The 288,358-nt window shown below is 32.3% G+C and overlaps 2 protein-coding genes across 5 annotated transcripts; one reads left to right on the forward strand and one right to left on the reverse strand.

The window, feature by feature from the left end:
* The first annotated feature begins 59,613 nt into the window (after positions 1 to 59,613).
* LOC126889912 (protein yellow) lies at positions 59,614 to 198,416 on the forward strand. Of its 4 annotated transcripts, none has more exons than XM_050658634.1 (3): positions 59,614 to 59,778; positions 181,134 to 181,368; positions 197,300 to 198,416. In XM_050658634.1, exons 2-3 carry the CDS (start codon positions 181,140 to 181,142, stop codon positions 198,373 to 198,375), a joined length of 1,305 nt encoding a protein of 434 aa, XP_050514591.1. In that variant the 5' UTR covers positions 59,614 to 59,778; positions 181,134 to 181,139; the 3' UTR covers positions 198,376 to 198,416. The 4 variants fall into 4 exon arrangements, with proteins under 4 accessions (XP_050514591.1, XP_050514592.1, XP_050514593.1 ...); XM_050658635.1 differs by lacking the exon at positions 59,614 to 59,778 and adding an exon at positions 90,216 to 90,387; XM_050658636.1 differs by lacking the exon at positions 59,614 to 59,778 and adding an exon at positions 109,744 to 109,764.
* LOC126890162 (uncharacterized) lies at positions 104,201 to 105,727 on the reverse strand. The gene is made up of 2 exons (XM_050659015.1): positions 104,873 to 105,727; positions 104,201 to 104,409 (listed from the first exon to the last, which is right to left on the reverse strand). Exons 1-2 carry the CDS (start codon positions 105,120 to 105,122, stop codon positions 104,201 to 104,203), a joined length of 459 nt encoding a protein of 152 aa, XP_050514972.1. The 5' UTR covers positions 105,123 to 105,727.
* Positions 198,417 to 288,358: the final 89,942 nt, after the last annotated feature.

The following is a 288,358-nucleotide window of genomic DNA, read 5'->3' on the forward strand; positions in this document are numbered from 1 at the left end:
GGCCATTGTTTAGAATGCCATATTTGGTTACAGAGTAGATGAAGTAATTTTGCGCCAGTTTTTTCTGTGGCTTTGAGCATTTCTGCTGTTATCATATCCGGAACTGGTGCTTTATTATATTTGAGCTTAATGATCGCGAGTCACTTCATTTTCAAATATATCAGGTCCTTCTTCTACCTCGTCAGAGATTTGGTTAACAGGTTCTTGGCATTGATTATCTTTATATAGGTCCCTGCAATACGATCTCCATATCTCTGCTATATCTTCTCTGTTTGTTCTCAGAGTTCCAGTGTTGTCTTCAATGGCCCAAGTTCTGGCTTCGAAGTCTGTTGTTAAGTAGCGTATTTTTCTAAATAGATCTCTCGGCTGATTATTCTGATCATGTCTCTCAATTCCTTTGAACATACTTTGATAGTACAGTTTTTTTATCTGCCTTGCATCTTCGTTTTATTTCTTTAATGAGGTTTCTTAAACTAGCTTTTCCCTTTCACTATGCACACCACTTTGACAAAGATTTCTTCTATTCTCAATGATTTGAAAGGTTTCATCTGATATCCAGTGTTTCCGTTTCACAGGATTATTTATCTTTGGATGATCAATTGGTGTTGTTACACAATGTTTAAAAGTCTACCATATTTCTTGTGATGTTCCGTTACGAATAGAGGGCATTATTTTATGTTCTTCCTGGAGAAGGTCGGCCTGCTTTCTTAGTTCTATCCTATTTGTCTCTTTTCGTTTGTTGGGCGCTTAAGTTTAAGCTTTATTTTAGCTACGAGGAGAGTATGATCGGATCCGCATATCGCCCCTGGATATGATCTGACTGTTTGAATTGACGATCTCTAGCGAATATTGGTAAGGATGTAATCTATTTGATTTCTAGACCTATCTCCAGGACTTCTCCAAGTATAAAGTCGACGTACATGGTGTTTCATCGACCACTTACATTCAATTCCAATTAATCGCGGCAGATAAAGTAAAATTCTCCTTTCAGTACAATAAAGTGTTACTTTAATGCCGCAAATGGCAAGTGAGTACAATAATGAATGACTTTAGTGACGGTTGGTGATAAAGGTCTTTTAAAAACTTAGTGCAAGCACATTTAGTAAACAGAATTCAGAAGGAAACATGTGCAGACTATTTTCAATCTCTATTTGCTAAAGGAGACCACAATGAACCACCAACACCTGAAGTGATAACAAACGAAGGAATAATAATTGAAGATGCAGATGTAAAGGAAGCAATAAAAGGAAATTAAAAATAGAAAATCACCCGGGAGGAGGCACAATATCGAATGAATCCCAAAGTAGGGAGGAGAAGATATGACCAAACAACTATTAAAATTAATCCAAATAATAATAGAACAAAACAGAATACCACAAGAATGGATATCAAGCATTCTAATACCTCTCTTCAAAAAGGTAGAAAATTCGGACCCGGAGAATTACAGAGGAAGTAATTATTTATTAAACACAACACTAATATTAATATTAAGGATCAAAGTGATAACAAACAAACTGAATAAAATTACAACATTAGCAGAAAGAAGAAGAACTTTACTGCCGCAAATATTAACCACGTTAACCGAGATTTAATGCAAGTGGTCGATGGCAGTAATCGATTATTTATTTGAGTGAACTTAATAGTTATTTTCCTAACAAGTGCAGAAAGTCATACTTTTCCGCACGCGACTGCAGTTTGCCTAACGACGCGAAGCGAGAGTTCGGCAAGCAGTCGAGTACGAAAAAGGACTTTCTGCAAGAGTTAGGAACAATATTTTTTCTACGAGTCTTTAAAAAATGACCAAATCTTAATCAATTAATTTAATTAATATGAAAATACAAAAAACTTTCAATATAATTAGTTAGCATGACGACGATCTTGGTTTCCATGACGATGATTCAAAACGACTGTTATTATCTACCGATTTGACTTTCGAATATTATGTCACAATAATTTTTTTTTTTTTTTTATTTAACATTTCCGCATCAACCATTAAAGGTTATTAGCGGGTTTTACAGATTTTACAATAGTTGTTATTAAATATACTAATTACAAATTGCGCATTAAATTACAAATAATAAATTACAAATATTAAATTACAAATATTAAATTACAAATTGCCAAATGATACATAGAATATTAGTTAAATTTTGTGTAGTAAACGTATGTCCTTAAGGAATTTGATTGTATTTGCTACATTACAGTTTAAAATATCTTTAAGTTTGTTTGCTTCTTCTGGTACGTTGTTGATGGCTCTTTCGTAGGAATAAAGAGGACATTCAGTCAATATATGTTGAACAGTTATTGGACATTCACAATACGAACATTCAGGTGGTAGTTCTTTTGTTATGAGGTGCTGGTGGGTTAACGCTGTATGTCCAATTCTTAGTCGGTTTATAATCACCTGTTGCCTTCTGTTTTCTGGAAATTGTAGTTTAGTGCCAATCCTAGTTTTAACGCTTTTAAGGTTAGCCTTATTAGAATTCCACATTTGTTGCCAATTATTTACACAGTGCTGTTTAATCTTGAGCTGGATATCACTGAATGGAATTGTAGTCATTATTTCAGTTTTCTCGTCAGTAGCAGCTTTCTTGGCCAATTCATCTACTTTTACATTTCCTGCGATACTTGTGTGTGATGGTACCCAAAGAAATTTAACGTTTACTTGCCTGTTTTGTAGGTTATAAAGTGCTAATTGTATTTGTTGCAGAATAGCATGTACTGGATATATTTGCCTTAAGCTCTGAAGAACAGATAGAGAGTCTGTAATAATAAGAAAATTTGAGCTTGCATGACTCTTACATATGTCTAATGCCTTTAAAATGGCGATTGCTTCTCCCGTGAAAATGCTGCAGAATTGAGGGATGCGAACTGCATATTCAGACTTTCCTAGAATAAAGGCCGCTGCATGTCCATTTTCAGTTTTTGACGCATCAGTAAAAATCTTGTTATAGCCAGTGTATTCTGATATCCGTTCTTGATATAGTTTGTTAATGATTATGGGATTTGTGGTACTCTTTGGATAGGCCGTGAGGGATATATCAATAGTAGGAAAATTAATAGTCCAGGTAGGTATAGTTCGTTGTATAGGATAAGAATGTGTCAGCTGCTCCATGTCAAAACCATATCTCATTAAACGTTCTTTAAGGGGTGGATATTTGAATCGTTTATGGCAATGAGTAGGTGGATATGTTTTGTGAAGAAGTGGATAATTTGTATTATTAGGGTTGGAAGACAATCTCGCGGCATAATTTAAAGAAATGTGTTGTCTTCGTATTGATAGGGGGGATTCATTTAGGATAACCTGAAAACTTGAAACAGGACTAGTTCGGTAGGCACCCAGAATAAGTCTTAAACATGTGTTTTGTATAATGTCTAGTTTTTTAAGAATATAATTACTCGCAGTTGAATAGCATGTTGCACCATAATCCAGTTTACTTCGGATTAATGATTGGTATATATGCAGCAGTTTCATGGTGTCCGCTCCCCAAGATCGGTTTGATAGCATTTTAAGGAGATTGACTTTAGATTGGGAGGATACGACTAGCTTTTTAATATGTTCTGCACATGTTAACTGACTGTCCAGTCTCAGGCCAAGAAAGTCAATGTTCTCTACTTGTTTTAGGTTGATACCATTTAGAGTAAGTGTTGCTTTGCAATTAGTTTTTCTTTTACTAAATACGATGAAACGGGATTTATCACCTGAGAACGTAAAACCAGTTTTTTGGGACCAGTCGTCTAGTTTATGTAGGAATGATTGTAAAATTCTTGAGCATAGTGTAATATTGCAGCTACTAGTATATACAACTAAGTCATCTGCATACAGACCTGCTTTCAACGGTAGCTTTATTTCTTGAGCGATATTATTAATTGCTATTAAAAATAGAGTGGGGCTTAAGGTTGAGCCCTGTGGAATACCGTTTTGAAGACATTCTGTTTTTGAAGTAATTCCATTCACACGTACTTGGAATACTCTATTATTCATGAAATGTTTTACAAAAGCAAGAAAATTTCCCTGGACACCCCAGTTAGACATGGTTTGTAAAATGTTGTATCTCATTGCAGTATCAAATGCTTTATTTATATCAAAAAATATGGCAATCACTTTCTGGTTATTTCTAAAGGACTCACATATAATATTGTCAATAGCTACTAAGGCATCATGAGTTGATCTGCCTTTTCTGAAACCGCTTTGGATATGGCTTAATAATCGGTTTTTTTCAAGAAACCATATTAATCTGTTATTTAAAATTTTTTCTAGTAGTTTGCATGTACTATTTGTAAGAGAAATAGGTCTGTAGGAAAAAGGGTCAGTTTTTGATTTAAAAGGTTTTAAAATGGGAATAATTGTTGATTCAGACCAGGTTGAAGGGAATTTTTTATTAAGGTAAATGTGATTGAAAATGTCTAAGAGAATTAATTTTCCTGTGTAGGGCAGGTTTTTGATAAATACGATTGGTATATTATCAGGACCCGGTGAAGTGTTTTTTGATTTATCTAGAGCTTCTTCTAATTCTTGGTATGTGATGGGAAAATTTAGTGGATTATCACTATCTATTATAGATATTTCTGTCATTTCACGTTGATTTTTAAAATCTAAAAATGCGGGATTGAAGTTTGCATTGCTTGAATTTGCCTTATATACATCTGACATAATATTACTAATTTCTTGTTGGGAAGATATTAATTTGTTTTTATAAGAAAGAGTGTTAATGTGAATTGAGTTTTGTTCACCTTTTAGTGTACGTACTTTATTCCAGACCGCAGTCATAGATGTTGATGAATTTATGGTAGAGACATAATTTGACCATGTTTCTTTTTTACTTTTCTTAATAAGATATTTAGTTTTTGCCCTAAGTTTTTTAAAGTTGTTAACATTTTCTGTTGTTTTATGTCTTTTTAAAACATTGAAAGCATGTTTGCTAGATTTAATAGCTAAGGCTATTTCTTCATTCCACCATGGTACTGGTTTTCGTTTACACGGTTTTGTTTTTCCTATTGCAATATTAGCGCATTTTAGTATAGTATCATTGAAATGATAAAGAGATGAATCTATGCTACCCTCTGGAATAAAGCTCGTAAGATAATTATTTATTAGCTCTCTATATAAGTCCCAATTTGCTGAGTTTAATTTCCATTTTTGGTAAACAGGAATATTCGGTTGATCATGCCCAATGGTTTCAATTGTTAGAGGAAAATGGTCGCTATTATATAGATAATCAAGACTGTTCCAAGAAAAACTTGTAGCTAATGAATGATCACACAATGAAATATCGATGGCAGAAAAAGTGCTATTGTGGGAGCTAAAATGAGTAGGTTTACCAGTATTCATTAATATTAGATTTTGATTATCGATTAAATTCTGAAGAAGTCTACCACATTTGTCCGTTTTTATACTACCCCATGTGATATTATGACAATTCAAGTCACCAAGTATTAGTTTGGGAGCAGGAATATCGTCGATTAAGCGCTGTAAGTCTTCAAGTACATTTGCATTAGGATGAGGGAGGTAAATGTTACATATGTGAATAGGTCTACAGTTGATACTGCACGATGTAGATACAGCAACGGCTTCCAAATTAGTGTTCAGGTGAATTTCTCTTGCTTCTACACAATTTTTTACGAAAATGCCTACTCCGCCGCTGGCGTGTTCTGTGTCGCGATTTTTGAGAAAGCTAGTATAGTTTTTAATATGTAAGTTTTTACTTTTAAGATGTGTTTCCTGTAAGCAGATTACTAGGGGAGAAAATTCTTTCATTAAAATATTAAGAGATTCTACGTTGTTGTAATATCCGTTTAGGTTCCACTGTAAAACAAATGTATTAGCCATTTTGAGTACCTGACTGAGAAACAGAGATGTCACTTTCTATATCCGATGAGGAATCAGTGATATTGAGTTGTAATCTTTTTCTTAGCCTTGTTAATTTGGATTTTATACCGCGGTCTAAAATATGATCATGTGCAAATAGTAGAATATCTTTAAATGATGTTATATCCGTTGTATAGTTTGCTACAATGGAGTTAGGGTCTTTTGAGTTTAAGGCATTTTGTATCGCATCACAAATAACATTAAAATCAAGAGGAAATTTTGGGGACCTAGACTCAATTTTATTTTTAATGGTCTCTAACTCTTTAATAATATCAGAGGGTGACGCTTTTTGGCGTTTTATTATGTGTTTAGGTTTTACAAAAGGAGTTGTGGAAGTTGACGTTTCTTGTATATCAGGTGAGGTAGATATCTGTCTTTTGGTTGTGTGGGGGGGTACTTCGGTAATTAATGGAGGAAAATTTGTTTCTTTGGTTTTTTCTGTGGACAAAGTGTGTTTTTCTAATGATGGTTGATCAGATACTAAGGCTTCAGCGTTAGGAATTTGAACATTAGTGTGGTCAGTATCCATTAAGGGAGGTTGTTGTGGAATTACATTGTGTGATTGATATGGACTATTTATATTGAGATTTGTTTGTTGACATGTTGATGGACAATCAGTTTCCCGATGCCCTTTTGTTGCACACTTAGTGCAGTATAAGTTGTCGAGAGTTAAGTATATATGGTAGTTAGTGTTGTCATAGGTAATTGGAACAAAGTCTGGGATAAGGATATTATCATCAGGAGTAACAAACACTTGGCGGCGAAAGCTTAAGACATGGCTGTATGCAGTATTCGGCATGCCTACTTTTAGAAAAGTTATTCTAGATACTGTTTGAAATCCCAGCTTTTTCAGTTCATCTTCTATTAAAGAGTTTGGAACGGTAGGGCTGACATTAGAAATGACGAGTCTTGTGGCTGGAGTGATTAATCTTCTAATTTCAATTTTTGTATTGTTCAATATTAGTGAATTATGTGTTTGCAGTAAGGAATCCACGACATTAGTACTGGTGAGGTAAATACATACTCTATTGTTGGAGATACGTGAGGCAAATAGAATATTCTTAGGTTGTACCAAATTTCCCACAGCAATTATGTATTCATGAATTTTGACATCATTTATGCTGGAGAGAACAACAGCTTGCTCTTTGGTCGGATATTTGAAGGAGGTTAGGGCACTCGAATATGTATTTGGTTGTTGGTGAGAAGCCGAAGCTTCTCCATCAGGATTTTCATCCATTTTTTAATTTGATTCGCATACTTCCCAGACTCGATCCTCGAGACGGCCCTGTCTCGAAAGCCGGTAGGAACAGAAAGGTAGGAACAAAAAAGTGGTTTGTTATCGGTGCTCTTGGATATCAAGTTTGAGGTTGGAGTATATTGATCAGTAGTTAATATTTAGAAATATGTTACTCACTGTTATGAATTATAGCACAAATTAACACACTAACTATACTGATTTCACTGATATACTTTTAAAATAAATATTTGGTCAAATTTTTTGAAAAATAGTATTAATTCAGGAGACGACTTGATTCTGTATTTTACTACTAAAATCCAGGACCGGGATCCAAAATAATTTTATTTCATCGAATTGTCGCGTTAATTTCATTAAAACAGGAACACAATAAGATATATATTTGAAATAAATTAGTAAATAATATCTAAATATTAGTTTATTGCATGTATTATAATTATTTTAAGCCATATTAAAATAGTTAAACGCGTGCGGAAAAGTAAAACGCGTGCGGAAAAGTAAAACTTTCTAAACTAAAATGCGTGCACGAAAGTAGACATTTTTGCACGCTCGTAGAAAAAATATGTTTTAATTATTTTATATATTATTAATTACTATTAAAAACTACATTACACCGGATGAAGACATAGAAGAAAGTTGAAGGAAGATCAGAGATAATATCAAAATGGCAGCAACGGAAGCACTTGGAGAAAGTAAAATTAGTAAACATATAGGAAAGAAAACGAGAACTCCATGGTTCTGTGAAAAAATAAAAATAAAATGCCAAGAAAAAAAGAAAATCCTCTTAGAATACAAGTCCAAAAAGAACGAGACAAACATATGAAGAATATAGAAGAGTACGAAATGAATTAAACTCAATAGTAAGAAGGAAGAAAACAGAACATTGGGAAGCATTTTCAAAAGAGATGGAGCACGACTTTTATGGGATGCAAAAGGAAATGTGGAAAATGATAAGAGGTCAAAGAACAGAGATGAAGGAATTGATAGAAGTAAAACATATTGATACAAATACATGGACAACTTACCAAAAAACCTCTGTCAAACAGCTAATCACAAAGAACTGGAAACACCAGGATTAGAATCGGATGAGAAAACAGAAATTAAAGAGGAAGATATAAAGAACGCCTTAAAAAGATGAAAAATCGAAAAGCTCCTGGGAAAGATGGAATAGCTAATGAAATTTTAAAATACGGAGGAGATCGACTTCACAAAGAACTGAATATCCTTATAAGTAAAATAATAAATACAGGAAGAATTCCAGAAGAATGGAGAACCACTCAAATGATAGCGTTATTTAAGAAAGGTGATAGGGCAAACCCCAGTAACTATAGAGGGATAAATTTACTGAGCACTATACTGAAACTCACAACAAAAATACTTATGAAGAAAATAATGGCATACATAAATATATCGGATGAACAACAAGAATTTAGAGGGGGAAGATCATGTAACGATACAGTTTTTGTGATAAGGCAAATAGCGGAGATATCATTAGAATCTAACAAACCAGCCTTTTTCTGTTTCATAGACCTAGATAAAGCGTTTGATAGAATCCAAGTAAAATATGTGATACACCTACTATATCAGAAATATTTACCACTGGATATCATAAAACTGATAGAAAACATATATGTAAGAAATAAAATAGAAATGAAAGTCAATGGAATAATAAGAGAACCCATAGAAACAAACACAGGAATCAGGCAAGGAGATTCACTAAGCCCTCTACTGTTTAACATAATATTGGATGCAACAATAAAACAAGTGAAGAAAAAAAGAGGGTACAAAATGGGCAATAGAGAGATAAAAAATACTCTGTTACGCTGATGACACCGTGTTAGTAGCAGAGTGCAAAGACGAATTGCACGAGTTCAACATTAACGCAAAAGAAATGAATATGAAAATATCAGCCCAAAAAATAAAAAGCTTAGTAATTGCCAAAGAACCAATAAGATGCAAATTGGAGTTAGACAATCAAATTATACAACAAGTAATGATTTTCAAATATCTGGGAATTATTCTAACAGCCGACAACAATATCGAAGAAGAGGTAAAAGACCAAATAATTAAAGCCAGTAGAACGGCCGGATGCCCAAACGACACAATTTGGAAAAACAAACACCTTAGATTGGAAACAAAGGCCCGAATATATAAGTCAGTTATTAGGCCAGTTATGACTTACACGGCCAAAACAAGACCAGATACAAGCAAAACACGAAGACATCTGGAAACCAACGAAATGAAGATCTTAAGAAGGATTGTTGGAAAAGGACTACATGATAGGGTAAGAAGTGAGGAAATCAGAGGCATATGTGGGGTAGACAGTATAAATACCTGGGTAAAGAACAGAAAAGAAGACTGGAATGAGCACATAAGCAGGATGTCTGAATCAAGGATAGTAATAATAGCCAGGGACAAGTCACCGTTAGGCAGGAGAAGCATAGGACACCCAAGGAAAAAATGGAATGAAAACATAGGGGCAGAATGAAAGGCACCGTTGAAGAAAAGCAGGCAGTACTGCCTATATAAAAGAAGAAGAAGAAGGAGAAGAAAAAGAAGAAGATTAATTAAATTTATGTCAAAAAGTGAAACGCTGTAGAATTTTGAATTATATTCATATAAAATAAGTCAAAACTTTATTGATTTAGTAACTATTCATCATTGATCACCATTGATTAAAAATCGAAAGTGGCCATCATGGAAAAGTAATCTGTCATCACTGCCATCCGAAATTATTAATTTATGTTTGTATGTTTGTACAATAAAAAGATTAACCTTCCGTTACGCTCGCCAATTTTATGTGATCGAATACTCACGCACCGTGCAGAAGACCTGGTCCAGAAATATGGGTCAGCAATAATTAAAAAAATATTTTTTTGCAAAATTGTGTACAATTATATTATTTAATGAATATATGATCATATAATTTTGTAGATATGCGTTTGTGTCAATATTACATTACTTTAATAAAAAGTAATTTTGTCCATCATCATCTTCATACGTTTCCTCGTCAGTCGATACTTCCTCAAATAATTTTAATAATCTTTGCTTCTCCTTCTCTTAATTCATATCGAAATATAAATAAACAAATATATAAACATTGAAAATAAGAAAAAGATCTTAAATTACCTTACTAATTAAAACTATCGACCTCTTATTTAAACAAAAAAATTGTGCACAAATACTCACACGCGGTGTACCGCACCTTGTTGCCTAATAATAAAAGTACAATACTCTTTTTTACACTGCACGTGGACTTCACCCACAGTTGACTGATGACTGAAGAGGTATATGCAGCAGCAATTCAAAATCTTCACTACAATCAGAGTTATAGGAAGTTATTTAGAGGGCCGGTCTCATACACCGTGTGCGAGTAACGGAGGGTTAAACAAACTATGAATATTTGTTAATGTTTTTTATTTTTGGCGATAAAATTTTGTATGCACCACGTCAGTAAAGAATCGTTATCGAAATCGTCTGTTACTCGGCTCGCTCGTAATATCAGACTCATTCGATAAGGAGTCACTTTACTGAGTTGGTACATAAATAACTATAAAAATACAGGTTTATTTATGAAATAGGTAATCTTACCGAATTACAATCAAGAACGTAAAATTGCCGATTTTTATGGCCCTCCTGATAATTTGACATTAGATGCAGAACCAAAAGTTTATTTCTTTAATGTGACAGTCTATTTTCTAATGTGTAAGTCTATTTTCTTAAATGTGACAGTTGTCAAAACTATAAAACTCGTTGTAATTAAACAGAAACAAAATAGGTACCTAAAAATTATTATCGTATATAATATCACAAGAGAGAAAATTTTGCCGGCAATATTTTCGACTGGTATGAAAGTTTGTTGCCTGGCAATTTTCGCGAATTAAATTTTGACTTAAATCACGAGACGTCAGTCGAGTGATTTTGTCAAAATTTCATAAGCGAAAATTACCAAAAGGCAACGAACTTGAATGAAACCAGGAGAAAATTTTGCCGGAAATAATTTTCTCTCGAATGATATTCGACAAGACTATTTCACGAGACAATTAATGCACCATATCAACGAAATATAATCTTTATTTCTTTATTTATTTATTTATCTTTATTTATTACCTGTCATAATTTTGTCGCTGAGAAATCACGTCGTTAAGGAGTTTTGTCAGTAGGAAACGAAGCGTGCTATGCCGTTTTATCAGTTAAAAACAGTCTAGTGAAATAGTCAGTGTAATAATGTATAAGTTCTGATTGGACACAATTAAACACGTGATGTAAAATCTTACTACACGATTGGAAATTAAAATCATTAAAAATAATCAATGAAAAATACGCATCACCAAAATATATATTGATAAAAAAAATTGGAAAGTATCATTTTTAAAAATATTTTTAAGTATTTGTGTACGTATATCATATCGGAAGGCAGTACCAAGAATAAGATGATTTTTGAGTTTTCTTTATTGACTTACTTACATCTATTTCAAATTATTGCCGCTCTACACATACTTATAAGGAATTGTAATTTACGTAGGGTTGCAGATTGCATACAAGTATCTAGTGTAGATTCGACAATTCTATTTAGATTGAACGCGGAAATCCTTTTTCAATATTTGGACTTTGTAGCACACTATTACATTTTCTTGTATTTGAATAGCAAACTCAGACGCATTTATTAGTGTATACGTATATTTTACTGCCAGATAAAACGTTGAAATATTATACAGGGTGTAACGAAAATACTGGTCATAAATTAAATATTAAATCACATATTCTGAGACCAAAAATAGTTCGAATGAACCTAATTTACCTTAGTGCAAATATGCACATAAAAAAAGTTACAGCCCTTTGAAGTTACAAAATGAAAATCGATTTTTTCGAATATATCGAAAACTGTTAGATATTTTTTATTGAAAATGGACATGTGGCATTCTTATGGCAGAAAAATCTTTAAAAAATAATTGCAGTAAAATTTGTGCACCCCATAAAAATTTCATGGGGGTTTTGTTCCCTTAAACCCCCCAAACTTTTGTGTACGTTCCAATTAAATTATTATTGTGCTACCATTAGTTAAATTTAATATTTCTAAAACTTTTTTGTCTCTTATTATTTTTTCGATAAGGCAGTTTTTATCGAGTTGCGGCTTCTTTTTTAATATGGTTACATAAAAATTTGATGGGGGTTTTGTTCCTTTAAACCCGCCAAATGTTTGTGTATGTTCCAATTAAACTTTTACTGCAGTACCGTTAGTTAAACACAGTGTTTTTAAAACTTTTTTGCCTCTTTGTATTTTTTCGAGAAGGCACTTTTTATCGAGATGTCACTTCTTTTTTAATATGGTACAAAATATACCTAAAAATGTATTTAAATCATAAATAAATTTTAGTATTATTACCAAGTCTCCATAATCGTACTTAGCCATATACAAATATGTGGTGGATTTGACAAATATTCAAAATATCTCGATAAAAACTGACTTTTCGAAAAAGTACAAAGAGGCAAAAGCGTTTTTGAAATATTGTATTTAACTAATGGTACTACAATAATGATTAAATTAGAACGTACACAAAAGTTTGGGGGGGTTTAAAGAACAAAACCCCCATAAAATTTTTATGGGGTGTCCAAATTTCACTATAATTTTTTCTTAAGATACTACTACCATCAAAATACCACATGCCTATTTTCAATAAAAGATCTCTAATAAGTTTCGATATATTGGAAAAAATCGATTTTCATTTTGTAATTTCAAAGGGCTGTAACTTTTCTTATGTGCACATTTGTACTAAGGTAAGTTAGGTTCAATCGAACTATTTCTGGTCCCAGATTATGTGATTAAATTTATGACCTGTATTTTTGTTACACCCTGTATATTGCATTTCTATTCGTCATAATTATGGATGTTATTATTTTAAAAATATAAAAATAAGAACAAACAATTTAAAGACAACAATACGTTACAAGTACCTAACGCCAGTTGTGCTAAAAGGATTATTTATTCTATTTATGTAGATGACTCGTGGTAACCATAACTACCAGAGAAAGATGCAACGACTAATAATTAATATATGGACGTAAATAAAAAAAACGAAGTTGTAAATAAAAGTTAACAAATATAAAACTATGAAAATTGGTCACTAAGAGAAGAATATGTGGGATGAAACATGAAACACAAGTTTTCTCTAAAGTACAAGAATTAGATATATGGTAACAATTACGAGTACTTATGGCTATGATTAAATTAAAGGATGGATACCTACCCAAACCTAGAAATTGAAAATAAGACAAAAAAGCCTGGCTAACCTCCGGGATGACAAAATTCATATATTATTATTAGATCTAGGATCTATAAGACCAAAAATCGATCGTTGTCATACTTACAGGTTTGCTTGTTGACTATTTCTACATTTTTCAAGCTCCAAAAATGAAATTAACATTATAAAAGAGAAATTGTCAGGCTCATTTAAAATAAAAGATTTAACGGCAGTTAAAGAATGTCTTGGAATGAAAATTAGTAGGTGAGGAAGAATTATCCAATACAGATTTCCAACACCTTAATTCTCTTTTTTAAAGACAATTTTTTTCCCTCTTGAGAGGAATCCCTGATCCTGGACCATAGATACGATCATAACACTTCTAGCTACGTTTCTCCGCTGCTCGGGTCCAGGACCTTTTCCACAAGCGTTTGCCGCTTTTAGGCAGGTGCATTGGGTTCAGTTATTCAAACTTCAAATACAGACTTCCTGCTATGTGCCTGCCGCTTCTAGACAAGCATAATAGGATTTTTTAACACGTAAGATATCTTCAAACATCCTTTTTAGACTGCGCGGTATATCCCCATGTTTCGTTCATCCACTGAACACGTTCAAGGATATTCCGGGTCGGAAGAGAGGGAGGTTTTAGTTGGTAGGCGGCTGGTTATGAGGGGCCCGCGGGACGCATGGACCATACTCTGGTCTGTGTGCCCTGGCGTGTTCTCCTCTCGTGTCCGAGTCCAACAGTACTAGGAACATCTTACCTAGTCAGTTAAGAGCGTTCCACCTCAGTCCAAAAAAAAGGTGTGACAGAATTAATTTTTTGAAAATGGATGAAGAGATGCCTTAGATATATCTAATAAAAAGGTTTGGGATGGAAAATTATAATTCAGTTTTAACTTTATTAGAATTAGGAATTAACCCTGAAAAGCGCAGTAAAATTGAGTTTAAAAAATTGATTACTCAAGTAAGGTTGTTAAAGTTTGATGTATTTACAAAAGGCGGTAAAATATTTTCTGTAATATTTAACAAGTCATACAACCAGAAAACAGTTTCATAATGTCTTTAGATAAAAAATCAAAATCAAAACGAGTACTTATGGGTATGATTAAATTAAACGATGGATATCTACCTATACCTAGAAATTGAAAATAAGACAAAAAGCCTGGCTAACTTCCGGGATGACAATATTCATACATTTTTATTAGAACTAGGATCTATAATATCAAAAATCGATGGTTGTCATACTTACAGGTTTGCTTGTTGACTATTTCTACATTTTTCATGCTCCAAAAATGAAATTAACACTATAAAAGAGAAATTGTCAAGCTCTTTTAAAATAAAAGATTTAACGGCAGTTAAAGAATGTCTTGGAATGAAAATTAGTAAGGGTGGAAGATTTATCCAATACAGATTTCCAACACCTTAATTCTCTTTTCCAAAGACAATTTTTTCCCTCTTGGGATGAATCCCTGCTCCAGGACCATAGATACGATCATAACAATTCTAGCTACGTTTCTCCGCTGTTCGGGGTAACATTTGAGCAAGGACTTATTCCACAAGTGTTTGCCGCTTTTAGGCAGGTGCTTTGGGTTCAGTTATTCAAATTTCAGATACAGACTTCCTGCTATGTGCCTGTCGCTTCTAGGTAAGCGTAATAGGATTTTTTAACATGTAAGATATCTTCAGACATCCTTTTTAGACTGCGCGGAATATCCCCATGTTTCGTTCATCCACTGAACACGTTCAGGGATATTCCGGGTCGGAAGAGGGGGTGGTTTTAGTTGTTAGGTGGCTGGTTATGGGGGGCACGGTGACGCATGGACCATACTCTGGTCTGTGTGCCGTGGCGTGTTCTCCTCTCCTGTCAGGTCCAACAGTACTAGGGACATCTTACCTAGTCAGTTAAGAGCGTTCCACCTCAGTCCAAAAAAAGGTGTGAAAGAATTAATTTTTTGAAAATGGATGAAGAGATGCCTTAGATATATCTAATAAACAGGTTTGGGATGGAAAATTATAATTCAGTTTTAACTTTATTAGAATTAGGTATTAACCATGAAAAGCGCAGTAAAATTGAGTTTAAAATAAAGTTTGATATATTTATAAAAGGTGGTAAAATATTTTTTGTAATATTTAACAAGCCATACAAGAAGAAAAGAGTTCCATAATGTCTTTAGATAAAAAATCAAAATTCATGGTTCTCGTATGTTACAAATAGTTAATCCGAAGAAGTAAAAACCTCGACATATCACGTTTTAAATATTGATTATTATATAACACGTGTCGCTGATTTGGGCAACCTATATTAATGGTTCATATTAGAATACACTTTTAAATTTATTGTTTCAAATTTTTATATCCGTGCGATGAAAGTTTCCTTATTAAGGAAATTTCATTAGGTCCAATTAGTGTTTACGTAATTTTTTGTAACAATGTCAAATATGTGTATCGCCTATACATTTGAAGACAAATTTCCCACACGAAGGCGTATCCGGTATAGTTGAGTAACGATGATTAGTTTTTCGATTTTGACTTAAATTGATTTATTGGTTTTTGGAGCAAATACTATAAGTAGCTTCAGAGTGGGACTACCAATGCCGATTACAGACTAGCATTGAAGAAGACCAAAATATTAGCAAAATAAATAATAATTTTGCAGAATACACATAATACACAATGCGAAGATATACACAATGTTCTATAACACACTTAAGAGCATAAGAAAACCAAAACCAAATACATTGAAAAACGTGAAGGATAAAACGGGAACATACTTACTGAAGAGAATGAGATTATGGAGAGGTGGAGAGAATACTTTGAAGAACTCTTGAAAGTGGAACAAGTAGAAGGAGATAAGATAGAACAAAACATAAATCAACACACTCCACAAGAGCAACAGGAATTAACAAATGCAATCAACAAAATCAAGCTGGGAAAAGCACCGGGACATAACGATATAACTGCAGAAATGGTCAAATACATGAATGAAGAAAGACAACAAGAATTACTAAACATCATGAACCAAGCTAAAAATGAAAAGGAAGTACCACTAGACTGGCAGATAGGCATTATAACACCATTGTATAAAAAAGGAAATAGCAAAGAATGCTCAAACCAGAGAGGAATAACAGTTGGAAGCACAGAAGGAAAACTTTATGCTAGTATACTAGAAAACAGGCTAAGGGAAAACCTAAGAAAACACCTTAGAGGAGAGCCAGAGTGGTTTCAGAAAAAAAAAGAGGGACGAACGATCAGATTTTCATAATAAGACAAATAATAGAAAAAGCTCTTAAAACAAAAAGAGAAATACATGTATGTTTCATAGATATGGAAAAAACTTTCGACAGAATTAAAAGAGAAGATATTTGGAAAATACTAGAGAAGAGAAAAATTGAACAAGATCCAATAGGCATCCAGAGTTTATACGAAAAAACGAAAAGCTATGTAAGGACAAGAAATGAAACATCAAAATTATTCGACAGCAACATTGGATTAAAACAGGGTTGTGTCCTGAGCCCACTACTCTTTAACCTAGTAATAGATGACGTAATAAAAAAATGCAAACACAAATGGAGAAAATATAATGTAGGATATTGAAAGTTGAGAATGATACAAATAACAGAACTATGTTACGCAGACGACCTGGTCATCACTGGGAAGTCAGCAAAACAACTACAAGAAAATATAAACATATCGTATGAAGAGCTAAAAATCAGAAACATGAAAATAAACAAAGAAAAATCAAAAACAGTGATAATTGGAAGACAAAAAGGAAAACATGAAACAGAAGTAAATGGCAAGTAACTTGAACAGGTAGACATATATAAGTATTTGGGGGTAATCATAAGCCGGGATGGAAAATTAGAAGATGAGATAAAGAATTGCAAAGACTGGCAAGCTGTACAATATTATTAAGAGTAACTTTTTAAAAAGAAAGAAGTACCTAAGAATATAAAAACGGAAATAGTAAAAAATATTGTGAAACCCACTCTAAACTATGCCTGTGAATCTTGGGCATTAACAAAAATGCAAAAGAATAGACTAATAAGCACAGAAATGAGATTTTTCAGAGCAATAAAGGACAAAACAAGGAAAGATAAAATTAGAAATCAAACCTTTATAGAAAATCTGAAAATAAACACAGTTACAACAACAATCGAACAAGGACAACTTAGATGACTCGGACATGTACTGAGAAAAAGAGAAGACAAAATAGTAAGACAAATATATGAAGCGAGAGATATATGGGAAGAAAGAAGAGAGGAAGACCAAGAAAGACGTGGACAGAAGAAGTGAGGAAAGCGGTCGACAAAAGAGGAATAAAATGTGAGGAAACAAAAGCATTGGCCGTGGATAGAAGGAAATGAAAGGAAATCTGGAAGAAAACGACGGAGAACCTAACTCCGTAATAACTCACACCGAAAGGTAGACGAGTTCTGGATTAAGTAAGTAAGTAAGTATATTCATATTACAATACACTTTTAAATTTATTGTCTCAAATTTCTATATCCGTTAGATGAAAGTTTCCTTATATTATGGAAATTTCATTGGGTCCAATTAGTTTTTACGTAATCTTTTGTAACAAGGTCAAATATGTGTATCGCCTATACACCTGAAGACAAATTTCCACACGAAGGCGTATCCGGTATAGTTGAGTAACGATGATTAGTTTTTCGATTTTGACTTAAATTGATTTATTGGTTTTTGGAGCAAATACTATAAGTAGCTCCAGAGTCGGACTGCAAGTGCCAATTACAGACTACCATTGAAGAAGGCCAAAATATTAGCAAAATAAATAATAATTTTACAGAATACACAATGCGAACATATAAGGAGATGATCAAGAGCGAAGGTTTATCATAAAGGGGGAATATGTTGAAATAAAATAAGATGGTACATTAGCAACAAATATGGTGGATTAAAAGAAATACAACAAAGAGAAGAAAATAAAGCATAATACGTATTAAGCAATAAAGGGTACCTCCCGTTAAAACAGGCAAAATGCACTCACATGCAAAATTAAATTATTTTCATCTTAAGTTCTATTTAAGACATAATTGAAGAAGTCAAACAAAAACAACTTTGTTGGTATGGCCATGTACAAAGAATGGAGGAACATCGACTCCCAAAGCTAATAATGGAATGGCAACCCCCGGAGAGAAGGAAAAGGGGCAGACCGAAAACAACCTGGATAAGTTGAATCCAGAAAGGCATGTCTGAGAGAGATCTACGACCAAGAGATTGGACAGATCGACGCGGCTGGAAAATAGGAACCGGAAGGCGCAGGACGCTATAAACTGGTGTTATACAGGGTGTCCCGAAAAGATTGGTCATAAATTATACCACACATTCTACAGTCAAAAATAGTTCGATTGAACCTAACTTACCGTAGTACAAATGTGCTCATCAAAAAAGTTACAACCCTTTGAAGTTACAAAATGAAAATTGACATGTATCATTCTAATGGCAGTAGCATCTTAGAACAAAATTATAGTGAAGTTTGTCCACCCCATAAAAATTTTATGGAGTTTTGTTCCCTTAAACCCCCCCATACTTTTGTATACGTTCCAATTAATTCATTATTGTGGTATCATTAGTTAAACACAACGTTTTTAAAACTTTTTGCCTCTTAGTATTTTTTCAATAAGCAAGTTTTTATCGAGATGCGGCTTCTTTTTTAATATATTTACATAAAAATTTTATGGGGGTTTTGTTACTTTAAACCCCCAAATGTTTGTGTACGTTCCAATTACACTATTATTGTGATACCATTAGTTAAACACAGTGTTTTTAAAACTTTTTTGCCTCTTTGTCTTTTTTTGACAAATCACCTTTTATCGAGATATGGTTTCTTTTTCAAAATATACCTAAAAATGTAAATTATAAATACATTTTCAGATTATTAACAACAGGTCTCTATAATCATACTTAACCATATACAAATATATGGTGGATTCGACAAATATTCAAAATAGCTCGATAAACACTGGTTTATCAAAAAAGTACTAAGAGGTAAAAAAGTTTTAAAAATATTTTGTTTAAGTAATGGTGTCACAAAAATAATTTAATTGGAACGTACACACAAGTTTGGGGGGTTTAAAGGAACAAAACCCCCTTAAAATTTTTAAGGGGTGCACAAATTTCACTTTAATTTTTTTTTAAGATGTTGCTGCCATAAGAATGCCACATGTCCATTTTCAATGAAAAATCTCGAAGGGTTTTCGATATATGAAAAAAAAATCGATTTTCATTTTGTAATTTCAAAGGGCTGTAACTTTTGTTGTGCACACTGTTGTATATAGGTAAGTGAGGTTTAATCAACATATTTTTGACCCCAGAATCTGTGGTATAATTTATGACCCTTCTTTTCGGGACACCCTGTGTATAGGGTGAGGCAGATAACTGGCCTATTAGAAATATCTCGAGAACTAAAGGTAACAGAATCATGAAACTTTGAATAAAGGGGTTTTGAGGGATGATCTATTAAATGAAAATATTTTCATCTCTTTGTAACTTCCGGATATACCGGAAGTTGCTTATAACTTGGTTTTTTTAATAAGGACACCCTGTATATTTTTACATTTTTGGATTCTCCTCAATATCTTCTTTGTTAAAATATGTGGTTTTATAATACTATATAGGGTATTTTAAAAGATATTTACGTTTTTTTATTAATTTCGTAGCAAAATTCACACCCTGTAGAATTGTAATAGTTTGACATTAAAAACTCTGCTGACGTTCAAGTGATTTCTAATATAGTCTATTACTGTTAAGAATCATTAGTATAGCTTATTTTGAAATTTTAGTATACAGGGTTAGTCGAAACCCGAAATGAATATTTTCTGAGTTTTCTTAAATAGAACACCCTGTATTTTAGTATTGTAATGAAATGATATTTCATAGTACTTTTTTATTTTATACGTATTCCCTATACCTAACTGCTTTAATTTGTGAGTTATTGGTGATTAAAGCTAAACATTAATTGCAACAAAAAATACGTAAAATTTTATTAGGTTGGCCGTGAAAATATTCAATTACAAACAATTTTTCAGAAATAAATACATATTAATCCAGACTGATCCTTAAAATTACCAATAATGGTTTAGCTATCAAAATACCTACGTAGTTAAGATTGTTGGTGCGACTAACAAATAAGCAAAAATTAAAGCAGTTAGGTATAGGGAATGCTTAAGAAATAAAAAAGTACCATAAAGTATCATTTCATTACAATACTAAAATACAGGGTGTTCCATTTAAGAAAACTCAGAAAATACTCATTCCGAGTTTCGACCAACCCTGTATACTAAAATTAAAATTTAGCTATACTAATGATCCTTAATAATAGTAGACTATAATAAAAATCATTTTAACGTTAGTAGAGTTTTAGATGTTAAACTACTACAATTCTACAGGGTGTGAACATTGCTACGAAATTAATAAAAAAACGTTATTATCTTTTAAAATATCCTGTATAACAGTACAAATTCTCATATTCTAAGAAAGAAGACATCGAAGAGAATCCAAAAATGTAAAAATATTCAGCGTGTCCCATTTAAAAAAAAACGAAGTTATAAGCAACTTCCGGTATAACCGGAAGTTGCAAAGAGATGAAAATATTTTCATTTAATAGATAATCCTTCAAAACCCCTGTATTCCAATTTTCATGATTCTGTTGCCTTTAGTTCTCGAGATATTTCTAATAGGCCAGTTATCTGCCTCACCCTGTATATATTGCCTAGTAATACTATTATTTAAGTAAAAACTACAACCTAGCGTAATTTTAGCCCGCCACTCCCCCTACGCATGAATACGGAAAAGTCACTTTTTCGGGTTTTTTTTTCGGTTGGTTGCAATAAATCTAAAAATTAAAAAAAATCAAATTCTTGAGGTTTTTACAAGTCTCTTTTTTTTAAGATCCGTAGGTTGGGTGTACATAAAATGCATTTGTTTTTTCAAAAAAAGCGAACTTTTTTGGAGATAACTATAGGTCAAATTTTTGTTGTGTAGCTTATCAAACAGTACATTTCTGATTTTTCCAGATTTTTGCGTAAAAGGTGCTTACCTTTATAAGCCCGAAAAAGCGGTTTTTATGGATTCTTGGGGATTTTCACCAATTTATAAACTTCAAATAGATCAAATCAAGGTTTTTTATAGTGTGTATATACAGTAGAACCCCGATTATCCGTGCTCCTCGGGACCGGATGTTGGCACGGATAATTAGGGCTTACAATACCGGGATTCCGGGATCCCGAATACCGGGATCCCGGACGATATTTTCCGGTATTTGATACCGGTATTTATAATAAAAATACCGGTATTTCGGTATTAGCTTAATTTATAAAAATGGAATTGATGCACAATAAACTTTCTTCTAAGATATTTTTTGCTATTACATGAAATTATCTTTAAACTACCAATATCAAATATCAGTGTAAAAAATATTTATTAAACACATTCATTACACATACAAGTCAAGTATATCGCTGTCTAAAAGCGTGAATGTCGTTAATTTAAGGCGAACGGTGATACATATCAGCTTCTACAACCAAATTATTAAATCTCGTGTATACAAATATATAAAATGAGTTCTTAAAATTGAGTTCAAAAATTCTTAAATATTTAAAATTAGACTACTTTATTTTATAAATAAGCCGAAAGCTTTATTTTATTAATCAGAATTGTTTTTACATTTTCAGATCTATTTTTCATTTTTTTGTGTATTGTGGTGTATAAATTAGGCTCACTTATTTTCTGAATTATTAATAATAATTGAAAATATATAGCGGTCTAAATACAGAGTAATCCATATAAAATATTTGTCACAGTAAGTTAATTTTTGTATTAATATATTTTAAAGATAAATTAATTTACAAATAGCAAATTTCATGAGTAAAAGTACTATCCTATTATATGCAAAATTTATCCTAGAACCAAATATATAGTTTTTCTATTTGCACATTTTTTGTATCTACATATCTATTTCTACTCTCTAGGAATGTTATAAACAACATCTACTCATTTCAAAACAAAATTTAATAGGTTTCATATATTATTTAATAACAAGTCGATATAACAACTGAGGATAGTATAAATATAACGCGTATATTTTTTATTCATAATACCGGTTTTAATATTGGGATCCCGGTATTTGAAATTTTAAATACCAAATACCGGTATTGAGATTTTGGCTCAGTATTGTAAGCCCTACGGATAATTGAAAAGCACGGATAATCCGAACACTTATTTCTTATTGTAATACATATATGTACGTATATCCATACATATAGCCCTACCATAAAAAGGCAACAGAAAAAATAAATCTTTCATTATGAGTCTCCCTCTCCACGTATAGGAGTCTCCCTCTCTCCGAGTTTCCGTCGAGTGATTTACAGTGACGCTATTTTGATAAATCCTTAAAAATTCAATTGAAGTAATAGAAAATCATAGCACGGATAATCCGCTGCCCGGATAATCCGCACACGGATAATCGGGGTTCTACTGTATTCTGAAGTAGGGGAACAAGGGCTCCTGGACTTGTTGTAACAGGGGTAAGTAGTAACACGGCTTTTTCATAGGTTATTTGACCGTTTTTAATTAATTTAGCTTACTCAATCTTATTCTCTTATTGCCCTGCAAATGACATCGTCTAGCCAGCCATCCTCCGAAAGTTGCAAATAGTAGTTTTGTGCACGTGCTTCATTTGGATGAGGTAATTTAAAATTTGACTCTCATAAAATTTTGGATATCGCTATTGTTTTAAACGAAAATGAATCTTTCGGTGTTAATTTCTTTTCTAAATTTAGTTATACTTTGACGCTGCTTAACGATTTTACGATTAACAAGATATTTTTACAGTTATTTTAATATATATACAAAAGTGTGCTACGGGGTATGTTGTAACAAAGCGTTGGCGCTTGTTGTAACATGTTACAAATTGCGCTGAATCTTATATTACTAAATATTACTAAATATTACTAAATTTATGATCTACATTATAAAAACGTATTATTTAGTTTAGTAATAGTCCAGAACAAGACAACATAAAAAAATCAGAAAGGGCAACTCAAAGCCAGGAAGTAAAGTCTACGAGTTAGGTTCAGCGGAAATTTTAGATAATCAATGTAGCATAAAGCAAGTAAAACAGCACGGACTGTGTCATGTATCTTTATAACGATATAGAAAAAAAGAAAAACAATAAGAGTCTACAAGTGGGCTGTACTAAACCAGGGATAGTTTTTAGAGCCGAAGAAGAAAGTAAAATAGCTTCGTATATTCTGAAGTGCACCGAAGTATATGTTGGATTAATTCCCATGAATATGCGAAAACTGCCTTACCAATATGCTGTGAAACTCAGTGCTAAGCAACTTCCGTCTTCTTGGTATCAAAGTTATACAGTTGGTCCAGATTGGGTCCAAAATTTTATGCGTAGAAATCTACATTTATATTTAAGGACACCAGAAGCCACCTTATTAAGTCGAGCAACATCTTTCAACAGGACCAACGTTGGTATTTTCTTCGAAATATTCCAAAAAATTCGGATTTTTGTAATGTTACAACCTGCCCTAATAGATGTTACAACTGGCCCCAAGCGAGGGGTAAGTTGTAACAATGCACTTTTTTTGTAAAATGCTAGCTGATTAAAAAATAACAGTCTTATTAACTTTTTTTCAGTTCAATTTTATTCAGAAAGAGTTAAACTAGCGTTTAGTCTTTAATTAGTGATAATTGGGAAAATAGCTGCTAAGATAATATATATATTTGATTTTATGAAAATTGTTACAACTAGCCCCTTGATCCCCTAACTGAGTGCTTTAGAACATTCAAAACTTTGGAGGAACACATTTAATCTCCCAAAATACACGTTTTTAGAGTTTTTAAGGGTTTTTGTAGGTTTTTGCGGAGCTTGTCAAATTTTTTGAGATCGATACAACCTGAATAAATGCGCATCCAATACGAATTCAAAAAATATATGAAAAATAATATTTTTCGGCGTCAAAGAATAAATACAACCATCAATTATGCGAAAAAACCATGGTTTAAAAGGGTAATCGGGGGTTTTTATTGGATTTACCCAACTATTTTACCTGTTTAGATCATTAACCGCATGCTTTAAATTCTTTTATAAAATAACATAAGACGATATAATAGTAACATGCAAAAAATCAGATTATTATCAAGTGTTTTTAAGTGTTTTTGTTGGATATTTCTGATTTTTTTGCCGGCCTGTGCCATTAATAGTCCACTGAAATATTCTCAACTGCTCAAAATTGGCAAAGAAGATGAAAACCTTTTGCAAATATGTTTTCGACCCTCAGGAATCCGAATCTGAAATTAGTTTTGCGAGAAAATGCCGGGAAATCTGGAAAAATCGTAAAATAGAGCTTTTCTGCGGTTTTCTTGAAAACTATAATAGCTAGCGGAAAATAATCAAACCATCGTGTTTATTGGACAATTTTACATAAAAATAGATGTGCTTTTTTGCGAGAAAATGCCGGGAAATCCGGAAAAATCGTAAAATAGAGATTTTTCGCAATTTTCTCGGCAACTACAGTAGCTAGCGGAAATATAATTAAACCATCGTGTTTATTGGACGATTTTACATAAAGATATATGTGCTTTTTTGCCAGAAAATGCCGGGAAATCCGGAAAAATCGTAAAATAGAGATTTTTCACAATTTTCTCGAAAACTACAGTGGCTAGCGGAAAAATAATCAAACCATGGTGTTTATTGGATGATTTTACATAAAAATAGATGTGCTTTTTTGCGAGAAAATGCAAGGAAATCCGGAAAATTGTTAAATAGGAGATTTTACGCAATTTTCTCGAAAACTACAGTAGCTAGCGGAAAAATAATTAAACCATCGTGTTTATTGGATGATTTTACATAAGAATAGATGTTTACTAAAAAATAAAAGTAATCCCAACGATAAGGAATTAAATTCTTGTGTAAAGTGATAAAAACTTGTGTGATATCGAATGTAAACAAAGCAGGTTTTACAGTAGGTGGAAACAAAACAATATAATATTATTGTGAATGGTGTATTTCTACAGGAAAATAAAGCATATTAATAAACAGAATCAGCTGAAAGTAGAAAACTTTATTATAATATAATTAATGTTATTATAAACAGATAACCAGGGCCGGATTTTGATTTTTACCTAGGAATAAAAGTGCTGGAAAATTAGTAACGGCCAGCGCGGGCGCGGGTGGAAATTTGAACTGTGAGTAGAGTTCTCCACAAAACTTCACCCGTGACGCATTGACTAATAACTCTAGCACGAAAAATAACTAGGAATTAAGAACAATGAGTTCAGATAGCGAATTAGCTGATGAAATGAAAAGGAGAAGGGAAGAGGAGGAACATGATGAAAATGATGAGAGAATTAGCAATGGATATAAAAGACATAAAAAAAGAACAATATAGATCTGGAGACGAAATCACACAACTAAAGAATGAAATTAAAGAACTGAAAGATCAACAAATCGGCTACAAAGATGAAATAAAAAAGCTGCGAGAAACAAACGAAAAAGCTATAAAACAAATAGGTCGATTAGAAAAAGAAATTAGTAAAGCAAATGAAAAAATAGAGAAATTGGAAAATGAAAGAAAGAGGAAAAATGTAATAATCATCAGCATCAATGGCACTACAGCCCTTTGAAAGAGCCTCTACCTTCCCAAGTCTATTACGCCAGTCAGTCCTATCCATTGCCAACCGTTGCCAGTTTGCTGCGCCTAATTTTCTCCCATCCTCATCTACGCCATCTTTCCATCTAAGTTTTGGCCTACCCCTATTTCTACTTCCCACCGGTTGTGACATAAGGATTCTTCTAGGAGGGTTGTTATGCTGTGATCTTGCTAGATGTCCTGCACATCTTAGTCTTCCTATTCTTATAAGAGGTACTACGTCTTAAAAAATGTAATAATACAGGGAATAAAAATTGATACAAATGATCAGAAAGTTTTACGAGGGGCTATGGAGAATTTTATAGAAATAGAGCTACAAGTTTCAGTAGATGTAAATGGAGCAAGGAAAATAGGAGAAAATACTGTCATAGTGGAACTTAACAGCGTGAAAAACAAAATAGACATAATGAAAAATATAGGTAAATTAAAAACCAAAAAGGACGAAATAATCTATATTAATGATAATATTATGTCAAAAGAAGAAAGAATTATCCAGAAAGAAATTAGAAGCAAAGCAAGAATCCAGAAAAAATGTAAAAATAGGATACCAGAAGCTAAGCATTAATGGTGAAATATGGACATGGAATAGCAGACAACAACAACTCATAAAAGAGAAAAATATACAACCAAAAAACTAGCAATACAACTAAAGCAGACTGAAATAACGGAGACGACATGGCAAAGTAAAGATACACGAAATAGACAAAATGTACAGATTATTAATGAAAAGAAGCCCGTAAACGAACATATATTAGTAGGAACATGGAATGTAAGAGGAACATACGAAGAAGGAAAACTGAAACACCCAGTAGATGAATGCAAAAAATATAAATTCGAAATAGTAGCACTACAAGAAACGAAACAACTAGGCCAAAACTCAATGGAAATAAATGACTATTTATTTTTTAATAGCGGAGGGGAAAATAGAATGTTAGGCACAGGATTTGTAGTAAACAAAAAGTTGAAAAATTTAATCGTTGATTTTAAACCAATTTCAGAGAGAATATGCATACTAAGAATAAGAGGAAAATACCAAAAAATAACATTTTTAAACATACATGCACCGATGTGAGGTGTAAGAATGTGTTATAGAGGTAGCACCTTTTATTGGAACGACCACATGAAACGTCATCGACGGGAGATTGTTTTTGATAACTGGTCCTCATAAGGCACTCAACTCTCACCACTTATGGCTCCACGTGCCACATCCCGGGCAACTGCATTGGTCTGCAGGCTAAACTAAGTGAGGGTAGCCAGACATGGTGATAGGTTGGACAGTGGCAGCTGGTTGTTACAAAACTGACCATGCGGCCAGAATCATAGCCATAGAAACGGCACATAGGGTCTATACAGGGCCTATACAGAGTTGCAGAATTCAAAGGGAAACCACTGCACTATTTTTCCAAGAGAATTTCTTCCCATAACGATAACAATTTCAGTAAGTGAAGATGGAATATGTAGCGATCCGACTCACGCCATCTCGGTTCCGGGTCGGATGGTGTGAAATTTGCTACCGGCTGCCAAGGTGTGAGGGACCAGGCACCTGGCAGAAATTGTGAGACTGAATCCAAATTTTCATTTAATTTAAGAAAATGTCAGCGAATTGGTACATGGAACGTCCAAGGACTGATCCAAAACCCAGGAAAGTTACACATGATTGAAAAATAAATGGCAGACCACAATCTTTCGGTACTGGGACTCTCTGAAACTCACTGGAGAGGTAAAGGGCATTTTAAAACAACTGCTGGCAACGTCGTCTATTTTTCAGGCCCAGATAACAAAAGTACAAATGGAGTCGCAATAATTGTACCCTCTAAACTTAACGACTGCGTAATTGGATATAATACTATGGATGGCAGGATAATATCCCTTAACATGAGAATATCCACCAATACCCTACACCTTGTCTAGGTATACGCTCCTACAACAGCTGCACAAGAAGAAGACATCAACAGGTTCTATGGTCGTCTAGAAGAAACTGTTCGCGCTATTCCGAAACGTGAACTCATCATAATTTTAGGAGATTTTAACGCCAAAGTGGGGTCATCTAATGAAAATATTGAAGGAGTGCTGGGTAAAAATGGACTGGGACAGAGAAATGAGAATGGCGACCGTCTAGTGGAGTTCTGTGTAGAACAACATCTTGTAGATCAACATCATAGACCTAGAATGTAGAAACAACAAGGAATCAAATAGACTACATCCTAATAAGATCAAGATGGAAGTCGTCGGCCATCAACTGTAAAACATCTCCTGGCGCAGACTGTGAAAGCGATCATCAACTCCTGGTATTGAACGTTCGACTTCATTTTTAAAGTTCCCAAAAGAAGACCCCAGAGAAAAGTCATGTCTCTAAATCCATCAAAAATCAATGACTTCCAACACAACCTGGAAGAAGCTCTCTCTTTAGACCAAGTAGATAGTGACCCTGAAAGCACTTGGATTTATTTCAAAGATAAGGTAATCGAGGCTGCAAAAGACTGTGAGACAGCGGTTTCCACTGGCCGTAAGCCATGGATATCCGATAATACGTGGAATGTTATTCACCGCAGAAAATAACACAAAGCTAGACACGGAACAAACGATGAATACAGAGAGTTATCGAAAGAAATCAAAAAACAGTGCCGCAAAGACAAAGCTGATTACATCTCTCAAATATGCAGAGAGATAGAGGAACATGGCTGTCGAAATGAACTGAGGGATTTATTCCAGAAGATTACACTCCTTACCAGAGAATTTAAACGTCAAACGTGGTTTGTAATAGATAAGGAAGGTAATCTAAAGACCGATACTGACGAAATATTGGAAAAATGGCGAAACTATTGTGACGAGCTATAGAAAAATAACGAGGTATCAGCAGAAAATGAGTGGCCCTCTAACTACCCTAGAGAACCTACTGTCTTACTCGCTGAAGTCAAAGATACAATTAAATCACTAAAGAGACATAAATCCCCAGGCATTGATTCAATACCATGTGAAATACTACAGTTACTAGGTGACAAAGGACTACATATCATCCATTCTATCTGTGTCGCTGTTTGGAATTCAGGGAAATGGCCATCTGATTGGTGCACCTCAATTTATATCCCGCTACACAAAAAAGGATCTACTACCAGATGTGAAAACTACCACACACTGTCACTAATAACATATGCTAGTAAAATCTTGTTGCATATCATCAAAAACAGATTAAAAACCTATCTACATTACCAAATACCTCAGGAACAAGCGGGATTTGTAAAGGGTAAAGGTACAAGGGAACAAATCCTGAACCTGAGACAACTTATTGAAAAGTCTAGAGAATTTCAAGTACCTATGATTATATGCTTCGTTTACTACCAAAAAAGGCATTTGATTGTGTAAGCTGGATAAATATGTGGTCAATTTTAATAGAAATGGGCGCACCAATGCACCTGGTGACACTTATTAAAAATCTGTACCAGTCTAATATAGCGACATTACGACTAGATCAGAAGTTCTCAAACCAATTCAAGACCGAGAGAGGTGTTAGACAAGGATACGTGTTGTCACCTGACTTATTTAACATTTATGGTGAACATCTCATGAGGATGGTTTTAGAAGGATGGGCCTTTAGAAGGATAGGAAAATCTCCAACTTGAGATTTGCTGATAACACTACACTTATAGCAGCAAATGAGCAAGAAATGTTTGATCTTCTGCGAAGAGTTGAGCACGAAAGCAATAAAGTTGGTCTGAATATCAATAAAGTTAAGACAAAAATAATGGTGGTCGACAGATTCGACACTATTCAACTGACTAACATGTTACAGGAATACCAGATAGTAAACACCTTTGTCTATCTCGGGTCTAGTATAACTAACGATGGCAACTGTGAAGCAGAAGTTCGGAGACGTATTGGTATGGCAAAAAATGCGATGAGTCGCCTAACTACAGTTTGGAAAGACAGATCCATCTCTCAAAATATCAAGATGAGACTGGTGAATGCCCTTGTATTCTCAATATTTCTATACGGAGCAGAGACTTGGACTCTTTGCGCATGAGAGCACCAAAAAATTGATGACTTTGAGATGTGGTGCTGGAGAAGAATGCTGCGCATACCATAGACAGCTCATAGAACAAAAGTTTCCATTCTAAACCAACTCAATATTAAAAAAAGGCTGTCCATAATATGTCTGCAACGAATTCTGCAATTCTTTGGTCACGCGGTTCGCAGAGGTGACGACAGTTTGGAGTGATTAATAGTCTCTGGTAACGTTCCGGGGAGAAGTTCAAGAGGACGCTCACCAACTAGATGATCCGATCAAATAAAGAATTCAGCTGGAAACTCATTCTGAGAAGCTCTTAGAGTAGCTGAAAATAGAGACCAATGGAGAAAGATTGTTAGGAATATTGGAAGAAATCACGATCCTCAGTAATGGGGAAACGACAAGAGGGAGAGAGAGAGATGCACCGACTGAAGAGAAAAACAAAGAGATAAAGGAAGACTTCTACAGACAAATAGATACAGTATTCGAAAATATTCCCAAATACGATATAAAAATAGTACTAGGTGATGCTAATGCCAAAATAGGAAAAGAAGAAATATATACACCCACCATAGGAAAATAAAGTCTGGATGAAACAACGAATGAAAATAGTCACCTCTTAATAGATTTTGCAAAAGAAAGAAACATGATCGTTATGAGCACGTACTTTCAACACAAAGGAATATACCAAGGAACATGGAGATCACCACATGTTAAAACCATAAACCAAATAGATCATGTGCTCGTCGAAAAAGACATGGAAAAATGTATAAAGAACATAAGAACATATAGAGGACCAGATGCAGACACAGATCACTTTATAGTCGGAATACAACTGAAACAGGTTATACCAGTTCTTAGAAACCAAGAGAAAAAAGGTACAAAGTAACTAAACCTATTAGACTACTGTCAGAAGAAAAACAAAATAAATATGAAAGACTAGTCACTAGAGAACTGGAAAATGTTGCAGAAAATGGAAACATCGAACAAAAATGGACGCAAATAAAAGTATGTATGACCAAAGTAGCGCAAGTCAGTAATAGAAATATAAAAGATGGATTCAAAGAATGGTTTGATAAGGAATGTAAAATAGAACTGGATGAAAGAAATAAGTTAAGACTTAAAATGATGCAAGTGGGGCCCAAGGGATAGAGATAAAATACAAAGAACAAAGAAAACGAACTAAAAGAATCATAAGAGCAAAGAAAAGAAAGTACAAGGAAGATAATTTGAAATGCAGAGAGGAAAACTATAAAAATGAAGAAGTCAGAAACTTATATCAAGGAGTAAAAAAATGAGAAAAGGGGGTTCCAAAGAAAACCTGTATACTAAAAAAGCAAAAATGTAAGGAATTTAGTAAGCGACGAAGAAATACTGAACAGATGGAGAGAATACTTCGAAGAGCTTCTAAATGAAATTCCCATAACAGAATATGCAGAAGAAGAAGAAGAAGAAGAAGAAGAAGAAGAAGAAGAAGAAGAAGAAGAAGAAGAAGAAGAACCGAATGAAAGTATTGATCAGGAAGAAATACATTAAAGACCGCCTAATGAAAAAGAAATAAAAGAAATAATAGAGAAATTAAAGAAAAACAAGAGCCCAGGTAAGGATGAAATAACAGCGAAATGTTTAGGAGAACCAGTATTAATTAAGCATTTGGAAAAGCTGATAAAAGAAATTTGGGAACAAGAACACATACCAAAAGAATTGACTGAAGCCACACTGTGTCCAATTCACAAAAAAGGCCAGACTAAAGTTTATGCCATAATTACAGGGGAATAGTCCTACTAAACGTTGCATATAAAATGCTTGCAGTACATTTATAAAAGACAAGATAACACAAAAGATAGATAATGACATAGGAGAATATCAATGTGGATTCAGAAGAGGAAGCAGCACGGTGGATCAAATTTTCCTACTGCATGAGATACAAGCGGAAAGCTACGAATACGGGAAATCTACAATGGCCCTATTCATTGACTTTAAGCAAGCTTTTGACAGAGATATACGGAAAGAAATATACAAAGCACTATGTGAAATTGGAATTAGTGAAAAATTAATAAAGATGGTAAAAGTTACACTCAGAGAAACAGAGAACAGGGTTAAAATAAATCGAAAGGAAACAGATAAGTTTAGGGTCGGTGCGAGGGGTACGACAAGGAATAGGAGGAAAGAAGAAGAAAGGTAAACCGAAAACCAGATGGGAGAAAGATGTTGAAAAAGACAAGTTTCTGACTTCTTCATTTTTATAGTTTTCCTCTATGCATTTCAATTTATCTTCGTTGTACTTTCTTTTCTTTGCTCTTACGATTCTTTTAGTTCGTTTTCTTTGTTCTTTGTATTTTATCTTCATCTCTGGTGTTTTCACTTGCATCATTTTGAGTCTTAACTTATTTCTTTCATCCAGTTCTATTTTACATTCCTTATCAAACCATTCTTTGAATCCATCTTTTATATTTCTATTACTGACTTGAGCTACTTTGGTCATACATACTTTTATTTGCGTCCATTTTTGTTCGATGTTTCCATTTTCTGCAATATTTTCCAGTTCTCTAGTGACTAGTCTTTCATATTAACTTTGTTCTTCTTCTGACAGTAGTCTAATAGGTTTAGTTACTTTGTACCATTTTTTCTGTTGGTTTCGAAGAACTGGTATAACCTGTTTCAGTTGTATTCCGACTATAAAGTGATCTGTGTCTGCATCTGGTCCTCTATATGTTCTTATGTTCTTTATACATTTTTCCATGTCTTTTTCGACGAGTCTTTTTATTCCTAGGTAAAAATCAAAATCCGGCCCTGGTTATCTGTTTATAATAACATTAATTATATTATAATAAAGTTTTCTACTTTCAGCTGATTCTGTTTATTAATATGCTTTATTTTCCTGTAGAAATACACCATTCACAATAATATTATATTGTTTTGTTTCCACCTACTGTAAAACCTGCTTTGTTTACATTCGATATCACACAAGTTTTTATCACTTTACACAAGACTTTAATTCCTTATCGTTGGGATTACTTTTATTTTTTAGTAAACATCTATTCTTATGTAAAATCATCCAATAAACACGATGGTCTAATTATTTTTCCGCTAGCTACTGTAGTTTTCGAGAAAATTGCGTAAAATCTCCTATTTAACAATTTTCCGGATTTCCTTGCATTTTCTCGCAAAAAAGCACATCTATTTTTATGTAAAATCGTCCAATAAACACCATGGTTTGATTATTTTTCCGCTAGCCACTGTAGTTTTCGAGAAAATTGCGAAAAATCTCTATTTTACGATTTTTCCGGATTTCCCGGCATTTTCTCGCAAAAAAGCACATCTATCTTTATGTAAAATCGTCCAATAAACACGATGGTTTAATTATTTTTCCGCTAGCTACTGTAGTTGTCGAGAAAATTGCGAAAAATCTCTATTTTACGATTTTTCTGGATTTCCCGGCATTTTCTCGCAAAAAAGCACATCTATTTTTATGTAAAATCGTCCAATAAACACGATGGTTTGATTATTTTTCCGCTAGCTATTATAGTTTTCAAGAAAACCGCAGAAAAGCTCTATTTTACGATTTTTCCGGATTTCCCGGCATTTTCTCGCAAAACTAATTTCAGATTCGGATTCCTGAGGGTCGAAAACATATTTGCAAAAGGTTTTCGTCTTCTTTGCCAATTTTGAGCAGTTGAGAATATTTCAGTGGACTATTAAATGGCACGTTTCAAAGTATGCTCTTGAGAAACATGAAATGAATTATTTTTCAGCTGTAGAAAAGTATATGCAAATTCAGCATATAATAGAATAGAATAGAATAGAATAGAATTTATTGAATCAAATATACAAAATTTCTTTTGTTTTTGACAAGTCAAAAGAGAACGTACATTATAAAACCTGGACAAAATTTAAAAGATAAATAATATAAATTATAATGAAAAGATATACAAACAGGTACTAACAAATTTAAACAATTTAACACACTATGTAAAAACGTAAAAACATTAAATAAACATAAAAGCATGAAATTAATATCGTCATAATCGGCAAAAAAAAAAACCCTGACCAAACTAGTACTATTATATTATATAAGCGGTACCTAAGTACTCTGTCTTTGTGTAAAAACAATGCTTTAAAAAATGTGATTTTATTTTATTTTTAAACGACTGTAAATGAAGACTTTTTACTTCATCTGGCAAAAAATTGTACAAACTAACATCAGTCGAGTTTTTTATACTTTTCGTCAACCTAAAACGTTGTGCTCTAATAGCACCTCTCGATCTTGTATGATGATCATGGAAGTTGGAGTTTATGTTAAACTTACTTTTGTTGGAATGAATTTCAATCAGCGTCTCATATATATAGAGTGAAGGCAGTGACATAATACCTAACTCCTGAAATAAATGTTTACAGTGTTCCCTATACTCTGCTCCTGCAAGTATCCTCACTACTTTCTTTTGTAATTTAAAAATTCTGGCTGCGTGACAAGAGCCACCCCAAATAATTATTCCGTACTTTAAATGGCTATGGAACAGTGCAAAGTAGATCATTATAAGGGTACTTTTAGGGATCATAAAAACTAAGTTGCGTATCAAAAATATAGTTGTAGCAAGTTTAGAACTTAAGTAGTCTGTATGAGCACTCCAGTCCAAATTATCATCTAGAAAAATTCCTAAGAGTTTAACACTATTTCCTAAGACACACTTTCGATCAGAACTAAACATCAAATTCTGATTTTTGTCTTCATTTAGCTTCAGACCATTATGCAAAAACCAGTTTTTTGCTTTCTGAGTATCACTATCTATTTTAATTTTCAAATTATGTTGATTAATGTCAGTATTTATGAGAGTGGTATCATCTGCAAAGCACACACATTTTATGGGAAAAGTGTAGTGAAATAGATCGTTAAGATAAATAAGAAACAAAGTGGGTCCTAGTATTGAACCTTGAGGAACACCGTATTCGACCGTGTTCAAATCAGAAAAGCTATTATTAAGAAAAACTGCCTGTTTTCTATTTGTTAAATAAGATGTAAATAGATTGAGGGTGTTTCCTCTTATACCATATTTATGCATTTTTTCCAACAGTAATTTATGCGAAACACAGTCAAAAGCTTTGGATAAATCACACAATGTCAAAGACACGAAATGACCCTCCTCCAAGCCGTCGACTATATCTCTCACAATTGTCTGTATAGCTTGTGTAGTGCTGCACTTTTTTCTAAAGCCATATTGATTACAGTGAAGTATTTTGTGTTTATCTAGATATTCTATCAAACGAGTATTAAGAATGCTTTCAAAAATTTTACTGAAAATGGGAATGATAGAGATGGGACGATAATTTCCAATTTCATCTAAAGACCCCTTTTTGAATAGTGGTAACACTTTTGTTACTTTTAGTACATCTGGGAAAATCCCCTCAGTAAGGCAATTATTATAAAGTAAAACTAATTTGTCAATAACGATATCAATAGTTTCGACAATTATTTTTTTGTTCAAGAAATAAAAATCTGTACAATGTGAATTTTTCAAGCCACGCAAAACATTTCTGATCTCAATATCAGTAACAGGTAGTAAAAATAAAGAGTGGCAAGGAGAGTGTACATCTTTCAAAATATCTATAGCCACATTTTCATTTGTAGAACTAAAAGAATCTCTAATATTTTTAGCTACTGAAGTAAAGTAATTATTGAAATCGTTTGATGAGATCGTACTAGGACAAACTTTTTTATTTTGAACTTTATTTCTGTGATAGTTTATAACTTTCCAACTGTCACGAGATATATTTTCAGAATTTGAAAAGAAATACCCATAAGCTAGTTTTTTCTTTAATGATATTGTTGATCTATAATGCTTCTTAAACTTATTATATTCACTATAATCTTTTGTAACGTCAGCAATTACCTTGACCGTGGAAAGATTTTCTCGCATAAGTTTTAATTCATCATCAAACCAAGAAATTGGAGCTTTACTATGAGTTCGCAATTTTTTTAATGGAAAATTGATTTCAGTTAACTTTTGATACATTTCAGTAATAAATTGAGCTAATTCTGTTGCTGTTTTGAGAGAAATAGCTAAAGACCAGTCAACGTTATTTAACGAATGTTTTAACTTCAGTATGCCATTACTCGTTATACGTCTTGTGTACGTATTTGCACTATGATTTTTTTCAGATTTTATTTTTAAGTTAATAAATTGAGCAAGATGATCAGAGATACATGGGTCCACAATTCCACAACCAATTATCCCACTGTCTATGTTTGTTAAGATGTTATCTAAACAAGTTGCTGATCTAGTTGTTATTCTAGTATATTCATTAATATTTATTGTTAAGCCAAAAGTAGAAATTAGATCACGGAAATTGCTGAGTTCATTAGAAGATTTTTTAAAATCAATGTTGAAATCCCCAATTATTATTATTTCTAAAAAATTAGCAGAGCAAAACACCAATAACTTTTCAAAAAGGTCTAGAAATATTTTAAAATTCCCATTTCCGGTTCTATACACTGTTACTATAATAGTTTTAATATCTGTAATTTCTAATGCACAAAATTCACCCTCATATTCACATGATATATCATTCAAACAAACTGGTCGTGTAGAAAATTTATTATCGCTAAAAATTGCAACACCTCCATGTTCTCTTACCTTCCGACAGAAAAAAGTTGACAAAAAGTACCCATCAAACTTTAATGTTGTTAATTCGTTTTCTCTGAGCCAATGTTCAGATAAACATAATATATTGTATCTTTTATTTTTCAAAAAAACATTAAGCTGATCTATTTTGTTTATTAAACTCTGTGTGTTTACATGGAAAATACTAACTAGACTAATCCGGTCAGAGTTTGCTAACGAATTTTGATTATTATAAAATGGTAGAGAGTTATTTAAAATAACACTTTCACTGTTGTCTTTTCCTGTTAAAGTATCTACCTTGGTTTGGAGGTTTATTGACGGAATATTTTCTGCGAAAAAAATATTCACTCACCTCTATTCCCTTTGGCCATGTCTGTGGTTGAAAAAGAATATCCTTCAATTCTGCATCTGCCGTAATCCTGAAAGAATTTGATCCATTTACCTTATTCTCGTATAAAGTGCACGAGAACTCATGCCCGGGAAACTTTGTTTGTAGGTATGTTTCCAATTTTTGTGTACTGTAAGATTGTTTATACTTGGCTGCATAAATCCACACCTTGTCTTTTGTTGCAAGCTCCTCACTCTCACTGTTATTGCCCACAACTTTTGCATCCGACCGAGTTTTGTTTTGGTTTTGACCAAGACTGTGGATATCATTCATTTTCAAACTTTGTTGAGCCTGCGTTAAGGCGCTTGAGAATTGCTGGTTTGTAATTGTTATATTCTCACGTGTCTCGTGTATGCCCTTGGTTTTCTTACCATCAGCTTTAGCAACGGAAATTGGAGGATGACCGGCAACACCGCTTTGCTTGTTTGTATTTGGCACATGGTTAACCTGCAAATTTGCTGGGTTTTGTAGCAAATTTATAATATAATCTTGATTACTAATCGTTCGTTCAAGTTCTTTGATAATACGTGTTGAAGCTTCTAGTTGGACGTTTGCGATTTTGAGGTCATATTTTAATGTTAAATGACTTACCGCATTGGCGTGGTCAGTTGAACTATTATCAGATATTTCAGTAGTTACATCAGGAAACTTGGTATTTTCATCACTTTCCACATACTTAACCACTTTATCACTTGATTTTATGTCCAAAGGAACTTTCTTTTCAATTATTATCCTGATTAGATCACTTTTATTCAATTTGTTCAATTCTTTCTTAACTTCCTCGATCTCCGCCATGTTGCCAATATACGAAAGACGAAAGTTTCTTACGTTTTTGGAAGTTTTTAGTAGATTTTTTTATCTTTTATCACCTTTAAAAACTATTAACCTGAAAATATTTATGGTACATATTTATATAACATATAAACGTTAATGCTAGAAAGTGAGAAAAAATGTGAACTTCCAATTATTCTGAAAACATTCTTCATACAGCCACATTCTTTGAAACGCGCTACATAGTAGTGTTTAAAGGTGGAATAATACAGTAAAATTCCCAAAAACACTTGAAGATCGGATTTTTCGCATGTTTTAAGAAATCTCTAGATTCTCTGAATATGGTAAATACAAATACATCGTCTCCTGTTATTCTCTAAAAAGTTTTAAAACATGAGGTTTTGAAAGTTAAAAAAGTTGGGTAAACCCAATAAAGACCACCAATAAAACCCATTGAAGGTATGTTTTTTTTTTCAAAAACGATGACTATACACTAAGCACCAAAATTAACGCACCACCTTAAAAATGGGACATTTTTGATGTCTTGTATTTCCTAAACCTCTTGTCCGATTTTAGTGATTTTTTTAATATGTTATAGCTTTATTCTTCAAGAATATAGATGTAATAATATTGTTGCTAAACAGATAAGTGTCATTGTATACCGGGTGTAAAAATGATAGTGTGTTTTTTCCTCAAAGTTTGTAACATCCTGTGGAATATTCTGGCAAATATAAAATATTGAAATTAAAACTCAAATGTAGCCTTTTGCTTTCCTAACATTATGCTTTTGATTCATTAGCTTTTGTTGGATAATAAAAAAGTTAGGTATTTAACCACTAGCCATGTTCTTCATCAATACAGGGTGTTTCTAAATAAGTGCAACACACTTTAAGGGGTAATTCTGCATAAAAAAATGACCATTTGCTTTATAAACATATGTCCGCAAATTCTTTGTTTCCAAGATAAGGGATGTTGAATTTTTTCTTACAAACTGACGATTTATTTATTGCTCTAAAACCGGATGAGATATGCAAATGAAATGTGGAAAGTTTTACGAGGTAGTTATTTCGCATCTTTTGGCATACAATTAAGAATTTTATATTCAGCATTGGCGTGCATACGGGTCATATTACCCGGTCATATTACCCTTATGCACGCCAATAGTGAATAGAAAATTTTTAATTTTATTCATTTAAGTAAAACATTCATTAAAAACATTCATCAAAAAACGACCTGTACATTTTTTTGATAAAATTAATAATTTTTGATTTATTCGCTATCGAAAATGTTAGTTTTATATCGAAAAAATCAATGTTTTTAATCAGTTTTCTGCTAATAACTCAAAAAGTTTTCGTTTTATCAAAACAACTTTACTTAACAAAAATGTTTATTTTGAAAAAATAAACAAAACCGTTTATTTTCATTTTCTTTGAGATCAATAGTAATCGAGCTATACTTTATTACATGTTGGCTTTTCTTCGTCAAATGCTAAATATTGTAGTTTCAAAGTCAAAGGACGGGAAAACTATGCATTTTTCGAGGATAACTTGTTTAGGAACTAATTTAAAATATTTAAAAATATGTATCTCTAGAAATAAAAAAAATCTCTAGCTAAAAAAATTAAGTGACATAATGAAAAGAATGTCAGTCCCTATTTTTTTTTCAGCAAAAAAGTGATCTATAAACAACCCCCTAATAACCACTCTAATTAAAATTTTTTCATTGACCTGATTTTTTTTTCTTGATTTATGTATAGTTAATAGGTTCTAGTAGTTTGATGGGCTTAGAATTATTAGTTTTTAAAATATGGAGTTAAAAGCGAATAACGAGTTTTTGTATTTTGGTAAACCCTTTGGCCCTTTTCTTCAGAATAGAAAGATTAGCATCAGAGTTACGAAAAAATGTTTTAATATGAAATTGTAGCTTACTTCATTCCTAGGAATTTGGTTTGCAAACATTTTTTTTACGGCAAAAATTGAGTGAGCTATTGAGAGTTAAATCTTGTAATATCATACAAAAATTACCTTTATTAACCCTTTCAATGTCACCTCTTTTTGTGACTGAGAATTTTAAAACGATTTAATATTAACAGGCTTATTGATCTAGTAAAATCCTACAAAATTCTTTTTTACGAACTTTCTAAGATAAAAAATAAAATGTTAAGATTAAAAAATTCATATATTTTTTTGAAAAAAAAAAAAGGAGAAATCCAATTGGAATCATAATAATGTAAGTTAGCGGTGTTTTTAGTTATTGGTCTTATTTATTCTTCTTTAATTATGTATTATTAATAGAAGTATTATTCTAGAAGTTTGACTGGCTTAGAACTGGTTTTTAAAAAACTGAAGTTTAAAGCGAATAACGAATGTTTGCAATTTGGTAAAAAATGCCATTTTCTTCAGAATAGAAAGATTATCATCAAAGATACGAAAAAATGTCTAAATATGAAATTGTAGGTAATTTAATTCCCAAGAATTTGGTTTGATAAAATTTGTTCTGCAGCAAAAATTGAGTGAATCGTAAATAATATAAGTATACCATCGAAAAACATTGATTTTTAGATATAAAACTAACACTTTCGATAGCTAATAAATCAAAAGCTACTAATTTTATCCCAAAAATGTATGGAACATTTTTTTTAGAATGAATGTTTTATCAACTTTTGTGGTCAAAATATAATAAAAAATTTCCACACCCGAGATAAGGTGGCAACCACCCCCATGGTAAAAGCGCCTGTCGGCATTATATACATTTTTATCCATAGACTATCCACTTCTTATTATCCAATTTTCAAGCAAATTAATGTATTCTGAAAAAATTGCGAGGTGAAAAGCTTTGGTTCCTGGACTAATTTGCTTCTTTAGACTTAAAATCATCTAAAAAGAAAGTACATATTCAGAAAAAAAATTAATTTTTGGGTTATGTGCAGTGGCGTGCTGGAACTTTTCAAGCGGCCCGGTGATTTTATAGAAAAGCGGCCTCCCATCCACATTTTACCTGTTATTAGCAGGATGTTTTATTCGGTATTTAAAAAAACAAAAAAAAAACAAAAATATAAATTATTTTTGAATCAAACATAAAACTTTGAATTCAATGATTTTTTTCTTAATTTGCTATATTTTGTCATTTAAGAATAATAAATCTTACAAATAATAATTGACATGTATGACAATATTGTTGTTCTGAAGCTATTTTCTTGTGGCATTTTTACAATTTTAACTATTTAGAATGGGAAATAAGCCACAATATTATTAAAAAATGATTTTTATTAACGTTTCGACGCCCAAATCGGGTGCCAAATACAAAATAGTACTTTGTATTTTGACAACGGCACCCGATTTGGGCGTCGAAACGTTAATAAAAATCATTTTTTAATAATATTGTGGCTTATTTCCCATTCTAAATAGTTAAAAATGACAATATTGTATGCAGTAAGGCAGAACCCATAATTTCCTAAATCAATATAATATGAATTTGATGTAATTAAGGTACAAGTAAAATAAAATTGAGAATTTTTCAATTATGTATTAAGTTGCATTTTAGTAAATCAATTATACACGAGAGTACAAATACAAGTACAGTACAAATACTTTACTTTAACAATATTTAAAAGAAATGTTAATACAACGCAATAAACTAAATATTCTTCTGCAATTATTTTATAAAATAATTACTTAACCCTCGATCAATAATTTCCGCATTAAAATAGACTTTTGAGCAAATTCGTCAATTATTTCATCATTTTTAAGCTCATACAAAGCTTCTTTTTCTATAGCCATTAGCATAAAAGTGATCTTGTGTTAAAGCACTTCTTAATCGATTTTTTATTTATTTCAATGTTGAAAAGCTTTTTTCGCAAGATACTTGTGTCACTGAAAGAGTTAATAAATGCATTATATTATACTATTTAAATTTGGATAAGCACGCACTGATATAAGTTGTACTTAAGCAAAACAGCGTAACAGCAAGCTATACAATTTTTACACTTTTAAATACCACAGGGAGGTGAGGTTTTCACGATATCAACATTGCCATTTGTTATTTCATGTGCATTATCACTTGGATTATTAATATCATCCTTCATATTTTCTGTAGGCTGAACATATTCAACATTAACTCCATCTTGTATACTCTCAGTATTTTGCAATATCCAATTTTAATACAATCCATTTATCAGCAATGATGTCGAGTGCTTATATCATCATAAAACGATTTGATTTGTCTTGATCAAATCGTTTTTAGATACTTTCAATAATTCGGCCAAAAATGAGCAAGACGTTTTTCAATTTTTTAATTCTGCAGAGTACATACATGTTTGAAGGAAATTGGAAAACCATAAATATACTTGTATGTATGAAAATAAATAATATTATCTGTAGCAATCTATTTATGTATTATAGACTATAGAGTCTTATTCATTTACTTAAACTGCATTTCACAATCAAAAAAATTTGATTTTTTTAAAAGTTTTATTAATATTATTAGCAAAATTAACATCCAATTAGAAATAAAAAAAATATTTTTTTGTTACATCGAAAAATTTTTGTGGAAACCTATTTCACCGGCCTCAAGAGGCCGCGGCCTCTCGGTGATTCCACCGATTCATTTATATGACCAGCACGCCACTGGTTATGTGCACTCAAGCTACGGGTCTATAAAAAATATTCTAGTTTGTAAATGCCTTAACTACGCGTATAAATTTTTTGAAATTTTTAAATTGATTGAAACCCGGCGAAAAAAAATAATAAAAGTTAAAAAGTTACGTTTTAGGCGGTAGGGGTAGGGGAAGTGGTGGCTACTTTAAAATTGCGCTGAGTCTTATTTTTAAGTGAAATATTAATGAGTCAGGGCATTTTGCCTAGCTGGACGTGGGGTACCCTTTAGTTAGAGCGCACAAAAAATCTCGCAAAATTATCAAATTATAGACAGAAGATTAGGAAGAGTGGGAATAGTCACAATAAGTAAAAATGAAAGCAAAATAAAGAAATATATTAAGCTGAATAAATATGACTATGTTTTCTATTTTGACTTATTTTTGTTTAAGACTAGTTCCAAAAACTATTAAAACTATGAATACCCTGTCTTGCCGAAAGTTACCTACAAAAAAGAAAATACTTTTATTATCGATTATTATTTGAACTAATTTTTTGTACTCCTGAATACTGTCCTGTAAATTGATGACCTAAAGATATCAATTGAAGGTATTTTTTTATAAAAAATCAGATCTACTTACAAATTAACGAGTCCAGATATTAAACTAATTCGTAATCAATAATTATTGTTTATAGTATCGGTCAATTGTCTCATTACTTAACCGAATATTATAACCGACCTTGAAAAGACACAATGTGAGATAATTATATCTTCGACTTCTTTCCGGTCTGCATACCAAATTAAAGACAAAACGCTAATAATATTTGAATAATAAACTGGTTATGTGAGAATAAATTCGGAAATTTTAAATGAGTAATACAAAACCACAACACGCAACAATTACAATATCCAAAAACTAAAGGTAGATTAAAAATAGCAATTAAAAATACTTTATTTTAAAATTTTGTGTATAAATATTTAAATAATTATTATCAGAAAAATTAGAATAAAGCAATAAAACACGTGTGTTAATTAATCCAAAATGAAAACAAACAGATTCTTCGAGGATTTAGTAAGAGCTCCATTTCTAATAATCTTGCTGAATGAAGCCAATCTTAAATTACCGGATTGGGCAAAAACTTCAAGATGATTTTATTCATTTATTTATCTGTATTTTATTTGTTTGTATTTAAGAGCATACAGTAGCGCGTCATCAATATAACTTCGGTAGATAGCATCATACCTTTTTTCGTAAGGTCTGCGAAACTTTGGCAACAGTGCTTCGGGATTGTTTGACATATCTTGAATGTGACATTAACTCATAGGCGCGCTAAATGGAAGGAATAGAAAACAATTTTGTTATTAGTAAATAGATATTTATAAAAATAAACCAAAATGGGTGAAAATCTTATGTTAACATAGGTATTTGTACGAAATAATACTAATAAATAATCATTTCGTTGTGAAGCGAAACAAGAGCCGACTTATTTTATTTAGTTCATAGAGCGCCAAAGACACTCTTACTTTATATACTCGCATTAGACTTCGAAATATTTTTACGTAAAATATACTTACCTATCTACATACAGGGTGAGTTTTTAGTGTGGGATCGGTCGATAGTTCCATTACGGTATAGAATATCGAAAAAAGTTATTTAGAAAAAATGTAGGCAATGATATTCTCCACGCTTGGAAAATATGACCATTTCTACAGGGTGATCAATAACAGCGTGGTATATCAAATATATAATTTTTTAAATGGGACACCGTATATATTTTTTCATATATTCTCCTCATAATTTTTGTTCAAATAATATAGGGTTTTGCATTACTATACAGAGTATTAAACAAGTTATGACCATTTTTATTTCGAAATCCCTATGAGAATAACACCCTGTATATAAAGAAGTAATTCATTGACAATAATTTGTTTTATGTAGTAAGATAAACAATATAGTGTAGTTTTTAAATTAAGTCCAATTGAAATCATTGACGAATGTTTGTATACAGGGTGAACTACAAAACCAAATTACGATTTTATCTATTTTTTTAAATGGATCACCCTATATTTTATTATTCAAAAATATTGTATTTATTGTACTCTTTCATTTTTATATAGCATTCCCTATATGTAAACTTATTACTTTCGGAGATATTTTTAGTTTTCTTCAACTTTCGGGAATACATTCAATTTTTCTAGTAGAAATAAGTTGGTATTGAATGATAATTTAACAAAATTATTTTTATTCAATAAATAACTAACACAAAATATAAACCATAGCAATATGCAATTAATGTATCAATAAATGTGATATTAAGGAATTATCATATTTCCCTAATATACAAGAATCATACAATTCCCACAAAAACAATATAGGTATCTTGTGTATAATAAAATACAAGATTATTTTTATTTAATAAACAACTCACACAAAACATCAAAAAGAATCAAAACAATATACAACTAATTTAATAGTTTTTAGATTATTATATCAACAGCATTCTAAGCCAAGAAGTTTTTAGTAACACATTCCTAATTGCAGAATGTGACCCGCAGTTATTAATAATATAATTTTCATATTAAATTTCATTAATATGCATCAAGAAATCCCTACTTTGTTAACACTCAAACTAGGTGATCTATAAATGTTTAAGGTGATATTGTTAGAGATTATGTGATTGGTCCACATTTTTTGACGGTTGAGGTTTTTATACGACGGTGCTCCAGTTCTTCCAAAATTGATTTTTTTCAAGTGGTCTATATAAAAAACCTTGTATACCAGAAGCATCCAACAACGCTTGATGATATGAAAAATAGAGTAAAAGAAGCTTTTAATAATATTGACTTACAAAAATGTTAGAAATGTGGCTCGGTCATTTGAATATCGGTTACAAAATTGCAAAGTGGTTCAAGTATTAGCTGGGACATTCTCCGAACCACTTAATTTAGAACCATCTGTTATAGTAAATTTGAAAAATGCCCCAGTTACATCAGTAGATGCCGAAAGAAGTTTTCTATTTACAAATATATGTACCTATTCAGATAGAAGTTTTTATTGGAAAATTTTGAACATTATTTGATATAATCTATTGTTACCACAATTCAAAATAATATTTATATATTAAAATAATTGTATATGTTATGTATTTATAATATAGTAAGTATATTTGTAAATAAAAAAATATTGTAAATATTTTTTATTACATGCATATTTTCTAGATAAATATGCATATTTTGCATAAAATACTGCATATATGCGCATATTTCATACTATTATTTTATTTGCATATTTGCCTAAGTCTATTAATGTATAAAGAATGTAAAGACTGGTAAGGTGGAGATTGAGGCACTAATTTTGGTACACGCATTAATAGGATTCTCCAACATAAAAAACATACGCAATGGAATCGAAAAAGAATATATGTAGTAAAAACAAAACAATACCTAGAGATTACGAAATAAGAACCTTGAGATCCATAACTAAAATAAGATATATCTAAACATAACATCTATTTAACATCCTGGATATTGTAAGATGGAGAAAACAGAAAAACGGAAAGGAAACTGAAACAAGGATGCTAATACGAGATATTGAGGTACTAGCCATAGTAGCCATGAAATTTTAACAATAAGAAAGAACCGTTAAAAGATAGAAATGTAGTTGGCAATCAATTTCACAGATCCGACTGTCTTTAGATCGTACAAGATGCAAGGTCTAAGATAAGAACAAGAAGCGGGGTTTATTGTCTTGTTTTCGATACAACAAAAGAATAATAATAATTTGTATTCATTTTTCTTTCATTTGATAATAGTAAAGTCAAAGTCAAACAATTTACAATTTTCATTCACTGGTAGAAATATATTGAATAACAAACTGGAACACACTCTTTCAACAGATTCGCTTATTTTCAGTGCGAATATAAAAAATATAATAGGTAATATTCTTATTAAATTTATTTATGAATATAATTTTAAACGGCATACAACACCACACTATTGTGAGTGCATAAAGAACATGTCCTAGTTTTCCTGTTGTACAAGTCGAATTGTTTACTTTTATTGTTCAAGATGATAATTCTGAAGACAATGCATACTCCAATTAAATATTATATATTAATCATAATAATTATATACTATTTACTTAAGAAAATTTCACAACAATTAACAATATACTAAAACTTGATTTGATGCCTTAACAATATTTAGAATTTAAAAATATACAGTTGTCTAAAATGGTAACATTATTAGTGTACTAAAATAACGAAACAAAAATATGCCTCCTGGCTAGTGATGTTGATTATATTTAGTTACTTTCGAGTATTCGTTACAAGTCTTTACTTTTGTATAAAGTAATCATTTACAGTATTCGTTACTTGATTACTATGATTAATTTTGTATTTGAGTACCGGTAATCATATCGAGAATCGTATTTCTCAGTAGGTATGTATTTTATGTAGGTATATACATAGATCTAGATAAAAATATAGGATTCTCGCATTTGATCTTTGTTAATGACATACATTACATATTTTACGTTTACCATTATACCTCCCTCTGTTTCATCTTCTATCTTCTCCTCGCCCTCACATCCTTATAACGCTTCATACCGATAACGATATTCGATAACACTCGTAAAATACCTGTCCTGTCCGTTACTCGGTGGGATACGATTGGTAGAAAGTAATCAAGTGCACTGGTTGTAGATACAATAGTCGTTACTCGCTCTGATACGATTATTACGAAGTAACGAAGTAATCAGAGTAATCAAAGTAATCCAAGTAATCAAAGTAATCAAAGTAGATACAATAGCCGTTACTCGCTCGGATACGATTGGTACGAAGTAACGAAGTAATCAGAGTAATTAAAGTAACGAGTTGCCTCTCTATACAGTAATCGTTACTTTCGGTATTCGTAAGTAACGAGTACTTTGTAACGAATAGATACTTTTTCAACATCTCTACTTTTGGCTAAATTACATATTTATATAATAGTAATAAAGACAGACAGAGTCTGTCAGTTTGAAGCCAAGATGAAGACCACTCTGTAATACCGCTGCATTTTAATTTCTTGTGACATCGACTTATTGTCGACATTTTTGTAGCCCAAATGGCATAATTATTATAATATTAAGGTCTTTTGACCTGAATATGTAGCTAGTTCCAACTACTTTGGATCTAAAGTTTCTACCACCTGATGATGGACTGATTGGTCCGAAAACGTTTGTGTGATTTTATCCATTTTGGATCATTTTAGAAAAAAATTTTTAATAAATTATATACCATCTACCTGCACGTGAGGTTTTTACTTCATTAGTAAGTTTTTTATTATGGTATACAGCCAATGAGAGGAATCTTTTCCTTTTTATTTTAAAAACATATTTGTTGTTTTTAGGTAAAATATGTATTATATCACCTTTATACTTTATTAGAAAATCCAAATTGTATAATTAGTATACCAATTAGTACATTCATTTGTCATTTTTAGCCTAAAATATTAAATAATTTTTGTTTAATTGATTATACACTACAATTTACTGTATAATCAATATTATTATATGTCATATAATAATGTTGTTGTTAATTAATATATTTCGACAAGTAATCAAAATCGATTAATATGATTTATATAGGATAAAAAGGTATAGATATGTTATCTGTACATGTTAACTAACCAGAGATTAATCGAAAAAATACCAGCCCTAAGAATAACAGACTTCATAATTGGAATTATAATTATTACTTATAATTATAATAATAATTAAAATTACATTTATTAAGTCTGATATTCTTACGGTCAGTATTTTCTGTCCCGATAGAATATTACTGTATGTCCCGGTTAGCTAATCGGCTAAAGTACCTACCGGCCCTTACCTAGCTGTGTCACCAAATTAAAATTTGGTAACACGAATACTAATCCACAGCGGCTTCAGAACCATCGTGCCCGCAAAATTTTCAGAGACGATCCAGTTCTGACCTATATAAATATCCTACCATCGTTGCCACTCACAGAAGTGGTAAAGGCGCGGCGCACGGTAAGGGCACAGTATAAAGAGGGAACCTCTATACACTGTGGTGAGGGCTTATTATAATAACGTGCAACCGATTTTACATAAACTCGCTGATATTTTCGTGCTTCTAGTTGGCTATTTTACTGAATTAGGTAGATACTATTAATAAATATTTCTATTTTTAAAAAATACAAATGGAATTATTTCATAGTAGTCATAAAATATTTATTTGCAAATTTTAACTGTTACCAATGGTAACAATGGTTACATGGACGCTTCGCCAGTGCTTCTTTATTTCTGACTCTCTCCTTTCATGATATTCTAAGCTTTCGGATCAGGCTTCACATTTCAAAAACTTCAAGCTTATTAACATGTTCGATGCGTATGCTGCTCATCGGTGACATTCGGTTTCCCTCTCCCGTACTGACATCGCTGATGAGAGACAAGTGCTCACTTATGCGGGCCATTCACGATCTGATTTGTGGTACCTCTAGTGGTATTACTAGTGGTATTACTAGTTGGATATTCGGCACCATTCATGCCCCTTATCTTTCTAGCCGCCAACAAAGGTCTTACCTTTCAGTCACCTGTTTTCACGGTGGTGTACACTAAAAAATGTATCGAGTAAAGTCTATGCAAAATATAATTCGGAGGATTTGTGTTTTTAAAAATTGGGTACATGAGTTGAGGTTTCATAATTAAGCATGCCATAAGTTTCGTTTCTTAAGCATTTGCCTTGGGCTGATATGGACTAATTAATTTTTACGACTCTTGTAATTTTTACGACTTTTTAAGATGTAGGGTAGTTATATTCTATTTTAGAAAGAAACTTGTTCTACTGGGATTTACGCTATGTGTAGGTGTATCGTGTATTTTTAATAGTAGCAATTTTTCGTGCCATTAAAAGTTATTTTCTATTATTTATTTGCGAACCTAGGGATCTTTGCTCAGCGATGTACCAATTGAGATTTTGTTTGGAGCTGATGTTGTAAGCAAATTGTATACACGGAGGAAATACTAGTTACAGTGCGGTATCGTAGCAAATTTACCATTTTAATTGGGAATAAATTACAATGTTAGTTAGAAATTAAATTTATTTGACATTTCGACTTCTACGTCTGAAATCGTTATCAAAATGTTCCGAAGTGGAAGTCGAAACATCAATAAATTTAATGTATGACTAATATCGTGGCTTATTCCCAATTCAAATAGTAAATTTGCATAAGATGCCAAAAGAAAATAGTTTTAGATTAATAGGAAACTGGTATTTATTTACAGAAAGGAAAATGATTGATCCCAAAAAAAGTAGATAATAAAGAATTGTGTATTTTAATAAGGGTAATTTTTGTAAACGTTTATTTTCTATTAAGTATTTGCAAACTAGGAATGTTTGCGTAAAGAAACTTGTAGACATCCCATACGTAATATACTGCGAGGCATAAGTTAGGGATATAGAAAATTTATGCTCATTTTCATAGTTGATTTTTTCGTGAACGGATTAACTAGTCCCGCTAATTTTTTACTATTTTAGATATTTCTTCAGTATTAACACAGTTGTGCAAATATTTACTTAAACTTCTTTTTTGTACTTATACCGGGTGGAGGAAAAGAAATGTTTTTCTTATGATAAGTTTGAAACACCCTGTAGGGAGAACGAGGTACAATAATGAATGAGTATGCATCGGAATCGTGTTATAGTCTTATATTTTTTGAACATTTTGTTTTTTGAATGTGCCTGATATCTTTAGAAACAAAGAAAATAAACGGTTTTGTAGTTTGCCATGTGTTTCAACCGAAACAAAAGTTTGAGACACCCTTTAGGGAGGAAAGGGTAAAATGGTGGTTATGCATTGATATTATATTATTGTGTTTGCATTTTATCAATCAAAAGCAAAATAAAAATTAAATTAAATTTTTTTTAAATAACGCGGGCACATAAATTTGATACACCCTGTATATTGAGCTATAAATATTTATTAGAATGTAGTTTGGATGTAAGTAGATTTCTCTTTTAATGAGCTTTCCGATGAACCATTAAAGACTTTTGTGAATAATTAAAGTGAAAATAACGATGTATTTAGATTTAAAATGGAAAAAGATTGTTTAGTTTAGAAGTAATTATCAATTTCTAGAAAAGTGGTTTTATGGAGAAAGTTTGGAATTTTAGTATCTTTGTTTCAACACGAGTAAATATTAGATAGTTCTCAGAAAGTAATTAGGATGATCGGAATAATTTTGAGGGTGACTGTTTTGTTTGTCGAATGAAAAAGTCGATGTTTCTGATTCTTAGAATGTGGAAGGGGAAAAATGGATTGGATGATTGAGAGAGTTTGAAAAAGAAGTCATTATGTTTTTTGGCATCGCTAGGGAGCGGTTCGACGTTGTTAGTGGATAGATAGTTACCAGATACCAGTGGCTGTTTGATAGTGGAGAATAGTGTTGAAAAGTGGAACGAGAGAAGATCAAATTGAGACGAAATACCTCTTTGATTCTGTATTATTGTGAGAAGGAGAGCAGAGAATTTTTGGAGTTCTGTTTGAATCGAGTACGTGTCAAAAGAGACCCGGCTTGTTGGAGAATTGGTGCTGGTATGCTGATAGTTTTGAAGCTGGACAACGGAAAAGGGCTTTGATGAGTAGCCTTTAACATAGTCAACGAGGAAGAGCTGTTTTGGGTCACGAGAAGACATCAGAGTGAGTGAAGCAAAAGGTCAGTCAATTTATGTGAAAGAGTTTTTTATGCTCGGAAACAAAATTTTTGAGTAAAAAGCATATGAATTAAAATTCCAATATTTCAAAAAGTAAATAGTAAATATAGGTAATCTTGCGAATACATAAATTTGTTTTGTTTAGTTTGTTTTACCAAAGTCATCGGGAACAAACCGAAAAATTGTTTTTTTTAACTATAATAAATTTAAGTGGTAAAAACTTCATTCGGACATCTGTGTCCACAGGTTTTTAGATTCGATAGATTTCAGAGTATTGATTTTGATAAATAAAAGACAATTCTGTATTTGTATTTTAATATTTTGCTTTATTTCTTTTCCCTATTTTATCCCGATTAGGATCAACCAAGAGATACTGAACCCACGAGAGAAGATAAGTATAACGTGAGATAATTTGGATTTTTTTTAATAGTATAAAAAGGCACCCTGCGATTTTTTATTCAATTTTTATGTTTGATTTGCGACAATTAAATAATTAATCAAATAAATAATAATTAATATAAAATTAATAAAAAGCAGATCATAACAATATTGTAGTCTTATCTTTTGTAAACCATTAATTTTTTTAATTTCTCTGATATTTTTAATAAAATCCTTAAGAAACTAGACGGTTTCATTTTTAACATGTGTTTTAACTGACGACTGCGATACGCGAGGAGGTCATGTCTTATCATACCACTAAGACAAAATTATTTCCTATATAGGGTGAGGCAGATAACAGGCCTATTAGAAATATCTCGAGAACTAAAGGCAACAGAATCATGAAAATTGGAATGAAGGGGTTTTGAGGGATGATCTATTAAATGAAAATATTTTCATCTCTTTGCAACTTCCGGTTATACCGGAAGTTGCTTATAACTTGGTTTTTTTAAATGAGATACCCTGTATATTTTTACATTTTTGGATTCTCCTCAATATCTTCTTTCTTAAAATATGAGATTTTGTAATATTATACAGGGTATTTTAAAAAATATTTACGTTTTTTATTAATTTCGTAGCAATATTCACACCCTGTAGAATTGTAATAGTTTGACATTAAAAACTCTGCTTACGTTCAAGTGATTTTTAATATAGTCTATTATTGTTAAAAATCATTAGTATAGCTAATTTTGAAATATTAGTATACAGGGTTGGTCGAAACTCGGAATGAATATTTTCTGAGTTTTCTTAAATAGAACACCCTGTATTTTAGTATTGTAATAAAATGATATTTTATAGTACTTTTTTATTTTATAAGTATTCCCTATATCTAACTGCTTTAATTTGTGAGTTATTGGTGATTCAAGCTAAACATTAATTGCAACAAAAAATACGTAAAATTTTATTAGGTTGGCCATGAAAACATTCAATCACAAACAATTTTTCAGAAATAAATACATATTAATCCAGACTGATCCTTAAAATTACCAATAATGGTTTAGCTATCAAAATAGCTACGTAGTTAAGATTGTTGGTGCGACTAACAATTAAGCACAAATTAAAGCAGTTAGGTATAGGGAATGCTTAAGAAATAAAAAAGTACCATAAAATATCATTTCATTACAATACTAAAATACAGGGTGTTCCATTTAAGAAAACTCAGAAAATACTCATTCCGAGTTTCGACCAACCCTGTATACTAAAATTAAAAATTTAGCTATACTAATGATTCTTAAGAATAGTAAGCTATATTTAAAATCATTTGAACGTAAGTAGAGTTTTAGTTGTCAAACTACTACAATTCCACAGGGTGTGAATATTGCTACGAAATTAATAAACAAACGTAATTATATTTTAAAATACCCTGTATAACATTACAAATCCTCATATTTTAAGAAAGAAGACATCGAAGAGAATCCAAAAATGTAAAAATATACAGGGTGTCCCATTAAAAAAAACGAAGTTATAAGCAACTTCCGGTATAACCGGAAGTTGCAATGAGATGAAAATATTTTCATTTAATAGATCGTCCTTCAAAACCCCTGTATTCCAATTTTCATGATTCTGTTGCTTTTAGTTCTCGAGATATTTCTAATAGGCCAGCTATCTGCCTCACCCTGTATATAGTGCGAAAGAAAAAGAGTGTTCAAAGAAAAAGAATATGTATAATGTACCTCTCGATATTTAAATAGCCTCCAGGTAGACACCGAATCCGTATTACTTTCAGGGAAATTCCACCCCAAAACATCATAGAGCCTCCATTAAACAATCTCGTCTCTCTTATGTTATTTTTTATTGTTAATTTAGTTTTGTTTCAGTTAAAATACATGTTAAGGAGTAAAACCACCTATTTTCTTTGTTATTTTCTTTATGTTTAAAAAGCTAAAAATATCAGGGAGATTCAAAAAACAAAATCTTCACAAAACATAAGACTACAATACGATTCCGATCTATACACAGAGTTGTACCTCGTTCCCCCTACAGGGTGTTTCAAACTTAACATAAGAAAAACATTACTTTTCTTCCACCCGGTATAAAAAATTTAATTAACCCGAAAAAGAATTTGAATTAAATCTTTGCACAATTGTGTAAATACTAAAGAAATATCTAAGATATTAAAAAAAATTTGCGAAATTCGTTAATCCGTTCACGAAAAAATCAACTATAAAAATGAGCATACATTTTCTATATCCTTTAAGTTAATAACTTATGACTCGCAGTGTAGTGGAAATTTTTAATCCAACAACCAACACCAGCTTTCACGCTCCAACTTTCTTAGTAATACCACTACTGGTACCACTAGTCTTATTACTAGTGGTACCACTAATCCAACCGCCCCATTCACGGCCTCATTTTAGATCCAACATCGAAAGTCGTACCACTAGAGGTACTACAAATCAGATCATGAATGGCCCGCCTAACGTTACATTACAAAAATTATTTCAGGTTGTGGGAGAAGTACTTAAAAAATATACTCAGCGAACGTGTTAATGGATCTGACTTTTAATGTCCATGCTTGTGTTTCATACAACAAAACAAGCGTACAAACGTAACACTTTATTATCTTGTATCTCAGGTTGAAATCGAACTTGCGATCATTAAGATATTTACGAAGTTTCAAAAAAGCATTTCTGGCTTGTTATACATTGCTCTTTATTTCAATCGCAGTGTCATTTCTTAGCAGACAACTTAAGGATTTAAACTGCCTGACTTGCTCCATTTCTTTTCCAGCTACATTATATCTTTGAATTTGGGTAATAATTTCTACCTATAACCATAGATAGAAATTATTACCCAAGATATACAGTGCAGCAAAAATACAGGTCATAAATTTAATCACATATTCTGGGACCAAAAATAGTTCGATTGAACCGTGGATTGATATATTAATATTTCAATCAACGATTAAACCTAACTTACCTTTGTACAAATGTGCACATAAAAAAAGTTACAGCTTTTTGAATTTACAAAATGAACATCGATTCTTTCCAATATATCGAAAACTATTAGAGATTTTTTATTAAAAATGGGCATGTGGCGTTCTTATGGCAGTAGTATCTTAAGAAAAAATTATAGTAAAATTTGGAGACCACATAAAAATTTTATGGGGGTTTTGTTCCTTTAAACCCCCCCCAAACTTTTGTGTGAGTCCCAATTTAATTATTACTGTAGTACCATTAGTTAAACACCATATTTTAAAAACTTTTTTGCCTCTCTTAGTACTTTTACGAAAAGTCAGATTTTATCGAGATATTTAGAATATTTTTCAAATATACCACATATTTGTATTTATGGTGATTTATTTGTAATATTATGGAGACTTAGTAATAATATGAAAATTTATTTATGATTTATATTTTAGGTATATTTTGAACCATATTAAAAAAGAAGCTACATCTCGATAAAAAGTTCCTTATCGAAAAAAATACAAAGAGACAAAAAGTTTTAAAAACACTGTGTTTAACTAATGGTACCGCATTAATAGTTTAATTGGAACGTGCACAAACATTTGGGGGTTTAAATGAACAAAACCCCCATACTTTTTTATGTAAACATATTAAAAAGAAGCCGCAACTCGATAAAAACTGCCTTATCGAAAAAATACTAAGAGGCAAAAAAGTGTTAATGACATTGAATGTAACTAATGGTACCACAATAATAATTTAATTGGAACGTACACAAAAGTTTGGGGGGGAGGGGTTAAGGGAACGAAACCCCCCCATAAAATTTTTATGGGACGCACAAATTTCACTATAATTTTTCTTTAAGATGTTCCTGCCATAAGAATGCCACATGTCCATTTTCAATAAAAAAATCTTTAATAGTTTTCGATATATTCGAAAAAATCGATTTTCATTTTGTAATTTCAAAGGGCTGTAACTTTTTTTATGTGCGTATTTGTATCTACTAATGTAAGTTAGGTTCATTCGAACTATTTTTGGTCCCAGAATATGTGACTTAATTTATAACCTGTATTTTTGTTACACCCTGTATATTCCTTTAATGAATATCAAAAAACTAAATACTGATAAATAAAAAATTTGTACCATTCTACTTTGCAAATAATTAATTCACATTACAACAGCCAATATGAGCAAATACACCGCAAAGTTTAAGAAGAAAAAATATAGTCTCTTACAGTCATTAGAGTGCTATTATGATTTGTTATAATTGTTTTCTGTTATTTTAATGGTTGTTTAAAGTATAATACGTGTTTCCATTTTAATATTTTAACCTGTTATATTTTGTAATAGTTGTTGCAATAAGTCCAATCTCACGACGAGTTATAAAATTGTTTTAGTTATTATGACAAATTTTAATAAAATAGTTATGATTTTTCTGTGAAGGGGTTTTCGAGAAAAATTAAGAAATGTCAAAAGTTCGATAGCAACGTGAAAGAGTACTCGATTCATTCACCTCTAAGGACAAATATCTAGTTTATCCTAGATAAACTGAATAGTTTGACAAAGCATTTGGTCAAACCCCGAAAAAAACTAAATTTTCGGCCTTTGTCAAGAGTATTTTTAGCCAAACCTAGAAGTTCCTAACTGTTCAGTCAAACGCACAGTGTGTCGATTCGAACAAAACAAGCTAGGTGGACAAAATTATTTTTCATTATATTTACATTTGTATCGAGCAATAATATAATTTGATAATAAAATAAATCATTTTTATTAGTTAAAAACTGAGTCAGAGAGGTCTAGAAGCCTAGGAAATAAATAAAAAAATTAAAAACAAGAGTTTTTCTATATTATTTAATACATTATAAATACAAATACATAAATATATAAATAAATATTCGTCTGATTTTGAAGTAGATTTGACAGAGGTTGAGACTCTTTACTAGGAGATGGGACGTGAATTATAAATTGTAAAATTCCCTCGTCTTCCTAGTCTCAGCATCTGTTATGGCTTGCAAATTGTAGAAGCTTTGGAGATGTTACCAGAGAAGGTTCCCATTGTTTTCAGTCTGGTAGGATGTGGAACAACATTTTTTGGTGTTGTTTTATGTGCTATTAGATTTAAAACTTAGTCTTTTACACCTAAAATAGTATAATTTTACACGCCACTGAACACTTACTCCTCTTTCTCCTCAAACTCCGTAATAATCCACGAACTTCGAAATGAGTCACTGACAACTATTTCGTTATCTGACTATAATATTCGGTACATTCCATGTCAAATCACTCAGGCAAAAAATTTTGGATCTCCGATTTGTCTGAAAATTGGTATATAGCTTCTGCGGGACGTAAAAATAAGATATTTAAGGTCAAAAAATCTTCTTCTTCTTTTTTTCTGAAAATGTTATTTTATGCGATTTTACAGTGATTTGGTGTTTATTCAAACAAATTTGCGTTTTCTGTAGTTAAGTATCAATGAAAAACATAATATTTTAATAGAAATGACTCAAAAATGTCATTATATGGCATTATAACAAGTTATTTTGAAGCAAAACAAGTTTTTGATCAAATTTTATAGTGTAAAAAACGTTAAAATACTATTTTTTACATTTTCCTCCATTCCCAAAATACATCATCATCGATTTGGCTGAAAATTTTCCCACAGATAGCCAAGAGATAGGACGTTAAGTGGTTAGAAGGATTTGAATTATATTACAATACCAAAAAAGTTACATGCAGTAATATAAGACTCAAAAGTATATATTAGTCCAGTCGGGATAGCATTTGACCTTGAATGCCGAGCTGCCCAAAATTTTATTTTTTTGATCTTTAGGGGAGTCAGTAGTAGCCTAAATTTAAAATCACGAATGAATTCCTCCGTTGAGCTAGCCCGCCATCTTGATTTTAAAGGAGAACTTATTTTGCTCAATATCTCCGATATTTTTAACTTTTCGACAAAAACGGTAGGAACTAAAATTGTTCCAAATAAATCGTATTTACAATTATTACAATTTCTTTTTAACAATTTTTGTCATGAGGTCGATATTTTCGAGTTAATTGTACTTACAGTAGACGCCTATATTTTTGACTATAATATTGCATGTAACTTTTTTGGTATTGTAACATAATTCAAATCCTTCTCACCACTTAAAGTCCTATGTTTTGTCTATCTGTGGGCAAATTTTCAGCCAAATCGACTACGATTTATTTTGGGAATGGAGAAAAATGTAAAAAACGGTATTTTAACGTTTTCTACACTATAAAATTTGATCAAAAGCTTGTTTTGAATCAAAGTAACTTGTTATAATGCCATATAATGACATTCTTGAGTCCCTTCTATTAAAATATTATGTTTTCCATTGATACTTTACGATAGAAAATGCAAATTTGTATAAATAAACACCAAATCACTGTAAAATCGCATAAAATAACATTTTGAGAAAAAAAGAAGAAGAAGATTTTTTGACCTTAAATATCTTATTTTTACGTCCCGCAGAAGCTATATACCAATTTTCAGACAAATCGGAGGTCCAAATTTTTTTTTGCTACAAAATTTAGTCATTTGAAATGGAATGACCCATTCATATTAAAAAAGCGCTTTTCATACAATTAATTGGACGAAAATTATGAAAGAATTAGAGCAAATTGGAATCCCAGGAAAATTAAGACATACGCTAACAGTAAGCCTAAAGAACACCACAGCAAAGATTAAAGTTTCAATAGAACACCTTCTAAGGAGATCAAAGTAAACACAGATGTGAAACAAGGTTACTCTATCTCCCAGACACTGTTTAGCCTGATATTGGAAGCAATAACAAGGAGGACAAGCTTTGCAAACAAAATTATTATTACAGATTAACTTCAAGTAATAGCATGTGCAGATGATCTTGCAGATGACACTTATAAAAGCAGTTGAAAAATTAGATGAGGAAGCAATGAGAATAAGACCACAAATAAACCAGCAAAATGCATGACGATAGAGAAGTACGACACGTCAACTGAGAAATATCTAATAACACAGAGCCATAAATGTGAAACTGTATCCACCTATAGGTACTTGGGAATAACAATAGGGAAAGCCAGAAAAGAGAGAACAGAGAAAAACATTCTTAAATGCAAAAAACATATGGAATGGACAGAAATCGGCTGAGAAGCAAGCCTCAAGTTAGAGAACAAAGATGAATCTATATGGTACCTTAATAAGACCTGTTGTTACATATTGGATGAAAACAACGACGATTAGCAAGAAAGAGGAACAATAATGAGAATGATACTGAGCCACAATGTGGCAAGAGAGGGAGCAATAGGAATGAAAACAAATGATGAAATTGAAGAATAATTAAATAGAGAAAATATAGTCAGATACATAAAATCTCTTCGCTTAGAATGGAGTACATATACGAAGACCCTCACACTCAGATATGTTGAGAAGGGTAACTAACTGGACAGTACCACACTACACAACTAACTGGACACAAGAAGGCCTAGAAGAAGATAGCTGGATGATGTAGGTAGACGATGATATAAGAGCAATGAATGTTCATTGGTGGAAAGACTGGAAAGTTCAGTGCAAGGACAGGAAAAAATTGAAAAGAGTCACGACACCAGCAAATACTACCAAAGACACAAAATCAACAAGCTATACATGACAAATAGGAGTAATGCACATTACCAAAGAATAGGATTCTGAACACCACGGCGTTAGGTATAATCCCTAGGGATTATAAGGCTTAATGAGTGAATGAATGTTTTTCATTTAAAAGGAAATGAGTTACCAGACCATCTAAGTTGTTTTATTTCTTTTAAGATTTTTAATAAAGTTTTAATTTATTTTAAATATTTTTAATTGTCCACTTTATTTGAACATACCACGTTTGTTTACTGCAATTAAAAACAATTATTAGTTGCATTCAGTAACCAAGTTAATTATATCTTTTGGTGTCTTATGAAATACTGTATTTGCAGCGACGGTTGCTGCATACGTTTGTTACTGATATGTGCGTGAAGACATGTATCTCTTAACGAAAGTTGAACAAAGCCAATGTTAAAAGCCTAATAAAAAAATATATAACGAATTGAAAGACCATTTTTAACCATTAGTAGAATAGTTGAAAGTGCGAACCTAGTAAATCCTTGGCAAATTCTCTCGAGAGTAATGTTCCTTATGAGATAGTATGTATACGCATAGTGAATGGAACTTGGTATTTTCTACATAGTCGAATATGTGTATAAAAGTGGCGCGTAATGTTTAGATTGACTTTCGTTATATTGTTATTCAGCTACCAAACGCACGCATGTAAGTATTTAAGTGCTTTTCAGTTTTAACTCCATATTTTTCTATTACACAGTAATTAGAAATTGCTTTTAAATCAATACGATATAATAGTTAGTTTTCTTCTTTAAGAGCGTAGGCACAAAATTTCTGGCCAATCCTTTTTAAATGCATTCTTTTTTTTTAATCCTGAAAAAACTAATGAATATTTTTAAAAAATTTTAACGCAGAATGAACAAGTACATTATTACTGAGGGCCTAAAAATCACACTCAATTTTCTCTTCTTTTTCACGCCTGTAACTTATTGAAATAAACATTATAGCGGTTTTCAGGGACTTTCGGCCGTCGATAATAATGTAATCTTTCATTCTGCGTTTAAATTTTTAAAAATACTTATTAGTTTTCTCAGGATTCGAAAAAAACGAATGCATTTAAATAGCACTGGACCAAGATTTTGCGCCTACCCCCTTAATAAGATTAATTATTGTTGTTGAACTACAGAGATATTAAATAAAAATACACACAAATTCTTCAGTGGTTTGTTGTCTACAGTGCTAAATATAAAAGGTTTGTGAAAAGTGTAGTTTTATCTGACAGTCATAACCTGACCAAATAAAATAAATTTAGGTGAAAACATAAGATATCTTCAAGAAAGAATATGATTTATAGGTATAAAGGGATCATTGTTTAAATAATGAAAAATGTATAATTCTTGCACACAATTTACTTTTTCAACTGCTGCGATAAATCATGTTTTTATGATGGATTTTATGATTTTTTTCTGCAAAGTTGAAGGAAAAAGCCAAAGACTTACTAAATTAGATTTGGCGCTTAACCTATTTAAATAATTATAAATAGAGCTTGGAGACAAATTTGGAAAAAAATCATTATTTGCATTATACATAAGCACTATTATATATTTTATTTTGCATAAGAAGTTGCGTTATATAAAGGAAAAACAATTGATTGAAAAATACTAATTAGTTTATGAGATGACTAATTTGTTTATTGAATATGCTATTTTTTCAATTGCACACAAATTTCAATGAAACTATCATCCAAAATGGCGTTTGATAATTATTGTAATTTGTTTATAACTTGTTTTTTTAGTAACTTCACAGAGATTTAAAATTAATTTTGAAATGCTTTTTTAATATTCGTGTTCGTGCCCAAAACTAGAACATACAAAGATTTGTCAATTTTTTTACATATAAAGAAGTACTCCACCTATCTAATGCACTTTACAGAATTGAAATCGGATTATTTAAGTAGCCTCAGCAATGTTTTAAATTTATACACAATTTTTTGTCTTATAAATAAATTAGTGCTGTGGCCAGGAGGGGGTGCTACAAGCTCCTTTATTTAGATGGACTTACCCAAGTTTTTTTTATGTATTTTCACCCGTAGAACACGAATTTTTTGGGTAACAGTTGATCCGGATGTCGATAAGATTGTTATAAAAAAAGAACTTGAGGAACTACATAAAATCGATTTTTCGCAAAAAAAAACATTTTTTTTTGTATTTCTTGGGTAATTCTAAGCAAAAAATGGTCTTACAAGTTTTTTCGTAGGATGCATAGTTTTCGAGATAAACGCGGTGGAACTTTCAAAAACTCGAGAAATTGCAATTTTTGAACGCGAATAACGTTTGATTAAAAAATAAAATAGCAATTCTGCTGACAGCATTTGAAAGTTTAAGTCAAATTATACCGGTTTTAATTATTTGCATTGCTAGAAATTAATTTTTTTATTATTAAACAAAGCTATTTGTTTATAAGCCAAAAAATTCTTTATAAATTTAAAACATTGCTGTATGTTACAAAGAATTTCCTAAGCGAATTACTGAGGTTCTAAGTTCCACCAAAGTGGTTAAAAAATATTGAATAACAACAGACTTATTTTGCCTCCTTATTTTGTATTTATTGCTATATTTCAGAAAAGGTAATACCTTAAGACATTTTTTACCAGTCGTATATCATACAAAATTCAATTTTCTTTATTTTATTTCTCTACAACTTTGTTCCAAAACGAATCGTTTTAAGGTTATAAGCAAAGAAAATAGGAAAAAATCGATGTTTACGAAATTTTTAAATATTTTAATTTTTTTATTAATGTTCCGGGCATATTTGAGAAGTAGCAAAAGTCAATTATTATTACTGAAGGTGTCACCTAACTTTATCTGCAAAAATCTGAATGCCACCTCTCACATCCAAAAATAGACGTTTTTCGCAACTCCTTACTGATCTATTAAAGATATAGTAAAAATTGTAGAATATTTGAAAAAATAATGATTTTTCTAGCGGCCAACTGAAAACTCTTGAAAAATTGTTTGCAATATCTATGTTAGTATTGGAACAATTTCAATGTTTTTATTTTAATTTTGGGTAGCACATAAAAATAATAACATCCGAATGACCCTTTTTGTAATAAATAATCATTAATTTTTGTATTTGCGCTGGTAAATTTGAAAATAAAACTTTTTGGAATTTTCCGCTTATTTTAAAAATATGTACTAAGTCTATCGAATATTGACGCTATAAATTTATTAAGTATTAAAAAGCCTGTACCTTTTTTTAAATTAAAACGAATTTTATTAAACGCTTTTTTTTAGTTCAATAATTTGCGTCAAATTTTTAGACGTTAATTTGACTGCCTTTTCTTCAATGCAAATGAATGAAAATTTGCAGACATATGCATTTGCGGGAACAATACACGGATAGTCAATAAGAAAATGTTTCATGTTTATTAATTGTTTAAATAAAAAAAAACAATTTTAATGGAAAACGCTTCAATTAAACTTGCTTAAATTTACAATGTAAAAACTTGAAACTTTTACGGATTGTATAGCTAATGATATGAACAATACATAATTTCACTTTTTGCGTTAATTGTTTACGTTATGCTTCATTAATAAACAATAAATTTTCAAATTTTTTGCCGATTCCGACTACTTTTCATGCTAGTACATCTTATGTTTTATACATATTTTAAACATGACGTATATTTTAATGTTTGAAAAGTGTAAGACTAAAAAGTAAAAAATAAAAAAATATGAAAAAAAAATTTTAAGAAACGCTTTTCTTTAGTTACGAGTGACTAAAATTAAAAATACCTATTATAAAAAAATCAACTGAAAAGCAAAAAATAAAAAAAAACCGTTTATACGATGAACACGCGCCACGCTTTTCTTTGACGAATGTGTTAGATTTTTTCAATTTTTTTTATTTTTTGCCTTTCAATTGATTTTTTTTATGTAATAGATATTTTTAATTTGAGTCACTCGTAACTAAAGAAAAGCGTTTCTTAAAAATTTTTTTTCATATTTTTTTATTTTTTATTCGCATTCTTCCACACGTTTGGCTTATATGCTCCACTTCCAATGGCAATTTAGACATATTGTACATTTTAAAGTAGAAGGCTTGAAAATGGTATTGTCCGGATTTTTTAGTTGTTTTCCTGAAACGACTTTGTTAGAATACAATTAACTTGCTAAATTTGAACTAATTTTATTACGGTAACCTCTGTCCAAAATATACGTGGAACATTCGATAGAGTTTAATCATATAGGGTTTAATCATAGACAAAGAATGAAAAAAAATCATAGTTATTCTTATGTATGATAATTATTGTGGTTATTATAGCGACGTTAAATTTTTAATTAACAATTCAATTGTTGCTAAACTATTCATTCAATTTCCATCGGCTTTTGGAATTATAATGCATACGAAAAAAGCTTTTATATTACCAAGTTATTTAATTGTTGATAAACAATTACTTATCTAAAATTTTAGTTGAAAATTAAAGATTTGGTTGGAAATACCCGCATTTTCCGGGGAAAATTTTCGTCGAAGTGAATCGGGAAAACGCGTCTCTATTCAGAATTAAATTACGGTGAATTTCTATTTGAGTGTTTTTGGTGTAAAATTAAAAGCTTTGGAGTTATAGAACAAAAATTGAAAAAAACACGATTTTCGGGCTCCATTTTGTTCATAAAAAAGTAGCACACTATCTGCGGACTTTGCATTGCATACCTATATTATTAATATATACAATCATAAGATTCCATTCCAGCAATAAAATTGCTGGTAAATAACTTTTCCCAAAAATGGCCTATTCTCCGATAATCTGCTCAGACTATTAAACAGTTATGGAAATTAACATTTTTATTTGCATTTTAATAAAACTAAGTTTATGTTTTATAATATTGTATAAAACAATTTTTGCACAATGTTATAGTACATTTTACACAATAGATTAGTGGTTTGACAATTTTCTCGTGACGCTCTGAGCTTCGCTGGTGTCGCTCCTAGCGGACTACTAATTCAACTTTCACCCGTAATTTTTAAATTTATTATTTAATTGTTATCGCTGAATATTTACAACGCAAAAAAGTAATTAAATTGTAATCGATTTTTTAAGATTTTGCTAATCATTTAGACGTTCTATTGATAAAATATGAATTTCCTACTTCGGATACTTTCACAATTATCGTGTAGATGGCGCTAGATTAATTTATAATTACATATTACGGAACATTAAAAAAACTCAAATTCAGTATTTAAAACGTAAGTATATTTAAGGTAAAAATATTAGTCCTGTCGCCAGGGGGGGTACAACGGCCTCCTGTATTCAGATGGACTTACCCAAGTTTTTTTTATGTATTTTGACCTGTAGAACACGAATTTTTTGGGTAACAGTTGATCCGGATGTCGATAAGATTGTTATAAACCAAGAAGTTGAGGAATCACATAACAGCGATTTCTCGCAAAACAAAACATTTTTTTGTATTTTTTGTGCCATTCTTACCAAAAAATGTTCCTACAAATTTTTTCGTAAAATGCATAGTTTTCGAGAGAAACGCGGTTGAACTTTCAAAAAATCGAAAAATTGGAATTTTTGAACCCGAAAAACTTTTGATTAAAAAATAAAATAGCAATTCTGCTTACCGCATTTGAAAGTTCAAGTCAAATTATATCGGTTTTAATTATTTGTATTGCTAAAAATATATTATTTTATTGTTAAAACAAAGCTATAAACACCTAGTGCTTGAGTGATGTTTCAATGATTTCTCATTCAAAATCGAATGAGTACGTAGAGGAGGTAAAAGTGCAAGCGGGGCTATTTCTAAGTAGCATGCATTAAAACGCATGTATTAGGCACGGGAAACACTATGTGTTTATAGCTTTTTTTAACAATCAAAAAATAAATTTTTAGCAATGCAAATATTCAAAACAGATATAATTTGACTTAAACTTTTAAAGGCGGTAAGCAGAATTGCTATTTTATTTTTTATTCAAACGTTATTCGGGTTCAAAAATTGCAATTTTTCGATTTTTTGAAGTTCAACCGCGTTTATCTCGAAAACTATGCATCCTACGAAAAAACTTGTAGGAACATTTTTTGGTTAGAATGACCCAAAAAATACAAAAAAATGTTTTGTTTTGCGAGAAATCGCTGTTATGTAATTCCTCAACTTCTTTGTTTATAACAATCTTATCGACATCCGGATTAACTGTTACCCAAAAAATACGTGTTCTACGGGTCAAAATACATAAAAAAAACTTGGGTAAGTCCATCTGAATTAAGAAGGCCGTTGTACCCCCCCTGGCGACAGGACTATATATACCACAGCTTTGACCAACTAATATTTTTTATAATTAATGTTTTTAGTTTTAATTTTAAATTAATCACTTTGACATTTATTTCAAATTTCCGGTAAACGTTTACAGACTTGCCACTACTGGCGCTCGCGAATTTGTAAATATACCCTCTACGTACGAGCTCACAGCGTATATGTGCTCTCCACGTTTCTCCATGAAGTGTTCTGTCCCATCTAATTAAAAGAAGTAAAAAGGGTTGTGCTGGAGAATGATTTGGATGTCTTAGCTATAAGTGAAACATGGTTAAATGAACGTATATCCAATAGAGATATTTGTATACGCTGTGAGCTTGTACGTAGAGGGGATATTTATAAAATCGCGAGCGCCAGTAGTGACAAGTCTGTAAACGTTTACCGGAAATTTGAAATAAATGTCAAAGTGATTAATTTAAAATTAAAACTAAAAACATTAATTATAAAAACTATTAGTTGGTCAAAGCTGTGGTATATATTTTTACCTTAAATATACTTACGTTTTAAATACTGAATTTAAGTTTTTTTAATGTTCCGTAATATTTAATTATAAATTAATCTAGCGCCATCTACACGATAATTGTGAAAGTATCCGAAGTAGGAAATTCATATTTTATCAATAGAACGTCAAAATTATTAGCAAAATCTTATAAAAATCTATTACAATTTAATTACTTTTTAGCGTTGTAAATATTAACCGATAACAATGAAATAATAAATTTAAAAATTACCGGTGAAAGTTGAATAGTAATCCGCTAGGAGCGACACCAGCGAAGCTCAGAGCGTATACCTGGTTATAACTTTGAAAGGGTTGATAGAGGTGGGAATCTTGTGGGTGGAGGTGTAGGTGTTTACCTAAAATGTAACTTAAACTATAAGCTGATACCATCAACTAATGAGATTGAGCAAATATGGATAAAACTATTTTTAAAAAATGAAACATTAGCTGTTGGTGTTTGGCTTCTGCACTGTCATTGGTCGACCATATACTTTGTTTGGGCGACTTCAATGTTGTTTTGTTAGATGTTGGTAATTATTCCACACAGTGTGTTACAGAGGTACTAGAAGGACTCGGACTAAAGCAGGTGGTTAACCAAGCAACAGGGATCACAGATTCAACATCAACCTTGCTGGATTATGTAATCACTTCTACCGAGGAAAAAGTTTTTTCTGTGGAGGTGGTGCATATTCCGGAAATAAGTGATCATGAAATGGTGTTGTTAAAATTAGGCTGTAAAGTTAAAACTAACCAAACTAAATTTACTACATGTCGAAATTTCAAGCAACTAAATTATGATCACTTTAAATCAGATTTGAAATCCATACCGTGGAAAATAATATACGAATTAACAGATGTAAATAGTAAAGTTGCATTTTTGTCGGATAATATCACTACTTTGCTTGATATCCATGCCCCTTTTCGGACTTTCAGAATCACAAAGAAATATGCTCCATGGTTGACTGACACTATCAGAGCTATGATATTGGATAGAGATAGAGCATTTGCAGGGTATAAAGTAACAAAGAATATCGAGCAATGGATAAATTATAAACAGTTACGTAACTTAGTATCAACCACAATTGTAAGAGAAAAAAAAATCATATTTTAAAAACTTGCAGGCGAAATCTATCAAAGATATATGTGGAGTGATTTAAAACATTTGACAAATGAGGACAAATACAGTGAAAATGTACAAAAAATAAGTGGCACGTGGACTGAAAACGAGATTAATAAACATTTCATTGATGTTTTACCTAAAATGAATGGAGATTTTGATACAAAACTATTTTACCAAAATAATGTAATAGATTCTCTCACGTTGGCACTTGTTTAGGTCAGTCACAGAAATTGATATTTTACATATAATTAACAACATTGAGAGTAAAGCTACTGGTTACGATGGTATTAATATTTTAACGCTTCAGTTATGTATTCCCTTTCTTCTACCATACATCACGCATGTTATTAACTTTTGCTTGGAGAACCCAATTTTTCCCGATAATTGGAAAAGGGCACATGTTAACCCTTTGCCCAAAACAAAAGTTTCCGAATCTTTAAACTATCTAAGGCCTGTAAGTGTATTACCAACCTTATCTAAAATTTTGGAAAAAGCAATCGAAATCCAATTAGTAAAACATTTAAATAATAACAACATAATTCCTCCTACGTAATCTGGTTTTAGATCCAATCACAGCTGTTTATCTGCTTTATTAAATATTACGGATGACATTTATAGAGCCTATGATCAAAATAAAATATCAGTTTTAATGCTTTTGGACTATTCAAAAGCTTTTGACACCAATAATCACGATTTATTATTATCAACCTTACAATATATTGGTTTAGGATTTGGAGAAATTTCTTTAATAGAATTATATCTTTCTAACAGATATCAAGCAGTAAAACTGAATCAAACTTCTTCAACTTTTTTAAGAGTTAAGACTGGTGTGCCTCAAGGTTCTATATTAGGCCCAATGTTATTCTCTATATACATATCAAATTTTCCTTCTACTTTTTTATCTTGTTCTCAACATTATTACGCAGACGATACTCAGCTTTATATATCATTTAGTTTAGATCAAGGGTGGCGAACCTTTTCATATTAAAAGGCCAATTTTCATTTTACCATTTTTGAGCCTGTTCACATTCATCTAAACTTTAGATGAATGTGAACAGGCGCTAGGCGGTCCAAGCAATAAATTATGATTTAGACAGCCTACAAATTTTTTCCAAAAATCATTGTTTAAAATTCTGCTACATGCTTTATGCTTCTATCATAAAGTCATTAGGGATAGAATGCCTCCATACCTGTATGATAGAATAACTTATAGGACTGACGTGCATAATCTTAACCTTCGACATAAAAATTCTCTCGCCTTACCAAGCCATTCAACACATTTTTTTAGACGTTCATTTTCTTTTTCAATTGTTAGCTACTATAACGATTTGTGTGATAGCTTTCGAATCATTTCCAGGACAATGTTTAAAAGAAAAATGTTTGAGCTTTTGTTTAGTGAGCAGTAACATATTAAGAATATATGTACCAATTGCTACTAATAAGAACTTATAAGAACTATTAAGTTACTATTAATTATAGATATTTCTTTACATTCATTATTGACAGCTGTAAGTACTTCTTCATTATAATATATACTTTTTTATAAATCATTTAAATTAGACTAAGAATTGCAACATTGGGGGTTAGGTGGAAGAGCAGATGAATGTTGTTGTCTCTTGACAGCAATATACAAACTCAATCTCGCCCTACAAATATATTATAAATCCTTATTTTATAATTTGTAAATATTAACAAAGACATTTATTATTATTATTATTATTATTATTAATTTTACCTCCGTAAATACCTTTATATTCTCGAGCTTCCTACTTTCCTTCTTCTTGTAATAAGAGTCAAGTTTAGATAGAGAACTGCTATACACAGATAGACGAAAATCTAAAAAAATGATATTTGGCATAATGACTTGTTTTCAGAGAAATCATGGAAGCCATATCAATCAGTCGTGTTATTATTTGCAAATATTACTTTTATCGTTCCAATTTACAAAATGTATTTCTCCATTGAAATCAAATCGAACATCATATGATCAACAAGCTTCTGTACCAAAAGTTTTTTGAATCTGGTTCTATCTTTGCACTATCTTTTGTATCTAGGATACTTCGCTTATCTATTTTCCCGCAAAGTTTCTGTTGCTCGGAATATACAGGGTGTTTCATTAATAATTGTCCATATAGTAACTGGAAAAACCTTAGCACAAAATACGAAGATTTAACCTAAAACACTTAAATAAAATGTGGTTCCTTACTGAGTTACAGGGTGTTTTATCTAAAAATTTAAAAACTATTTTTGCTCAGCATTTTAAAACTATTCGACGTATCATTTTCATACTCGGCAGGAAGTATAGGTACTGTACAAACTACTAGATTATGTTAAAAAAACGTTTCTGGCTGTTTCCAGAGGCGTACGACGGGGGAAAGTAAATGGTTGACCCTTTCCAAATTGTACGCCACTGGCGGAATTGCTATTTTAGTTTAATTTTTGGATTCTCCAATATTTTCTATGAAAATGATATCCTCTTCATTCGTAACGATAAAGTCATTAGTATGCGAGATCTTTGAAGTTAAAAATGAAACGATACGGTTATTTTGATTAATGTAGTGTATTTCTTCATTTTTAATTTCAAATATCTCGAAAACTAATCATTTTATCGTTACGAATGAAGAGTATATTATTTACGTAAAAAGTATTGTAAAACCAAAAAACTACACTAAAATAGCAATTTCGTCAGTGGCGTAGAATTTGGGAAGGGTCAACCAGCAACTATATCCTGCCGTACGCCTCTGGTAGTAGCTAGAAACGTTTATTTATCTTAATTTAGTAGGGTGTACAGTACCTACACTTTCTGCCAAGTATGATAAGGATAGGCCAAATAGTTACAAAGTACTGGCTACAAATAATTTTTTAAATTTTAATAATATGAATCATAATATATGTATAAATTAATCAAAATACCTGTGTCGTTTCATATTTAACTTCAAATATCTCGAAAACTAATGACTTTATCGTTACCAATGAAGAGTATATTATTTACGTAGAAAGTATTGGTGAATCTAAAAATGGCACTAAAATGGTAATTCCTCCAGTGGCGTAGAATTTGAGAAGGGTCAACCATTCACTATCCCCTGTCGTACGCCTCTGGTAGTAGCTAGAAACGTTTGTGTATCATAATTTAGTAGGCTGTATAGAAGTCGCACTTTCTGTCAAGTATGAAAAGGATATGTCAAGCAGTTTTAAAAAGCTGAGCAAAAATAATTTTTAAATTTTTAGATAAAACACCCTGTAAATCAGTAAGGAACCACATTTTATTAAAGTGTTTTAGGTTAAATCTTCGTATTTTGTGCTAAGGTTTCTCCAGTTACTATATGGACAATTATTAATGAAACACCCTGTATACTTTTGTAAATAGTCCAGAAAGCCACCGCGCATCCGCTAGGAAAAATATTCTGATTCGGATTTTTTGCACAATCTTACTCAAAAAGACTCCTTTTAACAAATTTGCATGTTGCCAGGACCAAAAGGTGGTCAAAAATTTTTTTAACGTTATTTTATTTTTTTTTGTATGGAAAAAAGTTTTTTTAGGTTTTTTGGATCATTCCAAACAGAAAAGGTCTTAAGCGACTTTTCTCTAAAAATGATAGTTTTTGACATATAAGCGATTAAAAATTGAAAAATTGCGAAATCGGCCGTTTTTAACCCTCAAAATCTATGTGAAAAACTGAAAATTTGAATGTTGCCAAGGTAGGCAGATATTCTTTAAACATCGATTGATGAAATTTCGAAGAGTTTTTTGCAATACAATATTCAAAACTCCTTTGTTTTTTAATGACTAATCAAGCGTGCGCGACACTATTTTCCACAGTTGCATGTGTACACAGTCTGGTGCAAATGAAAGGAATAAATTCGTTTTTTCGTAAACCGGCGACTTTAAGGAAAATCCCGAAACAGGTCGATTTTTATTTTTAAGTTATGATATTGTGGCATATACGGTATACTTGTGACGTCAACCATCTGGACGTGATGACGTAATCGATGATTTTTTTAAATGAGAATAAGGGTCGTGTGCTAGCTCATTTGAAAGGTTCTTCATTTCTCTATTCAGTAATATAAACATTTACGTAATTATTTATACAGGGTGCCCAAAAAAATTTTTATTAAATTAAATTATTTGACAAAAAAAGAAGAATGTATGTAATTTATTTAATTCAAAATACATTTTACGGATTTCAAAAATCAGAAAACAAAGTTAATTTCACAAATAAACATTGCTTTTAGCTTAAATTAAATGTTCAAATTTTCAAGAGGCAGGTGGCAGGCGGGAGCTGGCTTGAACACTGAATTTAATCGAAAAGCAATGTTTATTTGTGAAATATACATTTTTTAGTTTTCGGGTAACAGTAAAATATATTTTGAATTAAATAAATTACATAGGTACATTCTCCTTTTTTTTTCAAATAATTTAATTAAAAACTTTTTTTTGGATACCCTGTATAAATAATTATGTAAATGTTTATATTACTGAATAAAGAATTAAAGACCCTTTCAAATGAGGTAGCACACGACCCCTATTCTCGTTTAAAAAAATCATTGATTACGTCATCATGTCCAAATGAATGACGTCACTAGTATACCATATGTGCCACAATATCATAACTTAAAAATAAACATCGACCTGTTTCGGGATTTTTCAAAGTTGGCGGTTTACGAAAAAACGAATTTATTCCTTTCATTTGCACCATACTGTATACAAATGCAGTGTTAAATAGTGTCGCGCAGGCTTGATTAACAATTAAAAAACAAAGAAGTTTTGAATATTGTATTGCAAAAAACTCTTCGGGATTTCATCAATCGATGTTTATAGAATATCTACCTACCTTGGCAACATTCAAATTTTCAGTTTTTCACATAGTTTTTGAGGGTTAAAAATGGCCGATTTCGCAATTTTTCAATTTCTAATCGCTTATATGTCAAAAATTTTCATTTTTAGAGAAAAGTCACTAAAGTCCTTTTCTGTTTGGAATGATCCAAAAAATCTCAAAAAACTTTTTTCCATACAAAAAAAAAATAATTTCAGGAAAAGAAAACAAAAAAAAAAGTTTAAAAAAGTTTTGACCACCTTTTGGTCCTGGCAACATGCAAATTTGTTAAAAGGAGTCTTTTTTGAGTAAGATTGTGCAAAAAATCCGAATCAGAATATTTTTCCTAGCGGATGCACAGTGGCTTTCTGGACTAAAATAAAATAATAAAATCTCTGCTGGAGAATAAATTATTAAAAATACCTAGTAGTTTGCAGGTTTATAGATGCATTCTAACATATCTTGATCCTAAGGTGAAATATTCGATATCATTCGATGCGATTGCTTTGCCAGTTAAAAATTATAGCAATTTGTATAACAAGGGAGGAAAGTGCTACTTTTCCTCCCGAGAATGAAGTTTACTGCCCGACTCGTAGCGAAGGGGAGTAATCATTCGTGGGAGCAAAAGGCACTTTACTCCCATGCTATACAATATGATTTTTCCACCTTCTTCAAATATTAAGGAATTTTTTCATTTTTAAATTATTTATTTATGTAACCAACAAAATTTATTAGAGCACTAAAACTAATAAGTAGGTACAGTATAACTGTCAACTGTCAAATATAAGTTAAATTATTAATGTAAAAATTGTTAGATCAAAATAACAATTTACTGTTATTACCATTCTGCAAAATACAGGTTGTTCTATAAATAAACGTTAAAATGTATAGACACTTACGTAACAAATAATAGAATATTGTATAGGACGTCAATAAGTTATTTCATCAATGACATCCCAAGTAGCACCGAACGGGTTTATTAAGTCTTTCAAGGATGCTTTAAAACTGTAGAATAAAACTAAAATTAAATTTGGTTTTTAAGTAAACCTTAAGGTTGTAATAAAACCGCTTTCAGCATAAAAGGGCCCACTCTGAAAGAGGTAAATATAACCAAAAATAAAAACGTTCTTAAACCTTTTTTGTCTTAGGCAACTGGCTTTAAAGCTGCTGTGAAGGTGCTTGTAAAACCATGTTAAAGGACACATTAAGTGCAGACAGTTTTATAGCAAACTTAAAAGGTTTCTTAAATGGAGACTTTTAAAGACAATTTATCATATTAAATGATTCTTTAAACCCATATACTCCATAAAAGCCAACACATTTTTACATGTGTATGATAGGTAGATACGTATTTGTAACCATAAATTAATAAAAAGTACTTATTTGTTTCGGACTGTCAAGGTAGAAAATCACTTACGCACCCAACTTTATTGATAATATTTTCAAAAATAGGTCTAAATAACTCACGTGCCCCAGAATTTCCGGCTTTTGGCAATTAAAAAATAAAAATAATAAAAAAATTTTAATCCGAAAAATATTAATTTGAAAGAAAAATAATTTTATCTAAAATTTTAATGTTCTACTGTTAAAATAAATCGAATTTATATCTATAAGTCGCTTATTTATAATTTTTATGTAAGCCTTATATTGTAATCTATCGTGGCTTTTAGCATCTGCAGAAAGCAATATGGCCGAAATCCAAATAAAACTATTGGTCTATCGGCAGAGAATTGTTAAGATCAAATGGTTTTATTTTATACCTTCCCAAGAGCATATATCCTACATAAAAGCAAGGTTGCCTTGGAATTAAAACCGCTTAGTTTTAATACTGCTGTTAATAATGTCGCAGTGCTATGTGTGTTGTATTTTTCTTTTAAAATGACCAATTCGTTTATATTTTAAGTACTTGCGACTTATTTCTTCCATACTAACTGTACTTCCACTTTTTACACAACTGTTTCGCTCTAAAACAAATGGCCGACCATTTTGCACATGAAAGAAGAGGGGACGAGTTTAGTTTTTTTTTTGTTTCTAACAAGAAGCATAGTTTAGTCTTTACGATAACCAAATTAATTTAGTTAAGAGCGTTTGGCTTTAATATAGCCTACTAATTGCTTTTAAGAAAGCAACTTTAAAGACAACTAAAAAAATAGTTTTAAGGCATATGTTTTACTGACATAATAGTCTTGAGATCAAGTAGTTTTAATAATAAGTTTTATTAGTCATATTAGGAGAATTTTCAAGACTGCAATAAAACTAAAAGGTAACAAACAAGAATCTAATAAAACCAAACAGTCCGGAAGTTCTTCATAAAACTGATTAGTTTTAAAGTGAACTGAGAATAAACCATTTTAAAACTACAATAAGACAAATTACCTATTAAGATTAATTAGTCTTATTTGATACTCTTATTAGATTCTTTAAAACTAGTGACAAATGCTTAACAGTTTTAATGTTCTGGCAGTATATCTACAAGGTAATTTTAAAACCATTATCTTCTTATTTACCACAATAAAACCTTTATAAACCTTAAATAAAACTAAAATGTTTTTATTGTGCTACTTGGGATACCATGACGTCACTTTTACTTTTCGTCCCTAGGGAATAAAAGTACTTTCCCTCCCTAGGGAGCAAAAGTACGACTTTGCTCCCTACAATCAGATCAGGAGAAGAATATTTTCGGTAGAGGTATGTGGAAAAAGGTATATCAGTACCCGCTACTTCTATAAAAATCGAAAACATTGTAGCCGAATCAAATAAGATTTCCACGTATAAATTAGATTATGTTCATATTATTTTACAATAATTTCATTTATTTTATTTTTATGTTTATTAGCCAAAATATTATTCGTTAAAATATTAGTTACTCCGAAATAATTTCTCCGAAATATGATAAAATATAAAACTTTTTATGTTAATCGTAAGTAACAAGTGTAACATTTAACAAAATAAAACGACTTAGAAAGACACAGAAAGAGCACAGGTTCATATTCAACTGAATATTGAAATACGGCATATTACTCATGTGAGATAATATGATAGGATATGTGTTATTTATATTACGCCTTTTGTTTTTGTTTCTTTAATACAATTTTTCTATTAATTTGCTTTAGGTTTTTATTTCATACTTAGTCGAGAAATGAAGCATTTTGGCTCGCAATTTTTTTGTCCGGCGTGAATTTACTTGAAATTTTCACAGAAGGTAGGGAATAGTCCAAGGATCAATTTCTATATCATGCCGCTGTAAGCTAAAAGCTTGGGGGTGGTTGCCACCCCATCTCGGGGGTGGGAATTTTTTATTAAATTTGAACCATCCAAATCGATGTAAAACCTACTTTTAAGAAAAAAACGTTTTTTACATTTTCTTCATAAAGCTAATATTTTTCGAGTTATTCGCGGTTGAAAGTAACAGTTTTTAGACGAAAAAATCCACTTTTTTAGAGAGTCTTTTGAGAATAACTCGAAAAGTATGCATTTAATCAAGAAAATTATAGCTATCGAAATTGTGTCTTTTAGTAACAGGAACCAAATTATTTTTCTATAATATTTTTACGACTAATACAAACCGAGATACGGCAAGTTAAAAGTTAGCTTTTTTCGTCAAATGTATAATTTGAAATATTCAAAGCCAAATAACGGAAAATTTTTGCATTTTTCGAGGAAAACTTAAATAATCTTTTTCGAAGGATACAATTAGACCTTTCAGAAAAAAAAAGTTTCTAGCATAAAAATTGAGTGACATGATCAAAAAAAGGTAGGTACCTGCTTTTCTTAATGAAAAAATCAGTGAAAACAACCCACTAACTACCCTCCTAATTAAAAATTGGTCTTCACCTTTCTGTAATTTCTTTTATATTTGTATTATCAATACACCCAAGAAGCCTGACCAATTTAAAAGGCCTAATTTTGGAAAAATTGGAGTTTAAAGAAATTTTTTTTTTGCAATTTCGTATTTTTCACCATTTTCTTCAAAATATCTCCGAAAATACTAGAGATACGAAAAAAATGATATACCACTAAATTGTAGCTTTTTCATAACTTAAATTTCCTTGTGCACAGATTTTCACTACAGTGAACAGTTAGCGAGATATAGCTGTTTAAAACCTCTGTTTACGAGCAAACACCCCGTTATTCGAGCCCTTTAAACCCACCCGAATTAAAAACTAAGGGATCTTACTGAATTTAATTTACATAGTCTTATAGCTCTTCAAAAATACTAAAAATCATTTTTGAAAAAACTTTTTATCGCCAAAAATAAAGGAGTTGTGTTTATAAAACAAATTTTTTTTTCGAAAAATTCGAATAGTCCGCTTATAGAGCATTTTCAATGTATATAATGTAGAACCCGCTTATTAGAATACCGGTTATAGGAATATCCTGGTTTAAGGAATACAAATTTGAGGTTCTGAAATGTTTTCCAATGATCGGTTATTAGAATATCCCTGTTATAGGAATATTTTTGCTTGAAACGAAGGCTATTCCATTAAGCGGGTTCGACTGTACCACAGAACTGATTCGTGTACTGGAAGATGACTAAAAAACTATTTGTATTTGTTCATATTTGTAAATTCGTATTTTTGTGTAAATAAATGTTTTTGTAATTCTTTAATTCTACTTTTTTTCTGTATAGATCTATATTATCTACTTATACAAATTGCAATGTTATTAATGGTGGTTTTTAAGGGTTGAAATATGATATTATATCCTTTAGCATAAAGCAATCATTATTTAACGATCCAAAACCAAATTGTACCCACATTAAAGTTTACAATGTTTGTATATAATTTTTGATAATAAGGGATAGTTTACAACCCTAAAAATAATCAACGCCCTTGAGCATGATATAGAATATGAAGTACAGGGCGAGATGATCCTAATTTCAAGTTTTTATGTAAATCGATGCAAGCCAAAATTCTTCTTTTAGGATAAGTCAATTTTTTTAATATAGCTCCAACAAGGGTGGTTGTAAGGGTTGAAATTTTATGATATTATATCTTAAAGCATAAAACAATCATTAGGTAACTAATAAGAACCAAATGATGACAATATTAAAGTTTAAAATGTTATTTTATAATTTTTTACAATTAAAGGTAGTTTTCACCCTTAAAAAACCAAATATAGAAAATGAACTGGAGGGTGAAATGAGCCTAAACCTAAATTTTTGTACAAATCGATCCTGGACGAAAAAATTGCGAGGTTTTACCTCGCGAGGTTTTACCTTTTTCAGTTTCATTTCCTCGACTATCAACTATTATTTAGAAAATACTATTTAGAGCAGTAAGGATCTGTTTTTAGGTGGATGTGAGAGGCGACATTCAGATTTTTGCGGATAAAGTTAGGTGGTGACTTCGTTAATAATAATTGATTTATGCTCCTTCTCAAATATGCCCGGAACATTAAAAAAAATAAAATATTTAAAAATTTCAAAAAATTTCGTTTTTTTTTCTAATTTTTTTGTTTATAACTTAAAAACTATTCATTTTAGAACAAAGTCCTATAGGAATAAAACAAAGGTAACTAAATTTTATATCAGATGCGATTGGTTAAAAATGTCTTAATTTATCACCCTTGCTTCAAAATAGCCATAAATTTAAAATAAGGGGGCAAGACAAGCCTGTCTTTATTCAATGATTTTCCATCACTTAGGTTACATTTGGAACCTTCCTAATTCGCTTAGAAAATTTTTGTAATGTGCTAAAACCGTACACCAAATTTCATTAAAATTGACTTACTAAATTTTGCATAATAATTTTGCAATCTAAACTTTTTTTAAAAAATTAAAATGCTTTAAAATCTTGCACAACAAAAACTAGAACATATAAAGATTTGTAAATTTTTTTACATATAAAGAAGTACTCCACCTATCTAATGCACTTTACAGAATTGAAATCGGATTATTTAAGCAGCCTCAGCAATGTTTTAAAGTTATAAACAATTTTTTGGCTTATAAAAAAAATAGTGCTGTGGTCAGGAGGGGGTGCTACGGGCTCCTTTATTTAGATATACTTACCCAAGTTTTTTATGTATTTTGATCCGTATAACACGAATTTTTTGGGTAACAGTTGATAAGGATGTCGATAAGATTGTTATTTATAAGCAAAGAACTTGAGGAATTACATAAAATCGATTTTTCGCAAAATAGAACTTTTTTTGTATTTATTGGGTAATTCTAAGCAAAAAATGTTCTTACAAGTTTTTTCGTAGGATGCATAGTTTTCGAGATAAACGCGGTGGAACTTTCAAAAAATCGGAAATTGCAATTTTTGAACGCGAATAACGTTTGATTAAAAAATAAAATAGCAATTCTGCTGACAGCATTTGAAAGTTTAAGTCAAATTATACCGGTTTTTATTATTTGCATTGCTAAAAATTAATTTTTTTATTAATAAACAAAGCTATTTGTTTATAAGCCAAAAAATTGTTTATAAATTTAAAACATTGCTGGGGCCCCTTAAATAATCCGATTTTAATTCTGTAAAATGTATTAGATAGGTAGAGCACCTCTTTATATGTAAAAAAATTAGCCAACTTAAATGGTCTACTTTTTGTTCAGAAAGATTTTAAAAAATTTGAACTTTTTTAAAAACATTTAGATTGCAAATTTATTATGCAAAATTTATTAGGTCGATTTTAATGAAATTTGGTACACGATTTAAGTATGTTACAAAGAATTTCTTAAGCAAATTACTAAGGTTCTAAGTGCCACCAAAGTGGCTAAAAAATATTGAATAACAACATACTTATTTTGCCCCCTTATTTTGTATTTATTGCTATATTGCAGAAAAGGTAATACCTTAAGACATTTTTACCAGTCGTATATCATACAAACATCAATTATCTTTATTTTATTTCTCTACGACTTTGTTCCAAAACGAATCGTTTTAAAGTTATAAGCAAAGAAAGCAGAAAAAAATCGATGTTTTTCGAAATTTTTAAATATTTTAATTTTTTTATTAATGTTCCGGGCATATTTGAGAAGGAGCATAAATCAATTATTATTACTGAAGGTGTCACCTAACTTTATCTGCAAAAATCCGAATGCCACCTCTCACATCCAAAAATAGACGTTTTTTCGCAGATCCTTACTGGTCTATATTACCATATTAAGATGTAGGTAATATCGTTATATTTTGAAAAATATTTGGCCCAATATTATTTTGACGTATGGGTCATGATATATTGAGCGAAAAATAAGTATCTAAACTAAATACCTACTATATCGGGACAGTATCATAGGATTTTTCTGGTTTTTCCGATGATTTATTGTGGAATTAACACAGACTTTTGCTGTCATGACTGGATATGATGGAAAGGTCGGGATTAATAAATATCAATCACATGTCTTTAGTATATTGCCCGAAAGAGATCTGTGTGTGAAAGTTAATTTATGTTAAAAATTAAAGTACATACACATATACTTAAATAATTTTGTTCCAAAAATAAGAATCAAAGATATTGACAACATGTAAAAACTAAAATCCTTATATTTAAAGGTTTATTGTGAGTATAAATACGCAATGTAGACTTTTATAAATTTGCCAATAGTCGTTTCAGTCGCTTTTAAAACATTGATGTGTGCATACACTTCAAAGTGCAGTAAGTAAATATTTTACACATGTTTATTTCACCAGTAAAGGCGGCTCAGGTAATTTCATCATTACGAGAGGCCTATAGTCAGAGAACAGTCGCCTACTTTTAACGTAGTCTACACTCTGAAGGGCTTACCGTCGATACCAAAAGACCGGTACAGAGACTAGTGATGTTGAAAAAGTAACTATTCGTTACAAAGTACTCGTTACTTACGAATACCGAAAGTAAGGATTACTATATAGAGAGGCAAATCGTTACTTTGATTACTTTGATTACTCTGATTACTTCGTTACTTCGTGCCAATCGTATCAGAGCGAGTACCTAGTTATTTGAGTATTGTATCTACAATCGGTTGATATCGGAATCGGAACGGAACTCCACGAGTGTTCGGTATAAATAGCTGAAACAGAGGGAGGTAAATCATTTAACAAAGCATGCACACAGAAACAGATGTCTATACGATAAAATACGATTTGTCGAGGTAGATAATTCACTACTATAGATAGTTCACTACTATAGATAATTCACTACTATAGATTAACTACTATAGATACTGTAGATAATTCACTACTACCTACTGTCGAGGTAGATATTCTGAAACAGAATAAGAGGCAGACAAACAGGAGTAATCCTAGTCGCGCGAAGAAGAAGAAGAAGAAGAAGATAATTCACAGATGTTTGTTCCTTTGAAAATAAAAATGGAACACATTAGATTTTAATAATAAATACACACTATTCTTATCAGGCCTAGAAAAAAAAATACCTAGTTTAGATTGACTGGAAAAAATGTAGAAATGATAATATCTCTAGACTATGATCATCAACTTTAATTTTTTAACAACTTTAACCAGAGGGCATTTAACACTTAAAACACAGGAATAAATCTATTTTTAAATATAGTAGGTACCTAGAGACTTGCAACTTTTGGCATTGTATTTAGGACTAGGATGACGTCTGGAAAAAAATCTACAATAGAAAAATGGGTGGAAATGTATTATTACATTTTAAAGTGTATAAAACGCATCGAAAATTGCATAAACATGTTAAAATCAGTATATGCAATCAGAACCGACCTCCGAAGCACTTGGTGCCCAGGGTTTCTGCTAAGTTACGTCATCTAGAGTTTCGAGGGTTTGTTTTTGGCACTTAATTGATGCAAACAGATTACTAGAGATTACTGATATTGTGAAGCAGCAATGACAGAACAATTAACAACATTAATTAACAAAATCATAAAACACAATGAAATACCGGAAGAATGGTGAACAAGCGAACTAATTCTACTATTCACAAAGGAAAAAGAAAAGAAGAAACTTTCTTTTTTTTCTTTTTTTTTTTCTATCCTATACTAAATACTGAGAAATGCGATTCTCGATATGATTGTTCTTTAAATGCCATCTCCACGCCGGAGGTCGGCAATCATCATAGCTATTCGTATTTTAGAGACGGCTGCTCTAAAAAGGTTATTAATTTGATGTACATCCGCACCACTCTCTCAGGTTGCGCAGCCACGATATTCTGCGTCTCCCTATGCCTCTTTTGCCTTGAATCTTTTCCTGCATAATCAATTGGAGCAAGCTGTATCTCTCTCCACGTGTAATGTGTCCGAGATATTCCAATTTTCTTGTTCTGATGGTATGTAGGATTTCCATTTCTTTATTCATCTTTCTCAGAACCTCTTTGTTTGTGAGGTGTTCTGTCCACGATATTTTCAGAATTCTTCTGTACACCCACAGTTCGAATGATTCTAGTTTTTTTATTGATGCAGCATTCAAGGTCCAAGCTTCCATTCCATAAAACAAAGTCGAGAAAACGTAGCACCTAGCCAACCTAACTCTTAGCTCCAACTTCAAATCTCTTGTGCAGAGCACTTTTCTCATTTTGTTAAAATGTGCTCTAGCCTTTTCTATTCTGATTTTGATCTCCTGTAAGTTATCTCCTATGGAGTTGATCATTGTTCCAAGGTATGCATATTGGTCGACTCGTTCGATATTGGATCCGTTTATGAAGAGATTTTTTATTTATTTCTTTGAGTTTTCAATATTCTCATAATCTCGATAATCTCGATATGATTACCGGTACTCAAATAAAAAAGTAATCATAGTAATCAAAATATCCTACTAATACAAAATATGTACTGAGAAATGCGATTCTTCATATTTTATATGACTACCGGTACTCAAATACAAAAGTAACAAATGTAATCAAAGTAATGAATACTGTAAATGATTATTTTATAAATACAAAAGTAACGATTTGTAACGATTACTCGAAAGTAACTATAATCAACATCACTAACAGAGACCACAATAAACGACCAGATTCGATTCGGCGACCTGTAACTACAGAGAGGCACGCTACAGGAATTGAGCTTCAACAATCCTCTAGGAATGTACGACGCGTCACCGATACTCAGTGGACAGTTAGGAGAAAAGTTAAGGCTGCCACTTTGACTCCCAGACGAGCTAACACAGGGCTCAAATTGATGCACGTCAGAAATAAGCTCGACTTGTTTGCAAGAGAACACGTCAATTGGGACCTTGGCCAATTTAGCAGTTTTATTTTCTGATGAGAGTCGAATGTACTTGTATAGCAATGATAGGCCTGAAAATAAACGAACAAAAAACTAAATACATGGTCGTATCAAGAAAGGAACGACAGCAAATAAGAGAAAATATTACTATCACAACTTTGAGGTGGTTCTTCTTCTTCACGTGCCATATCAGAATTATCCGACGTTGGCGATCACCATTGCGAAGGCTTCTCGATCTTCTGCAATATGGAATAGTTGTCCTGCATTTGATATCTGAGTCAATTGACGAATGTTTTTAACCAAGAGACTTGTTTTCTTCCTACACCTCTACGGCCCTCTATTTTGCCTTTAAGGATCAGTTGTAATATTTTATATCGACTTCCCCTCACTATATGTCCCAGATAAGACATTTTTCGATGTTTAACAGTCTTTAGCAATTCTATATCTTTGTTGACCTTCCTTAGTACTTCTTCATTAGTTATTCTTGCTGTCCAGGGTATCCTCAGCATCCGTCTATGAATCCACATTTCCAATGCTTCAATTCTGTTCATAATCGATACTTTTAGCGTCCACACTTCTGCACTATACAAAAGTACGGACCAAACATAGCACTTGACCATTCTTTGTCCTAGTTTTAAACTGAGATGATTATTGCAAAGAAATGACTTCATTTTCGTAAAAGTGGTTTTAGTCATTGCTATTCTACGTTTTATTTCTATGTCTGGATCTAGTTGGTCCGTTATCACAGTTCCCAGATATGTCATTTTTTAAACTATCTCAACTTGGACTCCGTTTAATTGAAGCTTTGGATCGAGATGTGGGTCACGACTAAACACTAAAAATTTGGTTTTGTTTGAGTTTATTTTAATGCCCATTTCCTCTCCTACCTCGTGAATACGATCAAGCAGAATTTGGAGACCTTCAATATTATCTGACAGAATTACTGTATCGTCTGCATATCTTATTAGATTAAGTAGTTCTCCGTTGATTTTTACTCCATATTGTGGCGGTCTCTCAAGTGCCTTTTTAAATAACTGGTCCGAGTAAACATTAAACAATGTTGGTGACAAAATGCAACCTTGTCTGACGCCTTGTTATATGGAGATTTCATCGGTGTAATTATCTCCAATTTTGACCGTAGCAGTTTGATTCCAGTACAAATTTTTAATGACACGAATATCTTTGTCATCTATTCCGATATTTTTCAGTATTTGCATTAATTTTACATGCTGTACTTTATCGAATGCCTTTTCGAAGTCCACGAAACATGCAGATACATCTTTTCTTTGATCACGGAATTTTTGTAATAGGATTTTAAGCGCAAAAAGTGCCTCCCTGGTACCCATAGCATATCTAAAACCAAATTGGGTATCTTCGAGATCTTCTTCGCATTTGCGTCTAATTCTGTTGTGAAGTATTCTTAGGAAAATCTTAAGAGTGTGGCTCATTATCATTAAGGTATATGCACCTACACAACAATATGACGATGAAGTTGTCGAAAGCTTTTATTCAGATCTAGACTATTTATTATCACTCACAGGAAGCCAAGATATAAACATTGTATTGGGGGATTTCAATGCCAAGGTTGGAAGAGGTAGTGAAGAAGATGTCGTTGGCAAGTTTGGTTTAGGAACGAGAAACGACCGTGGAGATAGAATGATTAGATTTTGTGTAGAAAAACAATTAGTAATATCCAACACTTTTTTTGACTTGCCTAAGCGACGACTTTACACCTGGAAATCTCCTATGGACACTTGTGGAAGAATAGTAAGAAATCAAATTGATTATATCTGTATATCAAAAAGATATAGAGATGCTATCTTGTCCTCCAAAACATATCCAGGAGCGGATGTACCCTCCAACCACAACTTACTAGCAGCTAAAGTATTACTTAAATTTAAAAAGATTAAAAAACCCAAAATATCTCCTAGGATCAGCAAAGATAAACTTTCAAATGCGGAAGTGAAAGAAATAGTAACCGATAAATTAGAAGATCAGTTTCAGAAATTGAGAAATAAACATTCAGAAGAACAATTATGCGAGTCATGCAAAGAAACATTGGAAAAAGTCCAAGAAGACCATCTAATGGAAAATCAGCGTAGGAATAAGCAACAGTGGATGACAGAAGAGATATTGAATTTAATGGATGTAAGAAGAAAATATAAGAATGCTAATCTGACAGAATACAAAAAGCTAAACAGTATGATTCGAAGAAAAATAAGATCAGCTAAATCAGAGTGGCATAAACAACAATGTAAAGAAATTGAGAACTACGAGCGTATCTATGACGCATTCAATATGCACAAAAAACTGAAAGAAGTTGCAGGACTGAACAAAAAATGTAATCCTCCACTAATCGAAGATAAAAACGGAAAAATTATAATCGATATCGAAGGTCAACTAATACGATGGACAGAATATATAAAGGAATTATTCGATGATGAAAGAAGCGAACTAGAAACGCTAAATGACATAAGCGGTCCTCCAATAACTAAGGAAGAAGTGCAATACGCTATAAAGAACGCAAAAACGGCAAGGCGATCGGACCAGATGGGATTTACGTAGAAACACTAAAGCTTTTAGGTGCCGAGGGCATTAAGATACTTACGAAATTGTTCAACTTAATCTACGAAAGCGGAAAAATTCCTAAAGATTGTCTTAAATCCTCATTTGTTGTACTACCAAAAAAAACACAGAGCCACAAAATGCAGCGACTATCGCACCATCAGCCTAATGAGTCATGTATTGAAAATGTTTCTCAGAATAATTCATCAAAGAACATATAGAAGAATTGAGGAAAGAATCTCAAGTACTCAATTCGGTTTTCGCTGTGGCCTTGGAACGCGTGATGCACTATTCGCAACTCAAGTTTTAATTCAAAGATGCAGAGATTTAGATCAGGACGTTTTCATGTGCGCTATTGATTTTGAAAAGGCCTTTGATAAAGTTCGCTATGAAAAAATGCTACATATTCTCAAAACTACCGGTATGGACAGTAGGGACATTAGAATAATCGCAAATTTGTATTGGGGCCAGGCTGCATGTATTAGGGTTGCGAATCAGTGCTCTGAAGAAGTAAAAATCAAGCGCGGAGTTCGACAAGGCTGTATATTGTCACCAATGTTGTTTAATCTTTACGCTGAAACAATCTTAAATGAAGTGTTGGAAAACGCAAAAGAGGGAATACTCATTAATGGTATGCTTATGAACAATATCAGATACGCAGATGACACCTTGTTGCTGACTGGATCAATTGAACATCTTCAAGCGTTATTGAACCGAATGGTGGCATTCTGCGCGATATATGGACTCAAACTTAACGCAAGAAAAACAAAGTTTATGGTTATTAGTAAACAGGCAGCCGTAAATAATAGTAACTATAACGTAAAAATCGGTAATGACTCAATTGAACGAGTAAGTAATCTTGTATATCTGGGTACTCATATTAATGAAAGCTGGAACCCTAATACAGAAATAAAAAGTAGAATTGCCAAAGCAAGAACAAGTCTTATGAAATTTAAGAAAATCCTGTGCAGTCATGATCTAAATTTGGAACTTCGCATAAGAATGGTTCGATGTTATATATTCCCAGTACTACTTTACGGGGTCGAAGCATGGACACTGACAGAACCGCTTTTAAAAAACCTAGAAGCATTTGAAATGTGGGTCTACCGCCGTATCCTGAAGATCAGTTGGGTAGAAAGAGTCACAAACGAAAGGGTTTTGCAACGTTTGAATAAAAGTTGCGAAGTAGTGAACACGGTTAAAAGGCGCAAATTGGAATACTTTGGTCATATAATGCGTCACCCAGAAAAATATGACATACTTCACCTTGTCATGCAAGGTAAAATAATGGGAAAAAGAAGTGTGGGCCGCCGTACAACTTCTTGGCTTAAAAACCTACGCCAATGGTTTGGGAAAACTAGCACTGAACTATTTCGTACGGCTGTAAATAAGACAATGATTGTTAATATGCTGGGCAACATGAGAGCCAACGATCGACAAGCGGTCTCGGCACCTTAAGAAAAAGAAGTGGCTCATTAGGCTAATTAATCGATATTCTGAGCATTTTCTCGCATTTTGTTTTTTAGGTATTGCGACAAAGATGGATTTGAGCCAATCTGTGGGAATCACTCCGGTGTTATATATTGAATCAAAAAGTCTTACTACTACTTTTATGTTATCATCCTCTATTAGTTTCAGCAACTCAGTTGGTGTATCATCTGGACCACAAGCTTTTCTAATTTTAGCACTATTCATAGCGTGTTCTACTTCGCATTTCATAATTTCTGGGCCGTCAGTACAGTTTTGGTAGAATTCGGTAATATTATTCCTATCATCTTCAAACAACTCTGATATATACAGTTGCCATTCTTTTCTTATTTCGTGCTCATTTACAATAATTTTATTGCCAACGAGCACAGAGGGAACTCGTTTTTTAAATATGTTATTTATTTCTTTTAGTTTTTTGTGCACATTAAACAAGTCGTGTCTAGATATCACATCCTCCATTTCGTCGCACCTTTCTCTCATCCATTTTTCTTTGGCTAATTTGATCTCCTTTTTTATTCTTCTGTACAGGTGTCTATATTCTGTTTCATTGGATTTGATAAGTCGTCGTTGTTCCATCAATTTCAAGATGTCGTCTGTCATCCATTTATTTTTCTTGATTAAGTTTTTTCTATAATCATTGTTTGTGGAGATTTCGTTAACTTGATTTTTAAATTCACTCCATATTTCTTCTGGATCTTCTAGTTGTTCTCCGATGTTTTTTATTCTATTGTTAAATTCTTTTTTAATGTTATGTTTTATGTTTATATCGTCAAAGTTAAGTACATTGGTTTTTGGTTTTTGTCGCTGAATTCGTTTTAACCTTAGTTTAATATCTGCTACAAGTGGTTGATGATAAGATCCAATATCTGCCCCAGGAAATGTAGTGACTTTTTTGACGGCATTTCGGAAACGCTCATTTACAAGTATATAGTCTATTTGATTTCTTGAAGACTCAGAGTTACTGCCATCATCAAATGGGGCTTTCCAAGTGTATAGTCGTCGTTTAGGTAGTTTATACCAGGTGTTTGCAATGATCATATCGTTTTCTTTACAAAATTCATACAATCTCTGTCCTCGATCGTTAGGTTGCCCAAGACCATAAGGACCTACAGTCTAACCTCGTCGACCTTCTCCAATTTTTGCATTGAAGTCGCCTATGATATATAAAATTTCGTGTTTATTAAGTTTCTGCAAGATGTCTTGGATCTGATCATACAACTTCTCGACTTCATCGTCATATTTTCTACCTGCAGTCGGAGCATAAATTTGAAGTATGTTAGTTTTAAATGGTTGAGTATTTATTTGGAGTAATATTATTCTATCCGAAACTGGTACGAAATTGGTCACATATTTACTCAGTTCTGATGTTACTAATATACCTACACCATTTTTGTGATGTGGATCTTCTGTGCTGTTACCGGAATAATATAATATACTTCCGTCCTTTTTACAAGTTCCTGACTCTGGCCATCTCATTTCGCTGATTCCCAGTAGGTCTATTTTCATTCTTTTCATTACTTGAATTGCGTTGTCAAGTTTCCCAGCCGCAAATAGACTTCTAACATTCCATGTGCACATTCTAAAATTAGATTTCTTTATTTTTAGGATTTCTTCACGAGGTTTTCGCATGTTTACGACCGGAAAGGCCTCGTGGTATAAACATGTTTCTCCTCTCCTGCTGAATCTTGGCCTCCGCTTTCCATGATTAGTAACGGTTTGCAGTTGAAGTGTCAATTCTATGGTGATTTTCCTGGGGGTGCTCTATTAGCCGTTAATGCAGTGGTTCCCCTTTGCCTTCTGCATTCTTATGCCGTTGACCATTATTTGTTGATTCATCCGCCTTCGGGGCCGATTTCTCAACCCCAGGACAAAAGAGTGCCCTACCACTCACCAACTCATCCGCCCTAAGCCGTTGGTCAGTAAGTGGGGGATTGCTTATACCGGCAATCACTCGGATGTCAGAGCCTCATTTGTTATCTAGCAGGATGTACCGGATGACCATAATCAAGATCATCACGCGGGCAGGTGAGGTTGACATTTGGATAGGAGAGGCTATACGTTGCGCATCACTATCATTTACATCCCTTGAGGTGGTTAAAGAATTCAAATACCTAGGAGCAACAATTACCAGTAACAACACAGGAGAACGGGAGGTTGAACTACGAGTACTGGCGGGGAATAAATCTTTCTTTGCCATTCAATATCTAATGAAGTCAAAGCTTCAGTCAAGACGTACCAAAAACCAAATGTGCAAAACCATAACACGACCAGCAGTAACATACGGAAGTGAAGCATGGACGTTGAAAAAGAAAGAAATCAATAAACTTTTAGTATGGGAACGCAAAATCCTGCGAAATATATATGGTCCTTGCAGGGACAGTGTGACAAATGAATGGAAGAGCAGATACAACAATGACTGATTTACAATGTGTTTGGGAAAGACCATACGGTAGAAGATGGGCAGGACGGCCTAGAAAAAGATGGAAAGATGAAGTCAGAGAAGATCTGCAGAAGATGGAAGTGAGACCATGTGAAATCGTAGCATAGGATCGGAACCAAAGGAAGACAATAGTAAACGCGGCAAAGGCTCACGAAGAGTTGTAAAATCCAAAGATGATAAATGATAGAAGACAAGGCGTCTATCAAAGGCTCGGAGAATGATTTTCCCAGTTCTGCAGTGTCGAAAGAGTGAGCTATGAAGGTAGTTCATGTATGTTTTGGGATGGTATATCTTTAGAAGCAAAACAGAGCTTGTGAAGTAGAGCTCTATAAACTTCTGTAATACTGGTAGAATTTTTTTTGGATTTGAACATTATTTTTGTTAAAATCAATGAGAAAATCCTAGTAGTTGGCTGTATACCATACTTAAAAATCATACAGAGCAAGTAAAACTTCGTTTGTACAATGGTATAAAAAGTTTATTGAAAAACTATTAAAAAGCCATCCAAAAGGATTCGCAAAAGTTTTCGATCTAGATCAGATCATCTTCTTCATCTGCTTAGTTGATGAAACTAGCAACCTTATAAAATAGGTGACATCGAGAAATATGATTTACATGTTGATATTCTGATGTTAGTAGCGACTCTAAGTCGATGTTAAAAGATAAATTTGTCAAGAGTGCTCAAAGTGCAAAGGGCAAAGTGTGGTTTTTGCCAGTTCAATGGCCAGTTGGTCTGTGTCTATTGAACTGGCAAGAACCACACGTTTATAGATCAGTGAATCATGTTGTTCTTTGAGCACTCTTAATAAATTTATCTTTTAAAATCGACTTAGAGTCGCTACTAACATCAGAATATCAACATTTAAATCATATTTCTCGATTTTATAATTTTGCTAGTTTCATTTACTAAGCACAACTCAGTGAAGATGATCTGATCTAAATCTAAAACGTTTTGCGAATCCTTTTGGATGACTTTTTAATAGTTTTTCAATAAACTTTTTATATCATTGTAAAACCAAGTTTTACTTGTTCTGTATGATTATTTTTGTTATTTATTTCTTATTTTTGTTACTCTCGATTTCTTATTTAAAATAATTTGTAAACATTTCCTTAATCTAGTTAAGATCTGGTCTAATCAGATCTAGTTAATTGCGATTTCAGCGATTTTTCTACTGAAGATCTATAAATAATGTGCAATATTTACTTTAAACAATTATATTATTAACTTTCACATATCATGTGTAGATATTCGTAGTATTGGGAAACTAGTAATTAAAACTGTCTCTTTTACTTCCTCTAATTATAATTAGTGAACACCACAGATAATTAATATATTCCTAGAACTCTAGATTTTCTTCACTAAATAATATTGTGAGTAGTTCCTAAAAAACTTGTTTTGAATTTAAAATGTCTCGAATACATAATTATTGTTTATATTAGCTGCAATTTTTAGAGATTAATTGTTTTCGCGAATAATTGTCAGGGAAAATATTATTTTATGTTATTAATTCTGAGCAACTACTAATTTTTTTTATTGAATTTAACCACATCATTTGTATAGGTGTTTAGTTTTTTTGTAATAGACCTCAATATATCAATCAACGGTAATAGCTATAAAACGTTCGTTTGTAATTAAGGCAGGACAAGTCCAAGCCCCTTGCTAGTGTCATTGCTCCATATAATCCGCCTACCATTGCTTGTGGTTTTTACCCAAGATAAAACCGGATCGAACCCTGTTGTCCTCTTTGATGCAGTAATGGTTGGGTCTGATATCATTTCGGTATATTAGCATTTTGCGGTATTTTGAGTTGGTGTATTTTAAATTTATTTATAAGTCCAATCCCTTCTACTTAGATTTTGGTTATTCTAAGAAGTTTTGTTTTAAATTGAGGTGGTTGTTATAATATGTGAGATCCAAAAACTAATTAAAAAAAAAATATTGTTGTTTTCTGTAAGTATGGTGCAATTTTTATTACATTTTCATAAATTGTTTCAGAATAATTAAAAATAAATAGTGGTGGTTCTGGACTAATTATTTTCTGTCTAACTTAAAGTCACCTGCAGAGATAAGGAAGACATAGGTCAATAAAGAAAACAGCTGAAAAAATCTAATATAGATTTTTGAAGGTTCTAAAGGGTATTATAAGGGATAGCTGATGACAAATCCTTGAAGACTTTTTTATTGTATTTTTCTTTTGTTATTTTTATTTCATCTTTTATTATTGCTACCAGCTATTTTCTTCCTGTTTACATGTTCTGTCAGTATATACAGTGGGTGATCATCTGATCATATTATTAGAGGCACCTAATAAAATTCAATGTTTTAGAGGAAGAGTATACAGGGTGATTAATTAGTAGGGTAAAGCTCAATAGCTCCGCTATAGTAATAGATAGCAATAAAAGTTAATAACAAAAATTTTAGCCACCTTTGAGCTTCACATTACAAAATTAGTTAGAATGTTACAGGGTGATCTATGACACAGTGGCAGACCTAACTTTTGTTTTTTTAAATAGAACACCCTATATTTTATTTTATATTCGAAATCCTGTTAACTTCTCCATCACAAAAATATAAAGATTTGTAATGTTGTACATGGTATTTACAAAGTTATAACCAATTTTGTATGAAAATCGTAATAAGTTCAACTCCCTGTATAAATAAAAATAAGCACAACAGCAATGGTTTATTAATGCCATATTTTTTTAATTATTGTCAAAATTTTTAAGAATTATTGATATTGCTAATTTTCTTTATATCAAATACAGGGTGAGTCAAAACGCAAGTACATTATTTTCTCAGTAATGTTAAATGGAGCACCCTATATTTTATATCATTATTGAAAAGTACCATTAACGTACTTTAATTTTTATATAACATTCCCTATGCCCAAATTTATTAGTTTTCGAGATATTTTTATTTTTCAGAGAAAATTATTGTAGGTGTGTAAATTTATCTAAATTTTAAGTAAGCCATGACTGAATTGACAATTGAAGATTACCGATTATCAATCTGTAGCAAACAAAGAAATGCAAATAATTTATTAGTAATACATTTTACAAACAAAAACACAACCACTACATGCAACATTTTTGAAACAATTAGAAACTATTTTTTATGTAAATGCAACAAATAAACAAAGAAAATTAGTAATAAATTTTACAAAAAAAAACACACAAACACAAAATACAATATTTTGTGAAGAAAATTAAACACTACTTTTGTATGTAAATTTAATAATGTAACAAATAAAGAACGAAACATAATTTATCAGTAATACATTTTGCAAAAAAACATGTTTGAAAAATTAGAAGCTACTTTTAATAAAATATTTTTAATATCCAATTATATAAGGTGTTCAAAATTATCTCCTAACACATTTATGTACGCCTAAAAACGATCATTGAATGAGCTACTTTCTCTACGGGGCAGTTGTAAATTAACACATCGAAATACACGTTGTCTATTATTCATCTCATCCCTTGTTGTTGGAGGTATTTTATAAACTTCATTAATAACGTAACCCCAAAAAATCAGTCGTCTATTAAATTCTGGTGATTTGGGTGGCCACCCTACTGGTCCATTGAAAAATGAAAATATCTTGAAAACTAATAAATTTAGACATAGGGAATGTTATCTAAAAATTACAGTACGGTAATGGTAATTTTCAATAGTGATATAAAATACAGGGTTTGACTCACCCTGTATTTGATATAAATAAAATTAGCAATATCGACCATTCTTGAAAATTTTGACAAACCGTTGTTGTTTTACTTATTTTTATTTATACAGGGAGTTGAACTTGTTACGATTTTCATATAAAATTGGTTATAACTTTGTCAATACCCTGTATAACATAACAAACCTTTATATTTTTGTGATGGAGAAGTTAACAGGATTTCGAATTTAAAATAAAATATACGGTGTTCCATGTAAGAAAACAAAAATTTGGTCTGCCACTGTGTTATCGAACACCCTGTAACATTCTAACTAATTTTGTAATATGAAGCTCAAAGGTGGCTAAAATTTATGTTATTAACTTTTATTGCTATCTATTATTATAGCGGAGCTATTGAGCTTTACCCTACTAATAAATCACCCTCTATAATTGAGCTGTATCATATTTTAATGGATTTGTTTCCATTTGGCTGTCTTGTTACACTTTATGAAAGTGCAATAAATAGTCTGACAATAGTGACAACACGCATGTGTGGCAATGCGTGACTTAGATGCCATTGTTCAGTGCTGCCCAGCCTAGCTTGCAACTCGTGTGTCTATTATTAGAGTTATAATAAACTTTGCAAGTTTCCATTGCTCTCTAGTGATATTCTGACAGGCCTATTCTATTTTTTGCGAATTTAGTCAAAATTGCGCGTTCGTTACACTCGTGGTACCAGAACCTCATGGGAAATCCAAAGACATCTCACCAAGGAAAATAGCAGAAATAAAAACTTCAACATTCAATACTAATCACTCCAACAGAAACATAGCATCCATTTCTAAAGTTTCAAAGGCAACGTTGACCGTATAAAGAAAAAACTTACATACCATTATTAAACAAAAGTAAAATTTTCTGAGGTGGCTCTAATAATATGATCACCCACTGTATAGTCTATTATGGACATCTCTTCTCTACTAACTCTCTTCTCTTGTATACTTGTGTATGGCTTTTTGCTCGTGGAAGGTATTAAGAGCTATTAAGTTATGTGTTCTTCTTCTTCTTCTTGCAGTGCCTATCCGTTTTGGATGTTGGCGACCATCATGGCATTCTGTGCTTTGCACACTGCTGCTCTAAAACGATTTGTAGCTGTTGTGATGAACCACGTACCTAGATTTGTTAGCTAGGAAATTATTCGCCTCCCTGGTCCTAGCTTTCCTTCTTCTTTTCCTTGCAAGATTAGTTGCAGCAGTCCATATCTTTCACTGTTCCTCATGATGTGACCGAAATATTCGGTTTTGAGAGTTGAACATTTGAGATTACCTACTGGAAGAACAAATCAAGAAACAGAACAGAATGGCGGAAAATCCTAGAATAAGCCAGGACCCCAAAAGGGTTGTCGAGCTACTGATGATGATGATGAAAGCCACATTTCAAAAGCCCTAATTTTCTTGAAGGTGGCGTCTGTCTGTGAGAGTCCACGATTCAACTCCGTATAACAGTATAGGAAAGATATAACATCGTAGTAACCTGATTTTTATGGGTGTCGGCAAATCATGAATTTTGAATAATTTAGCCATTTTTTGAAATGCAGATCTTGGTTTCTCTATCCTACATTTGATTTCTATGGAATGGTCCCAATTTTCATTGACGTTCGTATCAAAGTAGGTGTATGTTTTTACTCTTTTCATTTGTTGATAGTTCACACTGATTCGTCCAAATTGCTGTTCCGTCTTAGAGGTTATCATACATTTTGTTTTCTTAGTACTTTCTTAAGTATTTTCTTAAGTTATGTACTAGTTAATATTCGAGAAATCTTCTATCATTATATCTTGTTATTTCTTGTAGATTCTCCGGATTTTTCTATTATTGATGTATTCTGGTAATCTCTTATCCCTACTCTGTCACTAAGATCTCCTACATCATACTTATGTCCCTTCCTCTTCTATCTATCTATAGGATTCGTTAAGGAAAATCGTAATAAAATCCGTGTGATGTTTAACAGTTTTAATTAATAAAATAGATAACTAAATTATAGATACAATTAAATTGACGCAATGTTATTGCGACTAAAATTTTACGAGTTCTCACAAAAGAAAATGTCTTTGAAATAATCGCGATTATCTACATAATATATGACCGGCTTGTCAATACATAACTACGTCTTAAACTGCGCGTCCTTTCGATTATTGCCAAATACAACGTCTTTCCTCAAAATCTCAAAATCGACTACCGTATTCTTCCCACAATAACCAAAATGTTCTTACTGCTAATCTCCTCTTCTCATGGTTTAATTCGCTTTCGTGGGAACAAACTTATTAAAGTTGCTTCAAAGTTGCAAATGTTATTCTTACTTAATTAGGTCTTAAAGATTTAAAGTTAGAAGTATTTCGCACCGGCTACCGTAGTAATCCCAATTCGTTCCACCCATCTGGGCCAACGCGACGAAGGTCCATATGTGTGAGACTCTTATTTCGTGCTCGTAACAATAATTAAGAAAAAAATACATACAGGGGAATTTAAAAATATAAGGTAAAATATTTACAATTCTACATATCTATGTATAGCCTATTTCGCCCATTCTTGAACGTAGGCCTCCCTTTTTCTCTCCAGGATTCTCTGTCCTGGGCTATATTCATCCATTTGGAACCAGCGTGTTTTTTGATGTCGTCCGTATTCTCTTCTCTTTCGTATTCCCAGGTTCTCCACTGTAGTATTTGGTTATTCTATCTGCCGTTCTTTTGCCTTGCATTGTGCCCAGTGAATTTCCGTTTCAGTTCTGCTATTTTTTCATTTACATCTTTGACCTTAGTGATTTTTCTTATCCAATCGTTTCTTTTCTTATCCGTCAGATTCACTTGTAGCATTTTTCTTTCCATGGACCTTTGTATTTTTAATACCTTATCCATGTTATTTCTTGTCACTGCTATGTTTGCGCTCCATATGTCAATACAGACTTACACATTTGTTATAGACTTTTGTTTTAGTTATTGCGGGTATCTCTTATTTTTTAGAATGTAGCTGAGCTTTCCAAACGCTACCGATGCCAGTCTTATTCTCCTGACCATCTCCGATGTTTGGTTCTCCTTGCTAGGCCTAAATACTTGACCCAGTTATATATACCCTTGCACTTGTTGGATTTCTTTATTTGCAATAGTTATTTTACAGTTTTTATTAGTATTAGTCATTGTTTTTGTTTTCTAAAAGTTCATTTTTAACCCTATATTTCTCGCTTGTGCATCTAGTTCTTTCAGCATTTTTTGGAGCTCATTTTTGTTTTTAGATATCAGGACAATGTCATCTGCGTTGCGAAGGTGATTCAGGAATTGTCCATTGATGTTAATTCCTTTTTTTTCCATTTCAACTTCTTACACACGTCTTCCAGCTCTTGTTGGAACAGTTTTGGCGAGATGGTATCGCCCTGTCTGATTACTCTCTTAATTGGTGTTGGTTCTGTGTTCTGTTGTATTTATATTTGGTCAATCCTGCTTTTGTGCAATGATGTGCAAATGTGCTATCAACGCTCAACGCTATCAAACGCCTTTTCAAAGTCAATGAAGGCAACAAAATGGGGTATATTATATTCGTTTAATTTCTCTAATAAGTCCCATTCTTTGCTCTTACTTGTTATAATTGTTCCCCGAAAGATTATTTTCGTTTTTTCTTTTCATCCTCGTTCATTTCATTAGCGATAATTAAACTCTTGGTTTGCTCATTGTGTTTAATTGAATTATAATAATAATTATACTTTCTGATATATCTTCTTATTTGCACCACGATTCTCTTTCATTGGAATGTATTATACAACGGACACCTCCTGTTATCTTTATTTTTCATTAACTCCACTGTAGGTATAATAACAAATGTCCAAAAAAGTTTAATTGTTTCAAAAGATTGGAAATTACAGATATTGTTATTGATGTGTGATATATGATTATACATAAATTATTCAACTCAATCAAAACTACGCATTACAAAAATAACGTGTCTTAAACAACATATGCAAAGTATCTGAATATAGTCCAGTCGTCAAAGATTTAATCTCTAAAAAGAGAGACGATCAAGCTAAATTTGGCCGAAAATGTCAATTTTGGTACTCAAAAAATGTGGCCAAGAGAATTTTAAACAAAATTTTATTAGTACTTTTTGTGTTGAATGAACTGTTCCCTCAGAAACAACGCTTGAAGCTATCAGCGATTTTGAATATTGTAAAGTTACGCGCGCGAAATAATTTTTTTATAAAATTTTTGTGTCAACTAAACGACGCGACGGTTAAAATTTGATATCTTTCGATCATAGACCTGGATCCCGCGACTACGAAAACGTCAGATGTATTTTGTCGGACAGAACTTCCAATTAATTTGTTACCATTTCATTAAACTCTCATGCAAGAATCAGACTGATGTTTATCACCAACTGGGCATTTTAATGAAAGGAGCACGAAGAACATGTCAAATGACAGGAATCATGTTGGTTAGAAATAGCAGTCTCATTTTTGCATGATGTTTTAATGAAAAGGTAACAAATTAATTGGATGTTCTTCCCGATAAAATACATGGGACGTTTTCGTAATCTGACGTTCCAAATTTTTAAACTGTTTCACAATTAAAACTTCCCCTGTTCCAGTGTTCCCGTACATCAAAGTTTGTCCGACTAGACACTGGTAAGCTACTAACAAATTTTCAGCTTGCTATCAATCAATTTTTTTTGGTACGCGGGATCCAGGCCTATCAGGGTGTACTATAGACAAAGATCAAAATGAGTCCCTATAAAATTACTGTGTTTGTACTGGTCGCAAGTGACGTTGGTTTCTATAAAGCTGTTAAATAAATAAACATTTTTTTACGATTTTTAGCATTTTTTACGATTCTCATGACATCAAAAAAATGGATACCTTCCATTGTCCTATCACTATGGAATTTTTATTTTTAGAGCCTAAGCTTCAAAACTTTAAAGTAAAATTTCAATTTTGTGTTTTGGCAATAAATGTGGGGCGTTTGAAATATGCTAAAATATGCCTAAAACTGTAAATTTAAACTTTCCTATTATAAACAATCTGATAAAAATATAACTGTTTAATAAAAATTAAGCAGTTTGATACTTTTATACGTTTATTTAAACGTTTTATACTTTTGCACTATATGTTCTGCGTTCTAAATTCTGCGTTTTTTTAGGTATATTTAAAATGCCTCATATTTGTTGCCAAAACTCAGTATCGAGATTCTGCGTTGAAGTTTTGAAAATAAGGCTCTAAAAATGAAAGTTATAAATTTTATTGATTTTAGGAGAATCGTAAATGATGCTAAAAATCGAGCAATATTTATGTATTTAGCAGCTTCATAGAAACTGACTTCAATTGCGACAAAATACAAAAATTTTATACAAAAGCTGCACTCGAAATCACCTTCAACATTTATTTCGATTTTTGTCGATGGGACAATCTGCTCAAAATATATCGAATTTTTACTGTCGAGCTGATACAAATTTTATTTCATGGAAACAATTAGTTTTTTAACATTTTTTGTAAATATGTGAACAACGATCCTGGACGTTGTGTCACATTTAATACGCAGCTGGAGATGTATTGTGACATTTTTTGACACCGATTTTTTGTCACAATTTTTATTTATGTTAACACGTTGATGGACACAAAGTTTGTAGACGACATTTTTAAAATAATGAGTTGTGACAAAAAAATCAGTGTAAAAAAATGTTACTATACCACGGTTCTAAGACATTTACTACTGTTGTCTACATCGACTAACCAATGAACATTCATTTTACGTCACGAGTATACTGTAATTTGAATCGTAATATGATTAATCGGTATTTTTATGTCTTTGATGTATGAAAAATTGTCAAGATAGTTAAGAAATAAAGATGTTTAGTGGATTATAATACCTAATTATAGAAAACTGTTGATATTTATCCAACGGTTAATGCAACATTTACGGAAATCTAGGACTTCGATCTCGATTCTACACTGAAAATTTGTCGCTGAATTTCCTTTAATACATACCATTGAATACATATCATCCTTAGAGGTCAGCTAGGATGATGTGAATTAGACTTACTTGTATAATTTATTGTAAGAATTTAAATAATAGGTAATAAATTTGGCCAAACTACAGCCTGTACCTGACATTTTAATGGCGCGTCCGCGTTGGTAAAAATTTGCGTCGAACAAGCTGTCCACACTAGCAAAATAAATTGTGCTAGTGTGGACGTGTTCGTCGCATAAATCAGACGCAAGAATTTTCGACGCACACAACGCACACGCCCCATCGATTATCGTTTTCGAGCGAAGATCAAATAATGATTTGATCACCGCGTCCTCACTGGTAAAAATTTGCGGCAACCATTAGTTCAATACGCACGAAAAATTTACCAATGCGGACCCGCCATAAAATGTCATCAACATTATTATTACGTTAATACATAATGAAATTTTAACGTATTACCTACGTTGTAAATATATATTCTTATTTAAGCTCCTACAATAGGTACGATCAGGCCCGGCTCTAGGGGTTTTGCCGCCCTGGGCAAGATCGGTGAACGCCGCCTTCCCTACTTGGTAGACTCATGACTCACCACCATCCTTCAGCGGTCACCAAGATTGTTTTTATTACGCTTACACCTATTATTATAACGATACACGCTTAAAAACACAGATATTTGCAATATTTTCATGAGATTTTACTGCATTACCGTATATTAACATGTTTTAATATCCAAAAACTCATTATCCATATCTATAATTACACACCTACTTTTTTAATTAAGTAACACTCTTCTTATCTTGGCACGGGAAAAGTCTTTTAATAATTCTCCATGATCCAGGGACTTAGCTATTTCGTGTTCAATAGAGATTGTCGCTAGAGCCCTGGAGCACTCAAAAGTTCCTGGGACATAGTTGATCAAAAGTAATTTTTTATTAGTTTTAGCTCTGAAAAGCTTTTCTCTCGAGAGGCCACTGTCACTTGTAGGGTTAATAAAATCCTCAAAGCAACAATAACGTTTGGTACGAAATCAATATCATACTCTTTAATCATTTTCAGGGTCTCTAGAGATGTACTCTTGGGCTTCACAATCGTGGAAAGTACTTTCAGTTCATCTTCTAGATCAGCACAATTTAGATCTTTTGACTCACCAAAAGATAAAGCATCACATAGCATAAAACATCTATCTGATAAATCATGCATAACTTTTGCGTCTGTCAAATAGCCCTGGATTTTTAAATCACTTCTGAGAGACTTAACATAGATTTCCGTTTTTTCTAATAAACTGACAGCTTGATACATTCCCATATCAATACTCTGCAGTGATTTGCTGACTACGGTGATGTGAAGTAAAATGTCATGCCATATTACCACAAAGCAAAGAAAAGTAAAATCACGGATTTGATTTGCCAAACAGCTTGCCTCATGAGCAACCATTTTATCGTTGTTTTTATTGACAGTGATTTCTATGAGAGCATCGTAGATTTCTTCAATTTGGTATCTGATCGGAGTAATTGCATAAATTCTCATCTAGTTCCCATCTAGTAGCGGACAAAGGTTTCAATGCTATGCTAGAAATATAATTTTAGTATAGCCCAACGATGAATAGATGCTGAGTAAAAGTTGTAAATTTTTGTCACTAAGGAAAAGAAAGAAACTGCATACTGTGCGGCTTTAGCTGCATATTTCACGACTAAGTTTTGTGAAGGGCTAGAACATGGGACAAAAAGTTCTTCACTTTCATATTTGCCCTATTGTCATATCCTTTTCCTGTCATATCTTACAAAACTATTTTCAGTTCATTCAGTTCTTGCAAAATAATTTCTGTAAGTCCCAAGCCAGTGGTTTCCAGTACAGGCACAAATCCAAGAAAATGTTCTGCAATTTCAAGACTTTGTGAACAAGAACCTAAATCGACAAAACGTACAACAATAGTCATCTGTTCCAGCCCAGAAGTACCAGGTGTACAATATAAAATTATGCTATAATACTTTGCTGATTTCAAAAAGTTTAAAATTTTATATTTGATTTGATCATGCAGGACCTGAATAATTTCGTTTTGAATACGTTTTCCCAAGTAGTGATGCTGCTTTTTACTAACATTCGTTGTTGTTTTAATGTGCTCTTGTAAAATAGAATCAAATTTTCCAAAGAGCTCAACAAACTTTAAAAAATTACCATTGTTTTGATGAAAATGTTTATCAGAATTGCCCCTCAATGGAAGACACTATTGTACTAAGAACCCTATTATTGATGTAAGTCATTCTATTACATTGTTCCAAAGACGACTTTCTGAATTTAGAACTTTTTGTGTTTCTTCGTCTATGGTTTGGCCCGATTCTAGTCTAATTGCTAGTTCTACCACTGTCGCTGTGACTGTAGATCAGCTGGAGAATTAGTGTGGCTGGACAAAGCTTCAGCCATATGTTTCCAATTATTATATCCATTTTCAGTAAATTTAATTTTAAGTAAATTTAATTTAGTTCTGATCTCACTATTATTATGCGATGAAGAAGAAGGCGGATTTCCCGTCGAATGAACCTTGCAATTGTTATTGTTTCACTTATTTAATTCTCGTTTTTTACAGTTACATTTGGCCGCTTTTATTCATAATATTGATTGTTCATCACATTAAAAACATAATTTATTATGTCTTCAATTTCAAAAATTGGCTGTCCTCTAAAATTTGCCGCCTCTAAATTTAGCCGCCCTGGGCGGCTGCCCAGTTCGCCCACCCCTGGGGCCGGGCCTGGGTACGATGTAAAACTACATATTGTTATGCTCTGTATTTTCTCTCTGTTATGAGATTGATCAACATATTCTTATTTTGATTAATTAATTAATTATTTTAATTATTACTTATGGAAACAAAAACAAAATTAAATAAAACTTTCCAATAAAATTTATTCTCAGGGCTAATTTGTTTTAATGTATTACCTTTAGTTTGTGGCTTCTAGTATTTCTAGTTGCTTACTTCATCCAGGACAAAACAGGGAAAATAAATATACTCAATGTCATAGAAATTCTATAAATATTATATATTTACTCAATATACCATAAATATAAGACTTAAATGTATGGTAAAGCTTCATTTTGTTGTAACTATTTCTTATCTAATAAATTAATCTTTAATTCTGCTTTAATCTCCTTTTGTAACAAAATTTTCATTTAAATAATTCGGTAGACTGTTCTTACTATTATAAAAAAAAACAAAATTTTATTTTCACCTTTTGAATAGATTACTTATTTCTTCTTTGAATTTATGAATTACTAAATTATGCTGTAGAACTGTTAAAAAAAATAAACAAATATGGTATGTGATATAAAACAACTCTCTCCGTTTCACAAATAATCTGACTAACCTTTTTTTCTCTTCTTTACTTCTCCTTATGGATTGTGTAGTCCTCGATTCTCCCACACGTGCTCCTTGGATGCTGCGACGATCCTTCTCGTCCAAACTGCTTCACAAACAAACAACAGCACTCGCTCGAAATCTCTTCTCAGTTTTCTCTCTGTTCGATATCTTGTGCAAATTGATACAAACCGGCTACTCGTTCCAGACAGAAACAGAAATCTCTTCGGACACGAGGAGATTGAACTACTCAACTCGATCAACGATTTCGTTTCAACACGATTCTGCTTATACGGCCAACAACTTCACCACTTTACACAACTGTACTATTTTTCAAAAAAACTGGACTGCTCTATTCTGATCTTCATTAGACAGTGAAACTTTTTCTCTCCTCCAAGTCAGACTCAAACACTCTATTCTTCCTCCATCCGTCTCTCCCGCCAATCACAAAACATCCTCTCTGCACATTACATCCCTACTTTCATTTCTTAAGAACAAATTATTTTTGTATACAACTTTTCCGTTTTGTCAAATTCCAAGAGATACCAACATTACTTCTGTGGTTCTACACAGTGCCGGATTTACCAATTTTCCGCCCTACGCCAGTTAAAAAATGCCGCCCTTAGGTTAGCTAGGTAAAAACAGCAATAAAACCAGAATTTTAAATTTAAATATTTATTTTCACAACTATATGAACTATAATAATATTATATTAGTTTTCGCCGGGATTTCATAGCCTCAAACGAGTTTATAATATTATCAAAATCTAAGCTTGTTGTCAAATCAGATTCTATCGTCAAAATTGTCAATGCATTTAATCGCTCTTGTTCCATTGTTGATCTTAAATACGTCTTTAATCGTTTGAGGGTAGAAAATGAGCGCTCCGCCGAACAAACTGTGACAGCCATAGCAACAAATATACGTAGGGCGATTTCAACGTTGGGGAAAACTGCTTCCAAATTGTATTGTCGAATGTGCGAGAGCATATTTGATAAAGTGCATTTTTCGTATTTTATGTCTGTTTCTTTTAACAGTTCCGAGAAATGCAAACATTCTGTTGGAAACGCATCCTCCAGATCGTCCTTATAACATTCCTGTAGGTACCTGGCACTTTTGATTAACTGTTCTTGCGAACTTTCTTTTATTACGTAAAAGAATCCAAATTTTTTGAAAACACTGTCATATGCTTCATATCTTTTGTTCAGTTCCATTGAAACCCTATCAAGTATAGAAAAATATGTGTCCACTTTTAGCTGTTCCCTTCCTGTCAGAATTGTGTCACCATCCCTATTTTCATCTGGGAAAAGTTTACGTCTCCGATTTCTTTGATGGTCATCATCGTATCTTTCATCCAAAATATTTTTGGCTTTGTCAATGTACGTTTCAAACATGGCAGTATTTCGCAAAGATTTGACAAAATTTATCAATGATAAAAAGAGTCTAGTTACGTCGCCAGTATCGATATCGACGCCCTGAAGAGTTTTGTTGGTTTTATGGAAACGCTTTAATATCTCTTCCCGAAAAACCGACATGAAGGCACATTCGAAACGGTTTAAGCGACGTTTAATCCCAGCTGCCTCCGTTCGAACCGTTGGTTTTTCTGAAACCGCTTCTTCAATTGTTGTCAAAGCATTTAAATAATTGCTCCAGCTCCCGCGTAAGCTCATTAAAGCATCATGGCGTGCAGACCATCTTGTTCCGTCGACCCGTTTTGGAACTTTAGCGCCGGGTTTTAAATTGGAAAGTAGAATTTCCCAACGACGAGTAGACGCCGAGAAAAAAGTATATAGGCTCTGCACCGTTTCAAAAAACCTTACAGCCTCTCCGGCACATTCGGCAGCGCAGACGCCAACCAAATTCAATGAATGGGCGGCACATGGTAGGTAATCAGCGAGCGGGTTGCGTTTCAAAATCCTTGCTTGTAAACCACTGTAACAGCCGGACATATTACTAGCGTTGTCGTAGGACTGACCTCGACAATGTTTTAATTCCAAATTGTGCTTCTCCAATTTAGAAATTACAGCATTTTCCATATCTTCAGATTTATGTCCCACATTTGGCAAAAAGCCAACGAAGCGCTCTACTGGTTTTCCATTTTCTGTAACATATCTGATGATTACGGATAATTGATCAATATGTGCCATGTCGGGTGTTGAGTCAATTATAATTGAATAGTATTTTGACTTTCCAATTTCGGACATAATGTGATTCAGAACCTCAGTCGACATTAAGTCGATAAATTCTTCACATATTGTAGATGAGAGGTATGACGTTTTACCACTTCCCGGATTTCCGTGCTGAGATACATGCGTGGCTAAAAACGGATCAAATTCCGCTATGAGCTCCAGACACATCATGAAGTTTCCGTTGTTTGGATTGCCGAATTTTTCAACTGTTCCTCTAAACGGTAAACCTCTGGAAGCCAATTTTTTAGTCACTGCAACCACCCGCTTTAACACTTTTCGCCAGTAATCTTCTTCGAGTCTTATTTGCTGACACAGCAATGAATCAATTTGGTTTTGCTTTTGTTGACGCCGCAATAAGGTTACTTGGGATTTGGCGTGTTCGTGGGAGTTTTCATGTAAATTCAAAATTTTATTTACATTACTCCAATCATTTACGCCATCAGTGGCCATTTTTGAGGTTCCTCCGAAAAGACGACATGGAATGCAAAACAGGGATTTCTTTGATGGTGAATATATTAAGTATCTACGAGGTTGTTCTTCCTCATTGGCAAGTTTCCGACGGAAAACGTTCTTAGTAAGTCTTATTGCCAATAACAGTTTTTGTTAGTGAAAAATCCTCATCTGTATTTTGGCATATTTCATTTGGTAAGGACAACAAATAATCGATAGTAGCATCGTTGGCCTTCCATTCGGCAGGGTCGTTACTGATAACTGCTTGTAAACATTGTGGATTTACTGAAGCTGATGCACATGCAGATGCTTCTATTTTAGATTCTGACCCTAGAACAATAAAATATGCGAATATGCCTCTAAACTAAAAATATTGTAAAACTTTCATAAATAAAATTTTACATCAAACATTTTTTTGTAACTCTTCTAATTAAGGATTTATGAAGTCATTTCAAAATTGTAATTTTTTTATTTTCCCCCATATCATAAACGAGATGGTAATTTTAAAATTTGTGTTTACCGTTTTAAAGTTACCCCCAATAATTTTTTTTGATAGGACTAACAATTATTAACAGTTACGTACGAAGAAACGAAGATACCATATAAGTGTCGAAAATTGAGAAAATGATGTTTCATTTCAGCCCAAAATATACAGGGCAATCAGAATCAGGGCATTCCATTTAAATGAAAATTTAAAATATGCCAAAGAGCCAAAGGGATGCCCAAAGAGTCAAAGAGTAGCAATGTAGTTAAAAAACACATTTATTCACATAATGACATAATCGATACTCACTCTCACTTGGCTCCGTGTCCATCGCTTCCGCATTATCTGGTGGTATAGGTACAGCAGACACAGCAGTAACAGTCTCCGATTCCGAATCCGAATCATGTGTTTGCGCTTTGGAAGTTGTAGTTGTAGGTTTAATTAAAAAATAGTTGTTTAATTTTTTTGTTTTGTCTAAAACTGCATGAAGTTTTCTCCGCTTTTCCTCAGCAAGCGTCTTGTATTGCGCTCCACTTAATCGTTTTCGGCCGTCACTCATAGTGTTGAAAATTTTGCGACACTGGACTCGACACTTTAAACAGTTTAAACTAACTGACTGGGATGAACAATATTGAATATTGTTACGACTTTTACCCGTCGTATTTTCCGTGGGTTCTTCGTTCTTCAATAAACCAACAACTCACTTTAAAACTTTAAACTACTACTTTATTTCAACAAGTCCACTTATAAGTATAACAATACTTGCACTATTTACCTACTAATATTTACAGATTTCTAATACTCAATACTCTTCACTCTTCTACTTCTTTACAAATAATAACTAATAACACTTACTTAACACTATCTCACTACTAAAACCACTCTGTCTAGCCAATCTGTCTGCTAGTCACTCTCTCACTCATATCTTCAACTGTCTGGTGATAGCACACAGCACACAGCTGTAACTGTTCGCTTTATATACCTACCGGCAGGGTTTCCTGAATGTTCTAGGAATTTCCAGTAGTTAAGTAGTTTACTAGAAAAATCGAGACGTTCACTTACGACTTCCTTTGACTACTATCAGTAGCGCGGCTCTTATCTAAAGCGGCTTCTTTGCGGCAATCGCGCGGCAGATAAGCGGTATCCTTTTGTTACAGTCAGATAAAATAAAATAATCATTCCCAACAATTGTACTTCTGCCCGACCATGTTACGGTGGGGCGGAGACTTTAGATTTCATTGGAAACCTACCAAACATTCATTCATTTTTAGCTGTATTATACGTAAAATAGATTTTGGGTGATGGCCCCGTATATAATTTCAGTTTAAGAGTTTTCCTGATAATTGTTTGAAATTTTGCCGCCTCCCCAGTTTTGCCGCCTTACGCCTAGGCGTAATTTGCGTAATGGGAAATACGGCACTGGTTCTACATGCTATAAAAAACCGATATTCTAAAACTCAACAACTGTGTTTACCGTCTTTCCTTCTAAGAAGCATTTATAAACGTCCTATTGTTCACTTTAAAAAAGCGAATACATGTACTTTCTAATCGAATGTATTAATTATATAAGTCCGTTCATAGAATCATTAATACTGAACGATTTTCACTTTCCACGAAACACTGTTTATGACTAACTAATACTATTTAAAATTTTTGGCCATATACAGGGTGAAGAAAATCTATGATCTCGTGGTCTTTGACATAAATTAATTTTCTAAATTTTTCCTATAAAAATTATATAACAATGTATAGTAAATAACTTCATGAATAATTCAAAATAAGTTTTTACGGGAAACAACAATAAAATTACAAATACAAGAATTTAAAGTAAACTAGGATATATATAAGATAAATGATAACACAAATAATACATATACACACACAATAATACACATTCAATGATCGAAAATCATTTAAAAATGGGATTGTGTATTTTTGTGACGAAAAGTCAAAAATTTAAGTCTCTCCACCACCGTCGGACAAGACAACCGTAGTAAATGTCTAATAACCGTGTAACTATACATATACAGATGCATATGACATGTGGCACGACATCCATGGTCGTCGTCCACATGTTTACAATTTTTTTTATTTCATTCTATACAAAAAAGTTCTAATTAACATTATTGTTCGAAGTTATTTCAGCTATACAGGGTGTTTGGTAAAGAATGGGCCATAGCTTAACCTTAGATTCCTGAGGTTAAAATAGATAGATTTAACCCATTAGCGCCCAGCGTTACCATATGGTAACGTAAAACACATGATTTTTAAAAATTCTGCGGTATGCCCATGGAATTAGTCAGCCACATATTTTGAGAACTATCGTTTCTACGAATACTTCAGGCACCTATAAAACGTAACGGATTCGTATTTTAGCCTTTTCTCAACCGTCGAGAGATAATCCTATGACAGTGTGGTTTAAATTTATAGAAAAAGATGGACGTCCGATTTGCGTAAGCCATTTTTGATAGTCTTCTAGCAACTATATTTGAATATTTACAAAAAAATAAGTTTATTATACCCCAACTTATTATAAATTGTTGTATTTTATCAACAATTAAATGTAGCGAATTCGGTAGGAATAGTCAAAGTACGCCGTTACCATATGGTTGCGGTGGGCGCTTACGGAGTCATTATCTTATTTTTGTTCAGTCGTGGATTTTTGTTAGCACAAGCGATAGTGTTACTGGTGCGATGGAAGATAGCTCTGTTGTTACAATAGCATCTACGAGTTGTGATGGTTCAGCGTTGGGCACGGTAAAAATATTTTCTCATGAAGAAAAAGGCCACATTCAAGTAAGTCGCCCTCACTATATTGCTGAATACAACAAAGTATGGTAGGTACCGACTGGTTGGGTCAAGGTGTTTCAACCTACCGAGTAGCAATTTGCAGTAAAAAATGGTACTGGCAAATTGTAACATGGTTGTTGGATGTTGCAGTCCATAATTCATGGCATTTATATAAAAAAAAATAAAAAAAATATATCCTTGTAATCGTTTAGGAGAGAATTGGCCCAAGTTCTTCTCGCAAGATATGGAAGTCGTCCCTTATATACAGGAAGACCTAGTCTACATAGACAGAACTTGCCAGATCTTCGACCATTTGTTACATCAATGTACAACAGTACCAGATGTACAACATCTGGACTAACAATGTGTAAAAAATGCAACGTTGGTTTGTGTGTTAATTGTTTTATAGGATACCACACCAGACGATGAAAATATTCTCAAATAAATATTTTAAAAAAATTAAAAATTTTGGTTTCAACGATCCTAAAAATTCCTTAAGCGCCCAGCGTTACCATATGGTAACACCATATAATTTTTTTAAAAAAAGACAGGAAACCGAAAAACTTGTTTTTTTGGATTAAATTATTAACATTTTCATCGAATTAACCCTAAAAGTAAAGATTTTTAAATAAAAAAAAAACTTAGGCGTTAATGGGTTAAGCTAACTTACCTTAGTACAAAAATTGTTAATAACCGAAATACAGGGTGTCAAAGTTAAACTTTTGTTTTATTTATTTTTGAATATTTCCTGACAGGCATTTGACAACAACACGAAATTTAGTAAGTGGTGCTGGTACTCTATACCCTACTAAATTATCTTAAACAAACGTTTCTGGCTACTACCAGAGGCGTACGACGGGGGAACGTGAATGGTTGACTTTTCTTAAATTCTACGCCACTGGCGGAATTGCTATTTTGTGTAATTTTTTGATTCTCCAATACTTCCTATGTAAATAATATCCTCTTAATTCGTAACGGTAAAGCCATTAGTTTTCGAGATATTTGAAGCTAAAACGAAGGAGCATAATATATTAATCAAAATAAGTGTGCCATTTCATTTTTAACTTTAAATGTCTTGAAAACTAATGACTTTATCGTTACAAATGAGGAGAATATTATTTGCACAGAAAGTATTGGAGAATCTAAAAATAATCCCAAAATAGCAGTTTCATTAGTGGCGTACAATTTGGGAAGGGTCAACCATTCACTTTCCCCTGTTGTACTCCTTTGGTAGTAGCCAGAAACGATTATTTAACATAATTTAGTAGGATGTACAGTACTTGCACTTTCTGCCAAGTGTCATAAGGATATGTCAAATAGTTTTATAGTACCGGGCACACATATGTAATTCTTAAAGTTTTAAATAAAGAATAAATTATTTATAAAAAGAATACTTTAAAATAATTTGACATATCCATGTCATACTTGGGAGAAAGTGTAGGCACTCTACACCCTACTAAATTATGTTAAATAATCGTTTCTGGCTACTACCAGAGACGTACGACAGGGGAAAGAGAATGATTGGCCCTTCCCAAATTCGACGCCACTGATGAAACTGCTATTTTAGGATAATTTTTAGATTCTCCAATACTTTCTATTCAAATAATATGCTCTTCATTCGTAACGATAAAGTCATTAGTTTTAGAGATATTTGAAGTTAAAAATGAAAAGGCACACTTATTTTGATTAATGTATTATGCTCCTTCGTTTTTAGCTTCAAATATCTCGAAAAGTAATGGCTTTATCGTTACGAATGTATGTTATTTACATAGAAAGTATTGGAGAATAAAAAAATTGCAATAAAATAGCAATTTCTCTAGTGACGTAGAATTTGGGAAGGGTCAATCATTCACGTTCCCCCGTCGTACGCCTCTGGTAGTAGCCAGAAACGTTTGTTTAACATAATTTAGTAGAGTATACAGTACCAGCACTACTTAGTAAATTTCGTGTTGTTGTCAAGTGCCTGTCAGAAAATATTCAAGAATAAATAAAATAAAAGTTTAACTTTGACACCCTGTATTTCGGTTATTATCAATTTTTGTACTAAGGTAAGTTAGCTTAAATCTACCTATTTTAACCTCAGGAATCTGAGGTTAAGCTATGGCCCATTCTTTAGCAAACACCCTGTATTTCTTGTTTGAAGCATTTTTGAAACGGCGCGGCGCGCGACGTACCGATTGTTTTTGCATCTTGTTTGGAGTCCCAAAATTGACATTTCCAGTCAAATTTAGCGGGCTCGTATGATTTTTAGAGCTTCAATTGAGTTTTCTTCTCTGACCCCTGGACTAATAATAATTGACTATTACGTAGGATTATTCAAATTATACAGATTCGGAAATTTTATTGATCAAAAATATAAATAAAAAGGCTACTAGTAAAATTCACGAAAACGGAAACTACTAATACGTAACGTAAGCCATTTATTTGATTTAAATCCCTACCATTCATGAATGAGATTTCTCCCATCTTAAATTAAATTTATGTATTTCCCAAGCAAATTTGTTAACTATTTATATACACACGAACTATATTGACACAAAATATTGAGTGAGATGGTTTTCAGTGATACTTCAGTGAAATTTATAGCAGAATAAAATAATGGTAATGTATATTACCTAATATTCTCCTAATATAATGCTCTTGATTAACCTTCCGATAGCCAACTGGGGTCAAAAATGACCCCCTGTTAAAAATTACAATTAACAAAAAAAATTAAGTTGTTTTATAGTAAGTACGTTCTTTAAAGGTAAAATATTGCAAAACCTCTAAATTTTAAAGAACCGCTTGGATTGACATGAAATTTGGCATACACATAGCTAACAAATCAAAGAAAAAAGTGATATTGTGCCGATGTGTGCTTTTGCCCTAGGGGTGAGTTTCACCCCCTTTTGAGGGTGAAACATATATGTTCGAAGTAAGTCCGGAAATGGATAAAATGACTAATTCTAAGCAACTTTTGCTCTATAAAGTTTTTTCACCAAGTTAATACTTTTCGAGTTATTTGCGAGTGAATATGTTAATTTTTCTACAAAATAACCACGTTTTCAGACGGTGTTTCGCAAATAACTCAAAAGTAAATATTTGGTCGAAAAAAAAAATTTTTATCAAAAATATAGCACGTAAAAAAGTGAAAAACACGGTGTATATATTAAGTCACTGTATCTAGTAGAAGCAGAGTTATAGCTAATGAAAAATAGGTTCATACTCGTCAAATTCCAAATCGAATATTTTAACGTGACATAACCAAAAAACGAAGCTCTTTTTTGGGGAAAACTTGTTTAAACCTTTTTAAAGTGTTCAAAAAATGCTTATTATTGTTTAAAAAAAAATGTTTAGCATCAAGAGTAAACAAGTTACGCTCAAAATAAAGTTGGTCCCTTTTTTTGATAAGAAATCGGGAAAATCACCCCCTAATTAGCATTTCAAATAAACTTAATTGTTACCACTTCTCAAGTTTTTTACTCGCGTTTGTATTGATCATATGATCTGTAAGTTTCATCGGTTCAATGCCCTTATTTTTTAAAGAGCTCTAGTTAAAAGGGCTTGAACGAGTCACTTATCACTTATCGAGTGTATGCAAATTGAGAAACACCGAATCTTAACCAATTTTTGTCTTACACAAAAATAAAAGTACAAAATATTCAGAAAAGTAAAGCCGACTTTTTTTATTGTTTAAGATTTTTGGTATCTCTAACAATTTTTAAATTTTTTTGAAAAAAAGCATTTTTTCAAAATTAAAATTTTTAAAAATTTTATTTTAAAACCAAATTTTTTCAAAATAAGCACTTTGAATCGATGAAACTTACAGATCATATATAAACACAACATAAATAAAGTAACTTCTGAAGCGCTAACGATTAATTTCATTTAAATTGCTAATTGGGGGGTGATCTTCCTGATTTTTTTTGCCAAAACAAAAGGGACCAACTTTATTTTGAGCGTAACTTTCTTACATTTGATGCTACAATTTTTTTTATAAAAAAAAGTTGTAATGTGTTTTCCCCAGGAATGCTTCATTTTTTGGATATTTCACATTGAATTATTCTATTTGGGATTTTTGAATATGAACCTATTTTTCATTAGCTATAACTCTGCTTTTGCTAGGTATAGAGACCTAATGAATACACCGTTTTTTTTCACTTTTTTATAGGCTATAGTTTTGCTAAGAATATTTTTTTTTGACAAAATGCTTACGTTTTGAGTTATTTGTGAAAAACCGTCCAAAAAATGAACATATTCACTTGCAAATAACTCGAAAATATTGATTTGGTGAATAAACTTTATAGAACAAAATTTGCTTAAAATTAGTCGGTTTATCCATTTCGAGACTTATCTTGGACATATATTTTTTCACTGCCGAGATGGGCTGTAACTCACCCCCAGGACAAAAGCACACATCGGCACCATCATCATCATCATTCTCTTTGCCTTATCCCTATGCGGGGTCGGCTTCCCTAATTGCATTTCTCCACACAATTCTGTTTTGGGTCATATCAATGTTAATCCCCTTTACCAACATGTCCTGCCTTATCGCCTCCCCCCAGGTCTTCTTTGGTCTTCCTCTCCTACTCCTTCCAGGAATCTGCACTTCAGCTATTCTTCGTATTGGGTGATTAACGTCTCGACGTTGAACATGACCGAACCATCTTAACCTATGCTCTCTCATTTTGGCATCAATTGGTGCCACACCTAGAGTTCCCCTAATATACTCATTTCTAATTTTATCCTTCTTTGTCACTCCACTCATCCATCTAAGCATTCTCATTTCCGCCACATGCATTCGTTGTTCCTCTTTCTTTTTCACTGCCCAACATTCAGTTCCGTACATCATAGCCGGTCTTATGGCTGTTTTATAGAATTTTCCCTTCAGCTTCATTGGAATTTTTCTGTCACACAACACACCACTCGCTTCTTTCCACTTCATCCATCCAGCCCTAATTCTACTGCATGCATCTCCATCTATTTCTCCATTACTCTGTAATACCGATCCTAGGTACTTAAAACTATTGCTTTTCACAATCATTTCACCATCCAAAGATACCATTTTATTTGTAGTAGCTCCATCTTTAAATGAACATTCCAAATACTCTGTTTTTGTCCTACTAAGTTTTAAACCTTTTTCCTCCAGAGCTTGTCTCCACTGTTCCAGTTTTTGTTCTAAGTCTCTTTCACTATTTCCTACTAACACGACATCATCAGCATACATTAAGCACCATGGAATGTTACCCTGTAGTTTCGCTGTTATCTGGTCCAAAACTAATGAGAATAAATAAGGACTAAGCACAGAGCCTTGGTGCAATCCTACTTTCACATGAAATTTATCAGTCTCTCCCACACCTGTCCTAACACTAGTCGTTACTCCCTCATACATATCCCTCACAATCTTTACATATTCACCAGGGACTCCTTTCTTATCGAGTGCCCACCACAGAATCTCTCGAGGAACTCTATCATATGCTTTCTCAAGATCAATGAATACCATATGGGCGTTTGTTTCTTTACTCCTGTATTTTTCCATCAACTGCCTTATAATGAAAATTGCATCTGTTGTTGATCTACCCTGCATAAAGCCAAATTGATTCTCGGATATTTCGGTCTCTTCACGTATCCGTCTGTCAATTACTCTTTCCCATATTTTCATGGTGTGGCTAAGCAGTTTTATAGCCCTGTAGTTTGTACATTGTTGTATATCTCCCTTGTTTTTGTAAACAGGTACCAGTATACTGCTTCTCCATTCGTCTGGCATTTGTCCGACTTCCATAATTCTATTAAATAGACCTGCTAGCCACCTTGTTCCTGTCTCTCCCAATGCTCTCCATACTTCCCCAGGAATATCATCTGGTCCTACCGCTTTTCCTTTCTTTATTTTTTGAAGCGCTTGAGCCACTTCCTCGTTGGTTATTTTGGTGACCATTGCTGCTACTGTCTCCGTTGCCTCTACAGGCTGTCTGTCAAATTCTTCATTTAATAAGCTGTCAAAGTACTTTCTCCATCTCTTTTTGACTTCCCTTTCGTGAACTAGTATTTTATTATTTTCATCTCGGATACATCTAATCTGATTAAAATCTTTTGCTTTCCTTGCTCTCTGTTTGGCTATTTTATATATCTTCGTTTCGCCTTCCCTGGTATCAAGTTGATCATATAGGTGTGAATACGCTTCTGCTTTGGCTTTTGCTACTGCTACTTTCGCTTCCTTTTTCGCCACCATATAGTTTTGAAGATCTGTGTCGGATCTGGTTTCTTGCCACTTTTTATATAATTTTCTCTTCTCTTTTATTTTTCCTTGTACTTCGTTTGACCACCACCAAGTCTCTTTATCCTCAAACTTTTTTCCTGACGTTTTCCCAAGTATTTCCATAGCAGTCTCTCTAATACTACTGGCCATTTTTCTCCAAATTGTATTAGGGCTTCCTTTCATGTTCCAACATATTTTTTCTACTATTCTTCTCCTGAATAGACCTTCTTTCTCATCTTTCAGCAACCACCATTTGATTTTTTGTGGTCCTCTCCGATATTTTTGTTTAGTTTCGCTTTTTACTTCGATGTCCAGAACACATCGGCACCATACGGCAAAAGCACACATCGGCACCATATCACTTTTTTTTGACATGTTAGCTATGCGTATGCCAGGTCAATCCAAGCGGTTCTTAAAAATTTACAGCAAAAACTGTGAAAGAATGTACTCTTAAGAAATAAAATAATGTATTTAAATTATTTTAATGTTGGCATTGTCTCAATATATGATTCATAAACATTAGTCAAACACATTTTTAATTTAAAAAACAATAACAGGAAACATCATTCTGAAGTTAGAACTAAAGACATTTGAAAATATAGACTAATTTACGTCGCCACAGGTATAACAAACATTTTTTTTAAATATTGGAATGTTCCTTGGAGTCAAATTGTTTGCATTCATCGCATTTTGATGTGAATTTTCTGTCCGATTATTATCGACTGCACATTTTACATCGTCCACGTTTCCTGAGATTTTCAGTTGGCTCTGCATCTGCAGAATCTGCTGAAAATTCTGTTATTACCATGTCTATGGCTGTTTGAATGTGTTTATGTAAACCTCGACGCGGTCAGGATTGTATAAAGTGTGTAGTGTAACTAGCTTAGGGGCCAAATCTTGAAGAAAGAGCCTCATTCGAAAATATTTTCCTTTGTCGTAGTCTTCATATTTATTTTTTTATACAAAAATAGATTATGCACGCAGTGCCAAATGACTCGAAATTCCACCTGATACACGGTATTTACTTAATATAAAATTGGAACATGGAAGACAAAGCGGGATCGTCTTTGACCCCAAATTCAGAAAATATTTTTATTCGTAAAATATGTGAAATTTTTTTAATACAAAATATGAGGGTATTTGAATGATATTAAAGTCATATAAAAAAAATAATGAGTTAAAAATTGGAAATATTACTGAATTTATTATAGAAAAACATACGTTGGGGTCAAAATTGACCCCCTTTTTCATCCGAAGGTTAATGTACTTACTTTAGACAGGAACCACAAGGTTAAAGTAATTTTATTATTTCATGGTCAATGGAACCCTAAACATGAAAAAACTGTGTACTACCATAACTTTTTTTAACACGTGGTATAGATATAGGCATTAACTCACAGAAAAAATTATATTCTTTGTCTTCATAATGACGTTTGGTAGAGTTCTTTAGAATCCATAGTGTCCAAGAAACCATTTTTCAAATTTCGCCACTCACACCATTTGTGGGCAGTTTTACCTATTTTTTCGTAAATATGGTTCCTTAATGTTTTTCTAGGTAGTTTTATGTAGATAAATGCAATGGTATATTTAAAAAAAACAAAATCAAATACAGAAAAATTCGCCGTAGAACGAAATCAAGAGATGTATATATTCCAGTTCGTTCAGAGAGTGCCATGAACACCCTTACTAGTTTCACTCTCATTATAAATCATCAGAGAGTGTATACAGGGTGCGCCAAACCTCTGGTTTTCTTTTATTACGGCTAAATTATGGGATATACAAAAAATGTTTTTAAAAAAACTAATGTATATCAAATCCGTCTATAATTTAAAATTATTTTCGATTATACAGGGTAAGTCAGAACGACGGTACGAACCAAAGTTGGATTTTTTTAAATAGAACACCCTATAATCTATTAAATCATTTTCAATCTTATAGGCCTAAAGTTAACAATTTTCGAAATATTTAATTTTTTTTGAGAAAAATGGTAATATTTATAGGGCTGTAGATTATGTTTCCAAGGTAATAAAAATTTAAACGGTCGGTCAAAGTTTTTATAATATAGTGTCATTGTTAAATAATTTAATACCTTTTATTTATAGACATAAAATATACAGTGTGATCAATATTTGCAAATTCAAAATTTTCTCATTTTTTAAATGGAACACCCTGTATATTAGTATTGCATTTTGTAGTAAATAGTACAACCTTTCTTTTGGTGTAATATAAGGTTGTATGCAGTGCTGTTTTTGTAACAATATAGGTTCCGGTACGCAATGTTCCAGGAGCCTGGGGGTATTCAGAAGGGGGGTCAGGCCCCGGGAAAACTTTGTAAATTCAGCTTCAAAAAGGGCGTTTTAAAGCTATTTGGGAGCAAGGAAAAAATTTAAGAATTTGTGTATAATTTGACCTGAATACTATAGAAAATCTAAGACCGTCTCTACTTGGCTACATCATTGATAAAATAACAGTACAAAGATTATGTTTCTCAGAAAACTTGAAAATTTTTTACTCCTATAAAACTTGTGGTTTCTTGACAGGTATGTCTGCTTTTACTGGAAAAAACTGTATTTGCTAATTAACTGGCCTACTGTAGAAATTTAGTCCTGTACATATTTCAAGGGCATATTATAAAAAACGCATAAAATCTTAGTTTACATGTTTTATTGCATAATTTTCCAAATAACAGTTCAAAAGTAACAAATTAGTTAGTATTCAGTAACAAATTAATCAGTGTAAGTTTTTAGATCATAGCTACATTTTACAAGAAAGAAAGCAATAAATTTGATAACTTACAGTTTATAGAACTGTCCAAAGTTTGGAGAAGTTTTTGTCGTAAGTATCTTCTCTGCCTCTTTCCTTGCTGTTTGTGTCCAATGCTGAGTGCCGTCCCCGAAGCAACCACGAATTCACGTACTTCGAGGGTTCAAATCAAGTAAGAAGTGGGCCGTTTAACTTCACAAACATTAAGGAAGAAACAGTTTTTGTGAGTAGGGAAGCTCTGCCATCAGTAATTATCAGGTTCATTTGGGAAAATCCCCTTTCACACTCACTGGAAGATATTGGTATTTTCTTTAAAGCTGTTGTCAAACGTAGCAAATTTTCTGGGTAGCTATTGTTCTCAAAATTTTCCCCCAAATTTCTACAATTGTCAAAAACATATTCTCTGAAGGATTTAATTGCCTCTCGTTTGTTCACTTGTAGACGAACTGCGAGCGCTTCAATATCTCTTTCCCAAAAGTATTGTCTTTATGTTTTTGGGCCAAGCGCTTTTGTCAACTATGCGGGCACAATTGGCCAACACTGCATCGTCTCCACTGAGCATCTTCTTTTCGATTGATTGAGCAAGGTGGTCATAAAACAGCATTGATGGGGTCTTCTTTAGATTTCACATACAGTTCAATTCTCAAAAAAATTCTGTTGTTGACAGCTCTCTCAGCTTGAGCATAAAACATTCCAGGACTGCCTTTTCGAGAAACAAACGTGTTCATCAAAATCTGAAGTTTCTTGTTAGCTTGAAATAGGTCAAGGTCTCGATGTTGTAACTCCTCACTCACTAACATCAGATAGTTCTTGCAGTGCATCGCACATCAGTCCCTAATTAAAAAAGAAACACCTTAATGTCAGCTTTCTGTGTAGGCCTTCGTATTTGGATCTTTCCAAAGGATCACGCGTCTGGTCTACTTTGGCTGCTGCAAAATGGTTGGCTAAGACCTCATAATTTTCCCAAACGTCCGAAACTGTGCGAAAACTTGATGCGACCCACCGCGTGTTCAAAACTACCGATTTTTAACAGTTGTACACCAAGCTCATCGTGCAGCTTCCGACTGTTCTTGGGCGAGGCGTGATACAGTACGTATAGTTTGTCTATAAATCCCTTGGTCCAGTTTATACTTGCCATTTTCTTTACCACGTCACTCACACACAACTCAAGTCTATGATTACGGCAATGCCAAATAACAATAGATGGAAACAGTATACCAACCCCAGACTTCCCTTCAAGCATCACTGCTGCTCCATCAGATGCCAAAGCAAAAGTCTACTTTTTAAAACGTTTTCATCTATTTTGTGCCCTTCAGGGCATCTCATAACAGCATTAAAAATTCCACGAGACGTCACATTTTCCAGTTCCACAAGGTCTAAAAACAAGTTCACAGGTGACTCCATATTTAACTTTTTTAGGCACACTTTAAGGTACAAAATAAATGTTGATTTTTTACTTAATGTTGTTGACTCATCAATAATAAGCGCAAATTTATCAGTCCCTTCTACAATTTCCTGTACAACTTGTTTCTTCATTTCTGAACTTATGTGAGTAATTATATTAGCACAAGCGTTCCGTGAATGTAAAATTCTGCCCATATCTTAACAGCAGCTTCATGAGAAGCACTAACTTTGTGATCAAATATCTTTTTTCTTAGTGAAGTGTGTTGCTGAGCTCGACTCTCTACAGACATCACATTCAGTCCACTGCTTGACCATTTTTATACCATTTTTTTTTTCTACACCCAGAGAGCCAACTTTTCTGCAAACGTCACAGCCTAACCACAGTATATAGAGGTTCCACAGTAAAACCACTCCTCTGTCGGCGCTTTGATCTCAAGAAGTAATACCGGCAGTACGCAATTGGTAGTTCACCAGTGGTGGATGCGGGTTTTCCCTGTTAAAATCCGTACATTTCTATGCGACTAGCAATGCGAGAGTGGGGCAAAAGCGACTGCCAACATTGCGCGGTCGCCAAGCTCGACCGAAGATTTTACTTCCAATTTTTCGGAGAGTGGTTCTAGTATCCCTCTTTATACTGTGACCTAACTTTTTGTTTTGTACAATAAGCCAATCGTTTTTTCTACAATGTTCACTCTTTTGTTCAAAAGTCCAACAGTCTGGCCAATGTTTATCACCTTCTTTGGACTAGACACTAGTGAAAGCGTTTGGTCCAATATCACTGGCAATGTTAAGCATTTTTGAAATTGTTCATCTAGTTTTCGTTTTTTGATCTGGTTAAAATAATTAGTAATCTTCTGCATTTTTGAAGCAACACAACACTTTCATACTAAATGAGCGGAAGAGGGTAGCAGATTAGGGCGCACAAATAGGACAGTGGCAAGGCAAGTACCTGTCACTTTGACCGCGGTCACTGAACTGAGTGAAATATGGAAAACAAAACAACACACGACCTTGGATAGTGCAATATTGCCGGCCGCGGGGGCGGAGAGGGTAGAAGAAAGTACAGTGGTGGGAACACGATGAGTAGAATTCTATTTTGCTATGTTGCCTAGCAACCGTCGATTCTCGCATTGTAAAATTCGTTTTGTGACGTCAGCAAATAGAATTCTACCGATCGTGATCCCACCTGTCTCGCGTTAAATACAAAGTTGTAAGTTTTACATCGCTTCAATCGCATAATGGCTCACCTAAAGTTACAAAATATTTGTTGTTTTTTTTTTTGTTTTCTTGTACCAAAAGGTGCCGGTACGGCGTACCGGCGCGTACCGTCACAAAAACAGCACTGGTTGTATGTACATAGCATGTTTGTTTTGTAAATATTTAAAAAAGAACTATAGATTTTACGTTTCGCGGATATTTTATATGCGCGATAATACTAATTAAATTATTTTGAAAAAAAAATTATAATCTGATTTTAGAAACATACACTAAAATATTAAAGATGAAAATAAAAACGTAATTAAAGAATAAAAGCGTATGCAAGTGCAACTTAATTGAATTTAATAACTTTAAAATTATGTTACTAACAACCTTTTACCATACTAATAAGTAATTAATATGGATAAATTAATTATTAAATTAAACAACCAATTTTAAAATATACCTTAGAAATTTTTCTACAATTTAATAACTAATTTATGCATTCATTAGTATGGTAAAATATTTTTTGTAAAATAATTTTAAGATATTAAATTCAATTGAATTGTACTAGTATACGATTTATTTTAATCTTTAATTACGTTTTTATGTTCATATTTGTTATTTTGATGTATGTTTCTAAAACCAGATTATAATAATTTTTTTTGCAAAAAAATTTTTTTAATAAAAAATCCGCAAAAACGTTGTATCTATAGTTTTTTTTAAATATCAACAAAACGAAACATGCTAGGTACATACAACCTTATACCAAAAGAAAAGTTGTAATATTTACTACAAAAGGCAATACTAATAATACAGGTTGTCCTATTAAAAAAAAAAATAAGAAAATTTTGTATTTGCAAATAGTGATCACACTGCATATTTTATGGCTATAGGTTAATTTTTTTTAATAAGAGTATACTAAAAAAACTTTGACATGTCATTTAAATTTTTATTGCCATGAAAGCCTACTCCACAGCCCTTTTAATATTACCGTATTTCTCAATAAAAGTGTAAATATTTCGAAAATTGTTAACTTTAGGCCTATAATACCTTATCTAAATTCTTAATATTTTTAAAAAATATATTCAAAAATAATTTAATGGTGTTCCATTAAAAAAAAACAAAACTTTGGTTGGTACCGTCTTTCTGACTCACCCTGTATAATCAAAAAAAAGAATGTGTGTGTGTACTTTGTACGCACGTAAGAAGTTATACTTCTATTATATGATTTAAACGAAATTAATATACTTTTTATTTATATTTTGTTTAAATATTAAACTAATTTATACTTAGATACTACTTCTCAAACATTTTTATTAGAACACTGCCAAAAATTAAAATAATAAAAGAATAAAACACACACAAACACATTAAACAAGCCACAAATGATGTCTGAACATTAATTGTCGAAAAAATTTTTAACTAAATACGTTTTCTGAAAATACAATTATATAATAAATATACTTACAATCATAAAATGTATTAAAAAAAAAACAAAAAAAAAGTTTCTATTGGGACTCGAACCAGCGCTGATAAGCACGGTTGGTATTGGAATTTATTCGCCTTCAACGCTTAGCCACAGACACTATGTTTCATTATTTACGAAGATCGACTAACTAAACGGATTAAACTTGTGATATTTTGATATTTTGAAAATTGATCAAATTATTTTAATTTTGAATTGAAATGATTTAGAATTGAAAAAATACAACAAAACATAGAGTAAGAAAACAATATATTAGGTGAATATTGATAGAAATTTTGATGGTAATCAAATTATACACTGTGTCCGTAAAGTATGGAACAAATTCTTTTTTAGCTAAACAGAGCATTTTAAGAAATAATCCTGAAACACGTCGATTTTTGATTTTAATTTACCGTATTTTAATATAATATTCTAATATACAGGGTGAATTACTTTTGAGTAATGACGTCACCGTCATTTTTTTTAAATGGAACACCCCCATTTTGTTTCAATTTTCGGATTACTCTAGCTGAGCTGATTCCAAAAATGTATCACATGTTGATTCAAATTGGTACAGGGTGGACAAAAATACAATAGCTTTGTGTGTGTTCATAAAGTAACGCGTTAGTTAAATTAACAATATTATCAAAAATACTTATTGTATTTTTGATATTTTAATTAGTTTTTGATTTAATTAATTTTTGATATTGTTTAATTTAATATTTTAATTTAATATCAAAAATTAATTAAAATTTAATATTATGAGTACACACAAAACTATTGTATTTTTGTCCACCCTGTACAATTTCAATCAACATGTAATACATTTTTGGAATCTGCTCAGCTAGAGTAATCCGAAAATTGAGACAAAATGGGGGTGTTCCATTTAAAAAAAATGACGGTGACTGTCATTACTCGAAAGTAATTCACCCTGTATATTAGAATATTATTTTAAAATACGGTAAATTAAAATCAAAAATCGACGTACTTCAGGATTATGTTTTAAAATGCTCTGTTTAGCTAAAAAAGAATTTGTTCCATACTTTACGGACACAGTGTATAAATAAAAGTATTACATACTATGTATTTTGGCAGATCAAATAGGTAGGTTTATATCCATGATACATTAACAATTATTACGTACCTGTTGCCTTTAAAAACTATTTAAAAGTCACTACAATATTATAAACTTTTTTGTTTCTGTCCTCACAACAATAAAACTAATATATTATACATTTGTTTACCTTTACCTTTACCTCCAAACCACAGCTGTCCTCTGTCCTACAGCTGCCATATCGGATAATTTTTGACATGTCATTTGAACATCCAATCAGAACAAAGTTACAATGCGCATGCGCTGGGCTGATAGGTTTTAACATATAAAAATTCACCCTCTATCGCCGGTAAAGGAGTATAACTTCAATAATTTTAAATTATAGACGGCTTCGATATACATTAATTTTGTTAAAAACATTTTTTTGTATATCCCATAATTTAGTTTTTTTATTAATTAAGAAGAACAAAAAAATACACTTTTTCAAATAAACTTGTTTATCCCATGCCTCGATTTTGTGTCATATTGGAACTACTAAAATTGTTTATCTCTAACAAGAAATCGAACATATTATAACTAAAGAACTGATTAGTGAACATAGAGAAATAGTCACTGTCATTTTGACCAACCTGCGTCAGATTTCTAAGTGTAATAACATGGTAATAGCACGATTCTCTTATCTGTTCTGTTTAGTGTTGCCCAAAATCGGTCTTGGTCTTGCAGTCTTGGTCTTGTTCTTGCGTTTTAGCAAGACCAAGACCAAGACCAAGACCAAGACCGCCTTATTTTAGCAAGACCAAGACCAAGACTGACCGTGCAAGACTTGAGCAAGAACAAGACTAAGCCTGCGAGACTCTTGCGTCTTGCAGTTTGATTGTCGTTTTATGGAATAATACAGGGTGTTACAAAAATACAGGTCATAAATTTAATCACATATGCTGGGACCAAAAATAGTTCGATTGAACCTAACTTACCTTAGTACAAATGTGCACATAAAAAAAGTTACAGCCCTTTGAAGTTACAAAATGAAAATCGATTTTTTCCAATATATCGAAAACTATTGGAGATTTTTTATTGAAAATGAACATGTGGCATTCTTAGGGGAGTAGTATCTTAAGAAAAAATTATAGTGAAATTTAGACACCCGATAAAAATTGTATCGGGTGTTCTTTTAAACCCCCCAAACTTTTGTGTACGTTTCAATTTGATTATAATTGTAGTACCATTAGTTAAACACAATGCTTTAAAAACTTTTTTGTCTCTTGGTACTTTTTTGAAAAGTCAGTATTTGTCGAGATATTTTGCATATTATTTGTCAAATCCACCACACATTTGTATATGGCCACATATATGTTATGTTCATCTGGATATGGCTAAGTACGATTATGGAGACTTGATAGTAATAGGAAAATTTATTTATGATTTACATTTTTAGGTATATTTTGAACCATATTAAAAAAGAAGTCACATCTAAATAAAAGTGCCTTATCGAAAAAATACAAAGAAGAAAAAAGTTTTAAAAACACTTTGTTTAACTAATGGTATCGCAGTAATAGTTTAATTGGAACGTACACAACCATTTGGGAGGTTTAAAGGAACAAAACCCCCATAAAATCTCTACGTAAACATATTAGAAAAGAAGCCGCAACTCGATAAAAACTGCCTTGTCGAAAAAATACTATGAACCAAAAAAGTTTTAAAAATATTGAATTTAACTAACAGTATCACAGTAATAATTTAATTGGAACGTACACAAAAGTTTGGATGGGTTTAAGGGAATAAAACCCCCATAACATTTTTATGGGGTGCACAAATTTCACTGTAAATGCCACATGTAAATTTTCAATAAAAAATCTAATAGTTCTCGATATATTGGAAAAAATCGATTTTCATTTTGTAACTTCAAAGGGCTGTAACTTTTTTTATATGCATATTTGTACTAAGGTAAGTTAGGTTCATTAGAACTATTTTTGGTCCTAGAATAGGTGATTTAATTTATGATCTGTATTTTTGTTACACCCTGTATATTATGTTCGGGTATATGCTTAGACACTATGAGATACAAAAAATATGTAACAAAAATTTGGAAAATTGGATTTATTCGCATTATGAACAATACGATGAACATACATGCATACCGAATTAAAAATATGAACACTTATTTATTGGATACTTACTCAGAGGTCATAATAAATTATTATACAATGTAAAAATAAAATATTTCATTCTTTCCCAATATCAGACGACGCCTTCGCTCCGAAATTAATTACAGTTGAGCAATTGTCTAGATTTTGAGAATAGCAGCCTTTCATAAAATAATCTTCTTGTGTTGTGTGTAAAATAATATCGCATTGAAACTTTTAAAGAAGTATGTCGCCTATAAGGTGATAAAAATATAATACTAATACCATATCCAATATCCACTGTTACAGTTACGAACAACCACTCAATTGTTTTTCCTTATCCATATCGTAAAGACTAAACGTCTACTTCTAAACTGTTTGCAAGGTGTGCAATTAGATATTAGATCAATCGGCCAAACAAAATTTTTTGCTGAAAAAGCACTAGATAAGATAATGCCTGGCTACCCTGTATAGTCCATTCGCGCACGGTAAAATATTGCAAAACTTTCAAATTTCAAAAAAAGAGATATTTGTTATTATATTATAAAAAGAGATATTGGCCGATGTGTGATTTTGCCATTGCTTTTTATTGTTAATGAAGAACTTATGAGAGGATGGGCGATTGGGCTGCATTAAAAACTAAAACACAATGTTTTTTTAAAATGAAATAAACAAATTACTTATCGACAACTGATAAATAAAGTTTAAACTTCAGTTTAGGCACTTCGAGATTTCGAAAATAATATTTTTTACTTGTGTTTTTGAGCCATGAATATCGTCATTTTTCAATTTTTTTCAGTTTAAATTGTTTATAACTCGAAAACGAATAACTTTAGACAAAAACTACAAAAGACCTTTTTTGTTCCATATGATTCAAAGAACCTAAAATAAGTCAGCCAGAAATATAGAAATAACTCAGAAATTACGGCATTTCGGTATAGGAAATATTACATGAAAATTAATTAGTAGTTATTATGGTTCAAAATGCAAAAATATAGAGGGTGTTCTATTCGAAATACGAAAGTTCATTATATTTTCAAAAAAACGCAAGATCTGACAACAATCTGTAATTACCACTATAATATCGGCCGCATTAGGAGACCATTAAGAAACATACTGACTCCCGTGGGACATGGTAGATAGCCCAGTTAGTTAGAGTATAGGCAGGGATAGTTTAATTAGATGGTGATTTAAAATCCACCTAATGTGAGTTGTCTATTAATAAATAGCAATATGCTAGTGGGTAACTGCGAGACTTGCAAGACTCTTGCTGCAAGACCAAGACCAAGACCAAGACTGGGAGTGCAATACCAAGACCAAGACCAAGACCAGGTGTACTGGTGCAAGACCAAGACCAAGACTTTCCAAGTCTCGTCTTGGTCTTGCATTTGGGCAACACTAGTTCTGTTATATGTATCAATATCTGTTCAGTACAGTAGTGTATTATTTTAAGAATTCGTTAATGTTGAGCCTTGGGAAAGTAGTGTTTATCTTATAATTAATTTATTAAATTTTTGTGTAATAGAACTAAGTTGTTGGACTATGTATTTGAAAAAATAGATTATTGTTAAGTGCAGTAGTGTATTATTTTAAGAATTCGTTAGTGTTGAGCCTTAGGTAGAAGTAGTGTTTATCTTATAATTAACTTATTATATTTTTGTGTAATAGAACTAAGTTGTTGGACTATTTGAAAAAATAGATTATTGTTAATTGTGAGTTTTACTTATACTTCGAAGCCTAATGCGAGTATATTAAGTTTTTTTTTATTTTAAAAATATTATCAATACTTTAAAAAATGGGAAAAGTTCATTTAAAGTTTTATTAAAAAAAAGGGTTGAAACTAGTTAGAGTGCTTTTAGCGCTCTATGAACTAAATAAAATAAGACGTTTCTTGTTTCGCTTCACAACGAAATGACAATTTATTATTATTTTATGATCATTTCGTGCAAATACCTATGTTAACATAAAATTTTCATCCATTTTGGTTTATTTTTATAAATATTTATATACTCATAATAAAATTATTGTTTTCTATTACTTCCATGTAGCGCGCCTATGAGTATTATGTAAAATATTGATTTTAGATAATGTCAAATATTGCCACTGTTGCCAATGTTTCGCAGAACTTTCGAAAAAGGGTATGATAATATAATATCATATACTATATCATATAATATTATATATTGTTATGCTCTGTATTTCTCTCTATTATGAGATTGATCAGCAAATTCCTCTTCTGATTAATTACTTAATTACCTTTAATTATTACTTATGTAAAACAAAACCAAAATTAAATTTAATTTTCTAACAAATTTTATTCTCAGGGCTATTTTAATTTTAGTGCATTACCTTCGGTAATCTCTAGTTGATTACTTCATCCAGGGACAAAACAGGAAAATTAAACACATTCGATGTCATATAAATGTTATAAATATTTTTTATCTATCAAATATACCATGAAAATAAGATTTAAAAATTATACTAAAATTAAATTCTGTTGCAACTCTTTCTCATCTAATAAATTAAGCTTTAATTCTGATATCTCCTTTTAGTCCTGTCGCCAGGGGGTACAACGGCCGCCTTAATTCAGATGGACTCACCCAAGTTTGTTTTTATGTATTTTGATCCGTAGAACACGAATTTTTGGGTAACAGTTGATCCGGATGTCGATAAGTTTGTTATAAACAAAGAACTTAAGGAATTACATAACAGTTATTTTTCGCAAAACAAAACATTTTTTGTATTTTTTGGGTGATTCTCAGCACAAAATGATCCTACAAGTTTATTCGTAGGATGCATAGTTTTAGAGATAAACGCGGTTGAACTTTCAAAAAATCGAAAAAGTGCAATTTTTGAACCCGAATAACTTTTGATTAAAAAATAAAATAGCAATTCTGCTTACTGAATTTGAAAGTTCAAGTCAAATTCTATCGGTTTCGATTATTTGCATTGCTAAAAATTAAGTATTTATTTGTTAAACAAAGCCATAAACACGAAGTGTTTCCCGTGCCCAATGCATGCGTTTTAATGTACGTAATCTACGTAGAAATTGTCTGTATGCGCGCCTACTCGTTCGATTTCAAATGGAAAATGCATTGAAAATATCATTTAGTCCAGCGATACTCAACCTTTTTCTTTCCTGGGCCACATAGTAGCTATTGCCATAGCTTGCGGGCCGCAATCAAGATGAAGTAGTACACAGGGTGTTTCATTGGGAAACGGAAATACTTGAACGGTGAATAGAGGTAAATAAGGCAGTTCTAGACATACTAAATTTATTGCTCCACCTACTGTATAACAGAGTTAGAGGGTGTTTATCGATTTTGCAATATGCGGGTGTTTCTTTCTGGACCCATAACTTTAGAACCACCGTGTATATTTTTTTGATATTTGGTAGTACACATATGTCACATTTAGAACCCAAACCACCCAACTACTAATCACAAGAAAATCAGGTCCGGATTAAACAAAATTATAAATCCGTTGTGACCTTGAAACAACATCCTGTATATTGAAATTTTCAAAACCCGTTTGCACATTTCAAAAGAGCTTTAATGGAGCTTCCATTTTTTTGCGCAGACAATTAAATGACTTTAATTTTGAAATTATGTGGAAATTTTTAAGAACTCGAACTTTCAAATCAAAAATTTCGATATAATTTCAAAATTAATAGTCCTGTCGCCAGGGGGGGTACAACGGCCTCCTTAATTCAGATGGACTTACCCAAGTTTTTTTTATATATTTTGACCCGTAGAATACGAATTTTTTGGGTAACAGTTGATCCGGATGTCGATAAGATTGTTATAGACAAAGAACTTGAGGAATTACATAACAGCGATTTCTCGCAAAACAAAACATCTTTTTGTATTTTTTGGGTCATTTTAAGCAAAAAATATTCCTACAAGTTTTTTCGTAGGATGCATAGTTTTCGAGATAACCGCGGTTGAACTTTCAAAAAATCGAAAAATTGCAATTTTTGAACCTGAATTACGTTTGATTAAAAAATAAAGTAGCAATTCTGCTTACCGCATTTGTAAGTATAAGTCAAATTATACCGGTTTTGATTATTTGCAATGCTAAAAATTAATTTTTTTATTGTTAAACTAATCTATAAACACATAGTGTTTCCCGTGCCTAATACATGCGTTTTAACGCATGCTACGTAGACATTGCCTCGCTTGCACTTGTAGCTACTCTACCTACTCGTTCGATTTGATATGAGAAATCATTGAAAACATCACTCACATACTAGGTGTTTATAGCTTTGTTTAACAATAAAATAATAAATTTTTAGCCATGCAAATAATCAAAACCGATATAATTTGACTTAAACTTTCAAATGCGGTAAGCAGAATTGCTACTTTATTTTTTAATCAAAAGTTATTCTGGTTCAAAAATTACAATTTTTCGATTTTTTGAAATTTCAACCGCGGTTATCTCGAAAACTATGCATTCTACGAAAAAACTTGTAGGCATATTTTTTGCTTGAAATGACCCAAAAAATACAAAAAGATGTTTTGTTTTGCGAGAAATCGCTGTTATGTAATTCCTCAAGTTCTTTGTCTATAACAATCTTATCGACATCCGGATCAACTGTTACCCAAAAAATTCGTATTCTGGGGGTCAAAATATATAAAAAAAACTTGGGTAAGTCCATCTGAATTAAGGTGGCCGTTGTACCCCCCTGGCGACAGGACTCTAATGTCATTAAATTATTTGTGCAAAAAAATGAAGCGAGCAATTAAACTTAGTTTTTTGTGATATTTTCAAATGTACAGAGGAATTTTGAAAATTTTAATATAGGTACAGGGTGTTGTTTCAAGGTAACAATTATTTTTAGTATTTAGTAAATAAGTATTGATTATTTTTAAAATGAGTATTTGTTCATTAACTTTAGTAATTTATTATTAAAAGTTATTAATAACTTGCTTTTTAATCAGAGTTCTTAAAAATTTCAATACAATTTGAAACTAAAGTCATTAAATTGTCTGCCTCACGCCCAAACACGCCTCAATCATATCGGCACACTATCAAATAATTTGAAAAACACTTGAAATTTGACAAATAATTTTATCACAGGGCACTTTAGTTAGCGTTTGGGCCGCATAAAAAACGCTAGAGGGCCGCATGCGGCCCGCGGGCCGCAGGTTGAGTATCACTGATTTAGTCACTATGTGTTTATAGCTTTGTTTAACAATAAAAAAATAATTTTTAGCCATGAAAGTAATCAAAACCGATAGAATTTGACTTGAACTTTCAAATGCGGTAAGCAGAATTGCTATTTTATTTTTAAATCAAAAGTTATTCGGGTTCAAAAATTGCAATTTTTCGATTTTTTGAAAGTTCAACCGCGTTTATGTCGAAAACTATGCATCCTACGAAAAAGCTTGTTAAAACATTTTTTGCTTAGAATGACCCAAAAAATAGAAAACAATGTTGTTTTGCGAAAAATCGCTGTTATGTGATTCCTCAAGTTCTTTGTTTATAACAATCTTATCGATATCCGGATCGACTGTTACCCAAAAAATTCGTGTTCTACGGGTCAAAATACATAAAAAAAACTTGGGTAAGTCCATCTGAATTAAGGATGCCGTTGTATCCCCACTGGCGATAAGACTATTTGTTTTAACAAAAGGTTTATTTAAATACTTCGTTAGACTATTCTTACAAAAATTACTAAAATTTACTTTTCTCCTTTTGAATTGATCACTTATTTCTTCTTTAAATTTTGTAGTGAATAAATTATGCTATATAAATGCTCAATACAAAAATAAACAAATATGGTGTGGATATAAAACAACTCTCTCCGTTTCACAAAAAATCTGACTCAGCTTTGTGTTTCTTTTTACTTCTTCTTCCTGGATTGCGCAGTCCTCGATTCTCCCACACGTGCTCCTAGGATGTAGCGAAAGGTCTTTCTCGTCCAAACTACTTCACCAACAAACAAACAATGGGGCACGCTCGAAATTTCTACTCAGTTTTTTCTCTGCTCGATATCTTGTGCAAATTGACATCCACCGGCTAATCAATCTAGACAGAAAACAGGAATCTCCTCGGACACAAGGAAAATTATCTTCTCAACTCGGTCAATGATTTCGTTTCACCACGATCTGCTCGCAAAGGTAAATTTTACCACTTTACACCGACTTCTCACTTTTTTAAAACTGGACTGTACTCTCCAGAGATTCATTACACAGTGACCATTTTTTCTTTCTTCAAAATCAGACTCAACACTCTCATCCCCACCATCTATCTTTCTCCGCCAATCGCAAACATCCTCGCTATCCACTACATCTATATTTTCATTTCTTAAGAACCAATTTATTTTGTATACAACTTTTCAGTTTTGTTATATTCTAGGAGACACCAAATTACTTTCGTTGTTTCAAAATGCTAAACAAAAAGCCTTATATTCTAAACTCATTAAATTTGCTTACTGCCTATAGGCTATTGATTATATTCAAAATTAGATAGCTAAAAGGAACTACAACGTTAACGGGGTTTTATTATTTGATATGGTCAATGGACATCTATATATGAAAAAACCGTGGAGTGCTACCATTTAAAGGGGTGCGTTTTTGAGAAATAAGTGAATTAGTCCCTGGGCACAGGTTACATTAGGGTGAGTTCTATGCACTTTTGGTATAAACATACCTACATAAAAATTGTTCCTGGTTAAATTTCCTATCTAAATATCGCTTTTTAAAGTCAATGATACTTTTTTTTACAAAAATATATTCAAAAGAAAAAGCACAAAGAAACCCAAAAGAAAGAAATTTTGTTTTTTGTCCCATAACTTTTGTCCACGAGGATATAGGTATAGACATTGCTTTACAGAAAAAAATCTACATATTTCTTCTTTAAAATGTTGTATAGTAGAGGTAATTTTGGGCAATTTTCTTTGTAATTTCGCAAATATTGTTCTGTAACTTTTTTCCACGTAACTTTGGTCTATGTCTACTAATAAATGGTCTACTGTCTAACGTTGTACAACTTTTTTTTAAAGAGCTTATGGTTTTTCAAAATTTTATACTTTTAACGATTTTTTATAATATAATATAAAAATAAAATTATATTATTATATGATATATTGTATATTATATAATATTATATTATATATAGTATATATAATATAATATTATATTACATAATATATAATTATATTATATATAGTATATATAATATAATATTATATTACATAATATATAATACCTAATATAAAAAAAATATTATTTTTTACATTTTTTACGATTATTCTTGAAATTTCTCATTATAACTTTTTTTCTCCTACAATTTAGGTATATATTATATTATATAATAAAAAAGCTTATTTTGTTTACTTTAAAATTTTGTATTACAAAAAATTCGAGGATTATTTTTGAATAAGATATTATTTTTCAAAATGTAATAAGTACTTGCAACGATTTTTGATTTTAGGATTATTTTCTAAATTTCTCATTATAACTTTTTTTTTCTTGTACATGCATATACTATATATTGCTGAATAAAGAGGGCTTACTTTCTGTTCTTTAAAATGGTGTATCATCTATATTTAAATAATGGAAACCGAGTGATTCTTTGATATTTTTTTACCTGTATTATTTAAAATTATTTCTTTTACAAAAATTACATAAACATTAGTCTTAGAAAACATCACTTTAGTTAAAATTATTTAAACGTTGACATTGACAAATTTCAAAATCAAAGTCCATCTCTTCGTTAGCATTAGCTTCAATATCTTCCTCTGACACCTCAGTTATCTTAGAGTCCCACAATTAGTACCCATGCACATGCAGCCTTTGCAGAATATTGAAAAACTAATTCCTATCTTCCTACAACAGCATCTTCCTTTTTTGTACATCCTTTGGTACATTTACATGCTATTTTTTCAAGCAAAGCTTGTGGTGCAGGAGCTTTGACAGTAAATATTGGAATTAATCCATATTTTGAAGTTTGCCCGGCCGAGTCAAGTGGATCCAAAGTATTTCCTATAAAAAATAAGATTCAATCATAACACACAATCACATAAAAAAGTTATAAGGAGAAATTTAAAAAATAATCCTAAAATCAAAAATCGTTGCAAGTACTTATTACATTTTGAAAAAGCATATCTTAGAATTTTTTATAATACACCATTTTAAAGTAAACAGAATAAGCTTTCTTTTTTATTATATAATATATACCTAAATGTAGAAGAAAAAAAGTTATAATGGGAAATTTAAAAAATAATCGTAAAAAATATAAAAACTTGTTAAAAGTATAAAATTTTGAAAAAGATAACCTCTTTAAAAGAAGTCGTACAACATTATATAGTAGAACATTTTAAAGGTAATTGATTTCTATTCCTCTTACATGTACCATTGCATATGCCTAAAGTTGCGTAGAAAAAAGTTACAGAAAAATATTTGCGAAATAACAAGGAAAATTGCCCAAAATTGCTGTGAGTGGCGAATTTTGAAAAATCATATTGCGAAAACTGTAAATCCTAACGACCTCTACTAAGCATCATTTTAAAGAGAAAATATGTAAGTTTTTTTTCTGTGAAGCAATGTCTATACTTATATCCCCGTGGACAAAAGGTATGGGACAAAAAACAAAATTTCTTTCTTTTGGGTTTCTTTGGGCTTTTTCTTTTGAATATATTTTTGTAAAAAAAAGTATCTTTGACTTTAAAAAGTTATATTTAGATAGGAAATTTAACGTTGTTCTGAAGCTATTTTCTTGTGGCATTTTTACAATTTTAACTATTTAGAATGGGAAATAAGCCACAATATTATTAAAAAATGATTTTTATTAACGTTTCGACGCCCAAATCGGGTGCCGTTGTCAAAATACAAAATACTATTAATATAAACAAAAATGTTGTTGCTTAGTAAAAAAATTCTTCTAATAATTTATTTAATTTGACTCATTTACATCGGCAATTCAGATACATATGATACATTTTAAAGTAGAAGACTTTAAAATGATATTGCCAATATTTATGAGTTGCGTTCCTGGGACGACTTTACTGAAAGATAGTTCATTCGATTACATGAAACCCTCGTGATTTACTATGAGATCTCTAACGCGAGAATTTTAATGTCACCGTTGCATGTGGTTGTCTTTTTAAAGACAGATCATATGCTATGATTTTTTTTGTGACGGATATTCTTGAGTTGGGGTTGATTTCATGTAATCGAATGAACTATCTTTCAGTAAAGTCGTCCCAGGAATGCAACTCATAAATATTGGCAATATCATTTTAAAGTCTTCTACTTTAAAATGTATCATATGTATCTGAATTGCCGATGTAAATGAGTCAAATTAAATAAATTATTAGAAGAATTTTTTTACTAAGCAACAACATTTTTGTTTATATTAATAGTATTTTGTATTTTGACAACGGCACCCGATTTGGGCGTCGAAACGTTAATAAAAATCATTTTTTAATAATATTGTGGCTTATTTCCCATTCTAAATAGTTAAAATTATAAAAATGCCACAAGAAAATAGCTTCAGAACAACATTAAGAAACCGGTATGGGCCTAGAGTGTGTCAAAATTTTAGGAAATTGGAAACCTTCTACGAGAAACTGGCACACTGTCAAAATTCTATCAAATTCTTAAAACGATGTAGAGATAACAACTTAATACCGAAGGGCTTGAGGTTACGGCCAGCATATTCAAGCAGAAGACTCCAAAATATTCTACATAGAGCCAGTTTGTCAATGATCCGGGAAAGGTTACAATTTCACAGGTCAAATTTAATTTTTATTGAACAAGACATCGTAAGTATTAAAGATTTGCTTTTCGGAATGATATCAAATTCTGATTTTGATCGAATTATTTTTAGTTTACACATAATTTATCAAAATTCATATCAGAAACAAAGAAATATACATTTAAATAAATTTAATATTCTTTTAGAACAAAATAGTATACATACTTTTGATAACCTAAATAGAAATAATGACATATTAGCGACAGTTGTCAATCTATCAAATAGACAGTTAAATGCAACGGAGAATTTGGTATTGTCAAAGGGTTTAAACTATGCTGTTACTCATCCATCTATTCCAAAATTAGACATAATTAGTTCAGTGGAAAAAATATCACAGTGTTTACCAACTCATGAAAAAGAACAGTATAGGGTACTATGTAAACTTGAATTGGAAAAGACAAATCAAATTGAACAGAACATCAGTAAAGAGGAAATTAAAGCTTTAAAAACTTTAAAAAATGATGACTCCATAACGATCCTACCAGCGGATAAAGGAAATGCAACTGTAATAATGGATAAAATACAATACGAGGACAAAATTACAGATCTAATTACAAATGGACCTTATACCAAATTACCGAAGGATCCAACGAAAACACTGGAAAACAAAATCTATAGAACTTTATTCAAATTTAAAAATGATCTAACATACTATCAAAGAAAATTAATTACACCTCATTACAGTAAGTCACCACATTTTTATGGAGTACCGAAAATTCATAAAGCGAACATACCACTTAGACCCATTTGTAGTACCATCAGTTCTCCTTGTAGTGAACTATCAAAATTTTTATTAAACATTATAAAACCATTTGCTAATAATGATGACACATTTATAAAAAATACAAAACATTTTGTAAACAAATTATCAACTATTGAGTTTAATCCAAATAATATTTTAGTAAGTTTTGACATAAACAGTTTATTTACAAATGTGCCATTAGATAAAACTTTAAACATAATCAAAACGAAATTAGAGAATGATGATACATTGACAACTAGGACAAAACTAGATGTATCAGCTATAATGGAGTTATTGACATTATGTACTAATAATACCTATTTTCAACTAAATAATTAATTTTATAAACAAAATTTTGGTCTAGCAATGGGCTCCTCTTTATCTCCATTATTGGCTAATATATTTATGGAGGATTTCGAAACTAATATCATTTCTAAACAAAATTTAAAACCCACTGTATGGTGGAGATATGTAGATGATGTGTTTTCAATATGGCCTCATAGATCAGAATTGTTGGATACATTCCTGAATATTATAAACGATCAAGAAGAGACAATAAAATTTACAATGGAAAAGGAATATAATAACACCCTGCCTTTCCTCGATGTTTTAGTCTTAAAGAAGGATACTGGATATGAGACTCAAGTGTATAGAAAACCAACACATACCAACAGATATCTCAATTACAAATCAAATCACAACATCAACGTTAAAAAGGGAATCATAAAATCCTTATATGATAGAGCCAAAATTACTTGTTCTAACGAAAATTCCTTTTTAGAAGAAAAACAATTCTTAACATCTGTTTTATTAAAAAATGATTATCCTTTATCGTTTATAAATAAGGAATTGTCAAGATTGGATCGAATGGAACAGAACAACATAGAACGGGATCCTACAACATTCACAAGAAATAATACGAGGAAAATATCAATACCATACATAAAAGGACTATCCGAGAAACTTAAAACAATAGGAAATAAATTCAACATTTCAACAACATTCAAAACAACCAACACATTGAGATCTATTCTATCTAAAACTAAACCTAACAATGAACAAGAAAGGACAAAGAATTGTATTTATAAAATACCTTGTGAATGCGAACAGTTTTATATAGGTGAAACATCAAGACCATTAAACGTTAGAATAAGTGAACATCAATCTTATATTAAAAATAGAGAATTTGATAGATCTCAAATATGTCAACACGCATGGGATAATGAACATAGAGTTCAGTGGAGAGATTCAAGTATAGTCCTGAAAGAAACAGATAGTAAAAAGAGAAAAATCAAAGAAGCGGCTCTAATTATGCTAAACGAAACCAATTGTGTCGCAAATTCCTCGGTGGAATGCAGTAGGATGTGGATACCCATACTGAAAGAGGAAGTCAATAGAAAGAAAATACCACAATTAGTAAGTCAATAGTCGAGTTAGTACATATTTTATATTTTAGTATTACTTATATACCCATGTATTATTGATAATATTTATAATTTAAACAAAATTATAGTAAAGGCAGAATTTGGTATTAATTTTGAGAGTAAATTAAATGTAAGACCAAATACTTACGACGTCGGGATAGTATCACGAGGTTTTTCCTGGTTTTCCCTCGTGATTTACTATGAGATCTCTAACGCGAGAATTTTAATGTCACCGTTGCATGTGGTTGTCTTTTTAAAGACAGATCATATGCTATGATTTTTTTTGTGACGGATATTCTTGAGTTGGGGTTGATTTCATGTAATCGAATGAACTATCTTTCAGTAAAGTCGTCCCAGGAACGCAACTCATAAATATTGGCAATATCATTTTAAAGTCTTCTACTTTAAAATGTATCATATGTATCTGAATTGCCGATGTAAATGAGTCAAATTAAATAAATTATTAGAAGAATTTTTTTACTAAGCAACAACATTTTTGTTTATATTAATAGTATTTTGTATTTTGACAACGGCACCCGATTTGGGCGTCGAAACGTTAATAAAAATCATTTTTTAATAATATTGTGGCTTATTTCCCATTCTAAATAGTTAAAATTGTAAAAATGCCACAAGAAAATAGCTTCAGAACAACATTAAGAAACCGGTATGGGCCTAGAGTGTGTCAAAATTTTAGGAAATTGGAAACCTTCTACGAGAAACTGGCACACTGTCAAAATTCTATCAAATTCTTAAAACGATGTAGAGATAACAACTTAATACCGAAGGGCTTGAGGTTACGGCCAGCATATTCAAGCAGAAGACTCCAAAATATTCTACATAGAGCCAGTTTGTCAATGATCCGGGAAAGGTTACAATTTCACAGGTCAAATTTAATTTTTATTGAACAAGACATCGTAAGTATTAAAGATTTGCTTTTCGGAATGATATCAAATTCTGATTTTGATCGAATTATTTTTAGTTTACACATAATTTATCAAAATTCATATCAGAAACAAAGAAATATACATTTAAATAAATTTAATATTCTTTTAGAACAAAATAGTATACATACTTTTGATAACCTAAATAGAAATAATGACATATTAGCGACAGTTGTCAATCTATCAAATAGACAGTTAAATGCAACGGAGAATTTGGTATTGTCAAAGGGTTTAAACTATGCTGTTACTCATCCATCTATTCCAAAATTAGACATAATTAGTTCAGTGGAAAAAATATCACAGTGTTTACCAACTCATGAAAAAGAACAGTATAGGGTACTATGTAAACTTGAATTGGAAAAGACAAATCAAATTGAACAGAACATCAGTAAAGAGGAAATTAAAGCTTTAAAAACTTTAAAAAATGATGACTCCATAACGATCCTACCAGCGGATAAAGGAAATGCAACTGTAATAATGGATAAAATACAATACGAGGACAAAATTACAGATCTAATTACAAATGGACCTTATACCAAATTACCGAAGGATCCAACGAAAACACTGGAAAACAAAATCTATAGAACTTTATTCAAATTTAAAAATGATCTAACATACTATCAAAGAAAATTAATTACACCTCATTACAGTAAGTCACCACATTTTTATGGAGTACCGAAAATTCATAAAGCGAACATACCACTTAGACCCATTTGTAGTACCATCAGTTCTCCTTGTAGTGAACTATCAAAATTTTTATTAAACATTATAAAACCATTTGCTAATAATGATGACACATTTATAAAAAATACAAAACATTTTGTAAACAAATTATCAACTATTGAGTTTAATCCAAATAATATTTTAGTAAGTTTTGACATAAACAGTTTATTTACAAATGTGCCATTAGATAAAGCTTTAAACATAATCAAAACGAAATTAGAGAATGATGATACATTGACAACTAGGACAAAACTAGATGTATCAGCTATAATGGAGTTATTGACATTATGTACTAATAATACCTATTTTCAACTAAATAATGAATTTTATAAACAAAATTTTGGTCTAGCAATGGGCTCCTCTTTATCTCCATTATTGGCTAATATATTTATGGAGGATTTCGAAACTAATATCATTTCTAAACAAAATTTAAAACTCACTGTATGGTGGAGATATGTAGATGATGTGTTTTCAATATGGCCTCATAGATCAGAATTGTTGGATACATTCCTGAATATTATAAACGATCAAGAAGAGACAATAAAATTTACAATGGAAAAGGAATATAATAACACCCTGCCTTTCCTCGATGTTTTAGTCTTAAAGAAGGATACTGGATATGAGACTCAAGTGTATAGAAAACCAACACATACCAACAGATATCTCAATTACAAATCAAATCACAACATCAACGTTAAAAAGGGAATCATAAAATCCTTATATGATAGAGCCAAAATTACTTGTTCTAACGAAAATTCCTTTTTAGAAGAAAAACAATTCTTAACATCTGTTTTATTAAAAAATGATTATCCTTTATCGTTTATAAATAAGGAATTGTCAAGATTGGATCGAATGGAACAGAACAACATAGAACGGGATCCTACAACATTCACAAGAAATAATACGAGGAAAATATCAATACCATACATAAAAGGACTATCCGAGAAACTTAAAACAATAGGAAATAAATTCAACATTTCAACAACATTCAAAACAACCAACACATTGAGATCTATTCTATCTAAAACTAAACCTAACAATGAACAAGAAAGGACAAAGAATTGTATTTATAAAATACCTTGTGAATGCGAACAGTTTTATATAGGTGAAACATCAAGACCATTAAACGTTAGAATAAGTGAACATCAATCTTATATTAAAAATAGAGAATTTGATAGATCTCAAATATGTCAACACGCATGGGATAATGAACATAGAGTTCAGTGGAGAGATTCAAGTATAGTCCTGAAAGAAACAGATAGTAAAAAGAGAAAAATCAAAGAAGCGGCTCTAATTATGCTAAACGAAACCAATTGTGTCGCAAATTCCTCGGTGGAATGCAGTAGGATGTGGATACCCATACTGAAAGAGGAAGTCAATAGAAAGAAAATACCACAATTAGTAAGTCAATAGTCGAGTTAGTACATATTTTATATTTTAGTATTACTTATATACCCATGTATTATTGATATTATTTATAATTTAAACAAAATTATAGTAAAGTCAGAATTTGGTATTAATTTTGAGAGTAAATTAAATGTAAGACCAAATACTTACGATGTCGGGATAGTATCACGAGGTTTTTCCTGGTTTTCCCTCGTGATTTACTATGAGATCTCTAACGCGAGAATTTTAATGTCACCGTTGCATGTGGTTGTCTTTTTAAAGACAGATCATATGCTATGATTTTTTTTGTGACGGATATTCTTGAGTTGGGGTTGATTTCATGTAATCGAATGAACTATCTTTCAGTAAAGTCGTCCCAGGAACGCAACTCATAAATATTGGCAATATCATTTTAAAGTCTTCTACTTTAAAATGTATCATATGTATCTGAATTGCCGATGTAAATGAGTCAAATTAAATAAATTATTAGAAGAATTTTTTTACTAAGCAACAACATTTTTGTTTATATTAATAGTATTTTGTATTTTGACAACGGCACCCGATTTGGGCGTCGAAACGTTAATAAAAATCATTTTTTAATAATATTGTGGCTTATTTCCCATTCTAAATAGTTAAAATAGGAAATTTAACCAGGTACAATTTTTATGTAGACGTGTTTGTACCAAAAGTGCATAGAACTCACCCTAATGTAACCTGTGCCCAGGGACTAATTCACCCATTTCTCAAAAACGCACCCCTTTAAATGGTAGCACTCCGCGGTTTTTTCATATATAGAGATTCATTGACCATATGAAGTAATAAAACCCCGTTAACGTTGTAGTTCCTTTCTATAGTACATAATCAATAGCCTACTATCCTTCTAAGAAACATTTATAAAATGTCATTGTTCATTTCAAAGCGAAATAAATGTACTTTCTTAATTTTTACCGCATAATTGTATATCCCTTCAAAGAACCATTAATATATCACTTAACGATTTCACTTTCGCGAAAACACTGCTTACTAACTAAATTATAATATTTACAATTTTTCATATACAAGGCGATGAAAATCTATGATCTCGTGGTCTTTGATATAAATTTATTTTCTAAAATTTTCCCATAAAATTATACAACAACATCTTATATCATATATTATATTATATAATATAAAATTATACAACAATATCTTATATCATATACAGGGTGATTGATTAGTAGGGTAAAGCTGAATAGCTCCGCTATAGTAATAGATAGCAATAAAAGTTTAACAAAAACATTAGCCACCTTTGAGCCTCACATTACAAAATTAGTTAGAATGTTACAGGGTGTTCGATAACACAGTGACAGAACAAACTTTTGTTTTTTTTTTTTAATGGAACACCCTCTATTTTATTTTATATTCGAAATCCTGTTAACTTCCCCATCACAAAAATATAAAGGTTTGTAATGTTATACAGGGTATTTACAAAGTTATAACCAATTTTGTATGAAAATCGTAACAAGTTCAACTCCCTGTATAAATAAAAATAAGCACAACAGCAATGATTTATTAATGCCATATTTTTTTTATTTATTTTCAAAATTTTTAAGAATTATTGATATTGCTAATTTTCTTTATATCAAATACAGGGTGAGTCAAAACGCAAGTACATTATTTTCTCAGTAATTTTAAATAGAACACCCTGTATTTGACATCAATATTGAAAAGCAACATTAACGTACTTTAATTTTTATATAACATTCCCTATGCCCAAATTTATTACTTTTCGAGATATTTTCATTTTTTAGATCAAATTATTTTAGGTGTTTAAATTTATCTAAATTTTAAGTTAGCCATGACTGAATTGACAATTGAAGATTACCGATTATCAATCCCGTAATCAATGTAACACTGTAGCAAATAAAGAAATAAAAATAATTTATTAGTAATACATTTTACAAACAAAAACACAAGCACTATATGCAACATTTTTGAAACAATTAAAACCTATCTTTTTATGTAAATGCAACAAATAAACAAAGAAAATTAGTAATAAATTTTACAAAAAAAAACACACAAACACAAAATACAATATTTTGTGAAGACAATTAAACACTACTTTTGTATGTAAATGTAACAAAGTAACAAATAAAGAACGAAACATAATTTATCAGTAATACATTTTGCAAAAAAACATGTTTGAAAAAATTAGAAGCTGCTTTTAATAAAATATTTTTAATATTTAATTACATAAGGCGTTCAAAATTATCTCGTAACACATTTATGTACGCCTAAAAACGATCATTGAATGAGCTACTTTCTCTACGGAGCAGTTGTAAATTAACACATCGAAATACAGTTTGTATTCTATTTTTTATCTCATCCCTTGTTGTTGGAGGTGTTTTATAAACTTCATTATTAACGTAACCCCAAAAAAATCAGTCCAGTTTATTAAATTCTGGTGATTTGGGTGGCCACGCTACTGGTCCATTGAAAAATGAAAATATCTCGAAAACTAATAAATTTAGACATAGGGAATGTTATCTAAAAATTAAAGTACGGTAATGGTACTTTTCAATAGTGATATAAAATACAGGGTGTTCTATTTAAAATTACTGAGAAAAATGTACTTGCGTTTTGACTCACCCTGTATTTGATATAAAGAAAATTAGCAATATCGACCATTCTTGAAAATTTTGACAATACGTTAAAAAATATGGCATTAATAAACCATTGTTGTTTTGCTTTTTTTTATTTATACAGGGAGTTGAACTTGTTACGATTTTCATATAAAATTGGTTATAACATTGTAAATACCCTGTACAACATAAAAAACCTTTATATTTTGTGATGGAGAAGTTAACAGGATTTCGAATTTAAAATAAAATATAGGGTGTTCGATTTAAAAAAACATAAATTTGGTCGGCCTCTGTGTTATCGAACACCCTGTAACATTCTAACTAATTTTGTAATATGAAGCTCAAAGGTGGCTAAAATTTTTGTTATTAACTTTAATTGCTATCTATTACTATAGCGGAGCTATTGAGCTTTACCCTACTAATCAATCACCCTGTATTATATTATATAATATGTACTCCCGAAGTTATATTGATTAGGGATGGCGGTTTTTGACAAAACACCGGTTTTCGGTTATACCGGTTTTTTTATGCTTACGGTTTAACCTGGCGGATATAACCGGCCAAAAAAACCGGTTTTTGCAAAAACCGGTTTTCAGTTTTTTTTAAACCAATAGGTTACAAAGTTACATTTACAATACACTTTAGTTTGCGATACTCCATTCGACTCGATATCAATATGATCAAAATTAGTATGAATGTATTACTTTTTACTTTTAACACGTTTGTATATTTGTAGAATAGGTACATTTTAACTCATTTAATACTTCCTGTATGAGTGTATCGTTTTGAAAACGTAGCGAAATTCTTGGAGATTCGTATTCGTAATCAGTAATTCGATATTCATAGTCAGAGCATTTATTTTTGGTAATAAGAAAAAGTCATTCGCTCACTTTTAATATCAAGAGTTAAGTGTGAAAAATAGATGATGTTTGCGTCTAATTCAACCAGATCACTTCTTATGTAAATATTATGATTACAAATACCTTTTCAAGGAAATATTATAATAAAATTTAATAATTGTTTCTGGCTGATGTGAGATTGCACTTTCAGTTTGCTTCTGTATTTTATAAAATAAAATAAAATTTGAATTATGGTTTTATTTGGAATAATTACTTGAGAATAATAATTATGATTGGCATCCAAAATAATACCTAACCTAATCCTAATCACCGTAAAAAGCTAATAACCGTTTTTTACTTTAAAAAGAAAAAACCGGTTATAAGCGGGACAAAAAAAACGGTTATAACCGGGATAAAGAAACAACCGGTCAAACCGGTTATTGCGAAGTAAAAACCGGTTTTAGGTTTAAACCGGTAGGTTTTTCCCATCCCTAATATTGATGACGCGCTACTGTAGGGTCTTAATATACACGTTTAATACGTCTTTCACTGGTAAATAAAACTAAAATAAGAAAAAGCTTATCTCATATATGCGCCATTATGTTTTTTCAAGCACCTTTAGTTGAGTGAAAGGTACTAATTTCAAGAATAATAATATTATTTCAGTAGAATTCATTAGCTATTGAATGCACGCCAATTAAATTTGATTGCGCTACACATAATATAACTCTTCAGTCCTAAGAAGTAGTTATTAGCAGTTTGTTGACAACTGAAAGTAAGAAATGCCGTTTATTAGGCAATTTAAAAACGTTTTATACTTTTTTATAGGACTAGTTTTAAAAAGGAGGCAATTACCTATACTTTTCTTTTATATCAGTTTCGTTTAAATTGCATCCTCAACAGCTAAATAAGACGGTATATTACTTATTTATTCTTGTCTTTTCATCTTCCGCGAGCAGAATTTAGATTGCATATTTATTAGTGCTATTTTTGATTAGGATATTTTATGTTTTAAATCGATGTTTTTAAAGGTGCTGACGTTTCTGAGGTTGACTATTAGTCCAGTCGGGTTAGACAAATAACAAGCCTAACCTTGCATTAGGAGCTGTCCCAAATTTTATTTTTCTAGTCTTTAGGGAGGGGTCAATAGTAGTGTAAATTTAAAATCTCGACTGAATTCCGCCATTACGTTTAATCGAGAACCGTTTTTGCTCAATATCTCCGCCATTTTCAACTTTTCGACAAAAAGTGTAGAAACTGAAATTATTGAAAATGTGATTTTCTATCATTTTTATTTTAGCAATTTTTTCGTGCCGTCGATATTTTCCGAGTTATGGCGGAAAATATTGACAGTTAGAGCATAGTTATTCAATCATCTCGTTTATTATTAGTTTTACGACAGAAATATTTCTATACAAAAGTAGAGGGAATTAAATTCTACACAACTTTAGTCTCTTTCATTTTTTTGCTAAAGTAAAAATTTAAGGTAGCACGTATGCGGTAATGGCGCGAGCGTAAGACCAGATTGAATTTGTAGCAATTGTTTTTGTTCAATATCTACGCCATTTTCAACTAAAATTGTTTCAAATATGATTTCCTACAATTTATTTTTAAAAATTTTTTTCATACTTTGATATTTTCTGAGTTAAGTGGGAAAATAATAAAAAGTGGTGGGGGGAGCATAATTACTGAATTGAATCGTGTTTCCGAGCTGCCCCAAATTTTATAATTCTATCCTTTAGGGGAGATCAATAGTAGTGTAAATTTAAAATCTCGACTGAATTCCACGGTTGCATTAGCCGCCATATTGGTTTTAAAGGAGAACTGTTGTTGCTTAATATCTCCGCCATTTTCAACTTTTTGACAAAAACGGTAGGAACTAAAATGGTTGGAAACGCAATTTTCTACAATTTCTTTTGCACAATTTTTTATGCGATCAATATTCTCCGAGTTTAGGGGGAAAATAGTGGAAGCGGAGGGGAAGAATAATTATTGAATTGTCTCATTTATTTTAACTTTACGACATAATTGTACATAAACAAAAATAAAGCGAATTATATTTTATACAATTTTTGAAACTTCCAATGAAACACCAACCAAACTAAGTACACAAAAGACATAAATAATAACTTATAATATGCATTAAGTTCACTTCATTTTATTAACTAGCGGATTTTATTGGTTGAACTTGAATATTTTAATATTTCAACATTTTTTTTAATTTTGGACCCTGTTGGGGGAATTTCCCCCTTCCCCCCTCGTAGACTCACCACTGGTTCTCTCGAAAAATTGTAGTAAATCTTAATTGCAACAATTTCAGTTCGTACACATTTTGTGGAAAAGTTGAAAATAACGGAGATATTGAACAAAAACAATTGCTATAAAATCAATCGGGACTTGCGTTCGCGCCTTTACCGCATACGTACTACCTTAAATATTAATTTTATCAAAAAAATGAAGTAGATCAGAATTGTACAAAATTTAATTCTCTTCATTTTTGTGTAGGTTCAAATTTGCTGTAAAACTAATAATAAACGAGATAATTCAATAAATAATTAATTATGCTCTAACTGTCACTATTTTTTCTCCTTAACTCGGAAAATATCGACCGCACGAAAAAAATTATAATAAACGAAATTATAGAAAATCGCATTTTCAATAATTTCAGTTTCTACAATTTTTGTTGAGAAGTTGAAAATGGCGGAAATATTGAGCAAAACCTTTCTCGTTAAAAATCAAAATCGCGGCTAACACAACGGTTAAATTCAGTCGAGATTTGAAATTTATACTACTATTGACCCCCTCTAACGATTAGAAAAATAAAATTTGGGGCAGCTCGTAATGCAAGCTCAAATGCTATCCCGACTGGACTATATCAGTACAGGAAATTCCTTTCTATTTTTGTTAACATTACGTAAGTAATCCTTTAAACAGTATAATCGACATTTATGTCTAACAGTTTTTATTAGATGTATGTAGATACTTACATTTATGAACAGCTACAGTTTAAGACGAGTGTCGAACTGAATATTTAAAAAATAAACAAGCAATTCATCATGCAACCTCTTCTGCCCACTGCTGGACATAGGTCTCTCCCATTTTTCGCCACTCTCCCCGGTTCTGTGCGTCTTATTGCCATTTCTTGGATATTCTTTTAATGTCGTCCAGCCAGCGTGTTGGTGGTCGTCCTCTGCTGCGTTTTTCTTCTCTTATGCGCCAGTCAATTAGTTCTTTTTTGGTAAATCTTGAGTCTTTTAGTCTCGCTATGTGACTTGCCCAATTCCATTGCAGCTTGGCTATACGTTCGACAACATCAGTAATACCTGTTCTTTTCCTTACATCTTAGGTCCTTATTTTGTCTTTTCTTATCAGGCCGAGAATCATTCTTTCCATGCGCCTTGTGAGTTGTGCTGTTGTTTTTGTGAGCGTAAGAGCTTCTGCTCCGTATGTCATAATAGGAAGAGCGCATTGGTCAAATGTCTTCCGTTTGATAGCTATCGGGATATTGCTCTTCAAGATGTCTCTTAGTGAATCATACGCCGCCCAACCAAGTGTTAAGAGGAAATTCACAGGTCTGGCTATCCTTGCTTATTCTGATTTCATGACCGAGATATACGTACTTTTCTGTCAATTCTACCACTTGATTTTAGATGGTTAGGTGTTCGCTGGGAAATAAATTTGTCATAAATTTGGTCTTACTGATGTTCATTTTTAGACCTATTGTTGAAGATACGTTTTCTAATTCTTGTAGCATTTTTGTGCTTTACCCAGGACTTCGGTAATCAGTACTATATCGTTGGAAAAACGCAGATGATTAAGCATATCTCCATCTTAGGCCAGGAGCCGAAGCTTTTCACCTCGCATTTTTTACAGAATGGATCGATTTGCTTGAAACTTTGAGAATAAGTAGTGGATAGTCCAAGGATCAAAATCTATATGATTCTGAAAGGCGCTTTTACCATGGGGGTGGTTGCCACCCCATCCCGTGGGTGGAAATGTTTTATTATATTTTGATCGCAAAAGTTCATAAAAACATTCATTCTAAGCAAAAAATACATACATTTTTTTGATAAAATTAATAGTTTTCGATTTATTCGCTATCGAAAGTATTAGTTTTGTATAGAAAAAAATCAATGTTTTTCGATAAACTCTGATGCTAATCTTTGTATTCTGAAGAAAATGTCATTTTTTACCAAACTACAAAGATTCGTTATTCGCTTTTAACTCCACGTTTTTAAAAACTCATCGTTCTATGTCAGTTAAACTTCTAAAAATATTAATAATACATAAATAAATAAGAATGAATAAGGCCAATGACTAAAAGCACCGCTAACTTACATTATTATGCTTCCAATTGGATTTCTCGTTTTGTTTTTCAAAAAAATATAATGATTTTTTAACCGCACCTTTTTTATTTTTAATCTTAGAAAGTTTGGTAAGAAATAATTTTGTAGGCTTTTACACGATCTAAAAGCCGATTAATATTAGATCTTATTAAAATCCTCAATCGCAAAAAGAGGTGACTTTGAAAGGGTTGGTAAAGGTGGTTTTTGCATGTTATCATAAGCTTTAATTGTCAATAGCTCACTCAATTTTTGACGTAGAAAATTTTTTTGCAAACCAGGTTCTTGGGAATTAATTAAGCTACAATTTCATATTTAAATATTTTTTCGCATCTCTTATGCTAATCTTGCTATTCCGAAGAAAATTCCATTTTTTTCCAAACTACAAAAATTCGTTATTCGCTTTTAACTCCATTTTTTTTAAACTAATCATTCTAAGCCGGTCAAACCAAGCTATTAATAATACATAAATAAAAAATACCAAATAAGTTCAATGACTAATTTTAATTAGGGTGGTGATTAGGGGGTTGCCTGCGATCACTTTTTCGCTGAAAAAAATAGGAAATGACATTCTTTTCATTATAATTCTTTTAATTTTTGAGCTATAGACATTTTTATTATTTCTGGAGATAGATATTTTTAAGTACTTTAAATTGGTTTGAACAAGTTGTCCTCAAAAAATGCATAGTTTTCCCGTCTTTTGGCTATGAAACTACAATATTTAGCATTTGACGAAGAAGAGCCAACCTATAATAAAGTATAGCTCGATTACTATTGGTCTGAAAGAAAATATAAAAAAAAAGTTTTTGTTTATTTTTTCAAAAGGTACATTTTTGTTAAGTAAAGTTGTTTCGATAAAACGAAAACTTTTGGAGTTATTAGCAGAAAACTTATTTAAAACATTGATTTTTTCGATATAAAAGTAACTTTTTCGATAGCGAATAAATCGAAAACTATCAATTTTATCAAAAAAAATGTATTTTAGGTTTTTTGTTTAGAATAAACGTTTTTAACAACTTTTGCGATTAAAATATAATAAAAAATTTCCACCCCCGAGATGGGGTGGCAATCACCCCCATGGTAAAAGCGCCTTTCGGCATGATATAGATTTTGATCCTTGGACTATCCACTACTTATTCTCAAATTTTCAAACAAATCGATCCATTCTGTAAAAATTGCGAGGTTTTGTCCTATTTTAGCTTCATTACTTGGACTATCTATTTTTATTATTCCTCTATTTTCCCACTTTAGCATTTTAAAGGCATATTCGAGGACCGTTATAAATAATTTAGGTAAGAGAGTGTCGCCCTGTCTCACACCTAGCTTGATATGAATTTCTCTGGTAGTATCATGTAGTTTTACACATTGTGGCGTTTTGGTACAATGTCTGTACTGAATTTATAAACCGGTAGTCTATTCTAGTATTGTTCTGAGCAGTTATCCTCCTCCTCCTCCTCAGTCGTTTCCTCATTGCTGAGTGTCGTGATTCCCTATAATACGAGCAACTATCTCTTTCCATCGGCTTCTGTCCTGAGCTTCCCTCATGGCTTCAGAGAATGTTTTTCCACTGGTTTTCTGTACTTGATCCGTCCATCGAGTAGGTGGACGGTAGAGCAGTTATAATGCTGTCTAATTCCACACAGGGCCGTGCGGTGCTATGATGCGGTGAGGCAGTCGCATCAGGCGGCATCATAAGGGGGGCGGCATAATCAGTAAAATCAAAATCCATAAAAATAATCATAGGAATAAGATAGGGTGTGCAAAATAGAACAGTTGAAAAATATCAGAGGGCGTTTTACGTGCCCTGCGCATGCCACTCTTTAAACTTAGTTTTAAAAGTGAAGAAAGCGTCTTCTTCTACAGAAACAACAACCCTTTTTGTATTACACAAGAACTGTACACTTTTTTTTCTAATTATACAAAGCGTTGGGAAGTTCCGAAAAAACATGTTTCACAACTCTAAAACCGTTGAGTGATACTAGATGGTCAAGTCAAGTAGATGCATTGAAACATTAAAGGCTTTAAGATTTCAAGTTTGTGAAATATATGATACCTCATTCGAAATAATAGAAGAAGTCAACAAAGATTCAGAAATCAGAAACTAAAGTTAAAACACTGGGATTAGCAAAATATATTAAAAATTATAAATTTATATGCGGTGTAGTTCTTTGGCATTATATTTTATTTCATATAAATTCAGTCTCGAAGATGTTGCAACAAGTAACTATAAATTTGTCAGATTGTGTAAGAATGTTGTCAGAAACTATAGAAAAAAAATGAAAAGTCGCAGACAATCTGGCTATGACTTAACGATAATTACTGCTAATGAAATTGAAGAAAATCTTGATATAAACTCGAATTTTCAACTGAAAATAAAATTCGAGCCAGGAGAAAAAAGCGTCAATTTGATTACGAAAAATCTGTGGATGAGCTCTTAACAGAGGAAGATAAATCATGAAAGGGTCGCCAATGCGAGTCCATTATACTATTGGATATAAATTAAGTCAATACTCGCAATCTTTGAGTTTGTATTTAATGGATGTTAAAAAATGTGGAGCAACCGGTTTCGAGGCTTACATTTTCGTTGCCTCATCATCAGGCCCAGTACATAGTCTTCCATAAATTCCAAAATAACACATACAATTTTCTGAAATTAGATAAATCGTCAATATTAAAAAACAAGTTAATAAATTAAAACAAAATTAAAATAAAAAACAAAACCAATATATTATGTATTACAAAATTAATATAAATTGCAAATTAAACATACAACATAATAAAATACAAACATAGGAGCTAATAAGTTGTACCACTAAGAATTTTATTAACACTTTTCACTAAGAATTTTATTAACCCTGTCTCGATAGCTAGTGGTGAAAGAAGTCTTTCAGAATTAAAAATTATTAAAAATTATTTACGAAGCTCCATAAGACAAACAAAACTAAAAAATTTAGCACTCATTTCAAGTTTCAAGAGTCCTCACTAGCTGCTACTTTAGACTACACGAATCTGACGAATTTACCAAAATTATAGTCAGAAGGATAAAATTGAAAGTTTTGTAAATATTATTTGATGTTAATACATATTTCATTTAATTTAAATTATGTGTTGTTTTTAAAATAAAAGTTTGAGTTGATTTTGTGCAGTTGCATTTAATAAAAATAAAAGTCAAGTTTCAATAATATTTAAGGGGCGGCATTTCGAAGACTTGCATCATACTGAAAAGAAGTACCGCACGGCTCTGATTCCACAGTGTCGAATGCTTTGTGAAAGTCTACGAAGATAAGTACCAGTGATCTGTTATATTCTATTGATTTTTCTATTAAGGTTTTCATCGTGTGTAGGTGATCGCTCGTTCCGAATTTTGAGCCGAAGCCAGCTTGTTCTCGAGGCTGGTAGAAATCCAACTTTTTTCTAGTCTTGTCGTAATTATTCGGGTAAACATTTTATAGATGTGGTTAAATAAGCTGATTTGTCTATAGTTTTCTAGGTGTGCCTTGTCTCCTTTCTTGTGTAGTAAAGTTGTTACTGCATTGTTCCATGTTTTCGGTATGCATCAATCTGTTAGACAAAGGCTAAACAAAATTTTTATTTGATTGAGAAACGCACGTCCGCCCATCTTCATAGCTTCTATTACGACTCCATCTTCTTCTGGTGCTTTGTTGTTTTTTATCTCTTTCATTGAGTCCTGGATTTAGCTTAGTGTGATCTCTGGAATGAGCTCTGAACCCTGGTTGATAATTTTGCGCGATGTGGCGGCTTCCAAGTTCGTTTGGTTCTTCTCGTTGACTTGTGTACAGTTCTTAGTAGTAGTAGTTCTCCTCTATTTGATGTGGAGACTACTTCTTTGTTCTTTAGTTTGTGTATTTTATATTTTCCATTATTTAGCCGTCTTCTCAGGACTTTCAGACTTTTATTCTCTTCTAATAGTTCGGTGGATTTTCAAAGAGGGTGACAACAAAAGTGACTCACTGACTGAAAATTGCCAGTGATATATTTTTGCCATATCTTTTTCCATTTGAGCTTAATTTATAGGGAAGGGACCAGTTTAATTAATTTTCTTTATACTACTTACATTGTGAGTTTTCATATCATGATTTTCTCTCTAGTTTCTTCCTTTTGGAGATCCTATTTGGAAAAATTATTGCAATTATTATTATTATATTATAGTACATATTGTCAAAACTGTTATTACGAAACTATTCAAATTAAAAGTCTTCTCTTTAACGTCTTACGAAACATTGTCATAAAATATTATTAGGAAAATTCCAAACAATCCAGGCCAATTGACTTTTTATTACAACATTAAATAGTATACCATTTCCTTTATATTATTAAATTTTTTGTTTAAAGATATAGATAATTGATTTGTCGATCTGTTCCTACTACCTACAAAAGTCAATCTTTATAATTAAGGCTTCTATTGAGAAACCCATAAAAAATTAATGCCTGAATGCAAAACTAAATCGGAAAGGCAATTAGTAATGTTTGATCTACTATTATAATATATATACTACTTCATTTAGTATCATAGGATTAAATAATTTTATATGTTAATTATTAAATCGATAATTAGTCTACATTTTTCAAGTCAAGGACAATTAGACCAGGTCGGATCAGTGAAAAAACGACAGCATTTTGTGGATGTGGGAGGTGACATTCTAATGTTTGAAGAAAAAGTTGTGTGATGACTTCAATAATAATAATAATTGTCATTCTCTTTAATAGATCGGGGTTATAAAAAAAAATGTTTAAAATGATTAAGAACATCATTTTTTTCTAGTTTCCTAGCTTATAATTTCAAGACGATTTATTAAGGAGCAGAGCTATAATGAAATAAAATAGCAATAATTGAATTTTCTATATAGTACAGAAAGTCACTGCGGATCCGCTAGGAAAAATATTCCGATTCGGATTTTTTGCACAACCTTACTCAAAAAGGACCCCTTTTAACATATTTGCATATTGCCAGGACCAAAAATGAGTCAAAAATTTTTTAAACGTTTTTTTTTGTTTTTTTTCCTAAAATTATTTTTTTTGCATGGAACAAAGTTTTTTTTTAGATTTTTTGGATCATTCCAAACAGAAAAGGTCTTTAGTGACATTTCTCTAAAGTTGATAGTTTTTGACATATAAGCGATTAAAAATTGAAAAATTGCGAAATTGGCCATTTTTAACCTTCAAAAACTATGTGAAAAACTGAAAATTTGAATGTTGCCAATGTAGGAAAATATTCTTTAAACCTCGATTGATGAAATCCCGAAGAGTTTTTTGCAATACAATATTCAAAACGTTTAATTTCTAATCAAGCGTGCGCGACACTATTTTCCACCGACCGACAGTATGGTGCAAATGGAAGGAATAAATTCGTTATTTCGTAAACCGGCGACTTTAAGGAAAAATCTCGAAACAGGTCGATTTTTATTTATGATATTGTAATGTATAATAAGTTATGATATTGTGGCATATATATGGTATACTAATGACGTCATCCATCTTGGCGTGATGACGTAATCGATTATTTTTTTAAATGAAAATAGGGGTCGTGTTCTAGCTCATTTGAAAGGTTCTTCAATTCTCTATTCAGTAATATAAACATTTATATAACTATTTATACAGAGTGTCCTTCTACTTCTTTTTTGTCAAATAATTTAATTTAATAAAAAAGAATGTGTGTGTACTTTGTATGCACGTAGGAAGTTATTTTTCTATTATATAATTTCAACGAAGTAAATATACTTAACAGTTTATTTGTATTTTATTTAAATATTAAACTAACTTTCTTATCTACCACTTTCAAAAATTTTTTATTGAAACAACCAAAAATTAAAAAAAAATGAATCGTCCAGGATTGGAACCCGCGACCTTCCGATCTCTGACCCAAAGCTCTACCAACTACGCCACGAAGCTTCTTGGAACTGACACGTAAGTTTCGGATATAAAATTACACAACACTGTGACAAATAGACATATCAAAATGTTATACCTACATAATATTTTATTATCTTACTAGAGAGAAAGACACATCCAAAAATTATAATAAATAATACATTTACTAAAAACACTAATATATTCTTCTAATGACTTATTTGCGCTGATACAGATGCATACATACCTATCTTGAAAAATTAGCAACGAACTACATACTGTCTGTGTGCGCATGCGCGCAGATTTATGAAATTTTACTTTCAATCGCGCCTAAATTAGAATAACTTCAAAAATTTTTGGATACCCTATATAAATAATTATGTAAATGTTTACATTACTGAATAGAGAATTGATGAACCTTTCAAGTGAGCTACCACACGACTCCTATTCTCATTTAAAAAATCATTGATTACGTCATCACGCCCAGACGGATGACGTCACTAGTATACCATATATGCCACAATATAATAACTTAAAAATAAAAATCGACCTGTTTCGGGTTTTTTCCTTAAAGTCGCCGGTTTACGAAATAACGAATTTATTCCTTTCATTTGCACCATACTGTATACGCAATTTTTCAATATTTAATCTCTTATATATGTCAAAAACTATCAACTTTAGAGAAAAGTCACCACAGACCTTTTCTGTTTGGAATGATCCAAAAAACCTAAAAAACTTTGTTCCATGCAAAAAAAAATAATTTTAGGAAAAAAACAAAAAAAAACGTTTAAAAAATTTTTGACCCACTTTTGGTCCTGGCAACACGCAAATTTGTTAAAAGGGGTCCTTTTTGAGTAAGATTGTGCAAAAATCCGAATCGGAATATTTTTCCTAGCGGATGCGCAGTGGCTTCCTGGACTAATAAGATATGACTGGAGGTGGGTTGGGGGTAACTCTAAAATCTTAAATAGGAACTCTCGTTCTTCATGAAAGAATAAGTAACATTTATTCGAAACATTTTTTTGGATTTATGATAGATGGCGCTAATAAATCGTATTTTTCCGATTATGGCGCCGTCCTTAAGTTCTTGGGAATTAAATAACCTACAATTTTATATTGAAAATTTTTTCGTATCTCTGTTGCTAATCTTTCTATTCTGAAAAAAATGGCATTTTTTACCAAACTACAAAAATTCGTTATTCTCTTTTAACTACAGTTTATTAACAACTAATCATTCTAAGCCAGTCAAACTTCTAGAATCTATTAATAATACATAAATAAATGACTAAAGGCCAATGACTAAAAATACCGCTAACTTACATTATTATGCTTCCAATTGAATTTCTCCTTTTTTTTTTCAAAAAAATATATTGATTTTTTAACCGTAACTTTTTTATTCATTATCTTAAAAAGTTTGTTAAAAATTTTTTTGTAGGTCTCTACAAGATCTATAAGCCTATTTATATTAAATCTTTTTAAAATCCTCAGTCGCAAAAAGAGGTGACTTTGAAAGGGTTGGTAAAGGTGGTTTTTGCATGTTATTACAAGTTTTAATTGTCAATAGATCACTCAGTTTTTGCCGTAGAAAAAGGTTTTGCAAACCAAGTTCTTGGGAATTAGATATGCTACAATTTCATATTTAAAAATTTTTTCGTATCTACGATGCCAATCTTGCTATTCTGAAGCAAAGATCATTTTTTTTCGAAACTACAAAAATTCGTTATTCGCTTTTAACTCCAATTTTTTTAAAACTAATCATTCTAAGCCGGTCAAACTTCTAGAACCTATTAAAATTACTTAACAAAAAAAAAGACCAAATAAGGTCAATGATTAATTTTAATTAATTAGGGTGGTGATTAGGGGGTTGTTTACGATCACTTTTTTGCTGAAAAAATAGGGACTGATATTCTTTTCATTAATTTTTTAGCTAGAGCCTTTCTTTTATTTCTCTAGATATACATTTTTAAGTACTTTAAATTAGTTTAAACAAGTCGTCCTCGAAAAATGCACAGTTTTTCAGTCTTTTGACTTTGAAACTAAAATATTTAGCATTTGACGAAAACGGGCCAACATATAACAAAATATAGCTCGATTACTATTGGTCTTAAAGAAAATTTAAAAAACCGGTTTTGTTTATTTTTTTAAAAGGTACATTTTTTTCAGTGGTTCAGTTAGTTGTACAAAGTTGTTTTGATAAAACGAAAACTTTTGGAGTTATTAGCAGGAAACCTATTAAAAACATTGATTTTTTTGATATAAAACTAACACTTTCGATAGCGAATAAATCGAAAACTATCAATTTTATCAAAAAAATGTATACAACGTTTTTTGCTTAGAATAAACGTTTTTACCAACTTTTGCAATTAAAATATAATAAAAAATTTCCACCCGCGAGTTGGGGTGGCAGCCCCCCCCCCATAGTAAAAGCGCCTTTCGGCATGATATAGATTTTGATACTTGGACGATCCACTACTTATTCTCAAATTTTCAAGCAAATCGATCCATTCTGTAAAAATTGCGAGGTTTTGTCCTATTTTAAGCTTCATTTCTTGGATTATAAGTTAGAATTGAAATTGAGTTAAACAAGCCTGGATCCCGCGTACCAAAAAAAAGTTTATTAATAGCAAGCTGAAAATTTCTTATTATTTACCTTAACGGTGTCTAGTCGGACAAACTTTGATGTATGGGAACACTGGAACAGAGCAAGTTTTAACCCTTAAACGCCCAAGGGTGGGTAAAAAATGTCCACCTAATGCGTATTCTCTTGTAACATATTTATTACGTGTTTAAAAATTCTTCAAAAATTATTTAGTGTTAAAAAGACAGCCTTTGATTGATTGTTAATTTGATTCTACCGATATTTTTGAAAATAAAAGTAATATCTTGAGTTAAATATGGGTGGGCACAAAAAGTACATTCTTGGTAAAACTTGTTACTAAAGGTTTCTATATTATTTCTCGTTGGTAGGAACATAATCCGTATAATTATCGACGTATAATTACATAATCGACATAATTATCCGCCAATGAGGAGGGTGAAAGGTAGACTGTGGAGAAAATCGACAAATCTGAATTACTGGCTTTTACTGGTATATTAATTTTGATGTACATTGTAATTTTGTTGTAAGGTTCGTAAATTGTTTATATTAATATTTTAGAAGATTCTGTGTTTATTAAGCATAAAATTCTTAAGTTTAATCCATTTCCAACAACTCTCAATAAATATATTAGCTATTTTCGAGGGGGACATTTTTTACCCACCCTTGGGCATACATGGAACCTAAAAAAGGTTGGGCGTTTAAGGGTTAATTGTCGAACGTGATTTTAATTGTGGAACGTGTCATCCTAACAAGTTTATGATTGTGAAAACTAAAAGGTTGTTTTTAAGTTTATTTGATAGACTATTTCACTCATCTTAAAATTTTCACATAATCTGACCAATCACAAACCAAAGACAGCTTGTGTTATCGCGAAAACACCAACTGTCTTTCAATTCTGATTGGTCTATCAGCTTCGTGTTTTCAACGACGTAACCATGGATACAGATCGCAAAGCAAAGTTTGACGTTTGCCATAAAAAAATTATTGTAGCTGTATACGTCAAAATGAGTCGTTTCGGTGGTACTTCAAACGAAGTTATAAACCAAAACATTGAAGAAAATATACCGAGTAACACAAGAAAATCTAAATCTTATATATGGAGACAATTTATGATGTTCTGTGTGGATCGCAAACTACAAATTAGATGCAGAAAATAACAATGAAAGACTAGCATTCATTCTAAAAGACTGGGCCTTCAACATGCGAAAAATTGATGATAGTGATTACAAGGAGAGTGTTATTAAAACCATATGGAACACTACTGCAAAATTGGTACAAGAAAAATATTTCTGTGAGTATCAGAGACATATTGATCCCTTCAAAGTTATAACCTTCAAGGAAGCGAGAGCGGCTCGTGATAGTAAGAGAAAATTTTTGCACACTGTACCCGATAAAAGGAAAATGAGTTCTGTCGCTATGACTTCGGATGAATATAAAAATATGTGCTTACAATGGGACGAAGACACGCTAGAGGGACTCCAAAAGAAGTTTTTTCATATAGCTGCCGTAGAATTAGCTTGGAGAGGTAACGAAGCAAGTTTTTCCATGTTACATTTTTTCAAGGAAGAGACTAACAACAAAGGCTGATTAACAAACAGAATTGCATAAAACCCGATATTCTCCAAAACCCGCCAAGGTGGTGATAAAGCTGTGCAGATAATAAATGGCTTACTCAAAATTTGAAGAATCCTGAAATGGGTCCTGTGAGATTATACCGGAAACTTATATCGAAAAGGGAAACTATTACCAATGATAGACTTTTTCTGACTGTGAATGGCAAGTGGGATAAATATAATAATAGTAATTGGTACAAGAATTGTCCTATTGGTATTAATACAATATCCAAATGGACAAAAATGTCTACAGAAAAGATAGGATTAGACACTAAAAAAGTGAAAATAACGAATCACTCTAATCGTGCCACTGCAGTTAGTCAGTTACTACAATCTGGCGTTAGTGAACAACAAGCTATGAAAATTACTGGACATGGAAGTTCGAACTCGATGAAACCGTATTTACATCTTAGTGCCGAACATCATCAGAGCATAGTGAATACTTTTAGGAATACTCCAATTACATCAAGTAATAATGGCAACAATACATTGTATCCACCTAATAACGGTCATACTATTTAAAAATTTTACAATTGCACCGTTTATAATAATTATATTCGGGAATAATGTATTTTTCCGCAAATCGCCAGGAAATTTTGACATTCCTGTCAAAATTTCTTGAAGAAAAAGTCAGGACTTCCTTACTGTAAGGAAATGATATTTTTCTACAACCACTATTCAAAGTGCACTTTTCTGCACGGTTTTATGTTAGCAAACTTGATATTTTCTCACAGTATAAGATATTTGACATTAGTGTGCAGAAAAGTGACGTTTCTGTGCCGCAAAGTGACGTTTCTGTGCCGCAAAGTTCTTTTCTGCACAGTTGACTACCTCATTCTGAGTAACGTTATATTCTGTTTACATCCGTGGACTACCGCATTCTGAGTAACGTTATATTCTGTTTACATCCGTGGTTAAACTTTAGACAAATATATAACCTATAAGACAATTATTATATTTAACTATAGCATAGAAACGAAATTATGGATGTTATAACTGTTTTATTTTACAATTTTATTCTTATTAAACATTTTATAATTATCAAATAACCAATAAGGATTTAGCAACCTGTGCAAGAGACGTCGAATGAAGTAGGTTTTGTGTAAATCCGTGACTGCATAAATATAATGTCAATAATGTGTAATAATTGTTTAAATTTAAACAAAAAACAAATTAAGGCAGTGCATTAATTTTTTAACTGATTTCTGTGCAATTTATTTAGGTATAAGGAATTTAAATTGATTAGTAGGTATTAATTAAATACAGTTTAAAATTTATCACATAGGTACCTATTATAATTAATCGTCGTTTGGAAATTGTGATTTTTATTTTTAGGAAAAACTGTGCTTGTAGAAAAAGTATAGTGTGAAACACGTGCAGAAAGGTAATTTCTCACTCGTTTGAATTGCGACACTCGCTTGCGCTCGTACCGCAACTTTTCAAACTCGTGAGAAATTAGTACCTTTCTGCACTTGTTGCACAATATACTATTCCGTACAGTTGTTAGTGTTAAATTTATAAGCGTCAAGTTTGACAATTCAACCTCAATACGTTTCCATAGTAACCCAAGTAATTTTATTAGGAATTTCAAAGCACCATTTATTTGGGAATAAAATTATCGCGTTTTTTTTAAATTAATCAATATCTGTCGAATTTTAAACGATTTGCGGAAAAATAGTATGTTTACCTCGTAGGAAAAGCCACATTCCTGGACTCTGTGTTGCTAAGTCTCGGCTTGCGCCTCGACTTAGCAATCTTCACAGTAGTCCAGGAATGTTAAGCTTTTCCTACCCGGTAAACAATGTACTATTTTCGTGTACAAATTATTTATTGTTATAGGTAAAAAATAATTATGACCAATTATTTATAGTTATAATAAATATTTCATGATTATGACTAATTGTGAATTATTCAAAAAATTGGTAGATTTGGGTTACCTAGATCAAATGTATTATTATTAAATTCCTTCCTCTCATTCTACTGAATTTTTGACCTATCACTTTGTTCGTGAAATAGTCTAATAAAATACCACTCGTGATTTAATTTATCTTATAAGTCTGTCTTTTATTTCTAAACTCAACTGAGTTGCTTAAAGGAAACACCACTCGTCCTACGGACTCGTGGTGTTTTCAAGCAACTCAGTTTCGTTTAGAAGTAAATCGACAGACTTATCGCGAAAATTGAATCACTAGTGGTATTACTATTGAAAACTGTATATAATATATAAAAAAATGTTTGTCTGAAAAATATGTTGGGCATTTTAATAAGTCCAACACGTAGAACATGTCAAAGGACAGGAATTATGTTGGTGATAAATAACAGTCTGATTTTTACACGAGAGTTTAATGAAAGGGTAACAAATCAATTGGAAGTTCTGTCTGACTGGAAGTACATGGGAAGTTTTGGTAGTCTGACGTTCGAAACCTGTAACCTGTTCCACATTTAAAACTTCCCCTGTTTCAGTGTTCCTGTACATCAAAGTTTGTCTGACTACCTAAAGTCAAATACCTATGGGATTTATGGACCAGCTTAGTCAATAACGGCATTGAATACTTACATTCCTTCTGCGTATTGTTGCGTGTTATTATAACAATTACTACAATCTTTATGGTTTAATTAAAAACCAAACACTGACCACGATATACGATTAGGATTTAATTTTTAAATGTTGTTTTCACGGTTATTTAAACGCACATATTATACCCAAGTATAAAACTACTACTACTCATAAATAATAAGCGCATTTCAATTAGTGTGCAGATTAGAAGAGAATGATTACTGGAAGTTATAAAATGCTTTGAAAGAACGAGGCTAAAATATTCAAACAAAAAACATTTTAATAACTATAATAAATCAATGATATACCTTTCTGGAGTAAAATATATTGATGGTGATGATGTATACAGTATGGTGCAAATGTTTGGAATAAATTCGTTATTTCGTAGACCGGTTACTTTATGGAAAAATCTCGAAACATGTCGATTTTTATTTTTAAAATATAACATTTTGGCATAAACCGATTGGGAATTTTCTCTTGGTTGGTATGCGCATTTAATGATAGCGACAAAAAGACATGTATTTATTATACATTTAAAACGGGCTAGAAAATATACGCCCGCAAAGCGAGGTAGCGCGAACAAAGAAAATAACTAGGTAGAAAAAATTATAATATTTAACTTATTGTAAACGAATGTAATAAACAAATTATTTAAAAGAAAAAACCTAAGTAAAAAAATATTGTTTTCACCCATTTTAAAAAAAGTGGGTGAAAAAGGTTGAATTATATTTCAACGCTTTCACATTTTTTTAAAATGGATGAAAACAATATTTTTTTACTTAAATTTTTTTCTTTTAAATAATTTGTTTATTATATACGTTGACAATAAGATAAATATTATAATTGTTTCTACTTTGTTATTTTCTTTTTTAAATCTACTTTCGCAACGCTGTGCTGAGAAAGCCCTACCTACGACATGAAGTGGGTTGTTCGCGCAACCTCGCTTTGCCGCCGTAATAAATATCTTCTAGCCCGTTTTAAATGTATAATAAAATAAATACATGTCTCTCTGTCGCTCTCATTAAAGGTACATACCAACCATGAGAAAATTCCCAATCGGTATATCATACGACTGACGTCATCTATTTGGGCGTGATGACGTAATCGATGAATTTTTTTAAATGAGACCAGGGGTCGCGTGATGTCTCGTTTGAAAGGTTATTTAATTCTCTGTTCAGTAAAATTAAATATTAACATAATTATAATATGTACAGGGTATCCAAAAAAATATTTTTAAATTAAATTAATTGACAAACAAGAAGAATATAATGTAATTTATTTAATTTAAAGTACATTTTACTGCTGTCGGAAAACAGAAAAATTGTTTATTTGAAAAATAAGCGTTACTTTTGGGCTTAAATTAAATGTTCAAACTTCCAAGAGACAGGTAGTTGTCGGGAGCTGGTTTGAACATTGAATTTAAGCAAAAATCAATATTTACTTATTAAATAAATTTTTTTTCTGTTTTCTGAGGACAATAAAATGTATTTTGGATTAAATAAATTGCATACATTCTTCTTATTTGTCAATTATTTTAATTTAAAAAAATTTTTTGGACACCCTGTATAAACAATTATGTTAAGATTTATATTATTAAATACAGAATTAATTAATCTTTCAAATGAGCTATCACACGATCCCTAGTCTCATTCAAAAAAATCATCGATTACGTCATCACACCCATTATAGATGACGACACTCATTTGATAGATATGCCAAAATATTATAATTTAAAAATAAAAATCGACCTGTTTCGGGATTTTACTTTAAAGCCGCCAATTTACGAAATAATATGATATTAATGATAAAAACCTTAACACAACGTGGTTAGACCACTACATAGTAAAATTACCACCGTACTGACCGTAGCTCCATCGGAAGTGTAGAATCCTTAGTATTTGTATGTTAATATCCTGTGAACCGTGTTATTTTACCTACAATTCACAGGAAAACGCGCCGCTCCACATGGCAATAGATATAGTGTTTGGTACTAGCTTAAGGATCATAAATAAAAAATTTTAGGGGAAATTTCGCTATTTTACGTTGCGTTGATCCCTGTCTTCAGTTTTTCTGTGACGTATTTCTGTCACGTTATTCTCTCACATTCAGACGCTTTGTGCGTATTAACATGTTCCGTCTGAATTCTCTTTAACCTTTGGATGACCAAGTGGGTAAATTTTGACCCCAATGTATGTTTTTATTTAATAAATTCAGAAATATTTTCAATTTTAAACTCATTATTGTTTTATTTGACTTTAATATCATTCTAGATACCCTCATATTTTGTAATAAAACAAATTCCCTATATTTAACGAAAAAGAAAATATTTTCTGAATTTGGGGTCAAAGCTGAGCTCCCTTGGCCTTTCATGTTCCAATTTTATATTAAGTAAATACCGTCTATTACGTGGAATTGTTTGTAAGAATCATTCCAATATTGAAAAAAAAAAATTGTTTGTTGAACCTGTGGCGACGTAAATTACTGTATATTTTAAAATTTCTTTAATTCTATGTTCAGAATGATGATTCCTGTTTTTATTCAGTTGTAATTAAAATATGTTTTACTAATGTTTATTGATCATTTCTTGATACCATACTAACATTAAAATTATGAATACATTATTTTATTTCTTAAAACAACTTAATTTTTATGTCAATTGGACTGGGGGTAATTTTTTACCCCCGTTGGTCATCCGTGTAACAAAAAAAGGTTGGTTAAAGCGTGCTTTTAAATAATAAGTCGATACTTTCAGTCATATTACGTACAGTAGGAAAAATAAAAGAATACCCATGAACGAACATATAAAACACGCTGTATTTTCCTGTCACCGTGTCACACAAAAAATTGGCCAGCGCAAATACATGTAGTAATTATTGTTACATGTACTTGCACTGGACAATTTTCTTTTTGACACAGTGACAGGAAAATACAGCGTGTTTTATATGTTCGTTCACGGGTATTCTTTCATTTTTCCGACTGTATAGTGCCTGGTGATTTCTTCAGGGAATGTGCTGGTGTTTTTGATCATTCCATGGACGAATTTCTTTCAATGGTGCTTTCGTAAGTTGCGCATTTTTGGAGGGTAATAAGGCAAATAAGTTTGGCTATACAGTTTTTTCTCATGTTCGTTTTAGAGGTTGTAGTGGGACTGAGAACTCATTAAAATCAATGTCCCTGTCCGTATAATAAGGATACTAAGCACCCGTGACAAGGTTCTGTCCTGTCTGCTGCTAGAAATTTATTGGAAAGGATTGTTTCCTTCAGTATCGGATGAGTATATCTCCAAAAAAGGTAAAGAAGGGAGTTGTAAAAGTAAGCGTTTTCTGTATAAAAAAGTCACATCAAAGAATCTCCTGCAGCTGGCTATATATCATTAATTACAAGTAAATTTAGTGAAAAATTAGTTGTCTTTCACCTCTTTCAACGTAATGACTTAATAAATTACTATCTAGCAACCCACTTACCACGTATGGGAGACATATGTTACCCTAAGGCCATATCCGTAGGGATTAGATACATCGTTTGGCTTTTATAATGTTTCCATTTATGTAAGACATTTAGTCTATTTTCAAAAGGTTTTAACCTTAGTATTTTTGGGCGACTTAGCATGTTCTTGAAACACTGATGATGCTCTTCTTACAGAGCGAAAACGTTTTGTTTTAATATTTATAGCTCTTTTATGGGTTTAAATAAATATAGCTATTACCAAGACAAATTTTTCATTAAATCTACTTATCAAATAGTGTTTTTGTGTATCGTTTAAAATTTCCTGTTGAGTGCCTTTAGAACATTTACCCCCGTTACCTTGTAAAAATAGTTGCCTTCAAGGCACCATTCCATAATATATACTATGTGGTGAGACCGCTCCCGTCTGGAAAAATTTCTGATTCGGTTTGTTTGTGGATTCCTATTCAAAAATGTCCCCTTTAAACAAATCTGAAGGGTGCCGGGCGGAATTTTTAGACAGAAATTGTTTAAAAAAATTTTTTAAACAAATACAAAAGATCATGTTTTTTTGTTCCGAAACATATATTTTTAATTTTTGTGGGTCATTCTAAACAAGAAAAGTACCTTGTAAATTTTCCCAAAAATTGATAGTTTTCGAGTTATAGGCGATTTAAAATCTGAAAAATGCGAAAATACGCATTTTCGAGGCTTAAAAACTTATATTCAGATTAGTATTTTTGAGGTTGCCAGATCCTTAAATTGAAAACTAAATATTCAGCTTCCAGATTCTGAAGAGTGATCGTCTCTAGCTTTAATTTATAACGTTGTTTTTTAATTGTTAAAAATGCTTGTTTATCCGATTTTTTGCCGGTGCGTCGCGCTCCGTTTAAAAAATCTCCTATTTTCCTCCAAAAAATATTTTTTCTAGATTTTTTGGGACATTCTAAATAAAATAAGTTTCTCGACATTTTTCTCAAAAGTTAATGGTTTTAAAGTTATAAGCGATTTAAAATCCGAAAATGCGCTTTTTTATCATTTTTCGGATTTTAAATCGCTTATAACTTAAAAACTAGTAACTTTTGAGAAAAATGTCACGAAACTTATTTTATTTAGAATGTCCCAAAGAATCTAGGAAAAATATATTATAAACAATGCTATAACGAACAAACCATTAATAAAATTTTAAACCAAAAAATCCATAAGAAAGCCCTGAAATTAGTCTATCCACCACCACAAAAAGAACCCAGTACCTTCTGCTCTACCACATATGTATACTGGCAAGATAACAAAAATATACAGATACATAAAAAAGAAAGGAATAACACCAGTTTTCAGGACTAACAACAACTTAAGCAAATATATTAAGAACAATAAGAGCCGAAAGAGAAAACAACTACAGAGTGGTGTGTACAAACTAGCTTGTGGTGACTGTCCGAAAACTTATATCGGTCAAACTGGCAGAGCCTTTGACAAACGGATAGCAGTACACAAAAATCAATCAATCAGTCAATAAATTTCAACAATAGAAAAACAGACACTTCTACATACGCACTTCACCTTCTAGATCATAATCACTCTTTTAATGAAGAGTTTCAAATTCTGCATATTCAAAATAAAAGCCTTCTTCTTCTTCAAATGCAAATCCACTAATGGATGTTGGCGATCACATTTTCCATTAACTCTCTGTTTCTTGCAATGTGGATCAGTGATTGTATGTCGGTAATCCCTGTCCATTGCCTTATGTTTCGGAGCCAGGACATTTTCTTGCGTCCTATTCCTCTCTTGTCTTCAATTTTACCCTGGATTATAAGTTGAAGGAACTGGTATTTTTCGTTTCGCATGATGTGACCCAAATACGCCGTTTTTCTTTTCTTGATGTTTTCGAAAAGCTGACGTTCTTGGTTGATTCTTTTAAGGACATCCACATTTGTGACTTTCGCCGTCCATAGTATCTATAGGATACGGCGATAAAGCCACATTTCGAAGGCTTCTAATCTGTTTATATCCCTCGTTTTGAGTGTCCAGCCCTCTATGCCATATAGCAGCACCGACCACACGTAGCATTTAGTAAACCTTAGTCTCAGTGTAAGGTCGAACTCTGAGCAGCTCAGTACCTTCCTGAATTTTACGAAAGCGTGTCGAGCTTGCTCAATGCGACATTTTACTTCCCTGTCCGATGCCCAGTCTTCAAAAAGCCACGTTCCTAGGTATTTGAATTTGCTCACTCTCTCAATGGACTTAGTATTCAGTGTTATGGTGGAGTTTTCAAATGCAATAAAAGCCTAAATCTATCTTTATTAGAATCTATGGAAATTAATAAATTAAAAAATACAGATGTAATTCTGAATGACCAACTCGAGACAAACAGCTCCCCACTCCTCACACTCTTCAGTTAAAGTCTTTAAAAAGGTAAACCCATAGTAAACTAAATCACCTGAGAAAGACACTCTGCCAAAACAGCTGTAGTCACATAGTTATAATAAATTTTGTGGAAGTATAAAAAACGAACGTTTTCAGTGTTTTATTGTTAGATAAAAATATTTGATAAAATTGATGATAATATAGGGAATAGATATAGAAATTCAAAACTTATTGAACAGCCTACTACCTTATTGACGTTAGTGATCAAGAAATAGGTGTGGATCAAATTTTTTAGACCTTGTCTATTTAATGCAACATGCTTTTTACTTTATAATAATCATGAACTAATTACTAAATGGAAACTGCAATAATATATTCAAATCAGATTATTACAAATATAAAAATATTTTATTGATTCGACCGTTACTTAATGGAAGTTCATTTCTAGCCTCTTATGTATGAGGAGCGTTATATAATTATTCCATTCAGCTGGTATGGCTTGGTTTTCTAAGCATAAATTGAAAAGGTGTTTGATTGCCCTGATAAGAGCAGAGCCTCCGATTTTTAGCGCGTCTGCCACTACTCCATCCTCTCCTGGAGCTGTGTTATTTTTCATTTTCTTTAAAGCATGATAGATTTCAGCCGTTGTTATCTCGGGAATATCCTCTGAACATTGATTCATAATTTTTTGTTCTGAATGTTCTGTAGGGTTTAGGTCAAATTTATTTGTATAGTGTTTTATAGAAGTCTTCCACTATCTCTAGCATTTCCTCTCTATTGGATGTTAGTTTGCCATTTTTTCCCTTGAGTCTGATAATTTCTTTTCTGCTGTTCGTCAAGTTCCTTCTTAATATCTTCATGCTCTTGTTATGCTCGATTGTCTGCGAGATTTTCTCATTTTTATATGCCCTTATGTCCTTTCTAATAGCTTTAGAGACCTCTTTGTTTATTTTATTTAAGCTTTGTTTTTCTATATTCTTATCTTTTAGTATTTCTCTTCTTTCTTCCAGATATATTCAGATAGTTGAATGCCTTTCTCGAAATCCAAACTGGTGTAATGGAATTAGAGCCTTAGCGCCTATGAGAGGTTTCAGCCTTTTGGAGCAAAAGCTTTTCGTACCGTACAGCTTCGAAATTACGGGTAGTAATGAAATCGGCATGTATGATGATACTACTATTTGGTTGTTTCCCAGGTTTAAGGATCATTATGACCTTAGCCACTTTCCATACATTGGGATTCTTGGGAATAGATCTTAATCTGAACGAGGCATTCATAAGATATGCCAGTTTTACTATGGCTTTTCTAGGAAGTTGTTCGAAGATTTTCCCAGAAATTAAGTCAAACCCAGGTGCTTTCCTGGGATTGATGTTTGATTTAATTTCCTCGGCCACTTCTTTTGGAGTGCCCAGTTTAAGTTCAGCTTCTTCCTGTGTAACATTTTCCCATTGTAGTGTATTATCACCTTAATTTGGATGGAATGTTTACTCGAGATATTCAGCAAATTTATTAGCCTTCTCTAAATTGCTTTTTGCCCAGCTTCCATCTGCATTTCTTATTGGAGGATTTTGCATATTCGGTCGTTTTAATTTCTAAGTGGCTCTTTAGAGGGAATAAGCAGTTGTGCTACCATTTGTCAATTCTCTTAGATAGTTACTAATGGATTCGTTTTTATTTTTTCTAATTTCTCTTTTGAGCTGTTGTGTAGCATTATTTAGTTTAGTTTTATCAGATGGAGCTCTAGAGCATTTTGACTTTTCTTTTCTCTTCGATTAGCTTTCTAATTTCTTTAGGGTAATTATTACCTTTAACTCTATAAATCAGTTCAGGTGAGTTATTCCACGCAGCTTGTTGAATTGGTTTAACAAAACATTCCGTTTCCTTATCAAGTTCATCAATAGAATAGCATCAATAGAAAGCTACAGAAATAAAAATTACAGCGATTATTTTTTTCACCTGTCAAGTTCTGACGTTTTTGCTTTTTCAGCCAATCACCACGCGTCGTTCTAGCCAATCATTGAGTGTAATACTGATAAAACAACCTCTTCCTTGATAAAACAGTCTCTTCCCTGATAAAACTTAAGGTACCATAAATTTCACATAATACGTACATACCTGTGTTTACTAACTTAATTTATGAACAGCCCTGGTACATAGATATTTTAAAAACACTAACCACGATATACTCAGATTTTCTACAGTTTTTATTTTCAAAATAAATATTTCTAAACTTTTCATAAACGTCAAACAGAACCGATGGAAACCGTACACAGAACACAGAACTAATTCTTCTATTTTGTTGCCGATTTCAACAAACCAGTGTTATCACATAAAAGGCTTCGAATATTTACAACGTAATATTTTGGAACAATAGTTACTTTTAAAATACACATTATATTAGTAGAATTAGTAAAATAGTTCTAAAATTACATTCTCCTATTTTATTATTACAAAAACACGGGTGAATAATAATTAAATAAAATTCATTCACCTGGGGGTTAGGCAAAACCAATTACACCACTGCACTGTGGTGAACTCACCCAGCGTAGCTGGGTAAGACCACGAAGCAAGTAGGCCGCGCAATTTTGACCGATTTAAATTTTCGCGATTTAACATCGTCATAATTTAATTTAAACAAAATGGACGTTAGCGTTAGATTTGGTGACAATAATCATGAACAAATTAAAGATTTGTTAAAAAATAATACGCCTCAAAATACAATTAAGTCAAAAAGGTCTGTTTGGACACAATTTGAACAATTTTGCACAGTAAGGAACTATCAGTTGAATGAAAATACAAGTATTCAAGAAATTGCAAAAGTTCTTGAAGATTGGGGAATGAATATGAAGAAAATGAATGGTGAAGATTACAAGGAATACTCTGTTAAAAGTATTTGGAATGTAACAGACAAAATGATTCAAGAAAAATATTTTTCAGAGTTTAATATAAGTTTTAACCCGTTTATCGACATTGAATTTAAGAAGGCAAGAGACGTGAGAAATGCAAAAAGGAAAGAGTTACAAAGTCGTCCCGAAAAAAGAAAACAAAGTGCTATAGCGCTGGATGAAAAAGAGTATTTGAGTATTATAGACTCGTGCGATGAAAATAATCCGCTAGGATTAGAGATGACATTTTTTCATGTTGTCTCTTACGAGTTAGCATGGCGCGGTGGTGAGGGTGTTCATTGTAGAATTGATTATTTCAAATATGAAATAAATAATGCCGACAAAGAAACAGGAAGGATTGAATATAATCCAATTTTTACCAAAACATGCCAAGGTGGTCAAAAAAGTGTTCGGATTCAAAATGGCTGGCACCAAACATTAAAGATCCAGAAAGGTGCCCAATAAGACTATATAAAAAAATCATGGAAAAGCGTGGTAAAAATATTACCAGCGATAGATTTTTCCTTACCCCAAATCCATACTGGCAAACAGGTAATGGAATATGGTATAAAAATACTCCCATTGGACCAAATGAAATGGCTAAATGGCTGAAGAACTCTGCAAAAATATGCGGATTGGACACACAAAACCGAAAAATAACAGATCATTCAAGCCGATCCAGTGTAGTATCTCATCTCGTTAAGGCAGGAATTCAAGAACAGGAGGCAATAAAAATAACTGGACATGCCACAGCTTCTTCGTTAAAACCTTATTTACAAGTTAATGAAGAACATCATAAAAAAATTATTAATAAACTTACAACAACTACTACAACTGAGTGCATTGCCAGTACATCAACTGCGACTGTAATTAATGATACTGAAGGTGAAGACAGATTAGACGTTACGAAGGACATTGGAAAATCTCATATTAGTTATAAAAATTTTGCTTTTAATAATTGTTCATTTTCGATTTAAACAGATTTTTATGTATTAACAATATAATAAATAAATTGGTTCATTTTTAAATCATAAAATAATTTATCTATAACCTACTTAAGACATTGATCCTAGTTGTCTTAAAAATATTGCACAGATGCCCGTATTTACTAATAATACATATTGGTTCACAAAATAATCTTTTCAAATACCACTCGTCCTCTAAATTTTGCTTGATAAATTTTTTCGTTTTCATACTTAAACTTCTTTATTTAGGGTAAAATCACTCAAACAAACCGTCACTCGTCCTTCGGACTCGTGATTTTATTATTCGGTTTGTTTTAGTAATTTTACCAAATAAAGAAGTTTTCGTGAAAACAAAAAAATTTATCGATAAAATTTAGAGGACTCGTGGTATTACCTTTGATTATTTTTTGATGATTTTAACTTCCAATCGTATAGTAAGATATTTGATCAAGTGTTTAATTCTGTCCAATCAGATTAAAATTATACTGAGAATTATCGATAAAATTTAGAGGACTCGTGGTATTACCTTTGATTATTTTTTGATGATTTTAACTTCCAATCGTATAGTAAGATATTTGATCAAGTGTTTAATTCTGTCCAATCAGATTAAAATTATACTGAGAATTATCTACTGTAGAAAATTACCGATAGAATTTTTTTAAGTAGATTTTTTCTGTTTAATGGCAACCGGTTTTCTAGTTTTGACAAATGTCACATTTAAGAAAATATCCATAATATACGTATTAAAAAATAATCTTACGAATATTACGCGACAGTAAGAATAAATAAGAAAATAATGCTTCATTTTTACTCAAATTTGTTGTCATTGGGCAATAGCCGCTCGAGCCCTGCGGGCTCTCGTGTCTATTGCCAGACAACAAATTTTCGAAAAACTGTCGCATTATTTTCAATTTATTCTCACTCTCTTGTGATATTATACCCGATAATTTTTGATAATATCCCGTTGTCAAGTATTACGTCAGATGCCCTTCATCTTCGTTGCTACCAAAAAATACATTTAGTGGCATTAATGACAATTAATGTTTGAAAAATTATAAAAATGATGACTTTCAACCGTCAAATATTTATAACAACTGTGTGTTTAATAATGTACTAATTTGTACTTACATAAACAAATTACAATAAAATTTTGGTTTTGAATAGTTTTATTCATGAAATAATCGCAACAAAATGCACTCGATGTCTAAAATTATTATCGAATTTTTGCACTCGTGACACTTTGACATAATTTCACTCCCCTTCGGGTCGTGAAATTAAAACTGTCAAAGTGTCACTCGGGAAAAATTCGATAATTTTAGAGCTCTTGTGCAATTACTACTGATAATTTTTGATAATTTCCCGTCGTCAAGTATTTTACGTCAGATGCCGTGCGTAGGTACGCAAAAATACATTCAGTGACATTAATGACAATGAATGTTTTATAACTTGTCACAGAGAACACCAAGAGACAGGTTTAGTAAATATTCAGGATATATTAATATAATATTAGTTAAAATGATTTAAAAATATAGTTTTGTTCACGAAATAAATTTACCGAATTACTCTCGAGCTCTTAAATTATCGATTTGTTTTGCTCTCTTGACACTTTGACATAATTTAAAGACACAAATTAAAACTGCCAAAGTGTCACTCGCAATACAAATCGACAATTTTAGAGTTTTGTAATTACTACTGACTAATTAGGTATGAAAGTAAACTGTCCCTCCTGTCTTTTCCTTGAAAGGAACAATTTACTCATTGATAGATAAAAACTCTTTAATAGGAATTGTAAAATATACTTCAGTCACTTTAGTGTCCAAGAAATAGGTGTGGATCAAGTTTTCTTAGACCTGATGGTATTTAATGCTTTTTTACTTTGTCATAATCATTAACCTCATTACTAAATAGAAACTGATATAATATATATTCTAATCAGATCATTACAAATATAAAAATAGTTGTTAGAATTTTAAGATATTGAGGATAAATATTTAAAAATTATTAACTATTATTAGAATATAATGGTTAATCATAGCCATACTCCTTTATGGCTGGTAATGATAGTCCAAAATGCACTTAACATACACGACAAATATGCAAATACCAGAGTACTTTTAATTATTATAGGTAATCAGTGTGCTTATGCGGAAGGTAATATAGTAAGATATGTTGCGACATAACTGCCTAGAATGATATCCTAGTAATAAAATTAACTACTTTCTTTTCTCACTTTGAATCTAGTATAAACAATTTGCTAAATTAGTGGTGACATTATATTGTTTAAATATTGTTTCAATTAAATTTTAATAAAATACACTCACCGGCACAAAATTCCGCCACTAAAAAATTTTGATTAAGTTTGACAATTGAGGGGTATAGAATCAAAACCCGCTTTCTCCAAAATTTTCGTTTTTCACAAATCGCTAAAAACTTTTTAAAAAACAAACCATTAGTTATCACATGGATTTAAGTTTCATATTATGAAATTTAACCATAGAAGTCGATATTACATAATGAGTAAAATCCAACTATCGTCAATAATTAAATAGTTGGCATTTTTGTTTGGAGAAAGCGAGTTTTGAAGCAAACTTTTGGAGAAAGCAAGGTTTGAAACAATTTTCATTTTTGGAGGTGGAATTTTTAGTGCAGTCACTGAAGGTGGATATGAGCTATTACCTCCGATTTCGTTGAACCTCCATCGATTTGCATGAAAATTGGTGAATATGGTTAGAGGATATCTCAAGGAACAAAGGTGACATGGTGCCAACTTGCGCTTTTACCCTCGGGCTGGATTCCACCCCTCCTCGAGGGTGAAAATTATTTTATTAAAAATAACCCCACCATTCGATAGAGGGACAAATTATAAGCAAAATTTGTCATATAAAGTTATTAAAATAAATCAAAACTTTTTGAGTTATTAAAGATCAAAGATTTTAATTTTTCGCGAGAAAAATGCATGTTTTTATCCGATTTTTCATAAGTAACTCAAAAACTATATAGTAGGTCTGGATCCCGCGTATGAAAAAAAAGTTGATTAATATCAAGCTGAAAATTTGTAAATAGCTTAAGGGTGTCTAGTCGGATAAACTTTGATATATGGGAACACTGTAACAGGGGCAGTTTTAATTGTGGAACAGGTTAAAAATTTGGAACGGTCAGAACACGAAAATGGCACATTTATTTTGTCCGACAGAACAGACATAAACTCTCCGAACAGAGATTAAACTCTCATGCAAAAATCAGACTGCTATTTATCACCTGTCATAATTCCTGTCATTTGACATATTCTACATGTTCCACTCATTAAAACGCCAATTTGGTGATAAATAGCAGTCTGATTTTTGCATGAGAGTTTAATCTCTGTTCGGAGAGTTTAAGTCTGTTCTGTCGGACAAAATACATGAGCCGTTTTCGTGGTCTGACCGTTCCAAATTTTTAATCTGTTCCACAGTTAAAACTTCCCCTGTTCCAGTGTTCCCATATATTAATGTTTGTCCGACTAGACACCCTCAAGCTAATAACAAATTTTCAGCTTGCTATTAATCAACTTTTTTTTCATACGCGGGATCCAGACCTATAGGTCTGGATCCCGCGTTTGAAAAAAGTTGATTAATAGCAAGCTGAAAATTTGTTTATAGCTTAAGAGTGTCTAGTCGGATAAACTTTGATATATGGGAACACTGGAACAGGGGCAGTTTTATTTGTGGAACAGGTTAAAAATTTGGAACGGTCAGACCACGAAAACGACACATTTATTTTGTCCGACAGAACAGCCGTAAACTCTCCGAACAGAGATTGAACTCTCATGCAAAAATCAGACTGATATTTATCACGTGTCATAATTCCTGTCATTTGACATATTCTACATGTTCCACTCATTGGTGATAAATAGCAGTCTTCTTATTTTTGCATGAGAATTTAATCTCTGTTCGGAGAGTATAATTCTGTTCTGTCGGAAAAAATAAATGTGCCGTTTTCGTGGTCTGACCGTTCCAAATTTTTAACCTGTTCCACAATTAAAACTGCCCCTGTTCCAGTGTTCCCATATATTAAGGTTTGTCCGACTGGACACCCTTAAGCAATTAACAAATTTTTAGCTTTCTATTAATCAACTTTTTTTCATACGCGGGATCCAGACCTAATAAGTTTTTACAAAAAAGTTATTATTATGAAAATGGAGGCTAATAAAAAATCAATTAAACTCCTTACTAGAAAAATCTTTCAATGTTAACTAAAAGTGAGTTATAGGTAATTGAATGTATATTTCTTTCGTCGAGTATCCAAATCTAAGTATTCAATCTTAAATACCGGGAAAATGATGTATTTTATAACATAAACTTATTAAACATTTGTCAATCAAAGTTCATAGAAATATCTATCAAATAAGCCCTCGAACAAGTTGATAGCATTAAAATTTATGCACCAAAAATGTTTCAAAATGTGTCTTTTAAAAAATTTCCAAAAAATGTTATTGTTTTTTTGTAAATAACTCCGTTAATTTTTAAGATATCATGTTCACCTAAAAACTAGTTGAAAGTTAATCCCAAGAGATATTAAAAACGTCGAAATTAGTCTTTTAAACCTCTTAGTTTTTTAAAAATAAAAGGTTAAATGGCCCCGGTTACATGGTTCTCGCAGCAAAATAGAAAATTGAAACGTTTCTATCTCAGTTATTTTTTACTCTACTGAAATAGCAAGATCGGTAAAGTATTTAAAACAGAAAAAACTCAAATTTAGTTATATATCATTTTTTACGTATATTGAGTATTTTTGGGGTTATTATCAAAAGAAAATTAAAACGGCGATAATTTGAAAAATTCTGATTTTTTTAAATTATACCTTTTTTTCAAAAATATGCATTCTAAACCGGTCAAAATTGTTGAAATTATTACCTATGCTAACCTAAAGAAATTCTTGTGAGGATTACTACAAATTTTAAATTTTATGGAAATGGCGTATGTTTCATTTTTCACTTTTTCTAAAAAAATCGAAAGGGTTCTCTTATTTTCATCATAACTTGCTTAATTTTGATGCTATTAACTTCTACTTGAGCTCATTTGATAGGTATTTCGAAGTGCCTTGACAAGTGCTTAAAAGTATACTCTATACACTGCATCATTTTCCCGTTATGTAAGCTTGAATACTTAGATTTGAGTACTCGTCGAAAAAAATATATATTCAATTACCCATAACTCACTTTGAAATAACATTAGTTTAGTTATTTAAGTGGGGAGTGTATAAAATTTTTTTTTATCTTTAATCTTGATAATAATAGCTTTTTTTAAAAGCTTCTAGTTTTTGAGTAATATGTGAAAAACCGCTTTAAAACATGCATTTTTTGTAAGAAAAAATAAAATTTTTGCTATTTAATAACTCAAAAATATTGATTTATGTTAATAACTTTATATTACAAATTTCTCTTAGAAGTTGCCCCTCTATCGATTTCTGGTATTATTTTTAATAAAAAAATTTCACCCCGAGAAGGGGTGGCATCCACCCCCAGGGTAAAAGCGCAATTTGGCATAATGTCACCTTTGTTCCTTGAAGTATCTTCTAACTACTCACCAATTTTCATAAAAATCGATGAAGGTTCAACGAAATCGGAGGTGAAAACCTTCAGTGACCCCACTATTTACAGCTTTTGCTTTTTGCCGATTTTAATAGAATAAAAGTAATTTGCTTGATAGTGGTAAAACAGATCTTATCGGTTCCAATGAGGGTAGAGTTCTTGGAAGATCATGCCTATAATCTGGTTCTAATCTTTTTTCTTCTTAGGTTTTGCCCATTCATTTTGCATCGGTGTTCTTTTCCTTGCCTTTTTACCAGGTCCTACAGGAGTCTCTTGAACATCCATTAGAAATAGAAGAGAAATATTCCTGTAATACTACTTATTTTAAAAGAAAACATCTATGCAAATAGTTAGTATTAAAAGTTGATAGCTGATAAGTAGTAAACAAACACTGCTGTTGCATCAGACAAATAGAGTGATTAAAATCTGTGTGAGTCTCCTCGACTCACTTTACACATGCCTCCTATTGGTCGGTCGGAGAAAGACGGGTTTCATTCAGAACTGTCACAGGAGAAAGACGGGTTTGATTCAAAAGCCGACTTTTAACATTTAATTTATATTGGATAAAGCTAATTTTAAGTCAAACTAGTTCTGGAATCGTGTAGGGTTCAACAAATAGATTAAGAAAATATAAACAACTCAATTTCGGCCGTGGATGGAGAAAGCTAGTTTTGATTCTATATCCTTCAATTTATAACTTTATTATTTTGTATTACGATTTTCTAGACTCTTGCATTAGTTTGCAGGTACATTTATTTTACCGTTTGTTGTTATTCCGGTATCAAATTTTTTTTGCTTAGATGACATTATACGTAGACAAGGCGAAAACGGCGGGTTCGAAGGGAAAAATATTTCCATGAGATTTTTTTGCATAATCACATTCGTGAGACATCCCAGAATAAGGTCCAAGAAGTCGCTTAAGTGAAAAGTGGGCCAATTTTCTTTTAACAATTTTTTTTAAACAAATTGCAAGAATCCATATTTTTGGCCCGAACAATTTTTTCTTTAATTTTTTTGGACCATTCTGGACAAAAAAGGTCTCTTATAATTTTTCTCTAAAGTTGATCGTTTTCGACTTATAAGCAATTTAAAATTGAAAAAAACGAAAAATGGTGATTTTCAAGGCTTAATAACTCGGTTAAAAGTTATTATTATGAAAGTCAATATATGACTAAATCAAAGTTTGAAGCCCACCCTACAAGATCCTGAAGAAATTTTTGTCATTATTTTATTACTAAGCTAATAATAATAAGCGCCATGCACGTGTGCGGGGCTGTAAATGCTGAGTGCGAGAGAGAAGCTATTCCAGCAGTCCAATTGTGCATCTTACTGGCACTCACATTTACAGCAGCGTCAATACGATACAACCACTCATTGTTATTAATTAAAAATAACAGCTTAGTAGTAAATTAATGACACAGATTTCTTCAGGATCATGTAACGGCGACTTTAAAAATTGATTTAGTCACTTTCTAACTTTCAAAATAATAATTTTTGACCGAGTTATTAAGCCTTAAAAATGACCATTTTCGCGTTTTTCAAATTTTAACTTGCTTATAACTCGAAAAAGATCAACTTTAGAGAAAAATTATAAGAGACCTTTTTTGTCCAGAATGGTCCAAAAAACCTAAAAAAATTAGTCCGGGCCAAAATATTGATTTTTGCAATTTGATTAAAATAAAATTGTTAAAAAAAATTGGCCCACTTTTCTCGTAGGTGACTTCTTGAACCTTATTCTGGGATGTCTCACGAATGTGATTATGCAAAAATATCTCATGGGAATATTTTTCCCAACGAACCCGCCGTTTCCGCCTTGTCTAACGGGGTAAATGGAAGCGTTGTATTTTCTCCTTGCTTTAAAAAATCCTGTGAAAAAATTGACGAGCTGATTTTGTTTCATACTCCTTTCGTATTATCTCGGAGGTATCCCTAAGATTTTGTTTTTTGAATTATCCAAATATCTCTTTTCTTGTAAATTCTGTAAATAAAAACACTGCTTTCAAGTTTTATTTAATTAAAAATATCAAACGCACTAAAATTAACAACACAAAACAAAAATAACAACAAAACAAATAAATGCTCGATAGGATTGAGATCTGGGCTGCATGCTGGCCATTCTAATCTTATCAATTCAACCTCTATTTAAGATATTTTTGTTTATGAGTCAATCAGTGTTTTTATTTTGTAACGGGTAGTTCTTTTAAGGATGACAGACTCAGTAAAACACAAGTTAAAAATAAATCAAATATATTAAAGATAATTATATACAATTTAAAACAAATAAAATAAAATACAGTTCCATCTTCTGCAAAGGAAAAACAATATTAAACTTTATTACAGCGAACCGATCATATCAGCAACATTAAAATAATACTATAAACCATATATACAATAACAATATTGCTACGTTAAATCAACATAGCCTGGAGACCGCATTTCACTACAATGCAGTCACTCGCTCCTTGCTACTACCGCCTACTGCGATAACGATTGCGGCAAGACTCCACGTTACTACGGTGGCGTCTACCTAGGCATAGTCCCACCTCACAAACGGTGCATCTTTGCCAAGCCAGCTAAAGCTCGTTCAATACGCGAGCATCAGCTGTTGAGCCATAGTTAGTTCAATACGCTAACCATGACTGATTTTCTTATTCAATCAAGACATGTTATTTATATCCCCGTTTAGGCTTAAGCCTCTTCAGGGTACTGGAACTCCCTTTTTTTTTGCGGGAGTGTGTGGAACATGGTTGTTTTCGAAAAGAGTAACGTGTTGTAGAGAAGTGTGGGGTTAGACGGTGGTTTTTGCTAGTGCTGGGTTAGCTGGAGCGAGCGAGGAGAAGTAGTAATGCTATGCCATGTATTGCTAATCTCTGCGTTAGGTACCTGCCAAGCAGCGAAGGTAGCTGTCACTAGTGGAACGGCTCTTGGATTCAGCGTTTGGGATGCAGTTTGGTTACCTGCGATATAGTAGGGGAGTATTTTCTAGTATTTCGTGGAACTCATCGGGAAGTTCGTTTCTAGCTAATTGAAGAAGTTTAGCCGGAGGGAACGGAACTTTATTTTTGGGAATCCCGGTGAGTCTAAAACCGCGCCTATTGCAAGGTGTTTTTAGGATGTTTTTGGCTCTAATGTTAGAGCCGTTGATGACGCGCATTGTATACTTGCTGCCGAGAGAACTGATTCTGTCGACAATTTTGGGGACTTTAGCGAGTGGATGTACTAGTACAGATGGATACATCCTTCCCTTCCTCAGGCACTTCCTCAGAACCCTGCGTTCTGTGGCAGCTATTCTGTTGTTGGCTCGTGGTTTTAGCAGCGTATAGAGGCACGATCTGTAATCGATTATCGGTCTTATGAATGTTTTGTACGTGTGTACAAGTGTTTTGCTGGACGTACCTCCAAACCTTCCAGAAAGTGCTCCCAGGAGACGAGCTCTCTTCCTTACCTTGTTTAAGGTGTTTGTAACGTCAGTGTTCCAGTTGAGAGTCCAGTCGAAGTGAACTCCCAAATAGACCACCGAAGGACGATATTCGAGTCTCTCTCCCTGGAGAACGATCCTAGCCTCCTCGAAGGAGGATCGGCTACTAGGATGTCTGAAGGCGATCATCTGGGTTTTCGTGGCGTTAAGCGTTACTCTCCACCTGTTACACCATCTGACCATTTTGTCCAGCAATGTTTGTGCTTTTTCGAATACAGAGGGCTCTACACGGGTGCCCCTTGAAGAGCCTGCGGTGAGAAGGGCAGTATCATCTGCAAATAGTAGGACTGACTCGGATTGTCTAGCTGGTTTGGGAACGTCACTATTGTAGACTGTGTATAATATTGGGGCTAGTACTGAGCCTTGTGGCACTCCCGCTTGTGGAGTGAAAGAGGTGGATAATACTTCTGCGACTTTGACGCGAACTGTTCGATCTGAGAGATAGGAGTGTATGATTTTGATAAAAGTTATTGGCAGTCCAAAACGGCGTAATTTTTCAATCAGTCCGGCATGCCAGACTTGATCGAAGGCCTTTTGAACATCTAGGAATATGCCTATTGCGTGTCTTTGACGCTCGTTAATTGCTTGGGAGATGAAGGTGGCTGCTTCAATCAATGCATTTCGCGTGGAATGTTCAGCTCTGAATCCAAATTGGAAAGTGGGAAGAAGATGGTTGGCATCTAGGAATTCTACGAGTCTCTCCTTAAGGATCCTCTCATAGACTTTACCTAGAGTGTTGAGTAGAGAAATTGGTCTATAGGATTCAGTGCTGGTGGGGGGTTTTCCCGGCTTGGGAATTATAACAGTACTGGCTACCTTCCATGAGGCTGGAAAGTAGCACAGCTTGAGGCAGGCATTGATTGTTTGTGTAAGCAGCGGGATAATACTCTCAGGAAGTTTTTTGAGGCATCTTCTGTGGATACCATCAGGGCCAGGAGATGTGTTTTTGCCAAAATTACACATCTGCCTGATGGTTTCATCCTGCACAGGAGCTACCATCGGATGAGGGTAAGCTGCCATGTGCTGGATGGGGGTTTCGAGTATATCTTCCACTCTCAGTTCGACAGTACGTCTGTGTCGCTCGTCGAAGTTGGGGTTGTTGGGAGTGATAAAGACTGACTGAAGTGAGCTTTTAAAAGCCTCAGCCTTATCTTGTGGATTATTTAGTATGATGTCGTTAACAATGAGATGTGAATGTGGTTTATATTTTTGCCTTGTTAGGATTTTGTACAAATTTTGTACAGATTTTCTTATTCTCCTAGCTCGGCTTAAATATGCTCTCGATGCCCTCTCCTTCGGTTTCCCCCAGCGATGCTATGAAGAAGGATTGCGCAAACACGGACACTCCATCGGTCGTCTCTGGTAATAGCAGCTCATCGCTTGCCGAGGTATCATATCGTTACAATTTACAAAAAATTACAAGAAAAGAGATATTCAATTAATTCCAAAAACAAAATTTTAGTGATGCCTCCGGGATAATAGGTACGAAAGGAATATGAAATAAAATCAGCTCTTCAATTAAGTCACAGAATTTTTTAAAGTTAGGAGAAAATACAACGCTTCCAATCAGCCCCGTATAATACCATCTAAGTAAATTTTTTTGTTACTGGAATAACAACAAACGATATCAATACATGTATCTCCAAATTTATGCAGGAATCTTAAAAATCGGAGGACAAAAATAATAAAGTTATAGATTGTCAAACTTAATCAAACATTTTAGGGGCGGAATGTTTCGCGGGTGATTGTAATAACAGGTAGCGGTTTAACAATTATTATACAAAATTATGTTTTTGAGTTATGAAATATTCTTCGATTTTATAAGATACCAATAAAGGACACCCGTTACAAATAAACCCCCTGTTAGGATAGGTAAAATGTCCTCACTCCAGAATTAAATTTTTTTCTCCATTTTTACGTTCTATGTGATTCATAAATAAGACTCAGCACAATTTTAGTCTCCAAATTCAATCAATTTTAAAATTTCAATAAATTCACACACATAGTAGAGGTTTTACCAAACTTATTAATTTTTATAGACCCGTAGAGTGAATGCACATAAACTAAAAATCATAAATAATAACCTAAAAATCAGAATAGATCAAATATCAAAGTTTCTGTACAGGTTATGTTATACAGTGCGTCCATAAAGTAACGCATAAATTCATTATTTCGTAAACCGAAGACTTTAAGAAAAAATCCCGAAACAGGTCGATTTTTATTTTTAAATTACGATTTTTTGGCATACGTATAATATTAGTGACGTCATCCATCTGGGCGTGATGACGTAATCGATAATTTTTTTAAATGAGAATTGGGGTCATGTAATAGCTCATTTGAAAGGGTATGTAATTCTCTATTCAACAATATAAACATTAATATAATTAATTCGAGGTGGACATTTTTTACCCACCCTTGGGTGTACATGGAACCTAGAAAAGGTTGGGCGTTTAAGGTTTAAGGGGGTAGGAGCAAAATCTTGGTCCAATGCTATTTAAATGCATTCATTTTTTTTAACCCTGAAAAAAAAATAAACAATTTAAAAAAAATTTAAACGCAGAATGAAAGATTACATTGTTACTGAGGGCCGAAAGTCCCTTAGAATAAACAAAAAGCTTTTGCATTACAGATTTAAAATTAAAAATCACTAAATTTTCCCGTTTTTTCAACCCTGTAGCTTATTAAAATAAACATTACAAAAGTTTTCAGGGACTTTCGGCCTTCGGTAATAATGTAAGCTTTCATTTTAAGTTTAAATTTTTCAAAAACACTTATTAGTTTTCTCAGGATTCGAAAAAAAATGAATGCATTTAAAGAGCATTGGGCCAAGATTTTGCCCCTATACCTTAATAGTGTTTTCAGGTGATAAAAGATGGAAAAATCTAGTAAAAACTTCTAAAAACATTTGAAAACCTAGTTTTTCGCATAATATGATGTTCCATCCCCAATTGATCAGTGTTGGTACATGAGGGATCGGAGGGAACATTCGTCTCAAACTTTGGGAGCGTTTAGAAATGAGTTAATTAGCCCATAATATATCTCAATATTCTCCCCTCCCCCAACGATATTTACAAAATACTCGATTTCAGCATCTTTTAGAGATATGTTGCTGCTAGGGTGTGACTTTTCCATATACCTACTCTTTTTTTTTAACTTTCATTTTAAACTATTATCACAAAGTTTACTGTACCTACATAAGAACCCTGTAAGATAAACAAAGGTACAAATAGGTACCCAAATAAAGTATAAAGGTACTTTTATTTAACTTTTAATGCAAATTTAATTTTTTAGCAGACTGTAGACAAAATTACAAATTTTAACATTCATGTACAGCTTAAGTCATTAAAAAAGTACGAAAAAGTCCACATTAAAATATTTCTATTAAAATTAGAATAATAATTGCTGTCTTTTTTAGGCAACCATGTTTAGGAACATCTGTCTTGCTCTCCTCCTTTTTGTTGAAGTGGCGGTATGTGTTCAAAAACTCCAAGAACATTTTCAATGGAACATTTTAGATTATGAGTTTCCCACAGAAGCTATTCGAAGGAATGCTTTACTGACAGGAAGATTTAAGCCAGAAAATAATTTGCCAGTTGGTATGGAAATATGGCAAGACAAATTATTTATTTCAGTGCCGAGATGGAAAGAAGGTAAAGACATACCTTTTTTTTTAATTCTATTAAGCTCTAATTTATCAAAAAATGTATGGAAAAGTTAATGTATTTGGGAGAGTATACTGCTCGGGTTTTCTGCTCTTATACTTACTTACTTACTTAGTCCTAAGCCTTTCTACCTTTAGGTGTAAGGCTGGTGGAGTTGAGTTTGGCATTGTAGTCTCCATGCTTTCCGATCTTGCGCTAAGTTTCTTGCACTTTCCAATGTCAATCCCTTCTTCTCGACTTCTTTCCTGATTTCATCTACCCACATAACTCTTGGTCTCCCTCTTTTGTTTTTCCCCTGCACTCTCGTTTCGAACACTCGTTTTGTTAGCCTCTCGTTCGACATTCTACACACGTGCCCGAACCCTCTAAGTTGTCCTTCTACTATTTTTTCATTGATTGGTTCTAGTTTTAGGTTTTGTCTAATTGTTTCGTTTCGTATTTTGTCTGTCCTTTTTCTGTTTGCTATTTTCCTCAGGAACCTCATTTCCATAGCATTGACTCTGGATTTTTGTCTCCCCGTCAATGTCCATGTCTCGCTGCTGTACATGATTGTTGGTCTAACTACTGATTTAACGACTGCCGTTTTTACTTTTTCCGGTATCCCTTTTTTCCCAAAAAATGTTGTTTTCATAGTGTTAAATAAGCTTCCTGTTCGTCCCATTCTCTCGTTTATTTCCATGTCTTGTTTACCATTTGATTCGATTATTACTCCTAGGTATTTAAAATATTCCACTTGCTCTAGTTGTTTTCCGTCTAATTCTATTGCGTGTGTCTTCCTCGTATTTGAAATTATCATTGTTTTTGTTTTCTCTGTATTAATTTTCATATTTATGTTTGATAGTTCTTCTTTTAGGATTTCAAGATTGTTCTGTAAGTCTTCTCTGTTTTCTGCTATCAATACCATGTCGTCTGCAAATAGTAGCTCCGATAGTTGAGTCTGTTTCATTTGCCAGTATCCTAATGTTAGTTTTCTCATTCTTCTCTTGGCTTTCTTTATCGCTTCATCCAGTACCACCGAGAATAGCAGTGGACTCAGCACGCATCCCTGTTTGACGCCTTGACTTGTAGAAAATTCTCTGGATTCCTCGTTATTGGTTCTTATTGTATTTGTATTATTTTTGTACATATCCTTTATTACTTCTATTATGTGTCTGTCGACTCCCCTTTCTGTTAGTGTCTTCCAAACGTCCTTTCTTCGGATTCTGTCAAACGCCTTTTCCAGGTCAATGAAGCACATATGTATCTCTCTATTTTTCTTGATTACCTTCTCACTTACTTGTCTTAATGTGAATATTAGGTCTTGCGTGCTTCTGTCCTTCCTGAATCCACACTGTGTGTCTTCCATAGTTGTTTCTATTTGTGTTTTTATTCTTGTCTCTAGTATTCTTGCTAATACCTTCCCAGGGATACTTGATATGGTGATACCTCGGTAATTATTACAGTTTCTCTTGTCTCCCTTTTTGTGTATTGGTAATATAATGTCTTTCTTCCAGTCCTTTGGTAATTCTGCTCTATTTATGATATCATTCATTAGTTCTTTCATGCTATCCATTCCCTCTGTCCCCATGAATTTTATCATTCCCGGGGTGATATGATCCTTGCCTGGTGCTTTGCCCAGTTTTACTCTTTCTATTGCTTTCTCTAATTCCTCTCTTGTTATGGATTCCACTTGTTGTTCTTCATTCCTTTCTTGTATCTCCCCTATGTTGTCCTTGTCTACATGAGTTAGCTCTTTGAAATGTTCTCTCCATCTTTCCATTATTTGTTTTTCTTCTGTTAGTACGTTTCCATTCTTGTCTTTTATATTCGGCATCGTGTGCTCTTTCTTTTGTCTGAGTTGTTTTAATGCGCCGTAGAAGAGTTTTTGGTTTTCCCTATAATTTTTTGTCATTTTTTGTCCAAATATCTCCCATGACCTTTCCTTTCCTGCTTTCACCGCTATTTTAACCTCTTTCCTTTTTTCTTTATATGCTTCGTAATCTTCCGGGTGTTTTGTGCTTAGGTATCTTTTCCATTTGTCTTTTTTGTTCTTTATTTTCTCTCGTATTTCTTCCGTCCACCATTCTGTTCTCCTCATGTTAGTGTTTGCTATTTTTGCTTTCCCGCAAGTTTCCTCAGCTGCTTTGATTATGCTGGTTTTTAGATATTCCCATTTTTTTTCTATATTTGTATTTTTTGCCCTACCTTTCAAAGTATTATCTAATTTTTCTTGGAATTTCTTCTTATATATTTCCTCTTTTAATTTGTAACTTTTTATTTTTTCATTTACTACCTTTCTTCTCTTTTCTTCTTTTTCCTCTGTTGTTCTCATTCTCATTATTACTAGATGGTGGTCACTGCCAATCTCCGAGCCTCTTTTCACTTTCGTATCCTGTACTCTTTTCCATTTGTTGCTGCTTACCAAAAAGTAATCTATGATTGATTTTTCGTTTCTGCTGTCTTGTATTCTCGTGTATTTGTGTACTTCTTTATGTTTAAATTTTGTATTTGTTATAACTAGTTTATTCTCCATACATATTTCTATTATTCTTTCACCATTTCTGTTTAGCATTTCTTCTCCTTCTTTTCCCATGCACTCCTCTATTCCGCTGTTGTTGTTTCCGACTCTACCGTTTAGATCTCCCATTACAATTATGTTTTCTTCCCCATTATCAATTTGCATTTGGAGCTCCTCGAAAAATTTATCTTTCTCTTCCTTTCTTGCATCTTCATTTACTCCGTAGGCTGTTATTATTGTCCATATTTCTTCGTCCATCAGTTTAATTTTCACCGATAATATTCTCTGGTTAACATATGTTTCTTCTATAACGTGTTGTAGTCTATTCGGTGCAATTATTATCCCGACTCCTTCTTTTGCTCTCTCTTTTGTATCCGCTCCTACCCAAAGTAACCAATATCCTTTGTGTATTTTCTTAAGACCTTTTCCTTTCATCTTCGTTTCTGTTATTCCTAGTATTTCTATTTTTTGTCTTATCATATCTTCTACCAGTTCTTCCTCTTTTCCATTGATGCTTCTCACATTCCATGTTCCCATTTTTATCTCTCCTTTTTTCTGCAATCTAGCTTTCCCCTTTTTCCTATTTTCATCCTTGTTTACCTTTGCATCATCTTTTTCCCTATCGCTTTTCCCATTCATTGCCTTGGTTGTCATTGTTGTGGGTCCGGTCTCATTATTTTCTTTTAGTTTTTTGAAGTCCCTTCCCCGATATTTCTGTGAGTTAGTATAAGTTTCTCTTTATTATGGTCCCATTTCCACTCCTTTCCATTAATCTCCAGTTTCATATATCCTATCTTCGTAGTATTACCTTTGTCTTTTTCTTCTTTTGCCATTTTCCTAATTTTTGCTTGTATTTCCCTTTCCTTTCTTGTTAAATCTGATTCTATATACACCTTTTGTCCCTGTAGATTTTTCAGTTTTCCTTTGTTTTTTAGTACACTCATCTTATCCGTTAGGTTTTCCATTTCTGCTACAAAGATTTGGTCGCCGATCTTCACCGCTCCTCTCAGTCTGACCTCTAATTTCAGATTTCTTCCTATGAAGTGTTCTACTGACTCCTTTACAGGCTTTCCGTCGGTAGCATCTAGTGTTAGGCCTTTTAATACTATATTATTTCTCCGTCTATCTTTTTCCAATTGTTCTATTCTATTGTTTGCCATTTTTAAACCTTCTTCCAATTTTTCGTTTTTTTCTTTCAGCTCCTTAATATATTCCATCGTTTCTTTTTGGTCTTTCCGTATGGTTCTTATTTCTGCCATCATTTCATCATTTTTCCACATAACTTCCCGCATCATTTTTATCATCTCTTCATTTGTGTCGTTGCTTTTATTCGGTGTTCGTCTCGTCAGGTTACTCTTTTCAAAATATAATTTATCTTCTTTATATTTTTTCTTCTTAGATTCTTCGTCGCCACTATCAGATAGTTCTTCATTCTTTCTATAGGTTTCCTTTCGGATTGTTCCTGTTCCGCCACTGGCCATTTTAAATTAAATGTTAACCTCAGCACTAATATAAATATTATTATTATACACTTAGAAGTTTATTTTTATTTCGCACAAGAACTCTTTTTAAGTTTAACGATTATCGATAACGATAGGTCTTTTAAAAAACCGGTGTTTTTATTGTGATAGGTTTCGAATTCGAAATTACCTTATCGCCAATACACCTGCCACACGACCTCTCGCCTCGCCCGCCAAACTCGAACTCTCATAATCTCTGCTCTTATAACATTACAGATAATTTTGTATTGTTAGGCTTATAGATTTAATATAAGTCTAAAGGTACACTTAAAACCAGACTGTCTTAGCAGATACCTTCTTTTATCCTTTATACTATGTTATCAACCAGTAGTTAAATTCAGCCATAATAGATATAATGTATTCATTCTGTGAACTTTGGTTTACTGTGCTCTGGAGGTGATCGTGTAAGAGTGTGTTATAGAGGTAGCACCTTTTATTGGAACGACCACATCAAACGTCATCGACGGGAGATAGTTTTTTGATAACTGGTCCTCATAAGGCACCCAACCCTCACTTATGGCTCCACGTGCCACATTCCGGGCAACTGCATTGGTCTACAGGCTAAACTAAGTGAGGGTAGCCAGACATAATGATAGGTTGGACAGTGGCAGCTGGCTGTTACAAAACTGACCATGCGGCGAGAATGATAGCCACAGAAACGGCATATATATGGCGGTACAGAAGGCAAAGGGAAACCACTGCACTATTTTCCCAAGAGAATTTCTTCCCATAACGATGGCAATTTCAGTAAGTGAAGATGGAATGTGTAGCGACCCGACTCACGCTCGGCGCCATCTCGTTTCCGGGTCGGATGGTGTGAAATTTGCTACCGGCTGCCAGGGTGTGAGGGACTAGGCAACTGGTAGAAATTGTGCGACTGAATCCCAATTTTCATTTAATTTAAGAAAATGTCAGCGAATTGGTACATGGAACGTCCAGGGACTGATTCAAAACCCTGGAAAGTTACACATAATTGAAAAAGAAATGGCAGACCACAATCTTTCGGTACTGGGACTCTCAGAAACTCACTGGAGAGGAAAAAGACATTTTAAAACAATTGCTCGCAACGTCGTTTATTTTTCAGGCCCAGATAACAGAAGTAAAAATGGAGTCGCAATAACTGTACCCTCTAAACTTAACGACTGCTTAATTGGATATAATACTATTGATGACAGGATAATATTGCTTAAAATGAGAATATCCACCAATACCCTACACCTTGCCCAGGTGTACGCTCCTACAACAGCTGCACAAGAAGAAGACATCAACAGGATTTATGGTCGTCTAGAAGAAACTGTTCGAGCTATTACGAATTGTGGACTCGTCATAATTTTAGCATATTTTAAAGCCAAAGTGCGGTCATCTAATAAAAATATTGAAGGAGTTCTGGGCAAACATGGACTGGGACAGAGAAATGAGAATGACGACCGTCTAGTGGAGTTCTGTGTAGAACAACATCTTACAATTACAAACACGTTATATCAACGTCATCCACGGAGATTATACACATGGCGTAACCCAGATGGACGAACAAGGAATCAAATAGACTACATCCTAATAAGATCAAGATGAACGTCGTCCATCAACTGTAAAACATATCCTGGCGCAGACTGTAAAAGCTATCATCAACTCCTGGTATTGAACGTTCGACTTCGTTTTAAAGTCCCCAAAAGGAGACTCCAGAGCAAAGTCATGTCTTTAAATCTAACAAAAATCAATGAATTCCAACAAAACCTAGAAGAAGCTCTTTCTTTAGACCAATAGACCACGGTAATAAGCTCGAAATAGACTAGATGTTCGGGACACTCAAAGATCCTGATAGCTGACTACTTTTTTAGTTATTGTATACCTATAGGATGAAAACTACCTGTTTCCTGCCTAGATTTCTCGTCCGTTTTTTAATTATTAACAATTTAGTGCAAAAATCGCGATTTTTTTCGATTTTTTGCACCCCATTCAAAAGCTAAATAGTTGACATAAAATTACAAAATTTTATTTTTTAGAACATTAAAAAACCTTCAAAGTGCCGATTTTTGAAATTTAAAAAGTTAATTTGTTGCTACGCAAACTGCAAAATAACTGAAAATGGTTATTTGTTAATAACTTTTACAAAAACTACCTTAGAACTTTAGTGTTTCACCCAAAGTTGGGTATTGGGGTACTTAACAAACCCTTAAAATCAGTAGATAGGTAGCCACTTGAGGACACTTTGACTTTTGACCCCTGACGACACAATCCTTCGAGAATCTTCGACTCACCTTAGATAGGTAGCCACTTGAGGACACTTTGACTTTTGACCCCCTGACGACACAATCCTTCGAGAATCTTCGACTCACCTTCACAAATATATCTAGCCGTTTCCACACTACCTATTGAGGTAAGCTAGCCAGTGCGTTGCACAATTTTTTTAAAATTTCTAGTCGCTAGATGTATTGCTCTAAATATTCGTGGCCCATAAAGCTGAACGAAAAAGACTAACCCATTTCACTCATTTCACGTTTTTCACAGTCACTATCACAAGCGGGAACAAGCACAGTAGTAGAGAGGTAGCCACTTGAGGACACTTTGACTTTTGACCCCTGACGACACAATCCTTCGAGAATCTTCGACTCACCTTCACAAATATATCTAGCCGTTTCCACACTACCTATTGAGGTAAGCTAGCCAGTGCGTTGCACAATTTTTTTAAAATTTCTAGTCGCTAGATGTATTGCTCTAGCCCTTGAGGACACCTTGACTTTTGACCCCTGACGACACAATCCTTCGAGAATCTTCGACTCACCTTAGATAGGTAGCCACTTGAGGACACTTTGACTTTTGACCCCCTGACGACACAATCCTTCGAGAATCTTCGACTCACCTTCACAAATATATCTATTTTGCAATAACATAAGACAGAAAATAATGAAGATAGGGCAATTCTGAGTATGCCAAATGAAAGTAGAAAACTGATACTAGAGAGATTTTGCACCTCTTATTTTGCAATTCCGTTATGGTTATCGTTATACTACGTCTGCGCAGTAGCGAATATATGATCCGTTATCGTTATTAAACATAAGGGATTCCGTAATTTACGGAGGTTTAAAGTAGTGCTTATCGTTATCGTTATAGTAATGGTTAAATTGCTTTGTTGCCATAATGTAAAAAAATCAGTAAAATGACATTTACATAGATTCTAATTTTGATTACCTATAAATTAAAATATCAAAAACTGTTCAAGTATATGCTTAAAATTACAATAACGTTGTGAAGTAAGGTTATGTTTAAATAACGATAACGATGACACGAAAAACCTACTTGACAGGCTGCAAAAACTCTACTTTTTAACGTTGCCGTAATCGTTATGCTTAATAAAGTTAACCATAGCGGAACCAAAATCAGCGGTTATTTTAAGAGGTGCAAAATCTCTCTACTATCAAAATGTACTAAAAAACGATTAAAAGATTATCTAATATAGTCAAAAATCCTAATGCCAAATTTGTGAAATTTTGTAGTTTAAAAACATTTAGAATAACTTTAAAAATATTGTCTGTAGAAAAAATCATTTTACATATTAGAAAAACTAGTATTTTACACGAATTTTTAAAAATGTAGTTTAATTGGTGACTAGTCGTGGTAAGTGAAGGGGGAGCTGGGAACCGACAAATGCACGAGTTCAAAAACTATAAAATGCAACTTAAAACTACTATCATTTTCTATATCTCGGGATCTACTGAATATATTTGGGTCGTTCTTTTTTAATTTGTATGTAATTTTTCTGTACATTACAAATATTCAATTTGTCTAGACATTTATTAATTAATAAACAGTCTAATTTGTTTAAACAATTTTTGAAAAAATAATTTTTTCCCAAAAATCCATGATTTTAATCATACTATCCCTATTAATCATAGAAAAAGTTAAGGCATACTTTAATAAATAAATTATCTTCAATAAATAATTATCTAATAAAAATCATTTATTTATTAAAGTGTACTTTAATAACTTTTTCTGTGATCATTGATGATACTATGATTAAAAAAATAGATTTTTGTAAAAAAAATATTTTTTCAAGAATGGTTTAAACAAATTAGCCTGTTTATTAATTACAAAATTTATAAACAACTTGCATATTTGTAATGTACGTAAAAATTATATACCAATTAAAAAATAAAGATCAAAATCCATTGATCCGGAGATACAGCAAATTATATTCGTTTGAAATTGCTTTTTCGGTATTTTAACTGACTGGATTTGTAGATTCCTCCTAGTGATCGTTTGCACTACATATTTGAAAAATCGTAGAGGGTGCTGTGAAGGTATAATGTTTGTGCAAATTTTTTAAGAAAAAATACAAATCCCATTCTTTAAAATGGCGTTAATGAGATTGCTTAATTATTATAAACAAATTAGCTGTGAATTAAAAAAACATATGGATAACTTTGTCCCAATTGAGCCCAGGCTAAATTTTTTTTATTTGAAAATTCGTGTTAAAATACTATATTTTCGAATATATAAAAAGATTGTTTCTATGGACAACATTTTTAAAGTTATTCTAAATGTTTATAAACTACAAAATTTTAAAAATTTAGCATTAGGATTTTTGACTATGTTAATTATGTTTTTATCTTTTTTTAATACATTTTGATACTATCACTCTTCTACTTTCATTTGACATACTCAGAATTGTACTATGTTCATTATTTTATATCTTATCTTATTGCAAAATAAAGGTCTCTGGAATAAACAAATAGAATAACTCTTAAACTAATTAATGGATCGGTCTCAAATTTTGAGGGTTTGTTAAGTACCCAATATCCAACTTTGGGTGAAACACTAAAGTTCTAAGGTTGTTTTAGTTAAAGTTATTAACAAATAACGGTTTTCACTTATTCTGCAGTTTGCGTAGCAACACATTATCTTTTTAACTTTCAAAAATCGGCATTTTGAAGGTTTTTCAATGTCCTAAAAAACTGAATTTTGTCATTATATGTCAACTATTTAGTTTTTGAATGGAGTGCAAAAAATCGAAAAAATCGCGATTTTTGCAGTAAATTGTTAATAACTAAAAAACGAACGCGAACTCTAGGCAGGAAACAGGTAGGTTTTCTTCCTATAGGTATACAATAACTAAAAAAGTAATCAGCTACCTGAATCTTTGAGTGTCCCGAGAAAATCCTTATTACCCTGGACTACAAGTAGATAGTGACCCTGAGAGCACTTAAATCTCTCTCAAAGATAAGGTAATCGAGGCTGCAAAGACTCTGAGGCAGCGGTATCCACTGGCCGTAAGCCATGGATATCCAGATAATACGTGGACTGTGATTCAGCGCAGAAAAAAACATAAAACTAGATACGGAACAAACGATGAATACAGAGCGTTATCGAGAGAAATCCAAAAACAGTGCCGCTAAGATAAAGCTGATTACATCTCTCAAATATGCAGAGATATAGAGGAACATGGCTGTCGAAATAAACCGAGGGACTTATTTCAGAATACCAAAATCCTTACCAGAGAATTTAAACCTCAAACGTGGTCTGTAATAGATAAGGAAGGTAATTTAAAGACCGATACTAATGAAATATTGGAAACATGGCGAAACTACTGTGGCGAGCTGTATAAAAATAACGAGGTATCAGCAGAAAATCAGTGGCCTTCTGACTACCCTAGATAACCTACTGTCTTACTCGCTGAAGTCAAAGATGCAATTAAATCACTAAAGAGAAATAAATCCCCAGGGATTGATTCAATACCAAGTGGAATACTACAGTTTCTAGATGACAAAGGATTACATACCATCCATCCTATCTGTGTCGCTGTTTGGTAGGAAAATGGCCATCTGATTGGTGTGCCTCAATTTACATCCCACTACACAAGAAAGGAACTACTACCAGATGTAAAAACTACCGCACACTCTCACTAATAACACATGCTAGTAAAATCTTGTTGCATACGTCGAAAACAGATTGAAAACCTATCTACATTACCAAATACCTCAGGAACAAGCGGGGTTTGTAAAGGGTAAAGGAACAAGGGAACAAATACTGAACCTGAGACAACTCATTGAAAAGTAGAGAATTTCAAGTACCTATGATTATATGCTTCGTTGACTAACAAAAAGTATTTGATTGTGTAAGCTGGATAAATCTGTGGTCAATTTTAATAGAAATGGGCGCACCAATCCACCTGGTGACACTTATTAAAAATCTGTACCAGTCTAATATAGCGACAGTACGACTAGATCAAAAGTCCTCAAACCAATTCAAGACCGAGAGAAGTGTTAGACAAGGATGCGTGTTGTCACCTGATTTATTTAACATTTATGATGAACATGTAATGAGGATGGTTTTAGAAAGATGGGCCGGTGGAGTAACAGAAGCTGGTAGGAAAATCTCCAATTTAAGATTTGCTGATGACACTACACTTACAGCAGCAAATGAGCAAGAAATGGTTGATATTCTGCGAAGAGTTGAGTACAAAAGCAATAAAGTTATTAAAAAATAATGGTGGTCGACAGATTCGACACTATTCAACTGACTAACATGTGACAGGAATACCAGATAGTAAACACCTTTGTCTATCTCGGATCTAGTATAACTAACGATGGTAACTGTGAAGCAGAAGTTCGGAGACGTATTGGTATGGCAAAAAATACGATGAGTCGCCTAACTAAAGTTTGGAAAGACAGATCTATCTCTGAAAATATCAAGATGAGACTGGTGAATGCCCTTGTATTCTCAATATTTCTATACGGAGCAGAGATTTGGAATCTTCGCGCATGCGAGCGCCAAAAAATTGATGCCTTTGAAATGTGGTGCTGGAAAAGAATGCTACGCATACCTTGGATAGCTCATAGGACAAACGTTCCCATTCTAAACCAACGCAATATTAAAATAGGCTGTCCACAATATGTCTGCAACGAATTCTGCAATTCTTTGGTGACGTGGTTCGCAGTGGTGACGACAGTTTAGAGAGATTAACTGCTTCTGGAAACGTTCCGGGGAGAAGATCAAGAGGACGATCAACAACTAGATGGTCTGACCAAATAAAGCATTCAGCTGGAAACTCATCCTGCGAAGCTCTTAGAGCAGCTGAAGATAGAGACCAATGGAGAAACATTGTTAGGAATGTTGGAGGAAATCACGATCCTCAGTAATGGGGAAACAACAAGAGAGAGAGAGGAGGTGATCGTAGAAGCTTTCTCTTATATTTACATCTGTGTTGTTCTCAGGTGTACAAATTTCTATTACATTGAAAGCCTTCACATCTACTTTAAGCTTTCATCATCATCATATATCATACATCTCCAAGTGGAGCAAAGGACACCTTGCGGTGTTTCAAATGTAGCATGAGGAATGATGGTGAGGTTGCTAGTCCCACGCATCATCTGTTGAGTTCCGTCCAATTTTGTTTACTAGTTTTCTCCATTCTCTTCTGTTTTCTGCTATCTTTTTTGCATCGTTCCATGTTAAATTATTTTCTTTGAGTTCTTTCTCTATTGTTCTTTTCCACGTATAAGATGGTCTACCCATTCTTCTTTTGCCTTGAGCATTGTAATGTAGAGCTTGTCTAGCAATATTTGTTGCTGGTTTTCGTAAGGTGTGTCCTATCCACTTCGATTTCCGTTTTTTATTGTATGTTCTATCCTTTCTTCATTTGTTATTCTCCACAATTTGTCATTAGTAATTTTGTTTGGCCAAAATATTCTCAGTATAATACGTAAGCACCTGTTAATGAAGGATTGTATTTTCTGAAAGAATTTTTTATGGTGTTTCCATGTTTCTGCTCCATATAACAGGACAGACTTTACATTAGTTTCAAATAATCGTAACTTTGTTCTTCTGCTGATGTTTGTCGAGGCCCATATCTTGCTCAAAGAGTTGAAAGCGTTTTGTGCGAAGCTTATTCTTTGTGCTATGTCCTTTTCTGTGCCTCCTGTTGTGTTTAGCAGACTGCCCAAATAACAGAAATCTTTTACTTCTTCTATTTGTTTCCCTTCCAAATATATATTGTTTCCGTTCGTTTCCCCATTTGATAGTATTTTCGTTTTTTTTTCGGATTTATTTTTAAGCCGGTTGTTTTTGCTATGTTGTTCAATCTGGTGATTTTGTTTTGCATGTGTTGTCTGTTTGATGTTATGAGACATATGTCGTCAGCGAACTCTAGATCCTCTAGTTTTGTAAATGGTGACCATTGTATACCTGTTTTTTTATCTTCAGTTTGGTTCATTATCCAATCTATGACTATTATAAACAATGTCGGTGACAAGACACAGCCCTGTCTTACTCCTTTTTTGATGCTTATTTGTTGGGATAGTTCCCCTTCATGTTCAACTCTGGCAAAACATTCGTCGTAGAAAAGCCTTATTACTCTTATATATTTGTCTGGTATTCCATAGTGTTTTAATATCCTCCACATCATATTACGATTTATTGAATCAAACGATTTTTCGAAGTCTACAAAGTTGATATAAACTTCCTGATTCATTTCTGCTGATTGTTCCAGGATGATTCTTAGGGTATTTATATGGTCAATACAGGAACTGTTCGGTCTGAATCCTATTTGGTTAATTCTTAATTTTTCATTTATGGGATCTTTAATTCTCTCCAATATTATTCTGGCCATTATTTTGGTAGCTACAATGAGAAGAGTGATTGGTCTCCAGTTTTCGCATAGTGTGAGATTTCCTTTCTTTGGTAGCTTTATTATAACTCCTTCACCCCAATATTTTGGTATCTTTTCCTCGATCCAAATTTTTTTAAATAGTAAGTAGTACATATCCACTGAGAAGTTTAAGTGTGATTTTATCAGTTCTGCGGGAATTCCATCAACACCAGCCGCTTTGTCGTTTTTTGAAAGGTTTACGTACCTTATTTCGTCATACCTTACCTTATTTCGTCCTTCGTAAATTCGTCGTTTCTTATGATTAATGTTTCGTTTCTCTCAGTTTCTTCCCTCTCTATTTGTGATTCAATTCCTTCTTCATAGAGTTCTGCGAAGAATTGTGTCCATCTTTGGGCAATTTATTTTTGACTTGTGAGTGTTTCTTCTTCTTTCCCCATTAGTTTCGTTCTTTGCTGGCTCTTGCCCCCTTTAATTTCTTTGGTTATTGCGTAAAGTGTCCTTGTGTCATGCATTATCGCTGCTTTCTCTGCTTTTTCTGCCATTTGTTCCATATACAGCCTTTTATCTGTTCTGGCTTGTTTTTTAACTTCTTTATTTTTTTCTGTGTATTTTTCCTTCATTTCTTTTTGTTTTATCGGGTTTTATCGAGTTTAAGCTTTATGCAAGCTATTCTCTCTGAAACATATTTACAGTCTTCTATTTATTTTGTAAGCTTCTGGTGTACTAATAGTACTAATACTTCTTTGGCCACCTTTTCTTTCTCACTACCACTGTAGGCCTTTCCTTTTTTTGTTTGCCTCTTGAAGAGTATAGATATTCTTCTTTTTAAGTTCTTTGGTTATTTCTGGTTCTCTTATGGTTAGTGATTTTACTTTACACCGATTCGAAGAATATTTTGCGTTTTCAGTTTTCTCGCACTGGTTGTCATTGTTCATAGGTCCTATTCTTATAGGCATGTCATTCTCTATGAGCAATGTATTTAAAGTCCATCAGTTGGGTACTAACCTCATTGAGGCTCCCTCATCTTTTATCCGGGCTTGGGACCGGCAACAGTACTCTTAAGTGACTCGGTCTACTAAACAGCACTGTTGGCTGAGTTGAGAAAAATATGTAATATTCTTAAATCATCTTTTTGGAAATGGAACATGATTTTTATTGTCTCCAAAAGGAAATATGGCGCTCTATAAGAGGTCACAGAACGGAGGTAAAGGAACTAATAGAACCAAAACACATAGAAAAGAATACATGGATTGTACAAGAATTACCACAAATGAAGATGTTAATATAAGTACGCAGGAAGTACGAAAAACACTCGAAAATCTGAAGAACAGAAAAGCTGCAGGTAAGGATGGAATACCAAACGAATTACTGAAATATTGTGGAGCAGCAATGACAGAACAATAATTAACAATAATAATTAACAAAATCATAAAACACAGTAAAATACCAGAAGAATGGAGGACGAGCGAACTAACTGTACTATTCAAAAAACGAGATAAAAAGCAGCCAGAAAACTACAGAGGTATTAACTTGTTAAATACTACCCTAAAGTTACAACTAAAATCTTACAAGACGTAATGAATCAGAGGATAAGTTTAGCAGATGAACAGCAGGGTATTCGTACTGGAAGATCGTGTACAGATATTCGTCATAAAGCAAATTACTGAGAAATCACAAGAGTATAATCGACCAGCAATTGTATGTCTGATTGACTTGAAGAAAGCATTTGACAGAGTAAGACTCAAAGATGTAATCCATCTTCCCTCTAGATATCATAAAAACTATTGGAAACATCGACCAAAACAACAAAATGGAAGTCAACAGATGGACAACTTACAGAACCTACAGATATAGGCAGCGGAATAAGACAGGGAGACTCATTGAGTCCTATGCTCTTCAATTTAATCGTGGATGAAATCATCAAAAACGTCAACAAAGGACGAGGATATAGAATGGGAAACAAAGAAGTAAAAATACTCTGCTATGCAGATGACGCAATATTGATAGCTCAAGATGAAGATAGTCTGCAAAGATTAGTCCACAGATTTAACATAAGAGCAAAATTCAATATGACAATTTTATCTCAGATAACCAAAACAATAGTAATGAGTAAAGAACCAATCAGATGTAAAATAGAAATAACAAGTAATGGAAATAAAATACCTTGGAATTACATTGTCAAGTTACGGAGACCTGCACAAAAAGGTGAGAAATCAAGTACAAAGAGCAAATAGACTGGCAGGATGCCTTAATAACACTAATATGGCGAAACTGGCATATTAACACTGAGATGAAGTCTAGAATTTTTAAAGCCACTGTAAGACCAATAATGACATATGCATCAGAAACAAGACCCGATACAGCCACAACACAAAGACTACTGTAAACGGCAGAGATGAGAGTACTGAGAAAAATTACAGGAAATACACTGAGAGATCGAAAGAGGAGTGAAGATATCAGAAGACAATGTAACGTACAGAGTATAAACGAATGGACACTAAATAGAAAAAGAGAATGGAACAACCACATAACCATGTGGAGGATGGGGGAGACACGTGTGGTCAAAATAGCAAGAGATAAATCACCAAGCGGTAGAAGAAGTATCGGCCGACCGCGCAAAAGACGGAGTGACAACCTTCCATAGAGGTATCAATCCGCCAATGAAAAAGCAGAATTGCTTATAAAGAGGAAGAAGAAGAAGAATACTTCTCTGAGCATTTTCTTTTCCCATCTTTCCAATTTCTCCGTATCTGCTTATTTTATTGCCCATACTTCGCTACCATACGTCAATATGGGTCTTATTACCGTTTTATATATTCTCAGCTTTGTTTCTCTCGATACATATTTCGGTTTCATCAGCATCAGTGTTCTTAGGCTTCATCATTTATTTCCCTTTGCTGATCTGGCATTCAGTTCCCATTCTTCCTAACCTTTGTCGTCTATAATAACCCCCAGATACGTAAAATGGACCAATCTCTCGAAATTATATTCCCTTGCTTCATTACATATGTCACTCTTATATTTGCTCACTATTTCCGAGTATCATGTACTTTAATTTTTCTTTTTTGTTGTAGGTCAAAATATTTTGCGTTCTTTTCTAATCTTTCCATAACATTTCTTACTTCTTTTCTTGTTTCCATTAGAACAGTAAAATCATCAGCGAAGGCCAGATATTGATGCTCATTGTTGAAGATGGATCCGATTGTTTTAACTTAAATAATTTTAAAGATTTGAAGTTTTAATAATCTTTAATAATTTACTTTTGAATAAAAAATACTAAACCTTTTTCAATTTCAGGCATTCCAGCAACTCTGAACTACGTTCCATTGAACAGTCCAGTCAAAAATCCCCGATTAATTCCATACCCAGATTTTCCCTCCAATGAACTGGGTAATTGTGAAAATGGTTTGAACACCGTATACAGGATGAAAGCTGATGAGTGTGAGCGCTTATGGGTCCTTGACACTGGTACCTTTGGCATCGAAAACACCACTCAGAATCCATGTCCATATGCATTAAATATTTTCGATTTAAAGACAAATAGAAGAATCAGAAGATATGAGTTCCGTCCAGAAGATACTAATAGTGATACCTTTATTGCTAATATAGCGGTAGAATTAGGTGCTACATGTGATGATGCCCATGCTTACTTCAGTGATGAACTCGGTTATGGCCTCATTGTTTATTCTTTTAAAGAAAACCAGTCTTGGAGATTTAGCCACAGTTATTTCCTGCCTGATCCCTTAAGAGGTGACTTCACCATAAACAACCTAAACTTCCAATGGGGTGAAGAAGGTATCTTTGGATTAAGTTTAACACCAGTGCAACCTGATGGTTACAGGCTTTTGTACTTCAGTCCTCTTGCATCTCATAGAGAGTTTGTTGTTTCGACCAAAACTTTGCAAAACAGCTCTAAAGTTGGAGATAGCTGGAAAGAGTTTTATCCTTTAAATGAAAGAGGTCCTGACTCTCATACAACATCCAGAGTTATGGATGAAAATGGCATTCAGTTTTTCAATTTGATCGATCAAAATGCAGTTGGATGTTGGAACTCTGAGACTCCTTATACAGCAAGAAACCATGAAGTCGTCGACAAAGATGATAAAGGTTTAATTTTTCCGTCTGATGTTAAGGTTGACAGAAACAGAAATTTATGGGTGATATCTGACAGAATGTCTGATTTTCTATTAGCTTCTTTAGATTTCAACGACATAAACTTTAGAGTATATTTTGCACCTATTGACGTATTAATCAAAAACACTGTGTGTGAGAGTAGAAAATATGATGGAATTTTTGGATATGACAATCAACATTTTTCAAAATTCCCATCCCACAAGTATTATAGTATATATGGGGGCAACTTCCTGGTATAATGTATTAAAGATCTTTAATAAATTGTCTATTTTCATGGTTATGAACTTGTTTTATTTTACGCCAGAGAAATAAGGCAAAAATATACCATGTTCGGGACACTTGAGCAGCCAGGTTGCAAATGGGTTTTTTGGGTACCATATACCTAATCTAATACATTATAAATACAAAAATGCCCGTCACAGTTCGGACGAGAATTTTAGTTATAAACAAATAAGTATCAAAAATGTCAGTTTTTTCGTTTAAATCGCCACAGGTAAAAATAGGGTAATTAAATATCTTATTTATAGTATCCTTCTTTCAGTAGATGAGCAAAGGTTTAAAATGGCAGTTTTTGAATTTTAGGCCGATCATTTGTTGCTTCGGAGATTTCAAAATAAAACTAAAATTTCGAAAATAAAAAAATTGCTATTACTTTTGCGAAAATTAGTTTTAAGACTTTCATACTGCATGAAATGTTGAGTCAAACAGTACATATAATGCACAAAAAAATTTAAGGGGGGTATAGTTAATTCTACGTTTTTTGCATAACTTTAAAACGTTTTCTCTTGAAAGTGATAGGGTTAAATTAAATGGGTAAAAGGATATCTTAAAGAACAACACTTGAAGATTATTCAGTTATATTTTTATTGAAAAACATTAAAAAATGAAGCAGTGATGTCATATTTAAGTAGGTGATCCAAAACAGAAGATTTGCGGTGTACACCATATCTTCGGTGAAAAAATCGAAAAAAAAACAAAAAAAAAGTGTGTTCGGTAAAGAGAAAAATGGTAATATAAACCAAAAAAATACTAAATTAGGAAAAACTCGACGTCACTACCTAGTAAAATATCTAAAAAAGAATTGTGCAAAATTTCAGAGAGATCGATGCATTACTTTTTGAGTTATGATGTACACCGCGTCAAAAAAACATGTTTTTCAAAAAACACGTTTAAAAAATGTAGTTTTGTCAATATAATACTAAGAAAATTTTTGTATATACCCATATCTCCGTCAATTTTGCTCGGATTTACTTGAAATTTTGATGGTATACTCTTGAAAATATTTACAATCAAATAAGCCAATAAAAAAAATCGAAAAATAATCAAAAATACTATACCCCCCCCCCCTTAAGACGATTCCTCAATTAGTTTAAATATTATTCAATTTGTTTATCCCAAAGAGCAAATCATTATTATCTTCTGAACAATAATATTATTGTTCAGAAAATAATAATAATACAGCAATTCTGTAGAAACCACGTGAAAGAAGAATATTTATGTTTTCAAAGTATTTAAAAAAAATATATTAAAACGTCATTTTTATCACTCGGAAAAACATTTTTCTAAAGTATGGTTATTTTTGGCTTATAAACAATTTGAATAACTTTGTTAATATTGACTCTAGAATAAAACTACTTTGTAATTTGAAAAACTGGCATTTTTACACGAATTTTCCGAAAAGCCTTTTCGCCTAGGTTAATCACGGTCAAAGTTAAGCACTTTTTTATTTAATTCACAGCTACTTTTTTTATAACAATTAAGCAAGCTAACTGGCGCCGTTTTAAAGTTCAAGGTATATAGTTCATGTGTAAAAGTTTGAGTAAACTTTGAACTTTAAAAAAGTGGTTAATAAAGCTTTAAAAATTGCGTCCTAATGAAATCGATTCGTGGTGGGTGGAGGGGAAATATTAAAACCCGTGCACTCAAAAAATGAAATTGATTCTTCAAACACATGCTGCAATTAATATCTCCGGAGCTTCTTGATGGATTTTGATCATAACTTTTTTTATTTTTATGTACTCGTAGCCTTGTAGAGTACATTATGTACACATATTCCCACCTAACATTACAAAATGTTAGGGGGAAGTCCCCCTCTCACTCAGGGATATGAAAAATGTCTTACGACCGATTCTAAGGCCTACCGAATATACATATATAATTTCATAAAAATCGGTTGCTTATAGAAGAGTGAAAATTAAGGGTTATGTGTTTTTTAATTCTACAGCATATAAAATTAAGGTATACAAATTTGTCAAAAAAAAATTTAAAAAAAATGTCAAGGGTGCAACCCCCTTATAATGTATGGGTAATTAGAAACTGTTCTCAGTCCTACAGGATATACGTCTAAAATTTCATAAAAATCGGTCAAGCCATTTCGGAGGAGTATGGTAACTAACACTGTTGCAGGAGAATTTTATGTATACAGAAGTAACTGTAAATTAAATAATAAAAGTGGCTACCTTTGCCAGCAATTAACCTTTTTTTTTTTGGACTGAGGTGGAACGCTCTTAGCTGACTAGGGAAGATGTCCCTAGTACTGTTGGACTCGGACAGGAGAGGAGAACACGCCAAGGCACAGAGACCAGAGTATGACCCATGTGTCCCGCGTGCCCCCCATAACCAGCCGCCTACCAACTAAAACCACCCCCTCTTCCGACCCGGAATATCCCTGAACGTGTTCAGTGGATGAACGAAACATGGGGATATTCCGCGCAGTCTAAAAAGGATGTCTGGAGATATCTTACGTGTTAAAAAATCCTATTATGCTTGCCTAGCACCTGCCTAAAAGCGGCAAACGCTTGTGGACTAGGTCCTGGCTCAAAAAGTTTCACCAGAGCAGCGGAGAAACTTAGCTAGAGGCATTATAGTATCTATGGTCCTGGATCAAGGATTCCTCTCAAGAGGAAGAGAAAATTGTCTTTAGTAAAGAGAATTAAGGTGTTGAAAATTTGTATTGGACCACCATAATAATTTTTTTAAATATATACATATATATATATTTTTTATATACATATATTTCATACACGCATATATACATACACATACACACATACGTACACATATACATATATTTTTTTTATTTTTTTTGCATTTTTTTACGTTTTGTAATGGCCTGGAGTGACCCACCTCAGCCATTTTGCTCCAACCTTTCCATTAGGGACTTACGCTTCATTATTTTTGTTACAATATCAATAATGGTTTCAAAGTTGCTCTTACTGCTAGTCGCTATTCGCAGAAAATTATCAGGTCCAAAGTCGCCTAGCCTATTTCGCAGGGTGCCCTGCTCACGGGCGAAAACATTGCATCTAAAAATACAATGTTCCGCATCCTCCCTCACGTGGCAGGTTTGACACGTGTCATCGTTTGATTTCCCGATTGCGAAAGTGAATGCTCTGAAGGATCCATGTCCTGTTAGAAATTGGGTAAAATAATAATTGACACGCCTAAACTTGCAGTCGTACCACGTCCCAACATCTGGGATCAGCCTCTTAGTCCACTGGGCTTTCGTGTGCTCTGCCTCCCATTCCCTTTGCCAGTCTTCTATGATCCGCACGCGTGCGATTGACCTTACTTCCGGTACGTGACCATTGCCGTTTTCGTATAATAATTGGCGTTCCTTGGCTAATAGGTGAATGGGGGGCTCGCCCGCTATCACCTGCAAGGCCTTGGTAGAAGTAGTTTTATATGCACTGGTGACTTTCAACAGAGGTTTACGCTGCGCTCTTGTTATCATATCCCTGTACTTTTGGTATCTTAGTACCCCGAACCAGACTGGGATTCCGTACAGAAGGGTAGACTGAACGATATGTAGGTATAGCCTTCTCCTGGAACTGCTCGGACCTCCAATATTAGGTGTAATTTTTTGGAGGGCCGTCGTCTGCACTTCCGCCTTCTTCACCACTCTTTCCAGGTGTTTAGTGAATCTAAGTCCTTTGTCGAGGTCTATACCCAGATATTTAGCGCAGCGCGTCGCCTGGACGTTGTTATTTCCTAAGCGGAACAACAAGTCTGGCCCATTTTTCGGGGCTTTTAGGATGGTGACCTCTGTTTTGACATCTGCAAGTTCAAGGTCATTGTCAATCATCCAATCATTCACTTTCTTGTAGCAATCTTCTACGGTCTCAACTAACACCCGATACATGTCACTAGTCGTGAGAATGGCCAAGTCATCGGCGTAGGCCACGGCTACACTATCTCTGCCATATGGAATCTCTAGCACTCCATTGTATAGAATATTCCATAAAGTTGGGCCGAGCACCGAGCCTTGAGGTACCCCGGCTGTTAGCTTTATATCTATATTTTTCTCCACAGTTACATACCTATCTGTGAGGTAGCTTTTAACAATGTTTTTTAGGTATTCTGAGATATTGGCGGCTTCCATTTTTTGTATAATATAACCCCAGTTTGCACAGTTAAACGCATTTCTGACAGCAATTAACCTAGGCAAAAAGTTTTTTTTTGAAAATTCGTGTAAAAATAGCAGCTTTTGAAATCCCAAAGTCGATTTACTCTACAGTCAATAATAACAAAGCAATTCAAATTGTTTTAAGCCAAAAATAACTCCACTTTGGTAAAATGTTTTCGGAATGATAAAAATTACTTATTACAGATTTTTTAAAATGCTTTGAAAATATAAGTGTTCTTCTTTCATGTGGTTTTCACAGAATTGCTGTGTCGTTATTATTTTCTGAACAATAATATTGCAAAAAAAAATCTTTTGTGTCTTGAAATTTTTTGTGCATGATATGTACTGGTTGTCTAAACTGTTCATGCAATATCAAAGTCTTAAGTTCATTTTCGCAAAAGTTATAACAATTTTTTTATTTTCGAAATTTTAGTTTTATTTTGCAATTTCCGAAGCAAAAAATGATCGGACCAAAATTCAAAAACTGCCATTTTGAACATTTGCTCATCTACTAAAAGGTGACATTTGCTCATCTACTAAAAGGTGAATGTTCTAAATAAGATATTTAAGTACCCTATTTTTAACTGTAGCGATTTAAACGAAAAAAAAGCCATTTTTGACGCTTATTTATTAATAACTAAAATTCTCGTCCGAATTGTGACGGGTATTTTTGTATTTATAATGTATTAGGTATACAGTGATGAGCGTACTAATAACCGGCAAAATAGCGCAAAAGATGGAAAACATATTAAGTTGTGAGATAAAAAGAGACGAACCTAATGGAGATGGTTAATTTAGCGATAGTAACTTATAGATTGACATTATATTGATTGTTTCCCACCTTTAGATGTATCGGACTAGTTTGAGAAATGCCACTGTCACAGTGACAGTTTTAGTTGACATACTCCTCTGATACGTGTAAAGGTGGGAAACAATCAATATAATGTAAATGTATAGGTTAATATCGCTAAGTATCCCAGCTCGACTAGCTTCATTTCTTTTTATCTCACAATTTAGTATGTTTTCCATCTTTTGCGCTATTTTGCCGGTTATTAGCGCGCTCATTACTGTATAGTACCCAAAAAACCCATTTGCAACCTGGCTGTTCAAGTGTCCCGACAAAAACCTTATTTCTCTGGACTATTTGCCCCTTTTTATAATTTTTTAAATTGTAAGGTACTAACCACGTAGGTGTTACCATTTTGAAATCCACTATTGACTTAGGACCGTGAGTACGTCAACCTTAGCTAGGGTATTTCCTCTTCACCATCACAAAGACAATCATGGACATCCCTACCCTGAATAGCTCTTTCCGAGCTACTTTAGCTAATCTCTAAGACAAACAAAGGTAGCAAGAACTATCACAAGAAAAATCAAAGCATAATAGCTACTTTAGCTAATCTCTAAGACAAACAAAGGTAGCAAGAACTATCACAAGAAAGATCAAAGCATAATACAAATTTAAATAAACAGTCTATTCAGTATAGGGGAGTGCAATTAGAACGAAAATATGCATTGTTTCGGAAAAATTCAAACAAGCTTATATTTTTCTAATTTTTTTCTTGTTAGTTTATACAGGGTGAGTCATGAGGAACTGTACATACTCCTACCTCGTATAGAGGCCCCTCTGGGGAATAACAAATGACCGTTAAAAAGTGTCTACTCCCATTGTTTATTAATATAGAGGGCGAGTTTCGAATTTTGACAGTTTGTATTCGTCATAATTTTTAAACGGTCAGATCGATATGTCTCTTATTTTGGTCAATCGTTACACTATTACCACCTAATCAACTGATTTATTCAAACGAGAAAAAAATCAGGTCCGGCTTTAAAAAAATTAGTTCGTTTAGGTCTTAGAAAAAATTTCACCCTGTATATGCTTTTTGAAAACTCTAATATGAATTTTACAAATTAAACAAATGGGCAATTAAAATGGCATATTTATTTTTTCCCCACACGATTACTTAATTTTTTATAAAAAAATCAAATTTGACTATGAATTAAAAGTTTGGTAAAGTGAACCATAGATTTAAAAAATTAACTTTTATTAAAAAAATTAATTTTTTTTAACAAATATTTAATTTATGTTACCACCCAATCAACTGATTTAATCAAACTAGAAAAAAATCAGGCCGGGATTTAAAAAATTAGTTCGTTTTGGTCTTAGAAAAAATTTCACCCTGTATACGCTTTTTGAAAACTCTAGTATGAATTTTACAAATCAGACAAATAGGCAATTAAAATGGCGTATTTATTTTTTCCCCACACGATTACTTAATTTCTTATTAAAAAATCAAATTTGTCAAAATCGGAATTTTACCATAAAAAAATGAACCAACGTTTTTCTTAAAATTAAAAGCTTCACAATTTTTTTTCTATGCCACATCTAGATATAAACTCATACCACTTCTCTTTGGACTCTATAGTTTAACATAGACTTGATCAAATAGATAAATTTAAAATTTTTTCACTTAATTTTTGCGATTTAACTTTGTAATTCACGAATCTCCACCTTTTATTTTTTAAAATTCATAACTTTTATGAGAAGAAGACTGAAAGTCTACAACAATTTTCGTAGTCTTCACAATGGTAAGAGATATGTGCTGTAAAAATTTCAGAAAAAAAATATTAAATTGGAACAGGGTTGTAGCGAGTTAAACCGTGATTTCATTTTTTTTTCATTGTTGTTTAAAATTCCGATTTTGACAAATTTGATTTTTAATAAAAAATTAAGTAATTGTGTGGGGAAAAAAATAAATGTGCCATTATAATTGCCTATTTGTCTAATTTATAAAATTCATATTAGAGTTTTCAGAAAGCGTATACAGGGTGAAATTTTTTCTAAAACTAAAACGAAATAATTATTTAAATCCGGGCCTGATTCTTTTTAGTTTGAATAAATCAGTTGATTGGTGGTAACATAAATTATATATTTGCTCAAAAAAAATTAATTTTTGTAATAAAAGTTATTTTTTTTTAAATCTATGGTTTAGTTTACCAAACTTTTATTTCATAGTCAAATTTTATTTTTTTATAAAAACTTAATTAATCGTGTGGGGAAAAAGTAAATATATAATTTTAATTGCCTATTTGTCTAATTTGTAAAATTCATATTATAGTTTTCAAAAAGCGTATACAGGGTGAAATTTTTTCTAAGATCCAAACGAACTAATTTTTTTGAAGCCGGCCCTGATTTTTTCTAGTTTGAATAAATCGATTGATTAGGTGGTAATAGTGTAACGATTGACCAAAATAAGAGACACATCGATCTGACCGTTCAAAAATTATGACGAATATAAATTTCTGTCAAAATGCGAAACTCGCCCTGTATATTATTAAACAATGGGAGCAGACACTTTTTAATAGTCATTTGTTATTCCCCACAGGAGCCTCTATTCGAGGTAGGAGTATGTACAGTACCTCATGACTCACCCTGTATACATGTTAAAGTAAAAAGTTCTACTCGCAGATTTGGCCGCTTATTGTTTATTAATTGTTTAAACAATAACAATTGTTTTGTATAAATAATTTTAAAAATATCGATAAATTCATTATTTTACTTTGATCAAATATGTTTCTATTTTGTTTTTGATTATGCTGAATCCGAATATGGTATTGCAATAGAAAATTCCTATACAGAAGCTCTTATACAGTGTGTCTGCGTAGCTAGGAACCACATGGACAACTTTTTTATTATAAATTTTACGAAAAAAAGTTATTCTTAATAAAATACTCTGGATAGTCAAAAATCTAAAACTCAACCATCAGATATCAAATTTTATCAATTTTATACGAGTTATGTCAAAAATATGAATTTCGTTAAAGAGTAAAGTACCTTTATATTCCAGAATATCAAAAACTATTATGGAAAGTAGTTTGAAATTAGAAACTATGTCTAAATATACAATTACATCATTCTAATCGAAAAAAAATTTTTTCTCAATTTACGGATACTCATCATCATTTTATTACAATTATGAGAACTATTTTATTATCACTTTTACGAAAAAAGTTATTCTTCATAAAATTCTATCCCTGGTCTAAAATCGAAGATACAATCATCAGATATCAAACATTTTAAATTTTATACAAGGTATGTAAAAAATATGAATTTTTTTTTAAGAGTTAAGTGCCTTTATTATTCTCAATATTTTACTTAGAAGGATATAATTGAACATTAAAACAAATTTTTTAATTCCAAACAACTTTTCTTAACCCTTAAGTACTAACACCCCGTCTCTCAGATGGCATCGCTTGTCGATAGTGAGATATTTCCCCTCCTAGAAAATTTTGAAGGTCGCCCGTTTATGACTTTTCAAATTGGGTTGTTCTTTAGTAGTATTGAATTCGGCAAATTGCTGCAGGTTTTTATTCGAAAGATAGGTCGGTTCAAAATGCGATTTCCGTCTAATAAACGGGGTGTTAGTGTTTGTGCCCAGTTCGTCATTACACATAATGTGCCCCAGTTCGTAAAAAACATCAAATAAGGAAATAAACACTCTGAGGAAACTCTTTTAAAATGGTTTGATGAGGTAGTAGACGACATAAGTGAAGTGAAATCATTTTGTGATGAAAATGTTGCCACTGACTACCATTGCTACACTGTACTAACTATAGTACCTGTCAGTTTTGAAAACATTTTTATTTTCATCTTTCTTACTCTTTGTTTAACTCGATTATAAATTTTTATTAAGATTCTTTAATTTGTTTAATTTTTATCACACTTTTTTTCAGGAGTAAAAAGGTACCTAAACAATCCTTCCATTCTTGCTATAATGTTTTTTATTTTAATAAATACAGAAAAACTACATTAAATACTGTGTTTTTTAGATAATCAATACTTTCAGTAAGTCATCGAGATATTTTTTTGCATTAAAATATTTAACAAAAACAAAAATTACCATTAAAATGTTAAACCCGTCTGTCAGGCGGTTAGTTAGTGTTTACGCCATTGACTTAAGATGTTAGTGCTTAACCCTTAAACGCCCAAGGGTGGTTAAAAAATGTCCCTAATGCGTATTCCCTTGTAACATAATTATTACGTGTTTAAATTTTTTTTAAAAATTATTTATTGTTAAAAAGACAGCCCATTATCGAATGTTAATTTGGTTCTACCAATATTTTTGAAAATAAAAGCAGCATCTTGAGTTAAATATGGATGGGCATAAGTACACCCTTGGCAAAACTTGTTACTAAAGGTTTCTATATAATTTCTCGTTGGTAGGAAGATAATCCATATAATTATCGATGTATAATTACATAATCTACATAATTATCCGCCAATGAGGAGGCTGAAAGAAAGAATATGGAGAAAATCGACAAATCTGAATTACTGGTATGTTAATTTTGATGTACCGGGTGTCCCAATAAGAATGGCTCTCGGCCATATCTCAGGAACCGTTTATAGTAGAGCTTTGAAATAAAAATTTTTATAACAAAAGTTGCCTCAGGAAAAGCCTGGAAATTATTTTCATAATTGTGGGTTCACCGCTAGACGGCGTAATTGAATATCAAAAATAAAAAAATTAAATTTTACAAAATTTTCCCAATGAAGGGGCACTGGAAATCCGATTATTGTATTCTTCATCAAATTCTGTGCATATTTGATTTAACAAGTTTAACTCTACCTTTGCAAATAAGAGGTGGAGGTGAGTGGGAACCTTGTTATGAAAAAATGGCTGTTAGTCCGGTTCTGCTAAATCAAATTTTGAAAACTGGGTCTTGTTGAAGACAGATCTTTTTCTTTAATGTAAGCGTGATAATTTTGAACCATCCTAATAATTAATAAGCCAGCTGGGAGGCGTTATTTAATTTTTTCAGAAATCTAGTTTTCTTTGGAAAATATTAAATACAAGTATGCATTTTTAATCATACTTTATAAAATTAGATTAAATTAGCAATAGAATAGCGAAAACCGCATGTCGATACCTTTTTTCTATCTCAAGATATCTCGAGAAACGTGTAAATTTTATACATAACTGTTACTATCACCGGTAAACTAAGTTAATGAAAAGTAGTGTGCTGTGGAAAAAACCAAAATAACATTTTCCAGATGTCAATGTATAAAAATATAATTAATTAAAACAACAATATAAAGAGAAACAATACTATTAAAATTAAATATAACACAGAACAAAAAGAACTTCTTAGTGACGACCTAAATATTCAAATTGTTGCCCATCATACACTACTCTAGAATACATTATCCAGAGAATACTAAACGCCATTCAAAGCATATCGACAGCAGAAATTGAGACTGCTGTTCAATCTACTCTTGAAAGAGTAAATGTTTGCAACGAAAATGATGGGCAAAAATTTGAACGTTTATGTCATCACTAAATAGTTGTTTTTATTTCTTTGTAATAGAACTTTTCAACGCTTCTCATTTGTTTCCAGCCTCTGTCATATGCTGTATAATCCGTGTATAATATTAATATACGAGATATGAACGAGGCTCGAAACAAATGAGAAGCGTTGAAAAGACCTAATATTCGTTGACAGCTGGAAAATGTTTCTTTGTTGTTTCCATAGCACACTACTTTTAATGAATTTCGTTTACCGGTGACAGTAACAGTTATGTTTTTAAATTTACACGTTTTGTAAGATATCTCGAGATAGAAAAAAGGTATTAACATGCGGTTTTCGCTATTCTGTTGCTAATTTTGTCTAATTTTGTAATATGGTATTAAAAATGCATGTTTGTATTTAATATTTTCCAAGGAACACTAGATTTCTGAAAAAAATTAAATAACGCCTTCTAGCTGGCATATTACTCAGTAAGTTGGTTCGAAATCATAACTTTTACATTGACGAAAAAGATCTGTCTTCAACAAGACCAAGTTTGCAAAATTTGATTAAGCAGAACCGGACTCGCAGCCAGTTTTTCATAACAAGGTTCCCACTCACCCCCACCTCTTATTTCCAAAGGTAGACCTAAACTTGTCAAATCAAATATGCGTAGAATTTTATGAAGAATACGACGATCGGATTTCCAGTGCCCCTTCATTAGGAAAATTTTGTAAAATTTAGATTTTTTAATTTTTGATATTCAATTACGCCCTCTAGCGGTGGTCCCACAATTATGAAAATAATTTCCAGGCTTTTCCTGAGGCAACTTCTGTTATAAAATTTTTTATTTCAAAGCTCTACTATAAACGGTTCCTGAGATATGGCCGAGAGCCATTCTTATTGGGACCCCGGTACATTGTAATTTTGTTGTAAGGTTTGTAAATTGTTTATATTAATGTTTTAGAAGATGCTGTGTTTATTAAGCATAAGATTCTTAAGTTTAATCAATTCTAAACAACTCTCAATAAATATATTAGCTATTTTCGAGGTGGATATTTTTTACCCACCCTTGGGCGTACATGGAACCTAAAAAAGGTTGGGCGTTTAAGGGTTAAGGGTTAATAACAATTTTCGATATTGTGAAATGTAAAGGTACTTTACTCTTGAGTGAAATTCATATTTTTTGACATACCTCGTATAACATTAATTAAATTTCATATTTGATGATTACATCTTATTTTATACACAATGCAGAGTATTTTATAAAAAATAAGTTTTTTTCGTAATTTTTTTTTATTGGCTTTAGGATTAGACCATGCGGCCAGAAACAAAGTAAATAGTACATACATAAACATAATATATCTTTAAAAATAATAAATGATGGTTTTGCTTGTTTTCGATTCAGAGGGTTGCACACCAGCTAGACAGGCTCTGTTTCTACCATTTCAGGCGTCCTCAGTAGCTTTCGTTACTGTGCCTACCTCTGGACCGAAAAACAGCTCTACCATCATTTTAAAGGGAATCTGAAAAATAATTCAAATTTCCCGTCAGACGCGATACAGCGACATCTACTAACCCTCTGGTGTTTCACCATCAGTGATTTTAGCCCAAACTTCATCATCAGAGACTCTCCGTAACACTGATGGTGGTGTAATTTCAGTGGTGCTCCAATCAAATAGTTCAGTAAAGTCATTCGCATGAAAGGTCGAAAGACCCTAACTGTTTCTCTTTCTGTAGCCAACATCCTTGCTTTGATTATTCTTCGGAATCCTAATTCTCTTATGTGTTTCCTTTCATCCACTATCATCCTCAGTAGCAAATTTTCTGGGTGGGAAAAATGCATTTCTTTCGATTACAGGATCAACTACTTTAATCAAGTTCTCTGGTAGCAATCTGGTTGATTTGATAGTCTCAAAAACGTGTTCAGGTCCATCTGTTATGTATTTGCTGTACTTTATTTTGAACCATACAGGCATGTATGATTTAAAAATGAAGGATACTAACAATTTATTTTCAACTAAAGACGTTTCCACACTTACATACAGTCTCAAAACTCTGTTAGCTGTAGTCAACCATCGAGAGTGGAAAAGTGGACCCAGTTCTCGAACAGATAAGTCCACAGGGCAGTTGCCTGACTTTATCGCATAACTTATGTCTAGAAGATACTATTCATCTTTACTCAAAAGACTGCGATTAACTAGTCCTCCTAGTGGTTAGGAACGAGATGGTTTCATAAGATCTGCCGTAGCATCCAGAGCTTCGATGCCAAGGTTTGACAGCAAGCACAGCTTTAACGTACCCACTCAGAAATAATGAGTAAAAGACTCTTCCTAAAGTCAAAATTTCATTTAATTTGTTGACATTGTTTAGCTACAATTTGGTTTCTGTTTTCTTTCAATTAAACATGTTATTAAAATTATAAGTTGTTTTATTTATATCCTTTATAACTTTAAACACACTATAATAATTCTATTCCAATTAAATGGGGTGATGGGGTGTAAAGTAAAAGAACAAAAAATGGATAGTAGAGTGTGGAACACAACATAGTAGACCACACCTTTTTTTAAGGTGCTAATATTTGAATTTTAACAATTTTTTAGTATTTAGACCTACCGCAAATTAAAAGATATTGTCTGTTTCAAATTTATTTCCTATTTTTTTAAACTATTAACTAAACAGTTTTCACTATAGCACGTTTAAATATTATTGGCTAAAGATTGTAGAAATAATTGAAAAATGTCTTGATTTCTGAAAAAAACTAAATTTTAAGTATGATGCGCTAGCTGGGGGTTCAATATATAACTTTATTTTACTTTGCATTTTACTTATACAGTGGAACCCCGTTAACTCGGATTAATTGGGACCGCGGCAGATCCGGGTTATCGAAAATCCGGGTTATCGAAAATCCGGGTTAGCCGGAGAAAATGTTAAAAATTAATAAAATATGGTATGCTTACAGATAAACTCCGTTATAATTGTCACACAGACACTGGTAAACCACGTTCGCATTCCACACAAAACCACACATACAAAGCGTCGTCAAAAGTCTCATTCTTAGCTTTATTAGCTTTGCACCGATTAAACTGTCTTTTGTTATCATTTTGAAAAAAAAAATTCTTCGATTTTAGTTCTATTTTTCTTCCAGTCCGATACTGTAGATGTACCGACACCATAATATAATGCTGCAAGATTCACCTTTATCAATTCTACTTAATGCTTCTAGTTTCTTTCCCATTGTCACTACAACATTTTTACGTTTTGTTGCCCTTATAGACAAAAGACACGCAAACACAAAATCTGAATAAATTTACGAACGATTACAAAACGGAAGCGAACAATAATACGACTTTACTACACACAATACCGTCTCTGATGTTATGTTATTTAATAACAGTGATGACTAAGACCATTGTTAAAAAAAGAATTTTAATAGTCTTTTCTAAACAATGCTAACACAGACAGTTTCAAAAAAATAAAGGATAATACAGGTGCCTGTTGTTTTCGACAATGAATGTGGTGTACCATGAGTAATTTTTACTCTGGTATATGTAGTTCAATCCGGTTCCATTATCTCTCAAATATTATATTACATAGAGTTGGTACAAAACCTCGTGAACCTTGAAAATGCGTATGTATAACCGAAATAAAATGAAGCCAAAAACATACGACTATTTTATTTGCTGCGAATTGCGCGACAGGGTCCCATCTGCACCCTGATATTTTCAGTAATGTCGGTTTCATCAATCGTTTCGTTCGTATATTGACGTCACCAAATGAATGAATTAGGTTCACGAGATTTTGTAACAGCAATACATTTTTATTGTTGAAATGTTTGTCTGATAAAAATCGGTCCGGGTTAGCCGGAGTTCCGGGTTGTCGGGGGCCGACTTATCGGGGTTCCACTGTATACCCCAAAGGCAAGTGTTCCGCGGTATAGCGATTAAAAAATGAAACATTATTGTTTTTCGACCCACCCTAATATACAACTTTCTAAATTGGAATCTACAAATAAGGACCGATAATTTACCATACAATGAAACATATACAGAGTGGGCCAAATAAAAGTGCCCACCTCCATATTTGGCAGTATTTATTAGATTTTAATAAAATGACGAAACAGGTCGATTTTGGACCTAAAGGGGACATTTTTACGGTAAATACATCTGTCATTTGTGAACCCCCTCCCTTCCACATCCCTCACCCCTTATTTTTAAATAGGGAATAGGGGTCGTGTGCTAGCTCATTTGAAAGGTTATTAAATTCTCTATTTAGTAATATAAATATTAATATAATTTTTTATACAGGGTGTCCAAGATTTTTTTTTACATTAAATTATTTGACACAAAAATAAGAATGTATGTAATTTATTTAATTCAGAATACATTCTACTGCTGTCATAAAACAGAAAAAAATGTTTTTTGATAAATAAACATTGCTATTTGCTTAATTTCAAGTTCAAGCTGCCACCCATCTGCCTCTTGGTAGGTTGAATATTGAATTTAAGCAACAAACAATATTTATTTATCAAATAAACATTTTTTTTCTGTTTGCTATCAGCAGTAGAATGTATTTTGAATTAAATAAATTACATACATTCTTCTTCTTGTGTCAATTAATTTAATTTAAAATAATTTTTCTTGGACAAATAATTATGCCAATGTTAATATTACTTAATAGAGAATTGAATAACTTTTCAAATGAGCTAGCACACGATCCCTATTTCCTATTTAAAAATAAGAGTGGGGAATATGGAAGGAAACGGGTTGACAAATGACAGATGTATGTACCGTAAATATGTGTCCCCCCTAGATCAAAAATCGACCTGTTTCGTAATTTTCTTAAAATCTAATAAATACTGCCAAATATCGAGGTGGACACTTTTATTTGGCCCACTCTGTATATAGGTACTACAGGAATCAATAGCATAACAGGAACCTAATATAAATTTTATTGATTTCGAAAGCGCTTTCGAGACCATAGATAAAACTGGGATTAAAAAAATAGAAATCTTAAAGAAATTAATAAAACTGAAAGACATCTACCAAATTAATAAAACTAGATTCGTCTACCGAATCAAAAATCAAATTTCAGGAAACAATATTAGAGATTACCTATCAATAATGAAAAAAAAAAAAAACAAAGACACCTAATCTCTCCCACCTCCTAAAATCTCATGTTAGAATAATATATCTTGGGAGAACTCAAATTACATGAAAAAACTCAAACAATTGCTTAGGCAGACGATCAAACAAAAATGAAGCAGAAAGAAAATTTAATAAATTGAAAATTAGAAATTTGAAAAGTAGCCTCATCCATCGTCACGCCAGACACAAATATTTCGGAGAAATAATTTGGGATACAACGTCACTTTCCTCCTTTTGTTTCCACAAAATTTCAATTTAAAAATAATAATAAATAATAATATTAACAATTACATATTTTAGTATGGTATAGTTAGACCCAAACCCAGACATCCAAAGTGAAAATTATCCTCCAACACCAAATTGTTCTATATGGTCCACGTAATGTTCAGAAAAAAGTCACACCATTTTGAGCGTCGGGTTTGGGTGGGAGAGGGGGGAGAAATCTGTAAATTCGCAGTTTTTTACGTTTTTCGTTAATATTTTTAAAACTATGCGGTTTAGCATGAACAACCTTCTATACAAAATTGTTATACATTTTTGAAATAAAAAATGTCCAATACATGACCCTTCTAAAATGAACGGTTCCAAAGTTACAGAGCTAGTATAGTATAATTGGTCCAAAAAAAGGCCTAACCCAGACATCCAAAGCAAAATCTTTCATTCAACACCAAATTGTTCTATTTGGTCCAAATATTGTTCAGTAAAAAGTTACACCATTTTGATCGTCTGGTTTGGGGGGGAGATGGGTGGAGATGGGTGAGAAGTCGGTAAATTAGTAGTTTTTTTTAGGTTTTTCGTCAATATTTCTAAAACTATGCATTAGCGTAAAGAATGTTCTATAGAAAAATGTTTTATAGAAAAATGTTCTACATTTTTAAAACAAAAAAGGTTCTATACATAATTGTTATAAAATCAACGGTTCCAGAGTTACCGAGAGTGAAAGTGGAGGTTTTCGATACTTTTTATATTTACCGATTTCTTCACCCTCTCCCCCCCCCCAAACCCGACGCTCAAAATGGCTTTTTTCTGAACATTATGTGGACCATATAGAACAATTTGGTGTTGGAGGATAACTTTCACTTTGGATGTCTGGGTTTTTGTTATAGTTATACCATACATTGCCCAAAAAATATAAAAAGTATCGAAAACCTCGATTTTCCACCCTCCGTACCTTTGGAACGGTTGATTTTATAACAATTATGTATAGAATATTTTTTGTTTTAAATTTCATGTAGAACATTTTTGTATATAACATTGTTTACGCTAAAGCGTAGTTTTAGAAATATTGACGAAAAACATAAAAAAACTACTAATTTACCGACTTCTCCCCCATCTCCCTCTCAAGCCTCCCCCTCAAGCTCAAAATGGTGTAACTTTTTACTTAACAATATGTGGACCATACAGAACAATTTGGTGTTGGAGGAAAACTTTTACTTTGGATGTTTGGGTTAGGCCTTTTTTTGGACCAGTTATACTATACTACCTCCGTAACTTTGGGACCATTCATTTTAGAAAGATTATGCATAGGGCCTTTTTTATTTCAAATTTAATGTAGAACAATTTCGTATAGAAGGTTGTTCATGCTAAACCGCATAGTTTTAGAAATATTAGAAAAAAAAACTACGAATTTACCAATTTCTCCCCCCTCTCACCCCCAAACCCGACGCTCAAAATGGTGTGACTTTTTTCTGGACATTGTGTGGACCATATAGAACAATTTGGTGTTGAAGGATAACTTTCATTTTGGATGTCTGGTTTATGCCATCTTTTGGATCAACTATACTATACTATTTCTGTAGGTATATTACATACACAGAAATTGTTACTCTGCGTCCTCTCTGAACGAAACATATTACTCTCAAAATTATGTGTAGGTACCGGTCACTACTACGGCATAGACACTGGCAAAGAATTAATAATTTTCTTTAAAGAAAATCAATAACCTGCCAACGGTTTCTTTCTTCTAAATCTAGCTCAGTGTAGTATTCGGCCGTTAGATGACGCTTACAGGAAATCAATTATTTACAGCCGTGGAAGAATTTTATAATATCAAAAAAATAATAAAACTGAAAAGATCTATTATTACACGTACTTAAAAGCAAGTTTAGAGGTAAAATATGTTAAAACTTTTAACATTTACCTAGTTGTGCTACTGGCTAACTTTAAATGTGAAAAAATTTAAAATAAGTTTAAGAGTGTGGTAGAAATTTTTTTGAGGCGTTATTAATTTTAAACTTAGCCATTTTCTACTAAATTTAATAAAGGAGAGAACCTTTATTCTGTTTAAACATAGTACCAAGCTAAATACAATTATAAAAATAAATATTTTTGTGTGTAAAAATTCCTCATTTCCGTCACATGAATTCGTTGTTCTTCTCTCTTTTTAACTCCCCAACATTCAGTTCCGCATATCATAGTCGTTCTTATGGCTGTTTAATAGAGTTTTCCTTCAGCTTCCACTTCATAAATCCACAGTTCTAATTCTACTGCATACATCTCCATATATTTCTCCATTACTCTTCATTGGGACTTCGCTTCATATTTCAACACATTCTTGCAATTGTGCAGGGGCGTAACAGAGACCCCCGCAGCATAAAGCTTGCGGGGGGCCCCAATATGTCAGGGGCCCCATCTTGTCGTCTAATATATATAAAAATGTGTTATTTTTATATTATTTTGCGCATACATACGCAACGTATTTTAAGCAATACAATTGAAAATGGAGTTGTCCATCAGATAGATACAATGTATCGTATGTATGTATTGTATTTATTAATAAAATTGTAGACATATTCGCTGAGCGTACTGCACGAATCACGAAGAAAGTTGTTCATCTCATAGAATAATACTATGTAATAATGTATAGGTTTATTAATTTTCTTTCTATTTTCTATACCAATAAAGACGAAAAATGTAAGTGGTCATAAACAGTGCATGAATATAAATACTAATAGTCCAGTAAATTATCGTTTTGGAGTGTAATTATCAGCGTCACAACGTATTTGCTTGTCGATTTGGATTTAGATTCTACTTATCCTCCACTTCAAAGTTGGACTTGTGCCATTGGTTGCTTTTACTTGGGGGATGAAAGTCAAATCTTCTCGGGGGTGAAAAATATACGTTTAAAATAAGTCCGGAAATGGATAAACTGACTAATTATAAGCAACTTTTGTTCTATAGAGCTTATTTATCTAAGTCAAGACTTTTTAAGTGACTTGCGAGTGAAAATGTTTTGCGACTTTTAAACAAAAAAACACGTATTCAGGCGGTTCTTTGCAAATAACTCAAAAAATAAGTATTTTATCGAATTAAATATTATTGAAAAATTATCAATAGTAATTGCACAAGAGCTCTGAAATTCTATATTAATTTCAGAGGTCGAGTGCAATTTGTTGCGATTATTTTATGAATAAAACTGTTCAAAACCAAAATTTTATTGTAATTTATTTATGTAAGTACCATTAAACACACAGTTTTTATAAATATTTGACGATTGAAAGTCATCACTTTTATAATTTTTAAAACATTAATTGTCATTAATGTCACTGAATGTATTTTTTCGTAGCAAAGAAGGGCATCTGACGTAATATACTTAACGACGGGCAATTATCAAAAATTATCGATTTAATTCAGATTTCTGTAGCTTTCTATTGGTCAGAATCTCCTATGAATGAAATAACCGAAAAAATATTTTTAGCCAATACACACACCGGCAAAATTAGCCGAACACCTTAAAAATGTGACAAGTTTGATGTTTTGAATTTCCTAAACCACTGGTCCGATTTGAGTGATTCTTTTAGTATATTATAGCCTTATTATTTAAGAATATCGCTGTAATAATATTGTTGATAGACAGGTAAATATCATTTTATATCGGGAGTACCAATCATATTGTGTTTTTTTCTTAAAGTTTGGAACACCCCGTGGAATATTCTAGCATATGTAAAATATTAAAGTTAAAACTCGATTATGAACTTAGGGCCAGTATTTCCAACCTCACTTAAGCCAAAGCTTACTTTAAGCCTTTGCTTAAGCTTAGATGCCTGTATTTCCACTTCAATTTGAGGCTTAAGCCTAGGCTTAAACCAAATAATTTTAAGCTCGCGCGGGAGTTGGTTTAAGCCTTTGCTTAAAATTTGTTTTCTGTTTTTTGAGGTTATTTCTATAAATTATTAATTAGAGAGTTATTTTGAAAGCCAACTTTTGAGTAATAACGTTATTAGATTATTAAATAATAATCTATAAATCTATTAATTTATTAATCGTAATAACGATCATTAAAATTCTTACTACTTTTGGAAGGTGTAGGCACATGGAAATTATTTATTTATACAATGCTTGGTAGGTATATTTATTTTACAAAAATAAACTTACATTCGAATTTGACATTTTAAGGAATATATCCAATATTATCCAATAAACAAAATTACAAAGACGGATCTATTGCTTATGCAAAATAACAATAAAAATATAACCAGAGAAAATATAGACAATAATCTAACAACACATGTACCATGTACACAAAGTTAAGTCACTGACATTGATACAGATGACAATATAAAATTAAACGTCAACAGTAGTGGTTTTTACCTCAGAACAGTTAGTTCTGGCATTTTGACGTATTCAGAGGTACCAAACCAATTAACTTTACAGTTGAGCATCAGTTTAGTTAAGGAAATGATGGAAATGCGACACCCGGCTTAAGCTTCTCCTTAACTTTTGACACAGGCTTAGCTAAGCAAAAGCTTAAGTAGCTATTGAAATACCGGCCCTTATACTTTCTAAACATTTTCCTTTTTGATTCATTTACTTATATGGGATAATAAAAAGTTATGTGCGTTAACAACTATCCATGTTTTTCATCAATAAATCCTCATATAAGGGGAGGAAAGTATGCTAAATTTGCAGTCACTCGAGCATTATGGGGACCTATTGGATTGTGAAGAGTATGTGCTAAAACCAGAAACATGTTAAGTTAAATTTTCCATAAAGTGGGGTACTTTACATTTTTTAATTTAATTTTCCATTTGAAATAATCGTTTTTTTTTCAGATTATAGCGCTATCTATCCATAACTCGAAAAAATGTGTCAAATTAAAGTTGCTTATTTTTACGTAAAGAACCCAAATATGCAATAAAATTGGGGGCTGCTATTTAGGATTTTAAATTAAATCCCCCACCCCACCTCCGTGGGGGCTCGTGTTTGGTGCCATTCGATAGATTTTTCAAAAATATTGAATACGTGTATTTTGGAGTTTTTCGATCTGACGTTCATTTCGCGAAATATCGCAGGGTTCGTATTTAAAATTTTTAATTTACCCCTCACCCCTTTTTGTGGGGGTTCGACTTTTGAAAAATATTGTACACGTATTTTTTAGTTTTTCGATCTGACGTTCATTTCGCGAAATATTCGCTTTTTTTGGGAAACTTTGTGACTCGTCCATTTTCTTATGCCCCGTTCAAACCTTATTCCCCGTTCTACCTTAACTTAATCTGACGATTTCGAATTTTTCTAAGGATAGATTTTTTTTCGGATGCCCCTTAACGAACTCCCTATATTAAGAACCAATATTATGGTATAGGTACATTTACAGGGTAGAAGGTTTCTCACTATTTACTTATGTTGGATAATAAAAAAGTTATGTGCGTTAACAACTAGGCATGTTTTCCATCAATAACTCCTCATTTTCTGCTTAGTTTAATCAACAATCCTAAACTAGTCTATGAGAAAGTTTCACAAAAAAAGCGAATATTTCGCGAAATAAACGTCAGATCGACAAACTAAAAAAATACGTGTTTAATATTTTTCAAAAATCTATCGAATAATACTAAACACGACACTCCACGGAGAGGGGTGGTGGGTAAATTAAAAATTTTAAATACGAATTCTGCCATATTTCGCGAACTAAACATCAGATCGTAAAACTGCTAAATACACGTATTCAATATTTTTCAAAAATCTATCGAATGGTAGCAAACACGACCTCCCACAAAGGTGGGGTGGGGGTTACTTTAAAATCTTAAATAGGAGCCCCCAATTTTTATTGCAGATTTGGATACTTGACGTAAAAATAAGCAACTTTTATTCACAGCATTTTTTCCAGTTATGGATAGATAGCGTTATAATCGGAAAAAACGAATGGAAAACTAAATTAAAAAATGGAGAGTCACACACTTTATGGAAAACTTAACTTACCTTTTTTTGGTTTTAGCACCCACTCTTCACAATCCAATAGGTCCTGATAACCCTCGAGTAACTGCAAATTTAGCAAATTTTCCTCCCCTACTATGAGGATTTATTGATGAAAAACATGGCTAGCTGTTAAAGCACATAACTTTTTTATTTTCCAACATAGGCAAATTAATCAAAAAAGAAAATGTTAAGAAAGCCTAAGACTATAATAAAGTTTTAATTTCAATATTTTATATATGCTAGAATATTCCACAGGGTGTTCCAAACTTTAAGAAAAAAGCACAGTATGATTGGTACGCCCTGTATAAAATGATATTTACCTGTCTAGCAACAATATTATTTCACCGATATTTTTAAATAACAAGGCTATAAAATACTAAAAAAATCACTCAAATCGGACAACAGGTTTAGGAAATTCGAGACATCAAACATGTCCCATTTTTAAGGTGTTCGGCTAATTTTGCCGGTGTGTGTATGTAGCTTATAAAAAACAAAAAAATGGTGTAGGTACATTCATGAAGTCTATCGACACAGTAAAAGGAAAGTTGTAGCTGATGAAAAATTGTTCTTAATCGTTCAATTTCAAATAGAATATTTCAACGTGAAATAACCAACAAACGAAGCACTTTTTGGAAAAACTCATTGAAACTTTTTTTAATATTTTAAAAAGTGCTTTATTTTTATTTTTTATAGCATTTTAAAGCAAGCTTCTAGCATCAAAACTAAGAGAGTTACGCTCAAAATAAAGTTGGCCCCTTTTTTTACTAAAAAACGTGAAAATCTCTCCCTAAGTTGAATCGGTTCGAAGTTATTATTTTTGAAAAAAAATTGGTTTTATGTTTAAATAAGTTTTTTATTTTAGAAAAATGCCTTTTCTTTCAAATTAACTTAAAAATATTAGTAAGGGCGTATCCAGAAAGCCCCCCTCGAGAATTTAAAACAATATAAATTTAAACATTTGCAGTTCAAATGTTTTTAGTTCAAACACATATCCCGCTTGCTACGAGAAAAATGTTTTTAGCTTTGTGCTGAACGAGGTAAAGTGTGAGGTAACCTAAGCTATGCATGTATCATAAAAAAAGTTCATGCCCCCACCCCCCGAAAATGGGTCTTGGATCCGCCCTTGAGTATGAGTGATACGAGAAATCTCAAAGAGTAAAGAAAGGTATGTTTTGCTTTTATAAATATTTTGTATTTACTTTGTTTTTCTGTAAGACAAAAATTGGTCAAGATATGGCTGTTCAAAATTTGCATACACTCATAATTAGTGACTCGTAAGAGCCCTTTCAAACCGGTGAAACTTTCAGGTATAAAAAAAATTAAGTAATTTGTAAAACGGTAATGATTAGTTTCACTTGGGATGCTAAATAGGGGGAGGTTTTCACATTTTTTTTTACCAAAAAAGGCTTTAACTTTATTTTGAGCGTAACTCGCTTAGTTTTGATGATAGAAATTTTGATAAAAAGTAAAAATACCTAAAACTTTTTTTAACCACTTTAAAAAAGTTTTAATGAGTTTTCCACGAAAATTGCTTCATTTTTTAGTTATTTTATATTGAAATATTCGATTTGGAATTTGAAGAATAAAAACAATTTTTCAAGAGCTACAAATTTGCATTTACTTGGTCGATAGACTTCATTTTTGTATAAGCTGCATTTTTGCTACTTACTTACGAATACTTACTTTTTGAGTTACTTGCGAAAAACCGCCTGAAAACGTGGTCTTTTTGTTGAACAATGTTGAACATTTTCACTCGAAAATAATTCGAAAAATATTGATGGACCACTTCGGTGGTGACATTGAAAATTACACGGTATCGCCGTATTTCACGTTCATTTACTGGGCTATAACACATATAAGTTTTTGTTATACATGTCGCATTTAGTAATTTTTTTAAAGGGGGCTCCATTTCCAATTCTGCGGGGGGACCCCGACGGATTTTGTTACACCACTGCCCTTGTGTGCTTGTAAAATAATCAATTTGGGAGTAATTTTGTCCACTTTGGTCGTAATATGTTAAGATTCTCTCTTTTAACACTAGAAAGTCGGGCTTAGCTTACCTACCTAGAAAGCCGGAAGGGATCATTTAAACCTCACGTTCTTTAATCAATGAAAACTCAGTTTAAAGAAATTAAATCTACTCTAGACGATATAATCTGATTTTATTTTTTACTTCATTGTTTAACACATTCGCTGCCTATCAAAAACATTCGGAACACCATACAGTTTTCAGTTTTTTGATATTTGCCACACATTGCCCTGTTACGGCCACAGCAATGATTGGAAGTATGATTTCCTTTACAAAATATTTTCTGATATTTTTGTCGTTTTTGGATAGTAACAGTGATAATTGTTGGTAGACCTGGTGTTGCTAGGCGTAGTTCCATATTTCGGGAGGCAAGGTATGGGGCCCATAATTCTTCACACAGCCGAAGAATAAACTTACAAAGACTGAGTCTACTTCCAGTTATTTCTTTATAAATAATCCATCCATTTATTGCTTCCAAGTCAAGAGTATTATAAAACACGTACATAGGCCACCGTCTTGAAGTTACTTTTGTAGTATAAAGACGCGTCATTTGGTCCTCTACACCCACAATAATTGTATCTTTGTGTTCACTTGTGTTCACCAACAATTTTATCTTTATTACGTAGATCAGGGGTCACCAATTAGTTTCCCTGAGGGTCCGTTTCGAAAACTTATGACACTTCCGGGGTCCGGATTTATGTTTATGCTGCCTGTGTCTGACTGTTCCGATTCGGTTTCTTTGTGGATTCTTGTTAAAAAATATCCCCTATAAACAAATCAGAAGGGTACCGGGTGAAATTTTTGGGCAGAAATTGTTTAATATGTTTTTTAACAAATTCAAAACATCACCTTTTTTGCCCGCGAAATTATGTTTTTAGCATTTTTGGGTCATCTTAAATAAAAGAGATCTGTCATTTTATTAAAACTTTTCAGGCATCGCAAATGCATATTTTCGCATTTTTCAGATTTTAAATCGCTTATAAGAGACCTATATTGTTTATAATTAGGTACCCAAGAAACCTAAAAATACATTTTTCGAGGCAAAAAAGTAATTTTGAATTTGCTTAAAAAAATTGTTTCACCTGGCACATTTCTGATTTGTTTAAAGGGGATATTTTTGAACAGAAATCCGCAAAGAAATCGAGTCGGAAACATATTTCATACGAAAGTGGCCTCACACATGGACTAATATGGAAAGGAAAACTAATAATATCTGATTGTTTTTTGGTTACTGTATACTTTTCTGTAAGTTTTCCTGGTACAATAAATAAAATATAAATTCATTGTGTATTGTTTTGACGTTATTATCAGGATATTTTGAAAACAGCAGTATTCTTAATTATTAGCAGTATTATTAAAATAACTTACACAGAGCCAATTCGGCCCCTTTAGACTTATATTGTCGATTTGTTAAAAAAACCATTTAATAAATTTAGTAAACAATATTTTTTTATGTTAAATAAGTCTTTGTGTCAAAATATTAAAAGTCATAAAATATGAAATTATTATTGCCTCATATAAAAAAAAATACAATAACTTCAAATCGCAACAGGGGATAACCCAGGCAACCAAGTGATGTCATATAACGTAGAGGAAACGTCAGCTTTGGTTGAATATATACACGTGTTTAAACATTACGTCATATAGACGTCTTTTATAGGTGATTTTAAATACGTAAGATTAATGACGTTAAAATACGTTTAAAAAACGTTTTCATTCCAGACAGCCAAGTCTGACGTCACAAAATTGGGAGGAGCTTAAAAAGCTTGTTTGTATTGACTCCAAACAATTTCGTTTATAACGTTGTTCATAAGAAATTTCTCATTTATTGTTTACGTGTTTTGTGTCTTGTGTGATAAAATAATATTTTTTATTTAGATATTTAGTTGAAGAAACGTGTTAATTGAGAGATATTTATTCGTTTTTGCTCAATGATTTAGTTTAATGCAGTAATTCTTGTCAACTTTTTGAGGTTATGTTTATTTGTTTTTTATGTATATTTTCTGTTAATGAACTAATTATGTGTTATCGAGTTTAATTATTAAATTAATTTTTAACCTATATTTTCATGTTACCTATTTTTTATACTATTTTGAAACATCTGAAAAAGGTCACTTTTTGAAAGTAGGTATTAAAGACTCGATTTTACCGACGGCGACGTGTAAAAGTCGTCATCTTTTTGACGTTTGAAAATCTTTATAATCTCGACGTGAAAAAAACGTAGGCACAATGTCGTTTTAAAATCGTCACAATTATGACGTCAAATCGATGAGACAAATACACGTAATTTTCAACGTCAGTACTACGTCATAGAAACACGTCAATTGGTCATTTTTATTACGTGTTATCTACGTTATAAAAACGTCGTTTGGTTGCCTGGGAAATTGGCCCCTCCGACTTTCTAGTGTTAAAAGAGTATCTTAACAATCGCCGTATCTAATGCTATTGATAATTAATTCCTGCATATCATCTCCAATTTCAATTCTATAGTTCCAAAAGCTAGTTCTCAATGTATTGCTTCATATCTTGTCTTAGACATTTATCTATTGGCTCTATCTTAGATTAGTCCAAATGTGCATTGAAACTATCTCTGATTATTACTTTATAATCTGATGGAACATCACTCAGTATGTCTCCAAATTGATCATAGAGAGATTTTTCTTATTCTAGCTCAACCCCGGTCGAGGAGCATACACACACATACACAACAGTCAATACTTTATTGTCAAGTAGAAATATTACTGATAATATTCTATCGCTAGTGCGTACAACTTCTAATACGTTATCTTTTATTTCACTAATACCAACCCTATTCCTAGTGTTACTTTCCCCTACATACCACAGTTTGTATCCTACACCTAATTCTTTCGTCCTCTATTCTTTCCACCCAGTCTCTTGAATGCAAACAATTTGTAGGTACTCTCCTTCTTTAAAGGAGATGTAATACATATATTCTTATCTGCAATACTTTTAGGGTAAAAACAGAACAAGTGGGTCGAGGTGGAGGTGTAGGTCGTGGTGGATGCCACTAGTTAAGTCGCGGTCGATATCGACAGCACATAGCAAGGAGGTCACCTGCGCTGTCAGTCGAGCTAGAACAACTATCAAGTGAAGTAGTTTAATGAAATTTGAATGACAAAAAGACTGTGCCTTTGCGATGTTGTGTCAGTCAAGTGATGATAGTGATGAAATGTCCAACTGTAAATAATCAGATCCGCCTTCATATTTCAAAAATTTACTGAATTTAATTACTTTAGAAATTCAAAAATAAACTGAAAACAAAAAAGGGATTATGTATATAAAAAGTATCAACTCAGATAGTGCAGGTAATGACAACTTGGCTTCGAACGGACCAATCACAGGGAAGCATCCTTGTAGGCCGCGCAGTAGACATTCATGTAAAACAAACTCATTTTGATTTCAAAAGCATCGGTGTAAACCTCCTGGATGGCATCGCGCTAAACATCCACCGCGACTTACCTACTCTGTTCTCTTTCATTCAGTACAATGTGTTTGTTTTACATGATGTCGACATCGACCGCGACCTACACCTCCACCTCCACCGAGACCCACTTGTTCTGTTCTTACCCTAAGGATTCCAATACCATATCTTAATTATTTTTCTAATCTGTAGCAATATTCCCTTTAAAATAATACCTCACTTGGAAACCTGAATAGAGCCTCAGTTTGTTCCGGAACCATTTTACCTCAGGTCAGGAGATGCCATTATTTCGGTATAGTTTTGATTAAATTGGAGAAGATATTTTTATTGTTATAACTGAAAAAGGTTTTTGGACGTTTAAGGCCTGAATAACTTTATTTTCTGCATGATACCATGTACAATTTAGCCAACACACCATCAATGACACCAAAGTGCAATATTATCTCACACCAGGTTGCATTTTTTGATATAGGACAGGACCCTTATAGTAAGGACTCTTATGTAAGCCACGTTGATGCCCGTTTTGCGGTTACCACTTTTTTTATTTACGGTTTAACCTGGCGGTTATAACTGGTCAAAAAATCGGGTATTTCGGTTTTTTAAATTAATAGCCAATACTTAATCGGTTACAATGTTACATTTAACTTGCATTTTAGTTTATGATACTCGATTCAAATCAATATTATCGATACTTCCGAAAAAATATATCGATACAAAGATAATGAATCGATTATATAAATGGTGTTGGCGTGTATTGCGTACTGCGTTGTGTCAGTGAAGATAGAAATCAGTCATAAGCGTTGTCAAATTGTTTTCGGTCCGCTTAAAATTTTATATTCGCTTACGAGGGGGCAAAATATTTTCTCATTTTTTCTCTGAATTTATCATTATTTCCCTGAAGTAACTGATCCAGTTTTTCACCGGATATGACTTTAAAAGAAAAAAACCCGATCACAACCGAGACAAAAAAAATAACCAGAAGAACCCCGACTGTTGCGAAGTTAAAGAACCGATTTTAGGTTATAACGCGTAGATTTTTTCCACCCCTATCTGTATCCCGCCACTACGAAATATAGTATAAATAAGAGGTATAGTAGATATAGGTCTTTTAGTATCAAAAATTTTAACAATAACAATAGTAGCAATTGCAAAGGCTATTCTACATCAGTTAGCAATACATGCATGCTCTAAGATGGAGGGTCCCTCTAATTAATTTTATAACATACGATATATCCTGCTTTAAGTGTATATAAGTAAGTAAAAAATAACTATTTTTAATACATATTTAATTACCAGAAAAATTAGCCGCCGCATTCTAGCTTAAAGTTGAACTACCAAAACCTACAAATGTGACCGTTCTACCATATCTATTACTTATACTATACATACTTTATTCGGGATAGTGTATTGTACTACGTCCTTTTGTGAATTTTGAGAATCGACCTAATTTTAAACTTTAATTTAAAAACTTAATTTTAAATTAAAGTTGTGGCTTATTCCTAATAAAAATAGTAAATTATATTAAGATGCCGCAAGAAAATAGCTTTTGAACAAAATCAATATTAATTTTATCCCGTTACAATTCTACATTCTTGTTTTCTATTTTATGATTATGTAAGTTATTCTGGGATACGGTATGTGACTATTCATAACAAGATCTAAATCTAAAATTTTTGTTGCCCAAAATAGAATGCACGATATTGCACTAAACATTGCAATCAAATTTAATAAAATATGCATGCAATTACACGTAGGTATATATAATTTAAAGCTGCATTACAATACATTGCAAAGTTTTTAGTTTGTGAAAACTGTCATTATAAATAGCCGTACTTGAAGGGTTTAAAGTGTGCGTGAAGCAACAATGTATTGTAAATGGGATTTACTTTTTCGCACTGTTTTTGGCACACTTCCATATAATCAAATATCCATTTGTACGGATTCCCTTTGATCTATCCATTCAATCAATACAATTTTTTCTGACCATCCATTGGTTCAAAACATTCATGACATCTTCCAAAATCTCTCTGCTCAAGATGTAACAGTCTCTCTCATATGGCTACCTTCTCATGCTGGAATTACTGGTAATGAAACAGCAGATCATTTTGCCAAAGAACCTACCAAACTCAATACCGGAATAACTACAATTCAACTAGCTAGCGATCTCAAACTCGTTTTCAAAAAGTCAGTAAATGATACCTGGCAATACTTATGGCAACAGAGTAAAACAACTTCTTCACGAACTCCAACCATATATTGGTCATTTCTCCTTGGACTTTCTAACTAGAAGAGAAGCATCGATTATTAGAAAACTCCGAATTAACCACACCAAACTTAGCCATGGTTTCTTGATGTCCTCAGAAACTCGTCCAACTTGCCTCCATTGCAATGTTTTCCTGACTGTGAAACACGTCCTCACCGAATGTAACTCTTTCACCAACCTGTATACATCACTTGATATGAAACCTACTGTTAAAGAAATGCTCAACAGCCCTACAGAGATCATGAAAACTATATCGTTTTTAAAAACCACTCAGTTATACAAGAAGATTTAATACCATAGTCATTCTTCTTCTTCTTTTGCCCTTTAATTCGTCCAATTCTGAACATAGGCTTCCCCCAGTTTCCTCCATTCGCTTCTGTTTAGTGCTTTCTGTTTCCAGTGCGTTCCTCCTATCTTTTTAATGTCGTCTCCCCATCTCATCTGGGGTCGTCCTCTTGCTCTCTTTCCTGTCCATGGTCTCCATTGTTGTATCGTGCTATTCCACCTATTGTCCATTTGTCTAGCGTTATGACCTGCGAAGCTCCATTTTAGCCTGGTTATATGTTGACCTGCGTCTTTGACTTTTGTTCTATTTCTGACCCAGTTGTTTCGCTTTTTGTCTGTCAATTTTACTCCTAACATTGCTCTCTCTATGGCTCTTTGTCTCTTTATTATTTTATCCATGTTTGCCTTGGTCAAGGTCCATGTTTGGCATAGTCATTAGTTAAAGTTATATAATTATTATGTTTTCGTTATTTAATTATGTATTTAATGTTAGTGTTCTTGTACCAATGGCCATAGTTGTCGAGGTTCTTTATGTAAATAAAAAAATATCCTTAACCTTCGTGTTGTCATGGGGATGTCACGTGAGCAATAAATTACAACAAAAGTTTTGACAGATTTGTGGTTTGAAAGAAGTTTGAATTTTTAAACGTCAAAGTTCTAACAATTATTGTAGAATAGAAATGAATTAAAGTGACGAAGAGTTGCAGTTTTTTAATTTATTTATCGTAGCTAATAGTTGTTTATGAAACAGTTCGTGAAGTATGCTTTTTGCGAATGCACGAGATATTTAGAGCACGAGCGACAACGGAGCGAGTGCTACGCACCGCGTAAGTTCGCAAAAATTATTTCACGCACAGTTTCATACAATATTTTATCTACGATAAACAAATAAAAAAACTGCAACTCTTCGTCAATTTAATTCATTTCTATTCTACAATTTTTAGAACTTTAACATTTAAAAATCCTAACTACTTTCCAACCACAAAACTGTCAAACCTTTTATTGTAAGTCATTGCTCATATTGTCATCACCATGACAACGCGAAAATTAAAGATATTTGATTATATAAAAGTGTGCCAAAAACCCATTGAAAGTGTGCGAAAAAGTAAATCCCATTTAAAATACATTGTTACTTCACGCACACTTTAAACCCTTCACGCACTGGGCACTATAATGACAGTTTTCACAAACTAAAAACTTATACATAATATGACATAGAGTAGATAAAATATATTGTATGAAACTATTCGTGATTTATAAAACAGTTCGTGAAGTATGCTTTTTGCGTACGCATGCGATGTTTAGAGCACGAGCGGATCGAGTGCTATATATCGAGTAAATGCGCAAAAGTGCTTCACGCACAGTTTCATACAATATTTTATCTACGATAAACAAATAAAAAAACTGCAACTCTTCGTCAATTTAATTCATTTCGATTCTACAATTTTTAGTACTTTGACGTTTAAAAATTCAAACTTCTTTCAAACGGCAAAACTGTCAAAACTTTTGTTGTAATTTATTGCTCACATGACATCACCATGACAACGCAAAGGTTAAGGATATTGTTTTCACCCAATTTTGAAAAAATGTGAAAACTTTGAATTATACACGTCCGTCTGTCCATCTGTCTGTCTGTTTGTCTGTCTGTCTGTGTGTGTGTGAACAAAACTCCTCCGTCATTATACTAGGTAGAATGAAAATGAGGTGTCAAATGAAAGCTTATAATCTAAGGATGGTACTATAAAGGTGAGAAATTTGACCAAGGCTGTCTGTCCGTCTGTCCATCCGACCGCGAATATAACTCCACCGTCATTATATCAGGTAGAATGACAAATAAGGTGTCAAATGAAAGTTTATAGGGCATCTATGCCATTTCGTTCGTTGCAATCCGGGACTGCACGCTGGGGTTTTGTTTTGGTTGGATCAGGGAGAGCAGCATATGTGCCTCCTGATGAGAGACTAATAAGTTTCGAAACCGGTAGAGGTGCTTGATGCATTCTCTGATTGGACTAGAATATGGTTCGGCTGTATTTTCGTTTTGCAACGAAATTGAAAATGGTTATTCATTTTTGATTTACATTTACTCTGATTGGAGTACGAAGGGAACCATTCTCGTTGGAACTTTACCGCGCTGAGCAGATGGGACGTGAATTGTAAATTGTAGAATTCCCTCATCTTCCTTAGTCTCAGCATCCGTATGGCTTGCATATTGTAGAAGCCTCGGAGGTGTAACCAGAGAAGGTTCCCATTGTTTTCATTCTGGTGGGGTGTAGAATAGCATTATGTTGTTTTATATGCCATTAGAGTGAAAACTTAGTCTTGAAAGTTTATAATTCAAGGATCAAGGATGGTAGTAAAGGTGATAAATTTGACCTAAGACTGTCTATCCGTCCGTCCGTCCCACCGCGAATATAACTTCTCCGTCATTATACCAGGTAGAATGACAAATGAGGTGTCAAATGAAAGCTTATAATCCAAGGATGGTACTAAAGGTGGGAAATTTGACATCAGACTTCCGGTTTTAGAGTTGCTGCAATGACTCAAAATTAGTAAAATCGTATATCAATCGACGCAAAATTACACGAAGAGTTCAAATATTGACTTCCAGTTCTACTTTCGATTACTTTGGGTGAAACCCTAGGACTTACGAAGTCCAATTACTTGTTTGATTACATGTAAGTGTGCCAAAAAACAGTGCGAAAAAGTAAATCCCATTTAAAATATTTACATTGTTACTTCACCCACACTTTAAATCCTCCACGCACTACTATCTATAATCTATAATGACAGTTTTCACAATAAATATTAGATAGAGTAGAAAAATAACTATTTTAATCATATGTAACATCTCTATTGTTATATTGTATTTTAAAAAATGTCTAATTACTCTTATTGAGCAATTAAAAACATAAATATATTTGGCATTCTAATAGTAGTCGCTATTGCAATCGAGAATAATATGTACTCGCCAAAAAAATGGTGGAGGCTATAAATAAAGATATGTTTCAAAGTGACTAACAAAGATAGAAAGCATTGTAACTATTTTTAGTTTGCATAATTAAAATGTTTGTATTATTGTTTTTTACAACTACAATGAAAATTCTTTAAGAAGTTTAGTAGTAATATGAGAAGTTTTGAACTGAAGAATTTGTAGTTTTGTAGAATTCGTAATTATAAAGGTTTTGTACAATGCAATTTTAACCGTTTAAACACTGGCTAAATGGGCACTTGAGCCCAAAGGCCAAAAAAAAACCTTTAAAGGTCGAATCATTAAAAACTATTAAAAAGAATAACAAATATCCACAAAAATTATGTTAGGGTCTTTTATCATTGTATTTTGTGAAAAAGAATATACAGTCGAACCCCGATAAGTCGGTCTCCGATAACCCGGAAGTCCGGCTAACCCAGACCGATTTTCATCAGAAAAAACAAAAATATTTTTTCAGTTTGAAAGAGGTTTTTATTAAGAAATTAACAATAATTTATACAACTGTACGTAATTCTGTGCTCTGTGCGTAGAGTGAGTTAAGTCCAAAAATGGTCGAAATGAGGTAATGCACTATCTGTATGTTAGAATTTGATATCTACATGGTGTATAATTTGTAAAGTCCAATTCCATTCCTAAACTGAGATATACATTTTACACAAATGAAAAACAGTCAATACTAACTGTGTAATGCGTGTTAAGTCCTGAACTTGGACATATCACACTTTACACTAAACATTATTGAAGAAATAGGAAGACACAGTGTGTTAAGTCCCACAGTTTTGAGACTTAACATACTGTACCTGTACACTAATAAGTTATTGCGTTGACTCTTTGTACGCTGCGCGCTGTTAAAGCTGATTTGGCTATTTTACTAATCAGTGGCATATTGATCAGGTCCTTTCAAACGAGCTTGTACTTTAATGAACAACATAACGATTTTAAGATTTTAGTTGGAGTTTTCTTCTGTGATTATTTTGTTGGTCTAGTTGAAGGAATTTAGTTAAAAGTTTAACCTTCTGTGATTATTTGTTGGTTATTTCAAGGAATTTAGTTAAAAGTTTAACCATGTCATCCAGAGCACAACGCATATTGGACATGTTAAAAAACGATGAACTTGAGTCTGAAGAAAGTCTAAGCATTGGTAAGTTTTATTTAAAATTTTAATAGTGCTGTAGATTTTGGGCCGTGCTACCAATGATCTATTAAACTTTTAATTGCAAAAACATGTATTACATACTTTCGATGGTAAGAATGAGCCGTTTCACTTTTAGACAAAGAAATATAAAGCTCCCTTTGTTATTTTTTTGATAGATCGTTCATAATACGGTTGTTTTTCTTAACACTAACATACTGTAGTGAGCTATAGTTAATAGTTATTTATAATCATTCTCTTTTCCTTATCCCTATGCAGGGTGGGCTTTCCTAATTGCATTTCTCCACACAATTCTATCTTGGGTCATATCAATGTTAATACCCTTTACCAACATGTCCTGCCTTATCGTCTCCCCCCCAAGTCTTCTTTGGTCTTCCTCTCCTACTCCTTCCAAGAATTCCAAGAATCTGCACTTCAGCTATTCTTTGTATTGGGTGATTAACCTCTCGACATTGAACATGACCAAACCATCTTAAACTATGCTCTTTCATTTTGGCATCAATTGGTGCCACACCTAGACTTCCCCTAATATACTCATTTCTAATTTTGTCCTTTTTTGTCACACCTCTCATCCATCTAAGATTTCTCATTTCCGCCACATGAGTTCGTTGTTCCTTTTTCTTTTTCACTGCCAACATTCAATTCTGTACCTACATCATAGCCGGTCTTATGACTGTTTTATAGAATTTTCCCTTCAGCTTCTTTGGAACTTTCTGTCACACAACACACCACTTGCTTTCTTCCACTTCATCCATCCAGCCATAATTCTACTGCATGCATCTTCATATATTTCTCTCAAATACTCCAACAAAAGTTGACAATTCAACCAAAACTGTGACATTTGACATGCAGCAATGCCTTCCCACTCCACTCGTCCATAGTTCTGTAGCCTTCTATAAACGCCAACTTTGGACTTTCAATCTAACAGTCTACGACTGCAGTGATGGCACAACTTACTGCTACCTTTGGCATGAAGGTATAGCTGGCAGAGGTGCAAATGAAGTTGGCTCATGTGTATACAAATTTATTTCTGAAGCTTTAAAGCCCGTTATGAAAAGTTTGATCATGTACTCAAACCATGTACTCTACTGGTGGTCAAAATAAAAATACGCATGTAGCTGCTATGTGTATGGTAGCCCTGCAAAATTCTTCGAACTTTGAAGAGATTAATCATAAATTTTTAGTGCCTGGTCACACGCACATGGAGTGTGATACATCCCACGCCCTTATTGAAAAAAATAAAACAGCTTTTGATGTAAACATTCACCATCCTTATGATTGGGCCCAACTTAAAGATGAATCAAGATAGCTTCTTTGACTTTGCTAAGCTGCTAAAAACCGACCTTCAGCAGGGAAAAGATGATGTTGTTGGAAACAATTTTAGCTGGAGAGATGTACAGTGGCTGAAGTTTTTCAAAAACGAGCCTGGAATAATTTACTATAAGAATTCCTTAGACCGTAATCAACCATTTCAATGCATTAGTTTCAAAAGAAGAGGCAAAGAAAACATTAGCAAAATGGACCCTAGTTTAAGTTACCCAGGAAAAAATCCTATACCTAAGAAGAAAAAAAATGACCTCCTCGACCTGCTTCCATACATTTCACCAGTATATCACCAATTCTGTAAAGACTTAATTACCTCAAATGAAGCAGAGGATACCTACCCTGATGACATTCCTGATGAAGAAAATGAAGAGATAGTACAACCAGTTGACAAAAAAAAAAGACGGTAAATGTGAAACCCACGAAAAAAATGACAGTTTCCCAAGAAAATAAACCAACGAAGCAAACTGGCAGGAAGAAGAGAAAAAATGTAAATACTAAATAATAAAAAAAACATTATTTTGTTTTCCTTTATATTAGTTTTTCTTTATTTTTGGTATTATTTTACTTACTTAGTATTATTACTTACTTGGTTTATGATGAATAAACAGAAGTTTTTATCTTGCGTTTTTGTATTTTTCTATTTTTATTAAAACCTGTTACTTTGGTCTTAAGAATCCCCATTATTATTATTAAATAAACATTATTTTTTATGCTTTTCGTAATAGTTTGTTTTGCGTTAAGGGTGTTAAGTTCATGATATTTGTGCAAATTGTGTTAAGTCCATGTAAGAAAAAGTTTATTATTTTTTTTATAATACCTATATGGTTTATTTATATTATTTATTGACTATTCTATTGAGAGAAATAACTATTTAATTGATCAAAATTATTTAGAAAACTTTTTAGGGATAGGTTATTGTAAAAACTCCAAAAGTATAACTCGAACAGACGATTGCAAACTTTAAACGCGTTTATCTCAAAACAGTGTTTTAGGACTTAACTCTCTTTACGCACAGAGCACAGAATTTAGATGTAGGTACTGTGCATATATATTTCATGTTTTTGCAATTATAATGGAGTTTATCTGTAAGTATACTGTAGTTTACATTAATTTTTACCATATTCTCCGGCTAACCAGGATTTTCGATAATCCGGATCGGCCGTGGTCCCGATTAACCCGACTTATCGAGGTTCCACTGTAATACCATATAATACTGTGTTAATTCCTTACATAGTAACAAAATTAAAAATGAGTATATCTGTCAAACCAATGCTAAAAATATTAACAAGCTGTAAGCTGTGTGGTATTTACCAAAATAAAAAAAAATATGTAGACGCTTTTGATATTTAGTATCTTCTAAGCGTGTGTTTCTTTGGCATCCAGTGCAACTACCTTATAAAGTATCTAATAATAATAATCTCCCGTTTTATACTGCTAACGCGGCTTTGGTATTATAGCGGGGTAGTCTGTAGGGCCTACGGTATACAAGGAAGGTAACAGGGCCAGTGCACGCTTCAACCGCCTTATTACCCCTGGTTTTACCTAAGGTACTCATATTATTCAGGCTGAGTCGACCTGGGGCCTATATCGTGATCAGACATCTCGTAACGCGACAATTCGTAACCGGACACGTGGTAACGGACAACACGTAACGGCGACAGTTTGTAACAACGACACTTCGTAACGTCGACATTTCGTAACTATACAAATTCGTAACGGACAATTCGTAACGTCAAAATTGAATTATTCTATTTTTTTTTTGTTAACGTGGAATCTAACTATTATTACAGTTATAAGAGCACATATGTTTATCATCTTAACGAATCAGTGCTGGGATAAATATGTTTAACTCATTTTATATGTCGTTTTCCAGAATATATTAAAAGTCTTCAAACATAAATAAATATTTAAACACATACAAACTTTTAACAATATTTTTAAAACTTTATCCCTTTTATTGTTCCTTAAATTTGCATACACCTAGACAAACGAATAATGAAGTAATTCGTGAAATATTTAAGCCGACATTCGTCTTTAGACATTCCCAACTTTTTAAGTAAAAATTTTAAAAAGAAAAGATTATAATTTTAAAAATGTTTATTCTGATACTGATTCGTTAAATAGATAAATATAATTTCATTCATTATTATTAATAACAGTTAGTTCCCACGTTTACAAAAATAAACAGAATAATTCAATTTGGACGTTACGAATTGTTACGAATATAGTTATGAACTGTCGCCGTTACGAACTGTCGCTGTTACGAATTGTCCGTTACCAATTGTCCGGTTACGAACTGTCGCGTTACGAGATCTCATGGACCCGCCTATATATGGTGCTGGGATTTGAACCTTGTGAAGTACTTCTAGAAATATGATTTACTCCATCAAATCGTTTATGTTTCTATACAACTTTTATTCTGTATAAAATGATGTGTGTATGTTGGAGAATTAAGTAACGAAACTATTGAAGGAAATGCACAAGTTTTATTTAAATGTTAACAGCTAAGAGTACAAAACGGTACTGAATTACAAATTAATGAATACAAAATTTCTTAATACCTCTCACAGTCCTGGCACATATCATTGACACCTCGAAATCATCAGCGTGGGTGTTTCTCATCTCCGCTGTAGTCTAGATATGGTAATAAAAACGCACACAGTGTTTTACATGTACTTATTTTTATATTAAATGCTCGTTCAAATTTTTACATCAATTGGTATAGTACTTTTTATTTTATAAATTCCCAAAAAAGTATAATGAATTTCGTACTTTTACACTAGGATAGCCCCTTAAGGTGAAACAGTGTTGACATAAAAATAAGAATGCTTGGATGTTACATTATTTAGTATCCTACCATACTCAGACGAAGCCACTCTGTCGAAAGCAAATAATGAAAAAAGTGGAAGTTTTCTAGATGTGGTTTTACAGAAAAATCCTGACAATATCGACCAGCTTCTGAAGAATATAATGCAGAGAAAGGTTTTTGGAAAGGTGCCGAATGTCATAGCTGCGCAATTAAAGATAGTAATTTAATTTCTCGTTTAACCAGATTTTAGGGCAGTAATGAATAGAGTTCAAGCAATCATGATGACCTCTCACATTCGAACGAATAATGCACTTTAAGTAGAACAATAATTATGATCATAGTCACAGTAAAAAGTAATATTATTGAGAGAGCTTTATGAACTTTATGAAATATTGCAACTTATAAATAATCATAGTTGCAATAATTATAAATTTTGATAACTGTTACTACAAATAAAACAACAGCCTAGTCTTAAAAATATGATCAATATAATAATTCATCTCAGGCCGTTCTCTTAACGTGGTTACCAGTGATAAGTCGATTCTGAGGTCGGCATTGGGCAAAGCTGTGATTTAACATTGACACGACATTTTGGTGTATGTTGTTCGTTCTTATGTATGATATAAGTGATTTGTTTTGTAACGTTACAAATGTCACATCTTTGATATTTTATTTTTAAATAATTATTTTACTTTATTTTCTTTAATATTTCATTAGTAATAATTTTCTTCTATTTGTTTTACCTGTTTTCTTCGTTAAAAACTCCTTGGGCCCTCTTTTATTATCTTATATTTAATATATCTCTTTTCATCTAACATCTAAATCATCAACTGAACATACTGAACGTACCCTGTATATCCTTACTCTCTAAATATTTGTCATTCAATACGGAACATTCCTGCTACTTCATACGTACTTGTACTTGGTCGTAATTTCAAATGTCGTTTTCAATGACAGTGACACTTCATCCCTACCCGCTGATAAACTTAAAATGGAAGGAAAGACTTATTCCTTAAATAGGCATGTAATTCGAATATTATATTTATTTTCAATCAACACTTAATATTCTCTTGGGGTGAGTTTTTTATACAGCTTTTTATAATAATTTTTTATAATCATTTTTACGTATCTAACCTAACCTCCAATGTCAAAGCATGTGTTCTGATATTTTAGTTTTAAATATATCTTTATTTAACTTACATATCATATGCATTGTTAATAAAATTATTTGACTAGTCCCGTCAGTATTAATTTTATTTTATTCCTTTGCCAATAACTACTTTTTACGATTTTTTGGCAAGGGCTTGTTTTGGTTTTAATTCTTGATGTTTGATGTGTGTTTTTATCTTATAGTGTTTGGATAAAATCTACTTTTCTCCTTTCGGGAGCATGAAGCCCATCGCCGGTGATGCACCAGAAGGCTGACAACTAAAACAAAGATGCATCTCTAGACAGACAGCAGCACCAAACATCTAAGTACAACACCATCAAGACCGTAGCTACAATTACCATCAAACCAGATACCAAAAGCCATGAGTATAATCCAGAATTGTTAGTTTTTGGCAATAATTTGAATAAATTTTGAAAAAGCATTTAATAAGTCACATTTTTATTATATCTTTATGAACAATAAACATGATTTTAGTTAAAAATACTGTTTTGTTTGCTTCCATTCCGAACCTTCATAGCTCATATCTAAGATTAAAACAAGACGAACACACACCCTGAGAGACAGCTAAGCTAGGGTATACCGTATTCCACGAATATACGACTGTTTTGGATTATCTCAACAACGAATACTTTACTGTGCAAAATATGAAGAACGAAACTAAATTGCACATCACATTTTTGCTTATTGAAATAATTATTAGAGCCATTTACTTTCGTACTTCTTATGTTGCACACTAAAATATTCGTTGTCTCGATAATCCAAAACAGTCGTATATTCGTGAAATGACGTATAGACGATAGCTATCTTAGTTGGTTGAAATATTATTTTTAATTAGATGGGGTATCTTAATAGTACATAGGTAATTTTTAAGCAGTACAATTCTACAATTAAGCAGTATAACAGTACATTTCAATATTTATTTTAAATATTGTACAATTTAGAAAGGTTTATTAGTGAATTTAGAAAAAATATACAAGTAATTTTTTGTGTATTAGGTCAGCATCCCCATACAAAAATCTGCGTCTTTTCTTGTTTCAGTATTTTTATTTTCAAAGAAAAATACGTGAAAAGAAGTTTTCCTTTAATTTAATATTTTTATTTTTTTTCTCTAATTATAGCATTTTATGAGAAATGAGTAGTCTTACACGCAGTTTTGCAACACTTCTATTCAAATGGTTTGTATTCTGAATATTAATATCATAATACTCAGAACACAATTATGAATATGCTCGGAGTAGGACATTCTAAAGTTTCTCTAATTTTCTTCCAACCGTATCTGAGTTGAATAACTAAATGGCAAGAATATTTAATTCAGTATCTAATATGAAAGACATTGTTTTGTGTATGAAACACCGCTGTAAAAATTGTTTAAAGCATTTTTAAGCTTAAAATAATTAAATGAAACTAATTGCGTCAAAATATTATAAGTCAATGAACAAATCATGTATCGATTGGTCCAAAAACATAACCTACGATGAAATGGAAAAAGCTGTAAAACTATCAAAGAGTAGGAGAGCAATTATGATTGGTCCACATTAAATTCCCTGCAAAATAATCAAACTAATCGATGATAAGGGCAAACATTCTCTTCTAAGCTCTTCAATAAAATATACCTACTAAATGGCCATACAATACATATGCCAACAGACTGGCTACTGTCAACATTTTTGTAATGATCCCGAAAAAAATAAAGGGCAAACAGTGTTGCGATCATCGCACTATGAGTTTGATGAGTCATGTACTGAAAATTTTTTTAAGAATACTGCACTTACAACAAAATAGAAGTACATCTAAGCGAAACACACTTTGGTTTCAGAGACAATCTTGGAACCAGAGAAGTATTATTTAGTTTGCAGTTCATGGTTCAAAGATGTAGGGATATAGAACAACCTCTATGCATGTATTTTATCGACTTTAAAAAGACCTTTGACCGACTCACCCAAGACAAACGGATAGAGATGTCTTGCATTGTTGACCAGCCCCATTGGCCTCATATGTAAATTTGAACCTTTGCATGTGCAGCATATGCAGTCCAAATTATATGCTTCTACCATTAAATGCACAATAATTCTTATAATATTTGCACGACTCTGCCGCACATAAATACATGTGAAGATAAGTTATGCATTTATTAAATGGTAATTAATTAACACAACTAAAAAGTTCAAAATATTTCCTCAAAAATATTTTTACACTATTTTTAATGGCGGTATCACCTTTTTGAAAGAAAAATATATACAGGGTGAAAGAATTGAAAAAATAACATCATATTTTTACATAAAAAACAGTAAAAACACAACTTCTGGTAAACCAATTCTTTCGGTTCAAGACCTCGATCTTACTCATCAAAAAAAGAACCTTGATGCAAAATTTGGCTAAAATCGGACTTTTCGTTCAAAAGTTATTAGTCACATATGTATAGTCGCCATTTTGAATGCCCGCCATTTTTGTAAAAGACAAAAACTGAGATGGTCTTATATCTAAATTTGAACCTTTATATGTGTAGTATACGTGGTCTAAATTAAATGCTTCTACCATTAAATGCACAATAATTCCTATAATATTTGCACGAATCTGCCGCACATAGGTACATGTGAAGATACGTTATGCATTTGTTAAATGGTAGTTAACATAACTAAAAAGTTCAAAATATTTCCTGAAAAATATTTTTACGTACTTTTCAATAGAGGTAATACCTTTTTGAAAAATTAATATATACTGGGTGAAAGAATTCAAAAGAAAATCAACATATTTTTACATAAAAATTAGGAAAAATACAACTTTTGATAAACCGATTCTTCCGGTTCAAGACATCGATCTTATGCATAAAAAAAACCTATATACCAAATTTGGTTAAAATCGGACGTCTCGTTCAAAAGTTATCGTGCTATTAGTCACAAATGTATAGTCGCCATTTTGAATCCCCGCCATTTTTGTAAAAGCCAAAATCTGAGATGGCCTCATATCTAAATTTGAACCTTTATATGTGTAGTCTATGTGGTCCAAATTATATGCTTGTATCAATAAACGCTCAATTGTTTCACATATCGGCCTCAATATCCCTAGGTTTGACAAACTGTATTACGTGTTTTATTTTTTCGATTATGATTACCCAATTTGCCGTATTAAAGCATTTTTAATATCATACATTACTATAATTACCCTTTTATGCTGATTTTGACTTGTGCCGCTACCTATTTAATTGCAATAATTATTTACAGAAAAGAATAGATTTTTTATTGATAAAGATCGTCATTATCTAGAGTACCTACATATTCTTTTAAATTTTTTATTTATAAATCATAAAATAATAAACTGTTGCTTCTTTTGTTTTTGTGAAATAAATAGAATTTTAATATGTTTATTTCATCCTAATTTATAATTAAAAAGGAAATACTGTAGACGGAATTTAAAATTTAATGTCTGAGTGTATTGATTTGTGACAGCCAACTTTTTGGTGTGGTTTAAACTATATAAATTATTAACTAGGAATACAAAGGTTTTTTTTTATAGAATAGTACATGATAGAGGTTTCAAACAAGATCACAGGAAAATACACACATCGGGAAAATTTAGAGATATGTTTAAAAAGAGACGTATTTTTTTTCTTTAATTGTTTCGAATAAATAATAATCGATTTGTAGTGGTTTGATTAGTATTTAATATACAAAGATAATGAGAATTATAGAATGCCGTTAAGAAAGGTCAAAAATATCGAGAAGTACAATTTAAAAAAAATAGACCATAATTAAATATGGTCTTTTGAAAAAAATAAAACAAAATTAATACAAAGTATGCCTTCCCCGCTTACTTTGCACACAACTGCAAAAAATTCGAATTTTGGGTTAAATCTGTAAAATATTGCCTAAGTATATAATGGCCCATCTAATGCAATACAGCCTGAACTAAAATAATGTTTTGGATAAGTATAAAGTAAGTTAGGTACTTCGGTATTTCACTCTAGGGTTTTTGGAGGTTTTGAAAATGCAATATGGCCATAACTGGGAGATGTGGCGATAATATACACTGCCACAATACAACCGATGTAATTCAATACGTTCAATACGGCCACAACTGCAAAAATCAAGAGAGATGTGGCGATAATATACACCTGCCACAATACAACCGATATAATTCAATACGGCCATAACTGCAAAAATCAATTGATTTTTTCATTATATTGCCGCCGTATCTCCTAGGTATCGTTTTATAAATGACTTTCTTCACAATGCAATATCGCCATAACTATCAAAATAATAATAACGTTTTATTTTTAATAAATTGTAATAAGATCCAACCAATAAGTGTATAATTTGCTAACTAAATTGTTATTTTGAAGCCAGTCATTCTCAAAATAAATTATTTACAGGGCATAACGCGTTTACTACAGAACGTTCTGCTCATTTCTCGAGAATATTGTGTTTTGCACTTGTGGCACTATTGAACTAGTTATGCGATTTATTAACTGTAAACGGCAGTTACAGTTAATACGTATTTACTTTGCACTATTAATTTATATATTTATTAGCAACTGACGTTCCTCCGGACAGCAATTGCAGTTAGACGGCAAATGTTGCCGCGGCAACAAGTGCAACTGCCGTGTGCACTAGTGTGCAGTTGCCGTCTGCCGTCTGCCGTCGATGTCGGAATCGTACCTTACGGCTCTACATCTGTCGTTCATAGACAAAATGAGATTGTCGATATCCTGTTGTAGCATTACACATTAAACAAACATAAAAATATATTTAAACAGTGTAATTAGGTCATAGGCGTGATATACTTTGCGCTAAGTAACTTTTCGGAATGCCCCGGTAAGCTACTGTCTCAGAGATTAAGGCCATCGGTACATAATTCGCAAATATTTTACGGCTATCCCTACTTTTGTAGTAAACTTGTAGTAAAATTCTCACTGGTATGGATATGTAAACTTTACTTGACAATGTCATCATTAACTTTAAAGATGGCTTTTAAATGTTCTTGGATAACTGTTACTTCTATAAAATTGCCTTAATTATTAATTCAGTTAATTAATATGATAATTTTTTAACTAACTTTTAATTCAGTGATTGTAATAATTTATCTACTGACGGTACAAAAAAACTAATAATCAATCGAGAAAAGAGGAAAAGTGATAAACTGATTTTTTAATAATATATTGTTACTATGAAACGCTTACAATTTTGAACAACTTTAACAACAAAATACTTGGATCACTGAATATATCCTGGTGTATTCTCTGCTTGGATCTTCCGTAAATAATAAACATTAAATAACTTTTTATTAAGTTCACGTCACAGTCTCAATACTATTTAATCAACAACTCAAAAGATCCCCGATGCCATGTCAAATATTTAAAATGGTCACTGTCTGACTGACAATATGCTGACAATATTCTATTCGACTGAGTGCGTTGTATGACAAAGATAGATTTGGAAATTATTACCACGGACAATGTGTTGATTTTTTCGAATCCTGAAAAAACCAATAAATATTTTTGAAAAATTTAAACGCAGAATGAAAGACTTAATTTTTACCGAGGGCAGAAAGTCCCTTAGAATAAATAAAATGTTTATTTTGAACGAAACATTTGAAATTAAAAATCACACTAAATTTTCTCTAAGGTTTTCACCCCTGTATCTTATTAAACTAAACATTATAGAAGTTCTCAGGACTTTCGGCCCACGCTAATAACGTAATATTTCATTCTGCGTTAAATTTTTCAAAAATACTTATTAGTCAGGATTCGAAAAAAACGAATCCCATTTGAATAGCATTGGAGCAGAAACTACGTACCGATTCCCTTAAAAGGGGTGAGTTCTTAAAATAACATTTAATATTAAAAGGTATTAATCATTGGGCGCCATCAACAAATCAAATATACTGCCCTATGCCTATCCAAAATTAAAAAAAAAATTATTTGCAATGCCATTCCATTAGATATAAGTCGGTACTTACCATTGCGGTCATAGGTTGTCTATATTATGTATTTCCGACAATTGAAGCGTTTTACATGTCTGTTCTAATGGGATCAAGGATAAGATTAGCTATATAGATACTTTGGGTTGAAATGGGGATAGTAGAAGGAACAGACACATAAAGCTTCATGCATAGCTTCAAGTTTCATTCATTTGTTGTGCGGTGGCAGGTCGTGGAATCGTTGGGGGGGTAAGAGGGTTTAAAGAAGACTAACTATCATAACCAAATAAGCAAAGGATACTTACACAGACTTGAGGACTTTCCTACTATTTAAAGAAATTTGGACGCCGTTTGAAAAATCCTCAAATTCACATATCGAGTACTTACTGGACATATTCCGTACTTATGGGAACCAATTTAGTGACATTCATCTTAGATTCCTCATTTGGGTTAAACTGGGCTATTATTTACCATCCTATGACTTCTATGCCATTATTTCTTTTTCTTTACTTTAAAACTTATTTCGTTTGTATTAGACATCTGGTTAATAATTCTCCAAAAAAAGGTTACAGAAATATACAGTTTTATAATGTTTATTTAAACCTTTAGACTTTACCACGGACAATAAAGATTTTACAATCTTTTCTATTTCCAAAAATACACAAAGTTTATTATTTATTTATTATTTTTACATACACAGGTAATAACTTTTTAGAGCAGTGTATCAAAACAAAGTTTGACTTATGCTATCAAGTCAAACGTCACTGCCATTTGCAAAAAAAAATTACTAAAATCGCACTTCCCAGAGGTTTTATGTGAATCTATAACATCCAAACATCCAACCGTCTATGCATCCTTCAAAGTAAGAATATATAAAGAGAATTTTAAGAAAGCCATGGACCCATCGATCTGGCCTAACAATGCATGTGTTAATAGTTTTTTATACCTTCGGAACAATTACAAACTCCAATCCCAGAGGTAATGTTTAACCCTGAGTTGATGCTACTTAATGTCCAAAGTATTAGTGTTGAAAAAGCTTGTGAAATTTCTTTAGATATTAATAACTTTAAGGATATAAACGTAATTTGTTTAACAGAATTGAATTATGGGAGACAATTGACTCTGTAGACTACGTTTACCTTGAAGGTTATAATCTAGTAAGTAACTACACCCATGACAACTTCTGCAGAGGTGGAGGCATAGGAATATGGGTTAGAAATGGTTTAAAATCAAACAAAATCGATGTTCACGAGTTTTGTGTTAATAAACATTCAGAATTTTGTTGCATTTCATATAAAGACAGATTAAATAACATAGTTATAATATTAAACTATTATAGGTCCCCCTCTGGCAATATTAATACTTTTTTAGAAAATCTTGAGTCGGTTTTAAATTTCGTTTTTAAATCTAATACTTATATTATTGTATGCGGTGATTTTAATATTGATACAAGATATTTAAATTATGATGTTATCAAACTACAAAATGTCCTTTCTTCTTTTAATGTAAATTTTAATCTCGTAAAATGGCCCACTAGGGTCACGGATACCAGCATTACGACGATTGATAACGTCTTTGTTAATTTTTCAAACTCTTCTGTTACTTGTGTAAACGACAATACTGTGTCCGACCATCGAACTGTACTGATTGAATTTGATTTTGGGGCGGGTGAGTCGAGTGTTTTCTATCAAAAAAGAAATTTTAATGACATTACTATAAATAAATTTATAAATGACATCTTAAGTGAGGACTGGAATCAAATATATGGTATCCTAGATACAAATATTGCTTTTAATACATTTTTTAATATTTTTATGTATCATTTTAACATTAATTTTCCTATTATAAATAAAAAGTCCAAATTAAATAGTAATAAATGGGTTATATTTATATATACTTATACAAATTTAACACATAATCGTCATTTATTTATGAAAAAGAAAATAGTTCAAAAAGCAAAACTGAATTGGCAATGAATGAATAAAAAAATTAAGTCCTTCACGAGTTCAAGTGTTCAAAGAAAAAGGTTTAAAACAGTTCATTACAAGTACCTGGTGATCTAGGATTGTACTGTTGGTTGGAGCTAGCGTAGGTCTTCTGTAGCTTTGCTGGAACCCTTGTTAACCAACTCTTCACTCACACTTTACATTTTCTGTTTAAGTACTATTGCACAAAGTTTTATTTTACGTAAGATAAAATTCCATAGTTTTTTGTTTTATTTTAAAAAAAGGTAATTGCTTGATTGATTATTAGTGAATCAATTCAACATTTTAATGATTTAAACATTGTTCACTTGAACATAGCAAAAATTTGTTTAAACAATTGATTTTTTTAATTAAAAAGTTGGGAACAACTTTCCGCGAACTTGCGTTAATTTATTCTTGGAAACAGACACAACAGACACTGTTGCATCCAATACACAGGAACTAGACACCAAAACGTACTAATATGGTATTCACTGTAACCACATTCTTTTCTTCTATCTTCACTAAGAAAACAGGCTACATCTATGCCTAACTTCTGCACAGAACCAAAAAAATCTGGAGTTCACTCCATAACTGATAACTTAACTCTTTGCCAGACAAAACTTAACTGTCCTCTCTATCGTCTTAATTCAAGACAAGACCCTGGACGCAAACACAGAAATTGCCCTCTCATTTGACGATCATCGGATATTTATCCAATTAAAAGAAAACAAATATTTCTTCTACCAATAAAATAACCATGGTATTTTCCAAAGTCACACCCTACCAGAAATCATAAATCTCCTTCGACCAATCAAAAAATACAGCAACATCAGCTATGGCTTTCGCGGTTCTCACACGACTGCAATTGTAAACATGATTGCAGCTGTGATAATCTGATTTTATTGAAAACTAATATCAACAAAAATTCAGTCTCATCGACGCGCGACGCCTAAAAAACATTAAATCTTTTTGATAATTTGCCGCGACAAGCACAGTTTTTCTCAATCAAAAGGTAAAACAACACATAGTTGCGGGAAACAAAAAAAGGATTGCGCAATACACATTTGTCTAATGTATTCATGACTGCAGGTGCGGGAGCACGCCAAATATAATTCTATTTTGCTGACGTCACAAAATAGAATTTTTTAATGGGAGAATCGACGGTTGCTAGGCAACGTGACGTCACTAAAATAGAATTCTATTTGGCGTGCTCCCGCACCAGGGTCGGAATTGATATATTTATACTGAGAATAAAAACATATTTATTGTGTTTCTTTGGGACCGTTACACTGTTGAGGTACGTTTGCCCATTCTTCTATCAGACGTACTCGGAGACGAAAAGGCGTGCTTATGTGTTAATCATATGTGGAGTAAAAATTCTTGTTTGAAACATGCTCCACACAGGCTCGATGTGATTTAGGTGGGAGATTGTGCTGACCAAGGTAGCACATCAATACCTTCGTTGGTAAGCCAGTCTGTCAGTGGGCGTTCGACATGTAGACGAGCATTATCATGCATGAAGTGGAAGTTTTGACCAACCGCAACAGCAAATGGATGAAGAATAGGTTGTAGAATGGTATTGAGGAGGTTGCAATTGGAGGTTACGCAACCTCCAATTACAGTAAAAACTGGGGTATTAAATCAAGGATCGGATTTAATGCCCGATATAACAAAATCAGAAATCAAAGAGGCTCTGAAGAAAATAAAAAATAATCGAACCCCAGGTGAAGATGGAATAGTATCAGAAGCACTAAAAATTGGAGGAAATATACTACTTAAAAAAATTAAACAACTTTTCAATATCTGCCTTCACAACGCCAATATTCCAACAGACTGGAACAACGCTACTATGATTCTATTACACAAAGCAGGAGACAAAGCCAATTTAGAGAATTACAGACCGATTAGCCTCCTCAGCCATTTATATAAGTTATTTACGCGAATAATAGTTAAGAGAATGGAAAGAAAGTTAGAGACTTATCAACCAAGAGAACAGGCAGGATTCCGAAAAAATTATGGAACAAATGACCATCTACAAAGTATAAAAACCCTGATAGAGAAAGTAGTGGAATACAATAAACCCCTAGTTCTAGTTTTTATCGATTTTCATAAAGCCTTTGACACAGTTGAACTTAGCAAAATATTACAGGCGCTTAAAGAATGCAGGCTAGATTATAGGTATACAAAATTATTACACAAAATATACTTACAGGCAACAACCACTGTCAAATTACATACTAACAATAATCGCATAAAAATAGAACGGGAGGTTAGACAAGGAGACCCAATGTCACCTAAACTTTTTAATACGGTCTTAGAACATGCTTTCAAGAGTTTGGATTGGATGACAAAGGGAATAAAAATAGATGGAGAATACCTAAACAACTTACGTTTCGCCGATGATATAGTCATAGTAGCTGAGGATCTAGGTATGGCAAGAGAGATGGTACAAGAACTCGTTGTAGCTACAGAAAATGTAGGTTTAAATATAAACATCTCAAAAACAAAAATAATGACAAATTTGGTACCCAACCAGAACATCAGTATTGGTGGGAAGGAAATAGAACTCGTAGATAGATATAAATACCTGGAACATGAAATTACGATTGGCAGGGATAACCAGACTCATGAGCTGAAGAGAAGAATCGGTCTTGGGTGGGCAGCATTTGGAAAACTGAGAGAAACTTTTAAAAGTGAGTTACCCACATGTCTAAAGAGAAAGGTATTCGATCAGTGCGTTCTCCCAGTCTTGACGTACGGATCAGAAACACTTACCTTAACTAAAGCATCGGCTACCAAACTAAGAGTCACGCAGAGAAGAATGGAGCGGTCAATGTTAGGAATAACTCTGCGAGACAAAATCAGAAACGAAGAAAGCAGGAGAAGAACAAAGGTGACTGACGTCATCGAGAGGATAGCCAGGTTGAAGTGGAGATGGGCAGGACACGTAGCCAGAATGACAGATGGGCGATGGACGAAGAGGTTATTGGAATGGAGGCCAAGAGAAGACAAGAGAAGCGTCGGTCGACCGCCTACAAGATGAACTGACGACTTCAGAAAGGTAAATAAAAACTGGATGAGGGCGGCGCAGGATAGATAGGGTTGGAAACGAGGGGAGGAGGCCTATGTTCAGCAGTGGACTTTTGAGGCTGGATGATGATGATGATGATTGAGGAGGTATTGCTGAGCTTTAAAGAAGCAGTTTGGAAGAACGAGGTCCACTTCATACCATTACAGTACCACCTCTGTGTGTGTGTAAACATCCTAGACATGTTTTCAGCGTTCTACATTTCCAGATCGTCTCCACACTCTTACTCGACGAGAATCTCGGTGAAATCCAAATCTAGATTCGTCGGAGAATAAAACTGCCTCTGGAGATAGATGGACATCTCAATGGTCTTCGATTGTGAAGATTGGCTTCATGGAGACGACTTCCTACAGTTTCATTGCCTATGGTTACCTGGTGTACCCGGTTAACACTAAAAATCGGTTTTGAGCTGTAGTTGTAGCACGCTCACGTCCTAGATGACGGTCGGCTGGACTTCCAGTGTCGCAAAAACGCCGCCACAATTGACTTGTAACAATTTGAGTGGCTCCCTTGAGCTCAGCTACATTAGTTTCCCGCATATAACCTTAAAGAAGGCCTACAGTCCTCTTCATCTCATCTAAAATTAAATGACGTCGTTTCGTAATAAAACAATATTTTCAATGCACTAAGTAAAGAAGAACTTTAAGCATGAACAAAATCGATTTTTAGCAGCTTTTTATTTACGTTGTTTTGTAATAGATATTTATGTACCAATTCAGTAAAGTTACTCTTTATCAAACGAGTCTGATATTATGAGCAGAGCGAGGCGAATAACAGACGAGTTCGATAAAGAATCTTCACTGACGTGGTGCATACAAAATTTTATCGCATTTGATATTGGTTTTAACACTTACTTACAATTTACAATTTAAGAACGTTTTAAATTTTAAACGTCATTATAATTTCATGGCAGTGATGACAGATACCTTTTACAAGATGGCTGCTTTCGATTTTTAATCGATAGTTATCAATACATATTCAATAATTACTAAATCGGTAGAGTTTTAATTTATTTTATATGAATATAATTGCAAAATACTACATAATTTCACTTTTTGACATAAATTTGTCATACATTATGCCATTTGACATAAAAGTAAATAAATTGTAAGTTACTCAAATAAATAATCGATTACTGCCATCGGCCACTTACATTCAATCTCGATTAATCGCGGCAGGTCAAGTAAAATTCTTCTTTCAGTACAATAAAGTGACACTTTACTGCCGCAAATGAGTACAATAATGAATGACTTTAGTGACGGTTGGCGATAAGAGTTATTTATGTACCAAGTCAGTAAAGTGACTCTTTATCAAACGAGTCTGATATTACGAGAAGAGCGAGCGTAGCGAGCGAGGCGAATAACAGATGAGTTTTTTTTTAAATGTAAACTTTTTAAATTTTAGAAGTCATAATCATTTCATGACAGTGATGGCAGGTAACTTGCAAGATGGCCGCTGTCGATTTTTAATCGATAGTTATCAATACTGAGTAATTACTTAATCGGTAAAGTTTTAATTTATTTTATATGAATATAATTACAAAATACTACAGAATTTCACTTTTTGACATAAATTTAATTGATAATATCTCAAATTGCGTACAATATTTTTAATAATTAAAGTAAATAAATTGTAAGTCCACTCAAATACTCGCCATTCGATTACTGCCATCGACCACATCCATTCAATCTCGGTTAATTTGATTAATCGGGGCAGGTAAATTAAAATTCTTCTTTCGGTACAATAAAGTGTTACTTTACTGCCGCAAATGAGGGCAAATTACAATAATGAATGACTTTAGTGACGGTTGGCGATAATAGTTCTTTATGTACCAAGTCAGTAAAGTGATTCTTTATCGAACAAGTCTGATATTACGAGCAGAGGGAGCGAAGCGAGCGAGGCGAGTAACAGACGAGTTCGATAAAGAGTCTTTACTGACGTGGTGCATCCAAAATTTTATCGCTAATCATAAAAAACATTAACACTTAGATACTTATTACTTACCTACTTCATTACATCCTTCTAATGAAAAAAGAGTGTGTGTACTTTGTACGGACGTAAGAAGTTATACTTCTGTTATTATTATTTCAACGAAATAAATATATTTTTTTTTTTTTTTTATTTACAATTTGCTTCAACCACAAGGGTTATTAGCAATGAACTGTATTTACATCAAATTACAAAATTTAGGTATATTAAATTTGGTTAATGAGTCCTATAGTACGTAAAAAATTAAGAGTCTTACATGAATTACTTTCACTTAAACAATCTTTAATTGTAGTTGGTAACTGTTGATGTTGCCGTTCTATAACGTAGAGGGGACAGTCTATTATTATATGTTGCACTGTTAGTTCACTATCACACACATAACACATCGGAGGGGCTTCCTTCTTTAATAAAAAGTCGTGGGTGATCTTCGTATGACCAAGTCGCAATCTGGACATGAGCACTTGGTCTCTTCTCTTTGTAGGATGTTTCGACGGTGATATACTTTGTTTGATTGTTCTTAATGTAGAGTTTGATTCGTTCCAGTTTGTTTGCCATTTTGTCATGATCTTGTTTTTAAAATATTGCTTTAGATCAGTATGAACGCAAGTAGTTATGATGTCTGTTAAGGGATTCTCACTCGCATTTTTTGCCAATGTGTCAGCTTTATCATTTCCACTTATCTCGCAATGTGATGGTACCCAGAGGAACTGAACTAATCTTTGATTTTGTTGGCATATCAAGAGTTCCGCCTTAATTAAGAGGAGGATAGGATGTTTGGGGTATACCCGCCTCAAGGCCGTTAATGCACTTAGGGAATCGCTAATGATTATTGAGAATTTGATGTCATGTGTGTTAACAAAGTTTAATGACTGGAGGATAGCAAAGAGTTCAGCTGAGAATATGGAGGTTTGGGGAGGGAGCTGGTAGGAACTGTTATAGTTATCTGTTGTGAAAGCCGCTCCTACTCCATTTGCAGATCTGGATGCATCGGTATAAATATGGATGTGATCATTAAAACCATTTAATATCTCTAATAATCTCTGATTGAAGATTTTTGCTGGTGTGTCACCTTTCTTGAATGCAGATAGGTTTGTATTACAAGCAGGAAGAGCAATTGACCATGGTAATATGTGTTGGCTGACTTTAAAAGTATTGTAAGTGTGTGGAATTATTGTGTCTAAGCTCTGTAACGTTGCTCTCACTCGATGATAAAACGGAGGATCCAATCTTTTCCCACAATTAAATGTCGATGGAAATCTATCTGTAAATGTGTTTTTATAAACAGGTACATGTGGGTTAGTTGATACTCTTAAGGCATACATGAGGCTAAGGTATTCTCTCCTGAGTTGAAGGGATGGTTCGCCTGATTCAACATACATACACTCAACTGAGCTTGTGTAGTGTGCTCCCAGTGCAATTCTAATTGCTGAATTATGAACTGTGTCTAGCACTTTCAATAGTGAACCTTTGGCTGAGTTGTAGGCAACAGCAGCATAATCTAGTTTTGAACGAATTAGGGTTTTGTATACAGTCATAAGAGTTTGGAAATCGGCACCCCATTGTTTATGAGAGATACTTTTCATTAAGTTAAGGCCGTTTTGAACTGACAGACGGAGAGAGTGGATGTGGTCTTGCCAAGATAGTCGGCTATCCAGTTTTACTCCCAAGAAGTTGATCGATTCTGAATACTTTATTGGTAAATTTTTTAGGAAGAGTTTCGGTGGATTTACTTGTTTCTTTGGAGTTTTACTGAAGATCATTGCTTTCGTTTTAGTGGGTGAAAATTCTAGGCCAGTAGTATTCGACCAATTCTCTAGTTTGTAAATGGCTTGCTGTATATGGGTCGTCATTGTTGATATATTTTTACCACGACAGAATATAACAAGATCATCAGCAAATAGACGGGCTTTGACTAATGGGCTAAGTGACTTAGCGATGTCATTGATGGCAATAAGGAAAAGTGCAACACTAAGAGTAGACCCTTGAGGAATACCGTTTAATTGGATTTTAGAGTCTGAAAGAAAGTTGTCTATTCGAACTTTGAAGTTTCGCCTATATAAAAAATTATTAATAAACTTGATAATATTTCCTTTAATCGACCAACTTGACAGGATTCTTATGATATCTGATCTCCAGATTGTATCATATGCACGCGTTATATCAAAAAATACAGCCAGACATTCTTGACCACATCCAAATGACTCATGAATTACAGATTCAATATCCACTATGTTGTCTAATGTAGATCTGGACTTTCTAAATCCACTTTGTATAGGGCTAAGTAGCTGTCGATCTTCTAGGTACCACATTAGTCGGTTGCTTGCCATTTTTTCAAGTACTTTGCACATATTAGATGTTAGGGAGATTGGTCGGTAAGACTCTGGATCCGATTTATTCTTGCCCTGTTTAAGAACTGGTACAATAATGGAATCGTACCAATCAATGGGGAAAACATTATTTGTCCAAATGAAATTATAAAGATCCAAAAGATATTGTTTTCCTTCCGTTGGCATAGCTTTTAAAAATGTCGTAGGGATGTTGTCAGGCCCTGGGCTAGTGTCTTTAACTTTGTTTAAAGTTTCTAACAGTTCATCCATCGTAAATATGGCATTTAGAGGTAAATTATTGTGGTCATCAAGATTTATACATGCATTATTAAATTTATTTTTATGGGCTAGGAAACTTGTAGATAGATTTTCGTCACTGCTATGTTGTTGGTATACGTTTGCTAGTACGGAGGCTATTTCTTGCTTAGTTGAATAAATATGGTTATGATGTTCTAGGTAATGAATGGTGTTAAATGATTTTTTCCCGTACATTCTGCTTATCATTTGCCAAACCTCAGAAGTCGGGGTAGATGAATTTAAAGATGATACATAATTTTTCCAGGCTTCTCTCTTACTCTTCTTTAAGGTGTATCTACAATACGCCCTTAATCTTTTGAATTCTAGCTGGTTATTTAAAGTTGGGTGCCTTCTTAATTTATAAAACGCCTTTTTTGACTCTTTAATTGCTGCTTCGCAGTGGGAATTCCACCACGGGACTGGAGCACGTTTTTTTGGAAATTTTGAATAACCTATGGACTCGTGAGCTATTGACGTTAAAAACTGTACGAGATGGAGTACTTTGGAGTTAATATCAATGTCTGTATCAAAGGGCTGAACCAACTGAGAAATTTTTTGTGAAATTAAAGAGGAATATAGAGACCAATCTGCATTTTTCAGACACCATTTATTGGATGGAATTGATGAGGAGATATGGTTATTGTTCGTAATTAGGATAGGAAAATGATCGCTTCCATGCAAATGGGATGTCACATCCCACGACAGAGTTGGTTGTAAGACAGGGTCACAGAGGGATAAATCTATTGGGGATCCATTGCCGGTGGAAATATTGAACCTTGTGATTCTTCCATCGTTAAGGATATTCATATTAGAATCTGTAACAATTTGTTCGATTTTACGTCCCAAGGAATCTGTTTTTTTACCTCCCCAAAGTATATTGTGGGCATTAAAATCGCCTAATATAATACGCGGTTCTGGAATTTGATTGAAGAGTTCAGTTATTTCTTTTATGGACGGGTCTAAGTTCGGAGGAAAATAAATATTACATATATTGACTTTGTGGGGGCCTTTTATAGATACTGCTGTTGCCTCCAACTCAGTTCTTAAACGTATTACTTCGGTATTAAATGAGTTATGGACATATATTACTACTCCCCCACTAGCATGGCTAGCAGTTATTCTGTTCTTATAATACGGAGTATAGTTTCTTAAATTATGACAGTTATCTTCTTTGAAGTGGGTTTCTTGTAGGCATATTACAGATGGTTTAAACTTAGCTATAATTAATTTAAGTTCTTCTAAATGGGTGTAATACCCATTTAGGTTCCATTGCAGTATACAGTTGAATGTTGTATTAAATTTCAGCAGAGGCGTCGCTGCTGTATTCACTGTGATCAGTAGAGAAAGCGGATAATAATAGCTGTTTATTAATCTTAGTTTTTAATCTTGTACAGCGACTTTTCAGATACTTGGGAGTTAATGCTGGATGGATTTTAGTTAAAAAATTGAGTAGTCCTTCGATATCTTCTGTATACGTTTTTGCAATGCTGAGAGGATCTGCAGAGCCGTATGCATTTTCAAAGAAATCAATTAGTTCTTCCTGGGTTAAATATCCGTTGTCAGAATTATCTTGGAAAAAAGAACTAGTGCATTTAATAAGATCTTCTGCTAAAGTCTTATTATCTTCAGGAATAGTTTTTGCTTTCTTAGATTTACGCAGAGGTTCTTTAAATGGGTTCTGGTCTACTGATGTTGAAGGAGACGTTATTTCTGACACCGCTCGTTTAGACGATTGAGTGTCAGAGGGTGTAGGAGGTTGATTTTGGCTGTGATTATTCATTTCAACATTATCTGGCTGGATAGGTGTTTGAATGGGATTTGAATCAAATAGAGAAGTATTGGTTGTTTCTTTTGATTGTGGACTGGTGGATTGTTGCGAAGATTGTGAAGGATGGATAGTTGGCTGAGCATCTGTTATGATAGGGTGGCAATTTTGGATATAATTTGGTTGAGCAGTAGGTGATGAATTTTCGATAGATGTTTGAGTGTTTGTATTTTTTTTGCACTGAGAGACTAGATGACCTTGTTCTTTACAAATGTAACAAGACTGTTTTTCAAGTGAAAAATAAATTCGATAATTGATTTGTTCATAGTTAATTAATATAGACTCAGGAATATTTTCCAGATTTTTAGGAGAAATGTAAGTATAGCGTCGGAAACTCAAGATATGCTTAAATAAAAAGTTAGTTGTACCTATTCTTAGAAAATTCAATGGAGTTATTTGATGAATTGCAAAATTTTGTAGTTGAATCTCTATAATACTGTGAGGTATTGATGGGGGGACATTAGAAATTATCAGTTTTTCGCTTGGTGTGACTAACTTCCTGGCTTGGATACGTTCCTGATTGATTACTATTGTTCCATTATCTGTTCTTAAAAATTCGGTGACTGTTTCTTCAGTAGTAAAATATACGCAAATACGATCATTTACAATCCTGGAAATGGCGAGAATTTTATTGGGATCGACTTTAGTTGCTATGGCATTTAAATAATCTTCAATTTTTGTATTTGGAAGTGAATTGAATAAAATGGCTTGGTTTTTGCTTGCGAATTTTTTGTTACGTTGAGTCAGAGCGGTTGAATATAATTTTGATTGATTGGATGGATTAATGACATCTTGAGAATTTTGAAGTTCAGAAGATCTCTCCTCTGAAATTTCCTGCATATTGGGCCTATGTTGCCTGATTACGGCCCTTGTGCTTGGACAGGTTCATTAGTAATTAAGCTACTTAATTACCTCGTTACTGGTATTTATAACCGTTGTTTACTGTTTGTTGATTAAAAAATAGTAATAAAGATGATCTAACTTACAGTTTGATCCCAAAATCGGATTAAGCACTATATAATACACTATTATACCAACTTTGATAATTTTCTAACAAGTAAAACCACCTTAATTTTGATAAAAACTAAGAGCTAATCGGAAACACTGTTTACTAGTTAAGAAACCAGTTTCGAATCAAATAAATATATTTCAAAACAGTATAATTGTATTTGTATTTAAACATTAAACTAATTTTAAAACTTAAAATAATACCCAAATTTCAAAATTAACGTTAATAATTACGTCATTGTTCATGAACTGTATAGCCTTACGCAGTTGCTTTTCTCTTGATGAATCGTAGAAAATCTAAGTTAATATATTTACTAACAATTTATCAGTAAATATCTATCACCGTCCTATAATATATTTGAATTAACAAAAACACAATTTCACACATTACTTGCACTAGCCTAAAAGATTAAAGAATTTTTTTTTAATTTTAGACGTAAAAAGAATTTCGTATGACAGTAATGACAGAACGCTTTTGCATGATGGGCTGATTCGATGTTTAATCGATAGTTGTTTCAATATTGAATACCTAATTACTAAATTTGCAAAGTTTTGATTTATTTTGTATGAATATAATTGCAAATAATACAGAATTTCACTTTTTGACATAAATTTAATTAATAATAACGTAAATTTTGTACAATTTTTTAAATAAAATTAAAGTAAATACAGTTGAATCCGCGAGTCTTTACCCGTGCGTCATCATTTAAAGCATACGAAATAAGTCGGAAATATACTAAACGCAACGGCAAGTGGATATTATTCCGATCACGGGTTATAGTATAAAATTTGACGTTATCAAATAAATAGAATGTCAAATTTAAGGTTTGCTTTAAAATTTTGGTGCATAATTACAGCTACATTTGAAGTAGCTTAATAAATTATTTTATTATCATTGATTAATAAATAAATAAACAATTTATAAAAGAATTCAATAACATATTTTCTTTTTGTTATTTTATTCACTTTGGCGGAACCTTAAACAAAAGCATTCAACTGTGTCAAAAATGAGGTTAGCTTTGTATGATGTCAAAATTTATCGTAAAATAACATAAACTTATTCCAAAATTTCTATCTCCAATATAAAATTAGTTGTGAAAACAACTCTTTGTATACTATAAAAAACTTCAAAATACAAAAATTCGACAAAATAACAGCAAAAAATTCAACAAACTGACAGCCACAAAAGTAAACAAACCAAAACGTCAGAAATTGTACTTAAAATATGTGAAGACATCCCCAATCGTCTTTCTTTGTACCTATCTCTTTTCAATGCACTGAGTCTAAATCGTTCATAAAAATAACATGTGTCTTTACTTAATAACAGGCGGCAGCTGGTTTGTCATTAATTCCATGCGTGGAAGCGAATGATGCTAAATAAAAGTATGTGTTTTATCTCGCCAGGTATTAATGACGCACGGGTAAAGATTCGCGGACCCAACTGTAAATTTTAAGTTCACTCAAATAATAATCGATTACTGCCATAGGCCACTTACATTCAATCTCGGTTAATTTGATTAATCACGGCAGGTAAAGTAAAATTCTTCTTTCAGTACAATAAAGTGTTACTTTACTGCTGCAAATGGCGACCAAATGAGTACAATAATGAATGACTTTAGTGACGGTTGGCGATAAAGTATATTATCTGATTAAATTTAAATCAACAAAGATCATGACACAAAATTGAATGTTAAAATGGGAGCGTCCTTTATCTAAACCGTTACTTCTACAATTTTTTTGGCTCACACTTCGTCGAGTATAAATGCAGACAGGCAATTATTATCTACATTCATATCAGCAAATGAGCCTGCACCCGCGATATAGAATCATTACATACGAATAACATCCTTGCGAAATTCAGTAGACAATTCGATTGAAAAATTGTTTGCAAGCAGTTAGTACAACAAATAACTACTTGTCTCATTGCTCTCGGTTTATAGCTCAGTCGGGATACCATTATTTGACCTTGCATTAGGAGCTGCCCCAAATTTTATTTTTTTAATCTTTAGGAAGGATCAATAGTAGTATAAATTTAAAATCTCGACTGAATTTGACCGTTGCATTAGCGCCATCTTGATTTTAAACGAGAACGGTTTTTGCTCAATATCTCCGCCATTTTCAACTTTTAGACAAAAAGTGTAAGGACTGAAATTGTTGAAAATGCGATTTACTATAATTTCGTTCATTGTAATTTTTTTCGTGCGGTCCACATTTTCCGAGTTATGGGGAAAAACAGTGTCAGTTAAAGCATAATTATTGATTTATTGAATTATCTGGTTTATTATTACTTTTAGAACAAATTTTAACCTATATAAAAATGGAGATAATTAAATTTGGTACAATTTTGATCTCTTTCATTTTTTTTTGATAAAATCAATATTTAAGGTAGTACGTATGCGGTAAAACACGAGCGTAAGACCCGATTTATTTTAAAGCTAACGGGGTCCAAAATTAAAAAAAAATTGTTAAAATATTAAAATATGTTAGCTGACATGAAACTGAATTATCGACAGACAAATTCAACCAATAAAACTCGCTAGTTAATAAAATTAAGTGAACTTAATGCATATAAGTTTTTATTGGTCTTTTATGTATGTACTTAGTTTGGTTGTAGACCAGGGCGCATCTGTAAAAATATTAGTACATTTGGACGTTGAGAGGTGACTCACATTTTTTTGCATAAATTGCTTGAAAATATCTCAAAAAATAATAATATTTGAGTTATCCTCCCTCCAAGAAGGTCCGGAACATTGTTTAAATAATCAAAATGTCAAAAAATTAAGGAAAAATTCGATTTTTTTCTTGGTTTTTTGATTATTACTTTAAAAGTATTCATTTCCGAGAAAAGTTAAGCTGACATGAAAGTTGCGTAATTAAATTTCCTACAACATATAATCGGCTAAAAATTTAAAAAACAGTCACCCTTGTTGCAAAATGGCAATAATTGCGAAAAAACCTTACAAAAACAAGTATTTGCATTTTACGTTTTTCAACCATTTATGCTACACTTAGGACCTTCATGTTTCACTCAGAAAAACTTTATGATATAGTAAAATAATACTGTAAATTTCATTAAGATCGGTTTAATAGATTTTGAAAAATAAATTTTGCAATCCAGCTTTCGCAAAAAAAAAATCATTTTTTCAAAATGTTACAGGACTGAAAATAAAGCAGATAGCAAGTTGAAACTTTTTTTGCTTATAGAAGTGTATTGTATGTACCTTTCATTTGCAATTTGCAAAACTAAAATCGATTAACTACCACGGCGTCAGGGATTTTTTTAAATAAACATTAATTATTGGTGCTACGCGCAGGACAGCGGATAGTTTGCTCTGATTGGGCATTCCAATGACCTTTGATAATGATTCATACATTTTAATTTTTATTACATTTCGATATAAATAAATAAATTTGTTTATTGCAAAATAAAAACACATACTCTATCCTTTGAAATAACACTTTTTTTAGCAAAAACTTTCATTGTTCAAATATTTTAACTTAGAGAATAAAAGATTATTATTTTTAAATATATGCAATTGTTTAAACAATATTTCACAAACAATAATGAAATTAGTTTGATTTTTGTGGAATTAAAATATTAAAATACAACAAAATAGAGAGTAAGAAAATAATATATTAGATAAATATTGGAAGAAATTTTGGTGGAAATCAACTTGTGTGAATCGAACACCGGTGTCCTGCGCGTAGCACCAAAAATTAATATTTATTTAAAAAATTTCCTGACGCCGTGGTAATTAATCGATTTAAATTTTGCAAATTGCAAATGAAAGGAACAGTACACTTCTATAAGTAAAAAAAATTCAACTTGCTATCTGCTTTATTTTCAGTCCTGCAACATTTTAAAAAAATGAATTTTTTTTTGCGAAAGCTGGATTGCAAAATTTATTTTGCAAAATCTATTAAACCCATCTTAATGAAATTGACAGTGTTGTTTAACTATAAGTTTTTTTGGGTAAAATATGAAGGTCGTAAGTCTAGCATAAATGGTTGAAAAACGTAAAATGCAAATACTTGTTTTTGTATGGTTTCTTTTCGCAATTATTGCTATTTTGCAACAAGGGTGACTATTTTTTAAATTTTTAACCAATTCGATATTGTAGGAAATTTAATTAGGCAACTTTTATGTCAGTACAACTTTTCTTTAAAATGAACAGTTTTGAAGTTATAATCAAAAAACCAATAAAAAATCGAATTTTTCCTTCATATTTTGACATTTTGACTATTTAAACAATGTTCCGGACCATTTTGAGTGGGAGGATAACTCAAATATTATTTGAGTCATTTTCAAGCAATTGCTGCAAAAAAAATTGAGTCACCTCTCAACGTCCATCTCAAAACTGATGCGCCCTGGACTATTGGTGTTTCATTGGAAGTTTCAAAAATTGTATAAAATATAGTTCTCTTTATTTTTGTTTATGTACAATTATGTCGTAAAATTAATAATAAATGAGACAATTCAATAATTATGCTTCCCCTCCGCTTTCACTATTTCCCTCCTTAACTCGAAGAATATTGATCGCATAAAAAATTGTGGAAAAGAAATTGTAGGAAACTGCGTTTCCAACAATTTTAGCTCCTACCGATTTTGTCGAAAAGTTGAAAATGGCGGAGATATTAAGCAACAACGGTTCTCCTTTAAAATCAATATGGCGGCTAATGCAACCGCGGAATTCAGTCGAGATTTTAAATTTACACTACTATTGATCTCCCCTAAAGGATAGAATTATAAAATTTGGAGCAGCTCGGAAAAAAGATTCAATTCAGTAATTATGCTCCCCCACCACTTTTTACTAATTTCCCACTTAACTCGGAAAATATCAACCGCATGAAAAAAAATTGTTAAAAAGAAATTACATTTTCAACAATTTTGGTTGTTATACTTTTTGTCGAAAAGTTGAAAATGGCGGAGATATTGAGCAAAAACCGTTTTTGTTTAAAATCAAGATGGCGGCTAACGCAATGGCGGAATTCAGTCGAGATTTTAAATTTACACTACTATTGACCTCCCCTAAAGATTAAAAAAATAAAATTTGGGGCAGCTCCTAATGCAAAGTTAGGCCTGTTATTCGTCTAACCCGACTGGACTATTAATAATGAGAGTTTTATAGCAATATAATATTCCCAGATTGTAATTACATGGAAAAATATAACTAGTCGAGGAAATGAAACTGAAAAAATGGCAAAACCTTGCTATTTTTTCGTCCAGCATCGATTTGTACAAAAATTTGGGATTAGGCTCATTTCACCCCCTAGTTCATTTTCTTTACTGAGCCGTTGTACGCTTTTGGTTTTTAAGAGCGAAAACTACCCCTAATTGTAAAAAATTATAAAATAACATTTTATACTTTAATATTGTCAACATTTCATTCCTATTAGTTACATAATAATTGTTTTATGCTTTAAGATATAATATCATAATATTTCATCCCTTACAACCACCCTTGTTGGAGCTATATATAAAAAATTGACTTATCCTAAAAGAATAATTTCGGCTTGCTTCGATTTACATAAAAATTTGAGACAAGTTTCATCTCACCCTGTACTTTATACTCTATATCATGTTCTAGGGCGTTGATTATTTTTAGGGGTGTAAACTGCCACTACATAATTGTCAAAAATATATATAAACATTGTAAACTTTAATATGGGTAAAATTTGGTTTTGATTGGTTAAATAATTATTGTTTATGCTACAGGATTTAATATTATATTTCAACCCTTGAAAATCACCCTTAATAACATTGCAATTTTTATAAGTAGGTAATTTAATAGATCTATACAGAAAAAAAAGTAAAATTAAAGAATTACAAAAACATTTATTTACATAAATTATTTACATATTTATTTACAAAAATTTGAGATAAGGATCATCTCACCCTGTACTTTATACTCTATATCATGTTCAAGGGCGTTGATTATTTTTAGGGGTGTAAACTGCCACTACATAATTGTCAAAAATATATATAAACATTGTAAACTTTAATATGGGTAAAATTTGGTTTTGATTGGTTAAATAATGATTGTTTATGCTAAAGGATTTAATATTATATTTCAACCCTTGAAAAGCACCCTTAATAACATTGCAATTTTTATAAGTAGATAATTTAATAGATCTATACAGAAAAAAAAGTAAAATTAAAAAATTACAAAAACATTTATTTGCACAAAAATACGAATTTACAAATATGTACAATACAAATACGAATAGTTTTTAAGTCATCTTCCAATATACGAGCTAGTTCTGTGGTATTATATACATTCGAAAAAAAAATCATTTCATAAACATAGCTCCTTTATTTTTGGCGATAAAGAGTTTTTTTAAAATGATTTTGTAGTGTTTTTGAAGAGCTATAAGACTATGTAAATTAAATTCCGTAAGATCCCTTAGTTTTTAATTGGGGTGGGTTTAAAGGGCTCGATAAGGGGATGTTTGCTCGTAAATAGAGGATTTAAACAGCCGTATCTCGCTAACTGTTCACTGTAATGAAAATATATGCACAAGAAAATTTTAGTCATGATAAAAGCTACAATTTAGTAGTGTACTATTTTTTTCGTATCTCTAGTATTTTTGGAGACATTTTAAAGAAAATGGTGAAAAATACGAAATTGCAAAAAATTAATTTTTCTTTAAACTCCAATTTTTCTAAAACTAGGCCTTCTAAATGGGTAAAACTTCTTGGGTGTATTGATAATACAAAATTTGTATTTATATTTAAATAAAAGGAATTACAGAAAGGTGAAGACCAATTTTTAATTAGGAGGGTAGCTAGAGGATTATTTTCACTGATTTTTTCGTAGAGAAAAGCAGGTACGGACTTTTTTGATCATGAATCGCTCAATTTTCATGCTATAAACTTTTTGTTTTTATTTTTTTGAAACGTCTTATTTTATCCTTGAAAAAAGATTATCTAAGTTTTCCCGTTATTTGGCTTTGAATATTTCAAATTATACATTTGACGAAAAAAGCCAACCTTTAACATGCCGTATCTCGGTTTGTATTGGCCGGAAAAATATTATAGAAAAATAATTTGGTTTATGCTACTAAAAGGCACAATATCTGTAGCTACAGTTTTTTTGATTAAATGCATATTTTTCTAGTTCTACTCAAAAAATTCTCTAAAAAAGTGGATTTTTTCGTCGAAAAACTGTTATTTTCAACCGCGAATAACTTGAAAAATATTAGTTTTACGAAAAAAGTGTAAAACAGATATTTTTATTAGAATTACGTTTTACATCGATTTACATGGTTAAAATTTAATAAAAAATTCCCACCCCCGAGATGGGGTGGCAACCACTCCCAAGGTTTTGGCGTACAGCGGCATGATAAACAAAATGATCCCTGGACTATTCCCTACTTTCTGTAAAAATTTCAAGTAAATCCATGCTGGACGAAAAAATTGCAAGCCAAAATGCTTCATTTCCTCGACTAAATAGGATGGGACAAAGGACAAATATAAATGTTACGACGTTGTACAATTAAACCACGTTCATGTATGTTGTACAACATAATATGAAATTATTAATATAACTTCAGTTGTGTGGACTGTATGTATTAGGTTGCTGGTCCAAGTGAAAATTTAGAGAGGAATATAATCGAGTACTAAAGATGTGGAATTCTGTTGGAATTTTATCTAGATCAGCGGGCAAGTGATGAATGTATATTGTAGATTCTCCCATTATCTGGTATTTATCGGCCTGTACTAGGGCAGTCCGATAAGTACTTAGCCTATCCGCCGGATGGCGCCACTATCGCAAATGAAGTGTACTGTCATTTAATGCGTTCTCGTAGACGGCTAATGTCACAATTTCAGCCAATCGAAATTATAGTATTGTTGTGATTGCGTGTGAAAGTCAGCGTGTCCGCGGATTTTAATAAAATGGAAAAGGAGTTTGCCAGTAAAGAAAAAAAAACAGTAAACACGTCCCCAAAAGCACTCAGGTGGGTCCTGAGTTTCTAGAATATTGGAAAGTTGAAACAAAGGCAGCACGGGACCGGTTTTGTACCTTAGAATGTCTGCGAGGCGGGTTAGTGCGTCATGTTGTCACAGCATAATAAACGAAACCAGCAAGGACACTCCCTGATGCCGCCTTTGAAGTTGAAAAGTACAGGGTCGCCGTTTTTCGCGTAGTACATCTCAGTGGTGATGTGATGTGCTAGTTCATCAGTGTTGCCGATGTCACCAACTTTATTACTCGTGAGAGATTCTTTTTGAATAATTTCTGGAATTTATGCAAAAGATTAACAATACAATCGCCATTCATCGTCAATATTTTGTGTTATGTCCCAATTATTGACATAATTCTTACAGGCATACGTATAAAATTATGTTAAAAAATATTTAATATTATCAGAATGTCATAAAAGTTAAGTAAATCTGATAATTATGTACAAATCGGCAACACTGTCGATTTTCTACATTGTCTGGTACTACGCATAAAATGGCCGACGATCTGCGCCGTAATAGTGCGCGAACTTTTCCCGCCTACTAGTGTGTCACTGCTGTTGCGTTTTCTATGCTGTGATGTTGTCTGAATGTAGACAGTTCGATTTTATTCTATTTGTTCCAGACCCGGTCTAGAATATTCGAGAGCAAAGTGAGGGGGTACCTAAATAGGAGATCGAATTGTAGACATTTATTCATTATTTTGTTATGAAGTAGTGCGTGTATTATAATGTCGGAAAATAGATTGTACAAAATAATTGTATACTAAGTTTAAAATCAAGATGCGGTAGAAAGAAACAAACCAAGACAGGTTAAATGGTACTAGCAGCACTATCGAATCATAATTTACAATGTATATACATTGTAAATGCCAAAACATGATTTCCAAAGTTCATACATTGTAAATTATGATTCAGGAGTGTTCCTAGTAGCATTTAACGTGTCTTGGTTTGTTTATTTCTACTGCAATTTAAATGTAAATTTAGTATAGATCTGAATTTTATATTATAGTGAATGCAATAAATTAAATAAATGTAAATGTTATAGATTAAATAATAAGTGTATGTAAATATGTAAATATGTTAGAGAGTACATAATTAAAGATTTTGAAGTACTGAACCAATTTTCGATAGGAAGCGATCACAGATTAATCCGAGCAAGGATACAATTAAATGCCAACTTAGAAAGAACAAAGATAATCTTCAAAACACGAAAGAAGAAATGGATTACCCCAGAAAACAACGACCTCTATGAAGATAGACTAACCAGACCTACAAGACTTAGAAAACGAAATAGAAGACATCGAACTAGCAAATACACTCATAACGAAGGCACTAGAAGAAACCGAAAGGGAGTGCTGCCCGACGGTCGTGACCCATAAAGAAAAATTAAGCCAAAATACCAAAGAGTTACTATGTAAGTAAAAGAAGACACCTAAAGATATCCACCGATCAATCCAAAAAGACATAAGAGAAAACAATCCAAGAAAAATAACTCAAATAATTCAAGAAAACAAAAGTTTCAAAGTCTTGCGGTGAAATACGAATAACATTGGCAACAAAAATATGTACAGAATAAGAAACACATACAACAACATTGCTACGGATAGAGCCGAAATCCTTAAAGTTGTCGAATCGTTTTATCGCGAAATGTATGAGAGCACCAACGCAAGGCAAGATCAGCCTCTGCCCAAAATCACAAACCAGGGATCAGAATTATTGCCAGAAATAACACCATGCGAAGTTAAAAAGACACTTTCAGAAATGAAAAATAATAAATCCCCTGGCGATGACGGAGTAGTGATCGAGGCAATCAAACAAGGTGGAAATAAGATTATCCAAGTTTTGGCCAAACTTTTCACCGAATGCATTTACCAAGGAAAAAACCCCTTCTCAATGGAACAATGCAGTCATTGTTTTATTGCACAAGAAAGGTGATATAACAGATCTAAGAAACGACCGTCCTATCAGTCTGCTATCACACATATATAAATTTTCACAAAAATTATCAAAAAAAGACTGGAGGCTAAGTTACACTTCTATCAGCCTAGAGAACAAGCTGGGTTTAGATCCGGATATAGCACAAACGACCACTTACTGGTAATAAAAAACTTGATAGAGAAGTCGGCGGAATACAACAAACCATTGACACTGATATTCGTGGACTACGAGAAAGCGTTCGATACCATAAACCAGCAGACAATGTTAAAAGCATTGACAGAATGCCGAATAGACCATCGCTACACTAACATGATAAAATATGTCTACCACAATGCAACGGCTAGCGTAAGACTCTCTGATCAACAAACTAATAAATTCTGTATGCAGCGAGGAGTACGGCAAGGAGACACCATCTCACCAAAGCTGTTCAGAACACTTTTAGAACACACTTTTAAGAAGGCAGATCTGGACGAATATGGTATCAATATAAATGGAGAGAAGTTCAGTCATTTGAGATTCGCAGATGACATCTTCCTTATACTGCCGTGCTAGGCCCAAAGGCGGTAACTAACATTTGACAAAATGGTGACAAAGTCGATTTCAAAATTGAGTGTTAAAATTTTGGCCCGTTAGGGATTTATGGACTAGCTAATAGTTTTTATGCATGGATATATGCCCCAGTTTATTAAGGGAACCATTAATTATATTTTAAAACAAAGTTTTATATAAAAAGAGGTAGATACCGCTAAAACGTTTTATCAAAACTTACTATAAAACTAAGCCTATTAGCGGTATGTGGTATACAGTTGTGATTGATATGAAATAAAAAGCTTTTCTGTGTATTACAGTTTATTAAATTGAAAGAATTAAAGTAGTATTAAATGTTATTATTTTGTTGAGCCACAATATGACAACAACAAATTGACAATATTTAGTTGTAGTTATATCTGTTTTCTTTCAAGAGTCAATAAATACATATTGGTTCATTAATATTAATGTTCAATTTGTGGTTCAATATAGACAATTTAATAGATAACCAAAAAACATACCTTGTGTCTGGTACATATACAAAACCTATTTAGTATTACAATGGTTTTACCTCATAATTAACATTTTTTATAAATTCTTTTATAGTGCGTCTAATAATTTGGGCAGAACTGTACTTCAAAAAATACTACGAAAAAACAGAATCCGTTCAGATTGTTATAGATGTTTAAACATCTGGTGATGTTAAGCGTTTTAAAGAATTATTCTTCAACTCAACTGTGAATGTGATTGTAAACCATACTTTTGACTTTCTCAGCTATTTTTATTTTGTTTCTTAGCGACAAAGGTTTGCTATTTTACGACAGGCCTGAGTTATTATAGAGGTTTAATATTTTTATGATGGCCGACACCTACCCTAATATTATTATGCATTGTTATATTATTGGGTATTTCACAATATTATATTCGGGAAAATACCATTACTTACAGTAATTAGGGCAAATTTTAACATTTTATTAGTTGTATTGTACAAACTAATTATATTATATGTTATGATTAAAATATGATGACATTGTCTTTTAGACCGAAAAATACCTAATTATGGGATATATAAGATTTTTAAAATATGCAAACAAATGTTTGGATCATTATCCAGGTGCCTGACGCATTCTTAGAAAATTTATAAAGGAATAAAACCAGTATTTTTGTATAAAACTTAGGTAAAGGATTCTCATAAGATTAAGTAAAGATCTCGATTAAGATTTTCTAAAAAAACAAAATACCTATTTTAAGTCTCTTTTTCTAAAAATGTTTGTGGACAGCGTGTGGATATATTATTAAGTTTTTAAAACCCAAATAAAAAAAGACATATTTTTTAAATATGAAAATCTCTTACCGCCTAATTTAAGATATAAATCATCCACTTGGCGCAGATTCATATTGTTTAGGACAACATAATTTGGTTAATTCTTGAAATACTATAAACAAAAATGAAAATACATTTCAATAGATATAATAATCTCGAAAATTGCTTACCATCCTCGCTAATTATTTCTTTCACTAACACAACTCTTTTAACTAACACAATAATTTAACCTTGTAAAGTTAGGCCGAATTTACTTTGTAATACTAAGGCGATTTGGCGGTTTCTAAATGTAGGCGTAACATTCTTGAAAGTAGATTAGCGGTAAGTGCAATATGCTAAGGTATATGGACGGCAACTGTAGCAGATACTGTCAAAACGCCATAGTATTTAACATTTGCCGCCAAATGGCTTAGTATTTTAACTGAAAAGTGTAGATACCGCTAACAAAATTGCAATTTTATTTAAAATGTAATGCTTCTACAACTCCAAAGACTTTATAAATATACACTAAATACCCTATTCTACCTAAAAATACAAAAATCTCATTTTCCATAAAAAATCAGTTCCCGCCTTTGGGCTTAGCACGGCAGTATAGCCGTTCGTATGGATGATGCAATAATAATGTTGAACAAGTTATATCACGCTTCCTTAGAGGTCGGACTAAAGATTAATATCAAGAGGACACAAATAATGCCTAATCTGGTGCTAAATCGTAATATTGTTGTTGATGGAATGGATATTGAGCAGACTGCATCTTCTAAGTACATGGGACATGAAATTCGGTTGGGAAGAGATAACCAGACGTGCGAGCTCCCATGTCGCATAGGATTAGCCTGGGCAGCGTTTGGTAAACTGAGCTATGTATTTAAATCGGACTTACCCATATGCCTGAAAAGGAAAATCTTTGATCAGTGTGTATTGCCTATATCACCTTATGGAGCGGAAACATTAACACTTACAAAAAAGTTAGTGAACAAGATTCGCATAACTCAGAGGGCTATGGAGCGCCATATGTTGGGTGTCTCCCAAATATATACATAGGGACCAAATCCCAAACGAAGAAATACGTCGTAGAACAAAAACAACGGACGACGTCGAAAGAATCGCGTCGCTCAAGTGGAATTGGGCAGGACACGTCGCCAGATTGTCAGACAACCGATGGACAAAACGTATTGTCGAGTGGAGGCCACGAGAAGAAGCACTACGGAGCAGAGGACGACCACCAACCAGATGGGCTGACAATCTGAAGAGTATTGTCAGCAACTGGATGCAAGCCGCACAAAACAGAAAAAGATGGAAAGAGCTGAGGGAGACCTATGTCCAGCAGTGGACGAGTACGGGTTGATCATGATGATGTATGTAAATAAATAAAAAAAGAAAAATAAATTAAGTGTTTTCGATTAAAATAAATTTTAAAAATAGTATAAATAAAAACATTACAATATTTTTCCTTAATTCTTGCTAAAAAATTGTACCAAATTTTCTAGTATAGAAAAAGAAACAGTAAACACACTGTAGAAACAATTTGTAATAAATGGACCATAAATAGTAGTAGGAGTAAGGATACTACCAATCACCGTTGCCAGCTCGAATAAATGTTGTTTCCTAAATTGAGTTGCCAACTCAATCTCACTGGAATGTACCTTCCACCTTTCCGGGGTAAGTATTTTGTATATTAGGTCTTAGCGAGGCTAATAAATTACAAAAATATAAGGAAAAACGTCAAACAAAAAGGGTACAATAGAGAAATTAAAATTGTAGGATTCTCATTTTTTGTACTAGATTAATAAAAAAATGTTAATTAAAAATAATAAGTATTTAAGATTTTTTTTCTAAAGTTTAATAATAATAGGTATGAATATATACGGTATGTGGCAAAATAAACAGTACTAAAATGCGTATGTCTCAAATTTGAATTTGTCATGGGTGGAGACATACTGAGTGGTTTCCGAAAGTCGTCATAACTTATGTGAATATCGTGTTGTAGCAGTTGGGGTACTTGCTCTGAAAGGGTTGGGGATATTGGAATAAACAGATAAAAAGGGGGTCTATAGAAAATAAGCAGTGCAGCCAATGTACGTTTAGGGGTTTAGGGATCTAAGAAGTACTAACTACAATAACCAAGAATTAAAGGATAATTACAAAGATGTCCTACTTAACCAAAAAAGGTCCTAGCTAAATTTGATATAGGGCGCCTTACCAAGATTTCCTTTCCAGACAGAACATCAGACATAAACTGAGGAAACTTTCAGAAATTCTTATTTTGGGTACAATATTTCCTCTCTTAATGAGAATGGGGCTTGTATTTTCTTGTTATTTAGACCAATGTTTTAATTTTTTTTGTTTAGCTTAAATACCTCAACAAACGCAATCAGATAGTGTAATGTGTAGCGTATGTGTTGATTAAATGTCTTGTTACTTAGTAAAGTCGACTTCCCTTCATTGTCTTTGTAATCTTGTAAATTCTTGTTTTTAACATATCAAACTAAGTAAACGTACTAAGTAAAGTAAAGTAATCATACTAATTTACATATCACATAATGTTCATCCATTAAACAGTTCGTTGAAGGTCTTTCTTACATCGGATCCTTTACTATATGTTTTTTTGTTTTGACTCTGTACAAACAATAACTGACAAAAATTAATATTACCCCTTTTGTTAAATATTTCGTCTCTAACTTTTTGTTCTTAAACATTTTGAAATGTTCGGGAGTTCGGCGCAAGCCAAGAGTAGCAACAGACAGTCGCATTTTGCAACTCGCAATCATAGCCGCCTAGATATCATCCTTTTGCCGCTGCCGATCGCAATACCTGACGCGCCGCCGCTCGTACTGGTTTGCATTGTCCTAGTTGGCCGTGGTGTAGACTTTCTTTCCGGTTCGCGCGCTTTTTTGGTTTGCGAACTCCTGCGTCAACCCCTGAAGATTTTGCTTCAGCTATCGTCTAGCTCTAAAGGGTAAGTTCTTTTGTAATTATATAATGTTAATAATTTTTTTTGAAGAATTTTCAAACAAATTAAAAAGAAAAAAGTTTTTTTGCAAAAGAAAAAAGCCAAAACTTTTTGTATTATTAAATTGAAATAAGCTTTTATTATACTTTTTTTTGATAACTAAGGATATAGCAATAAACATTTGGTGAAGCTCAGGTTGAAAATTTTACAGGACAAAAAAGTGACTATTGTGAAAAAGGACTATTTTAGACTTGGAAACTATATAACAAAATAAATAGTATAATCTATGCCTGTGCGGGTATAAAGTGCGCTTTATTACCAGCACAGCCATAAAAACAAAAACAAATAAGGGTAACTTTTTAATATCATTTATTATTCTTTTTCTCCTTCTTGTGCCGTTTTCTGATGAAGGTTGGCGATCACTTTTTTAAACGATTCTCTGTCTTTTGCAACGTGAAATATCTGTTCAATACTGAGGTTAGTCCAATCTCTGATATTCCTCAGCCAAGATTTCTTCTTTCTTCCCAAGCCTTTTCTTCACTCTACTCTTAATAATGATAACTTCTTCTAAAACAAAAAAATAATGATAACTTCTTAATAACATTTATTCTTCTTCTTCTTCTTCTTCTTCTTCTTCTTCTTCTTCTTCTTCTTCTTGTGCTATCTTCTAACGAAAGTTGGCGATCACTTCTGTGTAAATTCTTATCTATCCAATCTTTGGAGGTTAGTCCAATCTCTAATATTTTTTAGCTAAGATTTCTTCTTTTTTCCCAAGCCTTTTCGTTCCTATACTCTTCCTTGCATGATGTCTTGTAGCAGAGATTATTAATCGTTTCGAAGTGTGTGGCTCAGATACGATGTTTTACGTTGATTTTTTATTAAAGATGCAAAATATGGAACTAAATTATTATAATTACATAGCACTATTTACTGGAATTCTCACAAAACTGGCAATACTGGAGAGATCTGGTTATAGTATAGGTTTCCAGAAGCAAATGTTGTTTCATGTTTATTAATTGTCTGCGTATCTAATTTATGTGAGGGAAAGCCAAATCCAGAAGGTATCTGTGCCAGCATCCCGTAAGCTCAATTTTTTAAGATATACTATCCTCTATAATATCCTTCAGCAACTGATGTACTTTTCTATTCACAATGACGCTTCAAGGTTATCATACTGGCTCCAGCGCCTTCCAGAAGAGTTGCCGATGTTAGATGCAGACAAGTGACCTTTATACTTGTCAGGATCGCTGAAACCCAGATATTTTGAAATGATGAAGGGGATTTTTCCAAATGTATTTTTTTGCGACTGGATGTACAGTAACTTTGTCTAGAGGCCAGAAAAAATCTTATTTTCTGAACAACCACGTGGCCGTAAAGATAAATGAAGTCTCTTATCAGCTTCAAACTATTCATTTTGTCTTCGCCAATAATAGGAAAAAGGCACTTTTTGTCGTTTTTCGGCTTCGTTTTGTTTACCAGAAAAACTGGTTTCTATCTTCTACATGAGTAATTAACATATTCACGATATACTTTTGACCCTTGCTTCAAATATTCGCTTAACTCTTAACTTATGGTAATTAGCGATGTTAATATTCTTATTTAGATAACATTAAAGTCTTCTTTTTTTTCTTCTTCAGTATGTTTGCATCCACTCCTGGACAAAGGGCTCCCCATGATCCACTCTTCTCTGTTTTGTGCTATTTGGTGCCATTTTCTTCCTCTTCTTGCTTTGATGTCGTTTAGCCATCGTTTTTGTGGTCTTCCACTACTACCACTGTGCTCGCGTGGTCTCCAATGTAGAATGTTGTGTTGTCTTCTTTACCAATGTCAAAGTTTTCAAATGTCAAAGTCCTTATATCAAATTCCTCTTTACCTGTGAATATATTTGGGCCGTAAGGAATATCAGAAAAAACGTTTCAGCGAGATTGCTATATCCCAGCAGCACTGTTTCATTAATATGTTGTACAAAGTTTTCTGCCATATAGCTTAGTAATTTGTCGTATTGTCTGTCGTATGGGCCTCTAGACTTCTTTTCGGTAGCAAGTTTTGTTTTGATTTTTCAGTTTTTTTTACAAACTTCCCTGAATGTTCTCTTTTAGGAGTGATGGCGGCAGATGTGAATTTACGTTTGACATCATTACTATAACAACAATATTACCCACTATACTATAATTTCCTGAATTTTGAAAAATATTTAAACTGTGAATACGATGACATACTAGCAGCACTTAGAAGTTTGTTGGCATCGTGTGTATTAACAGATATGAATATGCTCAGGAGACTCACTTGTAAGAGATTGCCCTCATGCATGAATATTTACTTAATGCCTTTGTTATATAAATAACTATTTTGTCAATATATTTTATGTTAATATTTATTAGCACTGAATTAATGATCATCTGATATACAGAGTTGGGATAAAGTATGGAACCAAGCAAATATCTTTGAAACGAAAAGAACAATATTTATGAAACTTTGCATGCAAGTACAGTGACGCCAAAGGCATCTGAGGCCATATTTTTTTTTACTACTCCACTTCCAGTTTCACCGGAAATACCCTTAACTTATTTCTTTAAATGGGACACCCTGTAAATTTTTGCAGATTTTAAAAGAGCTTGTTATTTTTATTTCATACATACCAAGTTTGGAAGAAAAAACTATTAAAACAAGAAATAAATCTCTTTACGTTTGAAAAATAAAAAAACAAAAGATGTAAATCTTTGAAACACACTCAGTGATCAAAAGATCTAAGTTATTGGTTTACCGACCATAATATTTAAATATTATATATTTAAATACCGGTCTAAAGATATTCAACCTCTCATCTTTATTGATAAGCCCAGAGAGGTTGAAGAGGGCGAAACACATTTCTAAGAACAGGTGTTTGAATCTTTGATTCTATTCAAGAAATTTTTCCCAACCTGAAATGGTGGATGTGTGAATTGTTCGTAAGGGGATTTTTCCACATTCTCTATTTCATTTGTTTTAAATCTCTTTACAGTTAAAAAATAGGTTAATTTATTTAAGTTAGACCAATGATATTAAAAATAAAAAAAATAATTTCAAATGTTGAAAATGTTTGCTGTTCACCTCCTGACAACGCCTATAAATAAATTCGTGAGTCACTTTTTGCAAGATTTCTCCACATATTCACATTCATCAATTATTCTTTGTCTCAAATCCTGCAAGCATGTTGGTCGTCTACGTAAACACGTGATTTTAGATAACCGCAAAAAAAAATCTAACGGGTTGAGGTCCAGAGAATGAGCGGGCCACTCTGTGAATCCTCTACGTCCAATCCATCGATTTGGAAAATTCACTTCCAAAAAATTAAAATTCACCATAACCGATTATAATTATCATTAATGTTTCAAAACGATATTTTTCACTTAAATGAAACATTTTTAATACAACTTATTTCTGTCAATTAGTTCAGTAATAGTTTTACCTACTATACTAAATTCAAATAAGTCGTGCAGTGCATGTTAACAACAACTTTAGTCTACAGTATAGCTTCGTTTATTTCCTACTACGTTGTATTAATACAAAAAATTATCTACAGAGACTTTTTAACAAATTCTTTCTACCAAATTTGGTATGTATGAATTAAAAATAACAGGTTCATTTAAAATTCGCAAAAATATACAGGGTGACCCATTTAAATTAAATAAGTTAAGGTTATTTCCGGTGAAACCGGAAGTGGAGCAGTAACAAAAAATATGGCATCAGATGCCTTTTGCATCACGGTATTTGCGTGCAAAGTTTCATAAATATTGTTGTTCTCGTTTCAAAGATATTTGCTTGGTTCCATACTTTATCCCAACCCAGTATAAGATTCGTATGTAGTTCAAGAAATGAAGCTTAAAATAGGACAAAACCTCGCAATTTTTACAGAATGCATCGATTTGCTTGAAAATTTGGGAATAAGTAGTGGATAGTCCAAGGATCAAAATCTATATGATGCCGAAAGGCGCTTTTACCATGGGAGTGGTTGCCACCCCATCTGGGGGGGGGGGGGTGGAAATGTTTTATTATATTTTGACCACAAAAGTTGGTTAAAACATTAATTCTAAGCAAAAAAATGTTCTATATATTTTTGTGATAAAATTAATAGTTTTCGATTTATTCGCTATCGAAAGTGTTAGTTTTGTATCGAAAAATCAATGTTTTTAATAAGTTTTCTGCTAATAACTCCAGAAGTTTTCGTTTTATCAAAACAACATTACTTAACCAAAATGTAGCTTTTGAAAAAATCAACAAAACCGTTATTTTTTAATTTTCTTCAAGACCAATGGTAATCGAGCTGTACTTTATTAATTATTAGCTCTTCTTCGTCAAATGCTAAATATTGTAGTTTCAAAGTCAAAAGACGGGAAAACTAAGAATTTTTCGAGGATAACTTGTTCAAACTAATTTAAAGTATTTAAAAATATGTATCTTCAGATATAAAAAAAATCTCTAGCCCAAAAATTAAGTGACATAATGAAAAGAATGTCAGTCCCTATTTTTTTCAGAGAAAAAGTGATCGGAAGCAACGACCCTAATCACCACCCTAATTAAAATCAGTCATTGATCTTATTTGGTCTTCTTTATTTATGTATTATTAATAGGTTCTAGAAGTTTGACTGGCCTAGAATAATTAATTTTTAAAAAAATGGAGTTCAAAGTGAATAAATGAATTTTTGTAGTTTGGAAAAAATGGCTTTTCCTTCAGAATAGAAAGATGAGCATCAGAGATATGAAAAAAAATGTTTAAATATGAAATTGTAGCTTATTTAATTCCTAAGAGCCTGATTTGGACAAATTTTTTCTACGACAAAAATTCAGTGAACTATTGACAATTAAAACTTGTAATAACATGCAAAAACCATCTTTACCAACCCTTTCAAAGTCAACTCTTTTTGCGGCTGAGGATTTTTCAAAGATTTAATAACAACATTCTTCTAGATCTTATAAAAACCTACAAAATTCTTTTCTGCCAAACTTTCTAAGATAAAAATAAAAAGTTACGGTTAAAAAAATCCATATACTTTGTTGAAAAAAAAAAAGGAGAAATGCAATTGGAAGCATAATAATGTAAGTTAGCGGTATTTTTAGTCGTTGGCCTTATTCATTCTTCTTTATTGATGTATTTTTAATAGATTCTAAGAGTTTGATAGGCTTAAAATCATTAGTTTTTAAAATATAGAGTTAAAAGCGAATAACGAATTTTTGTAGTTTGGTAAAAATGCCATTTTCTTCAGAATAGAAAGATTAGCGTCAGAGCTACGAAAAAATGGTTAAATATTAAACTTTCGGTTATCTTATTCCAAAGAACTTGGTTTGAAAAAATTTTTCTACGGCATAAATTTTCGATAGCGAATAAATCGATAGCTAATAAATCGAAAACTATTAATTTTATCAAAAAAATGTATAGTTTTATCAACTGTTGTGGCCAAAATATAATAAAAAATTTCCACCCACGACATGGGGTGGCAACCAAACCCATGGTAAAAGCGCCTTTCGGCATCATATAGATTTTTATTCTTGGACTATCCACTACTTATTCTCAAATTGTCAAGCAAATCGATTCATTTTGTAAAAATTGCAAGGTGAAAAGCTTCGGTTCCTGGACTTATGCTTTTAAAATCTATAACAAATAGCAACAAAAATTATATTAGTACCTAATTTTCATTCTTAGAAATTGTTTTATTCATTATTCGCTTCAACCACAAGGGTTATTATCGACATAAAATAATATAATACAATTAATGTTACAATAACAGATAAAAAGATATAAAAAATTCAACATTCGTGTTTTCTCACGATGTATGTTTCACGGAAAGAGTTATTTGGAAGTTTTCGCACATTGATAACACAATTCAAGTAGGTAGAGGTTCAAAGGTCTTGGGTCCACACTTAAAAAAATTATTACCTCCTTCATGAGACCTATTATTCAGTTATCCATGTCGAGTCGGACAACTTTTCTAATTTCGAAAATTGTCGTTAGGGGGCGTTTTGTAAATATAGAAGTTTTTAAACTTTGGTGCGACCGACAACTTAAAACTTAAAAAATTTTCAGACAATATTATGAGTTAATTGTAAATATTTTTTATCAAACACTCTTGCAAATATCAGCCGTGAGAGTATAAATTTTATGACTCTGTGATTCGTGCCCCCTCCCCCCATTTGAGTCATCAATGATGATCTTTGTTTTTGCAGGAGTGTTACGTATATACGTAAAATATACGTATCATTACGAAAATACGTACAATTAACTGGTAATACCGCACGACACACTTTTAAAAGTACTCTAGCTTTTCCAAATATACAGAGAGAGTCTGTAAAGTGGATTAAATTCAATATCTCAAATACTAATTGTTTTTTTGGAAAATGCTCAGACCCGTCGATTAGTATTTCAAATTGTCCTTTTTGACATTCAATAAAAATGTACACAGGGTGTCCCAATTTAGAGATATGACGTCATCGTCGATTTTCTTAAATGGCAACACTGTCATTTTGATAGCTAATTTGATAGGGTTTGTAAAGTTCTACATAACTGCAAAATATCAAATTTTTATTCTCTACCATTTACAAGATAATAGAAAATAACCAAGTTATATCTGTAATTTGGAATATATTCAATAATTAAAATACTAACTGTTTTTTTGAAAAATGCTCAGACCCGTCGATTAGTATATCAAATTGTCATTTTTGACATATAATAATAATGTATACAGGGTGTCCCAATTTAGAGATATGACGTCATCGTTGATTTTCTTAAATGGCAACACTATCATTTTGATAGCTATTTTGATAGCGTGTGTAAAGTTATACACATCTGAAAAATTTCAAAATTTTATTCCATTTACAAGATAATAAAAAATAACAAAGTTATGAAGAACAAGAAGTAATCAAATAATAATTGAATTTATTTATTTCAATTAAGCAAATGCTCATAACGTTGCCCATTGACAATTTGACAATAATTGAGGGCAACATTATGAGTTTTTGCTTAATTTATTGAAATAATTAAATTCAATTATTAGTTGATTACTTCTTTTTCATAACTTTGTTATTTTTTATTATCATCTAAATGGTAGAGAATACAAATTTGAAATTGTGCAGTTGTGTATAACTTTACACACCCTATCAAAATAGCTATCAAAATGACAGTGTTGCCATTTAAGAAAATCAACGATGACGTCATATCTCTAAATTGGGACACCCTGTATACATTATTATTATATGTCAAAAAGGACAATTTGATACACTAATCGACGGGTCTGAGCATTTTTCAAAAAAACAGTTAGTATTTTAATTATTGAATATATTCCAAATTACAGATATAACTTTGTTATTTTCTATTATCTTGTAAATGGTAGAGAATAAAAATTTGATATTTTGCAGTTATGTATAACTTTACAAACCCTAACAAATTAGCTATCAAAATGACAGTGTTGCCATTTAAGAAAACCGACGATGACGTCATATCTCTAAATTGGGACACCCTGTATACATTATTATTGAAGGTCAAAAAGGACAATTTGAAATACTAATGGACGGGTCTGAGCATTTTCCAAAAAAACAATTAGTATTTGAAATATTGTATTTGAGATATTGAATTTATTCCACTTTACAGACTCTCTCTGTATAATAGATAATAATACTTATATTATTATAGTTATAATATTATTAATTATTAATGTTTTAGAATCGTTAAAAGGTAATAACTTTTCGGAAAAATTTTGATCACTATTCTTAGACAGGTGAAAATTACGATTTTACAGAATGCAGTATTGGAAAGCACATGGAATTTGATTATTTTGATATTTTTGATATACATTTCATAGAAAGATTTATTTCTATATATAAATACTAAAGTAATAGAACATATTTTTAGAAAGTCTAATTTAAATTTTATTATCAGACTTGGAATTATCTGTTTCACTTTGGTATGCCTCCTTCTTTTCCAATGTGCCATAATATTTCTTATATACAGAACTTACAATATTTTTACTGCAATTTCATTAATTTGAAAAGAATTGCTTACACTTTATATTTCTCGAATGAATTTCAAGGTTAGAATGTAGGTTTCTTATGAAGTGCATAAAAGACAGAAAATCAGTACAGCTTGCTATAGTTTTGCTTTCGTTGGAACAACTGGAAGTTTTAGTAGATTTTTAGAAAAAAAATCAAAAAATCACTAATTAAGGCATTTATTCACGAAAAAATTGCAAATAACAAAAATAAAAAAATATGAAAAACATTTTTTAAGAAACGCTTTTCTTTAGTTACGAGTGCCTAAAATTGAAAGATCTAACACATTCGTTAACACGGCACCTGCCACGTGGCTTTGCAAGGCGCCAACTGCCACGTGGGATGCTCACAGCACCCCTCAAAAATTTTCTGTGATCCACTTTGTTACGTTTAAAAATCTACCCAGCAAACCTGTGCCGCAAGCCCGCTTCATTTAGTACAGATTAATAAATAATGTTGATAAAAACTACTTGCCTTAAGTATTTCATATTTAAACATGATCAATTTTAAGATTTCCGATCCATACTGCATTCTTTCTTTTTCCTCTTTTCAATATAAGAAAGATAAATATCCTTGCTTGCAATAAATTTGTTAAAATAAACCTTCAATAATTTCAAATTTCAATTTCAATTGTTGGTTTTAACCAGGAAATTATTATTCACTTTTTATCACCTTTTAATGTAAAATAGTTTATGCTTTCATTATATTATTTACTAATCATTTGAGGTTAGAATCTGCTTCTTTTACTTTTGAAGTCGTTTCAAATTCTGTCACGACTAGTGTCAAACCGAGGCAGTTTTGTTCTATGGTTCACGGGACTACCTATGTTTTTGAATTTCTGTGTTCGGAAGGAAGTTGGCGTTTCTCATAGCTGACTGGCGAGCGTCCTTTTTGAATTTGATGGGGACGCGTCTTTGGATCGTGTAATTTAGGTAAAATTTGTATGCTAATTATTTTGAGGCATCTGGCTTTCCTGGATAAATTTACCTATAACACATAGTGGGGCTAGATAATAGATGTAGTGTGTATTGGATATTTTAGTATTTAGCCCAAGCCGAAAAGGGATTATTTGTTCAAAGACGTGGTCACTTCGCACGCTAGGCAGCGCTGTGTATGAGGTCTATATAGGGAGTATTATTTGGATTAGAGAAGCTCCATAGGAGAGCATAGCGTGGTTGACCGTAGTAAAAACCCCGATAGGCTTAAGCGGGGTTTTTTATTTTTCTTTTTGGAGTTTGTGGATTCGTTTTACTTGGAGTTTTCGTTTTTGGATTTTTGTATATGGTTTCTGGTTTTACTTTTTGTGGATGTTTTTGGTTACATTTGGATGCTAAGAGTCGTCATTGGATACAAGTATATGTGGTGAAGAAGATTTCTACTAACGAATTGTAGTTTGTTACCAGACTATGGAGGATATCAGGTTTTTATAACAATGTTAAACATTTAAATTCATTTGTCTTATTTATTTTATATTATTTAATGATAGTAAATATTTTAGGTTCTTTTTTTGTTAACAAATTAACGTGTTCTTTTTTTTTATTATTATTATTAAAATTTATTGGGGATAGTCATACATTCAACTTTATATACATATAACTTATTATAGAGGTCATTATAGTACATTACTTTTTAGATTTGTATTAGTGGCACTCATGAGCTCATGCGGCAACTATAGGGTAGGCACTAGTATCGCCAATGTTTAAAATATTTCTAATCTGTAAATTTAAATTATTTTGATATTCATTTCCTTAGCCACTTTATGCTACCAATGACTGGACTTGTTTATTTTCATATTTATTTGTGTTGCAACTGTTTAATAAATAAATGTAAGTAAACCTATAACGAGATTTATTGGTCAACTGATAAATCGGGGAACTCTTGTAGCATTTGTAGTACGAGTTGACTGGCGCCCTAAAATCCATCATTTTTAAATAGTTTTAGCTAACGGACCCACTCCGTCTCCACTGTTAACTTTAAAAGCTAGCCGCAAATGCTTTTGTCGCTCCATCCACATTCGTTGTGATAGTGTGGAAGGGTGATAACTTGTTTAAAAAACAAAATAATGTGTTGAGTAACAAGAGAATATATAAAAAAAAACATGTTTTATTAACTTATTAGCCACTAATATGTTATTAAAGCTAAAAAATAAAATGAAAAAGGTGTTATAAGCAAATTATCAAGTACCAAGCCATAATATATGAAGTCAAGTAAAATATCTAAAAAAATTAAGATTTAGTGAGTATAGAGTCTATATTAATAATTTAAATCAGTTATCTCAATAAAAAATGTAAATTTGACCTGTTTATCAAAAATACAAATAAAAATTAAAACTTAAGGTGCCAGATGATGTCACCCCAATTCGACTTTATATCTATAAGTTCAGAATGACACTAAATAACCACTTCAAACACTAACACATGTATGCTATATAATATTATAGAAAGCTACTATGACGCACAGCACGATTAACAAACTTGAAATAATAAATATTTGATAAAAATGTGTTATGGGGTGCTGGTAGCACCCCACGTGGCAGGTGCCGGGTTAAAGTAAAGCGTGGCGCGTCTTCATCGAATAAACGGTTTTCGCCCCACGCTTTTCTTTAACGAATGTGTTAGATTTTTTCAATTTTTTTATTTTTTGCTTTTTAGTTATTTCTTATAATATTTTTAATTTTAGGCACTCGTAACTAAAGAAAAGACTTTCTTAAAAATTTTTTCATATTTTTTTATTTTTTAATGTTTAGTCTTACACTTTTCAAACATTAAAATATATCGTCATGTTTATTAAAATATGTATAAAACATATGATGTAGGTACAAACATGAAAAGTCGTCGGAATCGGCAAAAAATTTAAAACTTTATTGCATAACGTAAACAATTAACGTAAAAAGTGAAATTAAAGTCGGAAAAATGAAAGAATACCCATGAACGAACATATAAAACACGCTGTATTTTCCTGTCACCGTGTCACAAAGAAAATTGCCCAGCGCAAGTACATGTAATAATAATTATTACAGTAGGAAAAATGAAAGAATACCCATGAACGAACATATAAAACACGCTGTATTTTCCTGTCACCGTGTCATACAAAAAATTGGCCAGCGCAAGTACATGTAATAATAATTATTACATGTACTTGCACTGGCCAATTTTATCTGTGACACGGTGACAGGAAAATACAGCGTGTTTTATATGTTCGTTCATGGGTATTCTTTCATTTTTCCGACTGTACATGTACTTGCGCTGGCCAATTTTTTGTATGACACGGTGACAGGAAAATACAGAGTGTTTTATATGTTCGTTCATGGGTATTTTTTCATTTTTCCTCCTGTATGTATAGTTCATATAACTAGCTACAATCTGTAAAAGTTTCAAGTTTCTTCATTGTAAAGACAAGAGATTTTAATCATTTTTTGTTAAAATCGTTTTTTTATTTAGACAATTAATAAACATAAACAATTTTTTTATTGATTATTCGTGTATTGTTTCCACGGATGCATATGTCTGAAAATTTTTAGTCATTTGCATTGAGCAAAAAGTAGTCAAATTAACGTCCAAATATTTGACCCAAACGATTGAACTAAAGAAAAGCGTTTAATTAATACGCCAAAACGAATGCGTTAATGTTAATTGTAGCACCAAACCTCCCTACCGGTGGTTTTTCTAAGACTACGATAAAAACAGGAGTCTTTTTAATTCGAGGTTTGGTTGAACTTCGTATCGTACTGAAATTTGACACGAGTAATAGGGGAGCAAAGTATGCTAAATTTGCAGTCACTCGAGCGTTATGGGGACCCATCGGGTTGTGATTATTAGGTCCTAAAACCAAAAAAAGTTAAGTAAAATTTTCCATTTAGTGGGAATTTTCCACTTTTTAATTTAATTTTCCATTTCCAACAATCGTTTTTTCCGATTATAGTGCCGTCTATCCATAGCTTGAAAAAAATATCTCGAATAAAATTTGCCTATTTTTACCTAAAGAATCCAAATCTGCAATAAAAATTTGGGGCTTCCATTTAAGATTTTAAAGTAACCTCCAACCCCACCTCCGTGGGAGGTCATGTTTGACACCATTCGATAGATTTTTCAAAAACATAATGAAATTGTATTTTGCAGTTTTTCGATCTGGTGTTTATTTTGCGAAATATCGCTGGTTTGAATTTAAAATTTAAAATGTACCCCCCATTTTTGGTACCATTTAATCGATTTTTGAAAAATATTGAAGACGTATTTTTTAGTTTTTCGATCTGACGTTCATTCCGCGAATTATTCGCTTTTTTTTTGTGAAACTTTTTGATTCACGCATTTCCGTACGCCCCGTTCAAATCGTCAGATTTTTGAAATATACACTCTTTTACATGTACTTAACTTACCTTATCTTAATCTGACAATTTCGAGTATTTTTAAGGATAGATTTTTTTTTCGGGCCCCATAACGAGCTTCCCTGTGTTAAGAGCTAATATATGGCAGAGGTACATCTGCAGGGTACCAGGTTTCTCCCCATATGATAACCTGACGCGCTCAAGTAACTGCAAAAATCCCCGCTTGGGCTCGCCTACCATAAGCGCCGATTTTTATATAAACAAATCTGAGCGTTCAAAATTTGAAACTTCATTGTTTATCTATAAACATAACGTAAACAATTAACGTAAAAAGTAGAAATTATGTATAGTTCATATCATTAGCTACAAAAGGTAAAAGCTTCAAGTTTCTACATTGTAAAAAACAAGAGAATTTAAGCATTTTCCATTAAAATTGTTTTTTTTTTATTTAAACAATTAATAAACACAAAAAAACATTTTATTATTGACTATTCGTGTATTGTTCCCGCGAATACATCATGTCTGCAAATTTTCATTCATTTGCATTGGGGTCATTCCATTTCAAATCACTCAATTTTGGAGCAAAAAAATTTTGGACCTCCGATTTGTCTGAAAATTGGTATATAGCTTCTGCGGGACGTACAAATAAGATATTTAAGGTCAAAAATCTTCTTCTTCTTTTTTTCTCAAAATGTTATTTTATGCGATTTTACAGTGATTTGGTGTTTATTTATACAAATTTGCATTTTCTATCGTAAAGTATCAATGAAAAATATAATATTGTAATAGAAGGGACTCAAAAATGTCATTATATGGCATTATAACAAGTTACTTTGGTTCAAAACAAGCTTTTGATCAAATTTTATAGTGAGGAAAACGTTAAAATACCGTTTTTTACATTTTTTTCCATTCCCAAAATACATCATAATCGATTTGGCTGAAAATTTGCCCACAGATAGAGAAAACATAGGACTTTAAGTGGTGACAAGGATTTGAATTATATTACAATACCAAAAGAGTTACATGCAATATTATAGTCAAAAATATAGGCGTCTACTGTAAGTAAAATTAACTCGAAAATATCGACCTCACGACAAAAATTGTTAAAAAGAAATTGTAATAATTGTAAATACGATTTATTTGGAACAATTTCAGTTCCTACCATTTTTGTCGAAAAGTTAAAAATGGCAGAGATATTAAGCCAAACAGATTCTCCTTTAAAATCAAGATGGCGGCTAACTTAACGGAGGAATTTATTCGTGATTTTAAATTTAGGCTACTATTGACTCCCTTAAAGATCAGAAAAATAAAATTTTGGGCAGCTCGGCATTCAAGGTCAAATACTATCCCGACTGGACTAATATATACTTTTGAGTCTGATATTACTGCATGTAACTTTTTTGGTATTGTAATATAATTCAAATCCTTCTAACCACTTAAAGTTCTATCTTTTGGATATCTGTGGGCAAATTTTCAGCCAAATCGATGATGATGTATTTTCGGAATGGAAGAAAATGTAAAAACCGGTATTTTAACGTTTTTTACACTATAAAATTTGATCAAAAACTTGTTTTGATTCAAAATATCTTGTCATAATGCCATATAATGACATTTTTGAGTCCTTTCTATTAAAATATTATGTTTTCCATTGATACTTTACGACAGAAAATGCAAATTTGTTTAAATAAACACCAAATAACTGTAAAATCGAATAAAATCACATTTTGAGAAAATGAGAAGAAGATTTTTTGACCTTAAATATCTTATTTTTACGTCCCGCAGAAGCTATATACCAATTTTCAGACAAATCGGGGATCCAAAATTTTTTGCCTGAGTGATTTGACATGGAATGTACCATTGAAGAAAAGGCAGTCAAATTAACGTCTAAAGATTTGATGCAAACTATTGAACTAAATAAAAGCGTTTAATGAAGCATTTTTTGAAAAATTACCAAGAGAGAAACGATTAAATACGCCTAAAAAAGTTTTATTCGAAACGATTACGCAGTTGTATTTTTTCTTAGTTTTTTGTTAATAACAATTTCCGGTTTACTTGGAAAGGTATATATACTTGGTTAAAAAACAACGGTATATTCCGTTTTTAGGAGTTTTTAAGTGCTCACCTATTTAATACCTATATTATTATCTTTTGGAATTTTCTTTTCTCCTCCTTGTGCATCATTTGAAATTAATTCGGTAATATGTTTTTATTTTTCTACCAAAAGGTTAAAAAAGTATGGTCGAATAGATTTAACTGAAACCCTTAAGGTCAGTTCAACCGCATCAATGAACGTCTGTCGTGTTTTCTCTTCGCGGTTGCAGATAAATGGGTTTTACTGTACTTGATCTCCATTCTTATGGTGTTTTATTTATAGTTCAGAGAAATAAGAAAAAAAAAATATCCTGTTGGTGACACCACCCCCTCCAGGCCGAAACCAAATTTTTTTAGTAGTATGGCCATCTATAATAATAGCCTATATGTTTCCTGCAGCCGATTTTGATGATATACATAGTTATAAACAAATGAAGATCAAAAAACGGCTATTTTTGGTTTTTTCGTCTATTACCAAACAGTTAAGCATTTTAAACAAATTTGAGAGTAAGAAACTCATAGATCGTATAAAAATTTTCTATGGCGTTCGATGGATATATCTTTCCTTATTGGTTGCTTAGAAAATTGCAAAATAAATCATAAATTTTTAGTTTTTGTAAATATTCATAACTTATTTAAAAATTAACTTCCTTCTTATTAAACGGAATGCTGAGACGTCCGGTTCTTAAATCATACCCTAAATTTCAAAGCACTTGGTCAAATAGTTTAAAAATTATTTAATTTGTTTATCCCAAATTAATTTTTTTGCAACACTATAAGTCAGAAAATGATGAATTTACAGTAATACTTTGGATAGTTTATGAAAGAAGAAGATTTACACTATTAATTTAATTAAAAAAAATTACAACAAATAATTCTAAATATTGCAAAATTATTTTGAAAGAACATGTGAATTAAAAAAAGGGGGGGTTAACTTCGTCCCTAGTTGTCCTAGGACAATTGTTTTTTTTTCTAAATATGTATAAAAATTCAGTCTTTTTAACCCTTATCCGGACAAGGTGGGTCCAACGGGCCCGAGATGCCAATTCTTCTATCATAAACTGATAAAAAAATTTTATTGAATTTTGTGCATCACTCAATTTGTTTAGAAGTATGTTTCCTTCAACATAGTCATGAATAGGGAGCGGATTTATATGCGAGCAATTTTGATGAAATATGCGCATACATATGCAGTAAAAAAATACGAAATATGCGCAAGATAAGCACAAAAATAAAAAAAATGCGCATTTTGAGAAACCAAATATTTATCTACAATAAAATGAAATTATTTATATGGGAAATAAGCCACAATTAAAATGAAAAAAATAATTTTATTAACGTTTCGACGCCCAAATCGGGTGCCGTTGATATAATAGCTTCAGAACAACAATAAAATGAAAGTATCGATTTTCCACTATCTTCTTGATTTCTTTTATGGTATCGTTGTAAATTTCTGGTACGTAATTTTTTTCAATGAACTTTCATCGGGGACTCTTTTCTTGCAATATATTTCCTAAAAACCTTTAATCATAGGATTTTCCAGTTTTTTTAAATCCGACTTAAATTTATATTGTTCATTGGATGAAGTCATTAACGACTGTCTACTGTCAATGGGTAACTGTTCAAAACTACTTTCGATTTGCTCATCTTCTTGCATTTTGAATGTAGTTCTGTCCCGACGTGTGACATACTTTTTAAAACTGTTTAAACTTAAAATGTTGAGAAATCAGACAAATATTATTTATTAAAGAAAAAAGAGGAAGTAAGCAATCTTAAACTCACCATTCTATTACATGCTTTGCAGAATAATTTCCATTGGTGTAAAGAAGCTGGGGATAGATTCTGATCTGGGAATAAACCAGGCTAGAATCTTTCGGCATATTGCACTATTTACAAACAAAAGTACTTTCAAACAAAAACTAAACATTCGCATTGACTGACTAAAGGTGACTATGGTGGTAAGCGGATATTTAAACTACTGGAATGGGGTTTGTTTAACAGGAAGGCACTATATGCTCATAACTACTTTATTTGATTGAAGTACTACCATATAATTGTATTCAGTTGATAGGCGACATTATTCTGCTCTAACGGCAGCAACCTCCAAGCCTAACTAACTAACTCTGCTGACCCACTAATGACTCAAATCTGATCGTGTTCCCATATTTATCAAATACTTCGTTTTGTAAATATGTTTGTATATATTCTCGTTAGTGTGTCAAAATGAATAATCGACCTTGTTGATCTAAGCAAAACGTGGACTTTAACTAAGGTGTTCTACTTTGCAATTATTATAACAAATATGCGTAATGTTTATTGTTTTATAAATAAATATCTAACGAATACTTTAAGGTAATTTAAGGATTTCTAAAATATCTAAATAATGAGATAAATCTCATTATATGACTAATTGTACTGATTTACGGGATCTGATTTAAATCATATTTAAATTTCATATGTAAATATTCTCTTAACAATAGGGTATTTAACATCCTACAATCATTTTATGACAACGTACTAGAGGCACATTGTGGGAAAATGCGGTGTTACATTATGCGTTTTGACCGGATGCGGTGAAAACGCATCCGTTTCCAACGTAACCGGACCTATCTGTCACACTATGCGTTTAGTCTGGTGCAGTTTGTAAGCGCGTGACAATGTCTCAAAACGCATCCGTTTCCAACGCAACCGGACCGACTTATCAGACTATGCGTTTTGACTTGATGTGGTGGAAACGCATCCAGTCAAGACGCATAATGTGGCATCGCACTAAAGATCAGGAGTTTTCTAAGAAAAACCGAAAAGGTAGTGAGTGAGCTGACTTCAGATAGTTCTCGAAAAAATATGACAGCATGTGCGGGGGAATATTTTGTGTCGAACTAAAAAATTTTAAAATTTTTTCGTTTGGACAAAAATGTTTTCAAAAAAGGCACATAATATGCAAGTTTCTTTAAAAATATGCGAAATATGCAAGCAATATCCATTTAGCATAAAATCCGCTCCCTAGTCATGAACTATTCAAAATATTCATTATCATTTTTGAAATTATTGTGTCGAAAGAATTTTGTCACGTAAAGGGGAAACACGGGCCCGTCGGACCGTATTTTTATTTATACCTAAAGTTTAAGTCTTTGGTAAAGAAGTTAATCTGGCTGTCAGGTAATGTTTTT

The sequence above is a fragment of the Diabrotica virgifera genome, chromosome 8, assembly GCF_917563875.1.
Source record: "Diabrotica virgifera virgifera chromosome 8, PGI_DIABVI_V3a".
Classification (NCBI taxonomy): domain Eukaryota; kingdom Metazoa; phylum Arthropoda; class Insecta; order Coleoptera; family Chrysomelidae; genus Diabrotica; species Diabrotica virgifera.

What these genes read in the sequence shown, in the direction of transcription:
- LOC126890162 (XM_050659015.1), bottom strand. Translation starts at nt 105,122, where the DNA reads ATGAGTGACGGCCGAAAACGATTAAGTGGAGCGCAATACAAGACGCTT. An exon ending in GGACACGGAGCCAAGTGAGA is followed by an intron (nt 104,410 to 104,872) that starts GTGAGTATCGAT and finishes TTATTGTTCTAG; the next exon opens with GGTCAGAATCTAAAATAGAA.
- LOC126889912 (XM_050658633.1), top strand. An exon ending in AGTGCCGAGATGGAAAGAAG is followed by an intron (nt 181,369 to 197,299) that starts GTAAAGACATAC and finishes TTTCAATTTCAG; the next exon opens with GCATTCCAGCAACTCTGAAC.